The sequence below is a fragment of the Phoenix dactylifera genome, chromosome 2 (assembly GCF_051530095.1).
Source record: "Phoenix dactylifera cultivar Ajwa chromosome 2, Ajwa_hap1_PhDact_Kaust_v1.1, whole genome shotgun sequence".
NCBI classification, from domain to species: domain Eukaryota; kingdom Viridiplantae; phylum Streptophyta; class Magnoliopsida; order Arecales; family Arecaceae; genus Phoenix; species Phoenix dactylifera.
The window spans coordinates 51,014,852-51,303,209 of record NC_143191.1 but is presented as its reverse complement, the minus strand read 5'-3'; the positions used below and the strand labels follow the sequence as shown (position 1 = coordinate 51,303,209).

The 288,358-nt window shown below is 39.9% G+C and overlaps 14 protein-coding genes, 1 non-coding gene and 1 pseudogene across 47 annotated transcripts; 10 read left to right on the top strand and 6 right to left on the bottom strand.

The window, feature by feature from the left end:
* The first annotated feature begins 2,600 nt into the window (after nt 1-2,600).
* LOC103713987 (uncharacterized) lies at nt 2,601-9,938 on the top strand. Its single transcript, XM_089928373.1, has 4 exons — nt 2,601-5,363; nt 6,048-6,384; nt 8,663-8,925; nt 9,397-9,938. The coding sequence occupies exons 1-4, from the start codon at nt 5,104-5,106 to the stop codon at nt 9,734-9,736; spliced, it is 1,200 nt and encodes a 399-aa protein (XP_089784499.1). The 5' UTR covers nt 2,601-5,103; the 3' UTR covers nt 9,737-9,938.
* A 14,895-nt stretch (nt 9,939-24,833) lies between these two features.
* Nucleotides 24,834-29,293, top strand: LOC103713984 (CASP-like protein 1E2). The gene is made up of 2 exons (XM_008801062.5): nt 24,834-25,173; nt 28,721-29,293. Exons 1-2 carry the CDS (start codon nt 24,914-24,916, stop codon nt 29,058-29,060), a joined length of 600 nt encoding a protein of 199 aa, XP_008799284.3. The 5' UTR covers nt 24,834-24,913; the 3' UTR covers nt 29,061-29,293.
* A 6,343-nt stretch (nt 29,294-35,636) lies between these two features.
* Nucleotides 35,637-39,589, top strand: LOC103713982 (P-loop containing nucleoside triphosphate hydrolases superfamily protein). 10 transcript variants are annotated; one of them, XM_088716853.2, is made up of 12 exons: nt 35,642-35,783; nt 36,019-36,161; nt 36,253-36,543; nt 36,636-36,716; nt 36,783-36,944; nt 37,126-37,232; nt 37,329-37,516; nt 37,771-37,935; nt 38,028-38,246; nt 38,339-38,376; nt 38,469-38,590; nt 38,707-39,589. In XM_088716853.2, the coding sequence occupies exons 3-12, from the start codon at nt 36,342-36,344 to the stop codon at nt 39,343-39,345; spliced, it is 1,923 nt and encodes a 640-aa protein (XP_088572979.2). In that variant the 5' UTR covers nt 35,642-35,783; nt 36,019-36,161; nt 36,253-36,341; the 3' UTR covers nt 39,346-39,589. The 10 variants fall into 10 exon arrangements, with proteins under 10 accessions (XP_088572973.2, XP_088572979.2, XP_008799282.4 ...); XM_008801060.6 differs by having other exon boundaries at nt 36,633-36,716; XM_088716852.2 differs by having other exon boundaries at nt 36,243-36,543; nt 36,633-36,716.
* An 11,818-nt stretch (nt 39,590-51,407) lies between these two features.
* LOC120104287 (small nucleolar RNA R71) lies at nt 51,408-51,513 on the top strand. Its single transcript, XR_005506751.2, has one exon. It is a non-coding gene; the product is annotated as a small nucleolar RNA R71 (small nucleolar RNA).
* An 11,036-nt stretch (nt 51,514-62,549) lies between these two features.
* Nucleotides 62,550-85,926, top strand: LOC103713981 (ARM repeat superfamily protein). Its single transcript, XM_008801057.6, has 22 exons — nt 62,550-62,874; nt 67,794-67,895; nt 68,959-69,102; nt 69,192-69,272; nt 69,368-69,437; nt 69,594-69,664; nt 69,772-69,935; nt 70,025-70,096; nt 70,202-70,439; nt 72,597-72,659; nt 72,759-73,046; nt 74,102-74,215; nt 74,349-74,475; nt 74,568-74,737; nt 74,819-74,920; nt 81,292-81,395; nt 81,524-81,824; nt 82,023-82,261; nt 82,494-82,997; nt 83,110-83,404; nt 83,485-83,668; nt 85,455-85,926. The coding sequence occupies exons 1-22, from the start codon at nt 62,764-62,766 to the stop codon at nt 85,526-85,528; spliced, it is 3,618 nt and encodes a 1,205-aa protein (XP_008799279.4). The 5' UTR covers nt 62,550-62,763; the 3' UTR covers nt 85,529-85,926.
* Nucleotides 85,927-95,001: 9,075 nt separating this feature from the next.
* Nucleotides 95,002-100,114, bottom strand: LOC103713980 (transport inhibitor response 1-like protein Os05g0150500). 3 transcript variants are annotated; one of them, XM_039125087.3, is made up of 4 exons: nt 99,417-100,114; nt 96,961-97,453; nt 95,791-96,586; nt 95,002-95,366 (listed from the first exon to the last, which is right to left on the bottom strand). In XM_039125087.3, the coding sequence occupies exons 1-3, from the start codon at nt 99,887-99,889 to the stop codon at nt 95,798-95,800; spliced, it is 1,755 nt and encodes a 584-aa protein (XP_038981015.3). In that variant the 5' UTR covers nt 99,890-100,114; the 3' UTR covers nt 95,002-95,366; nt 95,791-95,797. The 3 variants fall into 3 exon arrangements, with proteins under 3 accessions (XP_038981015.3, XP_038981020.3, XP_038981017.3); XM_039125092.3 differs by lacking the exon at nt 95,002-95,366 and adding an exon at nt 95,424-95,719; XM_039125089.3 differs by lacking the exon at nt 95,002-95,366 and adding an exon at nt 95,424-95,690.
* A 9,442-nt stretch (nt 100,115-109,556) lies between these two features.
* Nucleotides 109,557-120,626, bottom strand: LOC103713979 (FACT complex subunit SPT16-like). Of its 6 annotated transcripts, none has more exons than XM_088716856.2 (5): nt 120,266-120,626; nt 120,112-120,167; nt 115,816-119,166; nt 110,515-110,606; nt 109,557-110,414 (listed from the first exon to the last, which is right to left on the bottom strand). In XM_088716856.2, the coding sequence occupies exon 3, from the start codon at nt 119,071-119,073 to the stop codon at nt 115,897-115,899; it is 3,177 nt and encodes a 1,058-aa protein (XP_088572982.1). In that variant the 5' UTR covers nt 119,074-119,166; nt 120,112-120,167; nt 120,266-120,626; the 3' UTR covers nt 109,557-110,414; nt 110,515-110,606; nt 115,816-115,896. The 6 variants fall into 6 exon arrangements, with proteins under 6 accessions (XP_088572982.1, XP_088572981.1, XP_088572980.1 ...); XM_088716854.2 differs by lacking the exons at nt 109,557-110,414; nt 110,515-110,606 and adding exons at nt 110,894-111,137; nt 111,245-111,550; XM_008801054.6 differs by lacking the exons at nt 109,557-110,414; nt 110,515-110,606 and adding exons at nt 110,894-111,137; nt 111,245-111,277.
* A 4,091-nt stretch (nt 120,627-124,717) lies between these two features.
* LOC103713978 (uncharacterized) lies at nt 124,718-164,540 on the bottom strand. Of its 8 annotated transcripts, none has more exons than XR_605134.6 (12): nt 164,150-164,539; nt 161,869-161,963; nt 160,147-160,233; nt 153,516-153,562; nt 151,908-151,965; nt 147,134-147,247; nt 144,940-145,065; nt 138,062-138,121; nt 133,020-133,142; nt 131,766-131,909; nt 128,705-128,958; nt 124,718-124,946 (listed from the first exon to the last, which is right to left on the bottom strand). XR_605134.6 is itself a non-coding variant. In XM_008801043.4 (12 exons), the coding sequence occupies exons 2-12, from the start codon at nt 161,948-161,950 to the stop codon at nt 124,894-124,896; spliced, it is 1,191 nt and encodes a 396-aa protein (XP_008799265.1). In that variant the 5' UTR covers nt 161,951-161,963; nt 164,150-164,540; the 3' UTR covers nt 124,718-124,893. The 8 variants fall into 8 exon arrangements, 4 of the variants coding, with proteins under 4 accessions (XP_008799265.1, XP_008799267.1, XP_008799269.1 ...); XR_605135.5 differs by having other exon boundaries at nt 128,705-128,924; XR_001879826.5 differs by having other exon boundaries at nt 128,705-128,882.
* Nucleotides 139,644-143,975, bottom strand: LOC148714893 (uncharacterized). The gene is made up of 4 exons (XM_088716857.2): nt 140,411-143,975; nt 140,204-140,334; nt 140,050-140,125; nt 139,644-139,951 (listed from the first exon to the last, which is right to left on the bottom strand). The coding sequence occupies exons 1-4, from the start codon at nt 140,433-140,435 to the stop codon at nt 139,779-139,781; spliced, it is 405 nt and encodes a 134-aa protein (XP_088572983.1). The 5' UTR covers nt 140,436-143,975; the 3' UTR covers nt 139,644-139,778.
* A 7,071-nt stretch (nt 164,541-171,611) lies between the features above and the next one.
* On the top strand, nt 171,612-187,342 carry LOC103713975 (sodium/hydrogen exchanger 1). Of its 2 annotated transcripts, XM_008801040.5 has the most exons (14): nt 171,612-172,136; nt 172,220-172,338; nt 179,315-179,412; nt 180,437-180,496; nt 180,603-180,649; nt 180,733-180,927; nt 181,064-181,110; nt 181,458-181,524; nt 181,649-181,749; nt 181,871-181,972; nt 184,252-184,390; nt 184,465-184,527; nt 185,243-185,326; nt 186,563-187,342. In XM_008801040.5, the coding sequence occupies exons 1-14, from the start codon at nt 171,963-171,965 to the stop codon at nt 186,896-186,898; spliced, it is 1,632 nt and encodes a 543-aa protein (XP_008799262.1). In that variant the 5' UTR covers nt 171,612-171,962; the 3' UTR covers nt 186,899-187,342. The 2 variants fall into 2 exon arrangements, with proteins under 2 accessions (XP_008799262.1, XP_088572972.1); XM_088716846.1 differs by lacking the exons at nt 181,458-181,524; nt 181,649-181,749 and having other exon boundaries at nt 171,638-172,136.
* A 543-nt stretch (nt 187,343-187,885) lies between these two features.
* LOC103714012 (pentatricopeptide repeat-containing protein At2g29760, chloroplastic pseudogene) lies at nt 187,886-190,572 on the bottom strand (annotated as a pseudogene). The gene has a single exon (XR_015975795.2). The product of XR_015975795.2 is annotated as a pentatricopeptide repeat-containing protein At2g29760, chloroplastic pseudogene (transcript).
* A 2,555-nt stretch (nt 190,573-193,127) lies between these two features.
* On the top strand, nt 193,128-199,972 carry LOC103713977 (acyl carrier protein 1, chloroplastic). Its single transcript, XM_008801042.6, has 4 exons — nt 193,128-193,302; nt 197,218-197,328; nt 198,958-199,080; nt 199,600-199,972. Exons 1-4 carry the CDS (start codon nt 193,243-193,245, stop codon nt 199,726-199,728), a joined length of 423 nt encoding a protein of 140 aa, XP_008799264.4. The 5' UTR covers nt 193,128-193,242; the 3' UTR covers nt 199,729-199,972.
* A 10,317-nt stretch (nt 199,973-210,289) lies between these two features.
* LOC103710143 (protein NETWORKED 3A-like) lies at nt 210,290-214,389 on the top strand. 2 transcript variants are annotated; one of them, XM_039125132.3, is made up of 3 exons: nt 210,290-210,503; nt 211,994-212,101; nt 213,615-214,389. In XM_039125132.3, the coding sequence occupies exons 2-3, from the start codon at nt 212,011-212,013 to the stop codon at nt 214,196-214,198; spliced, it is 675 nt and encodes a 224-aa protein (XP_038981060.2). In that variant the 5' UTR covers nt 210,290-210,503; nt 211,994-212,010; the 3' UTR covers nt 214,199-214,389. The 2 variants fall into 2 exon arrangements, with proteins under 2 accessions (XP_038981060.2, XP_008793985.2); XM_008795763.6 differs by having other exon boundaries at nt 210,290-210,507.
* Nucleotides 214,390-218,359: 3,970 nt separating this feature from the next.
* On the top strand, nt 218,360-275,042 carry LOC103713683 (coiled-coil domain-containing protein SCD2-like). Of its 3 annotated transcripts, none has more exons than XM_088716844.1 (16): nt 218,360-218,966; nt 234,578-234,747; nt 252,878-252,953; nt 253,167-253,208; nt 253,319-253,381; nt 257,252-257,326; nt 257,498-257,608; nt 257,702-257,762; nt 264,020-264,133; nt 264,270-264,391; nt 266,034-266,103; nt 272,876-272,920; nt 273,164-273,204; nt 273,338-273,464; nt 274,396-274,538; nt 274,676-275,042. In XM_088716844.1, exons 1-15 carry the CDS (start codon nt 218,664-218,666, stop codon nt 274,506-274,508), a joined length of 1,533 nt encoding a protein of 510 aa, XP_088572970.1. In that variant the 5' UTR covers nt 218,360-218,663; the 3' UTR covers nt 274,509-274,538; nt 274,676-275,042. The 3 variants fall into 3 exon arrangements, with proteins under 3 accessions (XP_088572970.1, XP_089785290.1, XP_088572971.1); XM_089929164.1 differs by lacking the exons at nt 218,360-218,966; nt 234,578-234,747 and adding exons at nt 241,294-241,777; nt 246,278-247,126; XM_088716845.2 differs by lacking the exons at nt 218,360-218,966; nt 234,578-234,747 and adding an exon at nt 247,846-247,994.
* Nucleotides 241,865-245,925, bottom strand: LOC148714175 (uncharacterized). Of its 3 annotated transcripts, none has more exons than XM_089929163.1 (4): nt 245,489-245,925; nt 243,600-245,342; nt 243,383-243,515; nt 241,865-243,294 (listed from the first exon to the last, which is right to left on the bottom strand). In XM_089929163.1, the coding sequence occupies exons 2-4, from the start codon at nt 245,338-245,340 to the stop codon at nt 243,225-243,227; spliced, it is 1,944 nt and encodes a 647-aa protein (XP_089785289.1). In that variant the 5' UTR covers nt 245,341-245,342; nt 245,489-245,925; the 3' UTR covers nt 241,865-243,224. The 3 variants fall into 3 exon arrangements, with proteins under 3 accessions (XP_089785289.1, XP_089785288.1, XP_089785287.1); XM_089929162.1 differs by having other exon boundaries at nt 241,866-243,126; nt 243,219-243,294; nt 243,600-245,924; XM_089929161.1 differs by having other exon boundaries at nt 241,866-243,294; nt 243,600-245,924.
* A 7,062-nt stretch (nt 275,043-282,104) lies between the features above and the next one.
* Nucleotides 282,105-287,686, top strand: LOC103724299 (superoxide dismutase [Cu-Zn]). Of its 3 annotated transcripts, none has more exons than XM_008815515.6 (8): nt 282,105-282,180; nt 283,217-283,305; nt 283,415-283,516; nt 283,640-283,735; nt 283,943-283,974; nt 284,075-284,150; nt 287,297-287,350; nt 287,515-287,686. In XM_008815515.6, the coding sequence occupies exons 2-8, from the start codon at nt 283,230-283,232 to the stop codon at nt 287,535-287,537; spliced, it is 459 nt and encodes a 152-aa protein (XP_008813737.1). In that variant the 5' UTR covers nt 282,105-282,180; nt 283,217-283,229; the 3' UTR covers nt 287,538-287,686. The 3 variants fall into 3 exon arrangements, with proteins under 3 accessions (XP_008813737.1, XP_089785285.1, XP_089785286.1); XM_089929159.1 differs by having other exon boundaries at nt 284,057-284,150; XM_089929160.1 differs by having other exon boundaries at nt 282,144-282,296; nt 284,057-284,150.
* The last annotated feature ends 672 nt before the right edge of the window (nt 287,687-288,358 follow it).

Below are 288,358 nucleotides of genomic sequence, written 5' to 3'. Positions count from 1 at the left end.
ATTGAATAAAAATAAAAGTTTAATGGTTGTAATCGATGATTGTGTATGATTGTTTGGACCTATGTGCATATATAATAAAAAAGAATGAAATGTGATATATATATACACACACATATATATACGTTTGTATATATATGTACGGATGTATGGAGTTCAACTTCTTAGTTTCTTGTTATATCTTAAAGGGTTTTCTCATTAAGCAACAAATATAACGTTATCCTCTCCTCCCGAGGGCAGAAAATCTCTTGATGTGACAAGGATTTTGAGCTATGCACAGGAATATAAGTCACGAATAAAGTTGATCAATTTTGAAGTGATGTCAAAGATTATTATAGAAATTTGGAAAAATAATTCAATCAAAGACAAATAATATGGTGGTTTTCGAGGGCCCAGGCTAATGAGTAGTTTTGGTCCATGGCCCAAGCCCTTCAGACAGAGTGGGAGTTGGAAACAGGGGCTTTTATCTCTTCAGACTCGTTTGGTTCTTGGAAAAAAAGAAAAGAAAGTATGGTCTATAAAAAAATAAAAAAAATACTTCATATTTGATTGGAGTTTTTAAAGAAGAGAGATAAAAAAGTAGATTTTCAACGAGAATAAGATTTCCACATTTCATAGGAAAAAAATCAACGAGAATAAGATTTCCACATTTCATAGGAAAAAAAACTTATATGGGATATAAGAAAGTCCAATTCTCACCGACTAGAAATTGAGATAATTTGCTTTTCGAAAAGTACCCTTAAGTTTTTAGATAGAATGCGACAAAAAATTTTTCTTTATTAATAGTATAATATGTATTTATATAACTTTTCTGGAAAAATAAATTCTCAACCAAATGTAGGACAGTGGGCCACTTTTCATGGTCAACCAAATATGCAAAAATTATTTTCCTAAGCATCATATATCGAGGCATCAGTTTTCTAAAAAAAAAATACTTCAACGAAAAAAAAATTCTCTCTACAAACCAAACAAGCACACAATATTTTGTTCCTCTGTTCTATGAAAACCCAGCCAACAACAGGACATCATCCCGCTCTATCATGCTGCATATCATTGTGGTCCACCACATCAAATCTGCATTTAAATAACGGCAAACACAAGTAGGGTCAAATTTTCAGTAGAATTAGATGTAGTTGCAATTAATTAAGCCCAAAAAAGAATTGCCAACCTGCCCCATATCAGCAGCCATATACAAAGTTTGAATCTCCAGGGGCAACTCCAAGTTTACAAATAAATTGTCATCCTCTTCATGATCTGAATCTTCCAAATGCAACTTATATTCATTCTTTTGAGAAACAGTCATCGGACCCGCTACTGATTAAATCTAGGAACATTACAATCCTGATGAGCTGAAGCCCCAAAAAGTTTGGGCTGTGATCAGACTTCAGATGTTAGGAAAAATCTAAGGGCTCCTTTGGTTCGCGGAAAAAAAAGGGGGGAAAGTGTGGTCAACGAAAAAGTTATGAGATGCCTCTTGTTTGATTGGAGTTTTCAAAGGAGAGAGACGGGAAAGTTGTATTCCCATGGGAATATGATTCCCAAAAAGCGGAAATCACTCCATTTTTATTTTTTCCCAAAAAGGCCCTTCAACATTAAAGAAGCATTAAAGAGGCATCAAAGATCTAATTTTTATTAAGGGCATAATAGAAATTATATATAACTTTTCTAGGAAAGTGGATGGCCAACCAAATATAAACACTTTGCAAATTTGTCACTTTTCCATGGTCAACCAAACATGCCAAAAGTACTTTCCTAGGCATCCTCTTTCTAGGAATTTGTTTCCGAGGAATCATATTTTTAGGAGGGAAAATGCTTCCCGCGAACCAAACAAGCCCTAAGAGGTTGCTTTCAATCTATCGTATAAGGCTAGCCCAAGTTCAATGTCCATCCCTGAGCAAGAGATCAAGTACTACTCTCCTCTACATGACCACATGGTTCTTCTCTTTGAGCTCGGATCTCAACCGTATGAAGCGCATATGCATGCATGTACATATACACACATACATACATACATACATGTGTGACTTATGTGCATGTGTCCAAAAACTAGTTTAAGTTAGTGGACCGAGATTGTTCAGCAAGAGCTCAAACCCAGGGTTGGCCCAGCTGCATATAGGTCGGGTCGGGTCATGAGTGACCCTGACCCAATCTGGTTTCTTGTTCGGATGTTAATTTTAGACATAAACTCAACCCAATAGAAAATCAGGTCAGGTCGGGTCCATATATAATTTGGAACCAACCTAAAAAATTTGAGTCTGGTTCAGATCCGAGGCGAATCCGGTTCGGCTCAATTCATCCATGACTTTAGAACGAGCCCAAATAGTTTTATAGATTCGGGTTGGATCGAGTCGGATCAGATTAGATCGTAGGATTGAAAATTTAAAATTATTCTAATTTTAAATAGATTGGGTTAGGACTGAATCTAGTAAATTTAGACCTGGCCAAAAAAATAAAATGGATCTAATTTTAGAACTCAATCCAGCCCATGGATCCTCCAAAATAGGTTGCGTGAGGTCCAGGCCGGTGCCGACCCATCAGCAGCATTCAATCCGGTCGGTGCAAATGCGGGCCCCGTCCCTTATCCGAATCAGAAAACGGAAAACAGGGGATGAATCCCCTGCTTCTCGGCATCGCGAACACCCGAGGCTCTCTCTATCTTCAGTGTTCTCCCCTCTCTCTCTATTCCATCGCTCTTGTTCACTCTCTCTTTCCCTCTTTTCTTTCTCTCATCGTTCGCTGATTCCCTCACTAACCTGCTGTCACCATGGTGCTTGGGAGGAGAAGATGATGAGGGATACGCCGATGAGTTGAAGCCATGATCAGGGTAAGATTTCAGCCTTTTCTTTAAGCCAGAATTTGTGATATTATAGAACTAATCTTGGAAGGTTTAGGGTCATATCTCTAGAACACCATGGCTTAAAGATTTCCTTCTTTAAGCCCAATATCTCTAAAATTTCAATTTTTCTGAAATTTTACAGATATTGGGCAAGATTCTCTGTGTTTTGATGGCGATCTTGGGACATGCAATTTCTTCCCTGTTTTAATCCGGAAATTTTAACTTTAAATTGGACGAGTGTTTTAATCTAAAATTTTAATTGGAAATTGCTAACTCATGGATCCAAAGTTTGAAAAATCTTGAAGGATGTTAGCTTGGTCAATTAAATCGTTGAAGTGGCCTAATATGCAGGGAAGAGTAGAAGAGAGTACTGGCCTTATTTAGTGTTTTAGTATAATGTTTAATGAGATTGTACTAATTATACTTTTTCTTGGATCCAAAAAGTTTTAAGTATAATTTTATAAGGGTAGTATGGTAAATCGCTATATTATTATAGCTCTATAAAGCAGGGCAGATTATAAAGCCCTGATTTCGATTAATTATTGCACTACTTAGATATAAAATTAGTTTCTAAAATATGGGATATTAGAAGTGGGATGAGTTACTTGTTAAACCTAAATTAATAATTTTTGGGAGTTATAAGTATCTAGAATTAATTATGTATAAAAGGGTGGATCGATAGAAAGCCACTATTTAACTCCCAATTAGTTTGTTTTAGGTTGATTTTGAAGTATCGATTATTATGTTTTTATTCGATAGGTTGTTACCTTACATGCTCGTTGGGTCCAGCCGTACATGTGTGTAGTAGATTGTTGTATTCTTGAGCTTGAGTTTAGATTAGGGCTTGACCCGAGCTGGCCAGAAATATAAATTTAGACTGTATGATTAAATTCAAGACATAGTAATTGGCTAGGTTAGGCCCATACGTAAATGGCTAGGTTATCCAAAACAATGTTAGGGTACTTTTAGACTAATGATATTGATAGGGTCCAACTACTTTCTTCCTTCATTCCTTCATTCCCAAGGAAGTCCACAACTAGGTAGTTAATTTTAAGAAGCATCTATATCATAATGAAAGTGCTTCAAAACTCCTCTAAAATGCATAGAAAGTGCTTGGCAACTTCACAATCAGTCGATCTATCACCATATTTGGCAACAAATTCAGGAGTTGCACCAATCTTGCTGCCTAGCAAGTGGATAATTGGGTATTACTATAAATAAATGGGTTGATAAAATCCCTAGACAAGCATATATAAAATTACGTTACGAATGATGGGACAAAAATTGTAGCCTCATGAAATGCAAGTCAAATATATAGAATTATATACTTAATAAGTTTTTTTTTTTCTTTTTCTCTTTCTCATTATAATAATGCCATGATTTCTTAATTAAGATTAAGATTTAGATTCTCTCAAAGATGGTTATATTATCTTCCGTTTAACCTCTAGCGCAAAGAACTGAATTTTCTCATGGTACTTCTCTTTTGCTAGAAGCAAGGAGTCAGAAAACTCTAACCTTTTTTGTTTTTTGGAAAATAGATTCAAACCATTTATCGGCTCACTGTGTTAATTGTTAAAATTTGGTTTTAGAGGAATTAGTATGACATGCTTGTGTTGTGTTGAGAAGAAATGAGAAGTTCGAATCTAACTAGATGGAGAAGGTGTCCGTATGCATGTTAGAAACCAATTCAACTTAAAAACTTAAACAAATTGAATTCAACTAGGAGGAGAAGGCCAAGCCACATAATGTCCAAAACCTTTGAAGTTTTGGACCATCGATCACTTAAACGATTACACCAAGCCACATAATGTCCAAAACCACCTCATTTTCTTGGCAAGTTTCTAAGCGTCTTCGAGCTGACTTCGATGACTTTTAAGGTGGTTGACCACGCCTCCAATTAACTCCACCTTCCGGTGAGCTTAGCAAAATGGACTTCTTACATTCCTAGAGCACAAAAGTCCTTGCGTCAAAGCTAAGCAAATGAAGATATGTCAATTATTGGTGAGGTAAGTGCACACGGGAATGACCAGAACCTAATCCTTTGAGTGGGGAAATTGTTGTCTCTTTCTTGGTGGGGCTGTAATTCTTTATCTTCTCCTTGTATCATCTATCAAGTATAGTTTCATATTATAAGTAGAAATATCTTCCTGTCTTCTATAAACTATAGTTTCATATTATGTGTACAAATATCTTCCTGTCTTCATGAAGATTGAAGACATATTGGTTTGCAGCTCTACATATATCATAACTTTTCTTGTAGCTTCTCTTCAATGGAAGACCAATCTAGGTCTGGTTTTGATGGAACCCAAGCACCTCGGACCCAAGGTCACAGCATCGGGCCATCGACATCAGGCTCGATGAAATTACCTGGATATATTCTTCGTATTGTAGCCATAGTTTTGACGTTTGTTTCAGCAATTGTCATGGGAGTTGCCAAGGAGCCTGTGACAGTCATCGAATCCAATAATTCCGGCCAGACAGTGAATACTTTCACTGGCTCAATCAGGACCAGATACTCCTCCGCCTTTGTGTAAGTCCTTCTCCTTAAAGCACACACACACATATATAGATTCATGCAATAATACATCCATGCATAAAACATCTTCCACAATATTTTGTGACATGGAATAATTATTGTTGTGTTTCGCAACGAAAAGGAGAAATTCTGCCGAGCTGAATCCAATTCAAACTAACAAACTCTAAAATTGTCGGCATGCACAATATATCTGATTTCGAAGAGCATTGTTTCATTAATTGGTTAAGATTGCAACTTATATATAGGATCCAAAAATAGGTCTAGACTGAATTTTTGGTCATGGGATCAATCAAGACGACAATTTTAGTTTAATTCAGGTTACGATCGAGCTAAGAATCTCGGTATAGAATCTTGGATTGGATTAGGATGTTCAGTACCCCCGACACATCCAACCTAGAAGGAGGTAAGTTTACCCAAAACTTTATCCAATCTGAATTTAAGCAGAGTTAGCAAGCGTTTGCCCAACCTAATTGGACCAGGCTAGTTCTATGCAGCTAAGGATTGCATTCCTTGGTTATATGCCTAGTTCTGGGTATCCAGTCAAGAATTGCAGCATTTATCTTGATGTTCTTATTCTAGTTACAAGTTTGCATGATTTCAATGCTCCGATCTTGGTCTGGTTTTATGGCAGAAGCTAACTAAAGTTGTTCTTTATCCTCGATCTTTTACAATTAACAGGTACTTCATTGTGGTTAATGTGATTGTACTAATCTACTCAATAATCTCGCTTGCAATGGCTCTTCTAAATAGAGGTGGCTCAAGAAGAATAGCTATGCACTTGTCCATTGCTGATTTGGTCATGGTAGTTCTCCTCTTCTCCTGTAATGGTGCGGCAGCTGCGATCAGCGTCGTCGCCGACAAGGGGCTCATACGATATGCTTGGCCCAAATTTTGTTATGCACTCCATAAGTTCTGCGGGCATATTAAGGCTTCCATCATCTTGTCAATGTTTGCATCAATGGCTTATATGCTGCTAGTTGGACTTGGGATCATCGATCTCCACATGAGGTTTCAATAGATTTGTTGATCGGTTCAGTGATAGATGTTCGAACATTTTTAAGTTTAATGTACAGTTTATTGAAAAAAGAGTCTGATTTCTGATTGTTTTCTGAAATGTTGTATTGGTAGTGTCTTAGTTCATTATAAAGACTAGTGAAACTGTAAACATGCATTGGCATTTGTGTACAAAGAATGTTTATACTATACATTGAACAAACAGTTTAAGATTGCGCAAAATGTTGTGCTCAAATGGGTCTTGCAATTGAAATCCTTGACGTCGTGCCCTCCCTCTTATTATGGTCCAATTATTGCAAAATGAACAACCAAGATGGCATCTTTCTACACGCAAGATTCCATTGTTTTGATGGCTAGAGTTGATTCTCTCTGCAGGTACATGTGAGGCAAGGGAGGACATGGTAAGGAGAGCTACCTTGCTCCTATGCTGCTCGTTCGCATATGTTTAGCAATTGAACCCTAGCTACTCATGAGCAAGTCCACACTCTCTTGGTCTTATGGCCAGGTAATTAGTGCAAGTAATGCTCATGGCATGGGGTAGTTCATAATAGCACCCAATAGCACTAATTTGTGCTCGACTACAGTCATTTGCATCGATCATCTAGATATAAGCCCCGCCCTTTAAGCATGCTATAAGATATCCAACTTTCGCACGTAAAATGTATAGATGTTTGAAAACTTTGCGAAATAGGCCATCTCAACTCGAAGTAATTGACCATGTAATATATTCACTTCAACAACTTTTCTAAGTTTGTCTGAACCTGGTCAATGCGAAGGGCAAACTAGATTTTGATACTTCAAAGGGTGTCTCAGGTTAAGAATGTGATGCAGAAACTTACCGATTTCTATGTTGGAATTCGGAATGTACTCCGAGATGAGCGATCTCTAAGCAGAATAGCTCATGAATGGAGATTCCATGAATCATATCTCATTCTTCCCTACTTTCAGATTTAATGTCCTGCAGCGAACTGGGTGTTGCTCTAGTGCCCACAACACACTACTTTACAGTGGAGATCTCTGGTTTAAGTTTTGGGTGATGCATCTCCTAGTATTTTACCTGAGTGATTAACAAAAGGAGCCTCTCTCCTTGCATAGATTAACCAATTAATCATTGATATAAGAGTTAATAGGGATCCATACATCGCTACTTAAGGCTTAATCAGCAGCGTTCCACACCATAAACAATATTTCCCCCGACGACTACATTCTTTGCATGGCTTTTTGCATGTTGGCTAGAACTTTGTATGAGACTAGCAAAGCACAAATTTGCTTTGAATTTGTAAATAGTAGTTCATCCTTATCCCCATCCTGTAGTAGCCATTGCACAACAATTTATAGGTCAAATTGAATGTCCACTTGTTTCCCTCATGGAAAAAAGAAAAAAAAAATATCCACTTGGTTGAGAGATTAAGCTGAGTTCTCATGGTGAAGAACTTAGATGGCATGTTTCAAGTTGCTTATATAGCATGTCATTTATGGGGAGTACCACCATGAATTGTGGATCCAATCATAATGAAAACTAGCTTTATATTTAAGACTAAAAGATCTAGATAGCCAATTCTTTCAAGGGACCTGCAGGTTGATTGATGCACATCTACTTCATGTTTGAACAAATTCAAGCAATCAAACTCTCTCCTATTTTAGATTAACCTGCCAACTGGCCGTCGTCGCAGGTTTGTATCAATTGGCTCTACCAATTTTTATATGGCTTGGAATTTGCTTTAACTCTAATGCCAGCGCAGTCCCTTTGGACCACTCCTTGGCCTTCTTCCTTGGATTCCCAGTGACCCACAGTTTAAAGATAATAATCCCATGGCTTTCCAAAGCTATCCAAATCCAACCTTACACTCCCCAATTCACATACAGCTTAATCGACACTTCATTTCTAGATGCTTGGTTGACTTTGACCATGTTAAGCTGTTGTCTGACTTTTGACTCGGGTTATAAGCACCCTCCTGTGAGAGTACCAAACTGAACTTACAATCTCCCATGACTCCATGAGAAGTTAACTAAGGATCGACGAATGTCGATGATTGGAGAGGTAAGCTCATTACGGTGATCAGATACTAGATTTTGGTGCGCCAGCCTCTAGGTTTTGACCTGTTACTGATGGAGAAGTGGCCGTGTGCTGCACTCCAACTGCATCTTCATTGCTAGTTTTTGCTATATAAGTTCACCTTCCTCTCTTCTTGAACATAAGCAGTGCTAACATTTCTCATTTCCATCTCTCTCATCTCATCTCTTTCTTCCTATCATCTCCCTCTGTGTCTCTAAGTTAGGGAATGGAGTCCCAGTTCAAGCCTGGATTTGATGGAACACAAGCGGCTGCGAACCGAGCATACGATGCTGCAGCGGCATCGCCGAGCCTGGTAAGACTGCCTGGTTTCGTTCTCCGCAGTATCGCGATAGTTCTGACGTTCATCTCTGCGATCGTAATGGGTGTCGCCAAGGAGGATGTTACATTGATTGTTGGAAGTGTTGATTCTACCACTACAATTTCCTACAATGCATCAATCAAGTCAACCTACTCCGCTGCATATGTGTAAGCCTTCTTTTGCATTACTTCACCCCACAAACATCATAACATTTCTGTACATCTCATGCTTGCTTTTAGCCATGGCTTGTGGCTCCAGTATTATTGTTGGCATGATAGGGAATTGCCCTTCCCTCTTGGATTGGATAAGGGTTGAGTATACTATATTTCAAGTAATGCGTAGATACAAATAGCTTGATGAGATGCAAGCTATATATAGGGGGAAGAGAGAGAGAGAGAGAGAGAGAGAGAGTTCATAGTTTGATGTTTGACATGTTTTAGTTACAATTTTGGAAGCCACAGCTTTCAGCTAGAGTCAAATTAGGCCGAGGTGGTATGGATTGAGTCATGAGGTTATCTAATGTTCTTCTTTCTTATTTCCAAAAGGATGAAGCACTAAAATTTTTTGGCCTGAAGTTTTACATTGATAACCAATCTGATCTCAACTTTATTCCCCGTCTTCTCTTCTGCAATACACAGGTACTTTATAGTGGCCAATGTGCTCGTATTCGTGTACACTCTGATATCCTTAGTGATATCTCTTGCAAACAGATCTGGCTCAAGAAGCATGGAGCTGCCATTGAACATTGCAGATCTATTGATGGTAGCTCTCCTCTTCTCGAGCAATGGCGCGGCGATTGCAATTGATATTGTGGCTGAACATGGGCAGTCACGCTTGGGATGGGGTAAATTTTGTGGTGATGTTCATAAATTTTGTGGGCATGTTGCAGCATCCATTGTCTTGTCGATGATCGCCTCTCTAGCTTACATGATACTTGTTACAATCACTATGGTTGGTCTTCACAAGAGATCTCAGTAAAATCTGAGATCAGTGACTTTATCTAGGTTTGCTTATGGATATGTTTTGGTTGTTACAGAAGAGGAGTGGAATTGTATTTGAAAATGTTGTGTTAGGTATTATATTTATACTCTGATTCGCCGTTTGTCAAAATTGGGTGTAACATTGCATTAATAAGATATCTCATCCTGGAAATCTTAAATATATGACTATTATAATTTAAGTGGTGCTTGATCCTGTTCCCTGGGAAACTACTAAAACGATGGTGGATTGGGTTGCTAGCATGCCAAATCGAACACGCAGATCGATCAATAGTTTTGATCTATCAGAAGACATGAAATGTTGGAGTGTGTGGAGACCCAAGGTGTTTCAGATTACACATGGATGTATTCCGGATCAAAATCTTGGATATAGAAAACTTCTACAGTTTTTCAGCAGTTCAAGAGTCGACTCGCACCGTGCCGGAGTCGACTTGCATTTTGTCCAGATTTCGGATGTTTCTGTCTCACCTGAGAGAGTCGACTCGCGCAATCTGGAGTTGACTCGCACTGTACAGGAGTCGACTCATGCTTTGCCGGAGTTGACTCCAGCTCGGACGAAATTGCTGAAACGAGATTGTTTTTTGGGAAAATCTCAAGGATATAAATTCGTGGCCAAAGACTCTAGGGATAACATAAGGAGGAGGTTGTGACGGCTAGGGTTACAACGAGATAGAGAGAAAGACCTAAGAACGTGAGAGATTGAGGAGAAGAGTTTTTCTCTTGAAAAAGGAAGAAGGTTGTTTCTCCTTTGTTCAAGCAATCAATTTGTAATTGACTCAGGATTGTGTTTTCCATTGCAATTGTTCTACTGCAATAGAATCGAGCGGTCTTAAGGAAGTAGGCAAGTTTTGCCGAACCTCTATGAATTCTGGTGTGTCGTGTTAACTGTTTTTCATAGCGATTTGTTTTGTATTGTTTTTCGTCTCGTACAAGGTGTAAGATCCTGCAGTTCTACGTTAGGATTGTCCTCCCCAACAAGTTATCGAACTTGCTGGAGATTACGGGCTCTCCTTGATTTTGGGCATATTCCCATCTTTCTCCCAATAATTGATATTAGAGCGTAAGGTTCATTACACATGGCGAGCGAAGGCAAGATGCAGATCGAGAAGTTCAATAGTGTGAACTTCGGGTTCTGGAAGATGCAAATAGAGGATTACCTTTACTAGAAGGATCTCTATTTACCTCTCGGAGGAAAGGCACAGAAACCAGAAAGGATGTCCGACGCGGATTGGGAAGTCCTCGATCGGAAGGCGCTTGGCACAATCAGGTTAACTCTCTCTCCATAGGTTGTGTTCAACATAAAGAACAAAAAGTCGACGATGGATTTGATAGCAACATTGTCGAAGATGTACAAGAAACTATTGGCATCAAACAAAGTCTTTCTCATGAAGAGGCTGTTCAATCTGCGCATGAAGAACGGTGGTAGCGTGGCAGAGTATCTCAATGACTTCAACGGACTCATGGCTCAATTGGAATTAGTAGAAATTAGTTTTGATGATGAGATTCGGGCATGCTGATTCTGTCTGGATTACCGGATAGCTGGAAAGACCTGGTGATGGTAGTAAGCAACTCGTCGCCGACGGGTAAGCTGAAGTTCGATGACGTAATCGGAGTGCTTCTGAGTGAAGAAGCAAGAAGAAAGTCCAAAGGTGCTGCAGAGTCTTCAGGAAGTGCATTAAACACATACGAGCGCGGTAGATCGCAAAAGAAGGACGATCGACATCGAAGCGGCTCGAAGTCGAGAAAAGGCAGATCTAGACCACCTCAGAATAAGGAGGCAGCGTGCTGGAACTGCGGGAAGAAAGAGCACTTTAGGAGGGACTGCAAAGCTCCTAAAGGGAAGCAAGGCGAACACAATGAAGGAATCAGCAGAGATTCGGCCAATCTCGCTGAAGGCAGTGATTCTGATGCCCTAGTCCTATCTTTGTCTACCGGTGATGAGTCTTGGGTAATAAACTCAGGTGCGTCTTTCCATGTTACATCCCAAAGAAATTTTTTTAGAGGATATCAGATTGGTGACTTTGGCACTGCTACCTAGGGGATGGAGAGCCTTGCAATATCAAAGGAAAGGGAAGCGTGGAAGTGAAGATCAATGGTGGTACTTCACTAGAGCTGAAGGGCATGAGGCATGTACCTCGGCTACAAAGGAATCTGATTTCTGTTGAACAGTTAGTGAGCGATGGGTATAGAACAACTTTCACGGATGATCAGTGGAAGATCTAGAGAGGCTCGCTGATGGTGGCTAGTGGCAAAAGGGTTGGGACTCTCTATATCACCAACGGCACGCAAAACTCCATTGTTGTTGCAGCTGCAGTTGTGGATGCCAAGGTGTGGCACCACTGACTTGGACACATGAGCCATCAAGGCATGATGGCTATCCATCAGATGGGCAAGCTGCAAGGTCTTAAGGCGGTCGAGTTAGATTTCTGCAAGGACTGCATTCTTGGGAAGCAGAAAAAGGTGTCTTTCAGCAAAGACGGTCAGCCTCGAAAGCTGGAAAAGCTTCATCTCGTGCACACTGACGTGTGGGGACCTGCTCAAGTATCTTCAATTGGTGGAGCTCAGTATTTTCTGACCTTTATTGATGATGCTACCAGAAAGTTATGGGTATTCATTTTGAGACACAAATCAGAGGTGTTTGGTGTCTTCAAGATATGGCGAGTAGCGGTTGAACTCGAGACAGGAAAGAGGTTGAAATGCCTAAAATCCGACAATGGTGGTGAATACTGCAGCAAAGAATCTGAAAATTACTGTGTAGAGGCTGGAATAATTATGTAGAAAACTATTTCAGGAACACCACAGCAAAATAGAGTTGCTGAAAGAATGAACAGGACAATCAATGAGCGTGCCAGGAGCATGAGGATACATGCTGGATTACCACAGCAATTCTGGGCAGAGACAGTTAATACTGCTGCCTATTTGATCAACAAAAGGCTATCTAAGAAGCTACAACTTGGGATTCCTGAAGAAGCATGGACAGGAAAGAAGATTGACTTGGCGCACCTACGGATTTTTGGCTGTACCGCATACGTCCATGTGGATTCCACCAAAAGAGGTAAACTAGACGCCAAATCAAAAAGATGCATCTTCGTTGGATATGGTGGTCATCAGTTTGGATATAGGTTTTGGGATCCAGAAAATAAACAAATCATCGAAAACAAAATGTGATCTTCAACGAGAACAAGATGCAGAAGAACCCAATTTCAGAAGAAAAATCTAAGGAGCCACATTTTGTAGATCCTGAAGAGGAGTCTATAAATTCTGATCAAAAGGTTCAGTTTGAGCAAGAGACGGAAACTACAGTTATGGCACCCCCTCCACAGCTAAAAAGATCCATCCGTACCATACATGGAAAGCCTCCTCAGCGATATGACAGAACTCTTAGCTATTTGCTGCTCACAGATAGTGGTAAACCTGAATGTTATCAGGAAGCATTGCAAGTTGACGCCAAGAAGGAGTGGGAGTTTGTCATGGATGACGAGATGAAGTCATTGGAGCAGAATTAGACATAGGATCTGGTGGATCTACCCAAAGGTAAGAAAGCACTATCAAACAAGTGGGTTTACAGGCTAAAGGAAGAGCATGATGGTAAGAAAAGATACAAGGTCAGATTGGTTGTCAAAAGTTTTCAGCAGAGAGCCGGTGTCGACTTCACAGAAATATTTTCTCCTGTAGTGAAGATGAGCACTATTCGAACAGTGCTGAGCATGGTAGCTGCAGAAGATCTACACTTGGAACAGCTTGATGTGAAGACAGCCTTTCTTCACGGTGATCTCGAGAAAGAGATCTACATGCAACAGCCTGAGGGATATGTTAAGGGTACTTAGTATGTAAGCTCAAGAAGAGCTTGTATGGATTGAAGCAAGCACTCAGACAGTGGTATCTTAAGTTCGATAGCTTCATGCTTCAGATTGGCTACAAGAGATGCAGTGAAGATCATTGTTGCTACTTTCAGGACTTCGGGTCATCTTATATTATCTTGCTATTATATGTTAATGATATGTTAGTTGCAGGTTCTAGCATACGTGAGATTGCAAAATTGAAAATGGAGCTATCTAGAAAGTTTGCAATGAAGGATCTAGGAGCAACAAAGCAAATCTTTGACATGCGGATCACCAGAGATAGGTCCAAGCACATCCTTAGACTATCTCAGGCTCGTCGAGTACTCAAAAGGTTCAGCATGGAGGGTGCTAAACCGGTTAGCACACCGATTGATGCCCATTTCAAACTTTTAAAGGAGGAAAGTCCGAAGACATGGAAGGAAGCAGAGCACATGTCTAGAATCCCGTATGCATCGACGGTAGGATGCTTGATGTACGCAATGGTGTGTACACGACCAGACATTGCTCAAGCAGTGGGAGTAGTGAGTCGCTTCATGAGCTGCCCAGGTTTGGAGCATTGGAGAGCAGTTAAGTGGATACTCAGGTATCTGAAGGGCAAGGAAAGCATGACACTATGCTATGGAGGGTCTGAGCTACAAAAATTTGTAGACTTAGACATGGCAGGAGACTTGGACAGCAGGAGAAACACGACAGGGTACTTGTTCACCCTCGGCGGCGGGGTTGTCAGATGGATCTCCAGGTTACAGCCGGTTGTTGTACTATCGACGACAGAAGCTGAATATATGGCAGCCATAGAGGCGTGCAAGGAATTGATATGGCTTTAGAACTTGATGAAAGAAATTGAGAATGAGCAGAAGGATTGCAAGTTGTACTCCGACAGTCAAAGCGCAATTCATCTAACAAAAAATTCAGCCTTTCATGCGAAGACGAAGCATATTGATATACGGTATCATTTCGTGAGGTCGATGCTCGAATAGAAGCTTGTCAGGCTAGAGAAGATCCACACCAGTAAAAATCTTGCGGACATGTTGATGAAGGTTGTGGAGAAGCTGAAAGTGAATTCAGCTTCTGCTGGTCTTCTTTGAAGACATTGAGGAGGTACTGTTTCGATTCAGTTGCAGTAGAAGCAAAGGAACCAGAGTCTATGAGAAGGCACACCTAAGGTCTCCAAGTGGGAGATTGTTGGAGTGTGTGGAGATCCAAGGTGTTTCAGATTAAACATGGATGTATTCTGGATCGAAATCTTGGATGTAGAAAGCTTCTACAATTTTTCAGCAGTTCAGGAGTCGACTCGCATCGTGCCGGAGTCGACTCGCATTTTGTCCAGATTTTGGATGTTTCTGTCTGACTCGCGTAATCTGTAATCGACTCGCACTGTGCAGGAGTCGACTCGTGCTTTGCCGAAGTCGACTCCAGCTCGGACGGAATTGCTGAAACGAGCGTAAAGAGTGTTTTTTGGAAAAATCTCAAGGATATAAATTCGTGGCCAAAGACTCTAGGGATAACATAAGGAGGAGGTTGTGACGGCTAGGGTTACAACGAGATAGAGAGAAAGACCTAAGAACGTGAGAGATTGAGGGGAAGAGTTTTTCTCTTGAAAAAGGAAGAACGTTGTTTCTCCTTTGTTCAAGCAATCAATTTGTAATTGACTCAGGATTGTGTTTTCCATTGCAATTGTTCTACTGCAATAGAATCGAGCGGTCTTAAGGAAGTAGGCAAGTTTTGCCGAACCTCTATGAATTCTGGTGTGTCGTGTTAACTGTTTTCCATAGCGATTTGTTTCGTATTATTTTTCGTCTCGTACAAGGTGTAAGATCCTGCGGTTCTACGTTAGGATTGTCCTCCCCAATCGAACTTGTTGGAGATTATGGGCTCTCCTTGATTTTGGGCATAGTCCCATCTTTCTCCCAACATGAAATTCGGTCATGCCTCAGCTTGAGGACTTCGCAATTTTTAGTAGGATACAAATAACACAAAGAATTTAAGCAGAAAGGAAAGTAATAACTCATAGAAAAAAGTGGAATAAACCAATGATATTGATTTCATGAGGATAATTGAGCACAAGATAGATTTCTCAGGATGAAATAATCATCATGCCAAAGAATCAAGGTACAAATGTTCCATGAAAAGGTTCATTTCATGCAAATTCTCTGTTGAAGTTCTGGATAGTTGCTGGAGTGTGATGAGATAACCCTGTTCATGTATGGCATTGCTTCCTTTTAAATTCAATAGCTTCAAGAAACAAATCACAGATAATTAACCATCTCGATGAACTACTGATGCCTGCATCGCAGTCTAAACTACAGTTAATCCTGGCAAACACTTTGATGCTCGCATGCCAATTTTCAATTGATTCTTCGCTCGTGCTACTCTTCAACCGATGATAGAACAAAACAAGGCGCAATGCGGTCGGAGCGACCTCGTCATCCCAAAACTTTCGATTCTCAAACATTATTTGCCATATGGCCATACGTATAAATTTTAGGGTAGAAAGACGGGCATTTCACTGTTGTTTATCATTGCAATCCTTCATGATTCGCTCCAATTTTGGAATGAGAAAATTTTAATTACTGATATGTGCCTTCCAAATTGTAGGTTGCATGTCATCACATGCCTAGTTGACAACAATTTTTTGATAGTACAGTAACATTTAAGATTGCCTTGCAAGTTAGTCACATGAAATTGGTCCCTTTATTTCTATGTCAAATTTGTTCCTCTATGGAGGGGTCAAGGAGTATCACTTGTTCTTCTATGCCAACACTCTATTTGATTATCTATGTGTTTGGTTTGTTCAGAGGAGTGGAATTTATTGTATTTGAAACCATATGTTTTTAGATGGTGGCTAACCTTTAACCTGCAAAGACGTCTTAACGCAGACCATAACCTTCTGGTGAATTGGAAATGAACAAAATAGATGAGCTGCTATTTTCGATTATCCCTAGCAAGAAGCATCTTGAACTAACTTGCCACCTTTTCCTTTTTAGCACTTCAGTATATTGTTGATTCTTAAGGGCAAACCACATAAATAGCTTGAAATTTTCCAATACATGGGCTTTCCATAATTGAAAAATCTTAAACATGGAGCTAAGTGAACTTAGGTCTTTGGTTGGCACCCTTCTCCTCTATACATATATTTGGATAAGATTTTTAATTCGATACCAGAAGGTAGTATATATTTGTGTTCTATTTATGAAAATATAAAAATATATAAATCTTCTGTTTTTATATATTTGGCTCATAGTTCACAATTTTGAGGACTTGAAATTATAGAAAACCTCTTTTGATGATTTTCTAGAGAAGTGATAAATAAATAGAGGAAAAGAAAGTGGAAAGTGTTATAATGGCTAAAGTTTAATTATGAACAGATGTAGGAACTAATGTGCCCAACATAAGAAAGTATCGTTCTCATGAATACATATTTGAATCATCCACTGGTTGTTTTGAGATATGCGTAGATGGATGAATGACAGTGTTCAGAGAGCTTTGAGATTTATATGAAGGTGATCTAATAGTAGATTCGCTTTCTTTTGCACAAAAGATACAACCCCGTCGCAAGAGTATTTGGGTGGTGTCCAAAAAGAAGGTGAATCCTTTTGTATATATATATATATATATATGAGTATCATGCCACATAAATATATTTTACAATGGTTAGAGTTGGTTTCAACAAATATTTCTAATGGGTGTCTATTTTCTTAAGTAAAATATTAAATTTTTATTTTAAAAATATTTATTAAACAAAATATGATAATTAATAAAAAATTTAATAATCAATGCAGGTCTATTTTCTACCTCACTATGGGATCCAAATAGGAGAGTGGAGAGTTTTTTTTAAGGCTCCATATTTCCATGTAGCATCAAACCTCGTGCCCTGCACGTGCCACAGACTAGGATAATGGAAGTAAGTTCATTTAATTGACCAAGATATATTAAAATCTAAGCAGCATATATATCACACTTTTCCACAATGTCAAGATATATTTGTTATACTTATGAATTATGACTGCTATAAAATTTATATTATAATACATCTCTTTATATAATATTTTATGAAATTTTTGATTTAAAAACTTTTGATGATGCCAACATACATTTGTTTTATTTATGAGCTATGATTAAAATTTATGGTTTTTATATGACATGATGTTTGTGCCGCACGACAAGAAGTCATGTTTCTGATGCTACTAATTATTAAACTCTGTCCGGAAATTCAGCCAGACCTATCTCTACCTTCAGTCTCACGCTTGAATTATTCTCGCCCAATACGAGAAAGCCTCGCATTTAGGTACATATTAGCGTAACAGCCATAGCACTGCTCTGTTATGCATGTATTAATTTATGGTCAAAGGTAATGCACTTTAAAGGTGATAATGCCACCATTACAGCACAAAATTAATTCTCTCTCTCTCTCTCTCTCTCTCTCTCTCTCTCTCTCTCTCTCTCTCTCTCTCTCTCTCTCTCTCTCTCTCTCTATATATATATATATATATATATATATATATATATATATATATAAACACACATATGTATGTATGTATGTATGTCGAGAGTTAGATTGAGTTACGCTTGAGTGGATCTCCACTCAAATATGATCAGATTTAGATTGGATGATGGAGGTTTGATATTGATGATCGAAGTCATTGGATATGATCTAATATCTTTAATTGCTTATATAACAAAAATTATGTGATTTTGAGATACCTAGTTTATGCATCAATGATCCAAATATGGACGGTCTGTATATTTTTTTTATCACTTAATGCACAGATTAAGAATCTCCAAATCATATGATTTTTGTATGTAAGAAATTAAAAGATAGTAATCATATCCAGTGGTTCATATTATCGATGTGTGACCTTTATTGTTTAATATTGATCTAATCGTATCTAGGTGGAAATCCGTCCGAGTGTAACCAAGTCTATAACTAAGTCTAATGTTTGTGCTCTCTCTCTCTCTCTTTCCATGTAAACTTACTTCATATTGAAGCTTTCATGTAGAATACTTATAACGACGTATATTTGTTACGTGCCTCCGTTGAAACCCCAAGAAGTTGCAAATAAGAAAATATAAGAAAAATAAATATACATTGAGAGTATAGAATAATTCTCTGAGGGCCCATTTAGTTGGGGATGCTCTAGCATGAAAAAATAAATCTCATATCAGATTACCATATTTGATATGGAAAGTAAAAGGAGATAGTCCGGTTCCTTTTGGAGTCGCAGGGGATCTGGAGCCGGACCATGGCAGCCCACTATGGACGGGTGGGCCCTGAGGCACTGGCCCGAGGGGTGAGATGTTCTTTCATGTGGCAAGAGATTGCGAGGTACCTGTCTACTGTGTTGGTCCACACTAGATGGTTGATAGGCGATGGGTGCAGTCTTGATGTGGCTAGGGACTTGTGGATAGATGCCCTCCCCTTGCAGCATTGGCCAATTATGGTTAGTATTGAGGCTGCGGAGGGCCTGTGTATCTGTGATCTCCCTGTCCCCGGAGAGGCTACATGGGACGAGACTAGGCTGGTTCAGCTTTTTGGGGGGCACCTTCTTCTGGCGGAGAGGGTCTGATCCCTCCCATTACCTGGGTGCGCAGGTCTAGACGTGTGGGTTTGGAGCACCTCTACCAGGGCCAGCATCAGGGTGGGCAACCTCTCCCACATTCTCCGGTGGCAGTACGAGCTTGGGCCAGACTGCGCCTGGATCTAGCGCTTGGGACTCCACCTGAGGGTAGCACTATTCCTCTGGAAGGTGGTATAGGACCGGCTTCTGACGAGAGCAATTCTTCGTGGACAAGGATTGAGGATTTCCTCGGTATGTAAGGATTGTGGTGTGGACGAGACGGTGGACCATGCCTTGTTTCAGTGCACATGGGCTAAGGTGACTGGCAGGAATCCCGTGGGAGGTTCGCGGCCGGAGGGACCAGTTTCTACAGGCCATGCACCGATGCTCGAAGTCCCCTCTGCTTCGCTAGGAGGTGGGTCGGGTGATTTGCACGTCCTACCAGATTTGGCTGGCTCGGAATGTTCGAATCTTTGGCGAACGCAGTATGTCGCCGAGATTTGTGGAGGAGAGTGCCTGTGTGCAGGCGGTGGAGCTCAGTTACATCATACCTGTCGGAGGGACCTTGACAGCTCGGGACATCTAGGGTTCCTATTTTGCTTCGGCAGCATCTCATATGGTGTTTTTCACTTGGGAGCCCCCACCTCCGAGGTTCCTCAAGGTCAACTTCAATGGGTCTGTTGTGGACGGAGGTACAAGGTGCGGCATTCGGGACCGTCTACCAGAGTCGTGGCTGCAGGGGGCAGTCAACTCTTCGACATATCGGTTCCGGGTGCGAAGCTCAGAGCCGTTTGGGCGGGCCTTCGTCACGTCCGGTGTGTTTTACGGGCCAGTTCCATCATCTTGGAGGGAGATTCGGCCACGGTTATCAGTTGGATCCGAAGGGGGCCAAGGGATAATGGTTGCGTCCACCCTTTACTCCGAGATATCTGGGCAATGGTAGGGGCTGGAGGGGCCTTCCAGAAAGTTCCATCATCTTGGAGAGAGATTCGGCCACGGTCATCAGTTGGGTCCAAGGGATAATGGTTGCGTCCACTCTTTACTCCGAAATATCTGGGCAATGGTGGGGGCTGGAGGGGCCTTCCAGGCCAAGCATGTGTTCCATGAAGCTAATGGGGTTGTGGACTGGGTGGCTGCTTATGTAGCCAGTTACTTCGGTAGTACCCTGTGGGCTGGAGATGAGGAGTTGCCCCTGGCACTCCGAGGTATTTTGTTTTTCGATTTTAGTGGGTGTATCCATACTCGTCATGTATGATCCACCTGCCTTAGCAAAAAAAAAAAGAAAGATAGTAAAATAAATGATGGATCTCATATTTATTTTTCTATGAGCGAAGCTAAAATAAATACAACTAGAAAGATAATATTCGTTTTCAGAATTACAGAATGGAGTTAATATGAAGATATCATTTTTTGACAAAAATATCCTTACTTATATTATATTAATATATATTAATTATACTTTATATTTGGTGATATAAGCATCTTCAGACCAAATTTAATTGTGATAATTGGTTATTTGCTATATCTGCAGTAGTTTGGCAGAAAATATCACAAAATTGCTAATGCTTGGATTTGATATAACTTAATTGATAGGTGCACATTTCATTGTACTTTTTGTCCTATATTGTTGTGTCCCTTATACCGTGCAAGTACATAAACAAAACATATTTATTATCATTATATGCATGATGGATCTTCGACATATATCAGAGTTGATATATACAAAATATAGAAGGAATAGGTTCTTATATGTTCTTTATATGCCTTTATGGCTTCTTCCTTTCCCTTGCATATTGTGCTCCCTCCCCCCACATCAAAAGAGGGGGGGAAAATTATCTTGTTGATATCTCACTTGTTTATCAAAAAGCAGTCATCCAATCCGCAGCCTCATTAGCTTCACGGAAAACATACTTGGCCTGAAAGGTCCCTCCGTTCCTCACCATTGCCCAGATATCTCAGAGCAAAGAGTGGATGCAACCATTACCCCTTGGGCCCCTCCGGATCCAACTGATGACAGTGGTTGAGTCCCCCTCTAGGACGATGGAGCTGGCCCGTAAAACACACCGGGCGTGACGAAGGCCCGCCCAAGCGGCCCGCAGCTCCGCATCTGAAATCGATATGTTGAAGAGTTGACTATTCCCTGCCGCTACGACCCTAGCAGACAGGTCTCAAATAACAAAGCCTGCACCGCCTCTCGTACCTCCGTCCAAGACAGATCCATCGAAATTGATTGGCGACTGTTCGATGTTGAGCAATGAGAGATCGATCGACAAATCTGATGAGATCGGTGCTGATGAGGATCCAAGTTAATTACACACTGATCATGTCCACTAATCGCATGCATTGGCAACATGTGAGAACATGGTTTGGTTTAAGTCCAAGTTAGGACCCATGTCAAGATTGAATTATAGAAATCCAGTTTTGACATCACGGCCATCCATGAAACATGTGATGATCTGTGATTTATCGGCCCTGTGTCGCACACAGGGTAGCACATTGGAAGATGCTCGTAGAGCTCACCTACTTAAGATCTATTTTGTGATTCATGGATGATTATGATTGCAAGATCTGGTTCAACTCCAAACTAGAGAGGATCCAAACTCAAGTCCATTGGCAAGTGGAAATTTTGGGTCTACTTCGATATAAGAAATACTTTGAGATTTGTGCTCCCTTCTACATGTTAAGCAATACGCTAAAAGTTATACGATAATTGAGATGCTACATATTGAAATTAAATCTTGCAAAAGAAAAAAAAAAGCCTTAAATCAAAACTTTTATGACGAGAGTCGTAAAATAAAATGATAAATGGAAAATAAGAGTTTGAGAAAAAGCATATTTTTGATAGGAACCTTGCATCTAAGTTGAATGTCTCTTGAAAAAGAAGTCAGAGAATCTTATTTACGTTCATTTCATGTGTCTGGTGCTACTTCGCTTTTCTTTGATTTGACAGTGGTAGCTGTTTTTGAATGGAACCAATAGGCTGGCAGGTGCATCGTATATGATCACGAGAGTAAAAGTACTTCTACGGGGACCATAATCTGGAGAAGGTAAGCATCAAGATACGAGAGTTCTGCCCCTAGTTTGCTATATTTTATATAATATAAATATATACATACATACTTACATATATATATCATATACACATATATACAAAGATGGACTAGCTACGTCTTTTCTCGAGAAACGAGAGTATTGACTCTTCTTAATTCCAAAATCGGTAACAGGATATCCAAACTAAAGAATCATACGGTTAATTATGATCTATATTAGAAAATATGTCTAGAAACCAAAATTTATATACTGTGATGATTTCTAGTATAGATGTCATGTGCAAGTGGATACCAAAATTTATACATCTCTCGATCCTATGAATGATTCAGCTGTGTAAAGTTAGAACCTCGTAGTAGATTTTTCCATATACTATATGTGAACTATGGTCCCTGCATTTTCTGAGTTTTTTTTTGGCATAAGCATTTTTTTTTTTAAATAGGACAGATAGATCGCACAAGCCTGGTACGAATACTTTTAAGAAGATCAAAAAATAAAATATGATGGAAGGGAGGAAGGATCATATCGTAGCCGGCATAAAATACCACCAGAATATTATGCCGCATACAAAACAACCTAATCAGCTGTCCTATTCGTCTGCTATAAGTGACATAGAAAATTTTATAACTTAATGCATAGATTAAGGATATCTAAACCATATGATTTTTGGTATGCATGAAACTAAAAGATAGTAATTATATTTAATGGTTCAGATCATCGATATGTGACATTTATTGTCTAATATAGATATGATCGTATCTAAGTAAAGATCCACTCAAGTGTAGCCAAATCTATAATTAAATCTAACATGTGTGCTCTCTGTGCGCTCTATTTTTCTATATAAACTTATTTTATGTTGAAGCTTTCATGTAGTATACCTATAACAAATGTATATTTGTTACGTGCCTCCGCTGAAACCACAAGAAGTTGCAATTAAATAGTAGTTGGATGAATGGTACATGGTGCATGTAGGCAAATTAGATCTTCTAGAAGCGTAGAACTAAACCCACGTATCACATCAAGCACCAATTAGGGACCATATATATATATACGTTGCACCTAAAATTTTCTTTGTTATAACTACAACGAGAGTGGCGAAGTCAAAACATTTAAGGCTTGTATAGATCCAAACCTAACATGCACTACCACGTTAAATGCCGGATGAGAGCACACATATTTATTCTCCATCCACCCACCCAAATCTGCGTCTCATTCAAACCTGCCACCTTTGTAGTTGGATACGCCCACCATCCCGTGAGGATAACTCACCTAGCTTTTCTCATCAGGTGATAGCACAAAAGATCTAGTATTTCATTCTTCTCTAAATAGAGTGTGAAACTTCCTCACCTATAAATAATAAGAAGTAAAAAAGTGTGAATTCTCTTAACTCTTGTCATCGAAAACTCCTATGATGATGGTGTAATAATTTGTTGGTTGCACAGTTCTAACTTGCATGTGATTCATTTAATTAAAAAAATATATATTTTTTTGATTTATTAAAGAATGCCATGCATGATCTCTATTTTAGAAATTTTCTATCAAGCACGAGTGTTGTAAATGATCCGCATTTAACTTACGGTGTGGAAAGTAAATTTGTTAAGTTTCAATATACATTGAGGGTATGGCACAATTCTCTACAGGCCCATTTAGTTGGAGCTGATCTAGCATAAAAAAATAAATTTCATATCAAATTACCATGTTTGGTACGGAAAGTGAAAAGAATAATAAAATAAATAATGGATTACATATTTATTTTTCTAAGAGAAAAGGTAAAATAAATACAACCAGAAGGATAATATTCATTTTTTAGTACTCAATTACAAGATGGAGGTAATTTGAAGATATCATTTTCTGACAAAAATACCCTTACTTATATTATATTAATATATATTAATTATATTTTATAATTAATATTAATTATATTAATGTATTATTAATATATTAATATATTGATCAATAATACTTATAAATAATAATCTATTTAATATATTAATATATTTATTAGTAAATATTATTTATTAATAAATAATTAACAAATATTTATTAACTATCAATAGGTCTAACATAGAATTTATTAATATATACTATATTTATTTATATACCAAAATATATTAAAATTTATTTACAATAATAAATATATTTTTTAATATATATATAATTAATTTAAAAATATTTATTAACTCATGTAAGTATATTTCAATATTCGAAATGGCCAATATTGATAGCATTTATATAAGTGGGTCATGATTGACCAATAAATGAACTAAGAAAAAATATTATTGCTCGAAAATTTGGCAATATTCTTTTATAAGATTATCTCTGATCAAATACAGTAATCTTTTTTCGATGCCATTTTTCAGAGCAATTTTTTCCAGCAACCAAACATGGTAAAATTTATTTTTCTTCACAATCATTTTTTCAGATAAATAATGATTCTCAGAAATCTCATAACCGGATATACCTGCCCCAACCAAACAAAAGCGCGCTCTCCTAATATATGGATGTTGCATGGGTTGTTCCTTTATTTTCCTCTAAAATCTAATCTATGGGAGAACTTTAATGAGATGGAGGGTTAGCTTACCTTAGAGGTGCTGCTATTCTCTCAACTTTATGTATAAATATAGTTGCATAACTTTGGTACAGGAAAGCTCCCATCTCTCTCTCTCTCTCTCTCTCTCTCTCTCTCACTCTCACTCAGAGGAGACACACAAAATGGAGTCCAGAGCGAAGCATGGGTTTGATGGAACTCAGGGGGCTGTGAACCAAGGGAAGAGTGATTTGGGTGGGAAGCCGAGATCGGTAAGCGTACATGACATCGTCCTCCGTTTGGTCGCTCTTGCTACGACGCTCGTAGCAGCAGTCGTGATCGGCGTTGCAAAGCAAACAAAGACGGTCAGCATTCAGCTATCTCCAACCGGACCGTCAATGCCCGTCCCGGTGGTGGCCAAAACAGCTTATTCCTCCGCGTTTGTGTAAGCCACTTCTAGCACTTCAACATAAGTTGTCATGCATGAATGCGTCCACTGTTATTTTTTTTTATTTATTTATTTTTTTTTTTTTTTGGAGTGGGGCGGGGAGGTGGAGGGTGTTTTGCGAACCTGTATGAGTCCTAGATGGACGGTCAGTGTTTGTTGTTTGATGGTTGTTCATCTTTTGATGGAGGATATATCCAGAGATGCACAAGCACACTTTGCCGTGCAACCTACCCACCGCAGAGGATTTTAGCTGAACCTTTACTAGGTGCAACCATGAATATGAGCATCCTTAAATATTGGATATGAAGATCAAGGTTAGGGTTACACATTGGTCGGGTCAAATCGAGGTATGCTTGTCCCGACTCGATTTCACATATAGTTATGATTTTGAAACCTAATCCAACTCATTAGCTGATCAGAAATGTTAGATCCAGTCTCTAAAAGGGATGTTAGACTTAATAGATCATTCAGGTCGGGCCTAGTCAAATTTGACCTAAACCGAACCTGCAATTGAATAGAATTGGATTTGCAATTCGAGTCAACCATTAGTTATTCTTTTATAACTAAAATATAATTATTGATAATTAAATATAATTAAACTCACTAAATATTTAAATAAAACTAAAAATTAATTTTCTTATTTTAAATTTTTAAATTCATCAAAGTTTGATCATTTTTTAAGTTTATCAGCTATGATTTTTAAAACAAAAAATAAAATTTAAAATTTAAATATAATTAAGTGAAAATATATGAGAGAAGATGTAGTTGCTGAGATAAGAAAATGAAATTAGTTTAAATGAGAGTTTGTTTAAGAAACTAAGAAAATATTTAAAGTGAAGAAGAAAAATTCTTTGATTCAAATTTTGTGTGTGTGTGTGATATCATTACTTCGCATGTTACATGGCAGTAGCCGTTTTGATGGTTATATCATTGCTTTGCATGGGATCTTAGGGAATAGAAACTCTCGGCCAACGCCATCTATGAGAATAAGTTTTACTTTCTTTCACTCCAAATTAAATACCATCCAGTTTCTCCTCACCTATCTTCAATTAATACCACCTTTATCTATCTCAGCCTCTATCTCTACTACTGCAATTCCTGGAGTTCAAATGCCTTCCTTAGAGTTTGACTCCATATTTTATTCATTTATTTGTTATTTTCTATGTATCGAAATCCCTTTACTACCATCCAAGTCTTTTAATTTATTCATTGCATTCAAAACTCTAAACATAAAACTTCTGGTTGCTAAGCAGAGAGGCTTGACTGCTGTAACAAGCTTCTGCTCTCAATCTTTTCCTCCAATTAGATCGCCTAATATTATTCATTCAAGAAGATCCCTCCAATTAACAATTGCACCTAGGAGAACATGTTCTGAGGGGATTGCACCGTTTTTTTATTGCCATGGTTGATTTGGTGGACACATTGGAATTGGTAGTGGATGATCTAATTGGATAAAGCTAAATATGAAAGGATCTGGACTCTGCATAATTTATCGAGCCTTTATTTTTTCCTCTTTAAATATAGCAGGGATGCTACAATTTAGATTCAAACTTAGGGCTTTCCCGTGTGGGTAGCAGGGCCAACTAAGTGAGTCAAATCCACGTAATAAGCTATGATGGAGATGCTTCGTCCTTCATTAAACTTTTAAGTAGTATAGTTTTGTAAAAGCCATGTGAACTTGTATTTAGTTCCATATCGATTATTTGTCAGAAAGATTTTGGGTGTTTATATAGGACTAAGAAAACCCACAAAATACCTAGGTTATTACAAATGGTATCAAAGACTCGGCCCGATCTATTTGAACTAGGAGACACTGCAGTATAGACGCATTGAGGCTGACATGGGTCGGTCGTAGTATTTTTGATTAGATTTAAATAAATTTGGACCTTTAGCCTGATGAGGACGTCGGAGCTTAAATGGGAAGAGTATATGATGACCTATGCGAGCATGTATTTAGTTCGACATTGTTTATTCATCGAAAAAATTTGGGGTACTTATACGTGACTAAGAAACCCAATAAATAGCTTTTGGTTAGCTATTTTGGATGTAGTCCTAAATTATTACAGAGTTTGATGGTGGAAGCTTGTCACCTATGCTTAGGGTTATGAGATGGTGGGGACGATGAATAGTATAACCTCATCGTGGGGCTACTGGTTACGAACTTTGTTCAAATAATATCATCTCTTTGTTAGTGGGCGGTGACAAGACCCTTAAAATATCAAAAAGTCCCAGCAAAGGAGAAAAGAATGCAAACCCTTTAGCATATCACATAATAAAAAAAAGTCCCCCTCACAAATAGCACTATAAACATTAGCAAACCTTCTAACATGAAAACTTTTCTATACGAAATAGGGTTACAACACTAATAGACTATAGCTCAATTTGTTGGCTGGTTACAAATTTCCAAAAATATTAAAATATGATATATTTTTATATGGAACTATCTTGCTCGAACACGATATTTATAGAATTAGTTTTTAGCAGAGGAAAAAGAAAGTTACCGTGAACCAACCAATATTAGACCACACATATTTCTCATGCATCCCACCAATACCCTCTCATCACCAAGATTTCTTTTTTCTTTTTTTTTTTGGTTTTTATATATGAAGAAAATCCTCTAGAAAATATATAGAAAATCTCTGAACCTTGTTATCTCCAAGGATATCTTGAATATTTTTTCTCATTTTTGATTTACTTTTTTTTTTTTTTTTTTTTTGCTGAAAACGGGTACTTCATACAGTACGGATACGAATACACCCAATAAAGTCAAAATACAAAACCTCACGGAGTGCCAATGGCAGCTCCGCCTCCCCTGCCCAGAGGGCATACCCCGAATGGTGGGCCACATGGCCAGCCACCCAATCGGCTGCCCCATTGGCCTCCCTGAATACATGTGCGGCCAAAGTGGCCCCTCTCTGACTCATCATCACAATATCACGAATCAAGGGATGGACTGTGGTCTCACCCCCCAATCCCCTCTGAATTTTTGATTTACTTTTTTGGTTGAGATTTTTTTATCTATCACCTTACAATTTTTGCTTCTAAGCAGACTAGGGTAATCACCAACACTAGTCTCATGTTGTCTGAGATTTTGATATATTTCTTTAAAAACATTTTTTTTTGACAACTAGAGATCTTAGCTCATTATAAATGGCCCTAGTCTGTACTTTTTACTATACTACATCTGTCCCTTTCCTTCAGAAAAAATGAAGCACTGTTCCTTAGTTCATTACTGAAGGCAATTTTATGGCCCAGGCTAGCCCCCAAGTTGTACCATATAGCCCTGCCCACATGTGGTGACCACTGAATTGTGTCAACCCTTGAACAAGATACAGCTCTGCTTAGTGTTTGATAATATGTCATGTGTTGCTAGGATCCAAGGCTGGCTTATTGGGCTATGTTTCATAAAGGAATTTGACAATTTAATTAAGGCACAAGAACAAGTAACAAGTTATTATCTAACTTAGTTGCCAGGATTCATTCTACTCTTCAAATCTTTTATTATTGTTTAGAACGAACTTAAATTTCTTTTCCCTGCTTGCAGATACTTCCTCGTAGCCAACGTGATCGCATGCGTGTACTCTGCAATCTCATTAGCGATATCGACTGCGAAGAGGGCTAGCAGAAGTAATTTGCCATTATTGTTTTCCATCGTCGACATAGCAATGGTGGCCCTCCTCTTCTCAGGCAATGGAGCTGCGATGACATTTGGATTGTTGGGTGCGCATGGCAACTCTCATTTGCAATGGAAGAAGGTGTGCAATGTGTTCGAGAAGTTCTGTTTCGATGTCGCAGTTGCTGGAATTGTGTCAATGCTTGGATCTCTGGCCTATGTGCTTCTAGTCCTGCTTGCTATAGTTAGCCTTCACAAGAGATCTCCATAGGATGGAGCAAATAAATGTTGTTACTCCATATATATTATGAATTCTAGATCTCTATTTTGGAATAGTATAATGTGATCTCAGACAATAGACAGGCTATCTTTATGTCCACGTATCGAAAATAGATATCCTACATTTATCGATTTCCTTTTGAGGAACATAAATCATGTAACTATTAGTAATTTCTCTCATATGTAGAGTGAGAGGCATGTTATGAATTGGTTTCATTGGTCCTATGAATGCTCACCCACTAGAACTGCTAAGCCATGCAGCTAATTGTGATGCCAGGTTGAGCTACCTTAGAGTAATTCAATGTACCAATTAGTCCAACTATCTAAGAAGGTCTAAAATAGGTGAGAAAGGCATGTTTTTTTTCATTGTATGCTTCAATCTTCATGGCCATGGTTGATAGGCAAAATATATCAAAAGTTTTGAGACCCAAGCCAAGTATAACAGAAACAGATGTGGATGTCTACCTTTTTGCTGATGAGCTGGGCCAGACTTAATTCATAGACCATGTTGAATCAAACCCAATCTGATTGCACACCTCAAGTACAAACTATGATACCCTTGCCTGAAATCTAGAAAATTAGACAGAATTAGCCCATACTAGCAAAATAAATTGAATGGAGGTCTGAGATGGAGGCAAACATGAGGTGATACATTGGAGTCTTGAACTCCATAATCATCTAGGTGGTTTAATGGGCATAGTTGAGTAGTTTGTGGACAAATCAAGGAACGTCAACATAGATGCAGGGCAGCTTCAAGCGTCACGATTTGCTTCGATCCATGGTTTTAGTGATATATAATCCAACCATGATTTTATTATTCCTGATAGGGGGTGTAAATGATTCCTGAAACTCGATAATCTGATCCGATTACATAAGTTGCGACCCCGAACCAAACACTCTAATGGTTCCAAATTGGACATAAATAATTAGAATCAAGCACTCAACGGCCAAAATAATTAATACTTCAGCTTTATATTTAAATCTAAATCTATCAAATTTCGCAATAATTAGGACATGTCTAGCAATAATTTATTTCTCGGTCTTAAGCAAATGAAAACCATGATAGCATTTATATATAACCTAAGATAACATTTTTATTCAACATTTTTCTTCATTGTAACGTTCAGGAAAGATTTCACTCAAATCAACTCAGCAAACATATTTACAGAAACATTATATTATTGTTTCTCATAATACTGCTTACATTTTATTTACTATTATTTTATTATATAATATGTTTATATATATGTATATATGATTAAGTAATTAATTTATATATGTTTCTTAGGTTGTGTTTGAATCAATTTGATCCAAAAGTCCGACAGATTGACAAAATTAATATCGACTTTGATTCGATCGAAATTAGATTAGGTTTGGCTTCAATTCTTAGAAAATGTGCACTCTTAATGGCTATAAACTCTTCACTTTTTTTATTTTTTATGGGTAATCTCTGTCTTATTTGGTCAAGTCCACTCCAAGCTGAATTCTTCTGAACAGAGGAGTGACCACTAGGTTTTGGCATCCTTCAGCAGAGACTATGTGACTAGGTTTCCCTAACAGGCATCAGCCTCTGACCACCATCATCACCTTCCAACTAACAAAGACCACATCACACCGTATCAATCCCCTCCCATCTCTCCCTCTCTAATCCCATCCAAAAAGCTTGTGGGAGTTTTCACCACTTTGAAGGTATATATATTCGTGCCAAGACTTGCTGGGATTGCTGGAGCCATAAGAGCAAGCCATGGAAGGGGACTGTCCAAAGGCTCCAAGAACCACCGTAGAGGACTACACTCCTCCTCCTCCTCCCTTAACCAATTTGCCTGAGGCCAGCTCTTTGAGAGAGAAGCCATCGACGAGCACCAAGAAGGATGTGCTCCACATGGAGCGCAACCGAAGGGAGAAGATGAACGAGTTCTACACCATGTTGCAGTCCATGGTTCCCAATCTCTTCCCAAAGGCTGAGACACACACTCTCTCTCTCTCTCTCCCTCTCTTATTTTGCTATCTTTTGGCCATAATTTAAGTTTGTTAATGAAGTTTTCTTGTTTTCTCAATGGAAGGATTGGCTTTTTCGCTGTTCTTCTAGTTTTTAAGCTCTATGTAAGTTGCACTGTATGAAAAAGATTTGCTTTTTGTTGCATTTTGAACTAGTTGGACTACCAGATATCTCTTTACTCTTGTTACACCTATGTCCAAAAAAGAAGTCACGCTTCTGCTTCAATTTGCATGGTTATATATATAGCCTAATAGTATTCATCAGTTTCTTTGAATCTTGAGGAGCAATTACAGGATTGAGACCTGAGTGGGAATTACCAACATGCAGGCAACCAGAGCAAGAATCGTGGACGAAACCATAGCATACATTAAAGGTCTTGAAGAAGTGATCGTAGCACTCGAAACGGAGAAGGCATCCAGAGAAGAGTTGAGCAGACCCGCCGCGTCAAGACCCACCCGAAGCGGTTCCTCCGTCAATGTCACCGTTTCAGGCAACATGGCATTCTTCGGTATATGCGTCGCTGGGTCTCGACCAAGGCTGGCGACGCAGGTGTTGGAGGTGTTTGAGAAGCACAAGGTTGAGGTCGTGTCCACCACCATTGCATGTCACGATGGAAATGCTACCATGACACTCACTGCAACAGTTTTGGAGGAAGAAGCTGTGGAGAGGATTAAGGGAGAGCTCATGATCATATGATATGGTCATAAAAATTATCTTCCATACTTGTGCTTCTTTCTTCCTTTTGTTTTTTTTTTTTAAAAAAAAAAGTGGAAGTACCTAACATGATAGTATATATGCATATATTGCAAAAGAAAAAGAGAGGAAAAGAACACAGTTTTAGCCTTTCATGGTGTGATGAGTATGCAGAATCATTCACTCTCTTGTTCTTAAAAAAGCCGATACTATTGTTCTATTAGTAGAATTACGAGCTGCATGAGAAGAACTGACTAATGCTGCGCAGCGATTGAGCGCTTCTCACATTCACTTAGAAGAAGATTTCTTGATAGTTATTAAAGATACATATTTTACTTTCTATATATTGATGCTTCATATATCAGATGACGAGTTATGTGGCCAATCAGACTGGATCTATATACTGTAGGATTTTTCAACACATCTTCTACGCCAATTTTTGGATATTTACTTTTGGATATTCATGGAGGTATAGATACTCATCTCAATGTATTGATTCATAGGTTTTATCAAGTTAAAAACAGAAGAAACATAGTGCACAAGAATCTGAACTAGAAGGCTGCGCTTCCTTTGGATTAGTTGCCAACCTTCTCTCTCTCTCTCTCTCTGCCCCATTCTATATGTAGCTGGTATGCGTTTTCCAAAGGAAGGGGATGGTTACCAACTCCAAAGGGGTCCAAGCCTTGAGGGTTGTCAGGTTTTGCGGCGCATGGGGAAGCAAAGCCTGCTGATGAGAGAGGGACAACAGTGTTAGGATCGAAGCACCCAGTTTTCTAATTATTTGCTCAAGAATTTGGGTTAGCTGTGGTGGCATCTGACAAGGCAAATCCCAAAGGTTTACTATTGATCACAATTGCAAAATATTATTGGATATAATATTTGAATCATTGCAAACTACTTCACATGACCATTATTGGAGAAGTTTGAGTATTTCTTTGCTTTAATGGTTATCATTTGAATCATTGCAAACTACTTCACATGACCATTGCAAAATATTATTGGATATAATGCATGGTAGAAGATGGAATAAGCAACCTTATCCAATAATTTTAGTGGCAATTGGGGTAACCATTAATTCCTATGTAACCTTTATTTTCCTTTTTTTGGTGTGCTTGATCCTCCAAGCATAAGTAATCAAATCTAATATATAAGAGTTCAAGAGTTCTCCCTCTATTTTTCTTCTATTTTTAACCCCATTTTCATGGTGTTGCCATCTTGTAACCATAATTAATATTGGCCTCCTCCATGCCAAGGTGCTTGTGCTCCTCTTTGCAGAAGAGTCTGTCCATGAGAACATGTACAGGGGCTCCTACTACTTTTCTATCAGTTCAAAATGATGCATGACTTCTTCCTTAAATTCTTGGGGTCAATATCTAAGCATGGCCATAAGGTAAGCAAACCTTAACCCTAGAATTAGGCAGGTAGCTATTCATATTTTCTTCACTTTGGCATTTAAATCTGAGTATGAGAACAATGAGAAATTTGTAATCACTCCTTTTTTTAGTTTCTTCTAGAATGAATTGGTTGTTAAAGAAAAATATTTTTTTCAGCTTGATGAAAATATGGTACAAAGTTTATTATTTTGACACATACATAACAAATTGGAACATTAAGGTTCTGTGCAATAGCAATGAGGTGCACAAGGAATAAAGGACTAGAAAGGAAAAAACAAAAAGATAACCAAGCCAATCATAATTGTAAGTTCATATTCATTCCCCCTCCCCTCCCACCCCCACCAAAATAAATAAAAAAATCTCCTGCTGTGGGACATGTGAATTGCCCATCAAAAGTAGATGATTAATTCAAAGTAGGCATTATAGTGCCACTTATTGACCATTCTGATCAATATTCGATGTTGTATAAAAGAACATTGATGCAATTGATTGATTACTCCAATGGATGAGGCTCATATCACACTAAACTTCCATCCATCCACGCCAATCTGTAATCCATTTCTATTCCCATTTAGAAATTTTAATCATGATTCCATCTTAAATTGGTAGAACCTAGTCATCATTGTAAAATATTTCGCATGTTATACCATGTGAATCATATTATTAAACAAAGCACTTTAACTACCCTCTTTTTTTTTCCAACTACTTTTCCCCATCTAACAACACTCGGGCTTTCCTTGATCATCGAGTGAAAGCGCAATTACAATGTCATGAGCATGACATGGGAATTTATTTACGTAAGCAGTTGTTAGATGTATAAGTCCATGTAACAATCACCTTTCTATTTCCTATAAGAAATTATTTCGAAACCCTCGACAAATACTACGGGGCACCACTAAGTTATCCATTGAATTTTTTTGATAACATGGTGCTAGCCTAGCATGAAGCGATTCGACCGCAGCCACCACAAAGTAAAACAACTCCGAATCACACATGCCGATCTTTTTATGTGACATGAGAAACTGATAAGGCAACTAAGAGGCACCCCATATCATTACTCTTGGATCCTTAGCCTATACCTTGAAGTCACTTAACATACTAATCAAATAGCCTTAGTTGAGATTTGTACATGGCCCCTACCACTAGAAAGGGGACTAATAACAGCTCATTCACCTAATTTTTTTGGCAATGATCCCTAGGTCCCCACCCACAATTTGGAGGTAGGTGGGGGAGCCTTTTGCATTAGACTAATCTTTTTTCACTAACTTGAAAATTACGGAAAGATTCCCTGTGCCTACCTTTAGAACTTCCCAAAAGAGCAAGAGCAAGAGCCTCGGGTTCCTTTTTTTCATCATGACCCTTAGCAACGGTAAATTTGAAATTTTTAAGTTCTGGTTTCCTCAGCACGGTCTTTGCCGCGCGATCATTGTGAGGTTGCCGTTGACGCCAAGCTTGCGCCTCATCTGACACGCTTCCCACAACCAATTATTTATTTAAAGAAAAACTCTTTTTTAATCATAAATCAATCTTCCCCTAATTAGTTTCTACTAAACGAGGGTTCATGTTGCTTTTTTTTTTTTTTTTATGATGTGCATCATTGGATCACGCAATAGCCACTACGAAATGTATGCAAGCAGATAAGAATGAGAGTCAAAGTGCTTTGAAATTTATGCAAGATATGATTCAATAGTTGATGTCGTGAAATAAGATCAATTAGATATAGGACGAACCCTTAAATGAGATATCCAATAACGAATCTGTTGCCATTATAATTAAAAAAATGGCTTTTTAAACTTCCTTGTTAAAAAAAAGAAAGGCTTAACTTATTAAATGCTAGAATTTAATAAATACTCTTAGCAAAATATATGGAGGGGGCTTGGAAAGAGTGATGCTAGGAAAACTCATTCAAGCATCAGATCAAAATAAGCATAATTTTAATAAAAGAAATATCTATACGAGTAAAATTGGTAATTATTATAATTTTCATTATTAACCAAATTGATGGGGGAAAAAAGAATATTACAAGGTGACCCTAAATTATTCTGACGAGTGGATTTGAACAATTCGCAAGCAAGATGTGTCCTAGATGCTTCCAATAGTATAAGTATCTAAAGGGATAAATCATTAAAACATTGTCTTAAATTTTTCTAATACAAATGATGAACAGTTACAAAATATAATAGTGTCATTTGCTTGTAACTATTATATAGAACAAAGTGTACTTTGTTTTTGTTTATTAAATAACCAAAAAATATTCTTTGTATAAAAAATTTGTCTTTTGGAGAAACTCTTGAACTTTTATGATCAGTTAAAAGGCTAACAAGAAGGGTCCAAAACAGATAAAAAAGCACTTGCAGTACTGTTTTGGCCGTTATTTTTAGACCTTGCCCTTCCTTTTAATTACAAAAAAGTTGTTTTACTCCCAGAGAGAGAGAGAGAGAGAGAGAGAGAGAGAGAGAGGGAAATCTAATCCCCTCCCCTCACTGTCTCACACAGTCAGACTCCAATAAGGAAGAGGGAGATCCACCTTTCTTGGGTTCCATCAGATCCTTGTCATATACCCACTACTTTGCCAATTTGTGTTCCTTTTCTCTAGGCTTTTGTTGATTTTTTGGGCTTCTGGGGAAAGGTAAAGAAAAACCTCTCATAATTATTATAAGGTTTTGAAATCTGGTCTTGTCTCCCACTCTTTTATAGTGCTCATAAAGATCTCTCCTTGTTTTCTGGCATGAATTCTTCAATGCTCGCTCTGAAGTTTGAGCTCATATTTTGGTTGGATAAGGCTGTTGTGTTTTCTAGATCGGTCCCTTCTTCTTTGTTTTTTTTTTTTCTCACCACCCATGTTGTATGATTCGAAAGTCCAGCTTGTATCTGTGAAGAAAGAGGTGGTGACCACAAAAGCTCACTTCAAAACTTTTGTCAGAGGAAAGCTAAGTAGCAGATGCTCGCCGCAATCTCCATAGCTTTTGCTTCAAATTTCGGCTTGTCATGATGAAAGTATAAGAAGGTATTCATGCATTGAATCTCTTGAAATTCGCACCCGGTTGGTGTTAATATCAGCTGGTTTGCTCGGTTCTAATTGTTTTAGGAATTTCCAGTTCAATATTTAGTTGGTGGAAAGGTTGGAGGAGGAGGGGAGTGAAGCAAAGAATATTCTTAGCTATAAATCAGCCAAGGCTTCTCTTGAATGGAACTCATGGAAGAGCCCCTGAGAGAGATTGGATACTTGAATTTGGATCAGTCTGATGGGACAATGGCTGCATCTGAATCAGGGGAGGTGCCTTCTACTCCCTCAATGGCTTATACCGATGTTAACGTCGTCCCCGAGCATGACAAGGAGGTGTCAGGACCTGCGATCTCCAGCTTCCAAGACAGGATTTTTCTCAAGGGTGCATGCATGAATTCCCTTTGTCACCCACAACTAGCCTTATAATTCTGAATGTGTGGGCTAATGCTCAGAATTGTTTCATTCTTGCAGCAGAAATTTTGGCATTGAGAGCAAAGCAGAGGTCTTTGGATGTGAAACGGCGAGAGGCACTCGATAAGATACTAGACATAAAAGGTAATGGTGGATCTAAATTTACACCTAGCAGTGGACTATTGTCTGAGGTGGGTTTTGGTATTGCAGGGAGCATCAGAGTGTTTTGCCGAGTTCGAACTTCTCCTCTGATGGACAACAAAAAGATGATGTCGCCCATTTCCACCGGACCGGAGAAGATCGCAGTTAGATCAGTAGGAACCAGGAAAGAGTTCGATGTCGATAAGGTATTCCCTCAGGATTCAACTCAAGGTAAGATCTTTGGTCTGCTTGTTCTGGTTTGTAGATGCTGGTATTTAATTTTTCAGACTGAGTGAAATGCTCCTCTGCTTGAAATTATGTAGAGATATTTGGTCTGCTTGTTCTGGTTTGTAGATGCTGGTATTTAATTTTTCACACTGAGTGAATTGCTCCTCTGCTTGAAATTATGTAGAGGATTTGTTTCTCGAGGTGGAGCCGATCCTTAGATCTGCGCTCGATGGCCATAATGTGTGCATTCTTGCCTATGGTCAGACTGGCACTGGAAAGACATATACCATGGTTAGTGTTGCTAAGTAGGAGATCTAGTTTGTTCCATGTTTCAGATTCAGGTATATATGTCAAATGGTACTGATGAATGGAGGTGTAATTCTTCAGGAAGGGACTAATGACCGGCCAGGGATCGTGCCTCGAGCCATCGAAGAGCTATTTCGCCAAGTTTCGGAAGACAAATCGGCATCCTTTAGCTTGTCGATGAGTATGCTAGAGGTCTACATGGGTAATCTCAGGGACCTCTTGTCCCAAAGGCACCCTTCAGCTAGACCCATGGGTTCCATTCCCAAATGGTAAAATTTCTTCTTTTTCAGAAGTAGACTTGCAAAAATAAAAACCTTGTTGCAACAGTTCTAGGTTTTCTTCTGCAATTCTGTGCATGGATAGCAAAACAAGAAGAATAATAAAACATCACACTTTTTACTTAGTTGCCTTTTATCTTTCTGTGCTGTCCCAATGTGGCTTTACCATTAGTCCATCTTGTTCTTCAATCTGATTAAAACTAATCCGGCATATTGCTCAATCTTGCACAATTGATCTGGAGCAGTTGCCTCAGCATCTTAACTGGTAGTAATGGCACTGTTGAAGTTGAGGGACTCACAGATGTGAAAGTACTTGACCTTAAACAAGCGAATCGATGGTATGCAAAGGGGAAGCGCGCTCGCTCTACTTCCTGGACTCATGTCAATGAGGCCTCAAGCAGATCGCACTGGTGGGTCGTCGAGCTGCTTCAGATCTTTGATTTCTTCATTCAAGCTAATTTGATCAGTAATTATTTTATTTCTTTTAGTTTTTCATGTTTAGCTTGACTAGAATTACCATACGCCGATCTGGAGATAAGGTGAAAAGTGCTAAAGTGGTAAGCAAATTTTGGCTGGTTGATCTGGGAGGAAGCGAGCGTTTGCTGAAAACTGGTGCCACCGGGCAAACGCTCGACGAAGGGAAGGCTATTAATCTGTCTCTATCAGCCCTTGGTGATGTTATTGCTGCCCTGAGAAGGAGGCGAAATCACATTCCCTACAGGCAAGTACTAAATGATAACTTGTTCATGAGTTTTACTAGCCATGATTTTGATTTCCTATCAACCAATGTGATTTCTGCTTATATATTTACAGGAACAGCAAGCTCACTCAGATTCTTAGTGACTCTCTGGGTAGGCAAAGAACTACCTAAGATTATTCCAACTGAATTTTATGTAATCAAAGAGGTTTATGTGATATAAACCTTTTTCTTTTACTTTTACAGGTGATGGTTCGAAGGTTTTGATGATCGTGCACATCAGTCCTAGCGATGATGATGTAGCGGAGACAATATGTTCTTTGGGGTTTGCAAAAAGAGTGAGAGCTATAGAGGCCAATGTTTCAGAGGTATTTCTCTTCCTACTTTCACTAAATGCATTGTTTACCAAATTCCATTTACAGTTCCATGAAATATATATCTATGGAGTCTTGAGAGTTTTTTGATGATTCTTTAACACATTTAGGATGCAAGGAAACAAAAGGAAAAATCTATTTCTGAACTTGAGCAGCAGATACATGATACTGAAGAAGAGCTCCATAAAGTAAGGAGCCAGATAGAAAGAGTTGAGAACCTGGTTCAAGAGATGAATAAGCTTTCTCCAGTGGATTACCAACTTACTGATGATCAGAAGGGATCACCAAGGAGCCCTCTCATAATAGATCATATAGAAACTGAAAGAAGCCCCCAAACCATGGAGAAAGTCATTGGCAAAACATGCCATAGTTCAATTCCTCATTTCATGGCTCCTACTGTATGCAGCCGTCGGAGGCGAAGTGCAGCTGGGGAAGTAAATAGCAAATTAAGAGCAATGAGATTCGGAAACATAAGCTCGGTGAATTTCCTTGGATCCCAGTCCCTAAGCTATTCAGGCCCTTATCTCCTAGCAAATTCTAGGTGCTCAAAGAGTAAACCTGTAACTTCTGAAGCCAACATTTCCAAGCGCAGATATTCACTATTTTCTTGCAAACCAGATAATGCTAGCCAGAATAGCACAGATTTAAAGCCATCCAACTCACCACGGAACAAAAAAGTCTCCACTTCTCAACCCAACTTGAGAGCTACTTCGCATCAACACAGGAGGAGGATGTCTGACTTAACCTAATGAAGGAATGGCAGCCAAATCTAATTGTTGGAACGAAAAATCCGGCTTTGTGTGTGAAGTGTTAAGAGTTTGACTTGTTACACAGATTCTGTCTTGTACATTATTTCAGGGTAACTGATATTGTCTGGTGAGTTGGATTCATTAGTTTGCCAACTTTGACTCAGCCCTTCATTTATTGTTTTAGTGCAGAAGGGCTTGTACCAGAAATTTGATTTGTCTAATTTGAGGGGGTGGTTCTATGTAACTCTCAGCTCTGTCAATGCCTGCTAATGTTTTGATTTGTATTCTTGCTTCAGTAAGAAAGTATGCCATTGGTGTTATCATGATGAGGAAAATGGACTTTTTTATTGTCACAATATGCTAAGTTCTTTCTTCCCTACCCCCCAACCCCCAACCATAATGGAGGGGAAACAAGACCTGAAATCTTTCTTGTGGTAAGGAGGGGACTCTATTACTGATTTCCAATGTGGGGAAGTAGTTTAGTTGCAGCTGAAATGTCAGGAGAAGTTCATGGATGATTTATAAGATATGAAAGTAAGTAGTGAAACTATTACAGGCAGGGACAAATTAGCAAGAAATTTCTGTAAAGGTTGTAGATCTTGGCCTCCTAACATGCAGGGGGTTGTTTGTGGTTTTGCCATCATGGATTTTAACCTTGAGTTGTATGTGATAGTAGGAGATCCAACATGGTTGTGGATGTGTTGTGTACTATGTTGAGGCTGTATCACTGATAAAAAAAAACATATCCTTGTCAGCCTGTACCTGTTTCAGTGCAGGTTGTCGGTGAGAGAACAAAATGGAGAGTGACAGATCCTGCAGAACCTTGTCTGATATTTCTATGTTACTTCACCATTTCATTTCATTAATGCCTGAGAAAAAAAATGAAGAAGCAGCACAAAACTTCGGATATTACGTATCTCTGCTAAGCCGAACTAGCCGTTAATCCCATCATCATTTAGTTCAATCTATCAATTACTTTTGATGACCACAGAAAAACCTTTTCTTGCACTTCTCCATCTATCACCATTTGCTCTCGCCTCTTTTTCTAGCTTTTGAGCCTCGGGAATTTGGAACCAAGTTCCCGTTTCTATCAACGATATGGACAGGCTAACAAATAGAGATTCCGTGTAGAAAAGGGCAAAAAGTTATGGCTACCTATATTCGAGAGCCTTTTTCTTTTTCTGTTTTTGGCCAAAAGCAATAGTTTATGGTAGGGGAGATGAAAGAGCTTCCATTTCCCAATGCAATGACCCCCACCCCAATGCAATGACCCCCCCCCCCCCCCCCCCTACACGGATCTCAAAGCTTTAGGAATGCCTTCATAATCCACCTACATGGATACTAAACTTCTTCATTCATCTACCTGCATGGATCTCAGAGCACTCTTAGTATATAGCTCATAGTTAAAAATCACCTATTGTGTAAATCTCAAAGCACTCAAACCCCTTCAATCAACCTGCACATATCTCAAAGCACCTTTAGTATATAGATCATAGTTAAGGATCACCTACTGCATAGATCTCAAAACACTCTGAACTCCTTTATTCGTCCTCCTGCATAGATCTCAAAGAACCCTCAGTTTACGGCCATAGTTAAGAGTCACCCACTGCACAGATCTCAAAGTGTTCCGAACTCTATTCATCCACCTATGCAGTTCTCAAAGCATCCTTAGTATATAATCTATAGTTAAACATCACCTATTGCACATATCTCAAAAGCACCCGAATTATTTTATTCATCTGTATGGTCGAAAGATATTATAGATATATGAAAAGGATGCGGATATTCTGGTCATTTGCAATGATAGGCTAATGGGGCCGCTAGATAGGAAGTGAGAGGACCGCTTTGAAATGATTTAGAAACTTGAAGGATAGGTTTGAAACTTTTAAAGTTGAGAAGATGTCTGTAGTGAAAGAATAGATGCCCTACAAGCCAATCGCAATATGAATTGCGAAGGGTTTTCTTTTGATTTTTCAAATCATGTACATTACATTTAAATATGAATAAAGGCATTGTGTTTTATCATATGTTGTTGATTATATTTGTGATAAATTTCTTAGATTAGGACAATAGTTTTGAGGCTATGATGAGATCATACTAGTGAGACCTCAAACCCTAAAATCCTAATCTTAAATATTCCCAGTCGTTGGTACATTGAGTCGGGGATCAATATTACCGGAAAGACTGGCACATCTTATGTATGCTCGATGTAGAGGGTGATTGATCTCATAATCACTTGTGTGAGATACTAATACGAAGATGTGGGTGCTCATTAGAGGAATGAGTTCACTGAATTGACCTACAAAGAGAAATCTTATAAAATCTTACTTACATGTCAAAAGATGATTCTCTTAGTGGGAGTTGTGCAACTGATCCTTTGACCTGAGATCACCATAGTATCTTGTGCACATAAATCCATATTTTGGTTTTCACTCATTCATGACAATAAGTTGTGTACGAGGTCTTCTGGATATGGTGGATTGTGTACGAAGGTTATGAGTAGGTCAACAAGGAATTAATCACTTCTAGTAAGAGAAGATCGCATCCTATTTATTCTAATCATATGATAATTCAGAAAGCCTTTGATCAAAGCACAATGAAAATTAGAAAGAGTTTCTAATGTTTCATTATTCGAATTATCATTAGAAGATTGAGAAATATATGAATATGAAATTAAGTTGGACATATATTCATATTTATATACATATTTGGGATGCGGTTTGATTAAAGGATTGAATTGCACGATAACTTGCCATTGAAGGGTATTTTTGGTATTTCAACCAAATTTCATATTTTTCGGGTAGACATGACACATTGCTAGACGTCAATCTTGTCTTATAGGTTTGATCGAATTAAAGAGTTTAATTCGATCACCAATTAGAAAGGATTCTAATTGTTAAGTTCGGGTTCGCGCAGTTTGGACTTAAATCGATTAGAAGAGTTCTAATCAAGTTGGGTCAACTCGCACTCACACCTATTGCTGGCTAAATATGAAACCCAATGGTTCCCACACAAGAGAACTGATCAAGGGTCTAATTAGATTACATCATGTTTGCAAGATAGACATCCTAGCAGGTGTTGCAAACCTTAGCTCCTGGTTCGAATTGGATTCGAGTCTAATTTGAATTGGATTCAAATATGATTCTTAATTAAAATAATTTGATTAGATCATATCCTAATATGGGTTAGCCAAGAGTTGGCACCAAATTGGCTTGGTTTGAATCTAATTAGATTAGATTTAATGACATATTCATTTTTGACCGTTAGATCTTCATCTACCGTTGGATGAAGACATAATGGTGAGTTGGTTTGAACCCAATTGGATTGGGTTAGACAAGGGCTGTAACCTTTGACCATTGGATCTTCATCCCGCCATTGGATGAAAACATAATGGGTCAAGTGAATGGCGCCTTGCATTAGAGCTCTTGGATCATCATCATGAAAGATCAAGAGGTGAGGCGTGATGGACATGTGATTGGCATGTGATGTTGACTTGGTCAAAATATGGCATCACATGAAAGGACATATCATTTGATACAACTCCTCACTTGATCTGCGCCTCCTCTTATTTGATATGGTCATATGGCCCTTTAGATGATTTCCTTTCATGAGAGGATGTGTGGATGGGATGCATCCCTTGGAGATGCATCCTTACACCTATTATAAATATGCTAGCACTCCATGGGTTTCATCATTCCAACTCCACCCCACTCTTCTCTTCTTTCTTTCTTACATTAGTTTCTTTCTTTCTAGCATTACTTCTAGTGTGTCCTAAGCCAAGACAAGGTGGTCTTCTTTAGGACAAAAGGATTAGAAGTGATTTTAGAAGGTTAAAGAAAGATAGAAAGGAAGGAAAGCAAGCCATTAGAGTTCTTTAAAAGAATTCTGCATTAAGGATCAAAGTCTTTGGAGCTTAAGACTTGAATCAAGTTTTCGTGTGGATCACCATTGGAGGGCGGACATTTGGACGCCTCGTAAAGATCAGTCATATTGGATTAGCGTTAGAGGTATTCTTCTATTCCTACATTTATATTTATATATTATTTGATTGTTACCATTAAGGTCATCTAGGCTTATAAGGGTTTCATGTTAAGGGACCTTATTAAGAAAATTTTAAAATTTCTTAGCTTCCGCTGCCCAATTATGACATGTTAGAACCCTTCAGTGGTATCAGAGCCACCCTTAATTGGTTCAATCATGTGATTAGCCATGATGTATATATGCTATGAGATAGTATTATGTTATAAATTTCATGATATGAATTTTCATATGAAGAAATGTTAATTGATTTAGTTAATTGGTAATAATTTATACATGCTATAAGATAGCTATGATGCATGATAGTTGGTTATGATTTATATATGCTATAAGATAGATATATAATTTGTTATAGCATATACAAAGACATATGTTCAATATGTTATAATTATAGAATGTGCATGAGACCAGTAAGCCCTCAATAACATTATATTAAGTCATAGTGTTGAAACTTTGAGCTGACCCATTCTAGAACAATTAATCTAATTGGTGTCTAAGGAAAGCACTAAAGGTGGTTACTTAATTAGGACCTTACTCTCTGAGTAAGGAGAGTCTCCCACCTGCTTACCTGGCCAATTGTTTGATTGCCTATTATGGATAAGCTTAATGTTGATAAAACACTATTGATATCCTTCCTTCATGCCTCGACATTATTATGTCAAGATCCATGCTAGTTTGTTGTGCAACCACAAGACTTGCAATGAGGACTGATGTTATACTGTCTTGGTGCATAGAGATACTTATGGCATATTTTAATATGTTGCTTTGTTGTACAACCACAAGGGCAATATTATTTGAATATGACTATATGGAAATGAAGGGTTTGACTTAACTAAAACATTATAGTTTGTTGTGCAACCACAAGGCTATAAGTGTTTTAAGAGGATAGGATAAAGTTGAGAATTGCATGAGATGCAATTGGAAAGAGTTTCCTACTTTTGAACTCATAAAGGTTTATTGTGCAACCACAAGGCTTTTATGATGAATTAGGATCTCAACCCTACTAAGAAAAATTAAATTTTCTCGTTTATCATACGAGAGGGCTATGATATTCAATAAAATAGTGGGAGTAACAATTAGATAAAGTCCTTGTCTAATTGTATATATGTCATCATGATTGGTTTGTTTATGATAGTTTTGTTCTTTGCTTATGTAGAATTAATTCTGAATTAAATGGCATCTTCACTATCACTAAGAGGCATCTTGGATGCCAACAAGTTGACCGGTCCAAACTATGTAGACTGGTTGAGGAATCTTAAGATTGTACTCACTCAGGAGAAAATTTTCTATATTCTTGAAACTCCTAATCTTGGAGATCTAGGGGATGATGCTACAGAAGAGAAGGTAGTCACACATAAGATGTGGAAGAATGATAGTTTAACTGTCAAATGTATCATTCTTGCCTCCATGAGCAATGAGCTACAGAGACAACATGAGAACATGAACACTCAATCCATACTTCTTAATTTAAAGGAGTTGTATGGAGAGCATAGTAGAAGTGCTAGATATGAGATATCTAAGCAATTGTTCCGTGCTAGAATGAATGAAGGAACGTCCGTGCAAAACCATTGTCTTATGGTTATAGACTTGATCACCAGATTAAGTCAATTAGGTTTTGCTATGGACAGTGAGCTCAGTCAGGATTTGATCCTGTAATCACTACCTGAATCTTTCTCTCAGTTTTGTACTCTAGAACGACTACCGTGCATACACTAGTACTCGATCAATCAAGCATGCAATAAAAGAGAAAAGCATATCAATCCTAGTCTTTGACCTAAAATCACTAGACAGCTCCTAACTAGTTTGAAGAGGGCACCTAAGCCTCCAATCCGGTCTAATGAACCGAGTTGACCAGGTAAGCTCCCAGGTAAGTGGAGGGGTCACGATGCGTTCGCAAAGGTCCTACTTAAAACCCACTTGCCTCGAACAGATGAACTGTCTCCCTTATAGGGACAAAGCTTGCCTAGACATCAACTAAGCCACAGAGCGAAATTGGTGCAACCTTCGGTGATCTTCGTCCTATTGAGCTCGAATGTCCCTAGGGGCCAACGTCTAATTGATTTTAATTAAAGATGACACTATGTGAGATTGAGTTCACCTAAATTGGGCAAGAGTCCGGTGATGAAATCCGGCTCTTATCTTGTTGGGGTGATTGCCCTTACTATGTGCAAATTGATTTGTGTATGTGTATCAAGCATGCATTCACAATTTTGCTATAATTAAAATCAAACAATCACCACAAAATTTCAAACCAATAATTAATTTAAATAAGAAAAGTTTAGAGGTTACCAAAGGGAATTTCCCCAGCAATTTATTTTTTATTTTTTTTTTTGCAAACCTCTACAGCATTTCTTTTCCGACAGTTCTCCTTTTGATCATCCCAGATTTTTTTTTTCTTGATTCCTAAAAAAAACTAAATAAATAAATAAAAATTAGTAAGGGAGGAAAAGAAGATAAGAAAAGTAACAATAATAGAAATTTTTTTTAAATTTTTTTTTTATTTTTAAATATTTTTTTAATAAGAAAAATAACTATGCTAGCAATCCCCGGCAACGGCGCCAAAAATTGATCGGTTATTTCAATTTTGAAAATAAACCACGCAATAGCACGTATCCTGTAGGATAGTGATTACGGGTGTCGGTCCACAGGGATTGGAGACAAGTTATTTTTCCTAATTAAATGGTTACTTCAAAGGGGATAAGCTAGAGTAAATGATAAAAACTAAGAATTAATATGGGTGTAGTAGTATGAATTATCTATGGAGAGAGGTGTTTAGGGCTAGAATCCACCGATGGATTCGTAATTGTGATGCTTTCAATGACTTAGATGCGTGTATGATCTGATTGCTCTTAACTACAAGTTAGGGCAATTATACAAAAAGCTGAAATCTAACCCACAGTATGAGTCATCTAAGCCTGGCACAAACCATCTTTTCTAAGGATAGGCATGGTCTGTCCTATTTAGCATGATTCATCTGAGGATTAATTTTTCAAAGATAAATCCGATAGTTGCATAGCAATCTCTTCCAAACCACAGGTATTGGATTCAATTTCGATAAACTAGATTAATTCATGCAAAGACTTTCTACAAGATAAACATCTTACATAAATTAAACAAGACATTTTAAGATCATAATTTCATCGAGTATGCAACTGTCTTACAACGCTAAAAATCAAAGAAATGCAACACAAATACTCATCCATGGCTTCATCAAACCCCTAAACCGAGGCTTAGCTGCTCATGGTGGCCGGAAGTCCTCCCATCTTCATCTCCCTCTCGGCTTTCTTCTTCTTTTCACTGAAACAGGGGGTCTCCCCTGTTTTTCTTTTGAACCGATCCGAGCTCCTCTCCCCCCCTCTTCTTCTGATGGACACCCTATTTATAGGCAAGTGAGGATGCTTGGGATTCCAGAAGGGGCGTGCTCGGAGGCTTGACTGTGGCACGTTCCATGGAGCTTGGGTGCGATGATGGGAGGAGCGGATCCATGGGAGAGGGGCTGAGACCTTTGATTCGGATGAAGGTCTGGCCGCGGGATCTCGGGAAGACACCATTCACGGACGCGTGATGTTGGAGCTTGATCCGTGGAGGGGGTGATTCACGGGAAGAAGATGAATACGGACGGGATCTTGGGCTGCTTCATAGGCTGCTGGCAGTGGGATTGCTTGGATGCTGTGAGGAGGTGATGACCCGTGGGCTGGTGGGAGGAGCCGATCACGGCCACGGTGGAAGCTTGGATCACGGCTTGACTTCGAAAGGGAGGAGATGCGCTGAAGATGGAAGATGCCACGGGATGATTCGGGCGTTGATCATGAAAGATGCTTGATGGGCGTTGGTAGATCGCTGGAAATCACGCTTGCTCGGATGCGGTTGGGATGCTTGCAGCGCGTGAAGAACGCGGGCGTTGCTGGCGCGGCTGAAGAAGCTAGGAGGAGGGCGGAAGAAGGGCCGGAGGATCTGGTCGCGGGATCGTCGGGAGGTCGCCGTGGAAGGTGGACGGCCGCGGGATATACAGGAGGGGAAGAAGATAAACAGTGAAATGCATTTTTAGTTTTTTTTTTTTTTTTTGTTTTTCCTAACACTGTTCATATGAACAGTGTTTTTCACGGGACACTGTTCATATGAACAGTGAATCATGGATATTCAATTATTATTATTATTATTATTTTTGTTTTAAAATTATAAATTTTATATGAAGGTAGGAAAGGAATTGGTTGGGAATTGGCTTTGGATTTGAGGTGGGTCATGATCGTTGATTTGCTTGAAATTGTTCTCGAGCCCAATGTTATTTACATTTAATTCTTGCTGAGTTGCTTCAGATCGAACTCGACCAGACAAGACTAAAAACCGGACCGTGACCTAATAAAAAGGGTTAATCAAACCTTTGCCCCATACATAATTAATTATAACTTTCAATCGAATCAGGACCAAAACCCATTTAATTATAAGCTTAGCTTGATTACAACTCTATCAGGTTACCAAATCGGGTCAACACAATCTCCTCCTTATATGTTTTTATGAAATTTTCATGAAAGATTGCAAAGAAGAGAGAGACAAGTTCAGAATCTAGTTTAAGAGAATAATTACCATATTTTAAACTTACTTCAATGTTTGTTCAATTTCATGGTAAAATATGTATTTATCAGTTTAAAAATATTGATAAGTGCTATGGAAATGTAACTAAATTATAAATTATTAAGCACTTATCACACCCCCAAACCTATATTTTGCTAGTCCTCGAGCAAAATAAAATTAGAAAAGAAAAACTCTAACTCACTTTCGCAGGCATTGCGATTGCATTTACCATATGCAACAAGGCTTTAAACCCCTAGGTTACCCTAGTGGACGAGTTATAGTCTCGTGAGGGTTTCCAGTGAAGATACCCACAAACTTCTAAAATTTTATTATTATTATTATTATTATTATTATTATTATTTATTTTTTTATGGTTATTATTATTTTTATTTTTATTTTTTATTATATATATATATAGATCGATTGATCTATGAAGTGAAAATCAAATTCCAAATGCATACTAGCTAAGATTTCCAAAAACTCTCTTTTTTTTATTATTATTATTTAAGATACATAAATGATAAGAATTTCAAAGCACACACGGTTTTATTTACTAAGTCAGCCCAAATTCTAGGTTAGTATGCAATCTAAGTTAAAGTCATTAAGTTTCCTTTTAGGGAGTTGTAAGACTTATTTATACTGGAGTGCTCGGTGAAATCTGGACCGTACACAAGCTAAGGGTTCGGATCTCCAAAATATTGTTAATACTAGTAGTTTCCAAGGATTGGTCGAAAAGACCTACTCACTGATTCAAAATCATCTTATCTGCAGGATTTCGAGAGTTGTGGATGTTTACTTTAGTACCTCACGGGCTTTATCTGTAATATTCCAGTTTACTCGAATTTTTACAACGACGGCTTTCACACTATTGTCTTTTCGGTCAATACAACATTTTTTTCTTTTTTTTTTCTTTTTTTTAAGAAAGATATATAAATTGTGCACTTTTACTCTTGTGGTGATTTCTCCGTGTAACGAGCAATCAGTCGACAACTCTCACACCAGTTGGCATAAGGTGTCGGGCATCAAGACTCCCCTACGGACTTATGCTCGGAGTCCTCATCACAAGCCCACTTGATCTTTGACAATAGGTAGCCCTTTTCGATGTTCCTGACTAAATCCATTTTTATTGATATTTTTTTTTTGGATTAGATAAGTATGATTCATCAGGGTCCAAGGTTGCTACCATACTCTCAACATAATGTCGAGCCTAGACCTTAGAAGAGTCGGCCAGTGTGTAGTGAAATTCCAAAGTATTAATTAGCTTACAACTCCCTAAGAGAGACTTAATAAAAAGAACTTAAATTTGTATTACTTCCCACTAGTCATTAGGCTTTTTAGATTTTATATACCTTGTGTGTTTATCATTCTCGCATAAATGTATATAAATTAGGGTTTTTTTTAACAAAAATCTTTTTTTTAATTATTTTATAAAAAAATAAAAATAAACACATTTTTTTTAAAAAAAATATTTTTATTTTTTTTCTTTTTTTAAAAAAAATAATTTATTATTATTATTATTTATATTTTTTTTATTTATTATTATTATTATTTTTTTTTTTTGGGATGAAAATCAAGATGAATACCCCCAAACCTAAACCTAACATTGTCCTCAATGTTAAGAAATAATCTAAGAGAATTGGGTTGCCTCCCAACAAGCGCTAAGTTTATTGTCTTCAGCCAGACACAGTCAGGTAGTTTTTGCATCTCCTTTTATGGGTTCACCTATTTTGTCTATCATAAAACACTCAACTTTCCTCGCGGGTTGGTCGTCTGCATTGAACACATTTAATTTTACCTTCATGTTCCCAAATGATATATTCATTACCCCCGTTCTACAATTTATGCACGCATTGGCTGTTGCTAAAAAGGGGCGCCCAAGGATCACGGGGATTTGTTTCTTAGGATTAGGTTCATGTTCCATATCAAGGACAATGAAATCTACTGAAAAATAGAATTTGTCTACCTTGACAAGAACATCTTCAATTATCCCACGTGGTGTTTTTACAGATCGATCAGCCAATTGAAGGGATACCGAGGTTGGTTTTAACTCACCTAACCCAAGTTTCTCATAAACTGAATAAGGTAAAAGGTTGACACTTGCCCCTAGATCTAAGAGTGCTCGATCAATGAAATTATTTCCTAAGACACAGGAGATGGTGGGAGCACCAGGATCTTTGAATTTCGGAGGGGTGTTGTGTTGGAGAATAGAACTCACTTGATCAGTTAAGAAGACCTTTTTAGGCACATGTGTCCTAGATTTTCGCTTTTGTGTACAAAGGTCTTTGAGGAATTTGGCATAGGAGGGAACTTGTCTAATAGCATCAAGAAGCGGAAGGTTGATTTTCACTTGTTTGAAAACCTCCATTATTTCCTCTAGTGAAGTTCCTTTTTTGCCAAAGGGAGAGGGTGAATTAAGAGCTTCAGGATATGGGGCCTTTGGGATATGAGTTTTGGCAGAAGGTGGACTAGGTGAAGAAGAAGAAGAAGGTTTTTCATTTAACATATTTCTATCCTCTTCTTCATCTTCCTTATTGTTGTCCTCCCCAATCTTATTGTCTACTACACGTCCACTCCTTAGGGTAGTCAAAGCATTGGCTTGTTCATGATGAATTGCATTTAGTTGATTTTCTTGAGCCATGTATTGTCCCCTAGGATTACTTAGTGGTTGGCTTGGAAGCTTTCCTTCCTCTCGCTTGTTTAGTGCATTAGCTAGTTGACCCATTTGGGATTCTAGCTTGGCGATTGATTGCGTATGAGAGTGCACTAATTGTGTAATGGTTTCCAAACCTTGAAGGGCGTTCAACACTTTCTCCTCAAAGGCTGTGTTTCTTTGGGGTGGAGGAGGAGTGTGTTGAAATTGAGTCGAGGGACGGTAGAGATGAATATTTTGTGGGGTTTGAAAATTCTGAGGGTTTGGAAAGTTTTGGGAATAAGGTTGGGCAGTATTCGAAGCTTGCTGCTTCCAAAAAAAGTTTGGATGATTTCGCCATCCCGGATTATATGTATTGGAAAATGGGTCATTACCCGGTCTAGGCAGTGTTTGAGCAGCATTGATGTGTTCTTGCACGAGTTCGGGGAATTGGGGCGCTGAAGGGCACTCATGAATAGGGTGGGATGGGCTAGAATAAATAGTACACACTTGTGCTTGGGAAGAGTTCATGTAATGCCCACCTATCATCAATTGGTCAATCTTATGGGACAATGCATCTACCTTGCTAGACAGGTCCATAGAATGACTTATTTCACAAATGGTCCCTTTTCTTTGAGAACTCGGGGGTGCTTGACGAGAACATGAAGCATGGTGGAGGGAGTTTTCATTTAGATTTTCAAATAATTTCCATGCTTCATGCTCATTTTGAAGCATGAATGTCCCCCCACATGCGGCATCAATCATCTGATGGTTTCGTTCAGTCAATCCGTCATAGAAGCATTGCACTAGCTGCCACTTAAGTATTTGATGATGTGGGCATTTACGGATTAGGTCCCGAAATCTCTCCCAAGTTTCATGAAATTCTTCTCCCTCAATTTGGAAGAAGCTTGTGATAGCACGTCTAAACTGGTTCGTTCTTCCTATGGGAAAGTATTTTTTAAGAAATTCTTGTTGCATTTGCCCCCAGGAATGAATCGAATTGGCCTCTAAAGAATTCAGCCATTGCTTAGCTCTATCTTTAAGGGAGAAGGGGAATAATCTAAGTTTCAGAGCATCATCAGTGAAATTTTGAATCTTGACAGTGGTGCAAATCTCAAGGAATTCATCTAGGTGTTTATATGGATCTTCATTGGTGAGCCCATAACAAGATGGAAGCATTTGGATCACACTAGACTTTATTTCATATTGTACAGCTGCTACCTCAGGTAATCGAATGCAAGATGGGGAAGTGTAAATAGTGGGAGTAAAGTACTCCCTCAGGAGTTTGGGTTGTTCTTCAGCCATCTTAAGAGGTGGGGATGATCCTAATGTTTTGATCTTAGCTCGAATGTTCCTAAGGGTTCGTTCTATTTCAGGGTCAAAAGGTAATAGGTTTTGTACTCTAGAACGACTACCGTGCATACACTAGTACTCGATCAATCAAGCATGCAATAAAAGAGAAAAGCATATCAATCCTAGTCTTTGACCTAAAATCACTAGACAGCTCCTAACTGGTTTGAAGAGGGCACCTAAGCCTCCAATCCGGTCTAATGAACCGAGTTGACCAGGTAAGCTCCCAGGTAAGTGGAGGGGTCACGATGCGTTCGCAAAGGTCCTACTTAAAACCCACTTGCCTCGAACAGATGAACTGTCTCCCTTATAGGGACAAAGCTTGCCTAGACATCAACTAAGCCACAGAGCGAAATTGGTGCAACCTTCGGTGATCTTCGTCCTATTGAGCTCGAATGTCCCTAGGGGCCAACGTCTAATTGATTTTAATTAAAGATGACACTATGTGAGATTGAGTTCACCTAAATTGGGCAAGAGTCCGGTGATGAAATCCGGCTCTTATCTTGTTGGGGTGATTGCCCTTACTATGTGCAAATTGATTTGTGTATGTGTATCAAGCATGCATTCACAATTTTGCTATAATTAAAATCAAACAATCACCACAAAATTTCAAACCAATAATTAATTTAAATAAGAAAAGTTTAGAGGTTACCAAAGGGAATTTCCCCAGCAATTTATTTTTTATTTTTTTTTTTGCAAACCTCTACAGCATTTCTTTTCCGACAGTTCTCCTTTTGATCATCCCAGATTTTTTTTTCTTGATTCCTAAAAAAAACTAAATAAATAAATAAAAATTAGTAAGGGAGGAAAAGAAGATAAGAAAAGTAACAATAATAGAAATTTTTTTTAAAATTTTTTTTTAATTTTTAAATATTTTTTTTAATAAGAAAAATAACTATGCTAGCAATCCCCGGCAACGGCGCCAAAAATTGATCGGTTATTTCAATTTTGAAAATAAACCACGCAATAGCACGTATCCTGTAGGATAGTGATTATGGGTGTCGGTCCACAGGGATTGGAGACAAGTTATTTTTCCTAATTAAATGGTTACTTCAAAGGGGATAAGCTAGAGTAAATGATAAAAACTAAGAATTAATATGGGTGTAGTAGTATGAATTATCTATGGAGAGAGGTGTTTAGGGCTAGAATCCACCGATGGATTCGTAATTGTGATGCTTTCAATGACTTAGATGCGTGTATGATCTGATTGCTCTTAACTACAAGTTAGGGCAATTATACAAAAAGCTGAAATCTAACCCACAGTATGAGTCATCTAAGCCTGGCACAAACCATCTTTTCTAAGGATAGGCATGGTCTGTCCTATTTAGCATGATTCATCTGAGGATTAATTTTTCAAAGATAAATCCGATAGTTGCATAGCAATCTCTTCCAAACCACAGGTATTGGATTCAATTTCGATAAACTAGATTAATTCATGCAAAGACTTTCTACAAGATAAACATCTTACATAAATTAAACAAGACATTTTAAGATCATAATTTCATCGAGTATGCAACTGTCTTACAACGCTAAAAATCAAAGAAATGCAACACAAATACTCATCCATGGCTTCATCAAACCCCTAAACCGAGGCTTAGCTGCTCATGGTGGCCGGAAGTCCTCCCATCTTCATCTCCCTCTCGGCTTTCTTCTTCTTTTCACTGAAACAGGGGGTCTCCCCTGTTTTTCTTTTGAACCGATCCGAGCTCCTCTCCCCCCCTCTTCTTCTGATGGACACCCTATTTATAGGCAAGTGAGGATGCTTGGGATTCCGGAAGGGGCGTACTCGGAGGCTTGACTGTGGCACGTTCCATGGAGCTTGGGTGCGATGATGGGAGGAGCGGATCCATGGGAGAGGGGCTGAGACCTTTGATTCGGATGAAGGTCTGGCCGCGGGATCTCGGGAAGACACCATTCACGGACGCGTGATGTTGGAGCTTGATCCGTGGAGGGGGTGATTCACGGGAAGAAGATGAATACGGACGGGATCTTGGGCTGCTTCATAGGCTGCTGGCAGTGGGATTGCTTGGATGCTGTGAGGAGGTGATGACCCGTGGGCTGGTGGGAGGAGCCGATCACGGCCACGGTGGAAGCTTGGATCACGGCTTGACTTCGAAAGGGAGGAGATGCGCTGAAGATGGAAGATGCCACGGGATGATTCGGGCGTTGATCATGAAAGATGCTTGATGGGCGTTGGTAGATCGCTGGAAATCATGCTTGCTCGGATGCGGTTGGGATGCTTGCAGCGCGTGAAGAACGCGGGCGTTGCTGGCGCGGCTGAAGAAGCTGGGAGGAGGGCGGAAGAAGGGCCGGAGGATCTGGTCGCGGGATCGTCGGGAGGTCGCCGTGGAAGGTGGACGGCCGCGGGATCTACGGGAGGGGAAGAAGATAAACAGTGAAATGCATTTTTAGTTTTTTTTTTTTTGTTTTTCCTAACACTGTTCATATGAACAGTGTTTTTCACGGGACACTGTTCATATGAACAGTGAATCATTGATATTCAATTATTATTATTATTATTATTTTTGTTTTAAAATTATAAATTTTATATGAAGGTAGGAAAGGAATTGGTTGGGAATTGGCTTTGGATTTGAGGTGGGTCATGATCGTTGATTTGCTTGAAATTGTTCTCGAGCCCAATGTTATTTACATTTAATTCTTGCTGAGTTGCTTCAGATCGAACTCGACCAGACAAGACTAAAAACCGGACCGTGACCTAATAAAAAGGGTTAATCAAACCTTTGCCCCATACATAATTAATTATAACTTTCAATCGAATCAGGACCAAAACCCATTTAATTATAAGCTTAGCTTGATTACAACTCTATCAGGTTACCAAATCGGGTCAACACAATCTCCTCCTTATATGTTTTTATGAAATTTTCATGAAAGATTGCAAAGAAGAGAGAGACAAGTTCAGAATCTAGTTTAAGAGAATAATTACCATATTTTAAACTTACTTCAATGTTTGTTCAATTTCATGGTAAAATATGTATTTATCAGTTTAAAAATATTGATAAGTGCTATGGAAATGTAACTAAATTATAAATTATTAAGCACTTATCAATCCTAAAGATAGTAAATGATACATCTTCTATCATCCTACCGAACAAAAGGTCTTTGTAGGTAGACATGCTACTTTCTTAGAGAAAGAGTTTATCTTAGAAAAAGGCAAGGATAGGAGAATTGAACTTGAAGAAGTTCAAGACCTACAAATGGAAACACAAGATATTCCTCAACCAGATGTACCCATTGATGAAGTACAACCACAACACACATCTCCTCTCCAAAGGTCAGATAGAGTGCGAAATGCACCTAAGAGGTATGGGTTTATCATTGAGAATGATGAAGCCCACGTCGTTGAAAATGATGATCCTCTGACCTATTCGGAAGCTATCATGAGTAATGACTCTAACAAATGGTTAGAAGCTATGAAATTCGAAATAGACTCTATGTATACCAATCAAGTATGGACTTTGGTTGATGCACCCGAAGGTGTAAACCCTATAGGTTGCAAATGGGTCTATAAGAAGAAGATTGGAGCATATGGCCAAGTAGAAACCTACAAGGCTAGATTGGTGGCAAAAGGTTTCAGGCAAAAGCAAGGAATTGACTATGATGAAACTTTTTCACTAGTTGTCATGCTTAAATCTATTCGGATTTTGCTTACAATAGCTGCATACTATGATTATGAAATTTGGCAGATGGATGTCAAAACCGCCTTCCTTAATGGTTATCTTGAGGAAGAGGTTTACATGACACAGGCATAAGGATTTGTCTCAAGTGGGAGAACAAATCAAGTATGCAAGCTTAAGAGATCTATTTATGGATTAAAGCAAGCATCGAGAAGTTGGAACATCCGTTTTGATACAACAATCAAAGAGTTTGGTTTTATCAAAAATGTGGATGAACATGTGTGTACAAGAAACTAGTGGGAGTGCCGTTGTCTTTTTAATATTGTATGTAGATGACATACTAATCATTGGAAATAATATTCCAATGTTACAATCGGTCAAGACTTGGCTATCAAAAAGTTTTTCGATGAAAGACTTGGAAGAAGCATCCTATATACTTGGTATAAAGATCTATAGGGATAGATCTAAAAGGATGCTAGGCTTGTCTCAGTCTAGATACATAGATCATGTACTGAAAAGATTCAGCATGGAAGGAAGTAAAAGAGGTTACTTGCCTATGAGTCATGGCATACGTCTCTCTAAGAAGATGTCTCCTAAGATATCTGAAGAGAGGAATAGAATGAATTCTATTCTCTATGCTTCGGCAGTAGGATCAATAATGTATGCTATGCTATGTACCAGACCTGATGTTGCTTATGTCTTAGGCATAACAAGCAGATTCCAGGCTGATCCAGGAGAGGATTATTGGATAGCTGTTAAAAATATTCTTAAGTACTTGAGAAGGACAAAAAATATTTTTCTAGTTTATGAAGGATCTGAGTTGAAACTAGAAAGATTTTCTGATTCTAGTTTTCAGTCAGATCCAGATGATAGCAAGTCCACTTCAGGGTATGTCTTTACCCTAAATGGTGGTGCAGTGAGCTGAAAGAGTTCTAAGCAGCAAACTGTAGCTGACTCAATTACTGAGGCAGAATACATTGCTATAAGTGAAGCCGCTAAGGAAGCTGTCTGGATAAAAAGTTCATCTATGAGTTAGAAGTAGTTCCTGAGATTGCTGGACCAGTTTCCAGTTTATTGTAATAACACTGGAGCTGTTGCTTAAGCAAAGGAACCAAGGTCTCATCACAAATCTAAGCACATTCTAAGACGCTTCCACCTCGTTCGAGAGATTGTCGAGAGACAAGACATAGTGATTTAACGAGTAGACACAAAGAACAACTTAGTAGATCCGTTCACTAAAGCTCTACCACAACAGCAATTTGATCGCCACCTCGATTGTATGGAGATAAAATATAAGGGCGATTGGCTTTAGTGCAAGTGGGAGATTGAAAGAATAGATGCCCTACAAGCCAATCGCAATATGAATTGCGAAGGATTTTCTTTTGATTTTTCAAATCATGTACATTACATTTAAATATGAATAAAGGCATTGTGTTTTATCATATGTTGTTGATTATATTTGTGATAAACCCCTTAGATTAGGGCAATAGTTTTGAGGCTATGATGAGATCATACTAGTGAGACCTCAAACCCTAAAATCCTAATCTTAAATATTCCCAGTCGTTGGTACATTGAGTCGGGGATCAATATTACCGGAAAGACTGGCACATCTTATGTATGCTCGATGTAGAGGGTGATTGATCTCATAATCACTTGTGTGAGACACTAATACGAAGATGTGGGTGCTCATTAGAGGAATGAGTTCACTGAATTGACCTACAAAGAGAAATCTTATAAAATCTTACTTACATGTCAAAAGATGATTCTCTTAGTGGGAGTTGTGCAACTGATCCTTTGACCTGAGATCACCATAGTATCTTGTGCACATAAATCCATATTTTGGTTTCCACTCATTCATGACAATAAGTTGTGTACGAGGTCTTCTGGATATGGTGGATTGTGTACGAAGGTTATGAGTAGGTCAACAAGGAATTAATCACTTCTAGTAAGAGAAGATCGCATCCTATTTATTCTAATCATATGATAATTCAGGAAGCCTTTGATCAAAGCACAATGAAAATTAGAAAGAGTTTCTAATGTTTCATTATTCGAATTATCATTAGAAGATTGAGAAATATATGAATATGAAATTAAGTTGGACATATATTCATATTTATATACATATTTGGGATGCGGTTTGATTAAAGGATTGAATTGCACGGTAACTTGCCATTGAAGGGTATTTTTGGTATTTCAACCAAATTTCATATTTTTCGGGTAGACATGACACGTTGCTAGACGTCAATCTTGTCTTATAGGTTTGATCGAATTAAAGAGTTTAATTCGATCACCAATTAGAAAGGATTCTAATTGTTAAGTTCGGGTTCGCGCAGTTTGGACTTAAATCGATTAGAAGAGTTCTAATCAAGTTGGGTCAACTCGCACTCACACCTATTGCTGGCTAAATATGAAACCCAATGGGTCCCACACAAGAGAACTGATCAAGGGTCTAATTAGATTACATCATGTTTGCAAGATAGACATCCTAGCAGGTGTTGCAAACCTTAGCTCCTGGTTCGAATTGGATTCGAGTCTAATTTGAATTGGATTCAAATATGATTCTTAATTAAAATAATTTGATTAGATCATATCCTAATATGGGTTAGCCAAGAGTTGGCACCAAATTGGCTTGGTTTGAATCTAATTAGATTAGATTTAATGACATATTCATTTTTGACCGTTAGATCTTCATCTACCGTTGGATGAAGACATAATGGTGAGTTGGTTTGAACCCAATTGGATTGGGTTAGACAAGGGCTGTAACCTTTGACCATTGGATCTTCATCCCGCCATTGGATGAAAACATAATGGGTCAAGTGAATGGCGCCTTGCATTAGAGCTCTTGGATCATCATCATGAAAGATCAAGAGGTGAGGCGTGATGGACATGTGATTGGCATGTGATGTTGACTTGGTCAAAATATGGCATCACATGAAAGGACATATCATTTGATACACCTCCTCACTTGATCTGCGCCTCCTCTTATTTGATATGGCCCTTTAGATGATTTTCTTTCATGAGAAGATGTGTGGATGGGATGCATCCCTTGGAGATGCATCCCTACACCTATTATAAATAGGCTAGCACTCCATAGGTTTCATCATTCCAACTCCACCCCACTGCTCTCTTCTTTCTTTCTTACATTAGTTTCTTTCTTTCTAGCATTGCTTCTAGTGTGTCCTAAGTCAAGACAAGGTGGTCTTCTTTAGGACAAAAGGATTAGAAGTGATTTTAGAAGGTTAAAGAAAGATAGAAAGGAAGGAAAGCAAGCCATTAGAGTTCTTTAAAAGAATTCTGCATTAAGGATCAAAGTCTTTGGAGCTTAAGACTTGAATCAAGTTTTCGTGTGGATCACCGTTGGAGGGCGGACACTTGGACGCCTCGTGAAGATCATTCATATTGGATTAGCGTTAGAGGTATTCTTCTATTCCTACATTTATATTTATATATTATTTAATTGTTACCATTAAGGTGATCTAGGCTTATAAGGGTTTCATATTAAGGGATTTTATTAAGAAAATTTTAAAATTCCTAGCTTCCGCTGCCCAATTATGACATGCTAGAACCTTTCATGTAGGACATGTATGAAGTTAAGGGGGTATCACTATAATTTTATTTTTTTTTTCCGAAAGGAACCTCTTTAGAGTTTGTCGAGCAATATTGCCTGATGTTACAAAATTCATGCTCAGGATTTTGGGCCTTGAAGAATCTGCAGGCATGAATCTTAGGCAAAGTGCAACCATTCTCCCTCAATCTCTTCTGGGAGATGCCTCTGAATGGATCTGCAACCATATGGGATTCTTTTGAACTCAAATGCTTCACGCCGTCTTGTTTCTGCACTCCACAAATAAATTGTCAAACAATTTTCTAAAAAGAATATAGAGAATAAATAAGGAACTAAAAGGACTTCAGAAATAATGCAGCAGAAGTTCATAAGGATTCGTCTTTCTTCTAAATTAGATCATCCACTAATTTAGTGATAAGTTGATGGCTATAGAGAGTCTTACTACTCCTAGCACTCATCGTCGGAGCATAAAACTCCGCCGAACCCTAGTTTTAGTTAACAAGAGGCAGGGGATTTTAGGTGGCTTTGAATACACATGGGCCAACCCTTCTATCAACCTAGGCTTTTCGATTGAATTGCCTTGCATAGGAATATTACAACAAAAAACCATCTAAAAACCTAAATAGAAGAGAAAAGATTCAAGTCTTTTTGGCAAGTTAAAAGGCACTATCAATAATTAGGATTTGCATTTAAGAGAGTGAATGGAAGAACTGATCTGTTGAGATTTTGTTTTCATGTTTTGGTGATTTTAGGTATGGAGGCTTTCTTTCTCCAATTTATTTTGTAGCCACATAGATAAACCAAGCAACATTCACAATATTCATCAGTGGCATATTCAGTTAACTTGCAGATATTTCTCATTTTGATTTATTTTGAGAAAGAGTGAACCTGCACATCTAATATTTCATATTTCAAGAGCATATTGTATCCAAACCTCAAATCTTCTTACCAATAAGAATATGAGTCAGCTTCTGGGAGAGGCTCCAAGTGATGAAAACATCTTAAAGACTACTGGTCAAGGGAAAGTCCAATACCATCATCATATTGTACTCCTTATCTACTGAGCTACCATTGCAGCTCAATTTATAATTAGAGGATGCATCAACTCCAATTCTGTGGTTGCACATTATTAGTTTTTTCATAGAATCAAGAACAAAAACTTGAATTGAACCAAAACTTGAGGTGTTTACTGAAGTTGGAATGTCCAACTATCATCAGAAGTAATCTCAAATATGGTCAAATGGTCCGACTTCAGAAAACAGGCCTCTCCGGTCACAATAACAAATGGAGAGGATTTTCCAATCCCTTTTTGTGATTAAAAGAGGATCCAATGGAATATTTTTCCTCATGCCTCTTTTTGTTTGAACCAGACTGGATGCTGGGTTTATGGGTACCATCTTGTAATTATGTGGTTGCTTATTTTTATTACCGAAAACGAAACAAAAACTCCCATTTGTAGGATTCAGATGCAATATAATATGCTCATCAAATTTAACTTTTTTTTTTTTTTTATCTATCAATTAGCTTGCTGATAGGCTTAGATAATGTTATATTATTTATAACCTTCCAATCTAATTTTGCCTTGGAATTTTGGCAATATCTTGTGCGCAGCCTAAAATAAGACCCATTAACTTAACCATACCATGCATGACCCAACTTCAATAGGCTTGGGTACATCTCCATTTAGAGTAGTTCAAAATACTAGGTCCAAGCCACTTAATTGGCATCCAACTCAAACTTAATTTGCAATTCAACTCTATTTAAGAGAAACAAAAAAAAATTTGTTTTAGATAGAGCACAAGCTAATTAATAGATCTTGCACAAGCTATAACTTGCAGAGGTAAAAGTGATTTAGTTGTTCTTTCTGCTTTGTATAGCTTTTTTGCTAATGATGTAGCTGGTTGTGCTCACGCGAGAGTAGTATAAGCAGCCGATGTACCGAAAAAAAGCAATTTAGATAGAGTACCTCGCTAAACCCAGTTTGTGCCTAGTAGTGATTAAAAAATATACATGATAACAAACTTTTAGCAACTACAGTATAGGTGTCTGCTAATTAGTAGCTAGTATGGTATGTACCATTGTTCAATTGGCATCTTGTATTATCATAAAAGAATATAGGTTGATAGGTTAATTAGTACAGATAGTATGGATGGATAACTATAGAGAGTGCTGATAAAACTCAAATTCTTCCATATTACTATGATCTTTTTGTTTTCTCCAGAGGGCTGGAATGTGGGAGAAGGATATATGTGATTTAAATAATACAATTGCTAACTAAGTATGTGTTGGCTTCAACTATTGACACGGGTTCATTGAAATTTAAAAAGCTAATGAACAATTGATATGACAAATATATTGGAATATCTTGGAGGCATTTTATATCTACTGAATACAATACATGAGGCTAGCATGTCATGAAGGTGCTACCTTGATAACATCTAAACTTTGGTGTCGGCTAGAAGTGTTTGGTTGAGATACTAAACCCTATTCCATCCATGCTTTGAAGTCATAAATAAAAGTTTTTTATTTTGGAAAAATTAAAGTGATGCTCCTCCAACTTTGGATATTTTTTGGAGATACCCTCTCAGCTTTATAAAGTTTCAAACCGGTCGACCCTTCAAATTTCTAGATGGTTTCAAATTATTCCTGCCATTCATCTCCGTTAACAACATGATATGATATGACCATCCCAAAGTAATATAAAAATATATTATAACCAAAACATCTCAAATTATCAATGTAGATCTCAAATTATTTTTAGATATGATCTTTAGTTAAAAATCACCCACCGCACCGACTTTAAAGCATTCCGAACTCCTTCATTCATTCACTTGTATTGCTCTTAAAGCACCACCTAGTATATGACCAATTGTTAAAGATCACCTATCGTGCAAATCATAAAGTACTCTGAATCTTTTTATTTATCCACTTGTATAGATTTTATTACGCCCTTAATACATGGGCCATAGTTAAAGATCACCCACAGCAAAGATCTCAAAATACTCCTAATTTTTTTATTCATCCATTTGCACAACTCTCAAAGCACCATTAGTATACGATTCATACAACCGCATAAATCTCAAAGCACTCCGAATTCTTTTTTTAATCCACCTGTATATATCTTAAAGTGTCCTCAATATATGATCATATTTAAAATTTCATTTACAAATTTTAAAGCACTTCGAACTTCTTTATTAGTCCACCCACGTACATCTCAAAATATTTTTAAAATATGGAGCATAGTTAAGAATCATACACCACATAAATCATTTAGAAATTTAAAAGATTTATTTATTTTTTTTTAAATTAAGTGGGTTTTCTCTTAAAAAATGTCCAAAGTGGCAGGCGCGTCAGTATATTTTTTTTAATATTTTTTGGGCTTCGCTTTTTATTACTTTCATATATTTTACACAGAAAAAATAGGAAGGGAAAAAGGCAGCACTGAATGAAACCCCCTAGCCACCGCCTCTTTTCTCTCTTCCGTCGTACGCCGCCTCCTCATCTCTCTCCCTCTTCCCCTTTGCTCCCTCTATTTCTCCCTCGGCCAAACCCTAATGCCAACCAATTCCATCAGTCTAATCTAATCGCAAAACCTTTTTTTTCTCTTTGAGAGCCGTTGTGATCCGGCAATGGATGATAGCAGCAGTACGGCGAGCAACGTCGCTCGGGCCATCGCCGCCGCTCTCGACTGGAGCTCCCCTCCCGATACCCGAAAGGCCGCCGTCGCCTACTTGGAATCCGTCAGCATTCCTTATCCCCTCTGCTTTCCCCACTGTCTTCTTTGTTTCAATCGATTGCCATTCCTCTCTTCAAGTTAATGATCTTTTTCAGTTTGCATAGATTTCCAGAGTGATTTCCTTTCTCCTAAAAGACGATCGGGTTTAAAAATTGCAGTGGAATATAGTTCTTGGATCATAAACTTATATATCCATTCACGTTTAATTGAAAGAAGACTGATTTTGTACATGAGCACGTGTTTGCGATGACCAAAGAGTAATCTGGATGAAGGGCAGGGTGCGAGTTACGGTCTTATGTGTTCTTTTAGCCGTTCATGCTATCTAAAACTTGTCCAGACTTTAAGATTGAGTCTTGCTTACTAGTGGAAAGAGATATGTGAGGGCAGGAACATGGTTAGATTTTTTTTCCGAATGTTCGTTCATACATGTTCAGGGGTTTTGGGTAGCTCAAGATGGGATTAAAGTATTTATGTCTCTCTAGAGATATTTCGATGTGTTCACTGGAGGAGATATGATTAGTCTACTGGGGGATCATATATGCCTAGGCTCATGTAATGCTGTAATCTCCAGGAACCATTGAGCTTACTGTAGACAAAAACCATTACAAATTGATATCGCAAATTGATATTACAAATTGATACAATGATATTGGTGATCTTTTTTAGAACTTTTCAGATAGGAGAGAAAAGGATAACTTATACATGCTATCACTTGTAACGATCATCCAAGACCTAACTATCTTGGTTCCTACTAATTAGCATGGATTAATGACACAAATGAGTTAATGTATAATTTAGTGCAAACTATACAAATCAAACTAATCCAGAAAAAAAAAGAAGGTCAATAAAAGTATGGATAAAGATATTAAATGTTAATGATAGAAATAAATACAAACAATACATTTGTAAAACCCTTCCTAAAGGATATTCTTAGAAACTAAATTGAGTTGGATCATAACTCACCCAAAAACTTTGCAATGCTTTTAAGTTAGATTTTCAGTATTTTACTCGAATCATGGACTTAGAAACAAACATTCTGACATCTGATTAAGTAAGAATTTGACCGATCCAATCTTGACCAGATGACTGTCGAGCTGGTTACATAGCTCTATAGAGTAATTCATGTTATGATACCGACACCTTGTGTATATACATTTATATTGAAAGCAATATACATTGAATAAATACTAGGGATATCCATATTAAGAATTTTTGGAGAGAGTATTGCTTATTGCTAAGTTATTACAAAAGAACATATGTTCACTTGATTCAACAAGAGATGATAATTCAAATTTTAAGGACATATTAATTTAATAGATTCTTTTTAAAATAAAGATTGAGGTACTCACGGATTTAAATTAATGTAGATAAGCAAGAAGCTAGACCTCCATGGTTCAAGAAATGGCACATATGAAGTGGGCATGGTTGTTCTTATAGTGATTATGTGCGTATGAGAGAGAGGGATACTGGCCTTACTTATATGGCATAAATTGTGTGATTATTTATCATGATTAACTGCCATTTTAGGTGTTAGCTTAGAAAGAGAGCTTCAATGGGCAACGTAAGTTGTCATATTTAACGGAATTGGAAGGGGTCTGCACATCGTGATCAATGAAGGCTAAATCAATGGATTTGGCTCACGCGGAGGGTGTGTCTCCTGTTTATCCCTTTAGCTCTACCGTTTGTTTGCTATACCAGATGACTCATACCAGTCTGGTATGGATACATCCAAAAAAATCAAAATACAAGAAGTCATGAAGCGCCCGAGGCACCTCCTCTTCGCCCGTCTAAAGAACTTTTCCAGAATGATTTGTAACAAAAGAGGCCACCTAGTCTGCATCTTCGTTGGCCTCCCTAAAGACATCCTTCGCCCTGCTTCGGAATATCTAGGGCATGGCTAGTAGTGACACTGTCATCAGGGTTTAGCTCTACCTTTTGATATGTGAATGTCACGCACAGTAAACACACACTTATCGGACCATGCATGCAAAGAAATTTGAAAGATACAATGTCAGGATGCATGCAAGTATGTGTTTAAACCTTCTATTGGTTATGCATGTATTGGATAGATCTTAGGTGTTTGTACATAGCCAAGGAACCTAAATAATACCTTTTAGCTAGCCTTTTTAGGTGATTTGGGATTTTTACAGAAGGTATTAGAGTAGACCTTGTCCACGGCCCATGTGGACTAGGGGACACTGCATACAGGCTCAGTTTTGGTTGATCATGGACGAATCGTGGGATATGCGATTGGATTTGGATCGTTAGCTTGATGAGAACATTAGGGCTTAATGGGGAGAGTAGCGCAAGCTTCTGTTTAGTCTCATATTAGTAATGCACTTGATAAATCTTAGATACTTTTACAGGGTAATGGAATGCAAATGATACATTCCGGCTAGTCTTTTTGGGCGAGGCCTTAGGTTGATACATACACAAGATGCATGGATTGACATGGAGGAAGAGGGATTTTTCTTTTTCTCACTCTGCAACTCTACAAGGTATGTGGTGGTGTAGACTCGAGCTAGAAATAGTTAATGGATATTGGCCGACAGAGTTATGATGATAAACTTGTAGAAGGATTCCTGTAGGCTATAATTGCTTGGTCAAGAAAAGAGGAGATGTATCATGCCATTGTAGCATGCATACAACAATTAGGATTTTGGAGGGTGGAGCTAAATCAGTTTTAGGAGCAGGTAAATTTTGAAAAGAACAATCTTTATGGATGGTAGTCTAAATGTCCATCAATCTAGTAGTATAGAATATGAGATGGTATATGTAGCTTGGAGATAAATATTCAGTTTAAGAATCTGTGGTTTGGTTTGCAGTAATATTGCTGTTGATTTAGGTTGATATAGCATACTATGACTTTTAAGTACAGAATTTGACTCATATGAGTGACTTGAATGTTTCAAGAATAGATTAATATATTCCAATTGATCATTGGTTTGAAAGATAAAGAGGAAAAATAGGAGATCCTTTCCTGGCTATTATTGGTCATTTGCTTGAAAGGAAAAGCCAGAATCTTGGAAAACCTTAAGGCTCTTTCTTTCCCAAAAGCAGTTGCTTGAGTTTAGTTCTGTTTAATTAACAAATTGGCCCTACTTCATGTGTCTGGTTCTATCAATATTATTCAGCTTGTGGCATTAAAATAGAGTCATGGTCTGTCTGCTGGTTCATCACTTTTCTGCTTCTCTAGACATCCTTAAAAATGAAAAAGCAGTGCCGAAAGAATAGGTCCTTCAATTGAGTGCTTCAAGGTACATGTATTTATGTATGCATGTAATGTATGTAATTGCTTGTTTAACAAATCAGTTTTGAAGTTCATTGGATATGATGCAGCAAAGAATAGCATTGACAAGGAGAAGAATTTAGGTCTGTACAAGTTCTAACCTACTGGTTTTGTTCCTGTATTGGCCTTAACCTTCTTTGTATTTCCTAGCGAATTGGCATTTCTCTACTTATTAGGAAAAGATCTCTTGAATGAGCTAAATTTGCATTTTGAATTGGTGTTAGTGGCTGTACTTGTTACAAGCCAATAGGAATCACTTTTGTTTCATACCAACACATGGTACAAGACAGACCGGCACGATGTGGTACCATAGTGAAACTTTGTAACATGGAATTTGCATATAATAGAATTGCTAGAGAAGCGGATTCATAAAGTTTGCATCAATTGTGGGAACAGGTGTGATGGCTGTGAAAAATGTTGAAATTGCTAATTGGCTGGTATGGTAGACAGACAACCAAATAAGGTTCAATATCTTCATTACAGTTTTTCTAACTTTTCTGATATTTATTTGGTTAATTGTTTTTTTTTCTTTTCCATGTTTTCTAATTGTTGTTATGCTTAAGAAGTATGGGTCAGAAGCACCAATATGGTACCAAGCACTGGTCATGGCTGGTATCATGGCTGTAGTCAATCTGTTTGTTTTAGATTTGTTAATGAAATATTATATGGACTGGGGATGACTTATTCTATCTACATAAAAAAGTTGATTGCTAGATCATAAAAATTATGGAATTCAATAAAGGAACGTAACAATTAGAGTTAATTGGTTGTCTACAGGCACTTCAGGCATTTTATTTTATTCTTTGTTTAAATTTTTCGAGCTAGCTTCAGAATTATATAATTTAGCTAGTCCTTATCTACATGACAACTTTGGAAGAGTCCAAGTATAAATTCATTTTTAAGCTAATGGTATTGATGGTCATTTGTTCACTGTTTGTCTTTTTTCATTGATTTAAGAACCATCAATGGAACAAGTCAAGAGTCCAATGTCAATTTGTATCTTAAATTGGAGCAAATGGCATTTCACTAAGTTATAGTAAACTGGATGTCTTATTCATGCTATTTGTTTACAGAAATAGGGCTGTAAAATCTAATTCTTCCTTTTGCATTCAAAATATAATGCCTAGACCTGTCTAGGAGTGGAATTGCCTAATATATAATTATCTCAGAGCTTGTACTTAGAGTTTAGACAGTTTAATAGAGTTGATATTCTGTTTGAAGATTCCACAATAATGACCTATTTCACAGATGAGAAAACATGTGGTGCTATATATAGATTCATGTAAATTTGCATATTGGAAAGTATCAAAACAGCAGGTTTGAATCATTTTTTTTCTTTTATTACTGTTAACTGCTAGATAGCCTTTTTTTTCACAGTACTAAGTGTAGAACATGAGTATTAATGTTGCAATACCCCAACTAGAACTTGTTGCACTAGATTTTTAGGACATATAGGTCCTGAATGTTGTTATGTATTCTCTCTTGTTAACTTCATTCCATATTGTTATTGTTTTATGTTGCCTCTTTTCATTCTATTTACAAAAAATAAGCAAGCTGTGGTGATGAATCCCAACACATCATTTGCTTTCAAACCCTCATGATGTTTGTCTTCTGTCTGTAAAAAATTTCTGCAGGTTAAAAGTGGAGATATTCGTGTTTTGGCAAAGACATCTCTTCTTTTGGTCTGCAAGGATTGGTCATCTGAGATTCGGCTACATGGATTCAAAATGTTGCAGGTTCATGCTCATGCACCATCTTTTGTGTTTTACTATCATTGACAATGGAAAATAGTTGACAGAAATTTAAATTTCTTTTTAATGATAAGCATTAACAGACTGTGGTCATATAAGATCATTAGGTAGATGATTATTAAGACCAAACATGTTATATAGTCACATGCACAGAGAGAAAGAGAAATGTCCTAACTTGCCAGCAGGATATGTGGCAAGTGCAACACTTGGTTAAGATATCAGGGTTTAGTGATTGACAGATGTGCCCCCTTTTCTTTATATTGCAGTCCCTTTATTTTATTCCTTATCTCAAAAATGCTCCATAGAGAAATAGAGGGCAATTTTCAGTGAGGCATATGTTTTTATATATTAAGGTGTGATGCAATAGTGTCTTAGACTATGATTGGCTTTTCGATGGTCATGGATTGGGACTTGTGCCAGAGTTTGATTTTACTATAGAAGATGTTTCTCACTTGAAGGTTATGAATTGTGACAAAACTATATATCGCTTTTCTAATTGCTTCTTGCATTTTCTGAGAGTTTTCTATATCATACTAATAGTGTTAGGCATGTGCTTTACACATGTGTGTGTGTGTGAGAGAGAGAGAGTTATAGGGTTGGTTGTATTATCAACTGATGAAGAGGAAGTTGGATAGGGGGTGTGGAGTTGGTTGCTTGGATGACACTAAACACAATATGGGAGTTGACAACATAAAGTAGTGTAATATGGAATTATTATTATTTCTGTTTTTCTTATTGAAAATGGATGGGTACATGAAGGTAAAAGATGTATCACTCAGCTGTACCTGAACTATAAATCTGGCTTAGAGCATCTCGGTGTGCAACTGCAGTCTTGCTATTGCAATATCACATTCTGATCTTGGGCACATCCAGTTAAACTTCTCATTGACTTTCCATTTATTGGCCAAAGCATGACTCCCTGTGGAGACTTCTCATGCAACTTCTTCAAAATTTTTACTTTATTTATCCTTTTATTTTATGTCTTCATCATTAAAACCTTTTCTTACTATGTTGGATATCCTGATCATCATCATTATGTATGTTGCAGCACTTGGTTCGATTTAGGTGGGATGAATTTAGTATTGCAGAACGGAGTGAATTTGCAAATTTAACCCTTAATCTAATATTAGAGATGGTCAGTCCTCGTGAAGAATGGGCATTAAAGAGTCAGACCGCTGCTTTGGCTGCTGAGGTATTATTATTTCCTTGGTTATGTTTATGTTGTTGAAGATCATTTGTCTGTAGTCATCTTTATTGTTTTAATCTTTTTTGTTGAGGCAGGTTGTAAGGAGAGAAGGGGTCACTCTTTGGCATGAGCTGCTACCATCTTTAGTTTCTCTATCCAATAAAGGTCCTATAGAGGTATCCTGTGCTATTTCCTACAACTGGCTGTTAATTTTGCTGATTATGACTTCAATCATCTCAGTGATACAGTAAATGAAATCTTTCCTTATCAGGCTGAGTTGGTTGCAATGATGCTGAGATGGCTCCCTGAAGATATAACAGTTCATAATGAAGACCTGGAAGGTTTGAGTCTCTGTGTGTGTCTGTGTGTGTGTGTGTCTACTTACCAAATAGTTTTGCCATGATTAATCTGTCTTTGAGAAATATCTCAACATAAAAAAGGAAAAGTAATACATGTGTTGATTGCTTGATATGATTTAATTTGAGTGCATGTAACAGGTGATCGCCGTAGGGTACTGTTACGTGGACTTACAGAATCATTGACAGAGATTTTGCCACTTTTATACAAAGTAAGTTTGCTGCCCCCAAAAAGATGGGATAAGGTTGGTTGTTTGGTTTTGTTTCTGCTTCTGCATATATATATTTCAGTGAGGAAGCAAATAACATCTTACTGCAGTTACTTGAAAAACACTTTGGAGCTGCTTTGAATGAATATGCTAAACAACAGTTAGATATAGCAAAACAGCATGCGGCCACAGTAACAGCTGCTTTGAATGCTGTGAATGCATATGTTGAATGGGCTCCTGTTCCTGATCTTGCCAAATATGGTCTGATTCATGGGTATGTTTTATAATACTCTGACTGCATTTTCTTATCCTTTAGGATAATGTGTGCTAGAATTTGGGTGTGCTAACCATTTCTTTTAACAGATGTGGGTCTTTACTTCCTTACAATGAGTTTCGCCTCCATGCTTGTGAATTTTTCAAACTTGTTTGTCAGAGGTATGTCTGGTCCATCCTTTTCTAATATGCATGTCAAAGTTCAATCTAATTCATTTCTTTAGTTGACAATATTTTGTTTGCTCCATTTTTAATATATATATACAGGAAAAGACCTACTGATGCTACTGCATCTGAGTTTGATTCTGCAATGAATACCATCTTCCAGATGCTGATGAATGTATCCAGAGATTTTTTAAACAGATCTAGGTCCAATTTTCATGCTATTGATGAAAGTGAATTTGAGTTTGTAGAATGTATATGTGAGAGTATGGTTGCTTTGGGTTCTTCTAACATGCAATGCATCATTGCTGATGGAACCATGACTTCTCAATTTCTTCAACAGGTGATGACCTAGTTATTCATATGTTTTGTTTGAAGGTTTATGGATTATTCCAGTTTTCGTATTCATTTATTTTTCCAACACCTCAACATTTATGGTGTTTTAGCATTACCTGTTTTCCATTTGTTATTTACTTTGCCCTGGTGAGATGCTTGAATCATTTCAATTCCTTTCCATTTAAGAGAGGTCTGAGGTCCAAAGCTGGCAAAAAACGGTGAAAGGAAAATTGAAGGGGACTTTTGTATATGATCATAGAGAGGAGGGAGAGAGTTGTTTCAATGAGATGGGAGAGCATATTCAGACAGCAAGGGAAAAAAGGTTTGGTTGGATTGAGCATTCACTATCCAGCCCCACAAGGGATGCTGAAGAAATATCACTGAGGAGCTGGGAATGGAGGATCGGTTGTTAGATGATAATACTGGTGATTCTAATGCCGATCCAAAGAATGACACTTGATTCAAGGCTGCTACAGTTGTTTGTCTTCCTAGACATTCCATTTTTTTTGCATTTGCCACAAGAAAATGTTAAATATTTGGACAAATAGATGGTGGGCTAAGAGAATAGGGCAGCATCGTTTTTGGGAAAGACTTGCCTAAGTAAGAACTGTGGTCAAGTGTAAATTGTGCTCCTTTGTGGTAATTGATGGAATTCAACAGGCTTCTTCTGTTAGAAAATTTGGAACCTATCAGTTATGCCTTGTATTTAAATTTTATTATTTCATAAACAGCATATTATTTAATTGCGACAGGCTTTCAGCTGGTGAAAAATTGATGATTTTGATATTTGCTGAGCATGCATAATGATTTAGACTAGTATTCCTTTTACAGTGCTTGGTTTTGCATATGGAATTCATTTTAAAAGTGGAGGTAGCCTGCTGTACTGATGCTTGTTACTCTTTTGCCTTTGTTTTTTCTCTCATGTTTCGCTCAATTTATAATTTGAAAGTGCCCATATGGCTGCATTAGTTTATCTTCTGTTTTTTAAATTTCTTCCAAGAGAAACCTAGATGTTAATACGTGTTAATGTTGATCCCTCTCATTGACCCTTAGGCTGAGACATCACTGGTAGAAATCAGAAGGTAGGTTACTGAAACTTACATCAGGTCAACTTGATGTTATATAAGCTGGATTAAGAAGGTCATGGTGGGTGGCTTTTGTTTGAAGTATTAGTGAGACTACTGTTTGGCACAGCATTTGTTGAACTCCTCTGTGTGGACTTGCATTTTGTAGGTTATGTATCTGCATATAAGGTCTGGCTTCAAACAATGTTCTTCTATAAGCTGTCTACCAACTATAGAGAGCTGTGCATTTCTTAACAAAAAATACTTACAGGATCTAGATTCTTTTTAATGTGTAACTGTTTACTGCTTTGTAGTTTTGTGCTGGTGGGTCCATCTCGGAGCATTGTGTGGAACTTGGAGTTGTATCATGAGAAAATGAGATTGTTTAGCTGCATTGTTTTATTGAACAAAGATGTATTCAATGATCATTAGTGAGGGGGTCTTATGCTGTTGGACTTGGTTTAACATTGGCAATGATTGTTGTCGTCCATTATTTAGAGTTTTTGAATGCTTTAAGTCGGGCTTGGAAACTTGGTTTTTAATGAAAAACCACCAATGATTATTTTAACTGAGTTGTTTATCTCCTTTGAAGTCTATATCTTGAGCCTTGATTCAGGAAATGCTGCTCTTGATTAGATCTCTCTTTCTTTCCTACTTTTGTTGCTTTGCCGTCTTTTATCAACTTTAGCACTGCCAGTATTTGAATTTAGTGTAACCTTTGTAGCATAACATTGCCCTGTCAATGGGAAGGCAGATATCTTCATGAAGATTGTTTCAGATGAATTTGTACTCACTTGAAAATATGCCTACTAAGTGTAGCAAAAGAAATATGCTGACTAAGTTCTGGCAGTATGGCTACCATCAACTGACCTTCCAGCCCATTCTGATTGACCACTGCAGGAACCTAGTTTTCAGTGTTCTGGCTGTGCTGTGTGCCAATTACCTGTTTATTAGTGGTCTTAGTTTTAAAAATATGCATCTGTACCCAAATTTTAACTTCGTTCGTGTATCCATAATGATCTTTTGTTATATCACTTTTGTATTGTTTTTGTATTAGTTCTGAATTAATTATATGTTTTAATGTTTATCTCTCTTTCCAGATGCTGGAGTATTACCAACATTTTAAAATTGCACTTCACTTTCAATCTTTGCTCTTTTGGCTGGTATGTATCAGTTCTTGAAATGTGTTTGTCCAGACTCCAGACCATTACTTGCAGTTTATCATATGCTGGAGAACGGCAATTTGATTCCATTGCTAACAGGTGGTGATGAGAGAATCGCTATCCAAGAGAAAAGCTGCTACACATATTGCTGGGGACAACTCAGCTGGCAGTAATTTGGGCTTTGGTTCCGGACTAGCAGAAAAGGAGAAAAAAGGGGTGTCAGCATTCATTAATGATGATATCTGCAGTGCTATTTTGGATGTTTCCTTCCAGCGAATGCTCAAGAAAAATATTGTAGTTGGAAACTCACCAACTGCTGAGGCATTAGAACTGTGGAGCAACGAGTTTGATGGAAAAAGTGACTTTAGTCAGTATCGTTCTAGATTGGTATGTTGTTTCTCTTTCTGGTCACGTATTCCTTTTTTTCTCTGGCGTGACCATGTTAGTTAGATAATGCTATTTCATTTACTAGAACTAAGTTAAATACATAGGAATTTTTTAGTTTTATAATTTGAAAATAAGAAGTTGTATCTCGGCCCTTCTTTAACATGCTGGAGAACTGCCAGCTTTCCCTATATTCATATGCAAATATACTTTATATTTTGATACATTTATCTTTGTAGAAACCCAGGACCTCACCGATAAAGGCCATCTAAAAAGTTATTAATTGGGGTCCTTGGTCAAGACCTCCCCAATGCATATGGGACTTAACACATCTGCATAGATCCTCAGACACCCCCCCTATCCTTGTGAGGGAAGGGTCCAATCAGAAACGAAAACCTTCCCCCTATCCTTGTGAGGGAAGGGTCCAATCAGAAACAACCACCTTCTGACTGGCTCTTGGTCCATCCCAGAAGGGCCCATGTTGCAGTGTCCCTTAGTCCACATGAGCCACAAGCTGGATCAATTTTGATATTATTTATAATTACCCATGGCCATATTGAAAAAGGCTAGCTAAAAAGTTATTAATTGGAATTCATGGCCATGCTTACGTACCCAAAATAGACCAAATGTGGGGACCAAACACATGCCCTCAAGGGCCATTTTTGAATATTGGAGCTGCTTATGACATATGCATGACTTTATGTGGTCCACTGTCACCATGGAAAAGAGGATCTTTTATTGAAAACTGAAGAACGACTGTTTCACCTTTTAGATATTGACCTGATTTAGATGCTTCTTGAGAATTGAAGTTTACAAATTGTAGATGTAGATTTATGATTTGCTATATTACCTAAACTCCAGCATGTTTTACTTAAGACTATCAAGACTCTATGTTATAGTTGCTAAAATAGTCCAAATATGCGAGTGCCTGCTTGTTCAGCACGACTTCTTCGATATTTATGCAAATAGATTGCTGGTGACTGTGTTTGACACTTTGACTAGTGTAATATATATCGATGATTTTCCCAAAACTAAGGCTTCTTACTTTTTTTGTGCAGTTGGAGCTGATAAGACTTATTGCTTTTCGAAAGCCACTTGTTGCCGCAGGAAGGGTTTCACATAGAATTGACTCAGTTATTAGAAATTTTGTACATGCATCAATGTCAGCTCAGGTTTGATGTGTAATTTGTTTTACTGAGTTTCTAGGCTCATACCACTGTTATCATCATGTATAACGTGAATGCCTTCCTAAGTCTAATGATAAATAGACATGCTCACATTTTTGATGCAATACTTAAATTCCAGGAGTTAGTTGTAGTGGAAAGCATGCAATTGGGCCTTGAAACGGTTGTAGGTGCAATTTTTGATGGCTCAGCTGAATTTGTAAGCAGTGCTCCTGAAACCAAGTTTCAATTACACAGTACTCTTGAAGGTCATCCATAATAAGTTACAGTTTAATGTTGTAGCTTGTGAATGCTTTAATCCTGAAGCATGCTGAATTCTAAATATGCTTTGTGAACTCAGGTCTTCTTCAGCAGCTCCTTTCTTTGAAATGGACTGAACCAACACTTGCAGTGACACTTGGGCGGTACTTGGATGCATTTGGTCCCTATCTGAAATACTATCCAGATTCAGTTGCTGGTGTTGTCAACAAACTTTTTGAACTTTTGACATCACTCCCACTTGCAATCAAGGTTGTGTTTGATATATTCTGATTAAATAACATTTGGCATCGAAGTATCGTCTGATTACCCTCTGTACTTGGACTGCAACAGGACCCTTCCTCAAACAATGCTCGACATGCTAGGTTGCAAATTTGTACATCTTTCATCCGGATTGCCAGAGCTGCCGATAAAAGCCTTCTTCCTCATATGAAGGTTATATCTGATTTTTTTCAGTTGCAATTTGTTTGAAATTGCATTAAATCAGTAGTTTACAATTTTTCACATTAGTGATTTTTTTAATATATATGCCTTTCGCCATACAGGCACGAATATATATTTATGTATATGACTTTATGCATGCATTCACCAAGGTTTAAAAATATAATGTATCATGCATCTATTGGCCTCTAATCATCAGAGTTTGTGTCAGGCCAGGCCATGGCGATGCTTGCAACTCACCATCACAAAAGGATGGCCTGCAGCATGATTTGCAACCAGTATGTCATGATTGGCTACTTTTTGACAAATTTTAACTCTTTCATGTTAGTGTTTTGGCATATTTTGAACAAATATTATAGTTTTAAGCAAGGTTCGCCGTATTGGTTGGTACTGTAGCATACCATACCGGTACCAAATTGTTATGTAGTCTTGTACCGTACCGACATTTGGTATACCTTGCTATCTTATACCGTACCGCATATCGGCACTATAATAGGATGGTACCGAGATGGAGTCTAGTACCGAGATGGAAAATCTTGGTTTTAAGTAATCTGTAGAAATGTTATTATAAAATATATTAGATATTTATGATACTTGTTTTATTACATGGGAAATGTCTAGTTTCAAGTAGTTTTTATTGCAAACCAGTACTGAACAAGTATGTTGACAAATTTAAAACCAAGGTCAACCGAATCGGTACGGAGACCCATGCCGATCGGCTACCGGTTTGGTACGGGGTGAAGCGGGCAGTTCACCCTAATTAAATAGACCATGATTCAAGCCTTTTAAAGAGGTGGGGGGCCCGAACCAGTTTCGCTTCGGGGCGGTTCGGAGCAGTTTAGGGGAGATTTTGAAATTTAGGGCTGAACCGACCCGGTTCTTGCCGGTTCGGTTCAGTACGGGGTGAATCGGGCGGTTCGGCCTGGTTCTGCATAACTTGTTTAAAACACAAATAGGATCGTCATGATCATAACTAAATAATTTTGGTGTGATTACATGCCAGCAACATGTTGGTGTTGCAAACATATTTTGAGCAAGTTACACTGTCTCGGTAATCATGAGAATCTCTAAACTTGTTAAAGGAAGTTTTACTTCAATATATTTCTTAATTAATATTTGCATCGCCTTCCTTATTAGATGAACCTTTGCATAGCCTGCCTTATGACCCAAACCATATTTTGACTAACTCATGGCCAATATACTATTACAACTATTTTGAAGGCTTAGGGTTGGTCTTAAAGTACTTTGTCCAATCCAAGGTGACCATCAGATCGGGGTGTGAAATCCAAACCTGACCTATTCGTAATCAGGATGATCTTAGATCGCCCAAAAACACAAAACGATCCAATTGTTGGAAATCCTCACCCCAAACCCGCTTATTTTGAGTAGGTTTAGATAAGTTAGCAGGTGCAGATAAAAAATTGAAACCGTAAACTTAAAGTATCGTGGTTGATGACCCTTTAAATACCTGAAAGTTTTGGAATTACCATTAGGGTTGTAAGGGTGATTAGACATACTCTAAGTGCATCAAGGACAAAAGGAATACACATTCATGACCAAAGATATCAAAGATCCCTAAAGGAGAACTCCTTACAAATCGATAAGTGATCAAAGATCCTTAATGGAGAACTCCTTCCACTGGTTAAGTGATGGTATTGAATATTTACATCTATTAGGTTAATCACCCTGTAGTATATATACTGAATTATAAAAATCAGTATATATACTGGAATATTTTTGAAATATTCCTAAAATATTCTAACACCTAATTTTTTTAAAATGCCCCCTCTATTGGACTAGCAAACCGTGTTGTATCTAAAAAGAATCAATTACTCCTAGGAATGTGTCTAAAATTCATCTGCAGTAAGGTCAAGCATGTTAGATGAGGTTAAGGTTTGGTGGATCCATGGTATCTTTGGAGTGAGGACAATAATGCAAAACCGATCAATTTTGGTACTCATATCAGTTCAGCATGGACCACGGATAGCTTTGCATGCATCAAATGCAAAATGTGGATATCAAAATCCGTCATGCATTGCTACCTGCAATAGTGAAAACCAAGGACTGCCGAACCAGGCCGAACCGCCCGGTTCGGGCAGTGCCAAGCTGACGTGATGCGTAATCAGGTCGGTTCGGCTAATCTTTTTGGTTCCGAGCCCGTACTGACTGAAACCCCTACAGAATCGGCCGGAACTGGTTTTTTACCGACCGAAACCAGTCGGTAAGCGTCCGAACGGGATGGAATCGGTTGGTTTGGTGTAGACTCGGTGCGAACCAGTTCACATCGAGTCAACCCAGTTCCAAATTGGGTTGTTACTGTGCCTCACACTATTGCCACCTGATGCTTTTAAAGCATCAAGTGGCTATTGGGAAGGCCCGAGAAGGGCTTCCCAACAGCATTTGAACACGGCTCCGCTGCTTTTTCTTTCCAAATACTCCAAAAATAACACCAATTCATGCTATCGGAAGAAAGATCCGAGGCTAAATATTTCTCTCTCCTACCTCATTTTCTTCTTTTTGGGGGGCTTGAAAAAATAGCTTAAAAATTGCAAAATAAGAGGAGGTTATGTCAAAATTTTCGATCTAGGCTTTATTATTTTATATGTTGTAGATCTATGGACGATTGACATGCTGACATAAAAAATTTAATTTTCAGATTATATATAATTTTTAAAAATTAAAAATATATTTTTTAAAAATAATTAAAAATTAAAAAATATAAAATCAGAAATATATTTAAGGGCATGCAGGCTACTCTTTATAAAAATTTGGTGTGCATTCATTCAAGTTTTGATGCGATCATATGCACAGTGGCCTAAGCCTAAATTTGAAAAAAAATGAGAAATATGTAGCCTTTGATGCATGCCCGAGGATCTAGAAAATATATGTAGCATCCATTGTTGGCTTCTATATGGATCTGTATGATTCGGTAGAGCTCGCGAGGATATGATTGCATATAGGAGATGAGCTCCTCGAGATTATCCAGGACATATTGCAGTTGCAGATGACCTCACACGTGGAGTAGGATCCATAGACGTATAAGGTTCTGAGTCGTATATTGGATCCTATTGTCCGTAACCACAGGTAGCCTATGACCCATACGGATACGATATGGATATGGTGCATCTGAGGATCTTTCGGTGGCTACTAATCGATGCAAATCAGAGCATCTTATGGGTAGAATTTTGCTGCCGACATATTCGGATGAGCCCCTCCACAGCTGTATTATCAGCTAGAGGACACCTCTCAGAGGCAAAACTTGAGCAAGAGATCTAAGAGTGCTTATAACCTAACGCACGTTACTTATAAGATGAGCGTACAAGATTACAACTCCACTTGGTTAGAAGAGTGGATTGTGCGCCTCTTGACCATGCTGATGACTTGAATATCTACGAGAGGCATCGCCACTCGACCCGATTTTAGATATCAATATGTATGATGAATTTTAAATATATATAATTAATTATATTATTTTCTAATTTTTACGTCACTACTTGATTTGAAGATGTTTTATGTTCATTTTATGATTTATATCATTTTAAAGCAATAAAATGCATCTAGGTTAAACCAGAAACATAGAACCATCAAAAAACATCAAAAAAATCATAAAAATATCAAATTAGACTTAAATTGATAGAAAAAGTTCAAAAAGAGTGATTACCAATTAAATATTCTTGAAAACTTCAAAAATAAAAAAATAGGTGTGCCAGTCCGTGAACCGGCATGGCCTACTCGTATCGGTTCAGTACAGTACCGAAGTTCGGTACCATACCGAATCGGGCGCTGACTGGTATGGGTCCGGTACTAGTTCGGCGGACCTTGGTGGAAACTCTCTCTACTACATAGCAGAATTGGAAGACATTGCCTTAGTGTCATATGTTCATTGAATATCTTTCTAAAATATCAAAGCTTTAAAAAAAATGGTTTCATCCATTTTATCAGTATAATTGAAAACACAACTTATAAGTAGCAACCAAAAAGTAGCTGCATGTTTTAGTAGGGTATTTTGTGATTCAAGACTTGTAACAACATGAGATATCATCCAAAAAGGCAGGCTAGAAGGTTATATGTTAGGATCATTGACTAGCATATAATCGATGGGGGACTAGACCCCCCCCCCCCAAATTTAAGCCTCACCATCTTGGCCAGGAATAGGTCAAATTACGAACACAATCACAAACGCCATGATCAGCTCATAGTCAATCCCAAAAATTCCCATGTTGCAGCATCTCCTAATCCGCATGGCTATGGGCTGGGTCTGCTTTAATACTATCTGTAACATTCCAGAACCTCATTCAAAATTGCTAGCTAGAAAGTTATATTTTGGGATACTTGGCCTTGTTTAAGCACCCAAAATCTTCTCAGTACAAAAAATGTGGGACTAAACACAACCTAAATGGGTCCTTACTAGCCTTGTGCAAGATTAACCATAGAGGGAGCAATCCACTTATAAGAAGCTTTGCTAAAAATGATTTCCAGTTAAAACAACCGAGGGCTTATTGTTTCCTGGTTTTCAAATTCTTGAAAACTCCTAGACTTTAAGAGAGTAGGCATGAAAACAAAAAAGGCTAGGTAGTTAATAGTTGTGTGCTAGGCATAAGGGGAAAATGGACAATTGTAGATGGATTATGCTATGGATTTTGAGAATATGATCACAATGTCTCTCAAATCTGATAGGATTTTCTGGGAGGCCGGTGTGTGTGTGTGTTGGGGGGGTGTTGTTGCTGGGAGCATATGTGGGGCCAAGGAAGAAGGGGTCTCTATAGAGAATTCAACAGCGGGGTGGTAGTGCCCCCTGCCCAAAAACCAAAGCCCAATAAAGCTCTGCCCCTGCTTATTAAAAAAGAGGTCCCAATGCACGAGGCTCCTACCAATTTGGGATCCATAAAGGGTTAGATGGATGCCGCCATAACTTTGCATGCGAAGAGGCTTTTTTCTATGTTTCGAGCCCGTGACACCCAATTCTCAATGGAGGAACCTTACTATTGTGCCAAAGCTTGCCCTCGCCTACTTAGCCCATTCCCAAAAACTCTCAAATAGATCCCTTAATAACAAGAATATAAATAGGTCTACGTCTTATTCTCTATCTAGCTATCTATCTGTTTTATTCTTAATTACTATCCATTAATTTCCTCTCTTGATTTAAAGTTTCCTTAAAAGTTCTTCCTACACCCACTTCACTTTCTATTATACCCATGAACGTGGATAAACCACTTCCCAACCATCTCTCTTTAATGGACTTGCCTTTTGATTGTTTTTCTTTACCTTAATGATCCAAGTTCTGGTGTTTGCTGGAGATGTGGCCTACCGGCTGGCAAAAAACTTATCATGTCATCTCTTATTATGCCAATGCACATGCCCAGCTGTATAGACTAAAAAATAATTTAAAAAGACAAATTTTTAAAGAGCCTTTTGTAATTAAAAAAATCTGAAAAAGGATTTGCTGGGTGTCATCTGGCCTGATGCCGTTGCTGGTACTAGCCCAGCATGTCACATGCTGTCCATCATGAGTTCACTCAAGCTAGCACTTAAAACCTTGCTTTAACATTCAAGTATTATAGGATTCTGATTTAGTATGCCATCATACTCCTTCACTTCTATATTGATATAAAATGCTGCTACCCTTTTCTTGATAGAAATAAGAAGGGTAAAGTCTAGACCAAAGGGGGTGTATTTAAACAATTCTAAATAGGGAAACAATTGATGGGATTGCATTCTAACATAAAATATTCTTCTCATTTTATTTTGTTTTATTTTTCTTAACTTTTTGTTATTTCTTGCCATGCTTTTTTAGCTTGTTTTGCATTGTATTTTATTTTGATTTCATTTTCTGTTGTGTTTCATATCTCTTTTTTAGCTTGCTTTATATAATCTCCTAGTTTCTATTTTTAGTTTTCTTTTATATTCAGTTTTGTCTATTTTATAAAAAGGCATTTTGGTGCATGAAGCTCTCACCACTGTGGGGTTGGATATATGTAGCCTTACCCCCGCATGCAGAGAGGCTATTTGAATGTTTCAAACACGTAACACCCCGGTCAAAATGGAGCAACCTTACCGTTGCACTAAGGCCTGCCCTCCAAATTTGTCTATTTTATCTTATTTATTGTTTTCATGGAGCATGCATTTCATGTGCCTCTTATCCTGTACACGTATAAATGCGGCATGTCAAATGAAATTTGTTTACCCTGATTCTGAAAGAAAAGAAAGTAAGAAAGGAAGGAAATCTTTCCATTTTGAATGCCAAAAAATAGAATTGCACAGTAGGTAACTAGAAATATGGCATTGTGCAGCTTGTATATCTTTAATACCTCTGTCAAATAGAAAAACGTCATTATATTTTAACAATTATATTTTTGATGCAATAGGGTATTGCTGACATGATGGCTTATCTCCAAGGAAAGGGTCAGTTACTTCGTGGTGAGAATAATCTTCTAGGTGAAGCATTTCTTGTCATGGCATCATCAGCTGGGTAAGTACATCACCTCGTGCTTACCCATGTCATGCACCTTTCAAACAGCTTAGAGTAGTTCTTGATGTACTATTTTTCCTCATAGAGCACTTGTGAATCGATATCTTATTCTATTTTTTTACATATAGGATTCAACAACATCAGGAAGTGTTAGCCTGGTTACTTGAACCTTTAAGTAAACAGTGGACATCATTAGAATGGCAAAATGCTTACTTGTCTGACCCATTTGGTCTGCCACGTCTTTGCTCCGACACACAATTTATGTGGTCAATTTTCCATACTGTAACATGCTTTGAGAAAGCTCTAAAAAGGAGTGGAACTAAAAAGGCTATGATGAATCTGCAAGGATGCTCCACACCCACAGATATTTCCACTTATCCCCATCCCATATCCCGTCATTTATCATGGATGCTGCCCCCTCTATTAAGGGTAAGTTAATATTTGTAAGAAGCAAGAAGCTTCTGTATCCTTTTTTTTTCTTCCTTTTCTTTTTTGGTTGGGGTAGGGAGGTGGGGGTGGTTTGCTTACCTGAAAACATATTAAGGTATGCAAAATTTTTAGTGCATTGCAAGGATAAATTTGTTCTTTGAGGCATTTTCAGTGCGGTGTACTTTTGTTCATCTGCAGCTGCTTCGTTCTGTGCATGCTCTTTGGTCTCAACCAATAGCTCAAGCTTTGACAGGTGAACTAAGAGCAGCGAAGAGTATGAGCCACGTTGAGCAGGCTACTCTTCTTGGGGAAAGCAATATTAAACCACCAAAAGGTCAGTTGAGTTTTGCTGATGGGTCTCAGATGGACATGAACAGGGAAGGAGAGTCAAATGAAAACGACATAAGGAACTGGTTGAAGGGTATCAGGGACAGTGGGTAAGCATTGGACTTACTGCATGTCTTTTACTCCTATGGGTTCTGAAATTTGTTTCTCCTCTTTTGCCTTGTCTATTGCTTTTAGTTTTGACTGAATGTTATGATGTATTATAAATTAATATGCATGTCACTGGGATATTAAACATGCTGGTAGTTACTGCTGCATCTCTTGCAATCTTTGGCATCTCTTTAACATATATCCCAATAAAGCAGTTGTTTTGCATTGCTGCAGGTATAATGTCATAGGCCTCTCAGCAACTATTGGAGATGCCTTTTTCCGATGTGTAGAGTCCCCTTCTGTTGCACTAGCCCTTATGGAGAATGTCCAATCAATGGAATTCAGACACATACGCCAACTAATTCATTTAGTTATTATTCCTTTGGTCAAGTTCTGTCCTGCGGATTTGTGGGGGACATGGCTTGAAAACCTCTTGCATCCATTATTCCTCAACTGCGAGCAAGCTCTTACTTGTTCATGGTCCTGTCTTCTGCACGAGGGTAGAGCAAAGGTTCCTGATACCTTCGGTAATCTTTCTGGATTGGAGCTAATGGTGGAAGTAATGGAAGAAAAGTTGCTGCGTGATTTGACTCGTGAGATATGTTCTCTTCTCTCAGTTTTAGCTTCACCAGGTTTAAACAGTGGACTTCCATCCTTGGAGCAACTTGGGCCCGCCAATCGCCTGGAAGTGTCTTCGCTCAGAGATTTGGATGCTTTTGTCTCAAATTCTATGATTGGGTAATTTTCATAATATTATTTGCTATAACCCTCACTAAGCTTCAGTTTTTTATTCTTATCCACTCTAGGATTATCATAAGAGTTGGAGCTGAAAATTATGGTTCACTTGCAGCTTTCTCATTATGCACAAAGGTCTTGCTCTTCCTGCAATGAGGATAAGTATCGAAGTGTTTGCATGGACAGATGGTGAAGCAGTGAATAAAGTTATCCCTTTTTGTGGATCTCTCATTCTTCTTGCTATATCAACAAATAATGGGGAACTTAGAGAGTTTGTTGCTAAGGATTTGTTCTATGCAATAATTCAAGGTCTCGCCCTGGAGTCAAATGCTATTATCAGTGCCGATCTTGTTGGTCTTTGTCGTGAAATATATGTTTATCTAGCAGATAGAGATCCTGCACCTAGACAGGTAATTTAGAAATTACATTTCTATTTTTGGCTTTAAAGTCATGTAAACATGCTTTAACATTGCAAAATTTCTATGCGTAGATTTTGTTGTCCCTTCCTTGTATTAAACGAGAAGATCTACTTGCTTTTGAGGATGCTCTGACAAAAACTAGTAGTCCTAAAGAACAAAAGCAACATATGAGGAGCTTGCTTTTAATAGCTACTGGAAACAAGTTGAAAGCTCTTGCTGCTCAGAAGAGCACAAATGTCATAACCAATGTGACAGGTGCGCACATGACCTTTACCTTTTTCTTTGTTCAGTATCCTATTATTTTGAGTTTCGTATCTGGATGTTCTGCTATTGCCTAAAATTTTATGTCTATTATTTCTTTTACTGCCTTAGACCTGATTTTGCTGAAAATGTCTTTATTGTTGGAATGCATTCAAGTTTCATATAATGTGATCAATGCAACAGCAAAATACTTCATTCTGCACGCTGGTGCCAGCTTATGAATGCACTGGGCATACAAAAACAGATGGGTTTCTCTTTTAATATCAAAAAATAAACTTCATAACCTTGATATTGCGGGCTTGTCGAATGCTGGTCTAATACTGGCATGATATATGTGATTCCTTGCTCGTGCTTGGCACCAGCCAATACCGTGCCATTGCTGCCTGCCAATGAGGTGCTGATAAATGATTAAATTTTCAAGGCTCTGTGCAAGGTCAGTATGCGAAAGATTTCAACACTGGGCACTAACATAGTATGTACTATTCCGTAGTGTGTGTCAAGTGGTACCTAAAATCTTGTTTCACAAAGTCAGCCTGTACTGTGAATTATATGTTATAATGTAGGAAAGCCATCATTAGACATGCTCAAATAAATCAAATTAGAAAATGGTATCTTGGGTATGTCCACCCCACCAGCAGATGTAAATAAGTCAAAAAGTTGATTATATCATCATCTTTGACCATCGAACTAAAACATCAAAGTTGCATTTGTGTGGCAATACAAGGCAGATGTAAATAAGTCAAAAAGTTGATTCTATGATCAGCTTTGACCATCGAACTAAAACATCAAAGTTGCATTTGTGTGGCAATACAAGTGGTGCCAAGAAGTTACATGTCTATTACATAATGGTGAGTAGCCCATCCCCTACTTGACTGCCCTTGATTTAGATCCAGAATTATTCCGATCCATGCACAAACTACTCCATGACCAAGCTTAAACTGCTTAAACTGCTAGAATTTCTCCAAACCACTGAAGCACACAAAGCCAAGCCTTGAACCACCCTGGTGCATCGAACAAGGTCTTAACCAACCACGAACTAACCATTTCAAGTCAACCCGAGCTCATTCAAAGTACGGAGACAAATCATGGGTTTTCAAACTCAGAATTGCTCCCCACAAAAACAGGGTGCCAACATGTTGGGTGAAAGCTACAGAGGCTTAAAACTCTTTGGCTCCAATCAATATCAAGTTATTAACTACCTCGACAGGACTGAAACCAAATGATGGTAATAGAAAACATACTAATTCTGGAGCCTTGGTGTATGAGAGTTTGTACAATGCCATTGAGTGGAATAATCAATTGTCAACTGTATGATAACTGTATTGGTACTTCAAATCACGTGAAGATGTGTTGAATAAAGTTTGCTTCCAAATTATATGATGAGTTTGTTTGATATGTTTGGGAAACTTGGTCTTTACTTCACGCATCATCATTGATTTAGACATTATTTATCGTGAATGGATGCTACAGCTTGAGTCGCATGTATCTGGAATGCTGGCTCGGGGGTATGGTAACATACTGTCTTAAGTGTATTTCTTTCCAACCTGTGGACATGTGATTCTTTGAGGTTACTGATTGCATGTTCATGCACAACTGAAGAAGGGAATATGATGCGTATAAACTATTGTCAAATAGACCGTTCATAGATTTCTTTTAGTACATCTGATTTACAGTCTTTCAGATAAAAGTGTTCTTCCTAATCGTGCTTGTCATCAATTATTTTTGGAAGGTCTTTTTATATGACACCATTCATTGACTTTTATTTACCATTGATGCTCAGCTAAAACCCATAGCTCAGCCGCTGGACCCAGTGTTGAAGAAGATAATGTCATTGGATTAGCAGCAATAACGTGAGACATCCATCATTTGTGGGATTCATATGTTTCCATTGGCTGATCGCCTGTACAAAAATAGATTTCAAGGCCTCAAACAGAGTGATAACCTGAAGGCTTTTCAACAGACGCACAGACAAAGTGAGTGCAGGGGCTGCACTGGCTGCAGACAAGAGGAGAATCGTGTAGTGTTTAGATAATGATATTATAACTGTTACAGTTTCAGCTGTTGTTGTCGAACCAGCTATATATGGAACTTCCAATAGTTTGAAAAAAAGAAAAAAAAATCTCCGATAATTATCTACAGAATGGAACCCGGTGAAATGGCTGTGCTCAAAGCTTGATTGACTTGTAAAAGAAATTGTTCCTACTCGGTTCCGCTGTACATTTAAATTTTAGTCTAATTTTGTGCCTCTGAAATCCATTGGCTTCGCATGTCCAGTCTCTTTTTCTTAACCGAGACTGCGATTTCCGACAAGGATATCTCTTGTTCCGCAAGAACCATGCATGAAGACATCATGCCATCAAATCATCAAGCTATGAAAGCTGGCCATTGCATTTTTTGCACTGTGCTCATTTCCTGAAAAATGTGCAGCTTTGTACCAAAAAAAGAGAGAAAAACTTCAGCGCATGTCATCATGTATTGATCTTGGGTTGCCTGCACCTCTTCACCATGTCATGGCGTTCAAAGCCTCTGAAGTGACATCATAAGAACATACCTGCTCAACTATTAGCTGTCGTTGGCTCTACGTTGGTGAGATGATGTGCGAGCTGGTGGCTTTTCTAATGTCATGTTTGATTGTGACTGCGAGGCAGGCCATAACTGCAGCGGAAGTTTGTTTTTCTACCGTTGTAAGGGAGATGACGACCAGCCATTATTTGTCCAATCAAACCTTTGAATAATTTTAATTTAAAATAAATGAATAATGGCTGTTATAATGGGCTATGATTAGCTGCTGTAGAATTATGACATTTTACCATTAGATCACTTGTTACAAAATAATATATTGCTATTGGAACTGACATTTAGGTGAACATAGGGTGGATTTCCTTTGAGAACAACAGAGGATGGAATAATTTCTATTCCTCCTGAAATATTAGTCTGCTTCACTCTGGTAATTATGTTATCTTCATACCAAGTTGTTCATAACAAGCTAGGGCTGGGCTCGGCTTGGTAAGAAGTACATTCAAGCTTGATGCAACTAAAGAACAAGCTAGGCTTAATCATGTTTGAAAGCTTAGCTCGCAAACAATAATCTAAGCCTTAAGCTTACAAAAATAAATAGGCACCTTGGCATAAGGTTTTTTTTTAAAAAAAAACAGGCATTTTATACATTACAAGTACGCATACATCCAATAAAGTCAAAAAAATAAAAGATTACGAAGTGCTCGAAGCAACTCTTCCTTTCTGACTTATATAGTGCCTCTGAAATGGCTGGCTACGTCGGCAGCCATCAAATTCGCAGCCTCTTTAGCTACTCTAAATACACGCTTGTTTGTAGGGCTACTCTATCTCTCATATAGAAAGCTCCTCGAAGCCTACTTAGTACACATGGCAAAAAAAAAAAAAAAAAAAGCTTCCTATTTTATGTGATCTCTGTTCATTTATCTATTTGAGAACCATAGATAAACCTTGTGTACAGTGACTCGAAACATGCATTCTTTTGAGTATACTTTGGCCTCTTCCATGTCAAACGAGTCCTTAACTTCCTAAAGCCAAAAGCACGACGGACAAATTGCCCCACTGGGAAAAATACCCAAAAAATTTTCGGTTTGTAGCCACTGTCACTCAAAAATGACACATCATAGAGAAACGCCTGAGTGGTCATGGTGTCAGAGCAGCCTGCCCGAGAACTGAATGATTATTTATAGGTGACAAATGGGTGACAAATTGGTACTGCCGTTCTCTAAGCAAGAGTCGTATCAAAGTCACTTAGAATTCCCATGTTCAAAACAATCTTTCCGTACACTGACCAGAAGAAAAAAAAAATCATAATCCTCCCGTCCTGCATATGACCATGGGTGAAAACCAACTCCACTTGCCCTCCACCGTGTGAAGGTTACCAATGGGCGCGTTTGCATCGCTTAGAGCTGGACTCCCCCAATTTCCTAAGTTTCACGAATCTTAAATTTCAGTCATTCGAATTTTGAATTCTAAATTTAGAATTTCTAATTAGAACTAATGCAAGCTAGAACAATATTATGGGTTGGTGCATAAAATGATCCTCCCGATACTTGGTGGGATGGCATCATATATTTTAGAATCCATCTCGTATTTGTTTCCTTCACGGGAAAGACTTTTAAAAAGACCCTCTCGATGATGACCTGGGCATCGTCGATTGGCTTCTAACATCGATCATTGCTATTGAAGCATTATTGGTGGGATCCATACCATCCTAATTTTGTAGGTCAACTTGGCATTGTTAGATCCTATTCGGACGGTGACTGTGGCTATAATTGATGGTTAGTTTTTTACAAATCTAAAATTTGATCTATCGGAATTGGGGTTACTTATTTGAATTTTGAATTCTAAATTTGGAATTTCTAATGAGAACTAATGCGAGCTCAAACAATATTATGGGTTGGTGCATAAAATGTACTCTTAGCCCTCTCAGGTTAGATTTGTCTGCTTCGCCGTGCTAGTATGTTGAAAAAATACAGTAATTTTTAATATTTCGTACATAGGTCTTATACAGCACTTACATAAAAAAACAGAGTTCAAAAATAAATTATAAAATTCATCAATAATAATTATATAGAATAAGTAACTAGTGCTACAACTTGTTAGAACAAAATAAATAAAAAGAGTAAAGATAACGAGCTTGCACAAGATCAATGTAATTTTTCTATGATGCCAACTATATTCTTAAATTAGTTATTCACAACTTTATGTAAATTCATCTAGAACTTGGACACCAATGCTGTTGGTTGGTGAGCTAGTATAGTGAGTAATGGACAATTTTGTCCTAGCCTCAAGAATTAGCATCAAATCTGCAAAAGTAAACAAAAAAGAAAAGATATTGAGCCGGTAAATTGAGAATGTGATTTTTTTTTTTTTGGTGGCAAAATCCTTCTTTTTCGGAGTAATAGCAAGTTGTTTTTATATTGCTCTCTCTTGCTTCTTTTTCTTCTTTTAGTTTTGTCGTCTAAAGACACCATGTTCCTTACACGGTCATTTCTGCCCGCATCATACATTCTCCTAGCAGGGTAGGGACCTAGTAGGGGCTGCTACGCGGGGGTGGGCTTGTCCCTTCCTCCTCCTTTCTCCTTTTTGGTCTAGCAAGAAAAAAAAGACACCATTTTTTTTAAAAAAAATTGAATGCCCATGTTTCAAAACCAAAGCCTGCAGGATGCAAGAAAAGAAAGCCTGAAGTTAGCTTCAAAGCTACCAACAGAAGACTAAACTAGCCAAGTAATAATCAAAACTACTAAGTGGAAGTTAAATTAAACCTAGAAGTAAGAAAGGATAAAATAAATTTCAAAACCTGAATCCTAAGGAAAAGTAAGGAAGTAATAAATTTTGGGAATCTAATGGCCACATTCCACTAATTAACATGTTGTATCACACAGCGACCAAGAACTTCACAAAGACTTGCATAGAACCAAGTCACCAACCATACAAAAAAAATATCTTAAAACAAACACGAGCTAATATGGACTCGAAGAACAAGCAAATTCATTTGCCAATCTATAACAAGGGTATATAGGAATATTATAGGATCTAGGACCTTTTACAAAAAATAAACTTTTAAAGCTTACAAACTATTTGCCACCGGCAAACTTCTAAGAGAAACTTCTTTTTGATGGTAAACTAATTGGCATTGGAAAGTGTTTTGGGGGGGACCCGAATTTAGTCCCACATCAGCTAGTAGCGGAAAGATTCTGTGCCTTAAATGGGGGGTGGAAATCCTTTCCTCTTGAGGGCCCTTTTGTGGGACAAAACCGTGAGGGCACCAGTCTCCCCCCGTATGCGCTAGACGCGCGGGCCGGAGCGCCCAAAGTGGACAATACCTCGGGAGGAACGCAGTCCTCTTTCTCTGCTAGCTTAATGTGGGCTAACTGTTGCGTGAGGCTCCGGCCAAAGCGTCCGTCCCCGCAACAGATTGGCGCTAGAGGAAGGGGCGCGCCCCTTGCCGCAGACTACCCCTAGGACTGGGAGGCGCCACAGGAACCTTCCCGCTAGGGGGGCTATGTTGTGGGGGGTGCACCCGAATTTAGTCCCACATCGGCTAGTAGCGGAAATGTTCTGTGCCTTAAATGGGGGGTGGAAATCCTTTCCTCTTGAGGGCCCTTTTGTGGGACAAAACCGTGAGGGCACCAGTCTCCCCCCGTCTGCGCCGGACGCGCGGGCCGGAGCGCCCAAAGCGGACAATACCTCGGGAGGAATGCAGTTCTCTTTCTCTGCTAGCTTAATATGGGCTAACTGTTGCGTGAGGCTCCGGCCAAAGCGTCCGCCCCCGCAACAGAAAGGTTAGGACGATAGCTTAATTGCTGTCAGATGACATCTAAAGGTGACAACTCTATCGTCAAATTCTCCGAGTATATGCCTTTGAGTCAGACTAATCGTGACCTTCGGATAGTGCTCCGGGTTCTGTAGATACTTGGTGGGATGACATCATATATTCTAGAATCCATCTCAGACTTGTTTTCTTTACGGGCAAGGCTTTGAAAAGTTCCTCCCGATGATGACCTGGGCATCGTCGATTGGCTTCTAGTAGTGATTGCATTGCTATTGAAATATTATTGGTGGGATCCATACCCTCCTAATTTTGACAATGAACTTGGCATTGTTAGATCTTATTCGGTGGCTACAACTAATGGTTAGTTTTTTACCATTGGTTCAAGTTTTATCTTTGGCTTTGGTCATGCTAGCTACCCTTAACCTTGGATTCTTGAAAATTCCGAGGCACATGACTCAATGTAATTGAAACCAAGGCTGCCAAACCATAAGGTTGGGTATCTGACCCTTTTGTCATCAATTGGTGCAATCAATGAACAGGGAGAGTAGGTTTGTTCCTACTAAACATTTTAAAGATCAAATCGAGCCAACCCTCGCCACTTAGGCAAGGAAGCAGGTTCAATTCAGAAGAGTGTTTACCAACCCTCTTTTATTTTATTTTATTTTATTTATTTTTTTTTGTTGAAAGCGGGTGCTTCATACAGTGCGTGTATGAATATATCCAATAAGATCAAAATACAACAACTCGTGAAGTGCCAATGACAGCTCCCCCTCCTCCGACCAAAGAGCATACTCCGAGTGGTGGGCCGCGTAGGTAGCCACCCAATCGGCCGCCCCATTGGCCTCCCTAAATACATGCTTGGCCTGGATGGCCCCCCATCTCTCATCATCATCACTATGTCGTGGATCAAGGGGTGGTCTGTGCTCTCACCCCTCGACCCCCTCTGAATCCACCCGATGACAGTGGCTGAGTCGCCCTCCAAAATAACGAGCTGACCCGCAGCACCACCTGCGTATGTCGAAGACCCGTCTAGGCTGCACGTAGCTCTGCTCCCGGAACCGATGTATCAAACAACTGGCAGCCACCTGCAGCCACTACCCTGGAGTGCGGGCCCCGTATGACAAAGCCTGCACCACCCCACGTACCGCCATCCAGCACCGATCCATCGAAGTTGACCTTGAGAAAGCTCGGAGGTGGGAGCTCTCAGTTGAAAAACACCATCTGAGAAGCTGCCGGAGCAAAGGGGGAACCCCAGGTATCCCGAGCTGTCAAAGGTCTATCTGAAGAAGGGATGGGCCTGATCTCCGTGGCCTGTGCTCGAGCAAGCTCTGCAACAAACCTCGGTGACACCCTGTGCTCGTCGAGAGTATGAGCATTCCTTGCCAGCCAAATCTGATGTGCTGTGCAAGTCGATCTGATGCCCTCCTCACGAGTCCGCGAACTAGCTAGCCACTGCCGTATCACCCTAAGGAACTGTAGTCGCGCACTCCGGGCTCCCTGCGGGATCCCTATCCACTGCCATGTCGACCTCGTCCATGTACACTGGAAAAGCACGTGGTCCACTAACTCCTCAGCTCCACACGTTCTGCACTCTACGGGGATCCCCCAGCCACGCCTGCTCAGCACTGCTCTCGTCGGAAGGCGGTCCTAGAACACCTTCCATAAGAAGAGAGCTGCCCTCAGGTGGAGTCCGGACCTCCAGATCCAAGTGCAATCCGGCCCCGGCTTGTGCTCCGGTTGAATAACACGAGAGAGATCTCCCAGTCTAATACTAGCCCGGCTCGAGGTGCCCCATACCCTGACATCTGCCCCCCCATATCCTGATAACGAAAGGGACCGAATCCACGCAGCTAAGTATACCCCGAACAACAGCCAGAGTCTGGCCTTGTCCCACTCTGCCCCTCCTGGTGCTAGGAGGTCGCACACCCATAGCCCCTCCACTACTTTTATATCGACTATGGTTGGCCAGCATCTCAGGGGAAGGGTATCCACCCATGAATCGCTGGTCACGTCAATACTTCGGCCATCGCCAATCAAACACCTGGTGTGTACCGATACTGACGGTAGGTACCTCCCGATCTCGCGCCACATGAAAGAGACTCGACAACCCATCCGTGCCACCTCTGAAACCCCTCGACCATATCTGGCTGCTATCACCTGACTCCAGAGGCCGTGTGGCTCCAATATAAACCGAGCTGCGTGCCGAGCAATGAACGCCTCGCGCCTCTCTATGAGGAACTGCACCCCTAGACTACCCTTACTAGTAGGAAGGCAAACCTGCTCCCAAGCCACCAGGTGCACTCCATGGCCTCCACTGTATGACCTCCACAAGAAGCTCCGAAGAAGACGCTCGATCCTCAACAGGATTATCTTCGGTACCACTGTGTTGGCCATAAGATGCACCAGTATGGATCCCAACACCGATCTGACCAATGTCACTCTCCCCATCATGGATATGGAGGATGCCCTCCATCCCTTCAACCTACTCTAGACCCACTGCACCAAGCTCGAGCACTCTGCCAACCGTAGCCTCTTGCTAGTGATAGAGACGCCTAGGTAGGTCAGCGTCCCCTCCTACTTCGGTATCTGCAATATCATCCTGATCTCCTGTCTGACTCTGCTCTCCGTGCTGGGGCTGAAAGAAATAGCAGACTTAAGGAAGTTCACTCTCTGACCGGACGTCGCGCAGTAGTCCGCCACCACCCTACGAAGGACCCGTGCCTCTGGAATCCGTGCCTTAGTCAGAAGAAGACAATCATCAGCAAAAAGTAAGTAGGAGATAGGTTGGGCCTCCGGTGCTGGGACATAGGCCTCCAGCTCCCGATTGGCGCACACTCTCTGCAAAGCACGGGATAAAATGTCAGCACAGATAATAAACAAGTAAGGAAATAAGGGTCATCCCTGTCGTAACCCTATGGTGGACTCAAAGAAAGATGATGGTGTGCCGTTAACTAAGATAGAAAACTTTGGCCTCTGGACACACCCCATAACCCAACCAATCCATTGCCTGTGGAAGCCGTACGCCTCCAGTGCCCACTGGAGAAAACTCCACCTGATCTTGTCGTAAGCCCGCTCCATATCCAGCTTGACTGCCATCAGGCTACATAACATTGTGGAAAATATTTCTACCGGCTACAAAAGCCCCCTGCTCCTCGCTGATGATACCAGGCAAAAGGGGCTTCATCCTGCCCACCATAATTCTTCCTACAACCTTTTATAAGGTTGTGCATAAGCTAATAGGCCTAAAGTGATAAGGCTCAACCGCGTTCCGACGCTTAGGTATAAGCGTGATGAAGGTAGCCTTCCAATCCTCAAGTATCGCTACCTGGGTGAAGAAGCACTGAATAGCCTCCACCACCGCTGGTCGAATAATACTCCAATACTGCTGAAAGAAGAAAGGGGGGGAAACCATCAGGTCCTGAGGCCTTGTCTACTGCCAAGGCCCAGAATGCATCCTACACCTCCTATGCTGACACCGGCCGGATCAGGGATACACTCTCAACGTCACCAATACCCACGTCCACCCTTAGAGGGTGGTCACCATCACTGGCCTCCTCATCCTCCATCCATCTGGCGCGGAAAAAATCAAGTAAGACCTGTCGGATGGCAGGCTCACCCTCCACCCGATGGTCAGACCCATCTCGCAGAGAGTGGATCATGCTTCGCTGTCTCCGGATAACCGTCATCCGATGAAAGAAGTTAGTATTACTATCACCCTCACTTACCCACTGCATCCGAGATTTCTGTCTCCAGAAAATCTCATATTGCCGTAGCAGCGAATGGTGAGTCTCAAGTAGCCTCCGAAGATCGGCCATATCGTCCTCTGGAAGCATGCCCCCTCGATTCTCCTTCCTTTGCAACTCAGCGATCGAGGTCTCTACCCCCTCCAATCGCCGAAAAATGTTGCCCACAACCTCGTGGTTCCAACGGTGAAGATGCCTCTTGGTCAACTCAAATTTGCGCGAGACCCGTTGCATTGCATCCCCATGCACCGAGACCCGCCATGCGTCGTGAACAATATCCCTAGACTAGGGGTACGATAGCCAAACCTTCTCAAAATAGAAAGGGCAGTGATGAGTGGGACCCGATGAGGTAGAAAGTGGCAGTTACCAACCCTCTTTTCGAACCTCCATTTTGTGAAGAGAAGATGTGGGTATGTATATTAGAGATATATGCTGACATTTTAAGACCGAGATTTAACAAATAAAACCGAGCTTTTGCAGCAACTTAACAGAGCTTCAAGAACCACTCCTAACACAAACCAAGCGGGATCAAGCTCAAACCAACCTAGACAATTTAGGGACCATTCTAGGAATTTTCTTGGGAAGGATCAGCTGAACGAATTGCTGTTGCGTTTATCCGGCTGGAACATCTATAAACCTAATATTTTAGCATCAAACATGGGAGATATCTGATTTATCAAAGACCGAATTGCCAACTTTGTCTCTCGATGGTTTAGAAAAAAAAACATGAGTTGAGTTTCAGAGGGGTTTTAGTAGGATTGATAAAGCATTTTCCATTAAATTGAAATAGATAGAGAAGTGTTCTTTGTTCATTCAAATCTAGTGTCTCCAGAAAAGCAATAGTGGAATAAAAAAAAAAAACCCAAATTTTATCAAAATATTAGAGAAAGAGAGCATGTGAGTGTGTGATTTTCTGAAAACTTTTGTCTCATTCTCAATCCCTATATTGGAGAGAGTGGCTTGAGGTTCTCCATTCCTGAAACCCAAAGCTGCAAGCCTTGAGCTGAAGACATCATTTCACAGTCACAGGTACTCGTTGGTTGCTCTGTCAGGTCATGACACAAGCCAAAGAACGAGCCAAGCTCAATATGTTGATTGCAGTACGGTTTCCAAGCCAAAAAAGCTACAAAGTGCTGCACTTCAGAAGCCAACAAATCCGGCATGGAGTTGGTGCAGCACTCGATTCACGAAGCATTCACGAGCTCAAAAAATCCTGAGAGGTTTACTCCGAGGATTCCGATGCAATGATCGTGACAAGGAGCATGCGCGGTGTACAAGCAGCTCGGACACAGTTTCCACAGAACAATATCTAGCATGGATTCGTAACCAATTAAAGAAAAAAAAACATACTAATACCATACATGAATGTCGCCAGCAAACAAAATACTAGTTGTAACATTCCACAGTCCTTGAAATCATCTATCCAACAATTCACGCAAGGTTGGATAGATCGGAAACATCATGCACTAATTATGTAGCACAAATCATCCAAGTCTCATCCCATCCATATGAGAGCACTTCAAGCATACAGATGATGGCTTGCGGGTGATGTTGAAGGACTCGGAAAACATTGTGGGAGAACCAGGCTTCACTGAAATACTTCGGCATCGTATCATAGAGAGCCGCATGATCAAACATCACTGCTTATCGTAATTATCTGCAGCAATTTAACAACTAAGCATTGTAGTTAAATTTCGCACAAACTTCGCACACATCAGAAGCAAGCATATTGCTTCAAAATTTAAACTTTCATAACAAGTACAGAGTCGCTAACAAGAGGAAATAAAAGACCCTCATATACATAAAAAGGATGCCTAACATGCAAAGCTTTCCTGGTAGTCCTTGCTAAAACATGTCATAGAATATAGAATACTTAGTTCCATCCATTTCCTTTATAGACAGTAAAACCTCGAAGCTCAAGCTACTTCGCAGCAGTTAAATCGGCAAAGATAATATATCCTTGTCCACGCTCAATTTGGTGCTGTTTGAACCCAACCCATGTACTCATCACTTGAAGAAAAGATTGAGTTTAAACAAAAATAGTAATTAAGTGGACGACAAACAAAGATAGAAATCAGTACCTCTATATTATCCGATAGCACCTTGCACCGTCCAGACACAAGGTGGTGTGTCAGATCTCGGCCCAGCAACCGTCCTGTAAACATAGAGCTTCTCAACAGGGCAATCATCAGGCTGTGAAGCCCACGACCCTCCTCTCCTCTCATCCATAACCTCCACATTAAGCCATGGCATCTTCCGAGCCAGCAACCTACATGCTCCCAAGCTCACAGAGCAAGACGACATCCAAAGGGATCGCATTGTCTCCAGCTTAGCAGCATTGGCCAACAAAGCCTTGTCTCCAAATGGGCAGTCCCTGATTTCCAGCTTCCTTAAGCTCTTGCAGCCTGAGAGAATGTAATGTAGACCAGCATCACTATCCCCAGCAAAGGCAACTGAGAGCATCTCGAGGTGATTTGCAGCAGCCCCAATGGATCTAAACACATTATCGGTGAGGAGACCCGAGACAGAGAGACGCCTGAGATCCTTGCAGGATTCCACAATGGCACTAAAACCTGCATCAAGTGGCTCTAGAGTGACATAATCAGGTGTGCGGGGTTCAATGATGCACAAACGGAAGCACGTGAGATTGGGACTGTTCCTAGCAACAGCAAAGAGAGCAGCATTGGTCATTTGTCGGCAGAAGTAGAGGACAGACTGGAGCATTGGGCATCCCGCAGACACAGTGACAAGGCCATGCTCGGTAAGAGATACAGGATCTGCACCATAAGGATCACAAGGGAAGACACGCAATTCTTGAAGTAGCTTACAAGATGATGCCACAGCAGCTAGGCCATCATCCTCGATGACATCCATTACCTAATAATTGATGTTCATTGATGAGTATGTAGAAAAAAGTTAGCAGAGATTAACTAGGGCAAACAGATAAACAGAATTATACAAAACTAAAAGGCCATTGATCAGAACCTTGACAAAATTCAATGCTAATCAGCATCCAAATGATATTGTTTTGGTACATTCAAAAGCAATGACAAAAATGACAGAAATGAAATTGGTGATCCTAGGGCAATTAAAGAAATTATCTGTGAGGTTAGGTGGAAATCGCATGTCAGGTTTGTACATTCTAGAAATATAAATTCTCAAACTAAGTTATTAAGGCCTACAAGAGGAAAGGAATATGGACGAAGAAACATTTTGCCATACAAAAGGAATAGGAAGTAACGCGGATTTACCCATAGTCGTTGAACATTCTTGCACCGGCTGACTAGCTTGATGAGGGCAGGGCCATCCACGAGAGCATAACTTAAATTCAGTGATGTGAGGCCATCACAGACCGGGTATATTGCTGGGAGATATTCTGGAACAGCTTCACATATTCCTGAAAGGCTTTTCATGCTTTTACAGATTGCAAAGGCTGATTCCAGCTTGGAGAAGAGCTCTGGACGGTATTCTGCTGTGAACTTGCCAGTTCCTAGGCTGGCCAGCTGCGGGGCCCTGCGTAGGAGGTTGACAAGCCTATCAAGAGGCACAGCATAGTTGAGCTTGAGGGTCATGAGGTTGGTGCATCTGCTCACAAGGTGCTCAAGGACAGAGATATTCACATCCTCTTCTATGCTAGCAATGCTCAAATTTACCAAAGAAGTGAAAGATTCAGGAAAATGGCTGAGCCAGTGCACACAATTCTCCTCTACTCCAGTTTCCCGCAAGTCTAGCTCCCTCAGATTTCTGCAATAATGAACATGATCTCATGAAAGATTCAGGAGAATATTTACTTTATTTATCATATGGAAGTTAGAAGCACAGGCTGTCTCATACAAAAAAAAAACATTTAGCATCGAAAGTAGATACTTCTCAGAAACCAACTGCAAGAACATTTTCCATATACAGAGTGATTTTCAAAAAATAACAATAAAAAAAGCTACTGACAATATCTAGGTTGAAGTGACAATTGAAAACTAACCATATAATGTATCATGGTCATACAAGTAGGTAAATCACAAAAATTTATGCACGCAGATGCTCTTCATGATACATACAGGGTAAACAAGCATAACAGTCATAATTGTATTTCAAATAATTGAGCCTCAAGTAGATATTAAGACAACAAAAGATGATTTACAAAAGACAGCTGCTGTTTCGCAGAAAGGAATAAAAATATAATGTTTAAGGACCTAAGAAAATGTTTTTGACGACAGAAACCAAGAAAGTTAGAACAAAGATGCATATGACAGTAGGCATCCTCTGAGTCATGCGCTATAGCAAAACAGCTTCCGCCAATGCCAGAGCACAGTTGATGGATTCTAGACAGCAGCATTCCAAGATATACCCTAGTCTACCATTCTAGGCATTTCTATATCCAAGCAGTCAACCTGGTTGTATATCATGAGAGCACTAGAAAAAAGTCGAAAGTATCATATAAATTTTTCCTTGCAGTATGAATGAAAGTCTTATATTTATGATGTTACACTTACTGCTCTGAAAATTTTCTTTTGACAAATTCTATAACTTCAGCCCATTAGCTAGCATGTCCTTTACATTAACTGTTGTCTTTGGCTTCAACCTTCCTTATTATATGGAGTATTCCTTACAGGCAGGCCATGTTGAATTAAGAATATTTCCTCTCAGATTCATTCATAATTTCCAACTTTCTTCTTGCACGACTAAAGGGAGGTCACATACGAATAGAATTCAACTTTATTGAAACAATTAGCAAGGATATTATAAATTTTTTAAATTGGTGATAAGCCCCCAAATAGAAAAGGAACAACTGAGACAGGATTCCAGCAAGAGCTTATCAGAAATACATAACATAGGGGGCTTCTCTCGATCCCTCTTCACCTCATTTTGAATCACAACCAGCTACCAAAGATCTGGAGGACGATTAGAACCCCAAAATGGGACCGAACCAGAGATTAGAGCACTTGATATTCGCAATGTATCAAAAGTTGCACCTATGTCCAGTTTAAACACGAGATGGAGCTTTCCACCTCAACCTTGGGTGGAGTTTGGCACAAAAGTTAGGCAAAACCAGTCAGCACGACCAAAATTTCATTTTACAAAAGAGAGATTTTTAGCAAAAGCTCAAGTCCAAACAACTCCTTTAGATTTAGAGTTTCCTTTTTGATCTCTTTAATCAATGGAATAAAATGGATCATCTACAAAAAAAAAAACACTAAAAGCATCCGACTACTGAAATACCCTTATAGATCTGGAGGAAATCTCATTTATCGCGCACACACCCAAAAAAGAAAAAAAACCCTCGTTTCAGCTTCCCATTTTTCCCTACCTCGGAAGCTAAACTGACTTCGAAAAATAAATTTTAAGACAAAATAAATCGCACACTTCTCCCTTAATCACTTCTCCCCACATTATTCCACTGTCCCCACCGGTGGCAGAAGCTAAATCCACCACCAAAATCAAAGGCAAATAACCCTAACGCCCACAAATTTAGAGTTCCGGACGTCCCGAAACGAGAAAATTCTTCTTGTCGACGTTTTTATTCCCAAAATAATCACACCTTTCTTGTACTAGAACAGCGACATCTCGGCTCCAAACCCTGCTCCCAGCACAACATACTGGAATTGGGAGAAGAAAACAAGAGACATAATTAAAGAGGGGAGGAGGGAGGGAGGGAGGGAGGGAGGAGGGAGGGAGAGAGAGAGAGAGAGAGAGAGAGGGTGAGGGTGACCTGCAATTGGCGGCGATGGCGGCGAGGCCGGCGGTGCTGACGCCCTCGCAGAAGGAGAGCGCGAGGACCCTAATGTTCTTGAAGGACCTGGCAATGAACTCGAGGCAGTCGTCGGTGACGACCATGCGCTTGAGGCTGAGCTCCTCGAGGTGCGGCCACCCTTCCGCCATGGCGGTGACCCAGGCGTCGGCGCGGCCACCCCAGTCGGACGGGACGAGGTTGAAGTCGGCGAAGTGGGGCTTGCCCTTGATGGAGACGACGCGGACGTTGGGGAACCGGTGGATGGCGGCGGCGGGGGCGACGGCGTAGCAGTTGCCGACGAAGATCCGGCGCCGGGAGCGGCGCTCGATGCTGTACCAGCCGCGGCAGACGATGGAGACGGCGTTTCGGTCGCCGTCGGCGGCGAGGAAGGAGAAGACGTGCTCCCAGACCTCATCGGGGAACATGGAGGCCCACCCCGCGCCGGCGGCCATCGTCGGCTGTCCGATCGGTGGGTCCGATTGCTATCGGACGGTGGAGAATGGAGGATCCCTCGGCGAGGAGGAGGAGGCGGAGGAGGAGGCCGGCATCGTCACAAAAAGAGAGAGAGGAGATAAAAGAGAGACAATGGCAGCCATTTCTCTTTTCTTTTTCTCTGATTTGAGGCGTGCGCGGATCACGAGATGGACGGATGTAGGTTCAACACGTGGCAGGTAGATGAATGGTGGCCGTTGGATGGCCATGGCCGTTCTTATCCCCAGATGGCGACGACCCGGAACCGCAGGGAGCGTATTTGTGTATACGTACGTTAGAATTATGCATGGTCAGATATGAAAGAGAAACGGAACAAAAAAGTTGAACAGGGAACGGGTGTAAAAATGCAAAACTTCCAAAAATTGAAAAAAAAAAGGAGTTTTATGCAAAATAGCTACAATCTTTCCAATTCTATTAATTTTTCAATAAAACAAATAATCAAAAATGATTTTCTTAAAATTAGTTTTTAAGCAAATTTCTTGCAACCAAATATACCTAGTTTGAAGGTAGGATTGGCATACTGAAGATATATCATAATTTCCTCAATATATATATAATAGAATTAAATAACATAAGCTGAGATAAAAGTATTTTTAGATTTATAATTTATTTTCATTTCATGATCAATAAATTTATTTGAATGAAAAGATTTTTAATCATTTTGTTAATTATGGTAGGATAAAACAGGAATAAATTCCGTTATAAAGATCTAAAAAATGGTTCCACAAATAAAAATAATGTGTTTGCCACTTATACGAGGATGAAATTATTTTAATGATAAGTAGAAATTTCATATTATGCTATTATGATGCTAGGGTTTTCTTGGATTCATTCTAATTTTTTTTTCAATTATATATTACAAATTTATACATAATTAGATAAAGTGTAAATCAAAAATTTGAGAGAAATTAATTAAAAACCATAAAATAATAATATGACTCAACAGAAATAGTAGGTTACATGCTAAAGTATAGTAATAACAAATACTCCAAAAGGTAAAAACAATATAAAAATTACTATATCTAATGTATAGCAAAAAGAGATGAAAAATAACATTACTACAGTTAGTGACAGTTATAGCAAGGAATAGCAGTATAATTAATTAAAAAACAAGATAAAGAGAGAGTGAAAAATAAATAATAATAATAATAATAATAAAACAGTTCTAACTTTATAACCAGCGACCGTTACGTTACTTACCATGGGAACGCGTTTCTCGAAATCGAGGGGCATACGGGTAGGGGATGATGGAAGGTATTGATGAAGGGGATGTGTCCTCGGAATTCGCGCATGGATTGGACGGTTTGGATTGGAGGGGAATCTTGGACTCGGATGGTCCTGGTAGCCTCTGAAACCGTGGAGCACGTGACTAGGGGTTGGGTGGTCCCTACAAGCTTTTAGTGGGGTACAGCGACAGCAAAAGGTCCCCCAATTTTGTTTCCCCACTATTTTATCTCCGAGTTTGTTGTTATACTGTTGGAACTCGGGACTTTATCTAATCCAATAGGCCCCTTATTTAATTCACTAATCCACCATTAGTTACTATGATTAATGCTAGACCCTCTTTTTTTTTTTAAACCCATATAATAATCAAGCCATTTGACATATCAGCCCCCAACTTTTTTTTCTCGAATTAATATGCAATATGCACGCCTTTGCTCAAGTCATTTAGGCTGCCATTGTTTCGAAGATTAATCATTTTTTATCTATCTTTTATCTAATTTGAATTTAGTATTCACTCCATCGGATATGTTAGGTTTTTTCTCACATCAATTATGCTTTGGATATTTGTAATGTTTAATTTGACTGCCTATCATTTATGCATCAAACAACCACGAACAAGTTAATGAACATGGTAGAATATATAATCATCGATACTGGATTTATTCTATTATTTGTTGTAAATAAGTATATGAATTACGGCGGACCATTAAATCAGATGCTTCAGTTCATAACACGAATTCAATAGAGTCTAAATGATCCAATCCAGTGTTCTGAAGTAACCTTCAATAAGTATGGAATCCATCCAAATCAAACTGAAGTTCAATGCAGTCCCATGCCTGACTACATCAGAATCAAGCCTCACTTTCCGACATATACTTTATCCAAGATAGAATATATAAATTTTTGATCTAAATTGGATGCATGTCGAGTTAAATACATACCAAAAATAGGATACATATACTTTTTCTTTCAAGAAGACTTCCAATAAATATGGAATTGGGGATTTTTTTTTTTTTTTTTTTTGCATGGAGAGCATCTGCAATATTGAGATTTTAAAGGTGCTATATGTAAGAAAGCCGGTTGCAAGTGGGTGGTGGCAGATGATGGTCCTATTAGCATTTGTATCATTAGCGGTCAACTTACCGTATGATGCGTGTGGAGGGACGGATGGATGGATGGATGGATGGAGAGCAGGATCTGAGGGAGGTGACGAGGTGAGCAGTCCCCGCGCCTGATGGGTCATTCACTCTCCCATCCATCCTATTCCCATGAAGGGTCCCACCCATCCCGGGCGGTGACCGTATACCCGAAGCGCAAGCCTTGGAGGCTCCATCTCACGAGGATCCCATCACCGCCACGGAGCCGTTGCCATAAAAGGAGGCCCAAGGAATGGGTGGCAGCTTTAAAAGCCAGCAGCTTGCATCAGAGTAGGTAGGACTACGGTAGTCCGCAAAGAAGAGAGAGAGAGAGAGAGAGATTGATGATCTAAAAAATAATTAAAAAAAAGAAATTGGTACTGACGAGAGGCAGCAGCCATCGTCCGATCTGATTGACCGAATTATTTGACGGTGCAAATTCCGTGTATGCCCTCCCGTGACGTCACCACCACCCCACAGCCTTTTTCCCAAGCCAACAAACAAGCCGATCTCTTTTGCCCATGATGACCAAAATGCCACCACCCTGCAGAAGTGAAATAAATAAATAAATGACAAAAATATTATTTAAATCATGATCTGCCGTACCGGTCCGGTCTGGGACCGATACCGGATCAGCGTGTAATCCGGTACTGGTAGCTTATTGTTGGAGACTGGTACGGAATCGATTCGGACCGGTACGGACCGGTATGGGACCGGTTCGTACTGGTCCGGGCAGCCACCGGTACGCCGACCGGTACCGGTACGGCGGATCTTGATTTAAATTCTTATATTATCTATAGAAAAAAAATCTTAGCAGCCTCACTACATCCATCAATCAAGTATGATAGTGGTAGTTGTGAAATCTATTTGTTTCTATTTTGATTTTTTTTTTGCATGAATAATAACCTAAATATTGAAGTTTGCATGAGTATCCTCCTAAAATTGATATTTGCGTATATATCTTTGTAAAATACTTGCTTTGCTATTCTATACTTTTTTCTATTCTTATTTTTGCATATGTACCCATACCATCTAATGTCGTTAAAAAATTAATGGTTTCGAAATAACTAAAATATCCTTAATGGATAGATGTGCACAAAAAAAAATAATTTTTATTTTGTTTTTAATTAAAAATAAATATGCTTTTGATTAACGGTGTTAGAAGAATCGCTATATTAGAGGCATTTGTATAAAAACAGTATTATGAGGATATAAAAATAAATATAAATTTTAAAAGAATATTCACGTAAATTTAAATTTTGATTAGAAAATTATTAGAAATCATGCAGGAAGGTCTCTGTTAATCCGTTACCATGGCGAAAGAGCTAGTTTGCCGTATACTCTCAAAATATAGATTCACAATTTTACCTATTTCTGTCTGCGGCTAATATATTCATTTGGATAGTATAGCATCATTGTCGATAAGATATCTTAAAAGGATATCCCTACCAACCCATGTGGTGGACCAACATTTTCTTCTCAACTTAGTCAAACATATTCGTTCAGACCAACTAGTTTTATTATATTTATTAGTGGATGGCAATAATTTGTCTTTTCTTTCTTTTGTTTTTTACTTTCAAAAAGTATGTAGCATCTCTTTCCTACCAAAAATATATATTTTTTTAATTATTACATGTTATTATCTGATATAATTGCTAATATATTTTTTTTTAAATCAGCTTTTACTATGTTTTCAAAGAAACTCAATCCATGACAATTTCAGGTAAAAAATATTCATTATTTGCATGACAACGGGGATTAACGGCGTTGAGGAGTTCCGTTATGTGTGCAGGGGTATTTTGGTAAATGGGAGAGGGCGGGGAGGCATGGTGCACAGGGTGGAGCCCACGGGGGCTTGTCCTTTCTCGAGGCCGCGGGTGCAGTTGGACGGCTGGGATTGGTCGGTAGGCCGAGAGGAGATCTCCACCGTTGGGAGACTATTTCTTCGTTAATAAAAAGAATTATTTAATAACAAAAATAGTAGAAATAATAATAAAATAATAAAAGAAATGGAGCTCTGGTATCGATGGGAACCTCTGGGTTGAGTGGTTTTGGAGGAAGCGAGGTGTGAAAGACAAAAGAGGCTCCTCCTATACTTCACTTTTTAAATAGCACGCGAGCAGCTATGGATTACATGATCATGGTTTGAATACATATGTAATTTTGGATAGGGCTAATTATTCTGAAGAGACCCTCTAGCTGAGAGAGGAGGACTTATCCAGAGCACTTCGAAACTTATTGTCTTTTGATTTTTTTTGGTATATTCGTATCCGGCAGGTATGATACATCTGTTTCAACAAAAAAAAAGAATATATATATATATATATAATTTTCCAACTGAGCTATGAGAGAAGGTAGAGAAATACAAGACAAGAAATATTTTGAGGATTTTAAGAGCAGTGTTGTGTAATATGAGCTTTGTTTTGTAAAAGACTCATTTAATTTGTAGAAAATTTTTTTTATCAAAATATTTATTTTGAAAAGCTGATTTCTACAAATATGTGTTCACCCTTTGCTTTGAGATATCTGAGTGATGATGGAGGATGGAGGGGTCTTTTAGGTCAAGCATGTGTTCCGTGAAACTAATGGGGCTGCGGACTAGATGACTGCTTAGGTAGCCAGTCACTCCGGTAGTATCTTATGAGCTGGTGATGGTAAGGCTGCAAATGGGTCGGGTCGACCCGTGACCCGACCCGACCCGACCCGCGTAGACCCGACCCGACTCGAATTTTAGGACCCGCGGGTCCGGGTCGGGTCCTAAAATTGGACCCGAATCATTTTCTGGGTCGGGTCTGGGTTTACCAAACGGACCCGCCCCGACCCGAATGGACCCGAAGAGAGAGAGGAAAAGCAAAAGAAAGTCTTTTCTTTTTCTTTTTCTTTTTCTTTTTTTTTTGGCGTGGGTTGTGGTACTGTTGGTCAGTGTGGGAGGATAGCAAGTTAGCAACAAGCATAGGTTCACAGAATCCAAAGGAACGTCGGCCCGTCAGGATTCTCTCTCGATCTATTACACTGTTGAGACCTCTGGTGTGTAGCTGCCTTTTTTTTTTTTCCTTCTGTTTTTTGGTTTTTGTTTCTTTTAACTTTTGAAGGGAGAAAGTGAGGGAACACTGCAACTGAATATGGGTCATGTGCCAGTTTTCTGTAATGGAATTGGATTTTGGAAGAAGGTCTGGGATTTTTTTTTGTCCTCGTGAGAGGGGAGCTGGGAGACACCGAGTTCCGTCCAATCAGTCATATAGATAAAAAATAGTGTGATATGAAATTTGGCTTGTAGACCGACTTAGTTAGTGAGTCATGGGTCATCTGTTCTGACTGGAGCTCCATTGCAAAGTCTTTCAAAGTCATGGGTCACCCAGCACCTCATAATTATGGTATGACCAAATTAGATTTGTCCAAATTTTTTCCCAAAAGCACAAAAAAATTGGACCCGATCGGACCCGGACCCGACCCGAATCAGACCCAGACCCGACCCAAACCCGACCCGACCCAACCCGATCTTCAACCGGGTCGGGTCCGGGTCCAAAATTGGGACCCGAATAAAAAACCGGGTCGGATCGGGGTCACCTAGGACCCGACCCGACCCGACCCATTTGCACCCCTAGGTGATGGAGAGTTGCCCTTGACACTCTGAGGTATTTTGTTTCTTGATTTATTGGTGCATCCATACTTGTCAGGTATGATCCACCCGCCCTAGCAAAAAAAAAAAATGATATCTGAAAGAACAATTTTGGCATGTTTGGTTTATCATGAAAAATGGTACATTTCAAAATGTCTTATGTTTGGTTGGACATCTACTTTCTAAAAAAATTATAAGAAATATTTACTATATCTTTAATAAAGAAAAAGATCTTATCCATAGGTTTTGATGGATTAATGATAGTTTCGGGAGAAAAAAAATACCAACTTCCAACCGGTAGGAAAGTAGCTTTTTTATATCCCTTATGGTTTTTCTTTCTAATGAAACATGAGAATTTAATTTCTATTGGAATACTATTTTTTCATCTCTCTTCTTTGAAAACTCCTATCAAATAAGAGGCCTGTTGACCATACTTTTTTCTGCTTTTCCTGCGAACCAAACGAGTGCTTAGTGGAATTTTAGATTTTAGTCAAAAAAATGTTTGATATACATGTTTGGAAATCTTTCAGTAGATGATCTAGTGAGAGGTGTGTAACTATAGTTTTTTTTATTATTCTTGGTTTGTTGGTTCAAATTTGGATCCTATATGAGCCTTGGAACTATAGATTGCATTCTCATGAGATAGACATGTTTTGAGAGAAGCTGTAGATGTAAGAATAAGTTGTACTCGGATTCTGCTAAAATTTATCCGAAATGCTAAAGAAACGAGAGAGAGAGAGAGAGAGAGAGAGAGATACTGTAGATATAATTGATGTCAACAAGATATCTAGTGGAGATTTCAAATTTGGAAATGACTAGAGTTGGATCCACCACAACTTCGCTGGAAAGGGACAGCCTTAAGAATCCTAAAGAAATTAAGCTTATTCCGGTGGTCTATAAAAAAGAGTTGAAGTAATTTTATTTCTCAACCAACTGGCAAGCCAAGATTTGATTAACGTCATGTGATTTCACAAAGATAGCTGCGGGTTAATGTAGAACTAGTCTTACACCAAAGTAATTAAGTTGTGATTGGCTGCTTAATTCAAATGTTTGCAAGAAATTAAGAGCAACACATCATGATGCGGCCATACCATGCTCTCACCTTTATATTTCCATAGTTTGTTTTGAAATTAAAAAAAAAATCAATTTTGTGATATTATATATTTTGACCCTCAATGAGTGCTTGTTCCTAACGTTCTACACATTATTTTCCCCCTCCTTCCTTCAATAAGGGACATATATGTAAGAAAGAATATGTAGTGAATGTTGAACTCTTATCCACCCTGCTTATTACATGTTGTCTAAGACTAACTTTATTCTTTGATTATAGTAATCATCATACAGTACGTCACAACCTATGACCTCACCCAAAATGATTAGTCGAAAAGTATTATTTGGGTTTCTTGATCCTGTATAAGTGTCCAAGATTTACTAGCGAATAACCGATGTGGGATTAAACACACGGGTCTGCACATGGTATTTTTGGAAATACCTTTCTTAGAAGATCTTCTTTCATGGTCTCTATCAAATTGTGTAATGCTTTCATGATCCAACTATTCACAAGTTGGCAACAATGATGGTGCCGTAACTTAGTTGATATAATGCGTATTACGAAACAGGGCATGGCATGACCTAGTTGCCTGCCTACATGATTAATTTACTCACGAAGTAAACATAGATAAAGTTAATTTTATCGAAGTTAATAAACTACGAACTCCCTCCATGGTAAACTAAGATTTCAATGGATTTGGCAGGCCTAGCAAATTTAATTTCTAAGCTAGAGTAGGTAAGTGGCCCAACCTAGAAGAGTCGGGAATCTAGGTTGTAGAAGATCCCAAGCCTGGCTCCTTGTTCCTCCAAAGATTACCAGAGAATCTTATCTAGATATATCATAAGCTCATGAATCTTTGTTTGGGGAGTTTGCATATCAAAATGCCCTTTCACCAGCACATAGCAAATCTTTTTACAATCTCTTTACGGCACGATTTAACGACAAGACACCGTATACTACGCCAAACCACTAAACCATTAGTGACATCCCTCATGACCATCATCATTAGAATTCGGAGTCCATGTAAGACGTGTTCTTGTGTTCAAATGTTGGAAAGTTTCCTCAAGTTTTTAACACATGTTATTCAGACTCATGGTGCCCCTATTACTATTCCAAATGAGAGAAGAAAAATGTAATGATATTGTGTCGTTATACATCACGATCAATTGACTTTAGCTTGGATTGGGTGGTAATCTAAGAATAGTTCCTTACTGTCGGAAAACTATTAATATTTTTCTTTTCTACATGTGATGCCATGTTTGCTTTTCAAATCAAACAACCCATTTAGCGTATCTGCTTTTAGGTGCTCATGTTTCGATCACCCCAGTCCTTATCAAAGGATTGGCTGAATCAAATTAGAAATAAAAAAGAAGAAAAACCTCACCTAGTGGACATTAAAATCATCAAATATTATTGACTGGCCATATTTCTACAATCTTTTAGTTGAGTAATTGGCAAGATAGGACCACCTTCCCATTAGATGGGTTATGGTCCATTGTATGTCTGAATTCTTCATCAGGCTAGGGTTAGGGTAGGCAGTAAGTACTAGCACATGCATGCTAATGTAATCCACATGATGATGATGGGTCAAAAAAAGGATGATGATGATGTTTGAACCTTGAAAGTGTTTCAAGGTGAGGCAATAGAAACTTTTGTTTGTGATGCTTTGCTTCTGATTGTTTGGTCGATGGATTTGCTGGAGCTGTAATATTTTATTTCCTCTGTTGTTGGATTCTAATGGCGATCTTGTGGGTCTTTTCTGGCCAAGTGTGCACTCACATGAACAAAGCATCCAACTAATTCGGTTTAGTGGAACACATGTGGTATGAGTGCGCCATTAGTGCCCACTAATTTGTTGGAGATTGTACGGGAGAGTCTTTGTGGGTCTTGTGATTGTACGGCCTTTAGATATCCAATGGTTTCTCATGGAGAAGAGTCCATGAGAGCTCTAAAAGTTGGAGGGGTTTTGGCTGCTATTCTGGACCTTTGCAACCGCAGGACCATGGTGTTAGAAAAGGAGGAATCGAAAAGTATACGACTTTATTGTTTCCAGGCTGCTCCTGAGGCACTTGCCCTGAATAGCCTGCGCTGCGAACTGCGTTTCAGAGACGTAGTTTTGTCTCCTTCCAAACCAATTTGTTTTCAACCAGGGACAGGGGCGAGCATGACCCAAACCTGACTCTGCTTCATTTAGAGCGGCTTTGTAGATTCAAACATGACCAAATCTAGCACGGTTGGAACGAAACTAAAATTCCACCAAAGTTGCCCATATTCGAAATGCGCGGGCATCAATTAAATGCGGAGACCGGATTCCCCCAGCCTGATTTATCCGATGGCCCGCCGGTACTGAGATGGTGTTAGGGTGACGTACTCACACATGAAAAAGGCTGCCACGTTGGTGAAGCTCCCCACGGATCGAGGAGGGTATGAGTGTATTGTCTACCCATATCGGACATTCCCTGATGCAGGAGAGACCTAGTGGCCCCCCCCCCCAAATATTTAACAAAAAAAAAAGGAAAAAAAAACATGACCAAACCTACTCCAGTGCTTTCCAAGTTTGGATCATGTCAGGCTTTGGTCTAGTTATGATGCAAAGATTTTTCTTTACAAAAAGAATGCAGACATTAATATATGTTTAGAAGCAAAATAAGCGTCAACATAGACAAGTGAAAAGAATTTCAAAAAAAAATGTTTTAAGGTCTGATGGAAGATAAAAAAGTACCCTGCTGAGATTAACAAGTAAAAAAAAAATAAAAAAGAAAATTAAGAAAGGAGGTTGGTGTGAACTGCTGCTTCTGATTTCACCAACATGAGCATGATTCAGCTTCACTGAGCTTCATTAATAGCCTCCAAATCCACTCAACAGTCACATATAACAATGGGGCAAGTTTGGGTCAGGTTTTAGGTCTTTGAATATTTGACCTACTGTAAAACCTCATCAGCACATGAATCAGGGAGGAGAGAGAACATACATGCCTAGTCCCATCCTGAACAGGTCCTTTCTCTAACCTAGAACGAAGTCCCAGGTTTAGAACGCACTGTTGAACTGGGCCTAATCCTGTCAAGACTAGTAGACTCATTGACCAACCCATCTGCAGCCACATCAAGCCACAAGTCATGCAGATAAAATATCTGTCTGAGATCAAATCTTTGTGACTTGGCATGGTCTGACAACTGTACAAAGTTATTGCATTCTTATAAACCACAACAAACAGTAGGCATGAAAGTGAATGCAAGCAAAGGCTGCAGCAACAACTTTCAGATCTTTTAAAGAACTAACCCCCATGAATGCTTCCAAAGCATTTCTCATTCCGGGTAACCTTTTGGATTGCCTTGCGGCGAAAAATGAGTCTTCTCCAAACAAGTTCATGCTTGTTGGGAGAAAAGACACCACAAGATCAATCTTGCTCCGCAATGATCTTCCGAACATCATCATCAACTACCAACCATGCACTCTGTATCCATCGATTACCACTGCTTGTTTCAGTCCTCCCACAACACGAACATCAGAAAGATGGAAACACTGAATGAGCAAAACAGAAATCCCAGTTTTACCTGTATTATTGGCATCTTCTGCTCGAGCTTCTATTTGGATATGCATAAAAAGGGCGGAAGAAAGCCTCAGTAATACAGCCCACCTTGAGAATCTACGCAAGAAAATTACGTAAATGCCGGCAAATAATCAATGCTAGTGAACATATCCAAATGGATTTCGAAAAATAAATTGCCACGAATATCCTGTAGAACGATGAGCGATCTCCCATTTTTAATAATAAAAAATAAAGACAAATGAATCCAATTATTTTTAGAAACATTAAATTTATGTGGGGCTTAGTAGGGTCAAGTGAATGTGCTACTAAAATCAAGTTGAATGATGTCAAAAAGATATGGAATGATGTCAAAAAGATATGGAATGATATAAAAAAGATACGACTTGCAAAGCATACTATCATAGAAACATAACAAAAGAATACATCAGAATGTAACAAGTTGCCACTCATCTGCAAGCCCAGACACAAGTTTATATGCCAAAAGCATGGTTAACCCATTACAGTTCCAAGTATCCATAAAAGATAACTAGAAATATCTCCCTGCACCTAATAAAAAGAAAAAAAAAAACATACTGACTAGATCATTGCTTCTACCAAAGACAGGTCTAACAAGGCAAGCCAACTCTCCTGCAAGACAAGAAACAACATATTATTCATTTAGTTCAATAACGGAAATATCATAGTGATATTTCATGCATTAAATCAAGAAAAAAATATTGACATTAGTGATATACCTTCCAATCCATCACATTCACATTTGCCGTATTCTGTAATTTAGACAATGGATGCATCTCAATATGCATGAAAAACATCATATTTCGTGACTTTACATTATCTTTGAAATTGCAAGTTACAATTCATAAAAAAAAAGGTGTTTCCTTCAATGAAAATTTATAAGATCCCTTCGTTTAGAGATCATGCTGGTTGCTTGTGGAAATTCTGGGGTTGAATGCCTTTTTCTTTTTTCTGTTTTCCTTCTATATCTATTCCCTTTTGTCTTTAATTCTTCATCCTCTCGATGAAATTGGTCGATTTACCAACTTCGCAAAAAAAAGAAAAGAAAAGAGAGAGTATTAAAATATTTTAAATCATGTAACTGCAAATTTCTACATTGCATATTATAATCCTATAATCTTCCAACTCATGATTTTCTTTACTTATTCCATTAGACGTCAAAAACTTCAAATGCAACATAGAAACTAATGCATCATGGTGTATCAATTAGAAACAAACAGGAAACAACTATTAACAACCTAAACAACAGGGCATTGTACTATAGTAGCAGTAAATAACATAATCATAGTCAGCTAGTGTTAAAATTACAAATCTTGAAATCCATATCCTAATCTAAAATCTAACATATCTCGTCAGCACTTATCTTCTCGCCTGTGCTGACCAGCGGCCTTTATTTCATTGGCTGCCAGTCAGGGCTGAAAATGGAACCAATATCAATCAGATATCAATAATATCCATATACATATCCATTTTGATGAATACGAATGCTAAATTTGCCAGATACTGACAATGCAGATATAAATCGGACAATTAAACATTGTAGCTAGAATATTATTCAACTTCATGTTTTATTGATTTGCATTAACTAAAAATAAGGATGTAAGCCTCCAAACTTTCTTTTATTATCTTTCTAAAATAGGCAAATGATCCCACAAAAATAAAGAAGTGCAACCACTTTATCACCTGACTCTTTTAGTGGATCCTAACAATTCTGCTAAATTACACCCCTTGAATTGAAAAACTGATCATTAAGGATGCAATCTACCAAATCAAAGATGTTATTTTATGGAAAGAAAACTAAATTAAAGACAATGCAACCAATTTTGAGTTTATGACAACTATACAAGGTTAAATAGGATTGCAAATGGACTTGGATATTCAGCTACAGATTGAATACTTGCAATATGCATATCCATATCTGCTATTTTTTTTCCTTTGACAGATATTAAATTATTAATATGGATATGGATATTGGTTGGATGTTAAAATTTGAATCCATGTTCAATTATTTCTGGATATGGAAATGGTTCTTTTATGGATATTATTTGATCCATCTTCACCAAACTGCCTAAATGGGGTATGTGGCCTGGTCGACAACGTTCAGCCGATCAATGCATTGCCTTTTCCAAGGAAGTTGTTCATGTTTATTTTGGGTTCGGCAATCAGGTTCCACCACTATGGTGATAGGGCTGCATTACTTATGACAGTTCAGTGCAAGTTGAATCTATTGGTTACAATAAACATCTAAAACTCACGAGTGCCTATTTCCTACTCTTTCTAGGTTGTTCTCCTCTGTTCGACCACCTCGCCTCTGATACTCAACCATCAGAAGCTCCAGTCCCATCATCCAGACTGACAGCTGAGAACTTCAGCCAATGAAGAACTTTAGTTCTTATTGTGATCATTCTTATTGCAATTAGCATATACAAAAAAGACACTTGGTTGGATAGAGCAAGGGCCTTGTTGCTATGGCTTAATGAAGGGAGAAGCAAGGGGAGGAAAAAGGCGTCCCCCGCTATCCGATCACAGAAGCTTTCTCATTAGTTGTAGCATTATAACTGAGTATTATCAACAACCCTATTTTTTCCCTTTTCTTCCCTTACAAAAAAATGGCTTGAAGAGGAGATGTTGTCGGACATTGGCAATGATATATCTTCACTCACTAGGAGTAAAACTTGAACCCCCAACCCCCACCCCCCGTCCAGGTGCCTAATTCTGTCATAAGTTTTGTAAACATCCAAAATTTATGTGGATCTAAAAAAAAACATTTGTTGTCTATCTAAATATACATGTCTACAAAATCTATTTATGGAATTTTCATTATGGTTAAGTAGAACTTAAAAACTGTTAGTAATGGCCAGATGGAAGATTTCTTCCCTTTAGCTACCGATTGATGTTTCAGTGCTTGTTTGTTGTTTTAAGATATTGCGCATAAATCTTATTGGTTACAATCTTTTTTTTTTTACTAAGGAAGGTAGAGGTTCATTGGGTTTAGACTTTAGAGAATTTGTTTGCATTGTCATTGATGCTGTGTTCACCATGAATCATTGATTCAAGGAATATAACTCAATGTTCCTCACACTCAATTTTGATTTCTATTCCTACACTCCCTTGTATCCTTCAAGAAAAAATGGTAAATTATGTTTCGTTTGATTGTCTTCTTTTATTTTTTTTTGTTGTTATACATCTTTTATTAATATTAGTACGTCTAGACAACTTTTTGCAAAAGAAGTCACATATTAGATCTTATATAATGCACTCATGTTCACAAATATGAACATCATTAATGGTTCAAATTTAAGCAAGGAACAATGCTAGGTAGTAATAAATACATATTACCAACAAATATTGCATACTACTGGGTTATACATAACAAACACAACTCATTTCAGACATAACTAAATTATGCTTCAAGTTATACCCCTCAAGATGTCCTTGTTTATCTTTTTTATCGTGACCGAAGGTCCTCCATTGATATTCCAAAAGCAACATGAACATTACAGATTATAGCTTGTGGGTCTAGCATTTGCTCTGCAATAGTACTAAAAGCTAACAGGGCTTCAGTAGTTATTCTTTCGTAACTACTTTCACTTTTGACATCGCCAAGATAGAAGACCAAACCCTTATTAGCAAGAAGGGGAAGATCTTGCACAAGGATAAACTTTCAAGTGAATTTGTTGTAAATACAGCCTAATCTGCTAGGTTTTTGGTTAGATCGGGATTTAGATTTAGATTTTCTTAAAAGTTCAGGGAATCTTTTCATCAATCTTGGCTGTCAAGGTCTATGATCCAACCTACCAGTCCCCATTGTTCCCTTAGTTGCTCTCTCTTTTTAATTCTTTCCTCCATTGCTTTTAGGGCTCGTTTGGTTCGCGGGAAGTATTTTCCCTCCTAGGAATATGATTCCTGGGAATCAGATTCCTAGGAAGAGGATACCTAGGAAAGTACTTTTGGCATGTTTGGTTAACCATGGGAAAGTGACAAATTTCCAAAGTGCTTATGTTTGGTTGACCATCCACTTTCCTAGGAAAGTTATGTATAATTCCTATTATGCCCTTAATAAAAATTAGGTCTTTAATGCCTCTTTAATGTTTCTTTAATGCTGAAGGGTCTTTTTGGGAAAAAATAAAAAAGGAGTGATTCCCACCTCATGGGAAAGTAACTTTCCCATGTTTCTCATGGGAAAGACTTTCCCATGAAATGTGGGAATCATATTCCCATGGGAATACAACTTTCCCATCTCTCTCATTTGAAAACTCCAACCAAACAAGAGGCATTTTATTACTTTTCCGTTGACCACACTTTCTCCCCTCCTTTTCCTGCGAACCAAACGAGCCCTTAGGCAAAACAAGGAAAGAGTCCTTCAATTCCTAGGGTCCAAGTTAGAAAGTCTGAGAGAGGTTTTTGGGTTCAAAAACAGTAACTTGAGAACTATTTGCATAAATTAAATTCAAAGACCCTTCTTTCTCATTTTCTTCTCTTTGGAACATTGTCTATAAATTCTGTGCTGTGAAATGAGTTCCTCAGGACGAAATCGCAGAAATAAAAAAAAACCAGAAATTTGTAATCTTTTCTGGTTATTTCTCATGTCTGAAATCAAATTCAGATCCATATAAAGTGTGGATCAATTGCTTCTAGAACAATCCTGAACCACACTTGGAAATTAAATTTGAAGGTTTCCTTCAGAATATTGTCTTGTGTGAGAACTCTTTCGAACAGGAGTGGTGGTTAAATAGAATTTACAAGTCCTACTCCATAAGTCTAATAAGGAAATTAATAAATGCATGAAATAATAGGCATAGTAACATTTTCAATTTCATAAGAACAAAACTGATAATAATCTTGATTATATTAGGCAACATTTCCCGGAGCCTAATGCTCTGTGCCCATTAACTAGAGAAGGATAAATTTTCATGGTTAAAGCTCCTCAAATCTCCAACCAGAACGAGTAATAAATCAATCATAATTCAGTAATTAAAGCTCATAGATTGGAGAAAAGCAAAGAAATCCATAGAAAGATTTTATATAATTATTTGAACATAGAATTCTACACACCATAGTTTATATAATAGACAAAAAGAAAAATAAGTTAAGCAACTGTGCAGTTACTGCTTCATACACATAAGTTTCCATGTCCAATTGACATTATGTCAAGCATCGGGTTACTGTAGAACTACAAGGATTGAGATTTGCCAGAAATTTAATGATAACTTGGAAAAAGATTGAATACTGAGATTCTCAGAAAAGCACAACTGAAGGTGAAGAATGAAGGAGAAAGTGACTGACTTACAGGTACTGATGTTAGTGCCATATTCAGAAATCCATGCTGGATGTTCCATTCTTACCAACTTCAGTTCAGTACAATTGCAGTTCACCTAAACTTTGGCCTCTTTGAAGGCACACCCTTCCTTATATCTGGAACACGAGACTTGGAGAGGGCTTTTGCCTTCCTTCTCCTCCTCTCATCTTCACTGTCAGACTCATCACCCTTCTCCCTGTCAGCATTACTTGCCTCCCGCTCCAGCTCCTCCCAAGTCTTCCCCTTCTCCTCTTCAGACTCCTCTTCTGAATCTTCCTCTTCTTCTTCATCTGACTCCACCAGTGACTCACTGTCATTATCATCATCATCAGAAGATTCTGGCTCCATATCAGAGGGCTCAAACCCTTGGTCTGATTCCTCAGTATTATCGGATTCCGAGTCACTTGCCTCCAAGTTTAGGAACTCCCATCCACCATCTTCAATAAACTTCTGAGGGTCATCCATAATTGTTTTCAGGATTGGGCGCCAATTTAAGTTCAATCTGCTCTCATAATACTTCAGATCAGTAGTGTCGAGCCACTCTTTGATTCCATCTAGAGATGCGGATGGAATAGAATCTATGCGAAGTACATCTTTCTTGAAGTCTTTGAATACGATGGTCATGTCAAAGTTCTTCTGGCCAAGCCCTACCCTTTCCAGGTTAACAATTTCAATCTCACTCAAAGTAACTACCAGAAATGGTGTCTCAATAAGTTCAACCAAACAGCTCGAAGTTGGAACAATGAAAGCTGAAGCCTTGTGAGGAACTCCATGGAAACCAAGCTCCCTCAAAGGCATATCGAACTCCAGATCAAGATCTTTGAGTTGTGGCTGTGTCCAAAGTTCATGTACCTTGTTGACAAAGTTCTGAAAATCCATGTTTATTCTGTTTTTTCTGTCCCTCTCACGCTGCTCTTCCTCTATCTCATCTGGATCAAGGGCTGATCTCCTACCACCACCCAATGTCTGTACAACATCCATCACCTCAACATAAAATTGGACATCCTTAGTCTTCTTATTGCCCACCATTATGTGATTGTGCAGATGAAAGTGCAAAAGTGTAATCATTTCTCTCTCTGCAGGCTGGAAGAAGGCATGCTTAATGTTTCCATACATAATATCTACTCTCTCATCAGGTCTGGGGGTTGAATACCGGAACCCATTGACATGAGCCTCTAAAGTACCAGGTAGCTTTCTTCCACGACCACCAAACACTGGGCGTATCCACAAGTCAGGTAACCTGATTGGTTTCATCCTATTGCCAGAAAGCTGTAGTTTCTCCTGAGTAACCAAAGTGGCCCTCTCAGCTCTCTCTGATTCCCTAGATGCAACTTGCCTTCTAAGGGTCTTGATCAGTTGTACCACTTCACTGCTATGCCTTGGATCCTTGGAACGGAAAGTAATCTCCTTCAAGTAGATAGCACCTTGAAACTTAAGGGAGTTTGCATCATGGGGGTTAAAAGGCGTACCAGGCACATTGAATATTATACGAATAGTGCAGGTCCGATTGTCTTGATGTGAAGTTACACTCTTCACAGTAGAGACATGGAAGGGAACCATGCTTCCATATATTGGCAAAAGAATAGCTTCATTCTTCTGGTCCACTTGTATCACCAGCTCCCTTGAGTAGGGTATATCATTGACGTTCTTGTAGGCAATCAGTTCAGTTGAAGCTCTTACAGAACCTCGCCCATCTGCGGCTGCAGAGCCACTGCCAGCTAGCCTCCTGGCAGTCTCTTCATTCTTCTGGCGAGCAAGTTCTGCCTGGTGCTGTCTCCGCAGCTCTTCCTTCGACATCTCCTGGTTGTCCGACCTCAGTGTTGCTTTGGATGGAAAGAGATCAGTGCCATTAACAGGAGGCCTGACCCTGGGAGGCTCTTCTTCTTCCTCTTCCTCATTAAATGAGTAAGCAACGTCCTTGACTGCCTTGGAGCAGCCTGCTGTCAAGACTTCTGGGGGCTTTTCACTAACAATAACAGTATCAGCCAGCAAAAGAGAGAATGTCTCAGTCTTCGGATTGTTAGTCTCAGCTCGGAGGTTCTGGAAACCAAGCAAGACGTTAAAAACCATGCCTGCCTTCAGTGGCCGATCAGTTTTTGAATTTAAGCTAAAACCAGATTCACGGAACTCGAGGCCGATTCCTGTTCCAGCTGACTTAGTCAGATTTGGAAGGAGCTCCGGCGCTTCTTTCTCAACCATGGCTACTGCAGCTTGGTAAGCAGCACTAACTTTATTACCAGGCTTCAAAGCACCTATTGCAGCATCATGAGCCTTGAGGAGAACTTCATATGCCTTACTCTGAGTTGCAGTAGCATCAATCAAAAATGTTCTGGCAATATTTGAGCAATAACTGTTGTAACGTGACCCAATTGCACATATGATCACACTTGCCGAGTCATAGTACAGATTGTCATCATTACTTGATGCACTTGGCCTGAGATCAAACTTACCCCCACTCTGAAATATAGGAGGATAGCATATATCAACATTTTCTGCCTTCAGCTTGACTTTGATCTTAGATGGATCAAGTATCACCTTTTCTGTATCATCCATCAGTGAAGAGTGAGAGACCTTCTTCTCTTCATCAATAGCCTTCTCAAGCTTTGGGACCACAAAATTCTTCATCACCGATGAAGTTAGATATGCAGCTTTCCTGACACAAATGAGCTCAATGGCATCTTTGGCAGCAAACAGTTCTGAGAAACCAGGTGTTACATCAGTGAGCTGTAACGTCGAGCCTCCCAGCTTCTCGGACCATGTTTCGAGAAGCTTCCCTTCGGGTGCCTCTTTTGCAATGTATCCAACAATGGGATTACCAGATTTGGACTGAGCACGAACAGCATGTAATATCTCATCCATCAAGATAGTCCCATCATCATTCTTCGCCTTGACATGCATCACAACATCAGTGCCAACAGCCTCCTTTGCAGACTTCTTAAGGGTTTCAAGCAGAGCCGCTTTCTTCTGACTACACAAGAAATGGATCTGCTTGCTCATGAAAACCATGATTGTCTCTGGGAACTCATATCCAAGCAACCAGATATTCAAGGATGATGACTTCAGATACCGAAGATCTTCAGAAGGAGGGGGGGTTGCAATGGTAATAACATCAGTAGAGCTCCACAGATCAGTTCTGTGCTCCTTCCAGTGTGTATAAAACCCCTTCAGACGCTTGCTGAAATTCTCCAGATCGATTGTGTATACACTAGCCCCAGAGCCAGATGGTTTTGTGCTTTGATGGTTGGCCATCTACACCAAGTCACATCCACAAACAGCAACTACTAATTTTTGGAATGATAAATGAGTTATTAAACTCTAACCTCTTGCAGAGAGAAGATCAACCTGAGAAAAAAGAGTACACATGTAAAGATCCAAATATTGTCAAAATATAAAGAGAAAAGAAAGAAGATACATCTCTAATTCTGCAACATATAAATCAAAAGATTTCACATCCAGCCGTGCATGGCCATGGAAATTGTTTAATCTCGTGCTTTCTACATGCCTTGAGGTATGACAAATGACGGGACACTTCTTTCTTCTCTATCTTTAAGTATTACACTTCCCTTGGTTCATCCAAACACAACTCCTCTTTTGGTCATCCGACACCACTGATTTCCTTAACTGCCAATGCTCATTATAAACCCTACCAGAGATCTATTCTTTTACCTATTTCTGGATAAACTATTGACGAACTAGCAAGCAGAATGTGCATGGCAAATGCCTGAATTCCACTGTATTATAAATGCAAACTAAAATTTTGGCAAAAATGGTTATACTGCACGATAACATTTCCCCCCTTCTCTACAGGGACAATTGTAGTTTAAGCAAATACTATTTTAAATCTTCAAATACTCGGATGCTATCAAATTAAGAAACTTGTTGATCCAAACTTTTATTTGAAGGAGAACATTCAAAAATGGAAAGAAAAAGCTGTTCAGAAAAAAACAAACCTCCGCCATTGCCCCGCAAAGGAAAAAAAAAGATAATAATAACTCTAAAATATCTCCCATTTTCACAAACACATAAGCGAACCAAAGCCATTACTCCTTTAAGGTTAGTTCAAGGGCTCCAGAAGAACAAAAATCTCAACAAAACGCACAAAATTTCATCATAATTCCCACAAAAAACTAGAAACGATTTTCCCCTCTCCCACGAGCACCAACGAGAAACCCTCCAGAAAACAACAAATTGAACTTAGGGTTATGGTTAGAATCAGGGTCAGAGCCGTCTCAATCCCCGAAAACCAGAAAAAACAAACCGATTAAACAAAGCAAAGAGTCAAAATACCTCGCAATTCTTCCTTCGCCTCGCTCCTATCAACAGCCCCAATCCACCCGTTCCTTCTGCAAAGATCAAAACCAAAGTTAGGGTTAGGGTTTCTGCGAGTTCAAATCAAGCTCAAAACCACGCACCAAAGAAAGAAATGAAACAGCAGACTTACTCGTTTCTCTCCGTCCCGAGAGCCCCGTTCTGCTGCCCCTCCGATTCTGCGGCGGCGGAGGCGGCCGACTTGTTTCCTATCGAGGGAGGGCTAGGGGGCGGGTTAGGGTTCCGGAAACGCTCGAAATAGGGGAATTCGGTGCCCCAGGAATCCTCGAAGAAGACGAAATCCAATCCAAAGGGAGGATTGGAGGAGAAATGAGAGAAGATTAGAAGAAGAATGGAGAACAAAACGAGGGAATGACAGAGTGAAAGGAGAGAAAAATCGAACCTTTATAGAGAGGGGCGAAAGATCGAGAAGCGAAGAGGGAGGGAAAAAAATTGGTCGAGCGAGGGATGGGAGAAGGGCTTCGATAGGGGAGATCACAATTAGACCGCCGACTTCGAGACTATTTACGTGAACTGCCACCGCTTGCAGGTTTTCCGGGGCAGACTCAACGCCGAGCCGAATCCCTTTAGGCCCGAAACTTGTTTGGGTCGCATCATGTTGGCTTTGGGATGGGGTTATACCTTTCATGCGAAAGAAGGATTCACCTTTCTTCATGCGAATCCTCCATTGGATCACCCTCACACAGATCTCAAAGCATCCAAACTTTATTATTCATCGTCTACATATATGTCAAAGCGATCGGTCGATGATCCATTGGTAGATTCATGAAAATTACAACCCTGATCTGCTGGATTTGGACTGGGCCTTTCTGAATCTGCGTTTTGAGACCGCACTCGAATCTATCATCTGCCTTTGCACCTAGGTATCGAAAGGGTCCTAGACCGATGTGCCGGTCAAAGAAAGAGGAGAGAGGGAGAGATTCATCACATATGCAAAAAGGGCATTGCCTTTTGGAAGATTTACATATTAATTGTTGACTTACATAAGAGCAGGATAGCAACAAGAGATCTATGTTGTCTATTAACTCAAATCTAGGAAAATGTAAAGAGCAAATCAAGGGACAATGATTGTAAGTGTAGTGGATTCAAAGGGGACAACCACAAGCAGCAACCAAAATTTAGAAAAGCAAAGGAGGACTAGGAAGTGAAAGTGAGAGGATCACATTAATAACAATAAGCAAGCAGCACAACAACCACTACGCTGAAGACAACTAGAGCACAAGTTGGTATAGTGTAGAGAAAGGGAGGCGAAGCCAAAAGGTGAAAATGTCTGAAGCAAGAGTAGGAGGATAAGAGTATGAGACCAATGATGATGCCCAACAAAGCAACATCTATAAAACGTAAATGACAAAGCTGCAATGAAATGGCAGGACTTGGACATGCAATTCACAAAGAATAATAGGAAGAGACATAGGGAAGAAGAATGTTTTGATTTCTACTATCGAGTTCTATCATATGCACAATATTATAGACGCCGCTTATTGGTGCTTCTCTCGTTATTCATGACACAACTAATAATAAGTTGTAGCTATTCAATCTATATGTATTTAGAATATTTATACAAAAATAGGACACTTCTTATGGCAGTTGCTAAGAAACCAGACACACCCAAGATTTTCCCAGACAATTACTTTTATTAGTTTTTTAATTACAACATGCTTATATTTGCAGCTTCTGGATGGCAACATAGTTGCTTTTGGTCTTTTTTTTTTTTTCCTTTTGAAGATTTATTGTTCTTCCATGGACTTGAAGATTCTGATTCTTTAGATGCTCTGTCGGTTGTCTCGAAATGAGAGATCCTAGATTTCAATATACTTGATGATAAAATAATTATCCCCAGTTAGTTTAGTGGCATGCTTAACCTTGCATGCATGCATGCACACATACACACATCAACAATATTAGTGGCTCTATTTTAACAAATTTACATGGCACATTTCTCCCATTAAAACCTTCATGTCATTGCAGACACTGTAATAGATAAGCTGTAGTGGCCAGAGGTCATAACTCATGTAAGAGGACCACGCTTTTTTCCTTCAGAGGAGAGCAGAAGCTTTATCTATTGAAAGAGAACCATGCTGCTTGGATTGCATCATAATGCTTATAGCCAAGTAAGGCTGCAAATGGGTCGGATCACGGGAGCTGCAAATGGGTCGGATCAACCTGTGACCCGACCCGACCCAACCCATGTAGATCCGACCCAATCCGAATTTTAAGGCCCACAAATCCAGATCGGATCCTAAAATTGGACCCGAGCCATTTTCTGGGTCAGGTCTGGGTTTACTGAATCGGATCCGACCCAACCCGAACCAACCCGAAGAGAATGAGCAAAACAGAGGGAAACCCGAACGCTGAGATCTCATCAAGCTTTTGGTTTAACTCGGGACAGGTATAGCAGCAAGAAAGCCAGAGAAGCAGACCCAAGATGGTTTCTTTAATGAATGGGAGCCATCTCAGATATGTTCTTGTGCCAAAAGAAGAAGAAGAAGAAGACAGGAGCTCCACACAGCTGTGCTCTGCTTCAGAATCTCTTGGACCCAGAAGAGAGAGAGAGAGAGAGAGGACTGCCGGTTTGACTTCCATTTGCTCCTCATGTCTTTAGATTTGATGGTGATGTGGTACTTCTTCTAATACCTGATACAAGCATCTTGATAATTGTAAGTAAATACATGAGATTACTAGATGCTGCTGCTTATGCCACCTAACAGGCTTCCCTCAAAAGCTGAAACTTTACCTCTCTCAATTTTGCTGTGCCAAACATCATCCACAAAGCCTCCTTGGTGAATCTTCTTGCTTTCAAATAGTGTTTACTGCATGGCATCTTCACTCTCACAGCGAAACAAGTTGCATTTGGCCCCTGATTTTCCACAAACCTCATACTTATCTTGCTAATACAACATCAAGATAGCAAAGTGGTCCAGTTGGTTGGTTAACAAAGACACGAGTAAGCATCCTATGGCCTGCGTCCCACGTCCAAAGCACCCCGGAGTTTCCCTTTTCATCTAGGAGTTCATTGAAAGCACCAGACTTCTCCCAGAGGGCTTCCTTCTCCCTATTCTTTTGCATTGGAAGTGTCATTCCCATGATGAGAAACTTTTTTATCCTTCTTCTATGGGTATACCATTCTATAGAGGAAACATCAATTTGATTCATACAAAACTCGGCTGCTTGATTGAAACTCCATAATATGCTTAAGAAACTAACTACATCTGAAATATGTTTTCAATTCGAAGATGTTGATTTGCTTTCTTGGACCAATACTAATAACCAAATACTTGCAGATACCATCATTTCAAGTGATCTATGAAATAAAAGTAATACAGTGCAAGCAGAAAGTTTTTCCTACTACATGACATGACAGCACCTGTATAACTCAAAATTGTGGTACAATTGTAGTGGTTGATTTCTGAGCTACCAAACCTGCATCATGTATGGAAAGTTTTCCCTGAAGTAAATAAGCAACTGATATAAAACTCCTCAACTCATCTACAGTTTGCTCCATTTTAGAGATTTCCAACATAGTTCATCTTGATTTCAAGCCACAATTTCTGTCTCGAGGTAATCAACCTCTAAAAGTCATGAATCACATCTTCTAGTTTTCTTCAGAATGCATTTAGCAAAGCAAACTAATTATGTTATGAAAATAAATAGTCTCGTACAATTAAAATTCTCCTCCCCTGGGGGAGATAGAAGTAGCTGGATAGTCTAAGTTACCTGGCCATGCAAATGCCAGATATGCTCTTGTTAGCTAGGTTGCTGCCATTTTTTTCAACATCGGAGACAGGGCATCATAACTGTTTGTCCCAACTAGGCATAAAGAAAAAACATTGGATTGCATAGAAGTAAATATGATTGTTCTAAAAAACTGGGCAATGGAAAGGCACACAAAAAGTTCCTAGAGCCTATGTAACACTGCCTCGGTAACGCCCTATTCAACCAAACCCTACGTACCAAGTTACACCAATCTCCTTATGCCACATGACTGGAAGAACTTTTCATGTGCACAAAATGGGCTGCTTCATGCGTTACACCTGGGTGACAGTCCAGCGGTTGCATAATCAATATAGGAAGAGGTTCTAGGTTCAGATATCGGTGCTGTTGTTGCCTGAGTGTTTGACCTAGATTATTCTTACTGGTGATACTCCCTAATGTTTTTTCTCAAAAAGAAAAAACAGAGGTTCAAAATTTTTGATGGCACCGATATAGAATGCTTGATGATGCCAACAATTGAAATTATATGCAAACATATAAAATACTAAACATGTTGCTAGGGATGCACAACAAAACTATCTATAGGTCAATCTCCTATGAATCATATCAGATTTAATCACCATTCCACCTTTCTCTGCACAATTGTATAATTTAAGAACCAAAAATATCCCATAGGGGCAAGAATCAGTTCCACCAGGCAGGGAGCACCGATTTGTGAGCCATTTCTCACACCTTGATGGCCCAGTCTTGATAGCTGCTAATGGATCACCATTTTGAGCTATGTGAGGGCTGCAGCATTTCCACTGAGAGAGGCCACATTTGATTAAATAGAATACAGGCAATTCAACAAGCATGAGCCAATGCATCCTAGAGATCGTCAATGAAATAAATTAATCTATCATAATGCAATAGCCAAAAAAGAACAAAGAAAAGAGAACAACTTTAATGTGTTCCACCATTAATCCAACTATTATGATGGAGGATGTACAACAAAATCACGCTTCCCTTGTGAGAATCAGTCCTGGACGGTTAAACCACAGAAACACGCCCATTCGTCTTCTGCATTGTTCCCAGGGGCAAACCTATAAAACAGATACAGGCAACATTAAAAGATGTCTTTCACTCATGCTACAAAGTGTCCTGAAAGACATCATCCACTAAACTGGGTGTTGAAATAATAGGCAGAGAAATAATCCTCTAAAGAGGGTTATACTGGAAGAAAATTTACCGCAAATGTATTTTAAAAAGGCATAAATATTTGCAAGACGAGAGAAACTTGGGCAGAAAATTGAGTAACATGGCTGCTGATGGGCAAATATTGAGAAAAAGGTTTCAAAGAAAAGGTACGAAACTTATAGTTGGCTCTGAAGCGCAAAACCTCTATACAATAGCAACAAGATTACAATTATGAATAGTATATATCATGAAGAACTACTGACATATCCCCTTCATCATGTTACAGGAAGAACTAGATGTTTTGTCATGGTTCATTGAGTGATGATTGTTCAGCAAGATATAGAGCACAACCTCTCTCCAAATTTTACATCTTCTGATAAACTACAGATAAAATGCAAAGTATCATTTAAGAAGATTGTGGGATTAAAAGAGCAAGGCAATTTTGGCAAGTCAGCTAGTGAATCAGACAAGCTGAATCTATTTCTAAAGCTAGCAAGTCAAAATATTGTGCAACTCAGATAACTTGGGGAAGCTGCGTATGACCAAGTCAATCATGACAGGGGAGTTTAACCTAGTCCATCAATATTGGGGAAGCTCAACAGGTAAAAGAAACTAAATAGATAAAGTTCGTGTCCAACTCAAATGATTTGTGTGTTTCAAGTTCCAGTAGTTTGTCCTTGACTTGAGCCAAGTCAAAAATGAATTTAGAACTCTCTGAATCAAGCTGTAAAGTTTGTCACTAATATCAATCCCTTAAAGTTTTCAAAAGTTAAGTGATGCAGAATCTTCAGTAATTCTAAACTACTGCACTAAGGTAATCAATTGAATACCGATTTAAAAGTGTAACTTTTTAAAGCATCGTAGTTGTTAGGCTGCCTTAATAATTAAAGATCCTGGCATTTAAACATGACATAGGGCTTAACCAATCATTCCATTCATTAGGTTAGGATAAAGGTACTTGTGATTTTTACAATGTTTTTCTCTCTAAGAGAATATGCCTGCAGTTATCATTATTTATGAACAGCATGCTTATCGTTTCTTCTTTTAATTAGTTTCAGTATAATTAAATGTATGAAAAAGGATATAAATATAAAATTTTATATTTATTCTAATTATTTCTCAGGTAACTAATAAGTACATAGATAATATTGACCTTTTAGATATTAATTTAAAGCCATATGAAATGGCATTTTCCAAGTAATGAATTTTATGATGCTGGATGAGATATGCTGAGGTCATTAGTGGCATGAAGTTCCTATATGCAGATGTTCAATTGCTAAGGTGATTCTAGAATCATGCCCATTTCTCAACGAAGAATAAAAAAGTAATTCTAACTTTTGGGCAAGCCCGGACAACCAAGGTGACTAATGTACAGCAAACCTTTGCTAAAGTTGTATCAGCATCATGGAAGCAGTTCAAGGAATCCAAATGAAGCAAAGGAAATTTTGTCCAATATATAACATACCACATCCATATATCATACCATATAATTTTATGCAGCATTTTTAGTTTTCTATAGGTTTTTCTCTAGGGTAAGTTGTTAAGTTCAGATCAAAATAGAGGTCCCTCAACCTTAGAAGACAAAATGTTTTGACATGTATTACTTCACAAGGCTTTTGCTATTGCATGCCATGCGCATAGTTTGTTTTTTTTTTTTTTTTGTGGGGGGGGGGGGGGGGGGTAGCGATTCATGATTTTTTTTTTTTCCGCTAGTTCTCCATCTTAAACAATCCAATACATACTTCATTTTGACAATTCTCCACCATTTACATGAACCAAAAACTTTCCTCAAACAATATCATCATTAGAATCGAAAAGGATAAGTTATTGAGAAAACCATAGTTGTTATGAACTTTTGATAGGGAAGACACCATTAAAGATTGATATTTATGTCTGAAAATGCTTCAGATACAACTATGGCTAATTGCTTGTACACATAAGCAGGCTCGCCAACAACTTGAATGCTTCAAAACTTAACATAGAAGGCAAGCAGACATCTATTATTTTAACCACTAATTATAAATTTAATAAAAATTATTATCGTGTCTTGCACAGTGATGCCCAAAAAAGAATGCCAATAAGACAAATTAAAATTTTTCCTTATCTTTATAGAGGGGTTAGGGGGACTTTTCTTCCCTTGCCCCCTGCTGGTTCTGCCTGTGCATGCCCATGCTGACCAGGGATGAGCATTGCACATGCCACGTGCTGTACCATGCCAACAGTTGGCACAGACCAGCATGCTGCAGGCACGAGCATTTTGTTGGATTTTATTTAAAAAATAGGTTACTTTAAATTCCTTTCTGATATTGCTAAGAGTTGGTCCATGCATTAAGCAAATAATTTAAAGCTATATATATTGTCATACAAGTAACGATATTAGCCTATTATACAATTATGTTGTAGTTTTAAAACTATAGTATGGCTACATAGTAACTAGTATAACGTGAGATAGGGTTCTTCCAAGTGCTCCGCATCCAATAAAACAGCCACTGATCCCTGTACAAGGCAATGAAAAAGTGGGAAAAAAGTCATTTGAACCTTTTTGGCTCAGTACTGGTTTAGGGTATATGGTTTGTGGTTTGAGGCCTGGAATTGGATTGCCATTTGATATCATTCTATATGCTCTAGAACACATGGTTACCTCTGCACACATGCATCCCCACGCCGGCACCAGTCCAGAACTATATGTGCTGGCCAGCATAGAGGGACCATGACCTAAGACCTTGATTTTCATTGAGATTCTTGCATTTTCCTTGGATAGATAATGGTACTCATCATGGAGGAAACCGATATGAAACTTAACTTCAAGTTTTAGGAATCAGTTGTGTTCTATTTAGTTGCTTAGTTCCTTTCTATGCTTCATAAAATATCATATAACATAGTCATTATCATCAAGCTTTATCTCATCTATCTGGTCCAACTTTAAAGAATAATGCATGATCTTGGAAAGTTGAAAAATGTTTGAAGTTCAGCTATCAGCCTAGCATCATCAGCTATCAGCTCTTAAAATCCAGGCCACAACATCTCTAGATAAAAGAGGACATTACCATGAAATGAAAAGGCTGGTTGGTGGATAAAGGACCAATCTTCTTGGTTACACAATTTAAGCTCATGCAACTGCAGAGCGTATATAAAATTATAAAAGTTTACTTAGTTCTATCTTCTCTTCTTCTCGCATCTTCCTTGTCTTCATTTTCTTTTTCTTGCCCTACTAATTTTTCACTCCTCTCTTTATCCTTTTTTTTTCCAAAAAAAAAAAAATTCTCGCCATTAACCAATGACATATATATGGTATGAGTTTGCTCTTGTATGCTATTTTCATCATTAGGAGAAATGGTATATGAACAGTCTTCCCTAGACATGAATCAGTAATGGACTTCATTCTTCAAATAAAGGATTCTCACTCTATCATTATGCCTAACAAATTAGACACCTGTGGGTCCAGTGTTGTATGGAGAAAAATGTGAAATTTTGCTACACAACTGAACTTCCACAGATAAAATGAATGGGGTTGCTGGGAAGAGGAACATCAATAACTGCGTAATAGATGTAATTTTATATGCACCTTCCTGATTTCACAAATTTTACTCATAGTAAAAGATTCATTGTCATCATCATGAAATACTGAGGAATCTATACAAAAAGGAGAAAAAAATTCTTCGACCTGATTTTGCAGTATATGAATATGGTGCAGAATGAAATCTGTCTTTCATGACCCCCACTGAAGCCGCAGCTACTTCAGGTTTCGAAAATCTGTTCCCTCTGAAATGATTTGGAAAACTTGCAGCTGATGGTAATGCTCCTGAGTTTCCCAAGAATAGTTCTGAACTTTGTGCTAGAACCTGATCAGGGTTCCAAACAGCAGCTGAGGAGTACATATCTCTCTGTTTCCGAAGTGAGAAAGTGGAAATGTAATTTCTGTTCACGATGTACTTTACCAAACAATCAGTGATACAGAATAAGCAAGCAATGCTTTCTCAAATTGTAAATAACCAATCAGAAGTTATGCAAGCCTGCAAGTTTTTATCAGTCAAAACACTTCATGCATGAAATAAATGCTGATCACTAAACATGTTCAAATGGAAAGTCTTATGCATCCAAATGAATACATTCCATGAACGGTCAGGGGAACTAGACCGAACTAGCTAAGGAGAATGAGGCTAAAGCCTCATGATTTTCCTTATAAATTTTAGATATCTTAAAAAATAATTAAAAGTTATAACTGTTAGAATTTCAATTGATTTTTAGGGATATTTTCGGTTTTTTCCAAATTTATTTGTTGGTGTTTTATATGTTTTATGGTGTTTCAAAACTATTTTGTGTTCTTATATTTCCAGTCAAAACACTTCGTGCATGAAATAAATGCTCATCACTAAACATGCCCAAATGGAAAGTCTTGTGCATCCAAGTGAATCTGTTCAATGAACGGTCATGGGAACTAAATGGAACTAGCTTAGGAGAATAAGGCTCACTTCTTTGATAGTCTGGGAACTATGTTTAAAAAAGCTAAGTGTAAGCCTTGATGCATAAGGTAAAGTCTTATGATTTTTCTTAGAAGGTTTGCATATTGAAAAAAATAATTTTTAAAGTTAAAACTGTTGGCTTAAAAGCAAATATGTAGTTATAAATTCGAGGTTGGTTGTCAATAACCAGTAAGGTCTACCTTGATTTTGAGTTTTCTTTTTGAATTCCATATTACTTTCCTAGGATTAGTATGATATAGAATGTTTAGTAGTCAACAAATCATTGCTGATTTTCAACAGCAATTCCAGATTTGGCCGTACTTAAACATATACTAATGTTGGCAAATGCGATGCATCTGATGAGGCATTAATGGATATTAGCTATCAATCCTTAAAAAAGATGACAAAGAAGTGATAAAAATAGGTAATGAAGAGGACAGAGGAAAAAAAACTGCACTGTACATCAGATATGTTCTTTACTTATTTATAGTTTTTAGATCATGCTATGATCTGGAACTTAATAATGAAAACAGAAGAAATAGAGATGCGGAGACATTTGAAGATTCCAGCTCAATTCATTTAATAGTGGGGTATTTATGGCCATGGGGTGATACTCCATGGCTAGATGTGGAGAGAGAGATGGAGTCATCTAAGCGATGGAGATAAGCACCCCCCCCCCTAACACAAACAAATTATTTGGGCCCCCATTGCTTTGCCTTCGTTTTTTTTTTCCAAAAGTCCAAGCAGAAAATGAACCAGACTAAACAAGTTCTATGATGAAACCCTTTAGTTTTTTAAAATTGTTTGCAAAATCTTTAGAGCTTTTGGTAGAAAATATTTATTGCTTTCAAGAAAGAGTGAAAATAAAAGTAAGGAATAGCAAAAGTTTTGTGCAAATGCTATTTTCAACATCAATATCCATATGCTATTTCACAAAATTGTAGAGAAACAAAAACACAGAACCAACAATGATTCCAAACAAGCCCTTAATTATTTTATAGTTTTTTTAATGAAGAACTAGGTGAAATCTACCATTTGATTGTTTGAAATATTTTAATAAAAAAAGGAGCATAAAATATTGTTAAAGGATCAAAAAATAAAGAAGGAAGATGTAACAAACCTAGACAGTGGTTTCAGAGTAATTTGTAAGAACTTATGCTGGCCAAGATTACCACGTTAAGAAAAAGGGGGGGAAGACAGATTTCTTAGGCAGAAAAGAAATAAACAACAAGGTCAATTAGTTTTGTTTATTCTTAAGTTTGAATTATTTCATAAAAAATGCTGGAAAAAGAAATGCTACATGGAAAGGCACCATAGAGGAGAGAAGGAATGTGACTACGAAGTCCAATGAGCATTTAAAAAGCAGAGTAAGATGAGGAGGCCTCTATGCTTTTTAAAAGGCCAAATAACATTGTTAGTTTTATAGTTTTCCTGTCTCGTTTGATAAAATCCATTGCGAAGGAGTCATCAGAGATTCAAGAATTTGCAGATCCTTCTGTTGAGGAGCTCATACCAATTGCAAAATACTTTTATTCATTATTTGTCACAAAATCCCACTGCCAGGCATTCAAGAGGTCTAAGATCAATGAGGTATGTTTACTAAATTTTTTCTTCTGTACACTAATATACACGTTTGCATATATATATATATATATATATATATATATATATATATATATATATATAGAGAGAGAGAGAGAGAGAGAGAGAGAGAGAGAGAGAGAGAGAGCTCATCCATCTGTAGATATACATCATTGTGAAGAAACTGCATATTTTGATGCTAGAATTTAGAAATGAGAATTGGAGCACTCAGTTTCAAAGGACCATAGGCAGCAGATAAGCAGCCATGGGGCCACCCTAGGCAGGTGCCTAAGTGGCACCCAGATTTCAAAAATGACCAAAAAAAATAAAATATATAGAAGCAGAAATGTAAATAAGGGTGCAATTCAGAAAATGAAAAGATATCAAATAAAATGTAGTAAGTCAATAAAAGTAATAATTTGGCAACATTCAATATTAATTCATAAATTAATCTCATCTTCCATAAACATGATGCATAAGCATGAAGATAGGCACAACTAGGTGGCCACTTTTTTTTTTAACATTGGAAGCACTTAAGTGGAAAAAACTAATTACTAACTAGACTCTTAGAAAATAATCTAAATAAAGGTAAGGTGCTTCAGACCTTCGTTTGAGGAACATCATCCCTGTGAACCTCGCGAAATAATTTACTAGAAGATGAGACTTCGATAGACATCATACCCTTGTCCTGCATTGATTCTGGACTTAGGGAATCAGCGCCATGCTGTTCTGCACATGCCTCACGGTATAGATGGCCAAGTTCTAAGCGGAGATGATTGTTTCCTTGCAAGTGGTATATTTTGGTAGCAAGTGGAACTGGAGCATCTGATTTTGTTAAATAAATATAAATATTTCAGATCCTCTATAGCATGATAATCATTTTTTGGGGAGTGTAATAGCATGAAATTTTCAGGAATAAGAGTATGAACTATATATGAAAGAACTAGCATGCTTCTAAAAGGAAGAAAAGTAGTGCAAAACAACATTATACCATCAAGATAGAGACATCAGACATGTCTTCCGATGCCAAGACATTCTGATTGCTTACCAGAGAGGAAATCAAGCATTCATGGAGTTCAACTCATGGAATAACATGGATTAGGAAAGGGCTCAGTGTAATGTAAATAATCATGCAAGATGCATCATATTGACCAGACACACGTCTTGTATTCATTAGAAAAAATAAAGGATTAAAGTTCCACTTTACATAATCCATATCTATTCGAAGATTATCCAATTTTAAGGAATTATAATACTGTAATGGTGTCAATAAGTTGGGTTGGAAGCCCTCTAAGTCCATCAGCCATTTCACTCTTATGGCTCAGAGTTCATTCATCATAAAGTAGAATACAACTCTTTAGTGAACTACAATTTGACTTAGGATATGTAAATAAATCAAGTGAAATCCAGCAAATAATCTTCACTCACCATCAATAAGTGAAACGGGTGGGTTGGCCCTTACAGTGTCTATTGTAGGGTTATGCGAAGAAAGTTCCTTTACCAAATGGGACAGGATATGTTAAGCATGCGCCTTAAATAAGGTAGAGTAAGGGTGACTTCACCTAACACAGACTAACCAACTGACGATCCTATCCACAAAAACCTACACATTTGGCACGCAATTAAGAATTTGTGAGTTGCTGGTTTAGAAAGAAAAAGGGCAAGGAGTAATGATAGGCTGTCATGTAGAACTATTAAACTATCTATGAGCTCAAATATTTCCAAGCAAGAAAAATCTAAGTGCTGGTCAATTCCATTAGATTAACCAAATGAGTAAATTACAAAGTAATATGCAGTTTCATGATTAAAATTCAAGCATAACCAATATGCTGTACAGGTTTCCAGAAGTAAACAATAAATATGTTTGATGGGCTTTGTTTGCCCCTGTAAGCACTTTTGAACATGAGAACTTCAGTAATAAGTCAGGGGACTTACTACTCCGAAGATACTCCTTATGAATTACACCATTTTCAAGGATTTGTCCAGCCTTCTGATATCTGTTCAGAGTATTACAAGGTACTTCTCTTTCTGCATTTGATATCTTGTAATATTCCCTGCCTGAAAAATTTTTATGTCTTGTTAGTTCAGAAAATGCAAGACTGCAAAATCCAGTATACTATAGAAACAAACAAAGCTAGTGAAGGATTTAAAAGGAGGCCCGCTCATCTGCGAAATTGAGTGAAAGTGCATGCTTGGAGATCATCTTGTCAAACACTTTGAAATCATGGTATGTTGAACCGGCCCGTACCGGACCGGTTCGGTCCCTGACCAATCCGGTACAGAGGTGAAAAATGGTACCAGCCCATACCGGCTAGGTCAAATTTTTTTGGGCTTTGGAGGCCGAAACGGTGGTACTGGTTTGGTACCGGTTCGAACCGATACGCCTACCAGTTCGGCGATCCTTGTTTGAGATCAAAAAAAAAAAGTTGACAGTAAGCAAGAGGATTTCCTCAATGATCTGGGATGTACAAAACTAGTTCTTAAGCTCAACTATCAGACTATCACCAAGCCAAACATGAATTGCTCTGAATTCTGTTACTTAGTTGATAAATCCCACTATAGCAATACACTAGGAAACATTTTATTATATATTCTGATATCATAAAGTTGTCTTTTACAGGCGAATAAGCCAGTTGAGTATAAGGATCCTTCAAAGTTCAAATGCTGATTGCACTGTCTTCCCATTAATAATTATTTACTAGAGGATATCACATATTCACTAAAGAGAAAAATGGTAATAAGGAAAAGAAATAAAGATTTTTTTTTAGATACAATGCAAAAGCTGAGTAAAAAGTGACTCCACGACTTTGAATTGTTTGCTGATGTAGGTGAAAATATTGCTGCTAGAGATACGATTTAATTTTAGTGTCTGGTGAAGAATATTGTCACACATTGTACTGTACACATGGTAAGCAATCTCCTATTCATTTGTGGACCAAGCACAAAGAGATAGATATTTACTCCATATTGCTAATACATAACCATTTAGCCAATATCCTTACTAAGTTTCTGTTAAGCCAGATATATATTGTTAACCCTTTCTCTATCAGCTTAAGCTTTTGGATTCAATTGGTTATTGGTTATTTTGTCATATCTGACAAAGCATAGCTTTGCTGGATGTCATGACTCATGAGCTCAAATCACTCCAGTTCAGTTATTTATTTAATTATCCCTCACTATTTGTTATTCTCATTCTGATCTATCTCATTGCCCCTCCACATACATGGTCTGGCCCACACATGAGGAGAGGGATTGTTAAGCCTGATATACATTGTTGACCCTTTCCATATTAGCTTAAGCTTTTATGGTCAATTGGTTATTTAATAATTTTTTGGGTATTGTCAAAGTCATCATATTTCTATGAAATTGTTCTTGGAGTATACATTATATTAACGGACTCTTTGGTTAACCCCAAAGTACCTACGCCCAACACCTAGAAAGGGTAGGGGCAAGGTTCGACGTCTCAGTACCGGACCCCGCACTAGTGCCGCACTAGCACAGTGTCGGTACGGTACGGTACAAAATTTTTTTGACGTACCGAGTATCGTTACGCCATCCGTATTGGGAACCGATACCGAACCAGTACGATACAGTATACCCCGTAGGGCTGGTATGACATACCATGGGCAGGAGTGTGACACTCAAGCATAGGTTCAAAAAAAGGTATTCTTTAGTATGTCAAGGTGCCCCAAGAAATCAAGAAATTTCATAATTTTATATGACTCAAATCTAGATGACATGTTTGTAAGCTAAAATTTGAATTTCAAAATTATATGTATATAATACTAAGCCAAAATAGTAGTTTGCAAAATTATAATCAGAATAGACATTAAAGTTCAGCTAAATATAGGTATTGCACGGAAAAAAAAACTACAATCTGTTTCCCCTCTACTCCAACAATATAAACACCTCCCACTTCGCCACTATGTTCCATCCACGAAGCACTATCTCCCTCCATACTAAATTAGGTGAGATACATTTGTCTAACTCTCTCTCATCCCTCTCTTTCTACATCCTTGACCCATAGTTCCCTCCAACTTCTCTATAGCAGCCATCTACCTCAAAACCTAACCCACCACCCAACCCTCTCTCCCAAACGCGATCTAAAGTGCCTTCTCTTCCTCTCATTCTAACAAAGCCACAACCTCCTAATATACCACCATGGTTTTAAATCCCGTGGGACAAGACTGTCCCGATTTTTCCATGGAAACAGTGAGAGGTTGTCCCATGATTTAGGGCAATGGAATAGGTTAGAGGCAAAGCCACAACCTCCTAATATACCACCATGGTTTTAAATCCCGTGGGACAAGACTGTCCCGATTTTTCCATGGAAACAGTGAGAGGTTGTCCCATGATTTAGGGCAATGGAATAGGTTAGAGGCGATACGAGGAAACAACCTCTACACATGCAGGAGTAAGGCTAGGTGCATCTAACCCTCCCCAGACCTGTAATAGCAGGAGCCTCGTGCAATAGGCCATCCTTTTCTTACCTCTAAGATCCACAACATACAAGACAGACAGAATTGGAAGGAGGGTTCACCTCATATGGTCATGCCAACAACTTCCAAAATGCTGAAAGGCATGAATTTTTCAATTTTACTTGTAGCATATTTGCAAATAATGCAATTTTATCCAATAATTAGTCCATTGATCTGATGATATTTGGATCCTGAAGTTGGGCAAACTTTTGAAGCAAGTTTTTTACAAACTTATTTGCTTAGTTCCATGAAGTTTGATTTTACATTCAATTTATGTAGCTAAACAAATGTCAATTGGAAAATGAGAATAATAATGTGATTTCTAAGGGCCAGTCAAACAACACAAACGTTACAAATTCTAGAAAACATGATATCCCAGTTTCAGAGAATCAAGTGATCCAAGTTCTTGAGTTGAACTCTATTCATCCAAATATAGCCTTAGAGATTAGGATAACCAGAAACTGACATATATAACCACCCCTTGACTGTCATACTGAAGTCCATGCAACATAGGATATATATACAATGGATCCATTTCATCATTTGACATGCTTTATATGACTGGATAACTCACATAGGATTTTTAGGCGCCACCTTGAAAGATGTCATCATGTGTAAGACAATCACTCTCATTGAAGTGGCAGTACTTAGGTGTTCTGCATTTCTTAAAGAAGTTGATCATCAATCGATTGGAGTTGGAAACATGGACTGAATGAACCTCCGCGGATATCCACCCCAAATGAGATCCCTCCTCTCTTCCTTCAGTTTTCTCTCTTCTTTGTGTTTTCTTCTGTGTGATGATTACCATGTAATTTTTACTCCAAATGCAGGTATATTGGATATAGAATTTCCAAAAATCTTAAAAATGAGTGGAGAATGGAGATATAATTGCAAATATTATTGGAAGGTAGGAAACCTTTTATAACAAATAATAGACATCCCAAGACCAATAACAAAAAATTGCATAGAGGCTTCATGAATACTTCAAAGCCATGTCCTATTTAATTGGGTTGAATTTTAAAGGAAAACTGATACGTACGGTACAATATGCTAAGTTGCAAATTGGAACTTCAAACTATCATTTACAAGCATGGTATGCCGTACCATACCGAACCAGACGGTACTGCGCGTACCATACTAGTTCAGAACCAGTACTAGTACCGGTGGCGTATCGAGACCATACCGAACCAAACGGTACTGCGCGTACTATACTGGTTCAGAACCAGTACTAGTACCGGTGGCGTACCGACACTCGGTACGCCAAAAAAAATCACGTACCGCACCGTACCGATACTATGCTAGTGTGGCACCAATATGGAGTCTGATATCGAGACAACGAATCTTGTTTACAAGTCTAATATGCAAGCATACCTGCCTACAAGTCGAATAGTTGCAGGCAGACTTGCAGGTGGATCATTTGCAGTGTTCGGTTCCCTGCAAGTCATCTAACTTGCAGCAAGAAGACTCGCAGAGAAGGGGATTTGCAGCAAGATGACACAACTAAAACATCTCCAAGTCAAAATGCAGCAGTTTAGCAGTGGATGAGTGGGCGACTTCCTACAGCCCCTCGTCCCACCCACAGAGTTCTCATTGCCTCTTGACCCAACACCCTTAGGACCTCAATCTTGCACTTCAGTGACCTCTAGCAACTGACTTCTAGTGAGTAAACTTGGAATGCTATGACTACAATGGCAAGCAACCAAACAGAAATTAGTAGTTTTTGCCAACTCAACCACATGAACCAAATATAACACCTGAGACACGAAATGCTGCATCTCCAACTTCTCTGCAACTTCAATTCTGGTGCAATTGAAGTAGCAGGAACAAACCACCTCTTAAATGAATGTGCCCTACAGATTGTCAGCATAAGAGTATAGCTCGTAAGATCTTTAATCCCACATATGCATTAAACCAAAGGTTTGCACTAGCTTGAGCACAAAGGTAAGCACTAGCTTGAGCACAAAGGTAAGCATAAAACAGTTAAAAGTGGGGTATATCATGTTGCATTTAAGCAAATAGAATAGAATTGAACAATTAAGCAGCCCTTTTCTTCCAACAAATTAGTTAGGCTTTACATTCCTTTGGTGAAATTTTATTCAAATTTCAAAGGAAACATACAATTATATTGTGGCCATATATGCTTTCCATTAAAAAAATAAATAAATTTATTCAAATGGATACTGCATTACATTGGATAGCAATTAAGTAGAGAAAATAATAGTGAATCCAAACAAAAAAGAACATTAATTGAAAGATATATTGCATGATCCACAATCAAATTGAGCAACAACAATCCCTTAAGGAATTTAAAAAAGTAAACTCATGTAACCAACACAGAGTTCCTATTAAACATATGATCTGCAAACAAATATTTCTACATAGCCAGATAAATTTGGCAATCTTCCTGAAACAATGCAAATGATTATCCAAAAGTATATGTACAATCTAGAATTTTCAATTTCTGAGAATATATTGGAACTGCCAAACAGTTCGTAGTACCTCCAGTGCCAATTTCAGAAGCATCAAGTACTGTGGTATGATCAACCGATGCTGGTGTCCCTACATAACAAAGAATTTATGAAGATGAGCCTCATGAATACTAAAGAAAAGCAATTCACTTTGATGAGTTTGCTCAAAAAAATGAGTCATATTTCTTTTGCTCAAGTACTGTGGTATGATCAACCGATGCTGGTGTCCCTATATTGTAGAAAAATCTACAAGACATTCCTGTTCAATTCCAAGCCACAGTTAGCTCATAAAAATAAGCAATAGTACACTGGAGATTACCTACTAGATAAGCTAACTGTCCTTTACAATTGCAGAACAGGGATCAGACCAAGATTTGTGGTACCGATCGTACCGACGTACCGGTCGGCTCCGGTAACGGTACGGTACCGGTGCCGAACCGAGCCGATACCGTACCGATAGGGCACATTCGGCCTGGTTTCAACCCCATCGTCGTTTTTTTTTTTTTTTTGAGTTCTTTCACTTTTGGATATTTTTTTGATGTTTTTATGTTTAGGTTTAAGGTTAAAACTAGATGATACAACTTATTACTTCCAAATGATTCAAATAATGAGATGAAGAACATAAAATATTTTCAAATTAAGATACAATCAATTACATACATTTAAAGCACTCTCGGATATCAAAAATCGGATCGAGTGGCAATGCTTCTCGTCAATATCTGGATCATCAGCATAATATGGAGGCAGATCAACCCATCCCTCTAACTAAGCGGCATTATAGTCTTGTATGCTCAATCCTCGAGGAATGCACGTTGGGTCATAAGAACTCTCGGATCTCTCGCTGAAGCTCTGGCTCTGAGAGGTGTCTTGATAAGGGACCCATCTGAATATGCCGGCACCAAAATCCGATCCGTAAGACCCTCCGGTCTGTGCAGGGTAGTAGCCACCGGAAGATGACTCCGATGCACCATATCCATAGGCTGGCTGAGGCCGCAGATAATAAGAAGACTCGGAACTTGATACATCAATGGATCCGACTCCACATGGGAGGTCATCTGCAGCTGCATCCTGGCCTCTTGAACGACCTCGAGGAGCTCTTTTTCGATATGCAATGGTATCCGACCGGCCTATATCAGACGGCCTACCGTGGTCCGTATCTTGTGTAGCATGCGTAAACTAAGACTCACCGGTGTATCAAAAACCTCCATCCGGCTGTATCTCATAAGTAGTACCATACTGTCCTCCACTTCCTCCATAGCTAGTAGATCCATCACCACCAGAACCTTCATCACTGTTGGTCCAAGTCTCCTCCTCGACACTCTCCATTGGGGCCCTTTCCTTTTTTCTTCTTCTTTGCTGGGATTGACGTCCTCCTGATCAAGTCGACTGGGTACTAGAGCGTCCTCATCCTCACATGAGAGGATCATCTCTCTGAACGGAAGCGTCGTACCAGTCATGCGATGACTGGCTCCTCTCTAGCCACGTCATATCAGCTATAGGAGTGCGTGGAATGTTGCGCTCAGCCCATTGCTGTGGATCGACCATAGCCTCGGTGGCTATGATGCTGGCTGGTCGTCGAGACAATCCTGGCTCATCAAGCTCGGGCTCCTGCTGCTGGGCCGCAAGCCAGTCGAGCATAGGATTATCATCATCATCTGTAAAAGTTCTATAGATGGGATCTGCATACTTGAGCTCCACTTTCTCCTGAATGCATTTTAGCCTCAACCGCAGATTGTAGTGCACATAAACTAGGTCGTTGAGGCGCTTTTGTGCCAAACGGTTCCTCTGTTTGCTGTGGATGAGGCCGAAAGCGGACCAGTTGCGCTCACAGCCACTCGAGGAGACCGTTTGGGAGAGGATCCGGATAGCGCTATCCGCTTAAGATTTTTTGCGGATCCGCCAAAATGAATCCACCATTCAGCTGCAAAAATATTGAAGATAATTAAATTTTACATATATGATGGCCTCATAGTTGAAGATAATTCAGATGCAGAGGTGTCTTGCAGATTTGTATTGTACCTGAATTCATAGTTGTCTTGCTCACGACAGCTGGTCGCTGTCCAAAGCTGTGGCTGCCCTCTCTAAATAATTTGGTCTGTGGAAAGAAGCTTGTTGTAGTATGTCAATAATATAAGATCCGATATATTTACATATGTTACTAAATCATAGTTACCTCTTTTATACATGACGCGGTGACTTCTGGATCAGACTCCATCTTATAAATAACATTACGCAGAGCATGAAGAAGTTCATCATCCATACCAATTCCACTCTCGTACTGAAATCGGAGATTCAGATAGTATGCTGCACATAGATGACACCATCTTAGTATAATTATACAAATATATCAATCAGTATAATTATCAATATTATTGCTTACCTACTAGATGCAATTCCCTACCCATTTGGGCTCCCCACCGCCGCTCAATGATGTTGATGTACTCCTAGGCATGGGCTACATCTGCCTCCATGATCTGAGCCTTTGCCTTCTCCATCATGTGATACAAAAAGCCCATCTGGGGGTACCTCTCGCTATTCACGGCCTGCAGCACTTCATATAATGGTTTGATAGCCTTGACTATCGCATTGGCCCGCTGCCAGAATGAATGCCTGCTTACCAAGTCTTCCATCCTGCTTCCTTCAGTGCCGGCTTGGGCATATCTACTTTCCTACCACTCAAGACTAACAAACATCTGACGTAGGGCTCCTTTCTTCTCGATAAGACTATCAAGTGCAATGTAATTCGTAGCAAACCGTGTGACTCCTAGTCTAAGAATTTCTCCTCCTGTATACTTTCTTATTAATGAAAGAACCCAAATATGGCTATAAATATATCTGGTGATGCGTTGGGCTATCTCCATCGTATGTTGCACCCTACGGATCTTTCCAATATCCATCAGGATGAGGTCGATGCAATGTGCAGCACATAGGATCCAGAAAATTTGTCGTCGCCACTCCATCAAGACCTGCCCGGCCAACTTATATTGCGGCCCGTTATCAGCGACGACCTGCACAATATTCTCCTCTCCAATCTGATCAATCACCTCCTCCATAAGTCTGAGGATGTATGAGGCGTTGTGCACCTTATCCGAAGCATCAACTAACTTGTGGAAGAAATCTTCGTATCACAATATGTCAGAAAGTTGATGATGGCCCGCTTTGTCGGACCGGTCCAACCATCACACATCAGAGTGAGCCCATATGTGGGCCACTTGCTCTTATATGAGCCAATTCAATTCTCTAGCTCCTCCTTATTGTTGTCAAGAAGCTCACCGTAGATGTGCTTCGAGCCTAGAGGATCGACACCGGAACCGGCAGACTGTATGGCAGAAATGGCAGACTTGTAGTATGTATTGTCTGCAGCATTCGCTGGAATGTGGCTGAAGTGGAACCTGGATCCAATAGCTCGCCACATATCCTTCTTCTTCTCCTTCTTCCACATTGTGTCTACCCTTTGCTGCTTCAAATCTCTCCTGGGGAACGCATGCGGATCTACATCATGGATTGACGCACCTGGTGAAATCCCTCGGGAAGACTTCTTTCGGCCACCAAAACCACCCAGGATAGATGCAATCCGGCTACGTCCTCTGCCCTCGCCCTTCCTAACTGAGGTTGTCCTTTGAAACTCTGGATCTTGTCTGCTTCCACCAGAACCGGCGCCCGACTCGAAAAATGAGGGCCCAAATCAAGCCCGATACCTCTTCACCTTCTCCTGCTGCCACCGATCATCTAGACTCGCCCGCATGGCAGCCTAGATCTGTGCCTCCTCCTCATCTGGACCCTCGACCTCCTGTGACTTCATCAAGTAATAGAAAGGTGCTTCTGCAGCTTGGCGTTCCACCTCCGCTTTCTGCTTGGCAGCCCTCTCCTTGGCTGCTTTGATCTCAGCGAGATTTTTCCTCATCAGCTGACGGATGCTCGGTGGGCACTCCGAGCATGCAGATATCTCACGAGAATTACCGACTAAATGCTGCTTTAATCTGGTTACCCCTCCTCCTTTGAAGCACTTGTAGCAATAATTGCACTGAAACTGGTGTCGTTCACCGAGTATCTTCCCATGCTCCCAGCCAATATTACGCTCTTGGGGTTGCCCTCTCCTTGATGGCTCCATTCCTACGACCACATTAATTTTTTTCAATTTTTATTTTTTTTGTAATTAAAAATTAATTTTTTAATTTTTTAATTAAATTATAAATTATATAAATTCTGTAAAAACAAAAGTTAATGTCACCATTAACATCGTCCATATATCGACAACATATAAAAAATTCAAGACGAAATGAAATCATTAAATCATTTTCTATTTTTTGGCAATTTTTGACTTAATTTTTTTAAGCAATTTAAATGAAATATTAAAAAAACAATGTAGGGGAAAGAAATTTTACCTTATTTAGTTTTTGCTGGATTTTTCTTCAAGAAAAACAACGCTCTCCGACCCTTCTAATTTTTTTCATGCCTTTGTCTTTGCCTTTCTCTTCTTTTCCTCCTCTCTCTGCCTTTCCTTCACCTAAGCTGACCAATTTGGCTTTAGCATTCGGTCAGCTTTTATAGCCAACCGTTGAGGCACTGTGGCACTTTGAAAAGTGCCACATTTTGCCACAGCGCGGCACTTTCGAAGTGCCGCACAAAGTGGCACTTTGAAAGTGCCCTGCCACACTGTGGCACTTTGAAAGTGCCTCTGGCCAGCGTTGTGGCACTTTCACTAATTTTCAGCTGCGAACCAGTGCGAACCGGCTCGGTTCGCACCAGTTCGAGCTCATACCGGTGCGAACCGCTCGGTTCACACGGGCGGTTCGCACCGGTACGAATCTCAAACCGAACAGTTCCGACCCATATTGGGTCGGAACCATTTTATATCCCTATACCGAACCGGTGCTAGTCGGTACCGGTCTGGTACGGGCTGAACCGACCGGTACAGGTCGGTTCAGCAGACCATGGATCAGACAAATACTGACCAGGAAAAAAAGATGAAAGAGAATCAAATGGGAGAAAGAAGTGTGGAATCGAAAGGAGGAGACAATTTAAAAAACACTATAAGTCTGAGTGGAATAACCAAGAACAAGTAAACATAAAATAGTGAACTCGGCTCAATAAAGTGGGAAGGACTACAGTAGGCCACTCAAATGTTGAACTTACAAAAGAATAAAGAATAGAATGGTAGAGACTTAATGGCAAGCAAAATATGTTCAATCTTAACCAATTGAATAAAAAAGCAATGCAGATATCCAATAGATAGGAAGAAACATTGAAAAGAATGAGTGTGTAAAATGGGGTTTAATCGCATTATTCAAGAGCCTACTCAAAAATCAACACATAGATCATTAATCTTCTCTAACATGAACAAAATCACTTGTCTCACTGAACTACAAAGAATTGTGGGCAGCCAGTGATGCTCAAGCTACAAAAGTCTAGGGGCATGATGAGCACAAAGAGGACAATCTGATACCAATAGCTAAAAGTTGGGATTCTTTACCAATCTCTAACAAAACTATCTAGGAGAATCTGTGCAAATGTCTCAGACAACAATTTGCATTTCCATAATTCCTTGAGAAAAAACTGTAAAAAATGTGCTATCATGATGCAATACCACATGATAAAGGAAAAAATAAATACAGAATGTGGAGACCATGCCACCATGGTATGTTGAACCAGCCTGTACCGGCCGGTTCGGCCCGTACCGGACTGGTCCGATAGCTTACCGGTACGATTCCACCATAGAAATCGGTTCGGCCGGTTTGGCCCATACCGGACCAATCCGGTAGCTTACCGGTACGATTCCGCCATAGAAACTGGTTCACGCCGGAGCAGGAAAAGAAAAAGAGAAACAACGAGCGAGCGGAGGAGGGAGGGAGAAGCAGCCAACGCAAACGCCTGCAGAGGGCCCCGGGGGCGCGGCGGAGGCCAAGGCCGCGGAAAAAAAATTTAAAGATTTTTAAATGAAATCGGCAAATCACTTGCCAACTTCACTTAAAAATTTTTTAATTTTTTTAATTTTGGAATTTTTAAGTAAAGTTGGCAAACGTTTTGCCGACTTCACTTAAAAATCTCCAAATTTTTTTCACGGCTGCGTCCTCGGCCTCCGCCGCGCCCCCATGGCCCTCCACGGGAGTCCGTGGCCTCTCCTTCTCCCTCCCTCCCCCGCTCGCTGTTTCTCTTCTCCTCCTCCGGCTCCGGCTGGGCTCTTCTGGTACAAGCCCAGTACTAAAATGGTACCGAACATGCTAAACCGGTCCGATCGCCAAATGGTACGGCTTCCGGTACCGGTTCAGCATACCTTGGTAGAGACACAATGTATCCATACAAATACTAATCCTGTCCTTATGCATTTGCATTCAGATATATTCGCATTTCACAATATTAACGGTTGGATGCTCCCATCTTGATAAAAAATGTATATGTTATAATCTTTTCATACTTTGAGGTATGATTTTGTCAACCTTAACAAAAGATGCAAATACAACTTAAAAATGCAAAAACAATTGAAAAAACTTTGTTCTTTACAAATAAATATCTCTTAGCACTGACAAAAGAGCATTAATATTTAATTATAGACCAAGATGAAAGGATATAAACTTTTTTCTGAGATTAGGAGGGTCTATTCCCCACGTTTTCTACTCTACGCCCACCCCACTTGAGGGCCGACTCCAACTAGAATCAAACATGCAACCTCTTGCCCAAGTGACAAGAGGCAATACCATCCAAATAAGTGCTTGGCAGTAAAGGATATAAACTACTAAAAGTTGTGAAATTCATTTCACGAAGCTAAAGGATCAACTGATCAAGCAAAGCTCATTCAAACAACCTTAAGAATCTATTACATTCATTGGATGTTTGTTGATAAAAAATAATTAAAAATGTTAGAAAAGCGAAAATAAAATGAATGAACAAGCAGAGACAATGAAGACATACTTTGAGACTCTCCAGACTGGGAAGATAGCATGCCACTCTGGTTATCGAAATTTGACTCTGAAACACCAACAACATTCCCATCCATTGACTCAGATTTTTCTTGCTCTTCTACAGTTTTTCGTTGATCTAGGAAATGTCAAGATCTATAACCAAATACTTCTTTCCATAGGAATCATCAATGACTAAAAGCAAAACTCTGATAGATGAAAAAGAATCAGAAAAGGGGTATATGATAGCATTGCATGATGAATTTTTAATGTTGCCAGTATATCACCATTTTTAAAGAAATATATAAGAGAAGATAAAAACAAATATACCATACTCATGAACATCTAATTTGCACTAATCATGAATTGGAATCACTAATGAGCCCCACTGATCTGATTAGATTGAATGAAAGTCATCTTCCTTCATGACTTCTACTATTGGGCTTTGGAGCAGAGTAGGCTCCGATTATTCAATGTTTCAGTAAGGTGGCCTTTCTCGTATGTGTCTGTAGTTAAGCATTTTTTCTAGCTGGCACAGATGTCCTTCAAAAGAAGACCTTATGAGTACTCTACAGCACACAAAAATAAAGCACTATTCCATTCCTTATCCTCTCTCTCAGTGCATAGTAAAAGATCCATGATCCCATGTCAACTTTGAAGATTTATGTGATATTGATGCAATGTAGAAAACCATCTGTACACCAAACTAAAGAAAATTAACACACATCCAATGGCAGCACCAGAGATTTTGCCCTTCTCTGCTCTGTGCTAATTACTGGGGCAGAGTGGATGATCCTAGAGCTCTCGGTAAGCAGCAGTAATGATTTCTTATGTGGCTGATTCAGCTTTCTTTATCTCCTGAAGACTAGAAGTATATTAGTGGATGACTGGATGAATTTTATAGATAGATATTGTTAGAAACATGTTGATTATTTGTACACAGAGCTTCATTTTCTGGAGGAAATTGATTCTGCTAAACTAGTGGTGTATTTTCTTACCATAGTTATGTCTTCAGGAATTATGGCTGATAAGTTTATAAGACAAAGGTTTCGGTTGATAGGTTTTCTCTATGAAGAAAAAATTTATCATTAACCAGGAATGGCATGTAACAAGAGGGAAGACAGTGCTATTTGCTTCAGAAATTTTATTGAATTTGAAACTTCATTTTCCAACAAACAAGATCCACAGTTAAACGGTGGCGTCAAAAGCTTTGCAGTTTCTTCTCTACTTGCTATTATCAAGGCTTGCAAAGATAGGGATTGAAACCCTGGTTCCTTCAAAGATGATCTAGAATTCAGGAACCCGAAAACTGTGGATATTTGTCTCTGGAAATCTTTACAGATTTGGCAAGGGAAATCCTTTCCTAACATTGCTTGTTCCGTAGAAGAGTTTAAAGATCGCGGCTCTCGCTTACCTTATGAGAAAAGTTGATAGACACCTACAGAAATAGGAAAAAAATGTGGTGCTGGGATGTTCACTATTAACTGTTCTAACGCTTTTCTACAATATTATGGGATTGTTTTTTATGAAGGTAGGCATTCCCAAAGACAACTCTTTCCATGGTGACATAACCATCATTTTCTTGCCACAATTTGAGTGGAATATTTTACTATCTTAGTAGCAACTTAAGCTGGCAACTTAGAAGTTCTGCCAATTCTCTCCTTGGTTGTAACTCCTGTTTTGCAGCCAACAGAGTATTTTCATCCTAACAAATCAATAGTAACACTCGTAGTTCTCTTACAACCCATAACTTTTCACTTGGACAGAATTGTCCCATCTCAAGAATCTGTCATTTCCAACATGTTTGCTAGCATTTCAAATGCCCGCTAGGATTCTATTCTCTCCATCAACACCAAATTGAAGTTACACTATATTTTTGTTATGGAACTTTTTCAAAGATTAGTTTAACCAGCAATCCCTTCATCCCATCTGTATGAGGTCAGCTGGGGCAGAGTTGAAACTTGAAACAAACATCAAACCCTTAACCTTAGTGCTATTCAAGGACCCCTGAACTCAGAAGTCTAGACAAAGAGAACTAATTCGTGACAAATTATAAGGTAGTGTATGTATATATAAAGAAAAACACATAAGCCAAATAACCAACTTGAAACATATTCCTTGTTCTTTCAAAGGTTAGTAAGCTTACAAAAGGAAACATTTGAAACAAATTATTACCTAATATACTGAGATATTAAATAAAAGGATACTACAATTAGTTGCTTGTAATATTTTTCTCCCCTTCCTTGGAGGCTTCTTATGACCAGCACTACCATCAAGCTCCAGAACAATGTCTTTCACAGAGTTTAATGACCTACAGCGCTCTGCAGGAATTAGACATTTATTAACATTGACCATTCGAACTTTAACAAGAATAAAAGGCTATAGATTTGTACACTAAAAAATTGTGGATTACAACCATCAATGAATCCACAGGGGACAGAGGTTCAAGTTCAACATCAACTTAAACAAGGAAGATTTGTCACACATTGATATGGTCTCTATCCAAAAGAAGAGGAAACGTAAAATCTTCTTATACAGAACATATGGTCAAGATTGTTTATTGGTAGTTTGCTGTATAAATGCATCTTTTGGAAAGCAAATATCACATATCTTTCTAATCATAAAACCAGAAAAACAAATTTACCATATTTCATAAAAATGTGCTTCAGTGTTGTCCTTCAGAATTTTAAATTTATTAGAAAATGACGAATATAAGATCCAAGAATGTTTGCAGAAAATAATTGCCTAAACTCTAAAGCATTAGATTTGGACTAGTCAAATTGTAAGACCATTGTAATTTGGTCTTTTCCACTTGTGAGACCTTGAGAGTGAGATGGGCTTGAGTATGTGAATATGAGAAATACAAGTTCTAGGTACAAGTGGATATTAAGTTCAGAGACATTGCCTTAAATGATCTATTTTGTTGGTAGAAGTCAGGGCATTGTATGCTAAGATGAATTTGGCTGATGGGGCAAAATTTTTCAGCAGGTTTGGTGAGTCTATTGTGCAAATATTAAGCCAGATGAATACAAGGGTTTAAATAATAATCCATTTCATGACATATCTTACAAGCGGCACCACGTTAAAGGATAATAGACAAGATACAGAAGGTTACTCGTATCGTTGCATATCATATTGTACCAAATTTGCCATGATATGGACCCGACAATTCAACAACAATGCCATAAACTAGCAAGGGCCAAACAGTAGGATCAGAGGTCGAAAATCATACAAATAAGTGACAGACTACTCCCTCCCCCAGGAAAAAGAAGGATTAGCTTTTTTCAAGTTTACAATTGAACGTTGTATTATTTTCACAAAATCAAAATATGATTAGCAAACATTAATATATGGATTTTTTCAGTACAACTAATAAATTAAACTTAATAATGAACAAGGATCGAAATGTTTAGGATCAAACCTGTACCAACCAAGGATGGGTATGAGATGCATCGTACTGAGGATTCATACTGACAAAGGTTATTGATAGGTACAGATAGATATGGCCAAATAAAAACCCCATATGGAATGTTGTCCTTCAAACTCTGGTTTGGGGTTTCTTATCATATTTGTTATTTTTTTGCGAAAAATGAGGTAGGAGTATCGACTTTGCTGCTTGAGTTGTGGTTTTATGTGCACGCTGTGGTCAATAGCATGCATATTTGTCAGACAAGTTACACAAAACTTGGAAACTAGAATACATTTAAATGTTTTAAAATTAGCAATTGAAATGCAATTAGCTTTACAGAAATCATCAGTGGCATGGTTTGATGGATGGCATACATCAACTTATTTATTCCATACTTTTTATCAATTTTCTTAGTTTTCTGAAATTTTTACAGCCTCAATTAAAAGGCATGTTCACTTCACGCACTTGATTAATGTGATACCCTGTTCACGGCCAGCTAGGAGGAGCTGGCCGTGATCCTCGCCACAAGTGAGGCAGGGCCGCGCGACATCGCCGGAGCCCTACCCCTCTCCTTTCCTTTTCGGCAGGCACTAAATCTGGAAGAATAGCACGAGATCGCGGAATCCATGGTGTCCTCCCCCTATTTCTTCCTCTCCCCGTCTGCATGGGCTCACAAAGCCCTTCTTCCTCCTCCATCTTTCTTTCCCTGATTGAGCTCACGGCTGCCCGAACTTGTGCCGCCGGAAATCGGGCCGTCGGATGCCACCGGAGCAAGGTAAGGCATCCCCATCTCCTCCCCTGGGTTCCCCTCCTTCTGATCGACCGACAATGGCCGGGATCCGGCAAAGGGCCATCGGGATGAGGAAAAAGAAGAAGAAGAAGAGGAAGAGAAAGAAGAAGAAGAAGAACAAAAGAAAAAAAAAGGAAAACTCACCGGTGGACAATCCATAGCCACTGCCGCCGCTGCGGGCTTAGCGGCGGCCATGCGCCGCCGGCCTCGGCCCGGCCCCTCCCTTCTCTCCGATGGGGGGGGGGGGGATCTCCTCTTGCCCGCAGGAGAAGAAGAGGGAAAGGTTCTGGAGAAGGAAAGAAGAAAAAGAAAGGAAGGAGAAGAAAAAAGAAGAAAAAGAAAAGGAGAAGAAGAAAATGAAAAGGAGAAAAAGAAAAGAAGAAAAAGGGAAAAGAAAAGAAAGAAAAGAAAAAAAAGAAAAGAAAGAAAGAGAAGAAAAGAGAAAAAGAGGGAAAAAAAGGAAAAATAATAATAATAATAATTACATTAGAAAATCAGAAAATATATATTTATTTATATAAATACTAAATAAATAAATATATAAATAATCAAGAGAGAGAGCTCCCACCCTAGGTGCAACCATTCTCTCTCTACTGGATTGGTAGATCCAGGGCCGACTTACCCAGTCAAGACCTGAAGTCCGCTCAAGTCCATTTCAAGTTACTTAGAGGTTTTAATTAGATTTTAAATGGTGAAATAGCAAGTAATTTATTTTAAAATAATTTAGAAATCTTCGGGCGAACAGAGGTAAGTGAATCTTATACTCCTTACTAGTTTCCAAATTTTTATTTATTTTTCTGGTATTATGAAAATATAAAAATAATGTTAAAAGTTGATGATACCATGTTTTCTTAAAATCAAGGATCAAGCATACAATATTATGAAACTCATGATTTAATGCGAATTAATGGATACATGATTGTTTTACCGTTAAGCACCATTTGTGAATCATGAATTCCATATTTATAAAATTGTAATTTGATATGAAAGGAATAATTTCATGATTATTCTATTGTTAAATGCTTATAGGCTATGAACTCTATAAAGACATTTAATGTTTTATCCATATATGAGTTAATAATATATGATTTAAGAAATATGATTTAAGAACATTGCCTTAATGACTATGGCAAAAAGGTTCTCAAATAGCTATGTACAGCCCCTAAAAGTGAGGTAGATCGACATTCAATTTTTACAACCCTGCCAACGGATAAAAAGGCTCTCAGATAGCTATGTAATAGTAGTTGGCATACGACTCTGCCAGCGAGTAATAGTAACTGGCATTCAACTCTGTCAACGGATAATAGTAGCTGGCATATGATCCTACCAGCGGGTAATAGTAGTTGGCATACGACCCTACCAACGGATAATAGTAGTCGGTGTTTGTCGATTACGGCCCTGTTACAGGTATAATAGTGACCTTAACATTTAGTCTAAGAGCAGTAATTTGATCGATGATAAATGATTTCTAATTTTATGCTATACACCAGGAAGTAGGAACCATATTTTTTGAATGATTTATGCATGCATGATTGGCTTTATGACTTATTTTAATATACTGAACTATGAAATGCTTTATTTTATTATATCTGTTATTTTCTTTAAATGATGCATTGCCATGAAAAAACTTATGCTTGATCCGGTAAGGTAGTAAAAGGTTTACTTTCTAAGCTATGTCGCTTATGTACCTCTATTTTATTTTTCTCCCCAAGCAAATAAGATCAATAGGAACGGAAGATGGTCCAGGCTAGGAGGTCGCACTAGCAAGCTTGACAATCTTGTGAAAAAGTTTTAGTGGTGTAGCTAATGATGGGTTGGGCATGATGTTGGATTTTAGATGCTCTGTACTCCTTTCTTTTTGATTTGTAAATGAAATTGAACAAATTTTATCATGCTATATGAAAGAATATTGTTATCATGGGCTTCGTGTTATTATGGGCAATACCCTGCGGTAGCACGGTCATGTCATGCACCAAATCTGGGGCGCGACAAATCATGCGTCGGATCCTAGGCGTGACAATTAATGCATTCAAATTATGTGCATAGGTAAATCAATTTATCTTCCATAATTACTTTTTTCAAATTTTAAATATATTTTAATAATTACAAATAAAAAATATTTTTAAAGAAAGAGTTTTCATAGCATATCCAGATATATGTTTGGTGCATAGTGTCAGGTAAGTTTTAACCAAGATATGCTGAATCGGTACCACCGGGGCGCCCCCGCCCCCTGTCGGGCTCTGCCGCCCCCCTGGCCTCTGCCGCCCCCCCGGCCTCTGCCGCCCCTCCGTGGCTCTCCAATGGCGGCTACAGGTCTCCTCCCTCTCTTCCCCGCGCTCTCTCTCCTTCTCTTCGTCTTCTTCGTCTCCGGCATAGAACCAGCCCGTACCAGTTTCCATAGCTCCAGCGTACCGGTAGCTGGCCGGTACGGACCGGTTTGGCATACTATGAAGTAGATAGATAATAGAATCAACTCACCCACTTGCTTTTGGTGAGCATTCATGGCATCATATTAAATATTCATGATACTAATGGAATTTGGACAGCTTTTAAGATGGTTCAAAATTAACCGCCTTTAACAGAAATAGAAGTCAGTCATTTGGCATGCTAACTCTATTTCCAAAACATTCATGCCCCAGAAGAAGTGGGGCTGGAAGTTCAAACTATAATGAACAGTTCTCTTTTTGTTTTTTAAAAAAAATTTCCACGTCATACACACCAGCAGCAAGCATAAGAATAATACAAAAGACATCATTGCAGAAAATAAAGTATAAGATGAAACCTGCATGAGCTGCATATTGACTGGCTTTGACTGGCTTCTTGCAAGCATTGCAACAAACCTTCACAAATATAAACATAAGGAATAACATAAGAATTGACAAGAACAATAGAACAGAAATTACACAACCATTCAAAATTAGTGCATATAGATCAAACTAAGATGTTCAGCGAACTCAGAGGATACAGTTGATGAGATAAAAAAAAAAAATCAGGTTTTTTGCATGAATACCCTCCTAAATATCAAATTTTGCATGAATACCCTCCCAAAATTGATATTTGCATGTATACCCTCGTAAAACACTTGTTTTGTTATTCTGCCCTTTTTATCCTTGTTTTTGTATATGTACCCACGCCATCCAACACTGTTAAAAAATTAACGGTTTCTAAATTAAAATGATTAAAATACCCTTAATAGGTAGATGTGCAAAAAGAAATATTTACAAGATGATTGCGGTGGAGGACAAAAAAGTAATTTCAAAATTTTATTTTATTTTTAGTTAAAATAAATATGGTTTTTATTAACAGTGTTAGAAGACCCATTATATTACAGGCATTTGTGCAAAAACAATGTTTTATGAGGGTACAGAAATAAATATAAATTTTAAGAGGGTATTCATGCAAATTTAAATTTTGAGAAGGGTATTCATGCAAAAAACCCAAAAAAATATTATGGCACAACAAAACAGGCGCTTGTTTCTTCACACAGTATTTTCAGTTTCATGACACAAAATGGCTTAAATTGATCACTCAGCATGTTGCAGTTCAGTTTGATGAATTGCAAAGGAGCAAAAGTACATAAGGTTCTCTAAAGATATTCAATAGTTTGGCTACTATTTGCAGAAAATAGGTCATCAAAACAAACATCACCACTTAAAAAGTTATACTAGTTAAAATATTGTATTAGTTCGAGAGACACTGCACAATCAGCATGCAAACAAAATCGCATTTTCGCATGCATGACACTATGTAAGGGTTTAAAATTGTTTTAGCACATGAAAGATGAAACAACTGACAACTAAATTAAGATGAAGTTTAAAGCATCAGAATTTAAAAAAATAATAATAAGCTAAAAACCCCATGCCCATGGCATAAAGTGTGCCCATGCTGCAAAGCCTGCGCCTGCTGAGTGCCATTTCGATTACAACAGTCACACTTTGGATTCAGATAAGTTCAAGTCTTGAGTCGTGACAAATTATAATTTCTAAGGGCTCATTTGTTGCAAAGATTCTGCACATATAACACTTCTCTATTGTCAAGTCCATCCTTTGCATGAGATCATTGAGCATGAAATGATAATTAACCACATGGCAATTTTGCAAGCAATACATGGGAATGACAGAAAAAACCTTTTTGCTATAAACTATTATGTCAAACATGAAATATAAAAAAATTTGTGAAACAGCTATATACCAAATTCTGATTTTCAACGAAGAGATAAATTTTCCAAGTAGTGTAAGTTCAAACTAAGACCATGAGATGAAACTGCCTTGCACTTTGCAATACGAGTTCCACCGAACTAAATAGATGCAACATCAGCACCAAACTGTTTGAATATTTTTATTTCTTGATGATAGCTAAACTATGTATAACTTCTTTTAAAAAAAATTACCAGGTGCAAGGGATCTGTCAGCGGTCTACAATCAAAGACATGCATATCTGCAAAAAAAGAGAGCAACAAACAAATAGAACTTTACTACCAGCATAACAAGGACAAAGTTCAATGATATAAGATGTAATAGATATCTAAAAATACTAGCATCATACTCCATTTTGGTGCAAAAGTTAGCCAACAAATGGAAACAAAATAATTTTAATCTTCACTTTTATATGAAACACTAATTAGCAAATATTACCTTATAATACCTTTCAACATCATAAATTCTTTTAGATCGACTAATAGCAATAAGAAATAGTCTTTCAGAATTTTCTTTCTAAATCATAAAAACGATTGTTCAAATGGAAAGCCGTTATTTTTCAGAATCATCAAATGAAGCATCTTCCCTTTTTATAGATGTTATTACAACACTTGGCGGCTGGCCATGTAGTAGTCCTAGCAAAACAGTAAATATCTTTCCTATTGGATGATAAGAGATACCCTAACCAGGTAACCATTCTTAAATTCACAAAGAAGCTAGACTGCTAGACAAAGATCAACACCAAGGCAATCAAATGATGCACAACAAGAGAATGATATTAAATAGAAATGCATGAAGAATCAAGAATGCAAAATGGATTATAAGAATGAGATTATTGAAAAAATAGCCCATTAGGTTTTACTAATGAAAAGGCTGAAGGGATAAGTAAACTACCAATGAAGGACAAGAAAGCCCTTAGTTTAAAAAATGCAACAAAAATTAAGGGTACATGACACTAGCCCAGGTGCTAACCAACAAACAGGAAGCACAAAAGAATATTAGATTGCGAGATCAAGTCAAAGAACCGAAAGAGTAAATCAGATACAAAAAAAAAGCGTAGAACCAACTTGATATGTCAACCTCACAAGATCAGATGGGGTTCATACAATTCTTATGGTTGGACCAAGCAAAGTCAATGGCAAAAAAAATAGTAAAACACAATAAAGTAAGCAAATGAACTAAAATTTCTACTACAAGCTACTAAGATACACATCATGGAGGGGATTGAATAAGCTAGCAAAGTACACTATAGACATGAAAAATAAATGAGGACCTCAAAAAAGTGATATATCAAAGATTTGGCATCCTAAAGATGAGCATAAAATTTTGATCCTAAAGATGAGCGTAAAATTTTGATCTTTCCATTTAGACAACCCAGAAGGTAATCTAGTCTACACTCAGAGATCTGCATGGGTTGAAAGAATTCATGCAGCACCTAAAAAATATGAAAAGATGTATGAAACTGATAAAAAAAAAAATCATAGAACCACCCAAAAATCAACATTGAACCTATGGTGTTCTTAATACACCATGGAGCAAAAAAATGAAAGCTCCAAATGGGTCCAAAACGAATTATGTAAAGGATGATGGAGAAGACATTACAGGCAAAGGAGAAGCAAGAGATCAATAGCCAAGTAGAATTGTTAGATCCAAGTTCATCAAATTCAGTGAAGGAATATTAACCGAAATCAGGTTGTCATGATTCTCATACAAACAAGTGCACAAACACTAGAGAACTTAGAGATTTTAAACCAAAGCCCCTATATTCTAGTTTAAATTTGGAGAATCTTCCTCGTGCTAGTGGTGATGCTCATCTTCAATAATAACCATAAGCAGGAGGCTCAAAAAAAATGTACCTCATGTAGCTTCAAATTGATGTGTTAATAGGCAAATTGTAACGACTCTCCCGTAGCATACCTTTGAAGCCTTCAAAAGTCTCTTTAGGATAGCCCAGCCTTTGCATAGGACAGATCCAAGCCTTTTACCATTGCACCAAGAAATGGCCCTTTTGAGAAAAAAATGGGCCATTGAAGATGTACAACCAACAAAGATGTACTATGTCACACAAGGTTTGCCGTATTGGTACTGGTAGATGTACCGGTCGCCTACTGGACCGGTACGGTTCCGATTCGTACCGGTTTAAACCGGTACCGAACCGGAACACTCTTCCCCGTCGGAGCCGAAAAACAAGAAGAGAACGAGAGAGTGAGCAGGGGAGGGAGGGAGGAGAGGAGAGGCCACCTACGGAGGCCAGGGGGCGGCGGAGCCCGCGGGGGGGCGGGGAAGCCTGCGGAGGCGCAGTGGAGGCTGCACTGTCTTAGCTGACCTTGGAGGCACTTGGCCAAGCATTGGAGGCTTTGGCTTGGCCAAGGCTTGGCCAAGTGTGAATGGGCTTGGCCAAATGCGAAGAGTTTCGGCTAAGGTTCGGCCGAAGCTCGCGGCGCCCCGGACGGAGCCGGGCCGCTCCCGCCTTTGCCGCGGCGCACGGGCGCCGCCGCCGTCCAGTCGTCGCGGCGGCCGCGCGCGGCACTTCGGCTCCCTCCGTCCGCCCTCCCGTGACGCGCAACCCGGATGGCCGGGATGCGCATCCCATGCGACCGGAACGCGCATCCGGGCCATTCCCGTTTGCAACGCTCCTCGGTACTTTAGAACCCTTGGGATGGGCATTGGTCGGATGCCCCGCTGGGGTGGTAGGGTGGGGGGGCTGCCGCCGCCGCGGCGGGCCTTCCGCGCCCCGTCGTTGTGTCGCGGCGGATGTTTCGCACGCCGCTCGTCCCCGACGGAGGCGGCCCGCTCCTGCCTTTGCCGCGGCGCACGGGCGCGGCGGCCGTGCGCGGCACTTCGGCTCTCTCAGTCTGCCCTCCCGTGGCGCGCGACCCGGACAGTCGGGATGCACATCCCGTGCGACCGGGATGCGCGTCCGGGCTATTCCCGTTTGCAACGCTCCTCGGTGCCTTGGAACCTTTGGGGTGGGCTTTGAGCGGACGCCCCGCGGGGGTGGTAGGTAGGGGAGTCGGCCGCTGCCGTGGCGAGCGCTCCAAGCGGGCCCGTTGGCTCGCTCGGACGGGCCGCGCACAGTTGGTCCTCGACAGAGCCGGCACGCTCCTTCCGCTGGCGCGGCGCTCGGTCTACGCCTCCGGCCGGCCCTTGCGGCGGCCGTGCGCGGCGCTTCGGTTCGATCGGCCCGTCGTCCCGTCCCTGATGAAGTTTTCGCGGCCGCGTGCGCGCGGAGATGGATCGGCCTTACTTGGTCCGATCCGTCGCCCTCGCATGTTGCGTGGGCTCGGTCTCGTCCCGTTCAGTGAAATCTTTGCCCGCTCTGGTGCGTCCCCATGGGTTCCTTTGTCGGTTTTGCGGGCTCGGTGGCGGCCCTTTCGCGCCGGCCCGTCGGCTCGCTCGGACGGGCCGTGCGCAGGTGGTCCCCGATGGAGCCGGCACGCTCCTTCCGCTGGCGCGGCGCTCGGTTGCCGCCTCCGGCCGGCGCTTGCAGCGGCCATGCGCGGCGCTTCGGATTGGTCGGCCCGTCGTCTCGTCCCTTACGAAGTTCTCGCGGCCGCGCGCGCGCGGAGCGAGATCGGCCTTACTTGGTCTGATCCGTCGCCCTCGCCTGTTGCGTGGGCTCGGTCCCGTCCCATTCGGTGAAAGCTTTGCCCGCTCTGGTGCGTCCCCGTGGGTTCCTTTGTAGGTTTTGCGAGCTCGGCGGCGGGCCTTCCGCGCCGGCCCGCCGGCTCGCTCGGACGGGCCGTGCGCAGGTGGTCCCCGATGGAGCCGGCACGCTTCTTCCGCTGACACGGCGCTCGGTTGTAGCCTTCGGCCAGCCCCTGCGGCGGCCGTGCGCGGCACTTCGGATCGGTCGGCCCGTCGTCCCGTCCCTTACGAAATTCTCGCGGCCGTGCGCGCACGGAGCAGGATCGGCCTTACTTGGTCCGATCTGTCGCCCTCGCCTATTGCGTGGGCTCGGTCCCGTCCCGTTCGGTGAAAGCTTTGCCCGCTCTGGTCCGTCCCCGTGGGTTCCTTTGTCGGTTTTGCGGTCTCGGCGGCGGGCTTTCCGCGCCGGCCCGTCGTCTCATTCGGACGTGCCGCCCGCAGTTGGTCCCCGACGGAGCCGGCACGCTCCTTCCTCTGGCGCGGCGCTCGGTCGCAGCCTCCGGCCGGCCCTTGCGGCGTCCGCGCGCGGTGCTTCGGATCGGTCGGCCTGTCATCCCGTCCCTTACGAAGTTTTGCGCGTCCACTCTCATTTGTCGCCGGTCCCCGGTTCGGGCCGACCGAGCCCTCCGTTCGCCCCCTGGCCCGTTGCACGGCCCCCGGCGCCTCCGCTGCGCCCCCCCCCCCCCCCCGCGAAAACTGTCACAACGCGCATCCAGTGCCGACGAGGTCGCAGGTTACGTGCGGCAGCCGGGGAGCTAGGCCGAGCGGTGGCGGGACTGCCCGCGGACGGGCGCCGGGAGGAGCGCAGCCGGCACGCGGCGTGGAGCGGCGGCGGCATGCCGCCGGGCGGCCGACGGCTCAACCGTGCCCGAGTCCCACGGGCACCGCGTCGCCCGGCCGGCGCAAGCGCACGAGGGCGGGAGGCAACCGGGCGGCGCCTGCAGAACCGGATGCGACGGCCGGCGCCGCACGGCGCCGACAGGTCCGCACCGAAAACCAGCACGGTGCGGATAGACCACTGATGCGGAGGCGCAGTGGAGGCCGCACTGTCTTGGCCAAGACAGTGCCCAGCCTGCCGACTTCACTTAAAAATTTCTAAATTTTTTTCCACAGCCGCGTTAAAATAGGGAACGCGGCCGCGACCTCGGTCTCTGCTGGCCCCGCAGGCTCCCTCGCCCCCTGCGGGCTCCGCCAGCCCCTTGCGGCCCTCCGCGGGCGGCGGAGGCATCTCCTCCCTCCCTCTCTTCCCCGCTCTCTCTCTCCTTCTCTTCGTCTTCGCCGGCTCCGGCTAGGTTCGGCCTGTACTGGTTTCCACGGCTCCGGCGTACCAGTTAAATGCCGGACCGGTCCGATACGGCCCGAACCGGCCGGTACAGGCCGGTTCGTCAAACCATGATGTCACATGTAACTATTTCGATAGTGAAAATATCTACTCCTTTGTATCACATTATCAGGCACCCGCAAGTAGAAAAGGGCCAAATCAACATTCAATGTGGAGTCCCATATCTTGGAGTCCAACTAGCATTATTCTAGTAGCATAGCATGTTATATGGGGAAAAAATCTATACAAGTACTTCGATATTGATACAAACTGATGCAACCCCACATCAAGAGGTAATTGCAAAATGATTCCTTCTCAATGCATGGTACATACTAACAATAATTTAATGATTTCCTAAAAGAATAACAAAATTTAATTCCCTACTATTGAAAATTTTGAAAACTAGAAAACATAAATATTTAAAAGTAATGTAATTTAGATAACTGATAATACACCTTCATTAAATTAACATATGTGTAAGTAATGTCTAGAATATTTATAATATTTATGTCAATCTTGTTTTTAGTAATATATTTTTGTGAGCCATGTCTGCATATGCACATGCATAGAGGAAAATCACTTGCAAATTCGATGAATTGAAAATTCCCCTGTCGTATAGTGAGTCCCAGTTTGAATGCAGGTTCGCAAAGGATACCAGACAATTCAAAATGTGTCTAGGGTCATATTCACCTGCATGGCATCATGTTTTAGCATGACCTACATGTTTTTGGCCACCCTGGATTAAAACCCTGGCTCCACCCTCGTCCTAGATGATATATAGAATAAGTTTGAACATCAAAACATTTTTGAATGTTTTCTTTTGCTTAACTTCTATAGACTACCCAAGAATCTGTTTCCATGATCTTGTTTCCTGTTTATGCAACACCAACTATAAATATCATTGGGAGTAACTTCCTGAATCAAGAGAAGTTTTGTTCTTTATTAGTTCACAGCATGTGTGCTACATTAAACTAGGAAATATATGTATGCATATTATAACTTTATTATATTGTTTAATGAATGCCTCAATCAACTATTGAACATAGCAGATGCAGTGACACATGTTACAGATGAAAATTGTGGTTTATGCACCAGATGGATCGCGGTACTTGCATTATGACATACTATGCCTTTGAACACCTACCGACCTAGGACAGCGGCACCGAGCACAACTTGTATTACAAACAATATGTGTGAAATTTCACGACATGGTTGCATGAAGGAAGCAGGAGGCAAACAAGACAAAAAAATAGGAAAAGACCATCAGAATATAAATTGAACCCAAGGTCCGCCGGACCAACTGTACCGACGTATCGGTGGGCGCCGGTACCAGTTGGAACTGGTACCGAACCGGCCAACAGAGCAGACGCGCGCCGCGTAGCGACGCGCGAAAGCGGAAAAAAAAAACTATGTGCATCCATGCATAGACGCGAATGCCACTCTGTGGCATTAAATGGCCCACGCGGGCTGCCAACCCATATGGGCGCGCTGCCCCGAGCGGGGAATCGTGCGCAGGCGCGAGCTAGGCGTGCGATTCCCCGCTCGCGCGTCCGCGCACGGATGCGGAAAAAAACAACGCGTCCGCACATGGATGCATTAAATGCCACTCTGTGGCCCGTGCACGGGCGCGCGGGGAAGACATGCTTAGGCCGGTACTGATACACAGCAAAAAATGGCCGGTTCCGGCCCCTATAGGGCCGAAACCATTTTTCATAGCCGAACCGTACTGGTTGGGACCGTTATTAGTACGGTACGTGCGGAACCGGCCAGTTCGGCAGACCTTGATTGAACCATAAGAAAAATTCTTTGTTAAAAAGATTGATCAATAAAATTGGAACCGGAATTGTGAAATTTACCTTCTTCTTCAAGTAAATTCGCCTCATCTGCATCATGAAACTCCTTATGTATGCTCTGAGCAGCAATCTTCTCATAGCTGTCTTCTTCTGCCAGAAAAACAAACACAATGCAGTTGCTTTCAGATCAAACATCCAGAACGCAAATCTGTACTTCTTGGTATCGATATTAGTCGAAGCCTTTGCTTCAGCGAAAATGATACACAGAAAGTTTTAAGATAACACAGGACCAAGGTTTTATAGACACAATATGACTTTCTGTCATGGCCATGAGGAAGCAACTAACCAAGAGAAAGTATGGAACTATGCAATTAAAATAGAAGAACAAAAGATGATCATGGTTATGGTTGTAGTTACAATAGATGTGCAAGGAAGAAAAATACCAAAGAAGGTGCATGTTGAGGAAAGAGTAACAGAAAACTGATTAACATAGTGATAGAGTGTACAAGAAGGATACAAGGAGGCCCAAGTAAGTAGAGTATTTGAAAATTTGTCAAATGATATAGAAAAGGGAGAGGGAACTCCTGAGCTTGCACGACTACTGAACAGAGATTCATCCAAATTGTTGGGACAAGGCTTGAATTATGGTTATGATTTTAAAAACAGTGGAAAATTAGTAATTCCATTTACCACTTGAAAACAATGGAAAAAGATATCTCCATGTATTCTCAGGCTCATCAACATTCTTGATCACAAATTGTCTTTCTGAATCTTTTCAGTTTCCTTTTTCATTCTGTCGAATACTAGATAATAGGAACTAATCTGACATTCTCAGTTAAATTAAACATCATGTTTTCCTGGTAATTCTGCTCATTTACATTTCCATGGATAACATTTATCCTTTTCTTTTCCTTTCATGGCATTTGAAAGAAAAAAATGCAAAGAATTCCCTTATCAATAGTGACGATTCCTGCTTCGATCTAATGAAAAAGAATTAGAAGCTTAACCTTAGGTATAGGTGTCCACCTGGTACCACGGCCACAGGAAACATGTTTGCTTGTGGTAAACTCTAAAAGATAAGCAATTGGCTCCTTTTTTATTTCCCAAGCTTTTCGAAAAATGAAAACAACCTAAACCTCTTGCTGCTATCTTCATCCAAAGGAACCTAATGATTTTGGTCAAACATTAGTATTTACGGGAATCCAGATAATTTATTCAGGTTTTGTTGTTTGCTCAGCAATGGAAACAAAATCAAAGTGGAAACTGCAACAGTGATTCTTTTGTCGATAGTTGGAAAGAATTTGATATACAGATTCTTAGAAGATAATACTGAAATAGGACAAATTTCTAAAGGACATCAAATGGAACAAAAAGTGGACGAAAGAGTGATATTTAGCTGTTTGTATTTTGGATTCATAGGTACAATCTGGGATACTGAAATTTTCTTTTAACCGCCAATTGTTGATCATTTTTGCTAATACCCCGCCTTAATATGGATGTGCATCAAGTCAAGTTGTTGTATAAGCCTTTAAATACAACAAAAGTGTCCTTTTGTGAGGAAAAAAAATAAAATAAAATATGGCTTCTGGCTGCATGGTAGTTCTCTTACTATTTGGCAGTTCAACTAATTCTAATTGGCATTTCAACCAAGCTAAATCCCATACTGACTTGAACAAACAGATCAAGTAAAGGTTATAGGCATGCTTCCAATGTTCTAAATATTCTGGAATTATGAGCATGTAAATAACCCAAAAAAATAACTTTTCCCATAAACTTTACAAATACCTGGTGTAATTTCTGGACAACTTCCAACAGTGAGAAGCCTCACCATGGCAGCCATTCTCCCACACCCAGTCATGCATACCATTGAGACAAGCAATCTGTGGTTGATAAGAGCCCATCAAATAACATAATATTCCATGCAAGCAATTTAATACATGTCTGCAAGAGGGCATGCCCAGTAATATCTACTGCAAAATTATTAATGTACAACTACATTTTCAGATAGAAAGAATTCTTTTCATGCATAAATACCTAAACATCAGTTCCCAGTAACAAAACTTACACTCTAAGTAGATGAGATGGCTCATGTGTCAGCTGTATTTTGTTATTCTTACTAAATAAGAAATGTAACTTATACTTTTAACTCATATTTTAACTGATAGATCTTGATATCCTGAAAAGATTTTGATACTAGGACCTTTAAGTATAAAATAGTGCACTATCCTAAACCTGTATTATTCAATATTTAGATTGGAACATCTGCTGAATGATGCAGATAGGAATAATATCATGACTATCCAACATTTAGGTAAATGATTAATTCTAAAAATCATAAAACATTGGCAGCATAAAAATTGTCAGACTCCACAAACACTGCATGAGACTTGGTTTTTAGTTGTTATGGTAATTGAAGAAGGTAAACTATCCTTTTCAACTTTTGTTAATACTAAGTGTTCCTTAACTTTTCTGAATTTATTAGAACTTTTTTTAGTTGTTGAAGGCAAGGTTTTAAGTCCCAGCCCCGGAAATAAAATCTATCCGAGACCAGGTTGGGACAGGTTGAAATCGCACACACACGCACACATACACATATGTGTGTGTATGTGTATCTTAGTGGAAAATCCAAAGCCACTATAAAAACCAATATTTTGAATAAAATGATAGAAAAAAAGTTTCAAAGTTCCACTCTTTTTCCTTTCTCGTTTTATTTGTTTTTTCTTCTCTTCATGGCATCGATGTCCCTTTAAATGTTTTTGAGGAAGGTTATTACACTAGAATGTATTTCATTTGGATATGCATATTTCAATAAATAAAAGACTGGATCGGGACCTTTTCCTGTATTTAGGTTTTTGAATTAGAAAATAGTATCTTCTTTTGAGAGGAAAATGAGAAAACAATATCAAAACATCTACTGAAGGAATCAACATAGCTGATCGAAGCATCCAATTGAATATTCCCCTCTTACTGACACGAACGGCGCAAAGCTCCATTGGTATTCCAGTTAGGTGGTTTTAGTAATACAAGTTGTACTATGATTCCTGATATGTGGCCTTGATATGTTGCAAGAAAACTGTATGGGTTATTGTTGCCAAACAAGTCTTTGTGAAGGCCCATATTCGACCAGTTGTTTTAGGGTCTATGGTTTTTAATGTGTCATAACCCCTTTTGAAATATTTCTCATGGCTAATCTCAATCACAGTAGAGCTAATGATCCTAAGCACCATAATAATCTGGTCCTCATGTGAGTCATCTTGACATTCTTGTGAAAGAATCAGCAAGCAAAACTACAATAAGTAATTGCATGACAACTGTAAGTTCCTACTTGATTGTGGAACAACATGAAATCAGCAATAACATCATATGATTGAGCGCTGCTGAATAAGTGTGAAGTGATGCCCAAAAAATTATCTTTTAATAAGAATGTTACATGTGATTTTTAATTGTTTGAAAATACTCAAGTTGATATTGCCTTTGACAAGTAAAATGGTACAATCACACGTAAGTGGGAGTAAATAAACAAATTCCAGCCTTGATGAGATGATTTGGCAGTGGACAAGGCCAAGACAATGGCTTCAAGTTGTTTTTTGGATTCAAGGTCATTCTTTAGCTTGTTATGTTTTCATCTATTTAATTTTAGCTGTTTACGAGCAGTAAGGTTTGCAATTCTCAACCTGACCCGCAAAACTGCGGGAAACCGCTCTTGGCAAAAGAAGCCCGAGTCACAGTTATTCTCATCTGACAAAAAAAAAAATCAGGTCAACCCAAACCTCCGACGCATTTATGAGCAAGTTATTAGAATAATCATATTTTTTGGTTATAAATTTTCTTTTTCTTGGTTCTCATGCTTTGCTCCCAACTACATTATGGCCTAGGTCGTATCTCCTTCCAAATTCTCGAATTCTCCATTCAAAAATCAAAAATTTGAACAAATTATCATACTTCTTTTTCTCTCCCCCCTCTCCGTCGATCCGATTAATATCATCTGAAACCGAAATAATAAATCAAGACCATCTTTCTTTTTTCCCTAACGCTGACATAATTGAGATCAAGAAACGAAGCTCACCTGGAAATCTAATACCAGAAATTGAATAGATCGCTAGAAAGGGACGTGACGCTCGCCTTTGATTAGGGTTTTCCAATTCTTTTTCCCTTCCAAACCCTTTTTCTTGCTTTTCCCCCCTTTTTCCCTCCTTCCCGTTCGACGAAAAGCGAGAAAGCACTCGGCTTTGCAAACCGCTGGTTCTCTCTTTTTCTTTCTTCGCCGCTCGCTCTCTCTCCGCCTCGTCGTGACGCCAAGTTGGGCCCTGGCTTTGGCCGCGTCCAACGAACCTCGGTTTGCGCGTCCAAAGAAACGGGGGGGAGGAGATGTTGAAGGAGTCGCCGGATGGATTGATATTTCCACCCAACGTTTTTCTTCCCCATGCGTTTGTGCACTAAGAAACGCTATTCATGGCTGGACAGGGACAAATCAGCTTTATCCGACCGTTAAAGGAGTACCCTCCACCGTCTCCGTTTTATGCATTAAAAAAAACATCTTGAAACCCTTGCATATTGGAACCAATTATTAAAGTAATTACTAGTTGGGAACCAAATCAAGTGGTGGCTGCCTTCATAATTTTGTTTTGTAAACCAACCGTAGGATATTTGACACCCATGATGTTGGTGCTGAGCTCAGAATAGCGTGGAAGGAAGTCACGTATGCAAGACAGGAGCTGGGGGTATATCGCATTCTCCTCGAAGGAGACTTTGCCACAATAGTTGAGTGGATCCGAGGCCAGGGTCTTGGTGTTGGCTTCAGACCGTTACTACGTGATATTCGCAGTCTCTTAGCTGCGTGTAGACTCTCGGAGGCTACACACATTTACAGAGAAGCAAATAGTGCAACTGACTGAGTAGCCACATTCGCAGCCCATTACATTGGAGGTTTCATTTGAGCCGACACCGTCGAGGTGCCCACGCTTTGTGTCATTTACTTTTTCTGATTTTGTTGGTTTTACTCATGCACAATATGTGTGAGCAGCCGTATACCAAAAAAAAAAAAAAAAACAATTGTACCTGGTTGTATGGTTGGAGAACATTTGTTATATGAAAACGGATGCCCTAATATAAATAGATGCAGCTTATTGTATTGTATGTGTTTGTATGTATGTATAAGATGGGTAGGTGGTAACAATTCCTACTTTTATTTGGAACAAATATCAATCAGAGAGTCATTGGCACATGAATCGGCAAAGGCAGTTAAGCATACCTGTTTGTATTGGGCCACATGAGGACAACATGAAGCTATTTGCAATACATGCACGCACTTTTTTTATGTTGTTTATAATTACTCTCAATTTTTGTAAAATATTTATTAAAATTAATTCTTACTATGCATAAGGAGTATATGATACTTGCATCTTGCACGAGCGAGAGCATAATTAATGAATTGCATTGATAATAGCAGAACATATCACAATGATTTAGTTATACCATGCTTATATTGATGATAGCTGTTAGAATCTATTGATTGATTAATTGTGCCAAACTTAGTCGGCCTTACTAAACTTCATCTTGATTGATTTGTGATTGATTGTGCCAAACTTAGTCGGCCTTACCAAACTTCGTCAGTCTTCTAGTCTATATAAAGGTTACTCCTGTATATTATAACTGGCAAACAGAAATACAATTATCTTCTCTCATTCTTCTTTTTCAATATGGTATCAGAGCCACCGATCACGTAACTTGCTGTCGTTCTTTCTTCCACTTTTTTGTGGTCGTCGCCCGTAAATCCTCTGTTTCTTCTGCCTCGTTTGGGGGGATAGCTGGGGTTTCGGCCTTGGCGGCTTTTAAAGCCCCCTTTTTCTCATCGAGATCCTGATAAAATCCTAACTTTTTTTCTTTCTTCTTTTTCTCTTTAATTAGTTTTTGTTATTTTTTCATTATTTTTTGTTTGATTTTCGATCGGAAGGTGACGTCGTCGTCCCACTTGGATCCTTAGGGCTATAGTATTTTTTTTTACTCTAAAAAAAATCCAGCAGCAGTGCGTCAAACCGTACTGTCAGAAGCTTGGTAGGTAAACTTGGCAGGCGTGGTCTTGCTCCAAACCCCAGCAGCTTCGCATCAAACCGTACCATTAGAATCTTGGCGGGTAAACTTGGCAGGTACGGTCTCGCTCTAAACCTTAGCAGCAACGCGTCAAACTATACCAACAGAAGCTTGGCGAGTAAATTTGGCATGCGCAACCTTGCTCCAAACCCCAGCAACAGCACGTCAAACCATATCGACGGAAGCTTGGCAAGTAAACTTGGCAGACTCGGCCTTGCTCCAAACCCCAGTAGCAGCGCGTCAAAACGTACCGTCAGAAGCTTGGCAGATAAACTTGGTAGGTGCGGTCTTGCTCTAAACCCCAGCAGCACCACGTTAAACCATACCATCAGAAACTTGGCAGATAAACTTGACAGGCGCAGTCTCGCTCCAAACCCCAGCAGCTCCTACTCCTATTTTTGATCTAGTACATCAGTTTTTTGGTATATTCGTTATTCAGTTTCCACGACTGATCAGCTTACGGACGTCTTCACCAAAGCTCATCCTCCTGGCATCTTTCGATCTCTTATTTCCAAACTCAAGTTGGTGTCTACTTTACCACCTTAAGTTTGAAGAAAAAGTTAGAATCCATTGATTGATTGATTGTGTCAAACTTAGTCGGCCTTACTAAGCCTCACCTTGATTGATTTATGATTGATTGTGCCTAACTTAGTTGGCTTTACCAAACTTCATCAGCCTCCTAGTCTATATAAAGTATGCTTCTGTACATTGTAACTAACAAACAGAAATACAATTTGCTAGCCTAGATGCACAAATATAATTGATTAATAAAATATTTCTAATATTCAAAAATAGTAAATAAGAAGAATAAACTAGCAAATAAATAACTTGACAATATAATAATAAAATAAAGAAAGAGAGAGAAGATGGCCTGTGGATCGAAGCACGCTGATGCGCTGTCCCAGGAAAGTTTATGCCCCCACGCACGGGTCTGCTGGCACAGATCTCCTAGAGATACGACGACCTAATACAGAACCACATCTTCCCCATCAGTGCGCCTCCAAGGAAGAAAGAAGAGCACGTTCACGCTTACAGATACCTCAAAAGAAACTTAGAAAAATTATGAGGAGAAGAAAAATTTTCTTTATTTCTTTTCTCCCCAATGATCCCTAGAGCCCTTTTTATCTAGACTCTTGGAATAGGGAGAAGAGAAAATTTTGATTGTCCTTTGAAATGATTCCTAGAGCCCTTTATATAGGCTCAGGCGCGTCAAAAGAAGAAGATTCCCCTCCCGCGGATTGATGACGTGTCTTCTTGTGCTCCTTTGATCCTTCAGCTTATTTCATCTTGGCCATCCACATTTCCTTCCTTCTTCGAGGGGCCTTTCCATGCTTGCTCTTGCGTTGGATGCATAACACTTGTCATAGTTTGCTTTCTTTGGGAATTTTTCCATATTTGCTCTTACGTTGGATGCTTGCCACTTGGCCGTTGACTAATTTAGTTTTCAAAATTTTAAAATATTTAATTTAATTCAACACAATTCTCTTCCTAATTCTTCTTTTTCAACAGTAGCATCGAAACTTAATCTAATATTGGATGGGAAAGAACCAATCTAATGTTAGATCATCCAACCACGAATCTTTCCAGAATCAAAGCTATATTATTCGCTGCATATTAGATGTTTTGCCCCGGACTTGGCTAAACTCTATCCTAAAACGAACAACTTGGACTCTACTTGAGCTAAACTCTATAAGTTTATGTTTCAATAATTTGTTCTTCAAGTTCACCATAAAACTACATCATGCAAGCAAAATCTAGCTTTTAACCCTTTTGTTTTATGCCATAGAGACAACATGTAGGCTGTATTACCTTTAGTCTTGGCAATCAGAATAGGAAAAGAAGGTCATAGTCCGGGCCTAGTTTAAGCTTCCAAGTGGACTTTCCCATTTTTGATCTTAGCGAACTCGTCCGGGCTTTAATCCATTTCCATATATATATATATAAAGAACTTTCCCACTTTTGGTGAAATTCGTTGGATACCAAAACAATCTATGTCATGATATTGCTTACCTTCCTTTTTTAAGTGTCTTTGTTTTATTTTAGAAAAACCTTAGATTTTATCATATTGCAATCTATAATCATCGTGCATGGTTCGGTATAATCAGATAACGACATAACATGACCCACAACTTGGAGAATCACAATCATGAAACAATGATTGACTCTAAAATGATCCATGGCGCAATCTAAGGGATAGTGTTTTCTCTATAAGGATAATTTCGTAGAAATATTTAGAATTTTTTTGGATGCATATCCTTCTAAAATTTAAATTTTGCGTGAATATCTTTCTAAAATTGATATTTGTATGTATACCCTCGTAAAACACTTATTTTGCTAGTTACCTTTTTTTATCCTTATTTTTGTATTTGTACCCACATCATCTAACGTTGTTAAAAAATTAATGGTTTCAAATTAAAATGACTAAAATATCCTTAATAGGTAGATGTGAAAAAAGAAATATTTATAAGGCGATCGTGATAGAAGACAAAAAATTAATTTCAAAATTCTATTTTATTTCTAATTAAAATAAATATGATTTTTATCTTATTTTTGTATTTGTACCCAAACCATCTAACGTCGTTAAAAAATTAATGGTTTCAAATTAAAATGACTAAAATATCCTTAATGAGTAGATATGCAAAAAGAAATATTTATAAGGCGATCGTGATAGAAGACAAAAAAGTAATTTCAAAATTCTATTTTATTTCTAATTAAAATAAATATGATTTTTATTAACGTCGTTAAAAGAACTGTTATATTAGGAATATTTGTGTAAAAATAATGTTTTATAAAGGTACAGAAATAAATATAAATTTTAAGAAGTATTCACACAAATTTAATTTTTTTAAAAAATATTTATGCAGAAAAAAATAAATATTTATGCATAACTAATATTTATATTTGTTGTTTGCAATATCTTTGAGGTCGGTAACTTCAGGGTCCACGTCACTGCAATCACTTTCTCTTGTGGCTGGGAAAAGAGAGCGAAGAAAAAGAAGCTTGTCATTTTTTAAAGTCTTGCATGGAATATCTGCTCAAAAAAGTTCCATGGGGAATATTTTAATGAGGTAGGATGGGTTGCTTCTAAGGAATATTTATTTCTAGCCACAAAATGTCCATCATTCATAAAGCTTCGTTTCCTTATGAGAACCGGTCAATTACTCTTTAACGAAACGAGCTCATCAACATAAATGGCGAGAATAAAATATGGTTGATTTAGACTATTTTTTACAGAAAAATGTTCAAGAAGCATGTTCATAGTAGTTTTTTTTTTTTTTTTTTTTTGTTAAGATGAGTAGATCATACCTTACGCGTACGACTACATCCAATAAAATCAAAAAAACAAAATACCTTAAAGTGTCATAGGCAGCTTTCTATCTCCAACCCATAGAATACTGCTAGAGTGACTGGCTGCATGTTCATAGTTTTAGAATTAAATAGGTACACAATTATAATGCCGAAGGAAGGAATGAAATAGATAATTGGGAACCATCAAGAGGTAAATTGGATTTAGAATTGTCATCTAATAAAAATGATGGAAGTTAAGAATAATCTAATGATCAGATGAATTCATAATAGTTTCAAACGATTGGATTCTGAACAAAGAAGTGATTATTTTTGCTAAATAGATGATTACAAATATTTTACCACTGCTCTAGAAATAAATTTAAAGGTACATTAGGCTCATGAATTAAAAGTGCGATGTTAATAAATTTAATTTTTTTCTCAAAATTATAAGGATCAATGTACTTTATCAAGAGAAATGATTCTCAAAATTTCATTATAGCCTCAAATCCAATTATTTAATTGAAAACTATAGCAAGAAGTCTATCCATGTTAATATCCTTTAGATGCCATAAACTTTCAAATAAGAGCCGCGTTCTATGCTAGATGTATCAAGATTATGGGCATATATTTTGGAACCAAAAGAATACGAGACAAAGTTTGGATAACTTTGCTTGACATAAGAAAGTTTGACATGGCAAATTAGATGACCAGAGGGAATGGCTATCAAACATAGAGGATAAGAACAATATTCTCTTCTTTTTTTTTGAGTAAAATGTTGTGAAAAAAATTTAATGACTTTTTCTTTTGGGTACAGTGGTAGCTCATACAGTTCATATGTAAGTACAGTAGAAGAATCAAGCGAAAGAAAATGACATAGTGGAGTAGAGATGGCAAAATCACCAATCCACGGGATCACATCAGAGTGCCGAGTAACAAATGAGACAATCCAGTCAGCAACCTTGTTCGTCTTCTAAATTACATTGATTGTCTAAAATAAACATAGGCTCCTCATCAGACCACGAATATCGCACAACACCAGATATCCACTCGCAAAGCGGTCTCCACCCCAAATTCAGTCTATTACTGTGGCAGTCCTCTTCCAGGCAGACGTTGTCAGCACCAAAAGCACATCTTGCAAAAGTAATACTCTCTTAAGTTGCTCGAAGCTCCACCTCAATGATGAACAAGCCACGAGCGCACCGGCCTTGCTGTAATCAGGCTCAAGTTATGATTTCTGATCACAAAGCCATCATCAACTGTTGCACCACCGCTCAAGGGAGCTGCGGAAAAAAATCAATGGCTTCTGCGGAAGCATTTCAGCTGGAAACGTAAGTACGAGTTTGCAGAGCTTTCAACTTGCGTCCTCCGATTGCATTGAGCTTCATGTCTTGGCAACTCTCTGCTCCACGACATACCAAACACCAACATCATCCAACCAAGACGCATCACGTGTCAAATAAAACGAATTTCCCATCATAGTCCCTTCTTGCTCATCCCGACCGTCCGATCGACCGATCCTTCGGCCACAGCACGAAGCACGATAAAACACCAGAACACCTCCAGGTGGGCCCCGCACACATCCATCTCATCCAAGCGTACGCGTCTCCCGTTCTCTCGATCCGACGGCCACCAGCGCCGGTCTCTCCTAGAAAGCCGCCTACAAAGATTTTTCTACGCGAGATCCTTCTCACGTCCGATTTACGACACGGACGGCAGATTTAACTCCACCATAGAAATTTCCATGCGGTCGTTTATAGACTTCATTGACCCGCCGCCCGTGATCGCACCAGAGACAAATAAACGTGCGCGCCCACTGGAACAGCAAAGAGCCGAATAGAATGCTGCGCCGTGTCCGAACAGTACCAAGTACACGTGGCTACAATCGTTCGAGGGATTGACGACGTACCGTATCCGTATAAATACAAATATATAATTTAGTTAAATGAAAAAAATTTATATTTATATTTATTTTAAACTGAAAATATAAATTAGATATTAAGATTATGAATATAAAGATAGTCATATTTTAAACCTATAAATAAATAAAAAATATTATTAAATAAAAAAATAAATTAAGTTAATAATTAATTGTTTATAATATATATAATTAAATAAAATTTTAAATAGATTATACGGGTAGTTGTCTACTTATATCCATATTTGTTTTTCGGGAGACGAGTATTAGTTGGATATGTCTACTTCCACCCCTACAAAACCCCCAAAAGATCTCGAGATTTCGCCATGAAAATCCCTCCCCGAGCTCCCAATTCCTCCAGCTTTTCTGCAACTCCATCGAATTCCTGAATCGAATCCGAACTCAGTGAGGTCTCTGCTGGAAAAATCCGTCCACGATTCGACCCCAAGTCTCGAATTCGTGAGCCGAGGGGGAGGTGGCGGGAAATGGACTCGTCGGAGACGTAGGGTATTGGATTCTCTCTTTGTTGTGCTTTGGAGCAAAGTTTAGATTTTTTTTTTGGTTTAATTGAGGTGTTGGGAGGGCCATGGCGATGGATTTGGGGTCGGTGCTGATCAAAATGGGGATTCTCTCGGCGTCTGATCACATGTCGGTGGTGTCGATCAATCTGTTCGTGGCTCTGCTCTGTGCTTGTATTGTGATCGGCCACTTGCTGGAGGAGAATCGGTGGATGAACGAGTCCATTACCGCGCTTCTCATCGTGAGTTCTTTGGGTTAAAGATAGACTCTGTTTGGTTTTTATTGCAACAAATTGAGTTTAATTGGGCTCTGGTTTGACGTCAGGGGTTGTGCACTGGAGTGGTTATTCTTCTCACCACCAAAGGAAGGAGTTCGCATCTTCTAGTCTTCAGTGAAGACCTATTCTTCATATACTTGCTTCCGCCAATTATTTTCAATGCTGGGTAAGTTTTGTTGGATATCTGTACTACAGTTCTTGCTTCTGAACTGTTTTGTGATTTAGAGTTAAATTTAGTTTTGACTGGATAATAATGTTTAGATGTGGTTTATTTTTCTGTGAAGAGGGTATGAGCTCTCTCTGTCCTTATCAACACAGCAAAGCAAAAATGATAAAAGAAGTGAAGGAAATATACAAAGAGAAGAGGAACAACTCTAGGTGTAGGAATTCATGAGCTTTTCGAGGAAGCTCAACCTCCAGAGCCTTTCAAGGAAGCTCACCTCCGGTTCAGTATCAATTCTTTTCCCCCCCCTCCTCTTGCCCATACTTTCCATAATATAGATCCGTCTTCCCTCATTCATGGAGAGGAAGTTACACCTTTAGCTTATTTAGAAGATCCCCTTACAATAATAGGTAACAACCCAACCAGCCACAGCTGTGTTTTATTCAAATTAGAATTTCAAAAGAAGCTACGCGCGCAGCAGTGCACCCTTTTATTCCCATGCATATGATGCATGCATGCCTACGTGGCTTGGGAGTTAGTTATGTAACATCCCTCCCCACTGAGATCACAGCCATCCTCGGTGCGAAAATTGGAAAATCGCTCGCGCAACTTGTGGTAGAACTTCCATGTTGCGTCTTCCTCATCCAACCCTTGCCACTGCACGAAGACTTTAGTTGCAATGCGAGTCTCAAGCTTGACCATCCGCCTGTCCAAAATCTTATATTGTTCAGCAAAAAAACTCCAGCATCATCAGCAGCAGGTAGTTCTGACTGCACCACATTCTTTGCTCCCAGCTTCTTCTTGAGGCATGAAATGTGAAAGACTGGATGGATTTTTGGAGTGACTGGCAACTCCAACTTGTAAGCAACCATGCCCATCTTCTCAAGAACCTTAAAGGGGCCAAAGTATTTATGAGATAGCTTCATGTTAGAGCGCCTAGCGACGTTCTGTTGCCTGTAGGGCTGAAGTCTCAGGAACACCAACTCGCCAACCTCAAAGGATCGTTCGATGCGACTCTTGTCAGCCTGCATTTTCATGCATTCCACGGCCTTCTTTAAATTTTCCTTTAGAGTATGGATGATTGTCTCACAGCTCCTAAGAGCTTGATCTACTGCAGCTACCCTTGTATCCCCTTTGACATATGATAGTAACCTTGGAGGTGGAACTCCATAAACTGCCTCATAAGGAGTTAAATTTGTTGAAGCATGGATGTTGGTATTGTACCAATATTCAGCCAGGGATAAAAAATGTGACCATTCTTTAGGGCTGAACCCACAAAAGCTCCTCAAGTATTGCTCTACACATTTATTGACGACCTTAGTTTGGCCATCGGATTGCGGATGATAAGCCGAACTCATATTCAAGGTTGTGCCATGTAACTTGAAAAACTCACTCCAAAAATTGCTGAGGAAGACTCGATCTCTGTCACTCACAGTTGATCGAGGCATGGCGTGTAATTTGAAGACATGATCAATAAATACCTTGGCTACCATGGAAGCTGTATACGGGTGAGAAAGAGGAATGAAGTGTGTGTATTTTGATAGCCGATCTACCACGACAAAAATAGTGGTTTTTCCTTGAGGCTTGGGCAATCCTTCGATGAAGTCCATAGAGATGTCAGTCCATATCCTGTTGGGAACCTCAAGAGGTTGGAGGAGCCTTGCTGGATGGAGATTCTCGGACTTAGCTTGTTGGCAGATATCACATTCCTTGATGAAAGATCGCACCTCTTGCTTAAGATGTGGCCAATAAAAATCTTTTTGATACGATGGTAGGTCTTTGGAAACCAGAATGTCCACCTATAGGGCTGCTATGGAAATAGCCCCATATTTGCTCACAGAATTCCGAATTAGAAGAAAAAAAAATCACCCCTTGTAGAAGAGAATCCCATTCTATACGTGGTATCTGGTGGGGTCTGCCTGTCCATTGTATAACTTCTGAGTGAAATTCTATACCACTGGATCAACGCCATGCTCCCGTCGGATCTCTTCCACCCAGTTAGGAATAGGCGTTGAGATCGCACAAAACTTCGCTTCTTCCCTTCTTGATAATGCATCCGCCACTACATTAGAAACTCCACTTCTATACTCCACCACAAAATCATAGCCTATCAACTTGGTAGCCCACTGCTGTTGCATTGGAGTGCCCATTTTTTGATCTAGCAGAAATTTAAGAGATTGCTGGTCTGTCTTAAAAATAAATTTTCTACCAAATAAATAATGTCGCCACTTGCGTATTGCCATCACAAGAGCTAACAGCTCTTTCTTATAGGCGGAAAATTATAGAGATTTGCCTTTCAACGCCTTACTAAAAAAGGCAATGGATCTTTTATTTTGAGATAACACCGCACCGATGCTGGAGCCAGAGGCATCACACTCCACATAGAAGGTCTGACCGAAATTAGGTAGGAAAAGAACAGGAGGAGAAGTCATTGCCTCCTTCAACCTTTGGAAGGCCAAGATAGACTCTTCAATCCAAGTGAAGCACCCCTTTTTGAGCATCTCGATGAGAGGCCGCGCCACCTTGCCATAGTTTTGGATAAACCGCCTATAATAGCCCGTGAGACCAAGAAAGCCACGGAAGGACTTAATATTTTAAGGTTGCGGCCATTCCAACATGGTGTGGATCTTTTCAGGATCGGACGAGATGCCTTCATGAGAAATAATATGGCCTAGATATTCAATAGATGAGGCTCCAAACACACTTTTGCTGCATTTTGCGAACAATTGGTTTTTTTGCAATATTTCTAGCATGATTCGGATATGTTGCAAATGATCCTGCATGGTTAGAAAACCAGAATATCATCAAAGAATACCAAGATGAACCTCCGCAAGTATGACCGAAAGATTTCATTCATCAGGCCTTGGAAAGATGAGGGTGCATTCGTCAATCCAAAGGGCATGACGAGGAACTCATAATTGCCTTCATGTGTACGAAAGGCAGTTTTGTGAACATCCTCGAGTCGCATCCTTATTTGATGATAGCTGGACCTTAGGTTCAATTTAGAGAATATGCTGGCGCCGTGAAGCTCATCTAATAGTTCTTCAATGACTGGTCTTGGAAACTTGTATTTGATGGTGATATTGTTCAAGGCTCGGTAGTCGACACAAAGGCGCCATGATCCATCACCTTTCTTAACAAGGAGCACCGGAGAGGCATAGAAACTCTGGCTTACTCAAACAACGCCGTTGTCGAGGAGCTCGGTGACCAGCTTCTCTATCTCAGCCTTTTGGTAGTGAGAGTATCTATAAGGCCTGCTATTGCAAGGTTTGGAGTCGGGCACCAAAGGAATTTTGTGATCCCATGTTCTTTCGGATGGTAGCCTTTTTGGCTCAAAAAATACCTTAGCATATTCGTCCAGGATGGAAGTGAGTTCGGCTGGGGTACTTTTTTTATTGGCGTTGGCTGAAATAGAATGCACATATAATAGATAACAAGAATGGAGAGTGAAGGGTTTTACAAATCTTGCGGTTGGCAAAAAATTCCATTGCACCAGGTTCCTCACCTTTCAAGTGACACTTCTTTCCAAATAGAGAGAACTCCATTGTGAGATTAGCAAAATCCTACGTAATAGGCCCGAGATCCCTTAACCATTGTGCGCCTAATACTGCTTCGCACCCACCAAGTTGTAGCAGGTAGAAGTCGACAACCAATGAAACTTTTGTGAGTTGTAGTTTAACACCTGAACATTTTTCTTTGCAAGAGACTCTAACACGGTTTGCTACTGCCACCTCAAAAGACACTCCATTTTGGATTATTAATCCAACCTTTTTTAGCAATATAAGGATTTAGAAAATTATAGGTACTACCAGAATCGATAAGAATCATCACTGGAATATTTTTTATCCAAGCCTTGATGCGCATAGTCTGAGGAGAGACACAACCCGTTATTGCATGCAAGGAGATCTCAGCAGTAGTCTCGGTTGCATTGCTTTCCTCCTTATGAGACTCGTCCTCCTTTGCTTCTACATCTTCCCCATGATCTGGTGGCCCTCCACCTTCTATGGAATAGATATTCTTCTGCGGATTGGGATTCTTTTGTTGCTTGCAAAGCTGCCCCGGATGGTACTTCTCTCCACATGAAAAACACAATCCCTTTTTTCTCCTTTCCTCCCTCAACTCTTGAGATATACCCTTATTGCTTGGTGAAAAATAATTAGAGGAATTTATGCCTGACCTATGGTTGTCTGAGCATTGTGGCCTCTTGGTTGAGTTCACCTTTCGCTCCTGGAGTATTGCCAAGATGATAGCATGACGTAAGGTCGTCGGATTATGCATCAGTACATCATAGCGGAGTTCCTCCTTCAACCCGCTTATAAAGCAGCTCTTCAAGAACTGATCATTAAGCCCATCCGTCCTGTTACCAAGCTCCTCAAATTTACTTTGATATGCTTCCATGGTAGATTGTTGTTGGAGCTTTGATAGGCTGCCCACCGGATCATCGAATTGGTCGGGTCCAAAACGGATCATGACACCTTTGTAGAAGTCGGACCAACTATTGATGCCTCCAAGATGGTCCTCATGACGAAACCAGCATAGTGCCTTTCCATCCAAATGGAACGAGGCTGTGAAGACCTTCTAAGAATTTGGTATTTGTTGCTGAAGAAAATATTGCTCAGCCTTACCTCCTTATGGCAAGGGTGGCGTTGGAGGATCGGAAATGGTTGGCGTCTTCCCCTTGTCTGCCGCTTGAGAGCTCTCGCTTTTTTCGGCTAGCGAAGATGAAATGCTTGCCACTTTGCTGCCTAGATTCTCGATAAGCTTCATCATCTGTTCGAAACGCCTATCGTATGCGGCATTATTTTCTCTGATCATAGCTACAATCTCCATGTTGGCCACCATTGAATCGGCCTGGCTCTGATACCAATGAAGAGGGCCTGAGCTCTCTCTATCCTTATCAACACAGCAAAGCAAAAATGATAAAAGAAGTGAAGGAAATTTACAAAGAGAAGAGGAACAACTCTATGTGTAGGAATTCATGAGCTTTTCGAGGAAGCTCAACCTCCAGAGCCTTTCGAGGAAGCTCACCTCCGGTTTAGTATCAATTCTCCCCTCCACCCCTCCCCTCCTCTTGCCCATACTTCCCATAATATAGATCCATGTTCCCTCATTCACGGAGAGGAAGTTGCACCCTTAGCTTATTTAGAAGATCCCCTTACAATAATAGGTAATAACCCAACCAGCCACAGCTGTGTTTTATTCAAATTAGAATTTCAAAAGAAGCTACGTGCGCAGCAGTGCGCCCTTTTATTCCCATGCATACCATGCATGCATACCTACGTGGCTCAGGAGTTAGTTACGTAACATTCTGCTTAATTTGGTTTATTTTTCTGCCTTCCTTCTTGAGGTAGAAAGCACCCAAGTTGAGCTGGTGAGTTTGGTTTTTGCTATTGGAGCCAATTTTAGTCTTGTCTGCATTGAAAGGTTTTGTATCTGAACCTTGAGTTATTCTTCAGGGAAAAGTTTGATTACCCATGGCAGGCACTGCAACTCTAAGCCCTGCCTCAATTAGGGCAGAAAATTGTTAATGACTTTAGATGGTGAGATATCCGGGCAATGAGGGACTGAGGGTAGTGCGAAGGGAGTAGCCTTGGGATCCATACTGACCAAATTTATAATTCTACTGAAGATTATAGAAAAAACGAAGAATTCTTGATCCTCCTAATGCTTCTCATAAAGATGCAGACTGTGGATGCAGCTCTCCTCCTGTCTTGAGCTTAATGGAGGTTTGATGGCTCCAGGAGAAACAGTAGATCTTAGCGGTGGATGTGGATGCAAGTATTGCATGGAAGAAAATAAAGATATATGAGTGATAGCTCAACAAACAAAGATGTCAGTGATGGCCTGTTCATTGTCAAAGCAAATTATCATAGAATTAATGGGATAAGTGCAACTCACACCAATTGCAAATCCTCTGCCCCAACAATATCTATGTGTATCCATGCATGCATGTGCTTGCAAGTTTTGATTTAATGCTTTAATTGTAAGGTTGTTTCAAACCTCTCGGTGGTTTTCTTGCTTAGGTGCAGATGTTTGTTTGTCTTGATTTTCTGACTTTTGTCCTACCACAAGAGTTTCCATCATGAATTCTTTTATGGAGATCTAAATTTTTTAGCTTTGAGTATATTGAGTTATCATTCCTAATTTCCATAAAACCTTTTAGGTTATGTTAGCTTAAATTCATCGGATGTTTTAAAAGTTGCCTTCGCATGGTAAGTTGAAGAAAGTGCTCTTGGAACTGCTTCATGAAGAAAAATGGAAATAAATGAGAAACAATAGATTCTCCGTATCGGACTTGTGTGCTGCAGCAACTTGAAAATTGGTTCACTAAGATCGAGTTCATCATCTGATACAGATTCCGGAAACTTAATCTTGAGGACGATTCATTTAGATGATGTCTTAAATTTAGGCTGCTTAAAGTGTTTTGGCTTTCAATTTGTACTCAGAAGATGTTTACTGAGAGGCTAGGTAAAGTAACTATGAAGAACTCCAACAAGTACCATCCACCAACAGGATGACTTAATCCATCACTTGCTACGAGAGTAAGCTTAGAAATTTAACATTCTGCAAGCCTATTGGCTATGATATTTCCTCTCCACCAACATATTAATGTCTGCTTGAAATTGCTAGCAGTTCGTTCTGTAAGAAAATTTCCAGATGTGCAATCTTGGATTTCAACATTATGGCAGTGTTTGAATTGCCTAACATCAATTCAGAGATGTTATAATTTCCGTAATCTGTCCAGAACCTGGTACAGGGGGGTAAACTTTGCACATCATTTCATCACACCAAAGTTTCATATCAGCTGAATATCAGAAAATCTATTAAGTGCTCTTTCTGCTTTATTCTTATAAATTTAGCTGTATGCTATTGTTCCTGTTTTCTGGATGTTCTTGGATATGCGGATCTTGTTAAAAACTGAACTTTTGTATGTCGAAAATGAGTAGCCAATTTTCTAGTCAATTTTCTCATGCATCAGGTTTCAAGTAAAAAAGAAACAGTTCTTCCGCAACTTCATGACAATTATTCTGTTTGGTGCAGTTGGAACATTGATCTCCTTTATTATTATTTCACTTGGTAAGTTCGCAATCTGTTTGTTTTTAATTACATTATAAATGTTCCAGAGAAAAAAAATTTGTCATACATGCACTTGTAAGAGCCGTTATTCCATGAAATCATTAGTTGCCTAGTATTATCAGAAACTTTGCTTTGTTGACATTGCTGTCTGCTAGACAGAAAGCTTAGTATTACTAATGTTTAGGCAGTTTATTATCTCCTTCAAATTATGAGGGCTGTATGCTTTTAAGTTGATTAAATAGCTTTTATGGATATACGCATGCTGCATTCTGAGTCAAAGAAAATTTAGACACTGTTCTTTGAGCATCTAGTTGTTAAGTTGACACTGGGTGGAATTGGTTTTCTGGCTGGAAACCTTAAACCATTTAGCTAGAAGGAAGGCAAATAATGAAAGAGATCAAGAATTTTACCAGAAGATTGGTGTGCACAGAAAAAAATCAGAACGCTTATAAAATTTTCAACCTTTTAAATCTTAAAATAGGCATGGGATTTGGCAATTCAGAATATTTCAAAGAATGTGAAATTTGAAATTATTTCAAAGTTCATGTCTCTACTTCCATTTTTCTCCTAACTGCCTTTCTGCTGGCAAACATCTCCTCTAAATATAGTCTTTGAATTTATTTAATTAGAAAAAAGTAAGGAAGTATGAATTTACTGAAAGAAAATTGATGCTAACACTTAGCTGAATGTCGGTCCATATTTTTTTGAGTCATGAAAAATTAATTCTTGCAGCACCACTAGCGGGAAGTGGCCTCTAAAGAATATACTGAATCATGATATGGAACCTCTTATAAGAGCAGCATTTTAAGTGGTCTAGAATCTGGAAATGTTGTTCTAGAATCTCAAGTAGGACTAAGTAATTTCTAAGAGGAAAATTTTTAAAGCTTCGGAAATCTCCTAGGAATAGAAAAAGCATACAAACTGCTTCTTTGGCTTGGTAGCATATTCTCACCTGCTTTTGTACTCTATGTTTTCTATATGATGTATTGCATTTTTTTTTTCTTGACCATTATCTATTGTCCAGGTGCCATAGGAATAATTGAAAAAATGGGTCTAGGTTCTCTGGAAATTGGAGATTATCTTGGTAAGCTCTCTTATTGCACTTTCTTTGCTTTCGCATTTTTACCTCAATTCTTATGCTCTCTTTTGCTATCACTTGTTTTCTGAGTCCTCAATTTATATATTCGCAGCAATTGGGGCAATCTTTTCTGCGACAGATTCTGTTTGCACCTTGCAGGTTCTAACTTCTCAAATTTGTGTTATAGGCCATGCTTAAGATAATAACTCACCATATTTGGAAATTGTGTACTTCAAAAACAGGTGCTTAGTCAGGACGAGACACCTTTACTTTATAGCCTGGTTTTTGGCGAAGGTGTTGTCAATGATGCCACATCAATAGTGCTTTTCAATGCAATCCAGAACTTTGATCTAGGACATATTGATGCTGTTACCATTCTGAAGTTTGTTGCAGACTTCTTTTATCTATTCTTCACCAGCACCTTTCTAGGAGCATTTGTAAGTTTCTTATGTTTCTGCAATGTGGTGCATATTCATAAGAAAATATGCAACCCAACTTGCTGCTTTCCCATGTCCTTTTCCAAATGAACCAAGGTTCTATTTTTGGCTGATATTTGCTCTCTTTCTTCTGCAGGCTGGATTGCTTAGTGCTTATGTCATCAAAAAGTTGTATTTTGGCAGGTTGGTGTTAGAAGAAACCTAAACACCTCTTACTGTCTTCTTTTCCATAATGGTATTATAGAACGAACCTCAAATACTTGAAATAAGGATGGGTGGTTATGGTTAGCAACTTACGGTTACCTATATTATTAGCATAACAGTATTGAAGAAATTCGGTTGGTGTTGCAGTTTTTTCTTTTCTTATGCATTTCATACTTATAACAGACTTTCAATAATTGCAGTGATGCTTTAGTAGTTATTGAAATTAGTTGACAATATAGCACCATGATATGAAATCCTTAAAGCCGAAGTCAACTTAGTTTGTTTTCTTATAAAGATCTCATTGCTTATATCCCTTTCTAATCCAGACATTCCACTGATCGTGAAGTTGCACTTATGATACTCATGGCTTACCTTTCCTATATGCTGGCAGAAGTGAGTTCCTTCTTTAAATCGATAACCAAATTTGAAAGTTCTCTTTTTCTTTCCCATGTCTCCATGACGCATGATATTTCAATTACCAAGTTGAGCGCATCACTGAACATGTTTTGTGTTGCAGTTGTCAAATTTAAGTGGTATTCTAACAGTGTTCTTCTGCGGGATAGTAATGTCACACTATACTTGGCATAATGTTACAGAAAGCTCTAGAGTTACCACTAAGTATGCAATTTTCTCAACTGCTCTTAGTATATAACTGCTGCTTCTTGTTTTACCTGTTTCCTTTCTTACTTTCACATGCTATCGCGTTAGTATTTTATCTTTCACTTGCTCACTGTAACAGGCATGCCTTTGCAACACTGTCATTTATTGCTGAGACTTTTCTCTTTCTTTATGTTGGCATGGATGCACTGGACATTGAAAAGTGGAAATTTGTCAGTAACAGGTATTATGTTTATCGTGTTCCTGGTTGAATGTTTGTACACTAGGAAAATTCTTATGAACAGAACAGTGTACTGCCTTTGAATTACTCAAAAATTGTTTATGTCATCAGAATAGATGGGAAATCTCAGCATGGTATAAGCAATATCTCAATACATGTATGCAATGGCAGTCATTTGTCCATGGTTCATGCCTATAATACAAAATGTTACTTTAATAAGGTTGGCTCATAGTGCCTTTATAGTTTCTGAGTGGAAAAGGTTGTCCTTTTTTTTTTATTTTTATCTTTAGCAAATATAATTTCTTGAGCTCATTTTTTAGCTTCTTTTTTAGCCCATATTCTTTCTGCCATATATCTTGGGCTCTGTATGCTTTGTGAACAGCTGTCATTTATCGTACAAAATTAAGTTTTAGAACGTACAGTTCTACACAGCATGTTTTGTGCAGAAATGGGATATGATTTTATAGTCTACCACTTCTTAAAAGGTTTTATTTCATGGATGCAACCTCTGAGGGTCTAACCTACTATTGCGGAAGGTGAACTTCAGGGTTTGTTCTGTAGCAGAATTCCCAGTTTTTGAATGCTTGTGACTTTAGAAGTTTGATTCTGCATGTGCGCTCCTATAAGTTCATGTTAGGGTGAACTTCTGGAGCCAGTGCTCCTGAAAGAAGATCTTGTTGTTTGTGGAGAAACAAGTACTCAGGTCTAGATGAGCAAATAAGTATCACAGAACCTCAGTCACCCACAGACCAGGTAGTCTAATATGAATTAGATAATCATGCTTTTAGTCTTCTGATTGTCTTAAGTGCAAGGTAACTATACCTCTCACCCTCAGAAATATTTTGCATCATGCAACTCACTTTTAACATCATTTTGTGCTTTCACAGTCCTTTTCATTTACTATCATCAAGAATATAAATGAGGAACAATTTCGTCAAAAATAGCGGAAAGTTATGGAGGATTAAATTCTTCAGAAAAATGAGGCATAGGAGATGGTGGCTCATTTCAAAGAGATGAGACCAGTGAGCTGTAGATAATTATTCACATTTAAGTTTTAATTGATGGAAAACAGAGGGATGCAAATTTACGTCAATGTGGGGGGCAGGGAGGGGTGTGTGTAGATTCAACCGTAGACAAAAATGACTGAACTTAGCTCAATCAAGAATTTTATGTCAGTTGTTGTAGATTAGAAATTGAGACATGCATCAATTGGATGTTGAAAATGCATTCTTATATGGACATATTAAGGAATCTGGCTTCAAACTGCCATTAAAAGTTTACAATGCCAACAAACTAGTAAAGGTGGTCAGTACTATTAAGCACTACAAATGACATGGCTTACCTTCTGAATTGCTATTAGATATGGCTATTGAATTGTTTGATGTAGGAGAATATCAAATCTGATATCCATAAAGATGTTGGAATTCCTGAGCTTTCCTTTCCAGACAATGATTCAGCCTGCTAAAATTAGACAGCAGGATAGTGCTTTCAACTACGAAGGCTCTAGTTGATGCCCAATGCCAAATAGGATGATAAATTAACAAGCATTTAGGATTCGAAAAACTGAAATAAAATTTCTGCTGTCTTGATTTTTTTCACTGAATATTGAAGTTCAAACTTGAAATTGTAAACCCCAGCTTGTAGGAATTATAAATAAGCATGGTTTTACCTCTCGATCCTCACTGAGACTTATGATGGACCAACCATAATATTATATAAGCATACTATGTAAAGGGGTAAGACGGATGAATCTTGGCTCAAGGAAGCCATTCTTGAACTATGGAATGGAAGGAAAAGTTCAAGAAAAAATCACCATCAGCAACACCCTTAAGCAAGGTTCGCTGTACCGGTCGGTACCGGTCGGTACCGAGCGTACCGTACCCGTACCGATGGGTACCGGTATCGGTACACCAATGTCGGTACGGTCGGTACCGAGCGTACGGTACCGTACCGACACTCGGTACGCCTATACTAATGCGGCACCGGTACGGGGTTCGGTACCGGTACGGCGAACTGGACTAGAACTGGACTATCTTATTGAAAACCAGAGTCCATCATAATATTATATAATAGAAAGCAAGGCCCTATTTTTTCTATGCAGTCACATATTTCAAGAAAAAATAGGAAAAGCCACTGGGCTAGAACTGGACTATCTTATTGAAAACCAGAGTCCATATTTACTGTTAAACTTACTGAAACAATGAATAATGTGTTGGGCGTACAAGTTCTTTGTTTACTAATTTGATTGCTTTGTACCTTCTCCTATTTATCCTGCTGTGCAGCCCTCGGAAGTCAATTGGTGTGAGCTCTATTCTGTTAGGCATGGTATTGATTGGAAGAGCTGCTTTCGTGTTCCCACTATCTTTTCTTTCCAACTTAACTAAGAAGCATCCAAATGAAAAAATCACATTTAGGCAGCAAGTGAGTATTTGGGATTCTGATTGTTATATCAATCAAGTGTGAAAACATTGACTTCTGAAAAATTCAATCCACAGGTCATAGTCTGGTGGGCAGGTCTAATGAGAGGAGCAGTATCAATTGCACTTGCATATAATCAGGTTAGATGCAATCTATTATCTACAAAATCTAATGTTTCTTTGGTATTGTAAAAGACTCTTGTTTTCTCCCCTTTCTTGATTCGTAGTGTCTCCTTTTATGGACTATAATACTTGATACTTCTGTTCTAAAGTTTACCATAAATAGGTTATAATATTGTGTGTGAGTGGGCTGCATCCATTTTGCTTGAGAGTACCACTCAGCCCTCTTGGGTATCATTGGTTTACAAGAGAAGCAAGTATCTTTACATTTTCGTGGTTGCTGCAAGGGAATTTAGGTTATCTTTTCTTTTGAAACTAAAAATCTAATTGGAAGAAATAAGTCATAATGGAGAGCAAAGATGCTGGATGCACATAAATTATGCATCAATTCTTCATTTTGGGCTTATTTTTTTTCTTATTTTCTTAAATTTTAGAGAGAAATGATCATTTTCATTCACTGCTTCTATTGCTTGTGCATATTAATTATGACCATCTAAAATAAATTACATACAGGAAAGACCTACCCCAAATATGAAAACTTCCAGCAGGTCTGTATTAAGACTGCAAGTAGGACATCCTTCCATGAAGGGAAGTGCTATTCTCGGAAAGGATGCTAACAGATTACTATGCTTTTATCCTATATTCTAGAAGTCTGACCAAGTTGTATGCTGAAAATGATGTACTATATGATTAGAGTACTCTTTGTTGATGAGACATGGTAATGATACATGTGCAGTTTGCTAGGACTGGTCACACCCAAATGCGCGGCAATGCTTTCATGATCACCAGTACTATCACTGTTGTTCTCTTCAGCACAATGGTAAGACATCTTATGCTTCTCCATTTGCGTGCTTTATCACTTGCTTAACTTTATTATCAAAACAATAAGAGGTCGAATAATAGTACAAAGTAGTAGTCAAGTCTCTGCTAATGTCATGCAACAATTGTTTCCTTTTGTGGTTCTTCAATAAATCGTGATCTATGGAAAGAAATTCTGATAATTCTCTGGAGACTTTGTAACTATGCTCTAATTTGAGCCACGTGAACTCACAGATCACTTAAAAAATGGCCAATCCTGAATCAGCCCAATATTGTTTTGGCAGTGCTATCTATAATTTTTTTTTTGCCAACAATGTTCTATTTTTAAGGGGCAGCCCAGATGAGGTTTCCGCCATTGTGGGGTTTGGGAGGGTCGGATTGACGTAACCTTGCCCCCATATGCGAACAAGCTATTTCTGTTTTTCAAATCGTGACCTCCAGGTCACAATGGAACAACCTATTTTTAACATGATTTTTTTTTAATAAAAAAAAAGGGATTGTTTCTGTGCATTATGTCTGGACACATTCTCATCCAAATGTGTAGTATTTGTGTTGCATGTTCTCTTAATCACAAAATGATTAAGCTGCACATTTTTTAAATACTTATCTTAATTGTTTATAATTGATACAGTGTGGCTCTCATAGTGAACACACATGCAATGCACATAAGAGAAAGCACGGATGGCTGTGATTGCCATCTGATTAAGTTTAAGGGGTTTTTTCCCCAATTTTGGCTGGTGACTCTGTTGTTGTTGTCCTTGAGAGAGCAAGGACTACACTAAGGGGGATGTGGTTATTATAGATAAAAGACTAAACTAGGAGGGAAGCGCCTATTAAAGGTAAGCGTATGTGTAGAAATGGGAACAGGTGGATGCCTGGAGAAATGGTAGGGCAAGAATACTCTTTTTTTTAATTAATTTTTTGGCAAATTTCAGAAGCAGGATGCAAGTGTCGAGTAGTGGAGATGTGGAGTTGGTTGTTCAGCCATGAAGTTTGGTTTGTGGTGGAGATGTGCAGTAGTGATTACTTAGTTTTGGATCCCTCATGTGTTGATATCTTGTGCATTCTTTCTTTTTTTTTTTCTGTGACAAATGTGAATCTGGAAACATGAAGCTGGTTTATTTTAATATTGTGACTTTTGAGGGGGAAAAAAGTGTAGATAGACTGACTGTTAAGTTGGGCATTTTGCTAAATTTTGTTGGGTGAGTATCTGTGCTAATTCTCTATCATTGCTTAGGTGTTTGGGTTGATGACAAAGCCTCTGATTAGGTTACTTCTGCCTCCAAGCATAAGGCAACTCTCCAGGGATCTTAGCATGTCATCTGAACCTCCAAGTCCTAAATATCTCCACTCTCCCTTGCTTGGTAATGGGCAGGGATCTGAGGTGGAAGCAGGGCAAAACATCCCACGCCCAACAAGCCTGCGTATGCTTCTAACTGCACCAAGTCGTTCAGTTCACCATTACTGGCGTAAGTTTGATGACGCTTTCATGCGCCCAGTGTTCGGTGGGCGCGGTTTTGCTCCATATGTTCCTGGTTCACCAACTGAAAGAAGCGTCCATGCATGGCAATGAACCAAAAGGACAGGGACAGAGAGAACCAAATCAAAGTTCTCTTGGTTATGTATGTATTCAGTGCTTCATGGGTGAAAGCAGTCATCTCGTGGTGTTATGGAACTTTATGAGGTTTTGGCTTGGCATGTCTGAGTGTTGTATTAATTTTGGGTCCTATACTTCTGTTTTTCTTCCTTGGTTCTGTATAGTTTCACGACTAGTGATGCAGGTCTGGGAGGCTCACATGAGGAACAACAATCGCAAAGTTCATCGTATTGATGACTGTATGCTCATGTATGTGATAGTAAGCTGTGTTTAAGTTTATATTCCTGAATATTTGATGATTCATGAGGGAGGGTTTGGTCTCTTATATCTGTAGTTTTGTGTTCCATGAGATTATGTTAAGGTATTTAGTCATGTAAAAGCTGTGGTTGCTCTCATTGTATAGATTATGCCCATTTGAAAGCTGGTGTTGATAAGAATGTTTTCCTTTGATGTTTATATTTCCACACCTTGTGCACATGTTCTCACAAGCAATGGCATTATTTTGCTTCATTTAGCCATTCAAAAGTGTTACAATTGGAAAAAAATGACCATAACTGTAAGGTTCAGTCAATTATTATTCAGTAGAATTATATATATGTGAAATCACGAAAAGGAGTTATTCTTTTTTCTTAAAAATTCAGTACTCTTAAAATTTATTCTTGATATCCAGTCTCTGATGCATTGAGTAGTGCAAGTTGGGTGAGGAAGTATGTTGCTGCACTATTGCAGCCTTACTTGGGCCAATGCCTCAATCATAATGACTGTCATCCTAACCCTAGCTTCGCTCTCCTGTTCTCTTCTCAGAAAATGCACCTTCAGAAATTTGGTTGTGTCCATTCGTAAGGTTGTAAGAGTTAAAGAGTTCACCGAGAACAGGTTTCAAATTCCTTAAATAATTTTCCAAGATATTAACAAAAACGCTCCCAAAGTGATGTGCAAGTGAAAGCTGCTGCTGCGGAATAGTTTTTGTAGACAACTTTGGGCCATTCATTAATCGGATCTCAAATGTTGTTTGGGGACAAAGGTCGTACAACTTTCTTAGAACATTTTGGCACCCAGAAATGAGAGAGCTTACAGGCTTGCCATTGCAGGATGGAAACTTTTATTAACAATATTTTTTGCTTGGATCATCTCTCCTTGAGAGTTCAGTTGAAGCGTTTGCAGAAAACCATGGCTACCCTGAGAATTAAGGCTGGTATTAACAGGCCATTCTTATGAGCCAAAAGATCCTTTTCAAAGGACTGAATTCTAGCATGAGTGCCTTCCATTTCACCAATAGCCTCCACAAGAACAATGCCCTGCATTGAAATGGTGAAACCGAATTCGGTCTCTAACTGTTATCTCTCTCTCTTCGAGCTCCGACACCAGCTCCATAACCCTGTGACAGTCATTGCAAATCCTTAAATTCTTAATGATCCTAATTGGAGATTTTGATTCTGAGCTAATGAGTGCAAACGACAAGGCCAACTTCTCGCTATGCCGATACAAAACTTCCTCCCTGCCCTCCTCATCCAAGGTCTTAAGTAGAGCTCCCCGGTCTGGTTCATAGCCTAACATTTTTAGTTGCTTCGCCAGCTCATCCCAAGCTCCATAGATCTCATTCGATCTCGGGTGCGACCGATCTCCTGCACGAAACTCATGAACCACTCCACCAAGCTCAACTGCGCTGCACCCGGGCGCCTTGCGCACCAGACGTGCCCTCATCTGAGCCCTGACCCTGTCAACATTCCCCCACTTCCCCATTGATGCATACACATTAGAGAGAAGCACATAGTTTCCATCATGTCCTGGGTCTAACTCTACAAGTCTTTGCACAGCCACTTCTGCTAGCTCTAAGTTTTGATGGGATCGGCATGCTCCAAGCAATGCTCCCCAGATGACTATGTCAGGCTCAACAAGCATGTTCTTCACCAATTCATAGGCTTCGACTAATCGTCCAGCTCGGCCGAGCAAATCCACAACACATCCATAGTGCTCGATGCATGGCGCAATGCCATACCGACTCTGCATCAATTCAAATAGCTCCAAGCCCTTCACAACCAATCCTCCATGACTGCAGGCATGGAGCAAGCCAACAAAGGTTACATCATTAGGAACAATTCCATCCTTTTCCATCAAATAAAACATCTCAACTGCCTCATTCCCTAGCCCATGAACAGCTAGCCCTTTGATCATTGCATTCCAGGACGCCAAATCTTTCCCAGGCATCTCTGCAAAAAGGCGCCTTGCTCGGCCGAGGTCTCCACACTTGGCATACATATCCACTAGAGCAGTCATCAAGACAGTGTCTGTTTTTATCCTGTTCTTCCTGATGTAAGCATAGACCCATTCCCCGAGACTCAGTGCACCCATCTGAGAGCATGAATCAATCAAGCTAATCATTGTTACACTATCAGGCCTGATCTTAACTCCATTTCTTGGCTTTTGCATCAGGCGGAACAATTCGATTGCCTCGGCTGGTCTCCGGTTCCGAGCACACCCGGTGATCATCGCATTCCATGCCACCAGATCCTTCTCAGGGATTGCATCAAAAACTTCTCGGGCCTCTTCCATTCTACCAACATTTGCATAAAGATTCAGCAGCGCAGTTGAGACTGTCACTGAATTCACTGACCTTGCAAAACTCGCAATCTGATCGACCACTTTGCTTTCCACCGAGCAAGCACTGCTGCAGGCCGACGCAACGGCTAATAATGTAGCATTATCAGGCTTAATTCCATCCGCGAGCATCCGAGAGAAAACCGATAGAGCCTTGTCGCTCTCGCCATTCTGAGAATACCCAGAGATCAAAACATTCCACGAGACGGAGTCCTTTTCATGCATCTTGTCGAAAAGATCCTGAGCTACATCCATCTCTCCTGCCTTCACATAAGCACTCATCAAAGTGTTCCACGAAACCACATCTCTTTGAGGCATCTCGTCGAACACGGCCCGCGCCGAATCCAAATCCCCGGAACTCAGCAACCCCGACATCATCATGTTCCAAGAAGTCGGATTGGGCACTCCTATCTGCCGAAAAACCCGAATGGCAGACTCGGATCGGCAGCACTTGAAGTACATGTGGAGAAGTGAGTTCAGCACGATGACATCACGACAGGTGTTTGTGTTTTTCACCAAGCCAGCATGGAGTTGCTGTCCGAGAGCGAGGTCGGAGAGGGCGGCGCAGGCCTTGAGGATAGAAGGGAAGGTGAAGCGGTCCGGGGAGAAGCCGCGGAAGAGGAGTTGGTCGACGAAGAAGGAGACGGCGAGGTCGGGGAGGGAGTTAAGGGTGTAGGCTTTGAGCATGGAGTTGCAGAGGACGAGGTCGGGTTCGGGGAGGGAGCGGAAGAGGCGGGCGGCGTAGTTTATGGCGCCGGAGGAGGCGCAGGATGCTATGAGCTTTGTGATGAGGATGGTGTCATGGTGGAGGGATTGGTGGAAGAGCTGAGCTTGGATTTGCTTGAGTTGGTGCAGGCTAAGATTGGGATGGTGGTGGAGGAGAAGGGAGAGTGAGGCTTGGTGTTTGGGTCGGTTTGGAAGGTGGTGAAAAATGGGGGAAGGTGGTGAAGAGTGGCTGCTTCTGATGGGTTCTGCCATAGCTGAGAGTAGTCCCATGAGGTTCACAGTGGCAGTTGGGAAGTTGAATCCCATCCATAGCTACAATATGGAAATAATATAATATAATGTAACAAAAGAATTCAACTATATAATATATCATATTGTTTTTACAATATAATAATATATATAAAACAATTTATACCATATAAAAAAAGATTGATGAAAGAAATGGTAAAATAAATGGCCGCATATCTATTGTTTAAGAAAAAAAATAGAAATAAATTCTACGAAGAAAGAGGTATTTATTTTCCTATATATCAAGTGTGTGAAGAAATCATTTTTTTTACCGAATGAACTGGGTTATATTAATATATATTATATTTTATATTAATATAATATATTAATATATTGATTAATAATATTTATATAATAATAATATATTTAATATATTAATATGTTTTATTAATAAATAATTAACAAATATTTATTAATTATCCATAAATCTAACATAAGATTTATTAATAATTGATATATTTATCTATATACCAAAATTTATTTATAGTAAGCAATATATTTTTTAATATATAATTAATTTAAGAAATTATTAACTCATGTAAATATATTTTAATATTTGAAATAGCCAATATTAACCGTGTTTATGTGATTAGGTCATAAATGACCAACAAATGGACTGAGAAAAATATTATTATCTAAATTACTTATTTAAAATTATTATTAAAAATTTAATAATAATTCTATATATGATTATCTCCAACCAAATATAGTAATTATTTTTGATACTATTTTTTCAAGTAATTTTTACATCAATCAAGTATAGTAAAATTTATTTTCTCTGGTAATCAAGGATCGTAGGATATATCTTTCTGTTTCATTGTTAAATATTTTGTTTGTTGATTTTCATGATTATGCTCGTTCTGATTTGGTTTAAATTTTAAGCTTTACCAAAAATATTATATATATATATATATATATATATATATATATATATATATATATATATATATATATATATATATATATATATATATATATATATATATATATATATATATATATATATATATATATATATATATATAATTGAGAAGCAAAATTTATAATCGGCTCAGCTGCAAGGCATAGAAGGTCAAAGCTTTGATGAGAGCCATGAATCAGTCCACCAACAAAGCGGAATCGTCAGTTCGTCAGAGATCCATCAACCGTATACGTGTCAGAGACCTATGCGTCATACATTCGAATTCTATGTTCCTTGCCGACAGTTGGTCCAATCAACCTACCTTCAGCTACGATTCCTAGGGTACTTATTTCCGCGTAGAGATATTTATGCGATTTCCCAGCTATCGTTGGATGTAGAACTGGAGGGCAGATGGAAGGCGTACGCAGAGGAATTTATGTGAAATTCATTCTGACACGGTAGATTGACGCCTTATTCCGTTGTCTTAAGAAATGGACGTATAAAGGCTACGGTGGTAAGAAAACAGAGGGGAAGGGGATTTGAGGTTCCAATAACGCTCAAAAACGTTGGATTGAAAAATTTGAAGTATGATAAAGAGTGTAAAGATAATCATGTTATTTAACTATATCACAATTTACAATATGGATGCATTTATTTATTGAGTAGGTTAGAATACATCATTTTCTCGGCCGTTTTTATTGATCAATTATGATTAATACTATTTAGATGGCAAATGAATATGCTAGCATTCCTTGAGATTATTTTAAATTGAAAAATATTTTTAAATTTTTTATATTTTTAGATGATTTTTTGGTCATGCTCGTTATTATTGTTGTGTAGAATATCAAATCAACTCAGAAAAATTCAATTATTAAAACTTATTTCTTTATTTTTTATTTTTAATCTAAATATTAATAAATTTGATAAAAATAAATTTATATTTAATAGTTTAGTAATTAATAATTTTTAATTTTTTTGTTTAATTTTAATGGCTACACCACATGCACCACATGCACCATCAACACAAACTCATATTAGCTTCTCTATATATGGAAGGCAACAAAGTTTGAGAATTATTTTTTTTTGGTGGAAGATATTGTAATTCAAAATATTTCTATCACTATAGTATGTGAGGGGCTTCACTGCTTAATATCAAAAAATAAAATTTTAATATTTTTTCTCTTTTTAATGCCAAACAAGCCTTAATGATTTTTTTTAAAAAACTTTGGCGGGTTCATCATATAATGCGTGTACGAATACACTCAATAAAATCAAAAAATACAACTACTCATCTTCTGACCACAAGGTATATTCTAAATAGTTAGCCACATAAGCAGCTACTCAATCGGCAGCCCCGCTAACCTCTCTTAATATATGTTTGGCTTAAAAGGCTCTAACATTTCTTGTCATCATCTGGATATTTTGGATGATCCGAGCTCACATCCCTCGGATCACGTTAAAAGGTTTCCCCTTTTTAATATCAAGTAATGAGGCTGCATGGAAAAGTGCTATAAAAAAAAAAAAAAAAAAAAAAGTATGCCTGCAAAACCTTTGTGACAGCCGTGACAGCGTTAAGATATCCGTTAGCCGTAAGGGTAGTTTCGTCATTAAGCCAGCTCCCTACCACGCCGGCGCGCTCTAACTTTCCACGCGTCCGTTCTTAATTTTTTTTCGATACTCCCAAAGCTCCGACTGAGCGCGCTCCCTTTCTCTCCCGTCTTTAAATACTCCGAGGCGCTCACCGTTCTCCCACGTCTCTCTCTCTCCATCCCCTCCTCCTCTCACCCCTCCTCCTTTCAATCGATCCATGGCTTCCATCTCCGCGACGGCTATCTCCATCCCCACGCGGCCGCGGCATTCCCTGCAGGTGTCGATTTTTGCCCTTTCGATCTCTGGTTTCTTTCTCGATCTGTTTCTCTTCTGTAATGTTTGCGGATGGATCTCAGTTTGTACTTTGCTGTTGTTGGAGGAGCGAATCGGTTCACGTATGTTGATTTTGTCGATTTTTGGGACTGATTGGTGGAGCTTGGGAGGTCTATCTCTCTTTTAATAATGATTTATGGGCTCAAGTTGCGACTTTTCCATTGTTGTCATCGAAACCTTGAGTGCTACATTTGGTTTGAGGGGTTTGAAGCGTCTTGAGCCCCTGAAATGAATCGATTTTAGCTGATCTGCTGTTTATAAGAGCTAGTGGGATAACTATAAATGATGATCTGAATATAATTAGGAGTGTACTTCATAGAATAAATGGCGATGGTATTTTTCCCCTAGTGTGCGAAATATTTTTTTTCCTTCAAAATATAAGGTGTCGTGTAGTTTGGTTGCATCGTATTTATTCTACTACAACACAGCAATTTATAAATATAAGGTGAACGTGAATATCGTGCCCGTTAGAATTGTAATTCCACAAGTTATTCCAATTTTTATTTGTTACAATTTCTAGAATATTTTTTGTTTAAGTGTGTTTTGTTCATAGAAGGAAAAGGAGGCAGGCATAAATGATGGCTTTATGCTAGGAATATAACTTATGACAGATTTCCCTAGGAATGGATGCCTGACATAGAAAAAATTCACCAGCATAGCTTTACCTTGTTTATGCCTGTTTTCTGCAAGCTATTTGGGAGGCACGAGGCTTACTCCAATACTTATGCATATATTTGGAACCAAACTATTCCTAGGAGTTTCTTTTTATGAGTGAAGAGCAGAACAAATGAAAAATGGATTGATGATAAGTTGCAGGCCCCGTTTGGGGGAGTTTTTAGATAGCTAAAAAATACTTTCTGGCCCTCCAAAAGCACTTTTAGATGAAATAGGGGTGTTTAGTAAAAATTTTGAAAAGCTGTTTTAGCTTTTCCATAGAGCTAAAAATAATTTTTTGGGAGAAGCTCCATTTTGGAGCTTTCTGGAAAAGCACTTTTAGGCCCAGTCAGAAAGCTATTTTTTTGACCAAAATACTCATGATAAAATATAACAATTACACAAAATATCCCTTTAATAATTATTTAACAAATTTTATAACATAGCTAGAAAATTTATTATATTATAAAAAAATAATTTACACTAATAATTATAATATGTTATATATTTATTATTGTATTATACTATAAATATAATAGTATATTACATTATATCATAATATATTGATATGTTATGTTAAATAATTTAATATTATATTAAATTATTATGCTATAGTATGCAATTTATATTACTATATTATAATAATATTATGTTACATTATAATAATATTATACTATATCATATATTTATGTATTAATATATATTATATTTTATTATGCTCTGTTGTATAATACTATCCAACGTAGTTATCAAACAGCAAATAGTTTTTTATAAAAACTCTACTTCCAAAAGCTCTACTTCTAAAAGCTGTTATAATTTGTCTCATCTTGCCCCTTATAGAAGTTTCTTACCTTAAATAAAATAAGCACATAACAATGCTTTGCCATAACCTGTTATAATTTGTAAATGGGAACCAACTCTTTTACATACTCTCCATGCATGTTATTAAGTTGAACATTTCTTAGTTTTTAGATTCTACTCCCAGAATATGAAGAATTTAAGCTTAGGTAGATTGGATCTAGTATTCAAATTTGGTTAAATCTCTTAGTTGTTTCCATGTAACCCTTTACTCGTGATAGAAATTAATAGAACTTTTTTAAATTGGTTTCATGAGCATCTTGTTAACAAATGAGTGACGTAGGTTTCAAAAGCATTTTACAGCTTTTTATGCGCTACATTGTCATACTCTTATTCTTCATTCAAACTAGTATGATGCTTCCCTCTATACTTTGGGCTGCCCACTCAATAGCTCTTCTGCTCTATCTTTTCCCTCCCATTGGTTGGACAGAAAAGCCTAGGGTGGGCTGGCCCTGATAAAAAAAATCTTCTACCTAAACTCAGTTTTAGTTTATTTCTCGGTTGTTCAATTGTTAACAGATCAGAAGAGGTCTTAGAATTGATTAAGTTTGGTTCTTTGAAGCTAGCAATTGGTATCAGGGCCACTTGCCATCTCTTATCTGTTCAACTTGAGCCTTTCTTGTAGTTTCCTTGCTCTAGGTGCCGAAAAAAACCGTACATTTGTGTCTTAGAGAGAAAAATTTGTTTACTGCATGAAATCTAGATATTTGGTGGATCTTCTATAATATTCCAAGTGGCTCAATGCTGAGCTTTTTTCATTTTTCCATGGACCAGATAGTAAATTTCTGTTTTCAAGATATTTCTAGGGACTGTTTAACTTTTCTTCCCTAGAAGTCTTGTGACCTGCATATTATTTTTTTTTCTGGTCCAACAGAAGTTGTATTTAACATGTATTGAGGCACTGATTAACTCTTCCAATGTTATTTTATTCTATTATTTATAGAGGAAAGCTAAGAATGCAATTTTTTCTTCAATTGTGTCACATGTCCGTCATGATTTTACTTTCAACTATATGTTCTGCATGCATTTTTGGACTCTTGTTATTAAACATGGCTCCATTATGAGGTATACTTGTTTTCTTGGATTTTCTTTTTTTTTTTACCTGAATTGAATGTTTGTCATTCATAAGAAAATATGTTCACTTTCTTCATTAGGGAGATGCAGCCCTTAGGAATAACATGGATCATTTGGTAGGTTGGTTGCGAAATAGGAGGATCTAGGTGATTGGTTGGGTTATTCCCAGAATGCTTGAGGTTAAGGTAATGAATGGACATCTTATTCAATATTCCTCTGTGCCCATGAGAGATTTGTGACACTAACCCCCATATAGATCCATGACTACTGAAATTGCTTAAAGCATGGCCAATAGTGGTGTACATTTGTAGAACTTTGATAATTGTCCTTGTTGAGAATTGACACAGACAGTTCTAATTATTACATCTAGTTTATTAAAATTATTCTGTTAAATACATGTCAGGCTAGACTTTAAGAATGATACATGTATTTAGGATCTGTCAGGAAAGTTGCTAAAAGAAAATCATTGGAAATATCCAAAAGTACAGAAATTTAGAATCAAGTCTACATAAGTGCAATAAGGTCCTAAGATGCTCCAGAAACATGAAAAGCCACAGAAAACCTCCTTAAAATTCACATTTAAGAAATTAATTTTCATTTTCCAAATCATAGTTTAAGTTTTCTCTCATGATTTTTCCCTTTATAAAGAGAAAGTAAAAATAAGGATTAAATTCAATAGATAATAGGTGTAGTCCTAGTACCAATTTCTAGGTTGAAGAATCAAACCCAAACAATCCTGGTATGTCTTGTGATCTTTTTAATCATTGAAAAAATTAAATCTGAATTTCAGAAGAAGAATTATGTTACTTTTTTCCCCCCTCCCAGAGCCTTAAAGGTTAAACATATGGACCAATAACCATTTTTTTCCTTTTAGTTCCTGATTTGGTCGACATATTCCAGGTTTGCTTTCCACCTGATGGGTCATAAAGGTATATAGTTACTATTTACGCATTCATGAGTTTCATGATGTAAAAAAAAGAAAAAAAAAAAATCTATCACACCAATTGGGAGTCTCTGGCTTATGTGCATTTTAATTTTGACTATAGTTAATTTCATTATAATGAAAGTGATACAATTTGCTTTTGTGAAAAAGTGACCAACTAGAATAGTTGATAAGATTTATGATGTTTATTTATTTATTTTTGTCAGTAAGCCTTGACAAAATAACTTATTAACTTGGAGTTTTTTATGATATAATATTGTTGTGTCTGTACACATTGCATTCCAATCTCTGGAATAATGATATGGTGCTTTATGGTGGATTGATATGCAGGCAGTTAATGGGATTTTTGGTCTGAAATCAGTTTCTATTTCCAGCCTAAAGAGAAGCTTTCCATCAATCAGATTGCAGCCAACCCCAATGCACTTCCGGGTTTGTTGTGCTGTATGTAACCCTGACCATGCTTTTGTTATAGAGTTCATATTTGCACTCGTTGATAATCTAGTACCATGGTAGGTGTGGAATCTATATTATCTTACTGTTTGCAGCCCCCGAATTTAGGAAATCAAATTGCTGGGAGGACATTGTATGTCTAATTCTGGATGTTACCTACCATGATCAAGAATCATATATCTTCTATTCTTCTATTGGATACTATTTATAACCTGTCAGATACGTATTCAAATTGGATGCATGTCATACACTTGATACTTACCAAATTTTTGTGGTCAAAGCTTTTAAAAGATTGGTGGAGTTGGACTTACAATTTAACCTGCTTTAATAATCTCAAAGTAAGCTACTGCATTTCCAGAGATTGGCCAAGGTTGTACATATTGAAATAAATTTGCAAAGTGCCATTTTTCTTATGTCCTTAAGCTAATTGGATATGTTGGATGAGAGACATGTATAGTGGAGGACTTTTAAGAAATAACATCTTTTAGTGTATATGTAATATTTTAAATATATGTACTTAGTTGAAATTATTTTTTGTTGTATAGATATATAAAATATTTTAAATATATGTACTTAGTTGAAATTAATTTTTTCTATTCCCATATATCTCGTTTTCCTTCCGTTTGCTGAGTTGGATGCTTGGATTCATGTCCAAATCCAATTCGTACGTCCGTGTCTGTTGATCTGTTGATAATCGCTAACTGAATGAAATATTCATTGCAAGTTACCCCTCTCTTTCAACTAATTGCATATATGTAGATATCTGTATTACATAGAGAGGTTCCTCTCATGTTGACCTTTTTTTAAGTCCATGCATTAGCATATGTACATGTTCTTTTAGGCTTTAAAAGTATCAAGCTTATGAACATGATGTTCAAGGTGGCAGGGCACACAACTGCTCCTATGCTTTATTTGTCTTCCCCGACATAGAGTGGAACACCAAAATGTTGCTTCTGAAGTATATGCATTCATATTTATACTTCACCAAGTAACTTTCCATAGTGTTTAATCAATCCTGTAGATGCAAAACATCATATCCCATACATTTTATGCCATGCTGGCCTATGAACTGTGTCAGTTGCATTATTTGTCTTAATTTTTATAACGACAGGGAATGACAATTAAGGTTTGGTTTGGCTGCTGGTAACTAAAATGCTGGGTACCTGAATTTCTGTGAAGGTAAAGTCGTGGCATTTCAGTTGCACTCAGGTCTAACTCTTAGAAGTGTTCCCAATTGCCCTTCGCTCCTGGCAGTGTGCTCGTAGATATTTTGGCCCTAGATCAGGCTTCAGTATCTAGGTTTCCTCCTAGGTTAGAGTTACATGTGAAGTTGCACTTACAGCGAACCAAAGACTGGAAAAACACAGTGTTGAACAGGTGGACTCACAAGCAGCTCCCCAGAACCAGCCATCAAGTAAAACTCATTGCTTCCATCTGCAGAAGGTTTATGAATCCATATTCCCAAAAGAGTGGTCTTCTATTAGTTCAATAGCAGGGTTAGCGGTCGCTAAAATTGCATGGATGACAATTTCACCCTTAGAAGCTATCTCTGCAGGTTTTTTATTATTTCTTATGAATATCACTGTAATTAACATTAACAAAATGGGCTTTCTTGAACAGGCCAAACCAGAGACAGTGCAGAAGGTGTGTGACACCGTAAAGAAGCAATTGGCACTTCCTGAAGACACCACAATCACTGGAGAATCTAAGTTCTCTGCACTCGGTGCTGATTCACTTGATACGGTATTTATTCTGGCCATAATCTTTTATTACCTGTAACATTTATAATAGGTAACTCAACCTAGCATGAAGCCCTCCATATTCAAGGACAATCACACCTCAATGTAGTCTTATCTAGAATCTACTAGTGCTAACATCAACATCTTATCAAAGAATGATAAAGCACAATGTACAAATCGACAAATGGTGGTGACCCACTTTAGTGCCTGAGTAGTCTGTAACTCCATAAAAAAATGAAGTGCCATGTGCCTGGGTAGCACTGACTTGGGCTGAAGTTTAATAATAGGAGCACAGATCAGAGGCAAGAATATGGAAGTTGCGGGTTGTTGTAGCATAACTCCCGTTATAAATAGATGTCCTGCTTATCCCTTTTGGCTGATCGTAATTTGTTGGGTAAAATAGGCTTTAGATTGAATTTTTTGAAAGAATCATCAAGATCGCATCTCTATTTTTGGCCAATCCTTTTGGAAAAGTAAATGTGATCCATTCTTTTTTAAGACATGGTCAATCAAACTTGTGCAGGTTGAAATTGTTATGGGTCTGGAGGAGGCATTTGACATTGGTGTGGAAGAAGAGAGTGCCCAGAGCATATCCACAGTGCAGGATGCTGCTGATCTGATTGAAAAGCTTGTGGCAGCAAAATCTGGATAAATCGAACAAGAATGCCTGGGAAATGAAGTTCTTATCCTAATTAAGCACCCTTTAACTATCTTAATTTTTCCCTTTTTTCATTACCAGCTTGTTGTTGTATGTTAAATGTCAGAAGACTGCACTCTCAGGGTTTTATTTTTCTCTTTTTTCAGTTCCACCGTATCCAGCCTGCTATGGCAGGAAACTTTTCCCAGATTGTCAATTAAAGTAGGTTTTTATCCATGTTCTGGACATTCTAAACAAATTTGCCATGCTCTATTTTAAAATTCAATTTTGAAGCAGCTCCAGCAATTATGATTTTATAAATGGTGATTGATTGATGTGGATGAGACTATAAGCTTATCTGGGCATAGTCAGACAGCTAATTGTATCCGTTATTACCCTGATCAGTGAGAATTTTGCAATATAATTTTAACTTGACTAAGATGATCAAGTTCTATATATGATCTTAAATTGTTTTATGATTCTTCATATCAAAATGTGCGATAATGCATCCAAGTTAATCATTGGATATGGAAGACCTCGGCCTGCAAAAGAAAGTTTTAGAATAATAATCAGTGGATGTATAACTTATGAAATTTTAATATCTATACAGAAAATCAAAAATAAAAATTAGGTATTTGGCAAGTCCTTGTGAGCACACACTGCATCCATTTTGTGAAACCCTGCACGCTGAAGTGGAAAATTCAGCTCACTTGCAATGCTCCTGTATCACAATGTTTTTTACATAAAATATCACAAATTGCAGATATTTTTTAGTGAAATAAATTGCAGTATGTTTGAAGATTGCATGAACCATAAGAAATAGATCAATGCATTCTTTTTCTGAGTGAAATATATTTGATGCAGTATGGATAGGATAATTTGGTTTGTAAATTAACCAGATAACTTGACAAGCCAGTCTCCTCATGTGTTCTAGCTAATGCACAAAGTTGCTTGCTAGATAAATCTCTTTGGCCTCATATGTGGCCAACTATTCTGAGGATACCTTTTGGGTTGGAGAGAGGGAGTTGTCAGTGCGCTCTGAGATCTATTGTTTTTTGATTTTTTGGCTGTATTTATATCCGTACTGTATGATACATCCAGTTTAGTATTAAAAAAAAAAAAAAATCCTTGGAAGGATTTGTCTTCGAACAGTCACTGCAGACTTAGGAAGACACATGCAGAGACTTCAATTATGCTATGGGCTCCAGACTTTGTGTTAAGAGGTAAAAAGCCAAATCATGAATTATGCTGTGGGTTCCCAGATCGATCACAAAAAGAGTTTCTTACTCCAATTGGTGCAAAAATGGGTGGTGCAATTCACAGTTGCTAGTTGAATCAAGAAGTGCCAACCTCAACAAAAAGCTTGTTCTCTATGTGTGGCCTTCTTGATCCTACTTGTAAGATCTTGTTGCTTACAAAAACCTCATGATGAATGCAATATGGAACGTGGAGAGGATCTACCAATTCTCTTCATCGCCTTATTTTTCATGCAAGTCAATTCATTGTGGTTCATACCGACCATTGGATCTCCCAAGACATGTGTCACTTTCTTTGTATTTAAAACTATTGATGGAGAAGTTACACACCCTGAATAAAGGATTGACAAAGTTGCTTATGAAATAAAAGCAAGCAGCTTCTCACAACAGCAATGCCAATTTCTCCTTTTTATTTTGATGAATAAGCTATGCCAATTAGTCAAGCCTCAGGAAATGTTTATATGTATAAGAAATTCCTTGGAAGCTCTCTTGTGTACTTCAGGAGCTGATTTAGCTTCTGTACTTGCTGGGCCCCACCTTGTCTACTGAGAAACACAAGAAGGCCCAAAACCCTGCATGACTTTTTTTTTTTTTTTGTGGAAAGGGATGATTTATACAAATCTAAATGTTAAAAAATAACAAATTTTGGAGCACTCTGGGCAACTCCCCTTCCGCAATCCACAGAATATCTCCGGAGTGACTGGCCACGTATGAAGCCATCCAGTTCGCGGCCTTTTTGCTTTTCAAAAAAGCCATATCATCACTCATTGTAGCCCGAATATTCTGAAGCAAGGAATGCCCCGCATGACCACAAATTCATCACCCTGCCAAAGGAACTATAAAAAGAGGAACCTCATTAGAACAAAAAGGGAAAAAAAAGAGATAGAAATTCAGCTTCATCGTTTAGTTATTGGATAACAAGCGCTTAAAATCCGTAACCCAACTAGATTTGTAGGGGCATATGAACCATAAGAAATAATATTGATTTCAATTTAACATGGTTGTAGAGGCCTTGATCATGGTATCTAAATAATTGCCGGCATTAACTGCAGTCTCAATTTAAGAAATAGTGTTGATTTCAATTTAAATTTTCATCTCAGTTTAAGAAATAATTGCTAATTCTCTAAATCTTAACATAATTAGATAAAGAATTTTTTGCATGAATATTCTTTTAAAAATTTAAATTTATGTGAGTAACCTTTTAAAATTTATATTTATTTCTGTATACTCATAAAGCACTGTTTTTGCACAAATGCCCCCAATACAATAGTTTTTCTAACACCGCTAATAAAACCATATTTATTTTAATTAAAAATAAAATAAAATTTTGATATTATTTTTTTATCCTCCATCGTGATTGTCTTATAAATATTTGTTTTTGTGCATCTGCCTATCAAGGATATTTTAGTTATTTTAATTTGAAACCGTTAATTTTTTAACATTATTAAATGGTGTGGGTACATATGAAAGAGTAGATGCCCTACAAGCCAATCGCAATATGTATTGCGAAAGGTTTTTTCTTTTGATTTGTCCAAATCATGTACATGAAATTTAAATATGAATAAAAGCGTTATGTTTTATCATATGCTGTTGATTATATTTATGATAAACTCCTTAGATTAGGGCAATGGTTTTAAGACTATGATGAGATCATACTAGTGAGACTTAAAATCCTAAAATCCTAATCTTAAATATTCTCAGTCATTGGTACATTGAGTCGGAGATCAATGATTACCGGAAAGACTGGCATGTCTTATGTATGCTCGATGCAGAGGATGATTGATCTCACAATCATTTGTGTGGAGACACTAATACAAAGATGTGGGTGCTCATTAGAGGAATGAGTTCACTGAATTGACCTACAAAGAGAAATCTTATGAAGTCTTACTTACATGTCAAAAGATGATTCTCTTAGTGGGAGTTGTGCAACTGATCCTATGACCTGAGATCACCATGGTATCTTGTGCACATGAACCCATATTTTGGTTTATACTTGTTGGGGGAAAAACCCCAAGTCATGCCATAACGGAGGCGCTCGGCCAAAGAGTGCCGACCGGAAAGGCGCCTGGCCAAAGAGCGCCGACCAGAGAGCTGCTCGGCCAAAGGATGCCGACCAGGAAGGCGCCCGACTAGAGGGCGCCGACCAGAGTGCGCGCCAAGAGGTGCCCAACCAAAATAAGCTGCTCGGTTAGAAAGTGCCGACCAAAGACAGCGCCGAGGCGCTCTGCTAGAAGGTGCTCGCCTAAAGGGCGCCGATCAGGAGTACTCAAAGCAGCCCTGCCACAGGGCGCCCCATTGGGCGACCAGCTCGGCTCGGCACCCTTGCCGAGCCGATGCCTTAACCAAATGTTCAACCTCCGCCTAAAGTCCAAGGGACTTGACAACTCCTACGGCTTGCGACCTGCCACTATCTCCAAGCCATCAAGGCACAAGATCTCCGCAGGCATTCGGCACGACCTGCCATTAATGCATGAGACTCCCTCAAGTCTCCGATGCACTCAGGCATTTAATGAACACGGCCCAAGACGATCTCTGGATCACTGAACCATCAGAGCGCATGGCTCTACCTGACCGCCGGTTCATTCGGTAATAAATGCACTTACCATCCACAGACCCCAGGCCCGCCACGGCCGGCGGTTCAACCACTCCAACAGGTCCGATCGACCGTGACAACTCCCTGGTTCCGGTCTGATTCGGCCCCGTTCTCCACCACGCCATTAATGGGCCAAATCGTGCCCAATTATCACAGAACAGGACAAACCTCCTGTCACCTCCCATGTAACCAAATTCTTTTATAAAAGGAAGCCTGGGGGGAAGAGGAAGGGGACTCTGGGGGGGGGACTCTGAGGATTCTCTCCGGACGGACTCTGAGAAATCCCTAACAAAAACTCCCCGGACTGGACCCTCCGGGAGGGGGTGGGAGGAAGCACAGACACAATTGATGACATCATCCCTTTCATCTTCTTGATCTTGTCCAGATATCCTCTGTGTCTTCTCCACATACTCTCCTCCCCGCTCTCTCCACATACTTGCCCCCTCTGACTTAGGCATCGGAGGGCCGGCGCCGGGGAGCCCGGCCACCGGTTTTCCTTGCAGGACTTGCACACCCCCCCGCGGTGGAGGACGCAGCCGGCCGGCGCACCGCCGTCCGCCCCCTGTAGCAGCGGAGCTCCTCCTTCTCCGGCTTCGCGGCGGCCCCCGGGTCCAATTTCCAGCAACAGTTGGCGCTAGAAGAAGGGACCGAGTTCGCTGCCATGAAGCTAAGAAGCAAAGGGGCTTCCAATGCCTCTCAACGTCCTCCACCTAGCCCAGAGCGTTCCGTCCGAAACCCATCACCTCCGACCGAGTCAGTTCATCAAGTTCGGCCGGAGCAGTTTGATGCCCTGGTGCAACAAGTGCAAGCCTTGGCTACCGCTGTCCAAAGCTTGCAACCCAGGGGCATCCCAACGGCACCGCCTCCTCCGGCTCCAGTTCAACCGAAGCCCCCTACAAGCGGGTTTCCCCTTCGAGTATCATGCTCCAAGTCCCAAACGCTCAGTCCAAAATTCACCATCAAGATCTCCGGTAGATCAAGTTCCACAAGTCCGACTCGAGCACTTCGATGCGCTTGTGCAGCAAGTCCAAGTGCTAGCTATTTGCAGCCCAAAGCCTGCAACAAGTGGAGGCCCCTCCTGTGCCGCCTCCACGGAATCATGTTAAGCAGAGGAAGAAACTTTCTCCTGACTCCCGAGCCATCTCGAATCAGGCATGGCTCCCGCTGCAACGACGTATGTGGGGGCAACCAGTGAGAAGTAGTCGTCCAAGTCTCACGTCAACGAGTTGGGGGGAAAGAGAAATAAAAGCTGAGGTCTGGAGAAGGAGAGTTATGGAGCTTTAAAATGGGATTGTAAGCCTCTGTGACAAAGGGTACAGCCCCATTAAATCCCATTATCCTTCCAAGTCTTCTGTCTTCCGGCAGCAAGCAAGAAACCAGCATGTACTCCCTCCTTACGGGCGTAAGTCCTTGGGACGGCGCCCGCGACATTGCTCCCCTTTCAGAGCGTCGCCATCACTGAAGCCCCCGCCGAGCTCATGCAGACCGAGCTCAGAAACCCGAGCGCAAAACACCTAAAAAATCAAGCCAAAGAAGGCCGGTGCCGAACCAAGTCCTGAGGGACTTCGAAGCTCGAGAGCTATCAAAATATCTCCAAAAGGTACAGTACGCCACTTTAGCTTCAAATAAATTCAATATTTTATCTATTTTCAGGTTAGCCAACGAGCTCGGCTCGTTCTCCTACCCTGACCACGGTCAGGATGCCCTGAGACGTCAGGATGCCCCAATATATTGGGATGCCCTGCCACAACGGGATGCCCCGATTCGTCGGGATGGCCCGAGACATCGGGGTGCAGTCTTAAGTGACCAGACGAGCTCGGCTCGTTCTCCATCGGCTTCCACCGTCGAGCTCGGCTCGTGCTCCCCGACTATGAGTTAGCGGTCCTCTCTGACCGGACGAGCTCGGCTCGTGCTCCATCGGCTATGAGTTAGCGGTCCTCTCTGACCGGACGAGCTCGGCTCGTGCTCCTACCCTGAGACGTCAGGATGCCCCAATATATTGGGATGCCCTGCCGCAACGGGATGCTCCGATCCGTCGGGATGGCCCGAGACGTCGGGATATGAGTTAGCGGTCCTCTCTGACCGGACGAGCTCGGCTCGTGCTCCATCGGCTATGAGTTAGCGGTCCTCTCTGACCGGACGAGCTCGGCTCGTGCTCCTACCCTGACCACGGTCAGGATGCCCCGAGACGTCGGGATGCCCCGATCCGTCGGGATGCCCCGAGACGTCGGGATGCCCCGGCTATAGGGACGCACGAGACGTCGGGATATGAGTTAGCGGTCCTCTCTGACCGGACGAGCTCGGCTCGTGCTCCATCGGCTATGAGTTAGCGGTCCTCTCTGACCGGACGAGCTCGGCTCGTGCTCCATCGGCTATGAGTTAGCGGTCCTCTCTGACCGGACGAGCTCGGCTCGTGCTCCTACCCTGACCACGGTCAGGATGCCCCGAGACGTCGGGATGCCCCGGCTATAGGGATGCTCGAGACATCGAGATGAGTTAGCGGTCCTCTTTGACCGGACGAGCTCGGCTCGTGCTCCATCGGCTTCAGCCAACGAGTTTGGCCCGCTCTTCGTCATTGGATTTCTGTCGACGTCCCCAAAGAACGGAGTCCGAGCAGAGAAGCGTCTTCAGTCGCCTCGGCGCAAGGACGCACACGGTACAAGGTACCCATTCATTTAATGTCTTTACATTCTCATTTATCTTTACTTGGACTTTTCTCTGCCGACGTCCCCAAAGAACGGAGTCCGAGCAGAGAAGCGTCTTCAGTCGCCTCGGCGCAAGGACGCACACGGTACAAGGTACCCATTCATTTAATGTCTTTACATTCTCATTTATCTTTACTTGGATTCTTCTCTGCCGACGTCCCCAAAGAACGGACTCCGAGCAGAAAAAGCGTCTTCAGTCGCCATGGTGTAAGAACGCTCACAGCACCAGGACGATCGATGACCGAACTACTTCCTTCGCCCGAGCCAAAAAGCAGCTCGGACTCGGAAGTCGGGGGATAGTGTTGGGGGAAAAACCCCAAGTCATGCCATAACGGAGGCGCTCGGCCAAAGAGTGCCGACCGGAAAGGCGCCTGGCCAAAGAGCGCCGACCAGAGAGCTGCTCGGCCAAAGGATGCCGACCAGGAAGGCGCCCGACTAGAGGACGCCGACCAGAGTGCGCGCCAAGAGGTGCCCAACCAAAATAAGCTGCTCGGTTAGAAAGTGCCGACCAAAGACAGCGCCGAGGCGCTCTGCTAGAAGGTGCTCGCCTAAAGGGCGCCGACCAGGAGTACTCAAAGCAGCCCCGCCACAGGGCGCCCGATTGGGCGACCAGCTCGGCTCGGCACCCTTGCCGAGCCGATGCCTTAACCAAATGTTCAACCTCCGCCTAAAGTCCAAGGGACTTGACAACTCCTACGGCTTGCGACCTGCCACTATCTCCAAGCCATCAAGGCACAAGATCTCCGCAGGCATTCGGCACGACCTGCCATTAATGCATGAGACTCCCTCAAGTCTCCGATGCACTCAGGCATTTAATGAACACGGCCCAAGACGATCTCCGGATCACTGAACCATCAGAGCGCATGGCTCTACCTGACCGCCGGTTCATTCGGTAATAAATGCACTTACCATCCACAGACCCCAGGCCCGCCACGGCCGGCGGTTCAACCACTCCAACAGGTCCGATCGACCGTGACAACTCCCTGGTTCCGGTCTGATTCGGCCCCGTTCTCCACCACGCCATTAATGGGCCAAATCGTGCCCAATTATCACAGAACAGGACAAACCTCCTGTCACCTCCCATGTAACCAAATCCTTTTATAAAAGGAAGCCTGGGGGGAAGAGGAAGGGGACTCGGGGGGGGGGGGGGGACTCTGAGGATTCTCTCCGGACGGACTCTGAGAAACCCCTAACAAAAACTCCCCGGACTGGACCCTCCGGGAGGGGGTGGGAGGAAGCACAGACACAATTGATGACATCATCCCTTTCATCTTCTTGATCTTGTCCAGATATCCTCTGTGTCTTCTCCACATACTCTCCTCCCCGCTCTCTCCACATACTTGTCCCCTCTGACTTAGGCATCGGAGGGCCGGCGCCGGGGAGCCCGGCCACCGGTTTTCCTTGCAGGACTTGCACACCCCCCCGCGGTGGAGGACGCAGCCGGCCGGCGCACCGCCGTCCGCCCCCTGTAGCAGCGGAGCTCCTCCTTCTCCGGCTTCGCGGCGGCCCTCGGGTCCAATTTCCAGCAACAACACTCATTCATGACAATAAGTTATGTACGAGGTCTTCTGGATATGGTGAATTGTGTACGAAGATTATGAGTAGGTCAACAAGGAATTAATCACTTCTAGTAAGAGAAGATAGCATCCTATTTATTCTAATCATATGATAATTCAGGAAGCCTTTGATCAAAGCAGAATGAAAATTAGAAAGAGTTTCTAATGTTTCATTATTTGAATTATCATTAAAAAATTGAGAAAAATATGAATATGAAATTGAGTTTGACATATATTCATACTCATATATATATTTGGGATGCAGTTTGATTAAAGAATTGAATTGCATGGTAACTTGCCACTGAAGGGTATTTTTGGTATTTCCACCAAATTCCATATTTTCCGGGTAGACATGACACGTTGCTAGACGTCAATCTTGTTTTATAGGTTTGATCAAATTAAAGAGTTTAATTCGATCACCAATTAGAAAGGATTCTAATTGTTAAGTTCGGGTTCGCGCAGTTTGGACTTAAATCGATTAGAAGAGTTCTAATCAAGTTGGGTCAACTCGCACTCACACCTATTGCTGGCTAAGTATGGAACCCAATGGGTCACACACAAAAAAACTTATCAAGGGTCTAATTGGATTAGATCATGTTTGCAAGATAAACATCCTAGCAGGTGTTGCAAACCTTAGCTCCTGATTCAAATTGGATTCGAATCTGATTCGAATTGGATTCGAATCTGATTCTTAATTGATCTAATTTGATTAGATCATATTCTAATATGGGTTAGCCAAGAGTTGGCACCTAATTGGCTTGGTTTGAGTCTAATTGGATTAGATTTAATAAATCATTCAATCTAGACCGTTAGATCTTGATCTACCGTTGGATGAAGACATAATGGAGAGTTGGTTTAACCCAATTGGATTGGGTTAGAGGATGGCTACCATAATTGACCATTGGATCTTAATCCCACCATTGGATGAAGACATAATGGGTCAAGTGAATGGCGCCTTGCATTGGAGCCCTTGGATCATCATCATGAAAGATCAAGAGGTGAGGCGTGATAGACATGTGATTAGCATGTGATGTTGACTTGGTCAAAATATGGCACCACATGAAAGGACATATCATTTGATACACCTCCTCACTTGATCTGCACCTCCTCTTATTTGATATGGCCCTTTAGATGATGCCCTTTCATGAGAGGATGTGTGGATGGGATGCATCCCTTGGAGATGCATCCCTACACCTATTATAAATAGGTTAGCACTCCATGGGTTTCATCATTCAAAATTCACCCCACTCCTCTCTTCTTTCTTTCTTACATTAGTTTCTTTCTTTCTAGCATTGCTTCTAGTGTGTCCTAAGCCAAGACAAGGTGGTCTTCTTTAGGACAAAAAGGATTAGAAGTGATTTTAGAAGGCTAAAGAAAAATAGAAAGGAAGGAAAGCAAGCCATTAGAGTTCTTTAGAAGAATTCTGCATTAAGGATCAAAAGTCTTTGGAGCTAAAGTCTTGATCAAGTTTTCGTGTGGATCACTATTTGGAGGGCGGACACTTGGACGCCTCGTGGAGATTGTACACTTTGGATTAGCGTTTGAGGTATTCTACTAATTCTGCATTTATTTTATATCATTTGATTGTAATCATTAAGGTGATCTAGGCTTAAAAGGGTTTCATGCATAGGGACTTTATTAAGAAATTTTTAAAATCCCTAGCTTCCGCTGCGCATTATAACATGCTAAAACCCTTCAACATATACAAAAATAAAAATAAAAGAAAGATAGAATAGCAAAATAAGTGCTTTACGAGGGTATACATGCAAATATTAATTTTGGAAGGGTATGGTATAAAATTCAATATTTAGGAGGGGATTCATGTAAAACAACTTTTAGATAAATTAATAGCAGTTACATCCAATTCCTGAAAACTCAAGATAAATAGTTGTTTGGACATACAACGCTCTTTTTTTTTTTTTTTTTTTTTGCTGAAAGAAAGGGGGTAAGGGGGAGGAAGGGACAAGCCCAACCCCGCGTAGCAGCCCCCACTGGGCCCCCGCCCCGCCAGGAGAATGTTCGATGCGGGCAGAAATGGCCGTGTGTTGGGCACCCCGACCGGTTTTACTCATACCCTCCCCACCCATGGGCCCGGCTCAGCTATCCCTCTGGGCTCTGGCTCGAGTCCCAAGTGTGAGTACGTCACACCCGGCACCACCCCGGCTACTAGCGGTTCAAGAGCGGTCCTATACCTCAAGTCCAAGCAGTGGCCAAAGTAGTAAGCTCCGGTCCACAATTTAATCGTCGCCGCAGCGATTCGAACTTGGGACCTTAAGGTTAGAATTTCTGCCCAGTACCACTAGGCTACCACCTTGGTGGCAACAACGCTGTTTATTTTCTTTTCCCACACACAGCGAATGATTCCAAACCCGTTACCGTTACAGAAAGCGGCATAGTTTGAAAAAAAGGAAAAAAGAACTTTTTGAAAACTTTCCAATGTCCGGCTTGCGCCAACGGTCACTTCTGGGTCCCTCACACAGAAAACTCCTCCATGGAATCCAGATAAGTTACTCATAGACTTAATGAAGGCAAGCAATAGATATGTAAAAGGGTGCGAAGGAAAGCGTGGGTTTTCAAATCAAGGGATCTTACAACTCTTCACCTCTGCTTCAGTCCTTCTCTTCCTCTTCTTCTTCGAACTCTTGAGCAACCAGAAGAAAGTAGCCTCCTCTTAAACTTCGTAGGTACTCTCTCTCTCTCTCTCCGTGTGTGTTTGTTTGAATGCATGTAGCGAAATTTTTCTCTTGGTATATGTGTTTAGGACCCTTTGAAGGCATTTCTTGCCAAACCTGGCTATCCGGTTGATAACCCTGCTATGGCCAAGAAATAAGCTAGAATATGTTTCTTTTTCTTCAAAATTTTTGTTTTATAAATTTCCTTGTTGTTTCTTTACACTGTCATTTTTTTCTTAAAAAAATCTGTGCCCTTAGGTACTTAGGTGTATATATTTTAATTAGTTCGTCTGATCGATGGCTTCATCTTGGCCAACAATTTTCTAAATTATTTCCTTCTTTTTTTAAAAAAAAATCTCAGACTCTTGTGGTTTCATCATTGTTTTCCTCATCTGCCTGATGATCCCTCCATGGACAAAAGCCAAAGTGTTCCTGACAGTCCATTCAAACCACATCATTTTTAATTTTAAACAAAAAATTATCTGTCCGACGTTTCCTTTTCTTTCCCTTTTCTTTTTTTTTCTTTTTTTTTTGCATCCTATATTTAAAACAACCGTTGTTATAATGTTCCAGTCTTCCAGATACGGTAACAGCAGCTCCGGAAGCCTTCAAGTGGATTTTTTTTTTATTGACATTAGTTATCTGACATTTTCATCATTCATCAAAATAAATCGATATTAAAAAAAAATGCTCTAGAACATCCATTAAGTGCACGCGAAAAGAAAATTCTTGAATCCACTAATGCTGACTTGGAAAATTAATGCTCAGAGCACACCATGGATGACAGTCTGTTAAAATAGCTCTGGAGGTGGTGATATAAACATCTTCAACATCTTTCACCAAACATAGAATGGCTTGAAATAGCCCAACAATAGGATGGAGCATGGCCTAGTGTCATAACCCAAAACCTTATCCAAAAAGATTAGCTGGAAGGTATTTTTTGAGTTTCTTGGTTCTGTATAAGTATCCAAGATTTACCTAGCGAATAACCGATGTAGAACTAAATACACACCCATACAGATCCTCACATATTTCTTCCGTTTAAGCCTAGCATTCTCGTCATGCTAAGGATCCAAATTTATTCAAATCCAATCACAAACACTACGATGAGCTCATGGTCAGCTCAAATATACTCGTGCTGCAGTGTCATCTAGTCTACATATGTCTGAATCGGGTGTGCTCTGATACCATTATGTCATAACTCAGAATCTTACACAAAAAAGCTAGCTAGAAGGTATTAATTGAGCTTCTTGATCTTGTATAAATACCTAAGATATATCTAGTGAATAACCGATGTGAGACTAAACACGGCTGTGTGGGTCCTCAGACCTAGGTCTCTCCCCTTGAGAACCATGTCAAGGTTTGAGCATTGGCGACCTCTTCCTCTTCAAAGCAGGAAGGAGAAATGGCCCTTTCTATTCTCTGATCCACATGTTGATCTTGCGTTTATGGGATGTGATGTCCTTGGGTCCTCATTCCTGAAGATTAGTGGTTGCAGGTGAATAGGCAAAAAGAATGAGAATGGTGGAGAAGCAGTCCCACTCTTGGTGGTTTGACAGCCACAACAGCCCATGGAGTTCGACATGGCTGGAATCTACTCTTCAAGGTTTGGTTCTCTCAAAACTTGATCTTAAAGCTAGATAATATGAGATTATAAGAGGTGGACTATGCCGTGTCATATTGTTGATTGATTTCAAGCTGATACTAGAAAAATTTGTAATTGCTGGCTCATCGGCTGTATATTTTGCCACTTGATGTCTTGGATGTGGCGGTCTTATTCTATTTCGGAATAATTAATAATATAAATGACTGAAAAAAATGAATGTTTACTAGCAAACTTATAAAACTTTTCATCTTTAGAAACCCAAACAGAAAGGAATGGCACCATGGAACGCCATACCATACGGCGTACTGTACCTTACCGGTCGGTACCGGTATATGGTATAGGAGGTGTGCTAATACTCAGTACATCGAATCGGCCTTCATACTGCTGGGCGTACCGATATAGAAACAGGGTGGCATGGGTATAGGGCCTGATACTAGGACGACGTATTTTGGATGGCAGTTTCAATTATTTAGAGAATATGACTGCCCTACAGTAACTATGAAATCATCAGATAATCTAAATATCATTTTTCTGTTTTTTTTTCTTTATTTTAATTCCGGAGAAGGGTGAAATGACATCAAAAAACTTAGATTACCTAATTACACTAGTTTATGATCATTATCTTAACTATGTTGGAAGCCAATCTGGATATTTTAATGACTAAGCTGAATTTTTGGTTAAAGCTTTAAGAACAACCATAGTCAGATTGAACTTATGTTCTTCAGGACGAGTTGTTGTATTGTTGGCAGCCCTTCCATAAGTGACAAGAAATATGGACCAAGCCACTATACCTTCTTCTCCATTTTACCTCCCAATCCTTCTCAATTTGCTGTTCTTTAACATTTCTTTCCTTCATGGCTTACTTCACACCATGGTTTTATGAGTTTATGAAGCACGAAAAACTTGAGACTGGTAAGCAAGTTTTATTTTGGTAGAGGCTCAAATCACTTGCTAACAAATTAGCTACAGGTGTCTGGAAATCAACATATACCTTGGCCTGATTTGCGCCAACTCAAATTTATGGGATAAGAGTTTTTAGTCAGAAGGCTGGTAACATTCTCAAGTTGCCATTGTCCAGGACTTCAAGACACCTCGTAGAAGTTGCACATAGGATTTTATGTGGACAACAGATATGTAAACATGATGCTAGAACTCCATTGCCTTATATTACTCTGTTACAGTCATGCATTAGATGTCACTCAACCATCTTTTTACTTATTAATTTATAGCGATCATGGCATGATCAATCACATTTTCTTCATGCTATTTACATCTTATGAGTTTCTTCTAAAAACCAAACTCTACCATTCAGGAAGAATCTGTACATGCGAAGGAGTTTTCTGCTTGCATTTTCTTAGTATCTTGTCAATTCAGTATGTTAAACATAGATACTCAATAATCTGCTACTATTGCAAGAAATGACTAAGGATTCGCACAAATTCAAGAGTAAAACAATGAAGTGAAACTTGCTTACTCAATAATCTGCTACTATCTTTTTTCTTCGATTCGACAGAGCTAGAAGAGAAGACCAAGGCAGTGCTGGCACTGATCGAAGAAGATGCTGACTCCTTTTCTCAGTGTGCAGAGTTGTACTATAAGAGGAGACCACAACTTGTGGATATGTTAGAACAATGGCACCGGGCTCAACGCTTATTAGCTGAGCGGCATGACCAGCTCAGGTTAGAAGTTGGAAGGCATCAGAACCTCACACCATTCCGCTCCCTTATATCAAGAAGCAGAAGCTGGTCTCCTAAGCTAAATAGCCCAATGGATATGTTGTGCGAATCTTCCTCGGATTCTTTTGATTCTTATCAGTCTGAAGTTGATGATCCTGAGGGAGAAGTCCAAGTCGAGAGCAAGATGACAGAAGTGGCTGATGAGGATAGCAGCAGTGATGAGGGGAAGCTGCTGATGCATGAAGAAATCGAAAGACTGACAGAGGAGAATAAAATGCTGAAAGCTGAAATAAAAGTAAAAGATGAAGAGAAAAGGGAAGTTATTAGACAGTTGTCTCTGCCAATTGGCATTTTAAGTGATGATAATGCTAGTCTGAGGAAGTGCATTAAAGAGATAGTAAGGGGAGTTTTTTCGAATTAAAAGAGTTGAAAGAAATATTTTCCTGGAAGTAGTTTGGTGTGCGTTAAACTTTTTCTCTGCAGTGAATGTGAAAGCATAGGAAAAAAAAAGATGACGACAAAATATACATCTGTTATGAATCAGCTTATATGTGGCTTTTCTCATGCACTTTGCGAGGTTTGATCCCAATAAAGACAAGTTTAAAAGAGAAAGTTCTTTGTTTAAGTTTTCTCCTTGCTATTCTTTCCTTATGGGTTTCTGTAATGAGCATTACTGGATTCCCATCAACATACTGGATTCCCATCAACAATTGTGGCATGCATGGAGGATTGGTAAAATATGAAAAACAAAACATCTAGAACTTTGATCTTTCTTTTGCTAATAGATAAATCTTAATTATGTGTTCTTTCTAGGTCTTTTATTCCTCTTCGGTTGGTGGATATTGTTCAAAGTCACAAGTTCAGCATTTGGGAACCATATTGTTAGAGGAAAAATTGGAATTTTCAAAAACTAAAGAAGACTCAAAGAAAAATGTAGTAGAATTTAGGAAAAAGAATAGATTATTCTTGGCGCAGGCAGAAACAAACAAGGAAAGCAATCAATTAGCAGATTAAATTCGTTCATCATATTTTTTGAGTTGCTTATAATTTACTTCGGTGCATCGGCGATTTTTTTTTTTTTTGGACTAGCAGGAGATGTTCTTGATAGCACATGCAAGGTGTAATTTTAGCATTACTCAAACATTGTAATTGGATGCTTGTGATCCATGTAAGAGAGAAGTATGGATGAATGTGACCTCCTTTCAAGTATGGATGAATCATTTAGATTAGATTTTTGTTTTTACCAAAAATTCCTTGCAATAAATCCAATGTGAACTATGAGCAGGAAGGATAAGAGAAATACCAACTGCTATGCCGTGCTGCATATGTGTGTATCATTTCACAACGCATGCCAAACCTAGTCGCTGCTACCTTGGCCTAAGACACATCTAGCTAACAAGTTGACCTAACTCATTAACAAAGAGAACTGTTGTGGTTGAAATTTGGCCTGAGGGTGACCACGCCGGAGGAAGCCGAGAAGATGCTGGCCGGGACAGAGAAAGAGAGCCACCTCCTGCGCTCCGGAGTACCTGCATAAAGCCTTGGTCAGGGATTCCGGTGAAGGCCCTCCGATGGCTAAGTTAGCCGGACCTTTTTTAGAGGTTTCCGAGCGCCTTTGATGGCCTCTTGTAGCTTAAAATAGTTTGTAATGGTTTGAAAATGCTTGTAAAAGCTTACCAAGGGCCTTTCTCTACCTTTTTTTTATATGGTGAGGGTCACTGCCGTTACCTGAAATCTCGGGCTGAGCTGTGATCAGCTGTACAATAGCTGAAGACGACGTTCGTTGGCAGGCGTGGCAGGGTATGATTCTTGGCATGTGTGGTAGGGTATAGCCTTTGACAGGTGTGGCAGGGTATAGCCCTTGACAGCAAGCATAGTTGGGGCAGCAAGGCATAGTTCTTGGTTGGCATGTCATGGCGTGACCAGCAAACAATGGTTCGTAAAAAGGGACTGGCCAGGTTAGGATGTTCGGCCACATGTGCGAGCGTGGGCGCGCGCGCAGGTGCGGCTGCAGGCAAGGTTGGGCAAGCTCAGAGGGCGCGGCATGTGCTTGGCTAGGTCGGCCTAGCCTCTGGTTGAGAACGGCTCGGCCTTTGGCGGGCTGAGGTCGGCTCGGCCGGAATTGGGTGGCTTCATGCTGGAGTAGGACGATCCATTTTGCCTCCTATCAAGAACAATCAAACAAATGTGGACTAGAGAGAGTCGATCGGCATCATGGATATGCTGCCCCATGCATGATAAGGGAACTATACAATCATGGCTGTTTTGTCAATAATAGATGGTTGTAATTGAAGAATCGGCTCTCGAAGAGCATCCAAACTTAGACCCTGTTTGGGGGAGCTTTTGGAGGGCCAAAAAGCACTTTCTGGCCCTCCAAAAGTACTTTTAGATGAAAAACTGTGTTTGGTAAATTTTTCAAAAAGCTGTTTCAGCTTTTGCGGGAAGTTGAAAACAGCTTTTGGGAGGAAGCTCCAATTTGGAGCTTTTAGGAGGAAGCTGTTTCAGCTTTTTCAGAAAGCTGTATTTTTGACAAAAATGCCCATATTAAAATAACATAATTACATAGTTTGTCCCTTTATAAGCCTAAAAATCTGCTGGAGCTAAGAATCCTAGCCGTCAGACTCCCTTCCGTAAGAAAAGGTATTTTTCTTTTCAATTTTTGTATGCATCTCTTGAACCACATTTTAGAAGAAAAAAATTTTAATCATTTTCCATACCTTCCAAAATCAATCTTTTTTTTTTTTTTATCATCAACCTCGTGGCCCATGCTGAGGTCCTCCTCAAGCGTGGACCACGAAGAAAAGCCCCTGGACCGCGGGAAATTATGGAAAATTATTATGGAAAATTATTTTATACTAATAATTATAATATTTTATACCTTTATTTTTGTATTATACTATAAATATAATATAATATTATATTATATCATAATACATTAATATGTTTGTTAAATAATTTAATATTATGTTATATTATGGAAAATTAATTTATACTAATAATTATAATATTTTATACCTTTATTTTTGTATTATACTATAAATATAATATCATATTATATTATATCATAATACATTAATATGTTATGTTAAATAATTTAATATTATGTTATATTATGGAAAATTAATTTATACTAATAATTATAATATTTTATACCTTTATTTTTGTATTATACTATAAATATAATATCATATTATATTATATCATAATACATTAATATGTTATGTTAAATAATTTAATATTATGTTATATTATGGAAAATTAATTTATACTAATAATTATAATATTCTATACCTTTATTATTGTATTATACTATAAATATTATATTATATTACATTACATTATAATACATTAATATGTTATTTTAAATAATTTAATATTATGTTATATTATGGAAAATTAATTTATAATAATAACTATAATATTTTATACCTTTATTATTGTATTATACTATAAATATTGTATTATGTTACATTACATTATAATACATTAATATGTTATTTTAAATAATTTAATATTATGTTATATTATGAGAAATTAATTTATACTAATAATTATAATATTTTATACTTTTATTATTGTATTATACTATAAATATAATATATATTACATTATATCATAATACATTAATATGTTATGTTAAATAATTTAATATTATGTTATATTACCAAATATTAATTTACTCTAATAATTATATTACTATTATGCTATATTAACATAATATTATTTTATATTACAATAATATTATACTATATCGTATATTTATGTATTAATTTATGTTATGTTTTATTATGTTCTATTGTATAATACTATGCAATGTCCTTTATGGTAATTTTGTCATACAAAAGTACTTTTTTAGTTTGTTTACCAAACACAAAACAAAGTACCACAGCACTTTACGAATATAGTTACCAAACAGCAGACAGCTTTTTATAACAGCTCTACTTCAGACATCTCTACTTCCAACAGCTCTACTTCTAACAGCTCTACTGCCAACAGCTCCCCCAAACAGGGCCTTAGTTTTTTTAAAGTGATACGGGCAAACAAACCAAACCCTTCTTGTATAGACGCATCCTGTTAACAAGTTGACTTGGCATGCGCATGCAAACCTGACCTAGGGCCAAAATAATATACTCTCCAAGGAGATTTTATAAGTGCTCTGCAACATAAGAAGCAACCCAATAAGATATATTTTTCTATAGATATGTGTTTTTTCAAAGACAATAGCACTTTCACGAAGAGAAAAACAAAGTTCGATAGCCCTGACATGAACTTCCAAACATTGATGGGATAAATGTCTATCCCAACATGTTGTTGGCATCTCTAGCATCAATGTTCAACTTCATGAGAGAGCATTCAACCACATTCATGCATTAATCTCATGCAGATCCATACATTCCAAATCTTTTTTTGGTTTTTTGTTGTTAGAGATATTTCATATTCCAAATCCGCCCTGTACGTGTCCTCCAATGGTCAGGAGACCAAAATAAAGAACCCAAAGCTTTAGCCCTATTATTTACCAAAAGAAAAAGAAAAAGAAAAAGAAAACCTTAACCACCCTAGTTCTAGAAACTTAGGGACCCCACCGATCCCCTTTCTCCGTATCCACAGAAAAAGAAGACCTCCTCTTCTCATCCCGTCGCTTTCGTTCCAACCGTTACGCCCTCGTTCCGGATTCCATGCGGAAGACATCGCCATTTCCTTCATCTCCATCTCCTCTTTCTTCCCAAAACAAGAAGAAGATTTCAACTGGAGGAAGCAAAAGAGAGAGACCAAAAGAAGCCGATCAAGAATCAAATAAAGGGAGAGATTAAGCGAAGAACAAGAGACGAATCCGATCGGACTGGATCGCCGGCAAGCGGGCGGCGGCGAAGGAGGAGGAGAGGGAGATGGAGCGGGGGAGGGCTGGAAGCCCGCTGTACGTGCGGCAGAAGAGCATATCGAGCTCGTCGGGCGGTGGGGCGTCGTCGCCGATGATGTCCCCGATGCACCGCCACGTCCGCACGGGCTCCTCCGGCGTCGCCAACTTTCGCCGCCAGCAGAACACTGCCGCCCGCGCCGCCGCCCAGCGCCTCGCCCACGTCATGGCCCACCAGCCTGCCGGCGACGACAGCGACGATGATGAGGACCCTGCCGCCCCCCTGCCGGAGCTCTCCACCCCCCGCCGCGCCGCCCGCTCCCCCTCCCCTGCGGTATATTCTCTTCTTTATTTTATTTCCCCTCTCAAACAATCCTTTTGATTTGGTCTGTGTGCGACTACTTGATTTTTCCGGTGGGTCCCACCTGGATGTTGTTTCACCCTGCCTTTTTTTTAATAGAAAGAAATTAATTTTTGAAACAGTTTTTGTGATCAGCAATGATACGGTTCCCTCAATGTTAGGTAGATGGTTGTGATTGACTGATTTGCTTCCTGTCTGTTAATAAAATAACAGGAAACAGTAAACACGTTTGAATTACTCAATAATAGGGTGTTGTTGTACGTGATTGTCCTACTTACAAACACTACAACAAACTGAATCTGACACACTTTATGGTTGATTCTTCACCTAGTAAGTGATTTGATATTCTAAATCTTTCAAGAAGCTTAGTGTTGCAGACCCTCTAAGATGACCTACCCAAGTGTTTGAAATTTGAATGTATGTGTCTGTTAGGCCCTGTCTGGTCCAAGTGCTGCTCATATCCTATGGAAGTGTGACTTTGAGAATGGTAAGGCTGACTTTATCGCACTTGAGTCTTAACCTGCTTATCATCATAATCTCTTACTTGTTAATGACACCAAAATATTTAGAATGCTATTGCTACTACCAAGTGATTATTTTTATTAGATTTCTTCAAAGGAAGTTGAATCCACTATGGATGGTCAGAATCATGATTGAAACAAATAGTATCGTTATTTTTTTTTTCAAATAAACGTAAGTAAATTATTGTGGCTTTTGATTGGTTGGCTTGTTGAGGGAGATTGGATATACTTTGTTTGGAGGTCCCGATAGCTTCTGATTTTTTGAGTCATCATGTGATGGATAGAAAATCCTTTCGAACATTTTAAATTCTTGTAAGGTTGATTCACCTTTCCCTGTAAAAACAATTCTGACATAGATCATGAACATATAGAAGAACCCTATATGGCTAGGGATTGTTAGAAGATCTTATGGAGAAAGGTTGTTTTGTAAAAACTCAATTTTGGGGGGCTTTAGAAATACAATGATAAGGCATCACAAGTAATGATGACGTTAGTCCATTTGAGGTGACTATCATCCTCCATAGTAATGGCAACTTTTCGTGTTGGCTATGAAGCATGAAGTATATGACACTAATACAACATTATTTTGATATGATGACACAACAAATCTTCAAAACTATGATATGATATGGCTAAGATATGATAACAAATAAATTATATATTTTTCATATATGTAAAAAAGTATCTAAAACAATGATGGATTATCAAAACTAAAATATAAACATTCTTTACAACAACATTGGTATCCATGAACTCAATCAGTTAGTCATCACTCAAATTAATAGACCATAGTCATTTTGCCACATGGTTATCTCAACATCAGAAACTTAAAAACTAATTATTAATCATTAAAGGTTCGCATTCATCAAAAAATAAAAGAAAATGAAGCCTCCCTCTCATCTCTAAAAGGAATTTGAGAATTATTTTGGGCTTATCCAAGAAGTATTCAAAGCCCTTTTAGTTAAAATATTTAAAGAATGATGTGCATTGCTCTAAGAAAAGTCATGACCGATGCTAATGGTCGTTTTAGTCCTAAACCACCAAGCCATGGCCCTTGGAAGCCTAGCATGGACTTTGGGTTCATGGTGGATGATATGGCAGACTTGAACCCAATATGGCAGCTGGTATGGTGGGTTCGAGCTATGCCCTATGAGCCTGTAGCTGGCTATGGGCCTCTAGCAGGTTAAGCCAGTATCCAAGTGGGTTTTTCCTCTTATCTTTACAATTAATGGTATAACATCAAAGTACCACATTATCTCCCCTACTCCTCATAGTCAACCCTCTATCTTAGCACTTGCTTTCTTGAGTAACGATATAATGTTGTAATTATGGATGGACTCTACAAGAAATATATTTGATTAGTTCTACAGAGTTATTAAAGCTTAACATGAATAAATTGGTCATATTTATTCTCATTGAACCTTGAGTTAAGTGCATGAAATATATGTGAAAAATCACATATTGGATGTTAGGTAAAATACTAATACATTTTATTGGCCCACCTTAAGCTCAAATTGCTTGCCGTGGCACTTGCTTTTAGCTGTGTGCCATGAAACCCTTAGTTGTGTTTGCCAAGCACTTTTTGGTGCATTGGCAATATAATCCATGTTTGTTCACACTTATGTGTTTTCTCCATAAATATCTTTCTATTAAGTCTTCTAAGGAAGGCATGGATGAGTCAGGGAATTGGCTTAAGATCAAGGATTCAAATATTAAGGTACGTGGGCATATTGATGACCGACTATTATGGTAGGCACCATATTATATGTTGCATTGACAAAGGGTACCCATAGTATGCTTTGGTTCAACTAGTATGACCTTCATATGGCCTATTTTTGCCTCTAAATTTATTTTTTCAGCCTTTTTTCTTAGCATAGTTATATCATTATATTAATGCTACACTTTTGCATATATGGTAAGAGTAGACTATGCTTAGTTACCCTATTCAATGTGTATTGAAGTTCTTTATTGCTAATTTAATATATAAATCCATGTAGCTTGCAAGAAAAAATATTAGAAAATATTGAAATCATTGTATCAGTGAATGATCCGAAGGTTGTAATGCATTCAAGATGAAATCATTCACTAGTAGCATTGACTTGACAAATAAATAAGGAGAGGATAACCATTTTTTTGACATAGTTAATCTCTCACCTTGATAACTTGTTGGGTATCTAGAGAACTTGTATACATGTAAAAACGTACCACATACATAGAGAATTACATATATACCTACATATATATATGCATATATATATAGAGAGAGAGTGTGTGTGTGTGTATAACACTTCAAATATGGTTATTTTCATTGAAGTATATGTTGTCTAGTGTCATTTTTATGTGAGATGCTTGGGAGACTATACGACTTTTCTTATTGGACATTTGAGTGGTAACGTTTGGATATAGTAAATTATGATCCTTTAAGATTTTTGGGAAATACTTTATGGTAAGTCACTCCGTTGGAGGGGTGGTGGTGGATGAACGAAGAGAGGGGAAGAAGGTTGGTGATGCATTTCAAGGGGCACCTGCCTCCTGCACCTATTCAAGGTGGTGTAAACCTCCAAGTGGGAACACAAGAACAAGCATACCCTTTCTAATCATTCGATGAAACATCTATACAAAGCTGGGACCAGTAGGGGTCGTTACAAAGTGGGAAAGATGGGAGTAGTGGAAGAGAGATTCTACCATTGGTGGGAGCTAGTGTAGACACGTAGAGGATGACCCAGTCCAGAAGGAGGAAGGTGTGGTGAGGCGGAAGCGGACGTGGTGTGGAGTAGGCAGTGGGCCTATTGAATAGGAGGTTGTTATTTAATGTGATGGGTGATGGGTTGATGGGTGATGGGTGTTATTTAAAGTAAGAAACTGTAACCGTTTGGGGTGGGAAATATTTCGTATTCTTGGGTTTTGCATGGCGAAGAGGAAGCGGACATGATGTGAGGAGGAAGCGGACGTGGTTGCATGGCGAGGAGGAAGCGGACCTGGTGCGAGGAGGAAGCGGACTTGGTGTGGAGTAGGCAGTGGGCCTATCATGCCCCCTCTGTTAGAACGACCTTGTCCTCAAGGTCAATTCCCGAAAATCGTTTGCTGAGTTCAGAGAATATCTCCCACATAGCTTCGGCTGCTGTTTCACCCCGCCATTGGACAAGAATTTCTGTGGCTGCAGCATTGTGTCTTTTGACCATGCGCCTATTAAGAATGGCTTGAGGAAGCCTCTTTTTCTGTGATATATCGGCTGGTATTGCAGTTGGGGGTGCTGGTACATTTGTGCCAATGTGGGCCTTCAACATAGAGATGTGGAAGACTGGATGAACTCGGACGCCATCCGGAAGCTCAAGCTTGTAAGCCACTTGTCCTATGCGCTCCTGGATACGGAAAGGGCCATAATATTTTGGAGAGAGTTTGGGCACGTTGCGCTGAGCTACGGTCGACTGTCGATATGGGTGCAATTTCACATATACCCAATCACCCACACTATAGACTTTGTCGGTGCGATGCCGGTCAGCCTGTGACTTCATGCGATTTTGCGCCCTCCGCAAGTGTTCCTTCAATTCCTGTAAAGCCTTGTCCCTTGCTTGAAGCGCCAACTCTAGCTCCTGAAGTTTGGTTGTTTCTAGAGTGAAGGGAACGACTGGTGGTGGTGGGTACCCGTATAAGGCCTGGAATGGTGAGGTGCTGATTGAAGAGTTGAGACTGGTGTTGTGGCTCCATTCCGCCCAGGGCAACCATCGATACCATTCTTTAGGTCGGAAGCTACAAAAACAACGTAAATATGTTTTCAGGCATCGATTCACAACTTCGGTTTGGCCATCAGATTGAGAATGGTAGGCTGTAGATAGGCACAACTTGCATCCTTGGAGCTTCAGTAGTTCCCTCCAAAAGCTGCTTGTGAATGTTGGGTCTCGATCACTGACCACTGAGTTTGGCATGCCGTGCAATTTGTAGATGTCTTCAACAAATGCATGGGCTATGGTTGAAGCAGTATATGGATGAGAAATCGCAACAAAATGAGCATACTTTGTAAGCCTGTCGACAACTACCCAAATCACATTTTTATGGGCAGAGGTTGGGAGTCCTTCAATAAAGTCCATGCTGATGTCGCTCCATGGTCGGTCCGAAATAGGTAAGGGTTGGAGAAGACCAGCTGGAGTGCTTGTAGCATATTCGTTTTGTTGGCATATGGTACATTCCTTGATGAAGTTGTAGGCATCTCTTTTCATCCCTATCCAATAGAAGCAGTTGGCGAGTCTCTTCTTTGTTCTTCGTACGCCCGCATGGCCACCAGTGGGCGAGCAATGGAAATCCCATATGAGGAGTTTTTTTAAATTGGCATTAGGACTGATCAACAATCGCCCTTTATAGAAGATAAAGCCATCCTTGACATTATATTTCGTGGGGTCCAGTTGACCTTCCTGCCACCTTTGCAACATATCATATAAATAGGTATCTGAGGTGTACAATGCACGTACCTCATCTAGCCATTTTGGAATTATTGTGGTGATTGCCTGGTAGGATGCATCTAGTTCAATTCTAGACAGTGCATCGGCAACACGGTTTGAATTCCCAAGTTTGTATTCAATAGAATACTCATATCTCTGTAACTTACTTAGCCACTTTTGTTGAGCTAGAGTGCTTATCCTCTGCTCCAACAAATGCTTGAGGCTGCATTGGTCGGTCCGAATGATGAACTTGTGGCCTAGCAAATAAGGCCACCACTTCTTAATTGCGATAAGGATGGCTAACATCTCCTTTTCATAAGTTGATGATAACCTGCAGTCAGGTCTAACTTGGTGAAGTAAGTAGCACCATACAGTTCATTAAGCAACTCGTCTACTACCGGTATTGGGAACTTGTCTTTGAGAGTGTGGCGGTTTAGCTCGCGATAATCAACACACATTCGCCAATTTCCGTCTCCTTTTTGGACCGGAGATGAGAAGGAACTTGTGCTCGGTCGAATGATGCCTTCTCGAATTCCCTTGTTTACTTGTCTTTCAATTTCCAACTTTTGAAAGTGAGGGTTCCTATAAAGTGGTACCGCTACAGTGTGCCCTTTGTCCTTCAAGAGATATGATGGTTGTGGCTTTGTTGCGGCGGCAGGCCATGAGGTTCTTGAAAAACTTCTTGGAACTCGTCCAACAATGCCTGTAGGTCCGGATGTATGGCAATTGTAGGCGCTGGCTGCATGACAAGATCCACCCAAAAGAGGGAGATGGCTCTTGCTGTTCTGATCATCCGAGAAGCTTGTCTGCCATCCGTCCAGTTCGTGGGTAGCTCCTTTACGCCGGTGAGCGCCACCCTTTGGTAGCCTTGAATCAGGAAGACATGGGGCGTTCGGCATGTGTGGCCTTTATGCCACTTGTCATCGTAGTAGTAACAAAGACCTTGTCGGCGCCTCTCCACCCTTCGACGTCCCGCTTTCGCTGGAGTGAGAGTGGAAGGGCTCCTTGTATCTCCCTTGTCAACAACATTGGTAGTATTTGAAATGGGTGGGGTGCGGATTGGTTTAGCTTTGAAAGCCTTCCAGCGTTGGCTGTGCTTGTCTTCCATGAGTCTTGCCATGCCCATGGCCGACACGAGATCCGTAGGTCGAAACATCTGCACTTTGTAACGAATGTCATCCCGCAAGCCACTAATGAAGCAACTTACCAAAAATCCTTCGCCGAGTCTAGAGATGTGGTTGGCGAGCTTTTCGAACTGAGCTTGGTAGTCCTTAAGCGAGGAGGTTTGGTGAAGCTTGGTGAGAAGTCTGATGGGGTCCTCCATTTGGGTCAGTCCAAATCGAGTGTGTAGGCCCTCCACCAGATGAGACCAACTGGTCCACGTTCGCTCGGAGACAAACCAGCGATACCATTGAAGAGCATCGCCTTGGAGATGAAAGGATGCGAGTGCAAGCCTTTGTTCTTCAGGAGTGGCGTGGTATGCAAAAAATTGCTCACATCTATACACCCAACTTGCGGGATCGTCAGTGCCATCATACACCGGAAATTCAAGTCGAACCACCCGGGTTTGGATTTGGCTCTGACTGCCGTTGCTTGAAGTAGCCTCCTCTCCGACGGTCCGCGTGCCTGGTCCCATTGAAATTTGGTAGAGTTGTTGGGAAAGGATGTCCAGAACATCCTTGAGATCGGATGCTTTTGCTAGGGAAGCAATGGATTCCCATAACTTCGATATCGCCTGGTCATGTTGTCGTGCCGTCTGTTGTAACTCAGCAATGTCTTCTGCTCGCACATGGAGGGAGCCTGGCTCTGATACCAATTGATAAGTCACTTCGTTGGAGGAGTGGTGGTGGCTGAACGAAGAGAGGGGAAGAAGATTGGTGATGCACTTCAAGGGGCACCTGCCTCCTACGCCTATTCAAGGTGGTGTAAACCTCCAAGTGGGAACACAAGAACAAGCATACCCTTTCTATTCATTCGATGAAACATCTATACAAAGCCGAGACCAGTAGGGGTCGTTACAAAGTGGGAAACATGGGAGTAGTGGAAGAGAGATTCTAGCATTGGTGGGAGCAGGTGCAGACACGTAGAGGATGACCCAGTCCAGAAGGAGGAAGGTGTGGCGAGGCGGAAGCGAACGTGGTGTGGAGTAGGCAGTGGGCCTGTTGAATAGGAGGTTGTTATTTATTGTGATGGGTTGATGGGTGACAGGTGTTATTTAAAGTAGAGAACTATAGCTGTTTGGGGTGGAAAATATTTTGTATTCGTGGGTTTTGCATGGCGAGGAGGAAGCGGACGTGGTGCGAGGAGGAAGCGGACGTGGTTGCATGGTGAGGAGGAAAGGGACCTGGTGCGAGGAGGAAGTGGACGTGGTGTGGAGTAGGCAGTGGGCCTATCACTTTAGCATTCAGAATTTTTATTCAACACCAAAATCTAGAATTTGAAAACTAAACTAAGAAATTAAAAAAAAATTTATTGTTAAGAAATTTGAATTTTTGAGTATGTTCGTTCAACTCAAATAGGTGGATTGATGTTTATTTACATTTATAATCTTAAATAACTGGATATTTACTTGAACGATATTTATATGAATAATTTTTCACTTAAATGGCGAAAAACAAAAAGGAAAAGTATTTAAAACGGCTTGCCAATTAGTACTAGACAATACCTAACAATTCTAGACTAGTTTGGGCACGATTTACCTTGATAACCATCAAGATTGACGGTACCATCTCGAACCGCCCGATTTAGGGCATACTAAGCTGTATCGGAGGCCGACCGGCATGGTTTATCCTTCGGTTCGAGAAACTGGCTAGGGAGGGGGAGAGGGAGAAGGGGAGAGAGGAAAAGAGAGAGAAAGTGAGAGAGGGAGAGGGAGAGGGAGGGAGGAAGTAAGAGAGAGGGAGAGAGCTTTAGAAGCCCTCTCCTTCGCAATGCCGGAACCATTGTGGGTGCTAAGTCCAGTAGAAATTGTGCTCAACCATTGTTGGTTTGGTCCTGTTGGCATTTAAAATCTTTTCTTTAAGATTTTCTTCTTTTAAAATTAAGTTTTCTCTATCTCTATATGTTTGCTATTTCTATTGCTTTTTTGTTTTTACTTGCTTAATGAACTATATCTCTTGTCCAAGGTTCGCAGTACCGGTAGGTATCAGCCTGATATTCGATACAAGGGTGTATAGGTGTTAATGCACCGAATTAGCCCAGGCCAACATTATACCAACATGGTACCAGTATCAAGTCCCGTACCGAAATAGCAAACTTTATTCCTATCAAATGACCTTTGCATTAAATTGATGCAGGCCGAAACCTGCAAGTCTTGGCCAAACCAAAAGGATTCAACCAAGGGAAAGATAATCCTAGGATGCCACTCAACCAGGGGTAGCGGATGCCACTCGACACTACTATCGCAGATGCCACTCGATGCGACCAAGCCACACGCTTGATTGGGAGGATGATGCCACTCAACTCACAAATGCAAGAAAGGCTTGCTGGAAAGGAATTATGAAAATAACAACTCTGATCCTCATTTCATTCATGTACCAGCTTTATATGCTATCTTGGAACATTCCTCCAAGCATGGGTAAGACAAAACAGTGCTAAAACATATTGATGAGAGTCTAGTTACAAGTTCCAATATTTAGAAATACCAAAAGATACTTAGGGAAATGAAACTATGTGCTGGAAAAAGACCAACTTAAATGCACTTCGCTGGGCGCTGCTAGTCCAGACGTGAAGTAGTAAAAATGCCATAACTTTCTCTAGGGATCTTCAAATGGCACGAGATTAAGTTTGTTGGAAACTAGAGGAGTAGAGCTTTCCAATGGTATATGGCATGCTAGCTGATTAACCATGCTGCCAGGATCAAAGGATGACTCACTAAACACATGAGTCAACTCTTGAAAGCAATGAGTCAACCCCTGCTTCACATGAGTCGACTCTTGAAAGCAAAGAGTCGACCTTGCTGCACATGAATCGACTCTTGAAAGCAAAGAGTTGACCCCTGCTGCTCCTGCATCATTCTCCCCAGCTTGAAAAGAACTCGCCTTCGAGTTAGAATTTTGGTCTTCCCAAAGCAGATGATCCAATTTCTTGAGCTCCTCACTTGAAATCCTTGCATCCTCAGAATGTGGCTTTTCTTGCCAATGGACCAAGTATTGTGTATAAGTGCCATGCTGAGTCGTGATAGAATGTACATCCAGAACATCAACAGACTCACGCGGAGGATTAGAGAGCAGCACTCGAAGTTTTTTGGTTGAAACATAATCTTCTCCTCATCTCCATAATAAGGATAAAGATCACATATGTTGAAGGTAGGACTGATTGAAAATCCTTCAGGTAGTTCAATTCTGTAGGCATTTGGACTCAACTTCTTCAAAATCCGACAAGGTCCAAACTTTCTTTGTTTCAGCTTATTATAAGTACCTGTAGGAAATCTTTCCTTCCTCAAATATACCATGACCAAATCTCCTTCCTTGAACTCTAACTTCCTTCGATGAACATCAGCTTGTGATTTGTACATTTGAGTAGATTGCTGCAGCTAATGTCGAACTTGTTTATGGACCTCCTTTATGTGCTCATCAAACTCTTCAGCTTCCATACTCACTCTTGTTTGATTTGGTAGTGGCAAGAGATCAAGAACATGACTTGGATTTCTGCTATAGACAACTTCGAATGGAGGCTTCTTCGTTGATTGACTGGCTGAACCAAGGTTCGCTGTACCGGTCGGTACCGGTCGGTACCGAGCGTACCGTACCCGTACCGATGGGTACCGGTATCGGTACACCAATGTCGGTACGGTCGGTACCGAGCGTATGGTACCGTATCGACAATCGGTACGCCTATACTAGTGCGGCACCGGTACGGGGTTCGGTACCGGTACGGCGAACCTTGGGCTGAACTATTATAAGCAAATTCAGCTTGAGGAAATGACAAATTTCCACTTCTTTGGGTGCTCTCCCACTAAGCTTCTCAGTAAGTTCCCCAAGGATCTATTCACTACTTCAGTTTGTCCGTCGGTCTGAGGATGGTAAGCACTGGAGAACTGTAATCGAGTTTTCAAAAGTTTCCACAACATCCTCCAGAAGTGACCAACAAACTTTACATCACGATCTGAGGTTATAGACTTTGGAACACCATGTAGACGAACAACTTCTCTGAAAAATAAAGTAGCTATGTAAAATGCATCAATAGAGTTCTTATATGGTATAAAGTGAGCCATCTTGGAGAATCGATCCAGCACCACAAAAATGCAATCAAATCCATGCTGTGTTCTAGGCAAACCAAGAACAAAGTCCATTGATAAGTCTTCCCAGGGAGCATTAGGGATTGGTAAGGGTTGATAATAACCAGTATTTTGGACTCCCCCTTTGGCCTTTTGACATACAAGACAATTTTGCACAAACCGAGAAATATCACGCTTCAGGGTAGGCCAAAAGTATCGCAGCTTCACAAGAGCTTTAGTCTTGTCCCTTTCAAAATGTCCACCAAGTCCGCCAGCATGTAATTCTGCAATAACAAATAATCTCCAAGATCCTTCTGGCAAACAAAGTTGATTGCCTTTGAATAAATAGCCATTGATCAGCAAATAGTCTTTACTCTTCTTATTACTCAAATTCTGTAACACCCTTTTAAAGAATGGATCTGCAACATAATAATCTAGTAAGAGATCAAAGCCAGTAATTTCATAAGAGAGTGTTGTCAACAAACTATCCCAACTTTGTTTGATGAACCGACTTTATGGTGTAGAACAAAAGAAAATTTTTCAAGATATGATACCCAACTAGCATGACGAGAATTCAGCTTCTTTTGGCCCTTCAAGAATCTCAAAGCTTCATGGTCAGAATAGAGCACAAATTTGACACCAATAAGATAATGTTCCCAATGCCGCAAGGCTTGAACAATTGCATATAGCTCCTTGTTATAGGTTGAATATTTCAGCTTTGCATTACTGAATTTCTCACTGAAATAAGCAACAAATCTTCCCCCTTGCAATAGAACAACTCCTATGCCAACTTTGGAAGCATCACACTCCACTTGGAATGGCTTAGAGAAATCTGGTAGTGCTAGGACCGGTGCTTCAACAAGTTTGGACTTCAACTCTTGGAAACTTCTTTCAGCCTCATTGATCCATTGAAATTCCTTCTTCTTTAGAACATCCATCATTGGAGCAGTAATGGTACTAAAGTGTCGAATGAACCTCCTGTAGAATGATGCCAAACCATGAAAGCTTCTCACGTCAGTCAAACTTCTAGGTGTAGGCCAATCAAGAATAGCCTTTACCTTCTCGTCATCCATCTTCATGCCATCTGCACTAACAACATAGCCTAGAAATACAACTTGATTAGTCATGAAAGAGCACTTCTTCAGATTCACATACAACTGGTTTTCATGGAGCACTTTGAAAACATTGGATAGGTGATTCACATGCTGTACACTATCCTTGCTGTAAACCAGGATGTCATCAAAATACACCACAACATGCTTCCCCATGAAGTTCTTCAAAACTTAGGTCATAAGCCTCATGAAAGTGCTAGGGGCATTTGATAATCCAAATGGCATAACCAGCCACTCATACAAACCATTTTTGGTTTTAGAGGCTGTTTTCCACTCATCACCTTTTCTAATTCGAATTTGGTGATAACCATTCCGTAAATCAATCTTAGAAAACACCTTTGCACCAGCCAACTCGTCCAGCATATCATCAAGTCTAGGGATGGAAAACCTATACTTGATTGTAATCTTGTTTATAGCTCTACTATCAACACGCATTCTTCATGTTTTATCTTTCTTAGGAGTTAAAAGGGCAGGGACAGTACAAGGACTAAGTGATTCTCTAATCAATTCCTTTTGCAATAAATCAATGATTTGCCTTTGTAATTCAGCATGCTCATTAAGAGACATTCTATAATGAGGCAGATTAGGAAGCACAACACCTGGAATGAAATCAATTCGATGCTGCTTGTCTCGAAGTGGTGGTAAACCAGCAGGAAGGTCAGCAGGAGCTAAGCCTTTGAATCTGTCCATTAAGTCTCGAACTTCATCCGAAACTTCTGTTTCAAGTTCTTCACTTTTTTCTGCAGCAACCAGAGCATAAACAATACCATCTTTGTTGTAGGACTCTTCAAATTCCTTGTAAGATAATAAGCTGATCTAGTTCGAAGAAGGCACACTATTTGGAATGTCTTTCATGGGGTCAAAACATACTTCACTTTGTTGTGGATAATAGTGTAAGTGTTCTTCCTCCCATCATGATAAGCATTCCTATCAAACTGCCATGGTCTGCCAAGAAGCAAATGACAGGCATCCATGGGTAGCACATCAAAATAAATTTCATCTTCATACTTGCCAACAACAAACTTTACTTTGCATCTTTGAGTCACCATGATTTCTCCACCCTTTTTGAACCAGGAAACCTTGTAAGGCTTTGGATGGTGTTCACAAGAAAGCTTCAGCCTTTCTATCACTACTTTTGACACCATGTTCTCACAACTTTCCGAATCAATCATCAAGATGCACTTCTTTCCATAAGAAAGACAATAGGTTCGAAAAATGTTATGCCTCAGCCATCTATTAGTCTCTTGAACAGTCAGCACTTGCCGGATTACAAGACTTTCCGCATCACAATCACCTTCACAATATTCTTCATTAAGATCAGCCTCTGGTTCTTCATCATAAATTGGCTCTTCATCTTCTTCTTCCACAAGATGCAATTCAACTTTCTTCTTTGGACATTCATAGGACCTATGCCCAGATTCACCACACCATAAATATTTGTTGGAAGTTGAATGAAACTTTCCTTCTTACTCCCTCCACCCTGATGTTGGGTTTGTTTTTCAGAGGTAGGAGCCAACTTCTTACCCTTCTCTTTCATCCCTTTTGAGCTTTCACCCTTTCGGTATGAACTCCATTTTATTTTCTCTTCTGCCTTCAATGTCGAATGCATCATCAACTCGCCTTTAAGGTTATATTTCAGTTCACTCACATATCTGGCCACCAATTGATCATCAGATTCTTGTAAATTCACACGACTCATAAGCTTGTAGAATTGCTCTGTATAATCACCAATAGATTGCTCCACATGCTGATGCAACTGATGGAACTTTTGGTAGAGAGTTTGAGAATAATCCAAGGGAAGAAATTTCTCATCAAGCTTCAATTTCATCTCAACCCAGGTATTGACTCTTGAGATTCCTCTTCGATCTCTGCTATGCTAATATTGTTGCCATCAGATTAGAGCATGACCCTTCAGCTTCGTAGCCACAAATTGCACCTTTCTTTCATCTGTAAGAAATTTCCAATCAAAGAAAGCTTCTAAAGATGCCATCCAGTCACAATAGCCATCAGCATCAAGTTTGCCATCAAAGTCTTGCACTTGAACTTGGATGCTTCGATCAGTATTCTCCAAAGCACGGGTCAAGCGATCCATGGACCATTGATCAGCAACACCAGGTTCTGAAACAGAACTGGAAGAAGATGACCGATCATTTTGGTTGTGGTTGTTGAAGAAGACATTGTGTTCACTTTCTTGACTTCTATGGCTTCGAGTGGGTGAAGCTTGAATCTGCTGACAGAGTTTATTCACCATGTCTGTCAGTGCTTGATTCGATTCTCGTAATGCAGCAAGTTCAGCTTGCACTTCATCACGCTCCGTAGCCCTTTGATGTCGTGGAGGATTCCTTTGACGCCGTGGAGGCATGGTAGAGGACCCGAAGATATGAAGAAGATTGAATAATTTTGAAATAAAGGACACCACAGTAGGAAAATCTGCTCTGATACCAATTTGATGCAGGCCAAAACCTGCAAGTCTCGACCAAACCAAAAGGATTCAACCAAGGAAAAGATAATCCTAGGATGCCACTCAACCAGGGGTAGCAGATGCCACTCGACACTACTATCGCAGATGCCACTCGATGCGACCAAGCCACACGCTTGATTGGGAGGAGGATGCCACTCAACTCACAAATGCAAGAAAGACTTGCTGGAAAGGAATTCCAAAAATAACAACTCTGATCCTCATTTCATTCATGTACCAGTTTTATATGCTATCTTGGAACATCCTTTCAAGCATAGGTAAGACAAAACAGTGCTAAAACACATTGATGAGAGTCTAGTTACAAGTTCCAATATTTAGAAATACCAAAAGACACTTAGAGAAATGAAACTATGTGCTAGAAAAAGACCAACTTAAATGTTCTTCGCTAGGCGCTGCTAGTCCAGACGTGCAGTAGTAAAAATGCCATAACTTTCTCTAGGGATCTTCAAATGGCACGAGATCAAGTGTGTTGGAAACTAGAGGAGTAGAGCTTTCCACTGGTATATGGCATGCTAGCTGATTAACCATATATTGTTCCCAGAATTAATTCAAAACTAACTCTGTCATGCAGCCAGGATCAAAGGATGACTCACTAAACACATAAGTCGACTCTTGAAAGCAATGAGTCAACCCCTGCTTCACATGAGTCGACTCTTGAAGGCAAAGAGTCGACCCCTGCTGCTCCTGCATCATAAATTTACTAGTAAAAAATAACTAAAACTTGTTTTGGTCATTATTAAGTGTGGGAATTGCTTCTCTTGCCATAGATTGATATGAGAGAGGTTTATATGAATCAATCACCTTGGTTTATGGTTCAAGGGTTGTCAGGAAAAATATCCAGGTTTCATATAACTTCTCTCTCTTTCTCTATCTCTCTCTTGCTCTCCGGAACATTTAGTAAATTTGTATAGAATGGGAGCAAAAGCTATCACATTTGAGGTAGATGATTTTGCATATAATCAAAATGAAATAAACTCTCATTCTACTAGGTTGATACAATATCAATCTCTTTATTTTGCTGATTCAATTTTTGACATCATTGGATTCAATTAATTCCTATGTTGCACTGAATTTTTTGGCTGTAATTTTCTCTTGTATGCATGCAAGATTCACTTAAGCAACCATATGACTATATTAGTTACAATAATAATCTAATCTTTATGTTGAGATGGATAACTGAGCAGCTCTTATGGTATGTTAATTCCATTTTTTGACATGATATTTTGTTGTTGTCCTGCCTACTGTTATGCATATATTGGCATCCATTGAAAGCTTTCAATTTCTTGTTCTTTATATGCAAGTAAGTATAATGAAGCCCTCCATATATAAGTTGGACAGTGTGTGATGTCTTCTTGAACAATTTTGTGCATGTATAGTCTCATCCGTTTAATACTATTTCATATTAGCTAACATATACTGGATTTTTATCTTTCAAAAGTAAGAAAATGCTTGAGATTTTGGTTTTATAATATTTTGACTTCACCATTTTTCTTGTCTCATACATAATTTCATGTGTAAATGTTGTAACTTATTTTAGAGTTTTGCCTCAAATATCTTAGTCGATATGTCACTGCCATTATTGTATACTTTTTCCTATCTTCCCTATTCCTCCCTCCGTCCCTGCTCCCGACTCTATCTTCTAGCGCACATAATAATTGGTTTGGTTTTTCATCTACATGAGGTTTATGCTTTAGGAATTCAGATTTCATATTCTTATGCAATGTTATGTCAGTGATCTTTAGCTTGACTAGTTAAATTTTGTGAATTTGCTACTTTTTGTTCTAATTTGATATATTGAAAACTTTTATATCCTTTTAGATAGGTCGTTACCTTGCTGAGCAAACTTCAACTATTCGTCTTACATCAGCTGGTCGACCATCTATTGCGGCAAAACCAACTACTTTGATACCACCTATTAAACCATCACCAAGGCCAATTATTACTACATTGGCATCAGAGTCTCCTGTTGTTAGTCGAAGAGAGAAAAGGTGGTTTTGACCTCTGAACAAACAGATTGTTCTGCAATTAGAAGCATTTTGTTATTAATTTTTTAATACACTCAGATTTCATATTTATATAGCATTTGCTTATACTTTGAATGCTTCTATTATCAATTCCTTTTCCTCCTTCCAGAGTTAAAATCATCAATATTGGTCACACATTGAAAGAAATTTAAGAAACTGATTCATTGCGTTTCTGATTTATCATGCTGTTCTATAACATGATGTGTGGAAGGTATCTGACTATGTAGTGTTTCTCATTTTTTTGATGTCATCTGCAGCTGCAGTTTCTAGTTGTTATTAGCAAATTTCTTTTACAATAATATAATGCAGTTGCTTTAGTGGATTTTGTGTAAGAAAAGATTAATATCATATTTATATTGATGATAAGCCTGGTTTCTTTTATAGTTTGGTAATTATTTTCTGATAGGGATGCTTAGATAACATCAACGTGCCAATTTGTTTAATCTGGATATTGGTCTGGCATGGACAATGTAAATGGAAAAACAATAGGAGAAACAAATTGTCTAGGCACATATGGAATTATTTGAAGTCATGTTACCGAATTATGGTAATCTAATAGTACATTCCAATGACCAACAAAATTATAGTCCATAAGGTCTGCAATCTCGTTGCCGAGTATGTATCGGTACCTTAACGGAAGAACAGAAAGTTTAATAATAGAAAAGAGAGATAAAACAAAGAGATGAGAAAGAGTCACACATGGTCAGGAATGCCAGCCCATGTGCCTTATACTTCTTTTAGATAATATGCCTAGTTTCCCAATAGGTTGCTGAATGAGTAAAATGTGCTTTCTTGAAGTCAGTCGTCTGCGGTGTTGTTATTTTCTTTTTTTGGTTGCCAAATTGATTCCATATAGTGCACAAGGATCAATTGATGGTTATGGTTGTCTTCAAGATTAAATTATTCAAATGTACTGACAACATGTATGTATTTTTCAAAATTAGATGAGAGAGAGTCGCACATGGTCAGGAATGCCAGCCCATGTGCCTTATACTTCTTTTGGATAATATGCCTAGTTTCCCACTAGGTTGCTGAATGAGTAAAATGGGCTTTCTTGAAGTCAGTCGTCTGCAGTGTTGTTACTTTCTTTTTTTGGTTGCTAAATTGATTCCATATAGTGCACAAGGATCAATTGACATTTATGGTTGTCTTCAAGATTAAAATATTCAAATGTACTGACAACATGTATGTATTTTTCAAAATTATAATTATCTTATAAGTATTTTTCAAAATTAATATATATAATTATTATTATAAGAAACATTAAAATCCATAAAGTTTAATAAATTGTAAATTTTTTATCTGTAGTTGAACCACTAAATATTGGTGCTTATGGAAGATTGTATGTGATGTTGTTGGTTTGTCGTGTTTTCCATTCTCATGCCAGGATCTTTTCAAATATTTTGTATAATCATGGATTTTAAGTATCCTTTTGCTTTTCTTGAATATTTGTTTTGAATAATTGTAGGTTAAACCATGCTGCTGAAGAACAGATGTTGTACAGGAATAGGTCTTACTGGAGATGCATGTGTTCTTCTTTTTTTTTTTTCAAAATAATTGTGGTGCTTACATGATGGAGAAGCATAATTTTGTTGGATATGGGGAGGTGGCTAGATGACCTTATGCCTAAAGACAAGTGGTTAGAGTTAAGCTAATTCATTCAAATTTCAAAGTATCCATGGGCATGCATGATGAATGCCATTGACCAGAGTGCTGAGATTCGCAAGTTCTGCAGGGACAAACTTGATTTCCATAATTTGGTTAGGGAGTAAACCCAGAAGGTGAGATAAAAAAGAAGTACAAACTAATCTCTAATGTCTAACAAAATTGCAGTCTATGATTGTTGTCAATAATTTTGCATCTTCTCTAGAAGTGTAATTTTTGGGAAACAGTTTTTGGACTTTGTTAGTGAGCCTCAAATCATAGAGATGGAATTAGGATCTTGAACTTTGCCACGAGACTCTAGATCAAGGATTTAAAAATTGAGGTACAGGCCTGTAAGAGAAGCCGTTATCCGTGAGTTAAATCTAGAACCACAAGAGAACCCAACCACGCCACCTTCAGTCGCTCCACTTGCAGAATTTCCAGCAGCTGAAGATGACTCCTCATGCCATGCCATCAGCCGTGCCGATTGGAGAATCTGGGACCGGATCCGTGAAGCCGTTAAATTGGACGTTCGGGCCCAAGAGATCCTTGAAAAGATTGACGCAGCAGCCGATGGTGTGACCAACTTCAAGGTCCGGGACGGGCTCATCTTCTACAAAGGGTATGTCTATATTCCCGACACTCCAAACCTAAGGCAAGACATACTAGATCACTTCCATAATAGCAAGGAAGGGGGCCATGCCGGATGGTTTCGCACTTATGTGCGCATCAAAAACTTTTTCTTTTGGGAGGGTTTGAAAGCCGAAGTCAAGAGGGTAGTGACCCAATGTGACACATGCCAATCCATCAAGTATGACCCTAGGGCACCCCCAGGACTTTTGCAACCACTTCCAATACCCAGGATGATTTGGGAAGACCTATCCATGGACTTTGTAGAAGGCCTACCCAAAAGCCATGAGTATGAAGTAATCTTGGTAGTGGTAGATCGGCTTAGCAAGTATGCCCATTTCATAAACATCAAACATCCTTACACTGCTAAGTCAATTGCTAAAGCCTTTGTGGAAGGAGTAGTCCGGTTACATGGCATCCCAAGGACCATCATCTCCGACCGTGATCGCATCTTCCTAAGTGAATTTTGGAAGGAAATGTTCTCACTCCAAGGCACCACGCTCAAGGCAAGCTCTTCATACCACCCCCAGACCGATGGACAAACAGAGGTTGTCAACCGCACCTTGGAGCAGTACCTTCGATGCTTTTGCCACAACAAACAGAACCAATGGTCAGAATACTTGGTATGGGCAGAATATTGGTACAACACTTCATACCATTCAGCTATCAAGACAAGCCCCTACCAACTTGTCTACGGCCGGCCGCCACCAACAATGACAACTTATGAACCTGGGACGGCAAGAACTCATGAAGTAGAGCAACAACTTATTCACCGGGACGAGATGCTTGCACATGCAAAAAGAGAGCTGCATCGGGCACAACAAAAGATGAAGAAACATTACGATGCAAAGCACAGAGAGGTAACCTTTCAACCCGGTCAATATGCTTACTTAAAGATCAATCCAAAGAAGCAACAGGCCCTCAGAAAGAAATTCAGCTTCAAATTATCAAAGAAGTATTACGGGCCATTCAAGATCCTTGAAAGGATCGGGGAAGGGGCATACCGGTTGGAGCTTCCTCCAAGTTCCCAACTCCACCCGGTAATCCATGTCTCCATGTTAAAAGAAAGGATTGGGGACCCGTCCTTGATCGAAAGAGAGCTTCCCACCTTTGATGAAGAAGGAAGATTCCTACTCCAACCAAGAGAAGCACTCAACTACAGAATATGGAGGCGGGGTAGAGGAAGAAGACCCGTGTGGCAAGTCCTCATACATTGGCAAAACACTCCACAAGAAGAAGCCACATGGGAAGACTATGACGAGATCACCCTACGATATCCTCACTTCACCCTTGAGGACAAGGGTGCTCTCCAAGAAGGGGGGAATGTTAGCGACCCCAAGCGGCCCCGCCGTGACAAAGTCCTGCCAAGCCAAATTTCTGCAAGTTTGGCCGAGGCCAACCTCGGCCAAGAGCAACGCCCGGGCCAAATCCACTGCTTGGAAGTCTGCCCAAGCAGTGGCCAGCACCTTCAGCCTTCGGCGCAGCCCCGCGCAGGCCATTCCCAGCGCCCGCACGAGGTTCTGTGCCCTCTGCAGCAGCGCGCGGCCCACCGCGCACCCAGCCGGCCTCAGCCGCGCGCGGCCAACCGCGCGCCCAGACAGGCCACAGCCCGCGCAGGCCTTTGCACGGCCACCCTGCAGCAGCACAGCCGGCGGCACCAGCGCCAGCCAGCGCGCACTCCCGCGCGCAAGACCAGACGGCCGCCTGCACACAACCGCCAGCCCGCGCGCACACCTGCGCGCACGCACGCGCGCGCCCCCGCGCGCCCGCCCGCGCGCACCCCTGCGCGCCCGCCCGCGCATCAGACTGCGCACGGCCCCCAGGCCGCGCGCCCAGCCACGCGCCAGCCCGCGCCCGCCCGGCGCGCCCCGCGCACTGCGCCCGCGCCCGCCTGGCGCGCCCCGCGCCCTGCGCCCGCGCCCGCCCGGCGCGCCCAGTTCCCTGCAACCGCGCCCATCTGGCGCGCCCGAACCTCGCCAAACCAGGAGACGGCCAGTACACCGCAGGGCCGCCTCCCCGCCTCTCGCCAGCAGCTGGCGCCCGCGCAACAGTGGGTTGCGCACGCGCCAAACATGGGCATGAGCACGAGCGGCAGCCAAGGGCACCAGCCCATGCGTGCGGCCATGGACGCGCACGCATCAGGAGAAGCAACCAGCCCAAGGCACGGCCAGATCGACATTCGGCCGAGCGCACCACAGCCAAATCAGCCCAAGGGCAGCGCACGGGTTCAGCTCGACCATAGACACAGCCAAGCAGCCGAGCCCGCCAGCATTGGGTCCGGACTAGCCAGCGCACGAGCGCCCGAGTGCCAAGGATGGAAAGCCATGGTCAACCAGGGCCCGCGCACACCAGAAGACACTTGGCAGCCATCCGCCGACCATGCGCCCAGCCAAAGAAGGAAGGCAGCAGCTAGCCCGACCCCGCGCGCACTAGCGGACACATGGCAAGCATCGGCCGATCAAACGCCCCGCCAAAAGAGGAAGGCCACGGTCAGCTCAAGCCCGCGCGCGGTCAAGGACACATGGCAGCCATCAGCCGGCCAGGCGCCCGGCCAAGGAAGGAAGGAAACTGTCAGCCCAGCATCACGCGCACCAAAGGCCAAGTGGCAGCCATCAACGCCCGAGCGCAAACAAGGAAAACCATCAAAAGATTGCGCCCAGCCAAGGCCAACAACCAGGGACACTTGGCAGGCTGCCAAGCATCAGCGCCGAGGCAAACCAGGAAACCGCACGCAAAGAATCCGTGGAGGAGCTTCTAGGCTCTTCCATGGCCAACCGACCAAGGCTGACACGGGCGGCCAGGATGCATCAGGCCGTCAGATGAGCGCGCGTCAAGAGGACACGCCAGCAATCCAAGGGAAGCTCGAGCCAAAGGCAACAAGGCATGGCAAACCAGGAAGCAAGCTCGGCACAACAGGAAACCCAGCCCAGCCGCCCGGCGCAGCAACCAAATCTGGCTGCGCACGGACAGATGGCAGCCACAGCAAGTGCCACGCACAGAAGCCACGCCAACAGCAAATCCCGAGCGCCCAACCATCTGCAGCACATGGCCGAACCAAAGGCCAAGATTGACCAGGCCATTGCGGCCGAATTAGGAGTCTTTTTCATTAGGGTTTTAGTCCAAAATAAGCCAAGGCCGTCGGCCATTAAAAGGAGCCATTAGGGCCCTTAGGCAATCATCTCTTAGAACATTGTTTTTCCACCATTGTGTCAAGGGTTGTATCCCTTTCTTTTGTCGGCCGAAAGGCTTGGGACTAGGGTGGGGAACATCAGCCCCCCTAGGTTGTTCTTAGGTTGTGCAAGGTCCCTTCCCGACCTTTGCCGAGTCCTATTTGTAATCCGTTGTTTAGTGGAATGAAATCACTTTTCTTCCAACATTGAGCCCCATTGGTTTCATCCCATCGCCGGCAGCCCGAAGGCAAGCATACGGCGTGGATTCCACGGCAACAAGAAGGAGGAAGATACCCACAGCAAGTCGGTCCCAAGGCAAACCACCAACACCACCCTCAACCTTGGAACGCTTGGGCCGGGGATCGGGACCGCAACCCCCGGGTCGCCAACACTGGTGCTTTCATTGAGAGTCTACATCGGAGATCGTCGGGTAATAGGCTTCAGTCCAAATCCACGGAAGGACGATCTCAAGGGTATCTTCTAACTTTTCAGATCTACATACTTCATTGTTCTCTTGTTGAGATCTGAAAATCAGATTTCAAATACCTTGTAATAGCATAAAAAAATCTGATTGTAAGGGGTTGTTTCATGGAGTCGGATAGGGAGTCCTTTAGCCCCCAAAGGCTCTTTGAGACCATTGAAAACCACAACACCGAGATGAGTAGGGTGTTAGAACATGTAGTGACCTCCCTAGCCGCCATAAGAAGAGAAAGTAATGCAAACATAGAGAGGCTTGAGAGGAGGTTTGCAGAAAAAAATCAAGAGGGTGAAAGAGAAAGAAAAAACCAAGAGGAAAGAAGAAGAAGAAGTAGGGACGCATGTGGAGAAACCCTAGACGATAGATGGGCCGGTGGCATCCACATGGAGGATCGGCCAAGGAGCATGGATAGACCCGAGAGTGAACCCATAGGTAGTCCCCATTCTTGTAGGCCTTATGGCCGACATGTGCATGAAGGAAGAAGAAGAGAGGAAAGGGTTTATCATGAGGGAGGTTTCGGACCACATGAAAGAGGGATTAGAAAGCCCAAGATTGAGTTTCCAACCTTCGGAGGGGGGATCCTTATGAATGGCTCGACAAAGTCGAGCAATACTTCCATGTCTACGAGACCCCTAGAGAAGAGAAGGTGACCTTGGCAAGCTATCATCTTGAAGGAAGGGCCAATAGATGGTGGCGGTGGCTAAGGAACATATATGAGAAGGAGGGAAATTATTTGGGGTGGACGGCCTTCGTGCAAGAATTCATGAACCAATGGGGGCCTTCACCCACCATCAATCACCATGGCCAATTGGCCAAGCTAAAGCAAGAGGGCAAAGTTCAAGCTTATATCGACGAGTTCCGACAACTTCAAACTATGGTTGAAGGATGGTCGGAAGAGGCACTACTTGGCACTTTCGTCGACGGGCTCAAACCTTGGCTATCCAAGGAAATCAAATTGAAGCAACCTACCCGTCTTCAAGAGGCGATGCGGATAGCGGAGATCCTTGATCAAGCCAACATTCAAGACCGGCGGACCAAGGAGGGCTCCAACCGCAATATGCTGCCACCCAAGGTCCGCGGTACCGGTCCGGTCCGGCGTACCGGTCGCCGGCCGGACCGGTACGGTACCGGCCGGGCTCCACGAGTCAGACTTTTTTTTTTTTTTAAATGTTGTCTCTGTTGGATCTTAAATTAAATGAAAATTGATGTTTTTTTATTACTTTTTTCATGATTTTTGATATTTTTATATTTAAATTTAGGGTTGAAATTTGAAACATATATGATGCATGATTGCATGTTACGTTTTCCTCCCGTTCGAAATGATAAAATCATACACATAAAATATCTTCGAATTAAGATACAATCATTTACATACATTTAAAGTACTCTAGGATATCTAAAATCGGGACGAGTGCCGATGGCTCTCGTAGATATCTGGATCATAAGTATAATCAGGAGGAGGCAAATCAACCCAATCAGAAGGAACACGCGCCAGGTTATAAGAACTGTCGGATCTCTCGCTCACGCTCTGGCTCTGAGAGGTGTCCTCTGATTGTGTAGGGGCCCATCCAAATATGGCGGAAGCAAAATCCAATGCACCATATCCGTATTCGTCAGGCTGAGGCTGTGGATAATAGAATCCGTATCCGTATGTCCTCGGATCTGCAGTCGTATCCTGTCTTCCTGAACGACCTCGAGGAGCCCGTCTTCTATATCCAATAATATCCTCACGATCTCTATCAGGTGGTCGACCGTGGTCCGTATCCTGTGTAGCACCCATAAATTGGGACTCACCGGTGAAATAAAGACCACCCTCCGGCTGTGTCTCATGAGTACCATACTGTCCTCCGCTCCCTCCATGGCTAGAAGATCCATCACCACCAGAACCTTAATCGCTACTAGTCCAAGTCTCTTCCTCGACACTCTCCATTGGGATTCTTTGTTTTCCTTTCCTGGCCCTCTCTGTCTGGCTCCCCTGTGCCTGCGGCTGATCAGCTCTGGGAGTGCGTGGAATATTGCGCTCAGCCCATTGCTCTGGATCGACCCCAGCTTCGGTGGCTATGAAGGTAGCTGGTCGTGGAGGCGATCCTGGCTCGTCAAGCTCGGGCTCCTGCTGCTGGCCTACAAGCCAGCCGAGTAGTGGATCATCGTCATCAGCGGTGAAGGACCCGTAAATCGGATCTGTATACTTGAGCTCCACTTCCTCCTGGATGCACTTTAGCCTCAACCGCAAATTGTAATGCACATAAACAAGGTCGTTGAGGCGCTTTTGCGTCAAACGGTTTCTTTGTTTGCTGTGGATAAGGGCGAAGGTGGACCAATTGCGCTCACATCCACTAGAGGAGACTGTTTGGGAGAGGATCCGGATAGCTATCCGCTTTAGATTTCTCGCGGATCCGCCAAAATGCACCCACCATTCAGCTGCAAAAATATTTATGAAGATTACATATATGATAGTTCCATAATAGTAACTAAGTAACACCAGGTGAATGTTTTGCTGATGTGTCACGTACCTGGATTCATATTGTGTTTGCTGACGACAGCCGCTCGTTGGCCAAAACTGTAGCTGCCCTCTCTAAATAATTTGCTCTGTGAAAAATAAGCATAAGAAAACCATGTTAATAATTGAAGATGCTGATATACTTACACATGCTAGTAATTACTAAATCATAATTACCTCTTCAAGACATAGGGCCGCTTTTTTGGATCTGCCTCCATCTTGTAAATCACATTACGCAAAGCATCCAGAAGTGTTTCATCCATACCAATTCCATCTATGCTGTACTGAAACCGGGGGTTTAGGTAGTATGCTGCACATATACGAGACTATCTTAGCATAATTATATAATTATATCCATCACTATAATTGTCACTATAATTATATCTTAGTTTACCTGCTAGATGTAATTCCGTACCCATTTGCGCTCCCCACCGTTGCTCAATGATGTTGATGTATGACCGGCCATGTGCTGGATCTGCCTCCATAATCTGATCCTTTGCCTTGACCATCATGTGATACAAAAATCCCATCTGGGGGTAGATCTCGCTATCTACGGCCCGCAGCACTTCATATAATGGTTTGATAGCCTTGACTATTGTAGTAGCCCGCTGCCAGAATGGTTGTCTCGTCACCAAGTCTTCTATCTTGCTCCCTTCAGAGCCGGCATAAGAATATCTACTATCATACCACTCCGGACTGGCAAACATCTGACGTAAGGCTCCTCTCTTCTCGAGTATGCTATCAAGTGCGATGAAGTTGGTAGCAAACCGTGTGACTCCTGGTCTCAGAATCTCTCCCCCTGCATACTTTCTCATCAATGAAAGAACCCAGTTATGGTTATAAATATACCTCGTAATGCGTTGGGCTGTCTCCACCGTTTGTTGCACCCTACGGATCTTTCCAATGTCCATCAACATAAGATCGATACAATGTGCAGCACATGGGGTCCAGAAAATATGTGGCCGCCGCTCCATCAAGACTTGCCCGGCAGCCTTATATTGCGGCCCATTATCAGTGACGACCTGCACGACATTCTCCTCTCCTACCAGATCAATCACATCCTCCATAAGTTTCAGCATGTACGAGGTGTTGTGCACAGAAGCCGAAGCATCAATCGACTTGTGGAAGAAGGTCTTAGCATCACAGTATGTCAGGAAGTTGATGATGCTCCGCCTGGTCGGACCGGTCCAACCATCGCACATGATGGTTAGTCCATATATGGGCCACTTGCTCTTGTAGGAGTCAATCCAATTCTCCAGCTCCTCCTTATTGTTGTCAAGAAGCTCACCGTATATATCCTTCGGGCCTGGAGGAGCTACACCGGGACCGGCAGCTTGTATGGCGGCAATGGCAGACCTGTAGTATGTATTGTCTGCCACATTCGCTGGGATGTGGCTGAAGTGAAACCAGGATCCAATAGCTCGCCACATAGTTTTCTTCTTATCCTTCATCCACATTGTGTCTACCCTCTGCTGCCTTGAATCTCTACTGGGGAGAGCATGCGGATCTACATCATGAATTGTCGCTCCTTCTGCAACTCCTCTAGATGACTTCTTTCGGCTACCAAAACCACCCAGCATAGATGCAATCCGGCCACGTTCTTTGCCGACGCCCTCCCTTACTGAAGTTGTCCTCAAGAACTCTGGATCTTGTCTAGTGCTTCGAGAACCGCCGCCCGACTCGTATGCAGAGGGCCCAAATCGAGCTCTATGCCTGGCCACCTCCTCCTGCTGCCACTGATCATCCAGGCTTGCATGCATGGCCGCCTGAATATCTGCCTCCTCCTCATCTAGATCCTCGACCTCCTCTGGCTCCCTAGAGTGATAGGAAGGTGGCTCTGCCGCTTGGCGATCGACCTCCGCCCTCTTCTTGGAAGCCACCTCCTTCGCTTCTTTGGCCTCAGCAAGATTCTGCCTCATCAGCACACGAATCTCGTTAGGACAATTTCGGCACGTAGCAACCTCACCGGAATTTCCGGCTAAGTGTTGCTTCAACCTGGTTACCCCTCCTCCCTTGAAAACCTTGTCGCAAAACTTGCATTGAAACTGGTGTCGTTGCCCCTCACTTCCAAGTCTTCGCCCATAAGACCAGCCAATATCACGCTTTGCAGGGTTCGTTTTTCTTGATGGCTCCATTTCTATCATAAAAGGACAACTTATCAAAAAATTAAGCTAATAAAGTAAATTTTTGCATTATCTTATTATTTAAGTAATTTATAAACTATTTTTTTTAAATAAATTATTAACAAAATTAATGAAATAATATAGGATAAAAAAACCGCACCTTAAATAGTCTCCGCTGGATTTTTTGGGCAGGACCTCCTCCTCGCTATCTCTCAAATCTTTCCGTCTCCGCACCTTAACTAGAACCTCTCAAGTCTCAACCTCAAATTGTTTGGGAAAGAAGTGAGCCTCGTTCGGTTTTTATAACCGAACGAGAGGCTTAAGTTAATCCCAGATTAACAGAAAATTCCAGCTTAGTAATGTTAAATTCGTACGGAAAGAAGTGGCCGGTCGGCCGCTTCTTGGTTTTTAATGGGAAGGAGTGGCCTCCGGCCACTCCTTTTCCTATTAAAAAAAGGGAGAAAGCTGTGGCCTGTCGGCCACAGCAATTTTTTATTTTTTTTTTTTCATTGAAAGAAGTGGCCGGTTGGCCACTTCCTTCACAAAACCACGCGCGGCGCGTGGTTTTTGAAACCACGCGCCGCGGTGGTTTTGGGAACCACAGCGCCTCGCTGTGGTTCCCCGAAAAAAAAAAAAAATTGAAAGAAGTGGCCCCGTGGGCCACTTCTCCCTAAAACCACGCGCGGCGCGTGGTTTTTGAAACCACAGCGCGAAGCTGTGGTTTCGTAAAAAAAAAAAAAAAAACCACCCGTACCGGTGCGAACCGGCCGGTTCGCACCGGTACGAGTCCCGTACCGGCCGGTACGGGGTCCGTACCGGCCGGTACACAGATGAAAACCGGATATACCGGTTTTCATCGCTCTCCGGTACCGGTCAAGCACCGGACCGGTTCGTACCGGCCCGTACCGGCCGGTACGGACCGGTACGGCTTTCCTTGCTGCCACCCAAGTTCCAACCGGCAGCAAACACTTCCAAACCTCAAACAGCCGCTGCATCAACCTCCAAATCCGCAACCCCCGGCGCTCACGGGCATTCAAAGACCATCAACCATGAGGATGACGGCATGGATCGGCAAGCATGAAGTCTCTTTGCTCGTTGACAACGGTTCGTCCCACAATTTCATCAACCCAGGAGCCTTGCAGCGAGTGGGACTCAAGGGAGCAGCAACCGAGCCGTTCGAGGTCAAGGTAGCAAGCGGCGAGCGGCTCAAATGTCAGCAAATTGTCAAGGACGTGCGACTCAACACCCAAGGGGTAAAAAGGCTATCCCGAGAGGAACTTCAAAAATACTTTGATAAAGGCTTGTGTTACAAATGTGGTACAAAGTGGGAGAGAGGCCACCGCTGCAACCGTGGCCAAAATTTTGTCATAGAGCTCCTCGAGGAAGAAGAGCCAGAAATTTCAGATGGGCTACAAACCGAGGATCACTCAACCGATGAGGAGACCGGTCAAGCCTTTACCATCCATGACTGCCAAGCCACGGAAAGCCTTGAAGGGCCAAAAGCCATCAGCACCACCGCCGCAGAAAATTCTGTAACCATGCACACAGCCGGCGGGAAGGAAGAACCACAAGAGAACCCAACCACGCCACCTTCAATCGCTCCACTTGCAAAATTTCCAGCAGCTGAAGATGACTCCTCATGCCATGCCATCAGCCGTGCCGATTGGAGAATCTGGGACCGGATCCGTGAAGCCGTTAAATTGGACGTTCGGGCCCAAGAGATCCTTGAAAAGATTGACGCAGCAGCCGATGGTGTGACCAACTTCAAGGTCCGGGACGGGCTCATCTTCTACAAAGGGTATGTCTATATTCCCGACACTCCAAACCTAAGGCAAGACATACTAGATCACTTCCATAATAGCAAGGAAGGGGGCCATGCCGGATGGTTTCGCACTTATGTGCGCATCAAAAACTTTTTCTTTTGGGAGGGTTTGAAAGCCGAAGTCAAGAGGGTAGTGACCCAATGTGACACATGCCAATCCATCAAGTATGACCCTAGGGCACCCCCAGGACTTTTGCAACCACTTCCAATACCCAGGATGATTTGGGAAGACCTATCCATGGACTTTGTAGAAGGCCTACCCAAAAGCCATGAGTATGAAGTAATCTTGGTAGTGGTAGATCGGCTTAGCAAGTATGCCCATTTCATAAACATCAAACATCCTTACACTGCTAAGTCAATTGCTAAAGCCTTTGTGGAAGGAGTAGTCCGGTTACATGGCATCCCAAGGACCATCATCTCCGACCGTGATCGCATCTTCCTAAGTGAATTTTGGAAGGAAATGTTCTCACTCCAAGGCACCACGCTCAAGGCAAGCTCTTCATACCACCCCCAGACCGATGGACAAACAGAGGTTGTCAACCGCACCTTGGAGCAGTACCTTCGATGCTTTTGCCACAACAAACAGAACCAATGGTCAGAATACTTGGTATGGGCAGAATATTGGTACAACACTTCATACCATTCAGCTATCAAGACAAGCCCCTACCAACTTGTCTACGGCCGGCCGCCACCAACAATGACAACTTATGAACCTGGGACGGCAAGAACTCATGAAGTAGAGCAACAACTTATTCACCGGGACGAGATGCTTGCACATGCAAAAAGAGAGCTGCATCGGGCACAACAAAAGATGAAGAAACATTACGATGCAAAGCACAGAGAGGTAACCTTTCAACCCGGTCAATATGCTTACTTAAAGATCAATCCAAAGAAGCAACAGGCCCTCAGAAAGAAATTCAGCTTCAAATTATCAAAGAAGTATTACGGGCCATTCAAGATCCTTGAAAGGATCGGGGAAGGGGCATACCGGTTGGAGCTTCCTCCAAGTTCCCAACTCCACCCGGTAATCCATGTCTCCATGTTAAAAGAAAGGATTGGGGACCCGTCCTTGATCGAAAGAGAGCTTCCCACCTTTGATGAAGAAGGAAGATTCCTACTCCAACCAAGAGAAGCACTCAACTACAGAATATGGAGGCGGGGTAGAGGAAGAAGACCCGTGTGGCAAGTCCTCATACATTGGCAAAACACTCCACAAGAAGAAGCCACATGGGAAGACTATGACGAGATCACCCTACGATATCCTCACTTCACCCTTGAGGACAAGGGTGCTCTCCAAGAAGGGGGGAATGTTAGCGACCCCAAGCGGCCCCGCCGTGACAAAGTCCTGCCAAGCCAAATTTCTGCAAGTTTGGCCGAGGCCAACCTCGGCCAAGAGCAACGCCCGGGCCAAATCCACTGCTTGGAAGTCTGCCCAAGCAGTGGCCAGCACCTTCAGCCTTCGGCGCAGCCCCGTGCAGGCCATTCCCAGCGCCCGCACGAGGTTCTGTGCCCTCTGCAGCAGCGCGCGGCCCACCGCGCACCCAGCCGGCCTCAGCCGCGCGCGGCCAACCGCGCGCCCAGACAGGCCACAGCCCGCGCAGACCTCTGCACGGCCACCGTGCAGCAGCACAGCCGGCGGCACCAGCGCCAGCCAGCGCGCACTCCCGCGCGCAAGACCAGACGGCCGCCTGCACACAACCGCCAGCCCGCGCGCACACCTGCGCGCACGCACGCGCGCGCCCCCGCGCGCCAGCCCGCGCGCACCCCTGCGCGCCCGCCCGCGCATCAGACTGCGCACGGCCCCCAGGCCGCGCGCCCAGCCACGCGCCAGCCCGCGCCCGCCCGGCGCGCCCCGCGCACTGCGCCCGCGCCCGCCTGGCGCACCCAGCGCCCTGCGCCCGCGCCCGCCCGGCGCGCCCAGTTCCCTGCAACCGCGCCCATCTGGCGCGCCCGAACCTCGCCAAACCAGGAGACGGCCAGTACACCGCAGGGCCGCCTCCCCGCCTCTCGCCAGCAGCTGGCGCCCGCGCAACAGTGGGTTGCGCACGCGCCAAACATGGGCATGAGCACGAGCGGCAGCCAAGGGCACCAGCCCATGCGTGCGGCCATGGACGCGCACGCATCAGGAGAAGCAACCAGCCCAAGGCACGGCCAGATCGACATTCGGCCGAGCGCACCACAGCCAAATCAGCCCAAGGGCAGCGCACGGGTTCAGCTCGACCAAAGACACAGCCAAGCAGCCGAGCCCGCCAGCATTGGGTCCGGACTAGCCAGCGCACGAGCGCCCGAGTGCCAAGGATGGAAAGCCATGGTCAACCAGGGCCCGCGCACACCAGAAGACACTTGGCAGCCATCCGCCGACCATGCGCCCAGCCAAAGAAGGAAGGCAGCAGCTAGCCCGACCCCGCGCGCACTAGCGGACACATGGCAAGCATCGGCCGATCAAACGCCCCGCCAAAAGAGGAAGGCCACGGTCAGCTCAAGCCCGCGCGCGGTCAAGGACACATGGCAGCCATCAGCCGGCCAGGCGCCCGGCCAAGGAAGGAAGGAAACTGTCAGCCCAGCATCACGCGCACCAAAGGCCAAGTGGCAGCCATCAACGCCCGAGCGCAAACAAGGAAAACCATCAAAAGATTGCGCCCAGCCAAGGCCAACAACCAGGGACACTTGGCAGGCTGCCAAGCATCAGCGCCGAGGCAAACCAGGAAACCGCACGCAAAGAATCCGTGGAGGAGCTTCTAGGCTCTTCCATGGCCAACCGACCAAGGCTGACACGGGCGGCCAGGATGCATCAGGCCGTCAGATGAGCGCGCGTCAAGAGGACACGCCAGCAATCCAAGGGAAGCTCGAGCCAAAGGCAACAAGGCATGGCAAACCAGGAAGCAAGCTCGGCACAACAGGAAACCCAGCCCAGCCGCCCGGCGCAGCAACCAAATCTGGCTGCGCACGGACAGATGGCAGCCACAGCAAGTGCCACGCACAGAAGCCACGCCAACAGCAAATCCCGAGCGCCCAACCATCTGCAGCACATGGCCGAACCAAAGGCCAAGATTGACCAGGCCATTGCGGCCGAATTAGGAGTCTTTTTCATTAGGGTTTTAGTCCAAAATAAGCCAAGGCCGTCGGCCATTAAAAGGAGCCATTAGGGCCCTTAGGCAATCATCTCTTAGAACATTGTTTTTCCACCATTGTGTCAAGGGTTGTATCCCTTTCTTTTGTCGGCCGAAAGGCTTGGGACTAGGGTGGGGAACATCAGCCCCCCTAGGTTGTTCTTAGGTTGTGCAAGGTCCCTTCCCGACCTTTGCCGAGTCCTATTTGTAATCCGTTGTTTAGTGGAATGAAATCACTTTTCTTCCAACATTGAGCCCCATTGGTTTCATCCCATCGCCGGCAGCCCGAAGGCAAGCATACGGCGTGGATTCCACGGCAACAAGAAGGAGGAAGATACCCACAGCAAGTCGGTCCCAAGGCAAACCACCAACACCACCCTCAACCTTGGAACGCTTGGGCCGGGGATCGGGACCGCAACCCCCGGGTCGCCAACACTGGTGCTTTCATTGAGAGTCTACATCGGAGATCGTTTTTCCACCATTGTGTCAAGGGTTGTATCCCTTTCTTTTGTCGGCCGAAAGGCTTGGGACTAGGGTGGGGAACATCAGCCCCCCTAGGTTGTTCTTAGGTTGTGCAAGGTCCCTTCCCGACCTTTGCCGAGTCCTATTTGTAATCCGTTGTTTAGTGGAATGAAATCACTTTTCTTCCAACATTGAGCCCCATTGGTTTCATCCCATCGCCGGCAGCCCGAAGGCAAGCATACGGCGTGGATTCCACGGCAACAAGAAGGAGGAAGATACCCACAGCAAGTCGGTCCCAAGGCAAACCACCAACACCACCCTCAACCTTGGAACGCTTGGGCCGGGGATCGGGACCGCAACCCCCGGGTCGCCAACACTGGTGCTTTCATTGAGAGTCTACATCGGAGATCGTCGGGTAATAGGCTTCAGTCCAAATCCACGGAAGGACGATCTCAAGGGTATCTTCTAACTTTTCAGATCTACATACTTCATTGTTCTCTTGTTGAGATCTGAAAATCAGATTTCAAATACCTTGTAATAGCATAAAAAAATCTGATTGTAAGGGGTTGTTTCATGGAGTCGGATAGGGAGTCCTTTAGCCCCCAAAGGCTCTTTGAGACCATTGAAAACCACAACACCGAGATGAGTAGGGTGTTAGAACATGTAGTGACCTCCCTAGCCGCCATAAGAAGAGAAAGTAATGCAAACATAGAGAGGCTTGAGAGGAGGTTTGCAGAAAAAAATCAAGAGGGTGAAAGAGAAAGAAAAAACCAAGAGGAAAGAAGAAGAAGAAGTAGGGACGCATGTGGAGAAACCCTAGACGATAGATGGGCCGGTGGCATCCACATGGAGGATCGGCCAAGGAGCATGGATAGACCCGAGAGTGAACCCATAGGTAGTCCCCATTCTTGTAGGCCTTATGGCCGACATGTGCATGAAGGAAGAAGAAGAGAGGAAAGGGTTTATCATGAGGGAGGTTTCGGACCACATGAAAGAGGGATTAGAAAGCCCAAGATTGAGTTTCCAACCTTCGGAGGGGGGGATCCTTATGAATGGCTCGACAAAGTCGAGCAATACTTCCATGTCTACAAGACCCCTAGAGAAGAGAAGGTGACCTTGGCAAGCTATCATCTTGAAGGAAGGGCCAATAGATGGTGGCGGTGGCTAAGGAACATATATGAGAAGGAGGGAAATTATTTGGGGTGTCGGAACTCGTCGATATAAGCTTGAACTTTGCCCTCTTGCTTTAGCTTGGCCAATTGGCCATGGTGATTGATGGTGGGTGAAGGCCCCCATTGGTTCATGAATTCTTGCACGAAGGCCGTCCACCCCAAATAATTTCCCTCCTTCTCATATATGTTCCTTAGCCACCGCCACCATCTATTGGCCCACGGACAGATGGCAGCCACAGCAAGTGCCACGCACAGAAGCCACGCCAACAGCAAATCCCGAGCGCCCAACCATCTGCAGCACATGGCCGAACCAAAGGCCAAGATTGACCAGGCCATTGCGGCCGAATTAGGAGTCTTTTTCATTAGGGTTTTAGTCCAAAATAAGCCAAGGTCTCTGGCAGTACGATGGATATTGAATCATGGGGGTTTACAAAAGTTTTGTAGTCTGGTATGGGCTGGGTTAAATTTCTTTAAAAAACAAGAAAGAAAAAAAAATGGTGTACCCCAGTGGTATGATTAGTACTGGGTTGGCAGATGATAGGGGGTGGTGTGCGAAGGGTATCTTCACCAGTCCCTAGCCAGCACAGGCAGTACTTCAATTATAGCTTAAGATGTTGACATCTGATAGAAGATTGAGGATTCAAACTTTCACAGCACTTAAGGAAGCTATTTAGTTCTTGTTTTTGATCCTAGAGAACATAAACCCTAGGAAGTATAATATCCGGAAAACCTAATTCTTGGTCAAATATAAAAAAGTTCTGATGCATCTTTATTTACAAAATGATTAGAATTAAACAGAAATTTAGCCTTTTTTCGGTCAATATGTATTTATGGATGTGTGAATGTTCATACGTCCCTCCAGATCATGTCTCATTGAACTTTATATAGGATGCTTTAGTAGAGATTTTCTTCTCTCTCTCTCTCTCACACACACACACACACAATCTCATTCAGTGTGATTGACAACTTATCTCTACATCTAGGATGTCTATCGATTTGGGAAATTTGAATTTGAAAGAAACTGTTCAAACACGTTCCTCTTCTGCTCTTCAAGATGAGGTAATTCTTCATGTAGTTACCCTATAATTTTATAGGAGCATGGTTGTTGGTTTCCAGAAAGCGTTGATTTTTGATTTTGGAATTTTCATTCATAAGTTGGTCACGTCTTTCCATATTTTTATCTTGTTAAACTAAATAAAGTTTATTCCTAAAATTGGCATATATAGTTCTGTGGTTATTTCTTTGTACAACATGTTATTGTTTAAATTCCAGATTGACGTCCTTCAGGAAGAAAATGAAAACCTTCTTGAAAAGGTGAGATCCAGCTTTATTTTGAGTGACTGATCTGTTTATTTCATAAGCCTTCTAATGGCAATCCTTATGCCTTCTCTTCTTTTTCTTCATGCTGATTTGCAACTTCCCAGCTTCGACTTGCAGAGGAAAGGTGTGAAGAAGCAGAGGCAAGGGCTAGACAATTTGAGAAATGGGTCAGCTTCTCCGTTAGCATATATTGCAACTGATTCTAGCAAGTAAACTATAATAATTCAGTGGCTTGTTTCATATCTGTTGCTAGATCGGAAATGCCTTTTCTGTAAAAGCTACATTTTGTTATTTGTGATGTATACTGCATTGCAGACTCTAGAACTTAAGAAAAACATATTCATAATTGTATTTAATTTAACTGTTTTAGAAGAAAATCAGAATCTTAATGTTATTAATTGCTCTTTATCAGTTTTATTAGTCCTAACACTGCACTGTCTTTCATCATGGTTTGTGTTTTTCATCATATAGATTGTGGGTGTGCTCTTTGGGTGCATTTAGTGGCTTTTCAGCTTTAAGAAATTCAAGTGCTAGATAATAATTTTTTCTGCATGGCATGAATGTTTGTAGGAAATTTAAGCAAGCTGAAATGATGCTAATGAATGTTGGTGAGGTAGTGGCTTCGACTAAAGAGCACTGTACTTCTGAGAACTACTAGGAAATACATGAGTAAAGGGGAGACAGTGGACAAGGAGATGATAGGTTTGAGTGACCAAAACATGTGAATAAAGAACATTATGTAGCAAATGCTATTACATTCTTAGAGAAAGTGAATCAAATATGGAGGGAAATAATCACCTAAAAAATTGCTTGGAATTAGAAAATTCTCCTACTCTTTTACCTTCATTAAGGATGTCATGATGCTCTTTCCTCCATATCTTTTTCTTTCTATTGCCAGCAATCTCACAAATTTTTATGTTTATCCTTTTTTCCAAGATCAAGGATTAAGCTCCTGGTCTGACCTAGTCCATCGTGGTGGTACCATATTGGATTGGAGAGAGACCAGCTTGGAACATTTTGTGGGACCCCAGAATCTAGCTCTCACTTGGACCAGGCCATTCCAATAACGTCATAATTGGTAGTGATTGTCACCGACTAGTTTGGTGACCGGAGCAATTGGTAACAATTGGGACATAGTTCGGTCCTGCTGAAAAAGAGAGCATAATGTTCTCTTACTTTTCTATTGGGGTTCTCAATAAGAGAGTAAGAAAGAGAGAACAAAATGAGAGGAAGGAAAAGAAGAGAGAGGAGAGGGAGAAGGGAGAGGTGCTTAGATATATTGTCCTCTCCCTTAGATCTATCCTCTACATTGGAACAATCATGCAAATCTAGTAAGCTTGTCCGTCCCCCACTTTTTTGTGATTTGTTTGGTCAAAAATTGAGAAAATAAGAGAAAGTTATGCCAAAGTTCTCCCATTTGGTATGAAATTTGAAATGTTATAGGGTGGGTATCAATCTACAACACCATGTTTTTCATGTATTTTATTTTTATAACATTATATTATCTTTAGAATAAATTAATTACTAAGGTATCATTGGCATTATTTTTATTTTTGTTTATAGAAATATGAAAGTAGAAGTATAATTTAAAACTTTTTTTTCAAAAATATAAGTAGATTCGGTATCATAAGTTATTTTAGAAGCATAAACATGATGGTAGTTATGGAGGTGATGGTGGTGTGGCAAAGGTGGCAATAGTGATGATGGTGTGGCACGGTGGAGGTGTGAAGAGGTGGCGATGGTGGCGAAACAGCGACAATGGCGCTGGCCATGGTCTGCCATACCGGCCGGTACGTACCGATCCGGCCTGGAACCGGTACCGGATCAACATGGAATCCGGTACCGGTAGTTTATTATTGGAGAACCGGTATGAGATCAGTACGGACCAGTACGGGATCGGTACGTACCGGTCCGGGCTGCCACCGGTACGTCGACCGGTACCGGTACGGCAGACCTTGGCGGTGGCTGTGTAGTGGAGGCGATGGTTGTGCCAGGACAAAGGAGGCAACCGATGGTAGGGGTGGTGTGGAGGTGGTAGAAACATGGCAGCGGTGATGGCAAAAACAATGACAACGGTGGTGGAGGTGGACTAACGGTGTGGATGGTAGTAGTGAAAAAATATGAGTTTCTTATTTTTATAAATATTAAAAGTAAAGATTTCTTACTTCTATTTTCTAGAAATGATGAAATAATTATTAAAAATAAAAAATAATGTAAGGGAACCAGACTTGCTTTTTATCTTGGTTTCTATGTTTTTGTTTTAAAAGCAGAAAAAGAGAAATAAATTGATGCCAAATAGGACCTAAAATAATAGGAAATATTATTATAAAATTTAAATTTATATCGACAATATAAACCATTGGTGCTGGTGTCGGTATACTGACAATATAAACCCTACCATTAGCTCAAAAAGGTTATTTAGGGGCCTACAAACATCAAAAAAATCATTAAAAGTGACAAAACATCGAATAAAACAAAAAAGTAAGAAACAAGGGCTATCACGGCACGTTACGAAGATGGCAACCGGTCTTACCGGGATGGTAGCATTATGAACTGAACCAACTCAGGACCAAACTGGGATGGGTACCATTCCAGGATTCAAACCCTTAATAAATCTAATTCTTGTTTTGAAAATTGAATTGTATTTTAATTTCGAAGAGCAAAGTGGGATGCGTACAAGAAGCAAGGAATGAAGAATAATGCCTTGAAGATAACATATAATCCAAAGGCCACATGATAAACTGTACAAGGTGCAAAAACAAACTGGTTTCTGTGTTTCATCATTGCATGTAGGCAATATTAGGTAAGTGAGAAAAGGATGTGAAGCTACCAACAACCTATTGATCGAATCTGCCACCAGGGATTGGCTCACAATCAGTTTGCCGAAACTTATGATGTAGCATAGCAGTAGAGTAGCCTGATCATCAGTCAAGTAGCATGCAATGTGATCAGCTATACCTGTTTCTCTCATGCACACCTTTTGTGGGGTAGGGGGTTCTCAAAGGGCATGTATATACTTAAAATTGAGAGTACTGAAAGAGCTGAGTAACCAAATTTGAAAAATAAGTTTCTGGATATACATACGTTCTATCTTAGATATTCATACAAAAGCAGCAAGCAATTTTGCAAGTACCTAAAGCTAATTCAGGTAAAGATAGGTTTAGAATTTGACCAGGCTTCGAGGAAGCAAATTGAAAATCTTCAATAGGCTTTTTACAAGAGTTCAGCCCATCATCATCATAATTCAAGCCTTTTGCCTTCATATTTGGTGTTGTTATGAAGCAGAACATAAGGCCAAGAAGGCTCCATGGAAGAATTAACTGAAAGTCGAGTCCATAACAATATAAAATCCGGCCTATGGGCTGCCAATTTCCAACTGCAGGAAAAGGCGACCGAAGTGAGAAAGCCAACTAGGCTCTACAGGTTAGAGAAGGAGAATAATGGCATGGAGAATGAAGAAAGTCAAATAAAAGAGAGAAGAGTGCTACATAAGTAAGAGAAGTATATATGATAAAGAGAGGTGCATTATCCAGAAATCTTTAACTGTGACAATGACTTCTGTTCACTCATATGGTGGTCTGGTCGTTGACTCTCCCAAAGGCATCAATAATCTTGCTGCTGTCCACTTTATGCAAATCAGTAGTGCAACCAGTATAATAGAGCAAATGGATATGTACTTCAGCAGTGTGAAGATCCAAATGAAAAAGACACCAAGTGCTAAACAAATATACGTCTTTGCACTTGGTTTGGGGGGGGGGGGGGGGGGGGGGGCTGTGTGCATGGAACACATCTATCATCAGCTATAGAGTAAATAAAGTAGGTTGTTTGTAAGATAATTTCTTTTGTTACATTATACATCCAAACTCATAGAAAGACAATAGTATTAAGTATTAACTATTAAGTGTGTTGACTTCCTTCTTTAAGCACGTAGAACCACATATTTAATATTGCTGAAGTTGCAGGTCTTTGTGAACGTAGCAAAAACAATATAACCTTGACTTAATGAACCAGGATGTTGACAACTAAGTTATGTACAGGTTGCTTCAAGAGCTGCTATGCAAACAAGTGGTCCTAACAATCAAGAGGTTGCATCTCTTCGAATGAAAGCAAAGGTAGAAAAGTTCTTTCTGGTTATGTATCTTGCCCATTGTCATGGTAATGTCTGATCATTCTCGATAGCTTCTTCTTTGCATCATTATCCTTTTTCTTTTCTTTTTCTTTTTTCTTTTTGAGAAAAAAAACTGCAGGGTTTCATCTGTTAGTCTTCATCATTTTCATGTTAGATTGCTAGAGACGAGGCAGCATCCCTGGCCGAACATCTTCAAGAAGCAGAATTGGAAATCAAATCTCTTCGAACATTGGCACAGAAAATGATTTTGTCTCCAGAAGAAATGGTACATATTCCATTATTTGTCTACAGAACTGAATTGCTTCAAAAGATTTTCCACCTTAATGACACTAATTTAATCTTGAGATATCTATCTCAGGAGGAGGTTGTTCTCAAGAGGTGCTGGCTTGCTCGATATTGGAAATTATGTGTCAGTTATGGTAACATGATTTATATATGCTACTTTTTTTTTGAAATAAAAGAATCAATTCTTATATTATTTTCAGACTATCAAGTAGATAACATTTATTAGATGATGGTAAATTAGATCTGTTACAATCATTTTTAATATTCAATGTTAATTGTGTGCTTACTTAAACCTTTAAATACTAGCAAGAATAAGTTACGATATTGGGGCTGACATGGTTCTAGGACACTAGACAAGGTACCACGACCTGAGACTCAAACTTATTTGAATTTGGAGGTGTCGCTATCGTGATTGATTAATATGGATGCCAAAGTAACATGAAAACCAAGCTACTCTCAGCCAGACCAAACGACCAATACATTCTTAACTGAAAAAGTCTGTTACAACCAAGGTACGTTGTACCGGTACCGGTAAGCGTACCGGTCACCTACCGAACCGGTACGGTTCCTATTCAGACCATTTTGAATCAGTACCGAACCAGTATGCGCGCAGCGCGCGCAGAAAAAACATGCGCGGATGCGTGCGCGGGCCGCTGCCCTAGGGAATCGCGCCCGAAACTGCGCGCTGATGCGGTTCCCTGCGCGGGCAAGCGCTTGCCCCAAGGACGGGTACCGGTGCGAACGGGTCCAGTTCGCACTGGTATCGAGCTTGTACCGCTCAATTCTGACCCCAAAGAGACCAGAATCGTTTTCCACGCTTGAACCAGACCGGTCTGGTACAGGCTGAACCGGCTGGTATGGGTCGGTTCAGCATGCCATAGTTCCCACAATCTATAAATCAAATCCAATCCACATCTTGACGATACCCTATCATACATAATGCTATATCCTCAATTGTTACAAAACAAACACTACTTGGTACCAATGGTTACTAGTTGGTGCTGCCTCAACAATCACCAAATCCCAAAAATTTACTCCAAAGCTTATTCCTTTTATACTCCAAAGTCCAAATTCATTTCAACTCTACCTAATTACTCTAAGAATAGCAACGTCGAAGGAACAAGTACCGGGCCTCGTATCGGTTCCCGGCGGTACGAGTTGGTATGGGCATGCCGGATCTGTACCGAAGAGGGCATGATACCGTAGGACAGAGTAAAAGAGAGAGAGAGAAGGGGAAGAGAGGGAGGGAGGTTGGCGGAGGGTGGCGGACGCCGGTGGAGGGCCGTCGAAGGCCACAGGAGTCCGGTCCGCCAGCCCTCTGCCGGCGTCCCGACCTCTCCCTCTCCCTCTCTCTCCCGCTCGCTCTCTCTTTTCTTCTTCTCTGGTTCCGGCAATGGGTCTCGTTTCCGTTACCAGAATCGTACCGGTGAGCTACTGGTACGGCTCGGAATGGCCGGAACCGCCTGGTTCGGGATGGTTCCGCCGACATTGGAGAATAGTTTAATGATAATGAGAGTGAGCAATATAGCTCAATAAGAAATTGACTATGGTTAAAAGAAATATAATTTTTCATTAGAAACAAATTGACTTTTAAGTGCAAAAGTCATTCAAAAGTTAAAGCAAAGATTCAATGAATGCTATCAGAGTAAAATACAAAATAAAAATTTTCAACTGAGAAGTGAGATATTGTAAACAAACCAAAGCAAACAATCTTAGAAAATAGTCCAAATGTTTCACAAAATATCACATGTTCTCAGAAAGGTCTATTTGTCCCATCTAGCCCACTCATATCATCCTTAATTCCCTATTGCTAATGCAACTAACACCACCTATATGCTCCCCAATAATTTAGATCAGGCCACCAGTAATTAGGGCTGCAAGTGGATCAGGTTGGATTGAGGATGGCATGACCCAAATCTGTTCAATGTTTGAATCAGGTTAAAAAAAAGTTGTACCAAACATAATCCAATTCCCTTCGGGTTGGATCTTTTTGACATTAAGCATGATGTATGCGGTGATACTTTGCATTTCATGGGATATCTGTTCCTGCTGACACTATCAACCTATGCCCATAGTTATTAAACCCGGACCAATTACTGACCTGACAAAGGAGCCGGGTCACGGCTTCACAGTTGCAATTGTTGGGTCAATTGATTGGAATGGATTATAGCCAAAACATATAAAAAAATCAAAAAATATTATTTTTTAATAATATAAAATATTTATAAATATTAAAAAATATTTTGAATGTTACTCTTTAAATCACATGGATTTACATTATATACACTAGACTTTAGAAGCAGCATAAACAGAAAATATTTATGAATTATTTATTTTTAATGAATTGTAAAGGATGCTATATAAAATATAGAAAACATGTTAGAACTTACTTATATTTTTAATAATTTGCAGTAGTAAAGTGTTGAAAATATCCAAAAGAAGATAATGAAGCATATTTATTTGCTTTCATTTTTTAAGAAAGATAAAAGGAATTATTTTTTCTTTTTGACAGGAAGAATTGGTTAATAAATATTCTAAGTTGGCATAATTGAGGAAAAGATTTGATTATTGAATAATATGGATATATTATAGGTATATTGAATCACCCATAAAATGTGAGCACACAAGTTGTCCTGGTGTTGAGGCATTTGTGGCTGTATGAAAGGTCAGCAGTTCAAATCAGCTATTGAGCATTTTTAGGATTTTTTTTTAATTGATTATCCACTACCCACCTTTACACCTGTCTAGTTCACCGGTTTTCAGAGAGAGGTTCGGTGGTTTTCTTGAGGTTCAACTGCATCCTCTGTCCTATTTGAAAATCAGGCATATCACCTAGTCTGGTCTGGTTTTTATAACTATGCCTATGCCAGTTCTGCACAAATTGTTGCGGCTGGATATCTCTTAGGTCAGCCTCTAGTGACCTGTGATTGGCTTGTGTTTGGTGGCGACTGGCTGGCACACCCATCATGACTGGAACTTGTGCTGTGATGGCCGCTGGCTGGCAACCCATTAGCACTGGCACTTGAATCCTTGCTAAGATTGTCACCAATCTTGTTCATATGGATCAATTCATGATCAGAAACACCAAGTTTAGATAATGGTTGGGCATATAAACTACATCCATCTCTTAGAAAAGTAATTGCAAATCAAAGAGCCAAGTTGAGACGCATTCTGCTCTTACACGTAATTAAATTGAAGCAGTTTCAGCAAGTAATTACAGTTTATTTGGAGTTCATGTGAGCCCTGCTTAAGACTTAAGAGAGAGAAATTGTCATATACTACACATTGTATTATTATGTTTACGATGAATATGAGTTGCTATATTTCTTCTATAACAAGACCAGCAAGTCAATTAGCTAATATTCAGTCTGGACTAGAAATTTATGACCAAATAGATGAAACAACATTGGAGAAGCCCAAAATGTCGCTTTTACATGTACTGTACTCGTATGTATTACGAAATGGGAGCATTTATAATCTTTTGGCTGAACATAGTCATTGCAGCTTTTTTTTTCTTTTTTCAGAAATGATTCCATCACATTTCATTTTGAAGATTATATTGGCCAAAAAAAGGACAAAAAACAAAATATAAGTCACTGTATAATGGTTGCAGTATATGCAGATAGCAATGTGTGAGGTTATATACGAAACAACAAAAGAAACATTGATGGACATTGCTATATAGTAAATACTAAATACAAAGCATATTTGTTTCAGAATTTTCCAACAAGACAAAATTTGCTAAACTCTCTCTTTAAAACCTTATTATCATTAAGATAAAATTAAATTAGAGCTGATGACAAATGAAACAACCTAACCCAACCTAAACAACACTCAATGTAGTCCATTGTTGGGCCCACCTTTGGTTCTATCCTCTATTGTGCGGACACCAGTGCTAGACCGCCCGTCACTTGGGTCTACAGCCGCCGAAGGGGGATGGTTTAGCCAGTTTTGGAGTGATTTTATTTTATTTAGGCTTATTAGGGTATTTTGTTATTTGACAGCCTTTAGGGCTTATTTTGTTATTTCGTTATTTTGAGAGTCTTTTGTGAGACTATTTTTTTTTGGGGGTCTTTTGCATTTTCTGGGTCTTATAAATATGTTGGATTGTACATCATTTAGGGTTATGCTATAAATGAAAATTGATTTTGAATTTCTTACTTTAGCTTTGCCGTGTGAAACCCTAAGCGGGGCTAGGTGTGAAGCCTAGTTCCCTCCCTTTCTTCTTCCACTTCTCTCCTTCTCTCTTTCTTCCTCTTTTTTCCTGCTGTCCGACATCAACATTGGTATTACAAAGCTAGAAAACCTCCAGATCTCTTACCCATGTTACCCCATGTTAGGATTTCTGAGTCTGCACATGCATTTTTACAACACATTTATAAGTTGCATCAGAACATCCACGAGCATATTCATGCATGTAATGCTCAATATAAGATGCAAGCTGATTCCCATGCTAAGAAATTTCAAAGTAAGGATTACATAATGCTCCGTATTCGGCCTAAGCGGTTTCTTTCTGGAACTGTTAAGAAATTGCAGGCTCATAGTGCTGGGCCATTCATGGTGTTGCACAGGGTTGGCACCAACGCCTATGTCATTGACCTCTCCTCTGATTTTGGTATTAGCCCGACTTTTAATGTTGAAGATTTGGTTGCTTACAAGGGCCCACCAACAATCCCCGATGGGCGATGACCCTTTTGTTGAGCCATCTCCTGAGCCCAATAATTCCCTTATTATTGATCCCATACCAGCTTCGATTCATTTTCTCCTCCACCGAGCACAACAAGAGTACATTGATGTTATTTTAGATGATCAAACAGTTTTTACCAGTGATGGAGGTATCCAACGCTTCTTGGTTCATTGGCGAGGACAACCAGCGTCCGATTCCCCTTGGATCACGTACGAGGAGTTTCTGCAGATTGACCTAGATCTATTGGAGTACTACCAGAGCTACACCGCGCCACGCTCGTCGAGGTCGACTTCTTCCCACCCGAGGGGAGCTGGTACGGACACCAGTGCCAGACCGCCCGTCACTCGGGTCTACAGCCGCTGCAGGGGGATGGTTCAGCCAGTTTTGGAGTGATTTTATTTTATTTGGGCTTATTAGGGTATTTTGTTATTTGACAACTTGTAGGACTTATTTTGATATTTCGTTATTTTGATGGTCTTTATGAGACTAGTTTCTTTTTGGGGGTTTGTTGCATTTTCTAAGTCTTATAAATATGTTGGACCATACATCGTTTAGGGTTATGCTATGAATGAAAATTGATTTTGAATTCCTTTCTTTAGCTCTAGCATGTGAAACCCTGAGCGGGGCTAGGTGCAAAGCCTAGTTCTCTCCCTCTCTTCTTCCACTTCTCTCCTTCCTCTTCTCTCCTTCTCTCTTTCTTCCTCTTTTCCCCTGCTGTCCGGCATCACTCTACCTCTTCAACACCATGTGTTCCACAGAAGGAAAAGAAATCAAAGAAAGGTCATCTGCATATAGTAGGATCATTACTTAAAACTGTGGAAGCATAAATGGCCTTTGACTGCTCAAAAAAGATTTCTGAGAGCTTAGGTAAATTGTGGGATATTATAACAAATACCAACCCCCCACTCCGCCCCTCTCTTTTTGTGTGCATAGATGCATGCACATGCAGCTTTATTCATCTATTCATTTAGCTTTTCTCGGTCTCTCCAAATTATCTTTATAGGTATCAACCTTCAAATACGCTATTATTATGTCTTGTTTTACAGGAAGGAGGAGGTCAAACAAGATTAATGCCTGAACAGGATATGATATATGTAAATTTATGACTAGAAGATTAGAATATTCTTCGGGACTTTAGAATTATGTATATGAATTGGGAGTGCAATCATTCTTCTCATTGATGCATGTAACCATAGCCATACTGTCCAGTCTTGGCCCAATTATTTGTTTCAGGTTTATGAATCCTCATTCACCAAGTATTCCTATGCACTGAACTGTCATTTCATTGATGTAATGATTTGTTACTTGCATCAGTGCTTTGTATAGGATGATCTAAATGCGCTTAGGATTACAGAAACTTCTCACTGAATGCATTGAACATGAAAATAGTCATAATTTATGTCTGAAAATGAGTTTTAAAGTTAAAAAAGCCTAAACTTCTATATCAAAAAATCATATTTAACAGTTATAGATGTTTATTTAACTCTGAATTTTTTTGAGGATGATTATTTAGGGAGTCTAAACTTTTTTAGATGGTATATTAAAAGTTTTTTGATTCTTGATAGTGGCATTATAGGGTATTCTTTGGGTTGAGTTGGACTTGAGTGGTCTAAAGGTAGATTGGATTTTCATAATTCTGTAGGACTAAACTGAGGCTGTACTATAGTCTATTGGTTGTAAGAATGATGGTTGGTTGGATCTCAGGCATACATGCTGATGTTGCTGAAACAAAGCATGAATACTGGTCATCCTTGGCCCCAGATCCTATGGAAGTTGTCTTATCTGCTGGACAGAAGGCTAGAGATGGAAATCCATCAGGTCAGCCTTCTTGGTGTCCTATTTTTGGCTCAGTGGTTATTTTAAAAGATTTTAATGCAATATATCAATATCTCTCCTTCAATCTTCAGATTTTTTTTGTTATTCATTCGTTGTTTTCATCTTTAACATTCAACAGAAATAGCTGATATAGAGGAGAAGGACAAAGTGCAATTGAATGTAAATGATCTAGCTGAAGAGGGAAATATTGAGTGCATGATTTTAGTTGAGAAGGGCTTGCGAGAACTAACTTCAATGAAGGTTCCTGCTTATTTTCTTAATTATTTTATTGTTTTTTATTAGTTAGTTTATTCACTGTTCAGTTTAAAATGACTTCATATTTTCTTTAACACTTGATATGCCCATGACAAATATAATCTACTTTTTTGCTTCAATTCATGGAACCTCTGTGGTCTTGTCTTATAATATCCTTGTGGAGTGAATGAATTCTTGTATTTTGCATGACAAAGCGCCGGTATCCTGTTTTTGTTATTCTCACACTTCAATGGTTTCATAAGACTCATCCTTTACTTGAACATATTACATTCCTAAAGCATTAATTCTTTAGAATTTTATTTCATGAAGTCAAGTTTCTTTTTGCATGTATTCTATGCCAAGTTTTAAGTTGTAAATTTCAAGAGGCAAGTTATGTGATTCCAAGTACATCTTTGGTTGTTATGCAGATTTATACTTTTTAATGCTTATTTAAATCCATTGTTTCTTTTGGAGCCTTCAGCCATATCTTTGCATAACAAGACAGTATGCTATCTATATAGGGGTCAGCTTTTAGGACTAATATTTGATTCATCTTGCCAAAATCTCAACTGAGTCATCCTTGGATGAAAAAGAGGATCTAGTATGAAACCTATAGATTTATTCAATGGACAAGTAACTTCTAAATCTGGCAATTTAACCTCAGGAAATCAAGGGATCTTCCGAGCTTCCCCTAAACCTAGCAACTGTATTGCATTTTACCCTTCGCTTATAACTTGTGCCTTGGAGTTGGAGGGAGTGCCGATTGTCAAATCATGCCTTCTTGCCTCTTTCTTCTTTCGGTAGCACATTGTTACATATTGTGTTGTTGCATAAAACTTTCTTTCTTTTCTTTTCTCTTTTTCCAATCCATGCTCATGTTATAATTCTTTAACTATTAGTTAGGCCTGATGGACATGCTAATATTTGCTAGTTATACCATTACCCACTTGCAGTAATTAGTCCTAAATTGGAAGTAACACCTTTTCTGAAGTACTTTGAGTATATATTGATTGTTGGTGAAGTGACAGCCTATTCTAAAGGGGTCTGATTATTCTTTGAGTGTGCTTTCCCTTACTCTTTGATACTCATTTTAGGTAATACCTAAGATTCTTCTCTATGCTTTTATGAAGAAAGAAAACCTGAGAACTCAGGTTTTTGCACTTGAGATTTTACCCATTGAATATCTTGTGTAGTTTTGTTGAATCAAGTTTTAGACCATGAAACTAGGTTGGGCAGCTTTCCAGGACATGCTAGCTAGAAACAGTAACAGAATACTGAATAGTTTTTAGCCAATGCAAGAACTAATGTGTCGAATGGTAAGCGATGCACTTAATATAGGTAAAACTCATAGCTTATTATTGCTACAAAATGAATCTTCATGACCTTCTTACTAAGATTGAAAGTGACTATATTTTGGAATCTATCATGAGGAACTAAAAGTTAGGTTCAACAAAACAAATTGTGCTCGACAACTATAATAACATGCCCCATGAACTGATACTTTTACATAGACTGCATAATTATGTACATATAGACAGACGTACTTGCATGCATACTTCATCATTTTGAAGCTTTTTCTCTATTTGATTCCAACTAATTTAGATTGTATGGATTTCCCTTGGCTCTTACTGATTTTATTTGTTTGAAGGTAGAGGATGCTGTCCTTCTTGCAATGGCTCGACATCGACGTGCAAGTATCAAGTCTGGATCATTCTCAGGTAATTTCCTGCTAAAGTTCTAAATTTTGTTTTTATTTTCCATGACCCCTGTTGATTTTTTTGGCTGCCTCTTCTATACATTTTCTCATCATTCGTATAGAAAATATTGCTTTCTCTTGTCCTAGAGTTGGCTTAAGTTGTTTTTGCAGAAAATGCTATTGTATTGTGATTTTGTAACGGAATTCCAATTCCACTTAAATTGAAGGGGAGGCATTTTTCTACTTGTTTAATTGGATGAACTGTATGGATATTTTCAGAATACCTCCCTTGTCTGTGTTTTTAGTAATCTTAACCGAGATTTTAAGTACCATTTCCAATCTCCATACCCAATCGGTACAATCCGTAATGAGTGTCAATGTGGTACATTTCTTAGTCCCAACGCTCGATATGATAGGTGTAGTGAGTCCTAGTTCCTAACCAACATGCTGCACCCTGTATCACTGGTGCAATATGGTACAACCTCACTAGCCAATGTAGTTTAGTACATGTCCTAACCAAGGTTCCCCATACCGATTGTACCGACGTACCGGTGGGCGTCGGTACCGGTACGGTACCGAGACAGTACTGAACCGAACTGGTACTGTACCGGCAAAGATCCGCGCGCGCGTCCGCATTAAATGCCATAAAGGTGCATTGAATATCCCGTGCGAGCGAGCTGTCTCGGGAGCTCGTGTGGGTGCACTGCCCCGCGCGCGCCGAGGAGCCACGCGCGGGGGGCGCTGCCTCATGCACTGGCGCTCTTCCTCACGTACCCTGCGTGTGGGGCGCAAGGGGTGCCCGTGCTTGGGCTGGTACGAACCGGCCCAGTTCGCACCAATACCGGCTTGTATTGGCCCGGTTCGCACCGATACACAGTGAAAATTGGTCCAAACCGTTTTCAATAGCTAAACCGTACTAGTGGGCGTTGGTACCAGTACGATACGCGCTGAACCGGCCAGTTCGAGCCGGTTCAGCAGACCTTGGTCCTAACTGTCATGATATATACAAATCTATGGTAGCCATACAACACTTTTTCCGTTAAGATATGGTCATTAGTAAAATTCTGCATTCAATGAATGCTTCCTCCTACTAGCGGTAAAGATTGAATCAACTAGATAACCTAACCTATTTTTAATTTGGGTCGTGTATGAGTCAAATTATTTGACAAGAACTTTTAATGCGTTGGGTATGTTAGAGCTTAGTGCCAACTCTTGAATTGCAAGGATACAGTTCTATTTGGGCAGAATAATTTAGCTCGTGTTGAGTCATGACCTGGGTAAGAATTTAATGAATACTAGGTCTTTTTTAGTATTTAGTTTTTTTATTAGTTTTGGTAATGAATCATTAATAGTTGGAGTCATTGGACTAGATAGGTCAAGCTCGGTTAGTTATGGATTGAGCCTTGTATGTCATGTTTATTTATTGTTTGAATGGGTCAAGTTATGGCATGGAGGTTGACCTATGAGTAGGTATTGGTAAAAGAGTCTCAACTAGATGTTGGGTGTTCGTCAAGGTTTCATATGCTATTGTCCCAACTTGACATGAGCCGAACCAATCTCAAACTAATCCATCACTAGCCCTACCTCATCCCAGACATCATTCTCTAAACTAGTGTTGTTCTTTGCTAGTGAATACTTTATTTTGACTATCATTGTTACCATGGTTCGCCGTATTGGCCCGAATCGAGCTGTACGGAGTGTATTGTACCATACCAATATCCGGTATGGGTAGCGTATGGAGCTCGGTTTGGGGCATACCGTACTGTATTGGTATCCGATATGGATGGCGTACCAATATTCGGTATGCCGAAAAGATCTTATACCATACCGTATCGACACAGTACTAGTGTGGCACTGGTACAGAGCTTGGTATTGAGACAACGAACCTTGGTTGTTACCATGGTTCGCTATACCATACCGAATGGGGCGGTACAAGGCATACCGTACTGGTTCAGTATCGGTACATAGTACGGAAGGCGTACCGACACTCAGTATGCCGAACCGGCCGTACCGTATGTACCGACATAGTGATAGGGTGGCATTGGTATGGGGCCTGGTACTACGACGACGTACCTTGGTTGTTGCTCTATTTGTCAACAATAACAAGTCGCAAGACTTTTATATGGTAATTGGGCCCTCTGGTCTTTCTAATGAGCTCTCATATTCTATAGAGTTTACTAACATTTTCATGTTATTACTATATATTGGTTTGAAGATCTAATCAAACTTTTTGTAAGAAATTTATTGAAATCAAAACTTTAATTTGATTCCAATGATATGTCTTTCTATTCCTTTGAAAGATGGATCCATACTGGAAAGAAAATGGCCTTTTCGAGAAATTAATCAGTGTTGTGCATTAAACAAATGGAACTCAACAAATGAAAATAGTTTCACAAGCACCCAAGTTTTTAAATACTGATAATAAGACATCCTACGATCCTAGGTGTTGAGACGGGTCGAGTGTCGGGATGCGGGATGGGATAAGTCAAGAAATAGAACAAGATAGGACATTCACCATCTTGAGTGTCGATATGCAAGGCACCCATATCGACACCCTATTCCACAAAAAAACTAGGAAAGTCTTGTCCCACAATATTTAAAACCATGAGCACCAGTAAACTGTCATCTACTTTCACAGTTTACACTTTGTATAGAAAACAAAATCAATAATGACCATTTTAATAATTCTTGATGATTGGAAAATATGTTAGAAGAAATGTATCAGAAATGAAATTTTATTGATAAGATAAGGCCTTTATTTTTGTCGGTTTACTCATAAATTATATTTTTTTGCTAATATTTGTATGAATAAAATGTGCCTCGATTATTATCCAATATAAGGGCCGACATTTGCGACCCAAAATTTCAAATTGTCAGAAGGGTTCACAAGAAAGAAACAAAATTAAAAATATTTAAGCCCAATTTGATATCATAGAGTGCACGTATGCATGTTCATGTATGTATGTATGTATGTATGTGTGTGTATATATATATACGTATGTATGTATGTATGTATGTATGTATGTATGTATGTATGTATCTTGCATGTGTGTGTGTGTGTGTGTATATGTATCTTTGCATTATGTGTGTATATTTGTGCATACGTATTTGTAGATGCATACATGTATACATACATGCCAGCAAATGAGTTCAAGCAATGCATGTCTAAGGAAACACGGTAAATAAATAAAAAATCAATTATATTGGCCTTTTCACATTCTGACACTTTAAACTTTCTCTCTTTTATCTGCTATACTAAGAACCAGGATAAGATTTTCTCCTAGTTAGGCCATGGTTCCTCTTCCCATTGCTAAAAAGGGTTTCTGTCATCACTTCAGCTGTGACATAGAATGCAAGGGGAGCAACGACAAAAGTGCAAGGTGAAAACCACATAGTTGATTGCAGGATATTTTCACTATCTTGTTTTGACCATGATTGATCTCTAGAGCTTTTTAAGATGGACTTGGAAATGTAGTCTGATGTTGACTGGGGAAGGATGGAGCCCGACTAAAATGGGGGTGGCATAGTGGGTCTCATGCCAAGTGAGGGGAATGGAAGTGATATGACAAGCAGAAGGGATTCATTAACTTTACATAGACTTTAACTTCGAGAAACAAACTTTGCACCACTCAACAACTTAAAAGGATACACCTTATGTTGGTCCAACTTGGAAATTCGAGTTCTATTTGTAAGACGGCATATTATTATAATTGCCCATCCTAGAAACTCATGTTTCACAAAATAAGAATCATATTGGACTAACAACCTAACAGGGGTACATATTTTAACGATCCAAAATGTAACCTAGATCTTGTTTAGGCCCATTAACTATTATGTTGGCCCATCCAAAATTGAAGTTTGAATGTTCTTAATAAGGCTAATATATCCAAACTTGCTTAAACTGGTAAAACAGACATCTCTAAGCAAGAGAAATTATTTTCACCCAACCTACACCAGTAAAATAGACAACTTGCTTTTTATTTAAAGAAATATTTTAGAAATAAGAACAAGTTTCTATTTAGTTTCTAATAACTCAAGAAAATAAGTGAACAATTTAGATCCACCTCTACTTCTTAAGCTCTTTAATGAATTTTAAAATCTTACAGGGAATTCAAGTACCAGAACCAGAGCACATTGCCTACCATTCTATGAAAACTTTCCTCTTGTCTAGAATAACACATGAAGGGGTAAAGCAAATAAAAAGGAGGTGGCCTCTAGTTTGGTAGGAGGAAGAAGAGGTAAACAGGTGAAGCAAGGAACTCCATCAGATTTCTATGAACAATAAGGTTTTATTTAAATGTTTAGGAATGCAGGTTTGCATCTTTTGATGCTCGTATTCAGATTGTTTGCTTGAATTTCCTATTGGCCATGGCTGCATCTTACCAATTGCAAAAATATTTGAAACCCTAAGTTTCACTAAGAAAAATGTAACAATGACTACGTTCTATTGCCTCATGATGAGTGCCAACTTGTAAGGGTCAATCTTGTAATTACCAGCCTACTGAGACATGCAATCTTTAGAGTTGGGGAAGCCAAGAAAGAAGGAAGAGGAAAGTAAAGAAGTAGAATAAAACATTTCCCAGCATGTAAACAAATTAAATAGAAAATAAGAGATAAATTCTAAGTTTTCATTGTTAGAGAGCAGTGGTTGATGGCTAGTTAAGGGCGGACTGAAAGAGGCTGGTAATGGTGAAGATTAGAAAGATTGGAAGGAGAAGAAGGAATGACGAGATCTAAACACCAATTTGGGAAAGAAGAGGGAAAGACATAACTCTTTCATCTCCTTAATGTAATAATTTAATATGAAGTTTTTATTATATTCTTTATCATATATGCTAAACTTATTTAGGATTCTTCTTCACCATTGATTTGGCAGATGGTCAGCTCAGTGCCTTCTTATGTTCTAAAGGATTAAATTGACTTTTCCTTCATTAGAAGGCAATATCAGTCATGTAAATAGGCTTTTACTCAATTAGGGGGCAATCTTGACCTTGTACTTGGTATGGATGCTGAAGGAGAAGAAAAATTTTATAAGTGGCCAAATATGGCCATAATAATTGATTTTTATGTAATTTATCCTATAATAAATAAATAAAATAGAAATAAATAGATTACATATGCTAATTTCATATATAAGAAAGTAAATACAATAAAAACAAAAGAAACAAAATGCACATATATATATATATATATATATATCAAGAAATGTGGAACCGAGCCGTACCGCCCTATTCAGGCCGAACCGAGCCGACCCAGTCTCTGACCGGGTTGGTTTGGGCATATAAAATGGTTCCGGCACAGCGGGCATAAGAGCGAATCGGACGGAACCAGACCGGTTCCGTCCGATTTGGCCAGGATTCGGTGCGAACCGTGGTTCGCACCAAGTCCGGTTAGATTTGCCACTGCGCGCGTTATGGCATTTTTGGCGACCGGTTCGGTACCAGTTCGGTCCGGTCCGAACCGGACCGTGCGGCACCTAGTACCGATTCGGCAATCCTTGATATAAATATAAGTATAAAATGCAGCATATGTTTAGCAATGTTAAAGCTGAATTCTTGGCAGGAACACGATTTCAGTTACACACTTGGCTTGTTAGGTTTAGCAATGAGTTGGACTACAGATGTAGTAAAGAAATGGTATATGTTGGAAAAGCATGTAATTGCTGTAAACTCCAAAGGAGGAGGACTGGCTTGCAATGGAAAGTATAGCCAAGCTCTGAGCAGAAAGATTAGAGAAGAGTACATGATAGTATTTGTTACATATATATTCCATTAGAAAATGTTACTTGCTATCAGTGTTATAAAAGGCACCTGACTAAGCACCTAGGTGCCTGACTAGGTGAATATTACCCCCCAAAGGGCCTAAGTGGTGATCGCTTAAATCCCACTAAGATGGATGGGATACTGTTAGTTATGAAGTACTTCAATCCCGCTAAGATAAGATACTACTAGTTATGATATACTTCCCTGGCCGGAAGATTTTACATGGGAAGGAAAAAAAAGAAGGGAAAGAACAAGAGCAGTAGCCAGCTGGAGACTCCTCCTTTCTCTGCTTTTTTAAAAGGGAAAAGTGGTTGGCTGTGGAGATTGGTATTGAGATTTGAGAGTTTGTATGTGTTTATTAAAAGGAGAAGTGGTCGGCCCCGGAGATTGGTTTTGGGAGTTTGTACGTGTGTTTTCTTGAAGTATTGGAGGATTTCCTTCTTAGGCAGCTGCCTAATCCATTGACTAGCATCGCCTGGTCCTTTTCATAACCTTGCTTCTTGTAATATTTGAATCAGAAATCAATAGAAATGAATGATAGCAGATATAATTTGGGGCACTTCAGAAAGTCAAAAATGTCCCTTCTCAAAAGTATAGTGTGCGCATGTGTGTCAGCTTAGCAATTATTGACATGATGATCTTAGAAGCCGAAATCTTTTATCGAGGGTGACGGACCTACTTTAAAATCAACCCAGAATCTCACCTGGCTTCATTGCTAAAAATATTTCTAAGATATCCGCTTCCTTGCATCCACACTCGCACCTTCTTCCGTTCTGGCAACTGAGATGATCACACTGAATTTCCCCTATATCTGGTCTACTTGACATGTCATTTATACTCGATTAAACTTGTGTAATTCTACGGCATCTGGTTTCTTTTTTGCAATGCTTTCCACTAATTATCCAATCTGATGGACACTGTACTCTGTTTTTGTGTTTATATAGACCATTTATTAGTGATTTATAATCATTTCTTTTAAAGTCGTAACAATTGACGCCTTTAGTCTAGACAATAACGAGCATCTTGTTGTAGGTTCATCAATTGCAGCTGAAGGTCAAAATCCTGTGGAAGCAGTTGGTTAGTTCTTCTCTCTAACTCTCTTCTTTCATAGAGCATGCTTGGTAGTGTAAAGATGGGGAACGACCATGAAGCAAATTCCTCATATGAGTCAAAAATGGAATTGTTTATGAATTATGATGGTTCTTTTTCTTTGGAAATAATGCAATTAATATTAGTTCCATAACAATCTAATTGTTCTTTCGCTCAACTAGTTACTGCAACTGTGCTTGATGGTAAAATCCTAGTTACTTTTTCTTTCAGAATTGAGTCAGGAGGAGTCTGAGGATGTGCTCTTCAAGCAGGTGCAATGATGTCTTTTCTCTAAGATTATGTGTATCAGTTGGTCTTGCTATCCAAGAGGATAAGTAGTTTCTTGCTTTTCAATTTTTCTGATTATGTGTGTCATTGAGTGCCTGACTTCCTATGCGCTCCCAGGCTTGGCTTACATATTTCTGGAGGAGAGTCAAAAATCATGGCTTGGAAGAGGACATTGCAGATGAACGTTTGCAATTTTGGATTGAGCAAAATAACCACTCCCCTACCTCACATGATGTGGTAGAAGGTAATCATATGTTTTGTATTTTAGAAAAATGAAGATATTCGGTTTTAATATTTGCAATTTTGCATAACTGAAAATGTCTGACATGCTGAAGAATAACTTGACTGTCTCCTTTACAATTAATTCCACTAAAGTGCATTAGGTGTCTATAAGTTCAAATGAGCATGCAGTCATGCATGTGCCTTGGCATTGAAGTTCATGATGGGAATGAAGGTATTGTGAAATCCATTTATTTTTTCTGGTATTAAACTCGAACTCCAACATGCTGCTGTGTACATGAGGGTCCAGGTTGTCTGTACATCTGTCTCCACATCATTTTCTCTCCCTACAGTTCATGCTATTTCTCCCATGCATACCCCGTGCGAGACTCGTGTAAGAAAATATATTAGAATATAACAATGTGTATGGAACCTAATTTAAAAAATATTTTCATATGCCTTTATTTTTCTACCTTCTCTATGTATGTGGGAATGCTTGTATGTGTTCTATATGCAAGTCTGAAGGGCAGTAGATGTCTTAAAATTTATATTGCCATGGTTTTCATAGTTCTTGATCCAAAGAAGAATAAACACAATTTTCTAGTCAGCACTGTACATAATGGGTTCTTCTATGGCTTTTTCTGGTAGTATCCAGTATGTGTTGGGTTACAACTACTAGACCATGAGAAGAAATGCATTCTTGTTCTTACCAAATTGGCAAGACACTTTCTTAATATTCGAAATAGTGTTAGTATTGTTAGCAGTTAGTCTCAATGGAATGGACTTTTTTCAATTTTTGAGGATTAACAGTGGCGCACCAACACCTCCTTGTGATAGGAGATGGGTGCAACTGCTGGACAATGTGCCTGTTTGCCAATGAAATGGGTATTATCAGAAATATATGAGTAAGCTGAATTACTGCAGCCTCCTTTTGGTGCTTGTTTTCCATGTCACAGTTGAGCGTGGGCTTTTGGAGTTAAAGAAGTTGGGGATTGAGTCCCAGCTGTGGGAAGCAGCACGGAGAGGGAGTGATCAAGATGCCAGAAGTCAGGCTGATTCAGAGCTTTGAGTTTGCTGACAAAGAGCCTTCTCTCCAAATGTAGATCAATGACATTAGATGCAGTTTGATTGCTTCTCAATTCTTCATAAACTACAGTTTTACTATTTTTAGTTGAGAATTTACCTCATTCTTCCGTGCTCGTCATTGACCCGGTGAGAATTGCTTCTTTTTGGTAGGAGAGGTTGTGCATTCCTCTACTAGTCATGAGTGATGAAGATATCGTGCTCGCATACGAGCATCAGATGTTTGAAAGGCTCAACCACCCTGCAGTTTCTTCTGTCGGCGAATGAAAACATGGTTTTGCAGTGTGGCAGTCAGTGATCCAAGGAGTGCTTCCTGAGTGAACCCCGGAGATGTTAAAAATTGTTGAAATTTCAGATGCAAATCATTACATTTCGTTTTGTGTTTTCTATCACCATCTGCCTCGTGATTGTTTTGTTTACTTTTTTGCACTGTTATGATAATGTAAAAAGTCTATCGAGTATCAAGTGTACGTAAAAAGTTTAAACTTTTAATTCAAACAAAAGCAGAATTCTTTAGCAACTCCTTTTATCTTTGTTTTCTTGCTCCCTTAAACAGTTGACACGAGGCAAGTTTGTTAATTAGATGAAGCTCCTGCTTCATTTGAAGTTTGTGCCCTTGTGATTTGGCAAAGACTGATATCTTGCTTGCCGGTCTTTCATGTATCCAACTATCAATAAAACTGTGGTGCTAATTTGAATTGAAGAGTACAATTTCCATTCAACAGTTTAAGGTAACTCTCCAACCCTTGGTTTGGTTGCAGTACAACAATTAATCCTCGGCATTATTTCAGTTACCTTTATAATAGCTATACACACTTGTGCCGTGTTTTATATACATCTGCGCGTTATGCGAACTTTGTGTTAGTTTTGTGCATCTTTATGCACACTTAAAAATTTTATGCTGCAGACAAGTGCTATTGCCACAGCTTATGAATCCAAACCTGGGTGACGTATCCATGAAAGGATGAAGGTTGGAGTGAAAAAATGGATAGTGTAACAAAGGATCGGGAAGTAAATTTTTAATCAGCAACCGTCGATCCTGAGGTATATTTTTAATCGCCAGCTGCTAATACATCTTATTCTAACTAATCTTTTTTATCAGTACCGTACATAATGCAAACACTCCTGATATGATGAAAATGGAGTACATGCCAGACCTTGGTAATATCCCTCTTCAGGCAAACCAATCGGCCACTTTGATCGACCTCGCATGGTACGCGATGAAGTGAATCTCTCTGAAATTAGACAGGAATCTAAATTCCGGTATAACAACTCTTGTATGTGATGGAATTTGTTGGTGGAGTTGATCAAAGATACAACAGCATAGCTATTGGCTCAGTATTGATACGATATGGTAGTTTAATATGAAGCGATATGCACTGATACAACAAACCTTTAGCATGCATGCATGCATATGCGTGCTTGATCCCTTAACCACAGGGCAGCATCTCTAAGATACAATTTTGATGGGAACATTGGAGCTAATTAGCTACCCGCCTAGTCCACCAACTTATTTGCATATTTATTTTATTTTATTTTTGGGTTTGTTTGCGTTTTATTTGTGTAGGGCTTGTTTGTGTTATTTTTGGGTTTATTTGAAGTTATTTCTGTGTAAGGGGGTTTTATGTTAATTGTGTTTATTTGGGCCCTATATATAGGGGACTATCTTCATGATTAGGGTTTAATGAAGTAATTAAAAGTTTTCTCCCTCACGTCTCTTCCTCCCGTCTCTCTTCCCCCCTTCCCGTCTCTCTCTTCCTCCTCCCTTCTTCTCCCTCTCTCTTCCTCTCTTCTTCTCCTCCTCTTCTTCCTCCCTCTTCCTCTGTCTCCTTATTTTGCAGCAGCAGCGGTCATCCCGAGATCGACTCGTCACCGCTGCAGCCACCTCTCCCGTGACCGGTTCAGCATCAAATTTGGTTGTGAAATAAATTTTGGAGGAGTCAAGGAGATTATTCAAATAAGTTTGAAGGAATAGGACCACTAAGCAGATTTTACACCACATCCTAACAACTTATAAGGTTGTCCTAGATAGAGACCACATAGATAAATCTTATAGATATAATAATTTTAAATGGACTGCAATGTGACATCTAAGAGGCCGAATGGAGTTTGGCTAAGGTAGAGCAAACGATCATAAAGAATATAACGGTACAAGTTGAGCGGTGCTAAGATATCAAGTTTAAAGTAGGCCTAATTCGTGTGAGAACTAGACTTTCAACTTAACTATAATAGTGGCACGACGTGCAGAAATACTTGAGTGGTTGATAGACTGAGAAAAGTGGTAATTGTGGGATATAACTACAGGAACTATTGGAGATACGTAGATGATAGGAATGGATAGTTATTAGTATTGGGAGCTGATAGTTACTCGACTGCTTTGAATGTATTTTATAAATATTTATATGCAAACCTTTGGCCAATCAAACACTTTTCTTGTTGTGTATCTTTATTTTTACTCTATTGTTACTTATATTTGGCTAATCATGACCTATGCTACCACTTTTTTAACCATCTTTTGGTTTTCTGACATCAGTGACATGCCCCATGAAGAATCTAACGCCAACAATAGAATAAGAGTTTTGTGTGTTTGTTTGGATGGGCAAGTGTGGAGATTATGGTGTTTGGTTAGAGAATAAAATTTAAAAAAAAGGTGATTTTTTATTTTATAGATAAAACTACCCTTCCATCAATATTAAAAAAAATGGCTAAAAACGAAGGAATAGGTTTCGAAATCTTAGCAGCTTCTTTGCCCCATCTCAACACCCATGTCTTAGGGCTAAAGACCGGTGAGATAAAATATGTCAGATCCATTCCAGTTTATATCAAATTCGGATAAAAATTTTATAGAATCTAGATGTACATGGTAAGTATTTTTAAATCTCGCCGGATTTGGAACATAAATCTGGATATTAATAAAAAAAACCTTCATAGAAGTTTCACACCGGGAATAAGAAACATTAAAGATTTTTCAAATATGGATCTAAAATTGTCTTTGCTCGTGTTCCTCCTGGCTAGCCAAAATCAAAACCGTTTCCTAGCCTCGAAGGCTCTAGAAGAGGTGGTTGGCCTTCCTTCGGATGTGGTTTTGAGGCTAGAGAGTAGATGGATTGGCAGAAGTACATGTAAAAGCTGAAACTGCTTAAAACTTTCTAGCCATCAGAATAGAAAAGTAATCTGGCGATTTTATTGACATTATTTCGGATACAACTTGTATATGCCAAAATAACCCTATGATATTTTTACTTTTGGCCATGAACCTTTTTTTGATTTGGATCGAGTTAACTTCTTCTATTTTCGGCGTAAAAAGCCTCTAAACTCAGATTTATCTTTAACATAATTAGAAATATCAATGTTCGCGTAGGACATTAAGGTTGGGGCACGGTCGGCTTCAACACAATTCCGCAGGTTGGTTGGTGCCCGGCTCTATCTTGCATCCGCAATGCGGTTGGAGATTCCGTTCACACCTGCAAAATTCAAATGATACTTCCTGTGGATCCTTCTAGTCGTTTTGTTGCGGCCTGCCGCTCTCCCTGGCTCCTGGGACAGGTGTTATTAAATGGAGCAGAGCGTGTGTCCGGCGGTAGAGACACGTTGCACCTCACCGCCATGAACGGCTACTCTTACTCGAATCATGAAAAGGATAACTATTGCTTCAATTCGGCTAGAGACATATATTATCTGTTCAGAAGAGATTCCCATGCAGTTTTTTTCTTCTTTTATATATCTTCATCTGGCTCACAAAAAAAATCATATATATATATATATATATATATATATATATATATATATATATATATATATATATATAGGGAGAGATACTTACATTTAACTAATTCATATTGTTAGAATCCGTGCGAACATGTATTTAGTCCCATATTGGTTATTTGTTGGGTAGATTTAGGGTACTTATACAGGATCAAGAAATTCAAATAATACCTTCTGGCTAGCTATTGTGGATGAGGTCTGGAGTTGTTACAAATGATATCAAAGCAGAGCCGGCCCGTAACCTATGTGGACTACGAGTTACTGCAGCACGGATCTATTGGGACTGACCATGGGCCGATCGTGGTGTTTATGATTAGATATAAATGGATTTGAACCCTTAAACGGGAGGAGTATGTAAGGACTTGTGCGGGCGTGTGTTTAGTCCCATATCGGTTATTTACTGGGTAGATCAATCTTAGGTACTTATACAGAATCAAGTAACCCAAATAATACCTTCCAGCTAGCCATTTTGGGTGAGGTCATGGATTATTATACATGTCTTAATCCATTTATGATGACAAAGTACTATTAGAATCTATTTATTAAAATATTTTAATACATAATATAAAAAATAATTTATATATTTAGTTGATTATAAAAAAATATATTGTACAATAACTTATGTTTGGTTGGACATCTATTTTTTAAAAAATAATATAAATATTTATTGTATTTTTTTAAAAAATGTCTTATCTTCATTCTCTTTAAAAGCTTAAAAATATTTATAAAAAAAATATTATCCTAATTTTGAATCAGTAAAAGTAGGATTTTCTATGTCTTATATATTTTTTATAAAATATAAAAAAATTATTTTGTAGGAAAGTTATTTTTTTATTTTTTTTGAAAATTCTAATTAAATACATCTTTCGTTTCGTTCTCTATGGGCCACAGAAACCCTCATTGCTGTTTTTTTTTTTTCTTTTTCTCAAGATGAGAAATTCTTCCATTATATATATATATATATATATATATATATATATATATATATATATATATATATATATATATATAATAGAAAGCTCGAATATCATAAGTTTTGCAAATATTTTTTCATAGAAACTAGTATTTTCAAAATAAAAAATTTTCTGCAAAAGGAAGAGAATTTTTTTAAAAAACAAAGAGAATTATTTTTTTTAAATCTTACCATTTCGTCAGCTATGGCATACCTAAAGAGAGACTCTCTCTTTTTTTTAAATCGTACACTTTTGTCATGTACGCCTCTCTTCATTATTTTTTTTTTTTAACAACGGCGGCTCACACTCGATGGGTATGAATGCGGCCAATAAGATCAGAAAATAAAAGGCTACAAAAAAACTCTGACACAGACTCATAGTCCATCCAGGTGAAGCCCCCTGAGTGATGAGCAACAAAGAACGCAACCTAATCAGGAGCACCGTTTGCCTCCTGGTAAACATGTGTGGCTAGGTAGGAGACACACCCCCCCAGTAGGCGGCGGATCTCATGAAACAGTGATTGCTCCTCAGTTGTGCATCCTCAACCTCGCACCTACTCGATGACTATAGCCGAGCCCCCCTCTAAGAGGATATAGTCCGCGCCTAGCACCCGTCGCGTATAGGTGACACCCCCCATGTTGCGCGGAGCTCGGCAGACACCATGGACGTGTCGAAGATCCATCGCCCCCTGCTGCCACCAGTTTGACGTCGTAGTCTCTAATGACAAAACCAACACCTATGTAGCTCCCTCCCTTGCCTACACTGTCGTCGAAGTTCACCTTGAGAAAGCTGAGGGGTGGGGGCACCTAGGACACAAGAACAAACTTGGATGCTGTAGTAGCGGAATGAGTGCCCCAGATTTTTCTAGCTAGCCCAACATGCGAAACCTCCGTGATCCCGAGAAACTCCGCAGCATGCAGTAAAGCTCTATCCACCACTGCTCTCGGATAAAAACTGCCACCCTTGAAAACCCAGCCATTCCTATCCAACCAGCAATGGTAGGCTAGGTAGGTAGCCCGTGTCCCCCTCTTCTCACATTCGGGACCCCACATAGAACCGCCACAAAGTTCTCAATAGACGACCACACCTCCGATGGTTGGGCTGGGCCAAGGCACACTCCTAAATCTGACTGGCATGCAAACATTCAATGAGGGCATGATAGATAGACTCTTCCACCTCTGAGCAGACCACACAGACTAAGGGGATCCGCACTCTTCGCCTGACTAGCATGCCTCTAGTGGGCAAACACCCCCACACCACTTTCTAGAGGAATAAAGCAATGCAGGGGTAGATCCACATCCTTCAGATCCACCTGCCATCTAGCTGTCGCACTGGAGCTCTCCCCACCAGCCCAAAAACATCACGGGCTTGCACCATCAACCTTCCGATCAAGCTCCAAACCTTCTATCTGCTGTCTCTCCGACAGGACTCGCTCAACCAGCGGCTCCCCAAACAACATCCTGATGAGTTCCTCGTCCCACCTCCACTCCCTCGAAGCGAGGAGATCACAGACTCTGCAACCCTCCAGCCCTCCGAGGTCAATCATGGTGGGCCAATCCTGCAATAGAACCTCAGAGAGCCACCTGTCCTCCAGGACGCTAACCGCCCGCCCATCCTCGATCTTCCACCTGATCGCGGGTAGCACCACTGGGGCACGAGCACAAATCTCTCACCAAATGAAGGAGGACCCCCACCCAACTCAGAAGGCAGACGGTTGAGTCGGGTCTCCATACTTCACCCACAGTAGCGCTTCCTAGAGACTCTCTGGCTCTAAAAAAAATCTGGCTGCCAGTTTGGTCACTAGAATCTCCCGATGCTCCACCGAGTAGACCCCCAATCCGCCTCTGCTGGTCAACTGGCATATATCTCCCAGGCCAGCAGGTGGACACTCCCTCTATCCCCCTGCCGCCTCCAGATAAAGCTTCTGAATAGTTGCTCCATGCATTGTAAAGCTGCTATAGGCACCATAGTGTGAGACATCAAGTAAAGAGGAATGAAGCTCGGGACTGACCATACAGCGTAACCCTGCCCATCATAGACAAAACGCCCGCTTGCCAACCCTCCAGTCGCCGCCTGATGCTCAGCTCCACAAATAAGCTCACCCCCCCTGCGTAGCCATAGTCCAGTAATCGGAACCCCAAGGTAGTGCAGAGTCCCATCCTACTCCCTTATCTCCAGGATGCTCATGACTGAGGTCTTCGTCCCTGGTCAATCTTTGGGTTGAAGGAAATGGCTGACTTGTTCAGGTTCACCTACTGGCCTGACACTCTGCAGTAGACCCCCAAAATTTTGCGTATGGTTAGCGTTGAACGCCTCGTCGCACGGGCCAGAAGTAGACAGTCATCCGCAAAGAGCAAGTATGATTCTGCATGCCTGAGGGCTCCGAGTAGGAAGTCTGCACAGATAATGAATAACAGTGGTGATAGGGAACATCCCTGCCTCAGCCCTATCGAAGATTCGAAGAACTGCAACGGAGAGCTATTAATCAATAAGGCAAAATACGGGTCAGAATATATCCCTGAATCTATATGATCCGCAGCATTGGAAAACCAAACCCTTTCAAATTAAATATGGAGACACAAAATTTCACCTCATTCTATCATACGCCCGCTTCACGTTGAGTTTGATGTCCATCAAGCCCCTGCGTCGCGGCGCCTCCTAGAGGTCTGATATGAACTCACGTGCGATGGTCCTCATGAACGCCTCGTGCTCAGGATAAATCAGCCTAGACAGGTACCCACGTACGTCTCTCTCTACGGTGATTCTTCTTTTCTTTGGTCAAATTTCTCTTATCCTCACCGCCGGTGCGAGTTCGGTCCTCGTGACGCCCCAAAGATCCTTAAATAGCTCTCTTATCCTCACTTGCCACCCTCCTAAGTCCTAACTCTCTCTCTTCTTCTTCTAGGCTCTTCTACCGCTCTCTCCAAGGGGTGGCCTGAGGTAAGCCAAACAGGGCATAATTGATGCTAAGCGTTTAGAATCTTAGATTTTGGTACCATAAGCGTTGGGGTTTAAGCAAACGATCACCTGATCGATTCTTTTCTTAGGAAGTCCATGTATGCTTCTTTCTGCTTTGATTTTTATGAATCTTGCCCCTGTTTTTGCTTTGATCGAGCTTTTGTTTCTTTATGTTGATTTCTTTTCCTTCCTTTACTTCGAATTTTAGATGGCTCTTTTTTTGGTTAATTTCTTCTGAGTTAGGAATCACTTGTTGCATATATGATTTCCTAGGTACCGCAACTTGGATTGCTTGTTTGCTAATTACTACTTAGTTTATTTGATCATTTAATACCTTATGAAGCAAAACTAGAAAATAACTATTTATTTAGGGCTTATATTGGTACAGTTCTGTCGATGATCAACTCTATAATTTCCTTTTTGGTTGATATAACTTTGACGCTTGTCTTCATACCGAGTTTTAGCACCGATGGACTTGTTTAAGAGTAAACATGTTCTGTTCATAATTGCGAGAAAAATTAGTTTGGGTTTTTTTTTCCATGAATACCCTTCCAAAAATTCAAATTTGCGTGAATACCGTCTTAAAATTTATATTTATTTCTGTACCCTCATAAAACCAGTGCTTTTGCGCAAATGCTCCTCTTTAATACTGTAAATAAAAACTATATTTATTTTGATTAAAAATAAAATTAAAATTTGAAATTACATTTTTTTGTGTCTTCCATTGCGATCACAATGTTTTTCTTTGCACATCTACCAATTAAGAATATTTTAGTTATTTTAGTTTGAAACCGTTAATTTTTTAACGGCGTTAGATGGAGTGGGTATATATGCAAAAATAAGGATAAAAAAAAAAGGCAAGTATTTTACGAGGGTATACATGTAAATATAAATTTTAGAAGGTGATTCATGCAAAATTCGATATTTAGGAGGGTATTCAGTTTGATATCAGTCGTGCAAACATCATCTTGTTTGTAGTCTTGGAACTTTTCTTTTGTTTTTTACCATTTATGTGTAGATCACGTACAAAAATGGGGAAGGCTGTTGCTGTTCTTGGTGGCACAGAGGGTGTGACAGGCACTGTGTACTTCACCCAGGAAGGGGATGGTAAATTATTTATAGAATCCTATAGCAATTTATTGATCAAGTATTGATGCCTAAGTTTTATTTTGTTTTTGGATCTCATTCGTTGATGGAATTTTAACCTCTGTTTCAGGTCCTACTACAGTGACAGCAAACATCTCTGGGCTCAAACCGGGGCTTCATGGCTTCCATGTTCACGCTCTGGGTGACACCACCAATGGTTGCATGTCTACTGGTACTGAATTCTCGTTTTGGGATTCAGATTATTTATGTAATTTCACCTCATTATGATCACTGATTGGCGTACTTGATGTGTGGGACATCATAATGTTTTTTTCTTTTTCTTTCCCTAATGCAGGGCCGCATTTTAATCCTGATGCAAAGGAACATGGGGCACCTGAAGATAAGAACCGCCATGCTGGTGATCTTGGGAATGTGACTGCTGGCGAGGATGGTATGACCTTTTTTTTTTTTATCACAGCCACTTTGTGGTGCTGCATTTTTGTTTTTATCGCATTTAAAAATGACAACTTGGTACGAGCAGTGGTTTTTTTATATTCTTCAAGGGATTTATTGAAGCATTGTGCATGGGTGGTTGCTGGACTTCTAGTTTTTTATTATTTAATTAAATTTTTTTGTTGGTTTTGGTTTGATGTTTCAGGTACTGTTACTTTTAGCATTGTTGACAACCAGGTGAGTTGATTTTTCCCCCCTTTTTTTGTTTGATACGTTCCTGATGAGATAATGATTTTTCTACCTTCTAACCACTAAAAAGGATTATTCACTTTTGCAGATTCCCCTCTCTGGACCAAATTCTATTGTTGGAAGGGCTATTGTTGTCCATGCTGATCCTGATGACCTTGGGAAGGGTAATTATTGGTTTTCAGATGCTATTGCTAACTTTATGTTCCATTAATTTCAGGCATTAACATCTGCCAATATGGAACACCAGGATTTGTCGAGCATCAGTTTCTATATATTGCTATTTTCCATCTATTTATGTTCAGTTTATTGCACAAAAAGAATCCTAGTCACTAAAATCTCTCTGTTAATACTAGCATTTTGTGATTTGCTTGTTTTTCTTTTACATATTGAAACTAAGTTTTAGCTCATCTCAATGGGTTTATGTTAGTCAGTGCCCTTTTAATCTTGAGTGTCTGTACCTTTTTTTTTTTTTGAAAAAAAAAAAAAGATTGGAGCCATTTTGGATGCTCAGGCATGGAGTTTGGTACATCAATAGGCCATCGAAAACAGCATCCATTCTTGGGTTTTTTTAAGACAGAAAGGGCGGAACAAGTGTTTGTGTTGGCATCTCTTGTATATTTGAGCACAGCATGATAACAAAGAAACTGCCACACTGCTATGGCTTTATGCAGGTTGGCAGTTCATTCTACCCTACCATGGTATGCCCATTGCCTAATATCCCAGAGGGCATATTATAATACTTCTGAATTTGCAATCATGATGAAGCCCAAGGTTCAAAACTTTGGTTTTGCTCTCAATGTTGGCCTAATCGATGAAGTTTTCTTTTCGAAAGCAGTTCTGCTAGTTTTCTCCGAGTTTTAGAATCTCAACCAAAAAGTGAGTTAAGGGTGCAAAAAAGAAAAGAAAAAAGGTGTTGACAATATGTGATTAATATAGCAAATAAATAAATCAAGTCCAGAAGATGCTTTAGACATCATTGTAGAGTATATTGATGCATGCATGTATTGTTTAAGTTGTTATGGTAAAGCTACTAATAAATTATAAACATTGAAAACTGAGAAAATGTTATCAATTAATAGTGTACTTCTTGTTCATTTCTTTTAGGAAAATATAGCATAGTGCTGAAGCAATTTGTGGAGCTTTACATCTGTCCCGAGGTATCATTTCTAGTACATTGGTGGGGCATGTACACATTTGAGGACGCCCTATGACAAATCTAAATATTGATGGAAGTATGATTCTGTGAGGCATGAATTGCAAATCACTTGCTAATGACATGAAAATATTTTTTATTGATCCCAACAAGACTATCACTTTATTTATAATTCCAGAGTATCTGCAGCCAAAGCTGACTGGTCTGTAAGGTCTGTTTGAAAAATATCTTAGAACCCTATTGCAAATTGGAACTTAGGACCTTGTAGGATTTAAGCTCAAATCTACAAATTTGAGTTCAGATCTTGAAATTCAAGATATCCAATCTATTTTAGGCATTCCTCGCGAAGACCTCTCAAAAGCCCCTTCGCCCTTACCCTGCAAGAAAAAAAAAGAAATCTCGTAACCTTGTAAAAATTTACTTTACTTTTTATTGGTTGCACCCAAACCTGTAAATTAAAACCTGTAAAATCTTAGTGTCATGACAATAAGATATTTCCAGAAATCACCTAAATTACTAAATGGTTTCAAAAGAATAACTTGCATGTATACATAAGAAATGACTCTGTAGACTAGTTTCAGCTGAAACTACATAACCATTGTTGGTTATGGATCATATTTTGGGGAGAGTCTAAAAATATTCATCTCTGTTTTTTAGAGTATCAGATGAAATTTAAACCATTTGATGGGCATTAGAAAGCATCTTCTAATGGATTAGATATTGTTTTTTGATTAAATTCTATTACATAAAAATTTTAATGAGATATTTTAACAAAGGTTTTGCTTACATACCATAGTTTCAAAAAGTAACTTGAAATTTCTTGGTCTAGTTATTTTGGACTGTTTTCAGGTTAAAATAGGCATGCTACTTATGGTGTCACCATTTATTGGGTGTCTTTCCGCACACATGGCCTATAGCATTTTTAATTACATGAAATCTAGTTTTGCTTCCTTCTTTTTCTTGGATTGTTTTTCTTTTTACCTTTTTTAATGTCTGATCCCGCGTAATTGTCTTCAACATTTTTTTTTTGTTTTGTTTTCGTAGATCTGATCCAAGATTTTCTTGTCCATGTTGTTCGTTTTTTTCTTTGTTGGAATTTTCTAAATTCATTCATTCCCTCTTCCCTTCTTAGCCCGCCCATGGTTTTCAGCGTGCTTCAAGCTCTGGCTTTGCTAAATTTTATTACGTACGAAAGAAGAAAAGTAGGATTGATTCCTAATTAGTAACTTCATCGTCCTCCTTTAAAAGAAACCAGTATTTCTTCATTCCTAAATATGAGCTCTTTTCTAGTTACTATATGGTCTCCTTTTTGAAGACTTTGAAAACTCAACTTCGGTCCTCTGGGTTGTGGCTGAAAGCCATAACTAAAACAACCAAGGTTGAGAAATATTGATAAAGACTGACCTCCCTTGATAACATTGGAATTGATTACCATGTTGAATTGAAGTAGAGGTTGCCATATCAAATATTCTTCATGTTGTAGATTCTATTTTCATCCAACTACCCAATCCTATCCATCCAAACCCCAATAAGGTATCTCCATAATTTTAAAGCGGTTTTCTATGTGTAAAGCTCGTGTCTGTAATCGTAAATAGGTGTGCTATCTGGTTGGCTTGGGTCTGGGTCTCAGTTCTCACAACATGGACTGTGGGATATTCATAGATGAACTTTTCCCTAAAACTGTCTTAAGAATCATATTCATGGCTAAACTTTTCCCTAAAACTGTCTAAGAATCATATTCATAGCTGAACTTTTCCCCAAAACTGTCTAAGAATCAAATTCATAGCTGAACTTTTCCCTAAAACTGTCTAATAATCAAATTGGGTCTAGGTCTCTGGAAGGGGAAATTCATGATGGGTCAGGTATGTTAAGACCCATATCCTTTCTGCCACTCATTGAGATTTGATTAGATACATATGACAACTAGCATTATTTATCGAGATGAACTCCCTTGATATTCTTAAATAATTCATCAATGACATAGCTTCGAAATAGAATTAATAATCTTTGGTAAGCTATCTGCTTGATTGGGTCATATTGTATGATTGGCTCAGATTGGGAATTGATAATCTCTCTCTCTTGCATGCATGCGTGCACGCACACATTTTCTGCCCTCCATTTCTCCGAGTTCATCCTGAAATGCTCTTTCTTTTTCAGGTGGTCATGAGCTTAGCAAAAGCACTGGAAATGCTGGTGGAAGAGTTGCATGTGGTTGGTTTTCTGGAACTTTATACGATAGTTCAAACTAAACTATGTATTTCACTGCTCGTTCTTATCAAATAGGAACTTTAGTTTGTTCTGCCCCTATTAGTTTGTAATGTTTAATCAACCACCTTGCCTTCTAGCCTTACGGAGTCTTCTTTATTATTTTCCAGGCGTTATCGGCCTGCAAGGATAAGTTACCTAATCTGGATTTCCAGAGTAAGTTTGTGAGATGAGAAGGCCTATGTAATGTACTAAGACTTAAGGCATGTTTCCTTTTGTAAGCTGGTCGGAAAACATTAGCGTGACTAATGCTGAATAAGAAAGCTTGTGGATTTTGGACCTGTATGCTGTAGCATTTGTGTTGTGCTGTCACGTACCATATCTGTTGTTCCTAGACTCAGCATATATTGTCTGATGACATCTTGGCAGCAGTTGCATTTTCTCACTCGTTACTTTTTCCCAATAGCTGGTGGTTTAGTTAGTTGTTTTACCTTTGACGAAAGAGGAGTACGTGAAGCAGCTAAACTGCAGAAATATAAGTGGACTCATTTTGGTTGACAGAAAAAAAAATATTAGAATATTTTTTTGGAAATATAATTTTTAGAAATATGATGTATAGTTTTAGTATGGTTGAGTATCAATTTTTTTAAAAAAATTATAGGAAATATTTATTATTTTTTTAATAAAGAGAAAAATTTTATTATGAATTTTATTTATGGATTTTAAAAGTTTAAGATATTTTGAAACCGGCAAGAAAGGAATTTTTTTATATTTTTTATTGATTTTTTTTTGAAATATGAAAATTTTATTTTCAGGCTATTTTTTTATCTAAGTTTTTTTTTTTTATTTTTCTTTTGGTAATTACTCTCATTACGAAACCTCCCATCGGTATTTATGTCGTCCTCTATTTGATCCATCGAGAGTAACCAAACCTGCCACACGAATCCAGCACCAGACATGTACCATAAATGGGGTGTGAGATTAAAAAAAAGAAACGAAATTACTTGAGGAAGA

Coding starts and splice junctions, on each gene's coding strand:
- LOC103713975 (XM_008801040.5), top strand. CDS start 171,963: ATGGCGATGGATTTGGGGTCGGTGCTGATCAAAATGGGGATTCTCTCG. Junction 181,750..181,870: donor AGCTCTAGAGTTACCACTAA/GTATGCAATTTT, acceptor TCACTGTAACAG/GCATGCCTTTGCAACACTGT. Junction 184,391..184,464: donor AAATCACATTTAGGCAGCAA/GTGAGTATTTGG, acceptor TTCAATCCACAG/GTCATAGTCTGGTGGGCAGG.
- LOC103713981 (XM_008801057.6), top strand. CDS start 62,764: ATGGATGATAGCAGCAGTACGGCGAGCAACGTCGCTCGGGCCATCGCC. Junction 74,921..81,291: donor GCCTTCTTCCTCATATGAAG/GTTATATCTGAT, acceptor TTGATGCAATAG/GGTATTGCTGACATGATGGC. Junction 81,396..81,523: donor GTCATGGCATCATCAGCTGG/GTAAGTACATCA, acceptor TTTTACATATAG/GATTCAACAACATCAGGAAG.
- LOC103713978 (XM_008801043.4), bottom strand. CDS start 161,950: ATGGTATGCATGACTGGGTGTGGGAGAATGGCTGCCATGGTGAGGCTT. Junction 151,966..153,515: donor TGACAGATCCCTTGCACCTG/GTAATTTTTTTT, acceptor ATATTTGTGAAG/GTTTGTTGCAATGCTTGCAA. Junction 124,947..128,704: donor TTCATATACTGCAAAATCAG/GTCGAAGAATTT, acceptor TCTGTTTTATAG/GTTTGCCCCTGGGAACAATG.
- LOC103713977 (XM_008801042.6), top strand. CDS start 193,243: ATGGCTTCCATCTCCGCGACGGCTATCTCCATCCCCACGCGGCCGCGG. Junction 193,303..197,217: donor GGCCGCGGCATTCCCTGCAG/GTGTCGATTTTT, acceptor ATTGATATGCAG/GCAGTTAATGGGATTTTTGG. Junction 199,081..199,599: donor GTGCTGATTCACTTGATACG/GTATTTATTCTG, acceptor AAACTTGTGCAG/GTTGAAATTGTTATGGGTCT.
- LOC148714175 (XM_089929161.1), bottom strand. CDS start 245,349: ATGATAGAAATGGAGCCATCAAGAAAAACGAACCCTGCAAAGCGTGAT. Junction 243,516..243,599: donor TACGGAATTACATCTAGCAG/GTAAACTAAGAT, acceptor GTATATGTGCAG/CATACTACCTAAACCCCCGG. Junction 243,295..243,382: donor CGGCCCTATGTCTTGAAGAG/GTAATTATGATT, acceptor TATTTTTCACAG/AGCAAATTATTTAGAGAGGG.
- LOC103713987 (XM_089928373.1), top strand. CDS start 5,104: ATGGAAGACCAATCTAGGTCTGGTTTTGATGGAACCCAAGCACCTCGG. Junction 6,385..8,662: donor ATCTCCACATGAGGTTTCAA/TAGATTTGTTGA, acceptor TCTCTAAGTTAG/GGAATGGAGTCCCAGTTCAA. Junction 8,926..9,396: donor ACCTACTCCGCTGCATATGT/GTAAGCCTTCTT, acceptor TGCAATACACAG/GTACTTTATAGTGGCCAATG.
- LOC103713683 (XM_089929164.1), top strand. CDS start 246,378: ATGAGGATGACGGCATGGATCGGCAAGCATGAAGTCTCTTTGCTCGTT. Junction 272,921..273,163: donor AAATCCTGTGGAAGCAGTTG/GTTAGTTCTTCT, acceptor TTTTTCTTTCAG/AATTGAGTCAGGAGGAGTCT. Junction 273,205..273,337: donor AGGATGTGCTCTTCAAGCAG/GTGCAATGATGT, acceptor ATGCGCTCCCAG/GCTTGGCTTACATATTTCTG.
- LOC103713984 (XM_008801062.5), top strand. CDS start 24,914: ATGGAGTCCAGAGCGAAGCATGGGTTTGATGGAACTCAGGGGGCTGTG. Junction 25,174..28,720: donor GCTTATTCCTCCGCGTTTGT/GTAAGCCACTTC, acceptor CCCTGCTTGCAG/ATACTTCCTCGTAGCCAACG.
- LOC103713979 (XM_088716855.2), bottom strand. CDS start 119,073: ATGGCCAACCATCAAAGCACAAAACCATCTGGCTCTGGGGCTAGTGTA.
- LOC103724299 (XM_089929159.1), top strand. CDS start 283,230: ATGGGGAAGGCTGTTGCTGTTCTTGGTGGCACAGAGGGTGTGACAGGC. Junction 283,736..283,942: donor TGTGACTGCTGGCGAGGATG/GTATGACCTTTT, acceptor TTGATGTTTCAG/GTACTGTTACTTTTAGCATT. Junction 283,975..284,056: donor TTAGCATTGTTGACAACCAG/GTGAGTTGATTT, acceptor ACCACTAAAAAG/GATTATTCACTTTTGCAGAT.
- LOC103713982 (XM_088716847.2), top strand. CDS start 36,342: ATGGAACTCATGGAAGAGCCCCTGAGAGAGATTGGATACTTGAATTTG. Junction 38,247..38,338: donor CGAAATCACATTCCCTACAG/GCAAGTACTAAA, acceptor ATATATTTACAG/GAACAGCAAGCTCACTCAGA. Junction 38,591..38,706: donor TAGAGGCCAATGTTTCAGAG/GTATTTCTCTTC, acceptor TAACACATTTAG/GATGCAAGGAAACAAAAGGA.
- LOC103710143 (XM_039125132.3), top strand. CDS start 212,011: ATGAGAATGGTGGAGAAGCAGTCCCACTCTTGGTGGTTTGACAGCCAC. Junction 212,102..213,614: donor GCTGGAATCTACTCTTCAAG/GTTTGGTTCTCT, acceptor TCGATTCGACAG/AGCTAGAAGAGAAGACCAAG.
- LOC148714893 (XM_088716857.2), bottom strand. CDS start 140,435: ATGGGTAGGGAATTGCATCTAGTAG. Junction 140,335..140,410: donor TAGGGAATTGCATCTAGTAG/GTAAGCAATAAT, acceptor ATCTATGTGCAG/CATACTATCTGAATCTCCGA. Junction 140,126..140,203: donor CCGCGTCATGTATAAAAGAG/GTAACTATGATT, acceptor TTCTTTCCACAG/ACCAAATTATTTAGAGAGGG.
- LOC103713980 (XM_039125087.3), bottom strand. CDS start 99,889: ATGGCCGCCGGCGCGGGGTGGGCCTCCATGTTCCCCGATGAGGTCTGG. Junction 97,454..99,416: donor GCCATCGCCGCCAATTGCAG/GTCACCCTCACC, acceptor TCATTATTGCAG/AAATCTGAGGGAGCTAGACT. Junction 96,587..96,960: donor AGAATGTTCAACGACTATGG/GTAAATCCGCGT, acceptor ATCAATTATTAG/GTAATGGATGTCATCGAGGA.